The following is a 288,358-nucleotide window of genomic DNA, read 5'->3' on the forward strand; positions in this document are numbered from 1 at the left end:
TTACAACAATTATATAACACTATACATCACATCACAGAACACTTTGACTCGCTCGACATACACTTGAGACACAGGATAACACAACATTAACCCAACATATGGCACTCGGCACTGCCCAACACATTCTGATTCGGCCTCAGCACTTATCCTGAGTACTTCGAGCAGCGCTTGCGCCCCTTTTTGCGGTGCTCGCTCGATCTCTTCTTGTGCTTCCACGTTCCTTTTCGGCGAGCCCTTTCCAACGACGATATCTGAGGCGTCGTCTCAGCCATCGTTGTCTCTTCCGACACCGTTAATGCGTCATTACATTCGACGGGTCCTGTCTGTTTATTTACCCGCTTGATCATGCCTCTACATCTTGCCCGGCTGGCCAACTCCGTCTCCTTTACACTGTCGGGCGGTTGAGGTCGTGCCGCCGTAAGTCCGGTTGCTCGGCCCGTGAACTTATTCGACACGATCGTCTTCTCCTTCGCTGTCTCTTGCGCCGCAGCTTCACCTTGGGCTCTAGTGAGATCCGTCACGGGATGCTCCTCCCTTGTATCTCGCGGCCGCTGTGTAGGCGAGGGCTCTATCTTCGGGTCTTCTCCCAAACATTCTGGATCATTCGGCCCTCGCGCCCCGACGATGTTTCCGATGACAAGGTCATACAGGGGGGTCGTCATGCATAGAGCTGTAACCTTCCCGCTGAAGTACGGTGTTTCAACCTCAATCTCTGCTTCGGGAAGCATCCGAACCGTACGATCAATTAGGCAAACCGGTTTCATTCTGCCTGTCAACTGACTTTCCCGTACCAATTTTCTCCGCACGAAAACCGTGGAGCTACCGGTGTCTCTTAGAACCGTAATCTTCTTGCCCGCAACCTTTCCAGGCAGCGTTGGCATTCCTTTCGTAACACCGGTTGGCTGTTTTGACATTACAGCACCCGCAATAGGAATTTTCTCCCCATTCTTCAACTCTACGAATCCATCAGTGACGGCATTATTATCAGATTTCGGTGCTGCTTGCACACAGGATACCTGGTGAGTTTGACTCACTCCGTTCCGACATGCATCTGCTTTGTGCCCAGTCTGACCACACTTAAAACATTTTACAACCGTAGGGCTCGTAAAGATCGTTCGACAGTTTTTCGCGCGATGACCCACTCGGTTGCACAGAAAACATCGCGGAATGCTCTCTGGTGCACGCTTCTTTTCTTCGGGAGCCAATTTCTTCCAATCATCGGGACAATCCTTCTTGACCTTGGCCAAATTAGTGCCACCTTGCGCTTCCAAGAATTGATCAGCCAATTCAAGCATGTCTTCAAGTGAGTCAGCCTTCCTCTCTTTCAAGTACAGCGACAGGCTTGGGTGGCAACTAGTGAGAAACTGCTCTCTAATTAGGAGCTCTCTAAGTTCATCGTACTCCTGCGCTGTCCCTGAAAGTTCAATCCATCTGTCGAAATAATGGCAAAGTCGGGCGGCATACTGCGTAGCCGTCTCACCATCAGCTGGCTTTCCTGTCCGAAATCTGTCCCGGAATCCTTCTACGGTAAATCTAAATCGCTTCAGCAAAGCAGCTTTCACCCTTGCGTAGTTGGCTGCATCGGTCGGCGTCAGCCTGCCGTACACACTGAGCGCTTCACCACTCAAGCAAATACTCAAAGCAGTTGCCCATTGATGTTCCGGCCAATTCTGGCTCTTCGCAATCGTCTCAAATCGGTGAAGGTACGCGTCAAGGTCGTCCTTCCTTTCATCAAACGCTACGAGCAGCTTGCTTGGGTTCAAGCGGAAGCCGTGATCTTCCCGTTCGCTGCTTTCAACTCTAGCTTGGACGGGAGTTTCGCTTCGCTGTTGCAAACGGAGCCGCTCGAGTTCCATCTCGTGCTGACGCTGCCGTTCCCTTTCCTCTCTTTCTTCTTTCGCCCTCTCAGCTGCCAGTCTTTCTTTCTCCAGCTCCAGCTTCAATTGCAGCTCTCTTTCTTCTTTCAGCTGTCGCTCCCTTGCCTCTCTTTCTTCTCTCGCCCTTTCAGCTGCCAACTTTTCTCTCTCCAATTCCAACTTCAATTGTTGCTCTCTTTCTTCCTTCTCCCTCGCAGCTGCCAACCTCTCTCTCTCCAACTCAGCTGCTTTTTCTTCCTTGGCTCTCTCAGCTGCCAACCTCTCTCTCTCCAACTCAGCTGCTTTTTCTTCCTTGGCCCTCTCAGCTGCCAACCTCTCTCGTTCTAACTCAGCGGCTTTTTCTTCCTTGGCTCTCTCCGCTGCCTCTTTCTCCTTCTGGCTTACCCACTTCCGTAGTTCGGCGCCAGAAAGACCCATCTTCTCGCCAAGAGCAACTAACTTTTCGAGATCCATTGTGTCTCGCGAATAAAACCTTGCCGCGTGCAAAAAGTATCTGCCTAGATCCGTCTATCGGAACACTCCCCTGCACTCGTTAACGAGAACACTGAACAACACACAAAATTGTTCCGATAGCACTATCGACAACTCGAGGCTCTTTCTCACTACTTTGGACACACTGTGCACCAAAAAGTTCTGTCGCGGACGCCAGATTAATTGTCACACAAGTCCCGTTAATTAGGGAGGCGATCGCCGGGCTAATTCCAAGGGCCGAAGTATCGGCCCCCCGAACCGCACCACGAAAGCGTGGACAATTTAGAAGTGGTCCTTTTTGGCGCGCCATCGGACGCCGGCTGTGGCCCAAAGAACAAGTCGGAGCCGAGAGTTGATAAACAAACAAATTATATTATCAATAATGGCAGATCGAAAACAACACACAAAAATGCACACTCCACAATAGTTGCATACAATATGTCACCAATCAAACCAATCAATCAACGTATTACACAATACAATCGGCCACACTTGAAACAACGGACACAGACAACGATACGCACTACAATACAGTCGCATGCATTGAACAACCAAGACACTTAAAGACTAAAGAGATAGAAAATCTATTCAGTCCGAAGTCCTTGGAACAAAAGTCTGGAGGATACTCTTCCGAGAATCACTCACTCAAAGTCCAGCGTTGTTGTCGTTCTGCGCCCTCGAAGTTTCTCTTCCTCCCGTCTCCAATTGGCCACTCTTCAAACTTCAACTTCTTCGCCGGAACACGTCGGCTTCACACACGCAGCTGTTGCCACGCGTCCTCGCTCAGTAGCGGTAAACACACGCTCTTGCCTGTGGCCCGAGCCTTCACCCCTCAGGTGGAAATCCTCTTCATCTCCGGCTTCGTCCCTACGGACCAAAACCTTCGCCGACTACACGGCGGAATCCCTACGCGCTCTGGCGCTCACTTCCGTCTCCTCCTGCTTTCTCGTCTCAGCTGCTCGATTAAATACCTTCCGCGCCACCTTCCAGAAAGTTCTCCTTATTTCGTCGGCGCGATGCGCAGCGAAGGCTGGGGAGAGGCGCGAGACGGTTCGACTACCCTCCGCGTCGGATGAGCCAACTCGGCGTGGCCACGCCTCCTTCGTTCTAGAAACATCGCGGGCAATCTCGGCCGCCGATGTGGGGTGAGGAGGTTCGTCGATGAAGCCACGCTTCTGCGGGGAGAGCGCGCGCCCGGGGAGCCTTGGCCGTTTGTTTTCTTTTTCTTTCCCTTTTTTTTTCTTTTGACCTCGCGGCGTCTCTTTCGCGCGTTATCGCAAGAATTTGGTGTCGCGCCCTTTTTTAGCGCTCGTTCTGTGACAGCATGCATAGGGAGTCCCGTTCGGCAGATGGCACCTGTAGGGCCCAATGTATTCGGCGGTCTGTGCGCAAATACATATTATACAAGCTTGACCATCGGAGATAGCAGCGTCCGTGTATATGTCGATGGTATTTAAGCTCCCTTCCCTGGGTTGTCGCGTGGCAAGAACTTGGCGGGCAGTATTATTGTGACGAGATATGGGGCGACGGAACAGTCGAGAGGCTATTGGAGTTTCCCATGGGTGTAAAGACTGATTACGAAGAGGTGCATCATCATGCCGCTGACAATCCCAGGCCAGAAGGCGACGACCTTGTGGCGTGTTTTCCAGGCGGATGTGGCGTCGAGTGTGGGCTTCACGGATGACGTCTTGCAAAGGGGGCGAGCCCCCTACTCTTTCAAGTGCGGTTATCTTAGTGTGTTTAGGGAGCCCCACGATGGAACGCCCGATGAAGGGCGTTCCAAATTTCGGTTGTCAGTTCGAGAGATCGTCTATGTGGATACGCCGTACTGAGTGTTTTCAACGGCCGCAGCTCTTGCGAGAGTGCGACAGGCTCGTTGTCGGGCACCTCCGTATTTGTTGGACAGACGACGTATCGTGTGCAACGCGGCTGGCCATGTCTGCCGTTGTCCACGTACCCACTTTTGTGGCATCTTGCAGCTAGCTGTTGGTACACCTAAAACTTTGATTTGGCCATTTTTTTTTCTGTATATAGTGTGCGATTCAATATGGAGCGAGATGCACAATTTCTGGTTGGTGTGATGCTTATTATCTGTGCTTATAAGTTCTGTGTTATGTGGAAATAGTTTTAGACCTGCTGTGTACTCAAAAACTAAAGAGTGTAATCTAAACTATAGGGATGGTTGCCTGCAGCTCGGTCTGCATTGATTCTTTGTCGGAATAATCCACTGACTTGGTTAGTATAGTAATGTAGTCGGCTAAGATGGCGAATCTAACCGTTGTGTCCCGTTCAAGGTTTCCCGTTCCTGCTCATGGCCAGATTAAACAGCGTTATATATAACTGCTTGAATTTGTGGTTATTTGAGGTAGCCTGTATTTTAGGGCTAGTATTTTACCGATTCGAGTAAAAATGAAATACTCTAATTGAAGTTCATTCTAATGGCAATGAAAAAATAGAGATTGTATAGAGACACGACTACCACTAATATAAAGCAAGTATATAGTTTTCCCATGGGGCAGTTATCTTCTAAATCTTGGTCTTTGTTAGCTGCAGGTCCGTCCAGTATGTGTACACCCACTCATACAAACACATAAACGAACAACCATTAAGTACGGTTTGTCTTCCCCAGCCACCTCTCCCACCGAAAGAGAAAAGTTTGGCTATACGCCACTGCTTGCCATCCATGAGGACAATATTGTCACACAATAAATAATGTTTAATTAGCGCAAGCGTAAACGCGAATCACTGGTTGTAATCCGTGAACTGAGAACTATACAGGGGTTGCAAGAAATCTACCCAATATTATTTAAAAATTACAGAACGCTGGCATCGGCGTGCTACCTGCAGTGTTCTCTTTACCGTAGCAGAAGCCATCTTCAGATGCGTAAAAGCGTTAATTATGTCACTAATTATAGGAAGTAAAACAATTAACTTTTCAACCAGTGGAAGTAGCCGGTCGAGTTAAATGGGCCAATTCAAGGCCTTCCTTCGAATAGCACATAGCCACATTGAAATGTTTGAAAGGTGGCACTGGTATTCATCACGGAGTGATGAAATCTGGCTAATTGAGCAGGCGAAACCGACGCCCCAAAAAAGCGCATCTGCCATTCGCTTGAAAAACGCCCTCAATGACGACACTGTTCCCCTCTCATTGAGGGAGGAAGATAAGCGAGCATCGATAAGCGGCCACGAAGCGAAGTGTCTAGATTGACAGAGCGCATCTATTATTTACTTCGAAAATGCCCTCAAAGACGACAGTTTCCCTCGCCGTAATCAACTGTCAAGGTGTCAAAAACAGTGGCAGCTCCACGAATACTATATTTTGGCTCCCTGCCCACGTCAGGGCAATCGAGGGGGTTCCTTTTAACCTCAACGAGTCGGCTCACGAGGCTGCGCGTGGCTTTACCAGCCACGCTACCCTCGGTCAGATGACTTTCCCCCCGGACACAAGCACTGACTGGACACTGTTCAAGGCATCTGTCAAGTCTGGCTGTGAGCACACGACTGATCCATCCGAGGTAGAAAACATCATTGCTTCTTCACTGCGTGACACAACCAAACAGGTTAACCTACCGATGCAGAGATCAGCAGTTGACTCCCAATACGAGGCCCTTCGTGCAATCCGTCGCCGTGCCGAACGCCGATACAGACGAACGAAGTCACCTTCAGACCTTTCCGCCTGTCGTCGAGCTCAACGACATGTTCTTCGGCATCTTGACAAGATTGACAGGCAACGTTGGAGAAATTTTTGTGGATCTCTGGACCCCAGGCAACCTCTATCTAAGATCTGGCGGGTGGTACGAAGTTTGCAGACAACTCCCCAACAACATCAACCATTTCAAGCTGTTGCTCTACATCAGGGACGGACAGAAGTTGAGATAGCCAGTGACTACTGTAGCCTCATCGTGGACACCACTGATGATCTTGCCACTAATGAGCTTCTTACTACCATTGCGCCTTCATCGTCTGACGAGCGCCTTGATGTACGTTTTACAATACATGAACTTGACGCTGCGATTTCTGCCTCCCGCCGATCATCGGCACCAGGACCTGACGGAATCACGTATGCTGCACTCAACCATCTTGATACAGAAGCACGACGTATCCTGTTATCTCATTATAACACCTCATGGGAGTCAGGAGAAGTCCCAGCTAACTGGAAATGCAGTCGCATTATTGCATTGCTCAAGCCGGGGAAGTGTCCTTATGCACTTTCCTCCTACAGACCAATCGCGTTAGCCAGCTGCGTCGGAAAAGTGATGGAAAGAATGGTACTGGCACGATTAGAGTGGCTTCTAGAGAGCAACAACTCCTTTCCTGCATTTATGAACGGCTTCAGAAGAGGCCGATCTGCCATTGATGGTGTAGTCGACTTGATCACCAGCGTGGAAGAGGAAAGAAGCCGACGCAGACTAGTGGCGGCGGTCTTCTTAGACATTAAGGGTGCCTACGATAATGTGCTGCATTATGCGATCCTTGACGCACTGGAAGATTTAGACATCGGTGGACGGCTGTACACTTGGATTTTTAGCTACCTTAAGGACCGCACCATTTACATGACGACAAGTAACGGAGACACCGATCGATATAACGTTCATCGTGGTGTTCCCCAAGGAGGAGTTCTCAGCCCGATCCTATTCAATGTCACAATGATCGGTCTAGCAGCAGAACTTCCCAGCACGGTGAAGATCACTGCATACGCTGATGACATATGCATATGGGCATCCGGAACTACTCGTCCGCAATTGCGACCTCGACAACAGCGTGCAGTGACGATCACATACAAATATCTACGACGTCAGGGGCTCACTCTTTCAATCGACAAATGCGCAGTGCTTGCGTTCACGCGCAAGCATATGTCACAATACCCGATATTTATTAATGGGACAGCGATACCTGCTGTAACGCACCACAAGTTCCTTGGGGTTGTCGTACACAGAGATCTATCGTGGACGAGGCTTTTCGCCGTACTTAAATCTAAATTGAAGAGCTTTGCTCTCATTCTTCGCCACGTAGCAGGAGCAAGATGGGGCCCATCAGAATCATCGCTACTTCAATTATACAATGCTCTATTTGTGGGATACATTCGATACAGCATGCCGGTGCTTTCCAATATGAGACCTAGTTGTGTGAAGACACTCGAGAGTGTTCAAGCTCAATGCTTACGAAGATGCTTGGGTCTACCACGCTGCACTTCAACAAATGGGACAATCGCAGAGGCTCGGGCTTGTCCCATCAGTGTATACATGCTCTGCGAGCCACTTAGAGTTCACCTACGATTACTGAGCAGACACAGACAGCACCCGCTGTCAGTACTACCCGCGACTCACCCAAATTGCAGTTTCTCAAAAGTAATATTGCGGCATGAAAATATTATACCATCAAGGTTTTCTCCGCCAAATGCCCCTGCAGTGCCACCATGGGTTCTGCCGAAACCACCTATCTCTTTTACGATACCTGGAATTACGAAGAAGTCGCTCATTTCTTCTGTTGGCCTCAGACAACTCACCCTATGTCACATTTATACAACGTACAGTGATTCTCTGCACGTGTACACCGACGGATCCACCACGCTAAACACCTCCGCCGCAGCCTTTGTCATCCCATCATCCCAAACATGGATATCGCTCGACGATTCAAAGTGGACCATAAAACCACATCAACTGCCGCAGAGCTTGTCGCTATCCGAGAGGCAATAAGGTTTATTTCCGGAGAGCGACCTCGAGCCTGGACGATTTTCTGTGATGCCAAACCCGCTTTGCAAACCATTAATTGCATCATGAAGCAAGGTCCATATTACAGCTTGGCAATAGAAATCACCGAACTTATTCAGGTTGCTTCAACAAATGGCCATCTTATAACTTTCCAGTGGATTCCCGCTCATTGCGGCGTGATGGGAAACGAAGAGGCAGACGCTCAAGCTAAAAATGCCTTAAGCAGTGCCCCCGAAGTACGCATTGCGTTTTCACGAGCTGACACGAACGCCCTGCTTCGCTGCGTGATGCGCAGCTACACACTTCAGCACTGGACCAAACCGGAACGGCGACACCAGCGACTTCACAAATGGGACCCGGAAATGAGGTTCCGCATGCCTCCTAAATTGAAACGGCAACTCACAAGTATGATCCACCGCATTCGTCTTGGTGTAGCTTACACTAGACGTTACGCACATATCATCGGTCGCAGTGACACCGGTCCTAATTGTGAACACTGTGATGTGCCAGAAACACTTGAGCACATATTTTGTGTCTGCCCAGCATACGCACGTGAACGACAAACACTGATTTCTTCTACTGAACAATATCGCAGTATGTCATTAACTGATGAGACCACGTTGGGCCCTTGGCTAGACACCAACAGTGCAACTGCGGTCACAAGAGCAGTTATTACCTTTTTAGAAACAACTGGACTATGTGCGCGGCTATAAAATGTGTCTCAGCTAGAAAGAACACTACATACTCACCTCTCTATCTCACCGTCGTCATCCATTAATCTTTCTTTTCCCCTTTCCCTTCCCCCAGTGTAGAGTAGCAGGCTAGAGCAAACTATCGCTCAGGCCGACCTCTCTGCCTTTCTGTAAATAAACATACTTCTTCCTTCCTTCAAGCACGCTCTTAGCACTCACAATGAAATTACTAAATGCTTTTACTTGGAGAGAAGAGTCTTCCCGCCGCCTCATTCCAGGCTAAACAGGCCGCAGGCAGTCACGCTCAGGCTCCTGCAAACAAACTCATACCCAAATCCGGTGACCCTCAATAGCATATATCCGGAAATTTACCCCAATAGCTCTTGCTCAGTCTGTGGCGAGGCTGCTACTTTACGTCATATGCTTTGGGAGTGCGGGTCGTTAAGCCCTGGGTTCACCATGGAAGAGTGGGATGCGCTGCTGCGAAGTCCCGCCCATGAAGACCATATCCTGGTCGTTCAGTGTGCCCGTTTCACGGCCCGCCGGTTTCATGGCCCATCCCCCGTATAGAATCACCCCCCCCCCCGAAAAAAAGAAATCAAGGAAAAAGCAAGAACGAAACTGCCGAGAAGCTGCAGGGCATAACATTTTCTACGTAAATTGCATTTACGCAGAGGAATAAACCAAACTGTGCTAACAACTTAAATGAAACTTTTGTCATTGAATCACAGCGAATGTGGCAAGGAGTTGTTCAGAAGGACACGTATAAATTATTCAATGAACTGTTTTCCTTTTTTTTCGGGCGTATTCTTTTCGCTCCGTAGAAGAGAAGAAAGAAAAGAAGACCGACACTTGCGCTGAGGAGGCGGCGGCGACGCACGGTCGCTGGAGTAAACACCATGGTCCGCTCATAAGATTAGGTCAGTAAAGCACGGCGAGGGACGTCTTTGCTCCGCTCAAAATTGGCGCCATGTCGTCGCACTACCTGCAGTTTCAGAAGGTGGCCATCGACCGGGTCGAGCGGGTCAAGGCCAAGCTGGGCCTGAAGGAACGAAAGCACCACTCTTCGCAAGCGTCCGCCACCTCCGCGCACCATGACAGGTCTCAGCTACTGGCCACACTCAAGACGGTCAAGTCCACACCCACGAACACCATCGAGCGGCTGCACGCCAAGGACCTGCCACTCGACACGTTCCTACGCAAGAACGAGAAGCTGTCCCGGCCCGTGGTCATCCAGGGCCTGCTGAAAGAGTGGAAGGCGCTGGAGCGCTGGTCCCTCTACAACCTCGTCTCCAAGTACAGCGACGATGAGTTCGTCGTGGGCCGCGACCAAAACGGGAACGTCGTCACGGTGAAGATGAAGTACTTCGCCTACTACCTCAAGGAGTATCGGGACCCGTCGCCTTTCCAGATCGCCGACGACCTGTCATCGGGCGGCAAGAAGAGGCTTCGCGACGACTACGAGGTGCCGTCCTACTTCAAAGACGACATCTTCAAGTACGCGAAAGAGTCTGACCTACCACCGACGCGCACCTTCAGCCTAGGACCCGCCCTGGCCGGGGAAAGAATCCAGACGAACCCGCTGCACTGCAACCTGTGGAGCGCCCTGGTGCAGGGCACTCGACGCTGGTGCCTGTTCCCGCATCACGTGCCGCAAGACCTGCTCTGCAACGATAACAGGACAGCCCGCAAGGACCGCAGGCTCGAAACCGCTGTCGCGTGGTTCGAGCGCATCTACCCGAAGACGCAGTCATCTCGCTGGCCGCGCTACTTCAAGCCATTGGAAATTCTGCAGGCCGCTGGGGAGGTTGTTTTCGTGCCTGCTGGTTGGTGGTGAGTTTGTCGTTTTCCCTGAGCTGTAACGAGAGCCTACGCTCACAACTGATTTGTAGAATTCACTTATGGAGTAGCATAGTGCTGCTTATACCCTCAGTGAATTAACACTAACCATGCTTTTAACAGTTGATTGACCTGTATAATACATGTAACAAAACAAAAGCGATACATACATACATACATACATACATACATACATACATACATACATACATACATACATACATACATACATACATACATACATACATACATACATACATACATACATACATACATACATACATACATACATACATACATACATACATACATACATACATACATACATACATACATACATACATACATACATACATACATACATACATACATACATACACGACATCAGGAAAATGGGCAGAGCATGTAGCAAGAAGGGACAGACTGGATTCCAAGGGAAGGCAAGCGCGCGAACCAGAAATTTATGTGACCAGATGAGATAAAGCATGTCTGTGAGGATACCGCAGCATGTCCAGGACTGGGTGCAAGATGGGAGAGGCATTCGCTCTCCCATCTGATGACGACGACGTGCAAGCCAACCATGTCGGTTGAGGGCCCGCCTTTGAGCAAATGGAGACCGCAATCACAGATCTTCTCGTCTTCGCCGCACGTCTCCTTGTGCATTCCTACGCGGTCGTCAATCACGTTGAAGCAGGGCAACAACCTCTTTGTCGTTTCAGGTACGTGGTGATCAACCTGGAGGTGTGTGTGGTGATGTCCCATCACCACTGCAGCGCGAGCAAGCTGACGAAAGCGTGGCCCAAGTTGACGCGCGGCAACAAGAAGCTAGAGCGGGCATGGTTCGAGGCTCTGCGTCGTCGACGTCCAGAACTCGCCGTGCTGGTGCCACAGAAGCAGAAGCGGCGCTCGCGGGACAGCTACTCGGACACAAAGACTGGCGACAGCAGCGCCACCTCGTGCTCCAGCGACGTCGACAAGGACGGCTCCGACGAAGTGGATTCGGACAACTCCTGAGAACCTGAGATCGGGACCTTCGCGAAACGGAAAATTCACGTTGACACGTCCGCGAATCGCACGAACGTCCCAGTCGCTGCAGCCGCTCCTCACGCTGCCACGTCAACATTAAAATTCTTGGAATGGTGATTTTGTTCAAACGTGTGAATACTATAGTTGGTGATGTAGTCAAAAGGTTAGTTTGCTCCCAGTTCTCCTCAGGCGTGGACTCGTGTTCGTAACTCGTAGGGCACGTATATAGTACATCATGATTTCCTAACAAACAAAAAGTCTGGTAGGTCCCATGGATTGTGAGAAGAGATTTTATTCGAAGCACTATAACGAGTAGCTGCTTTTGCCACATCTTGTTATTGAGCCAATTATGTCTTACGAGGTCGATCGATGTCTTTGCATCGCGTGGGCAGGAACGCTTGCAATACCGATGAGGATAACGATTACGATGCTACTTGTATTGGAGCGTTAAGCGTAGCTATCGGGCGTAACGCCTCTTTTAACGAAACAGGATGTATACACACATGTAGCTGCAGGGACGAACGACGTTGGAATACCATATATTGTCGAGTCGTAGCAGTAAAGCTAACAGCGAGGCTGCTTAGCAAATCGTTCCTTCTTCACCCTTGCCGTAACAAGAACTGTCATTACCATAAACGGTTATGCGTCACAAACGTACACGGTTAATCTTGCTACTCGCCACTGATCGACCAAACATGAAGATAGCAGTAAACCCAACAAGCGGGTGCCGCAGGATTAGTGCGGCCTATCAGAAAGATACATCATCATGACAAACAGGTATGGGCCACCGAAATAGGATAAATCTGACTGCACAATTTCCACTAAAACAGAACAAGGCCACAGTTCGCCGAACATGTGACTGCATACTTGGCCTTTCCCTCTGAGTGGGTATGAACCATTAGTAGTGACATCATCACCATCATACAACTGCGAAGTGACGGCGGCGAGCCTATAGAACCTCCAGTACGGACAACGTTCGGCTGAATACTGGGAAATGGGAAAGGCGGATGCTTCGAGAAGATCCTGAAGAGATGGAAGGCCGTGTCGCGTCTGTGACTGCACGTCTGTGGTTTAACGCAAACCTCTTTCCGCTGGGAATCAACGTGGAAACATCCCCATAGCTGAAGACTAGCAACGACCCAGAAGAAAAGTTGAAACAAGGTGAATCAAGCAGCTAAGGTCCAGAAGTACTTAGATGAGTGTTCAAAATCGACGTTATGCGATACATGCGAAGAGAAAGCGACCATGTTGTAATATATATTTTTTTTTGAGCGACACGTTATGAAATTGCGCTGGATGTATTTAAAAATGTTGCGCGCGCAGGCATATGTTGAACAGTTGCAGATGCTAATATAACCAGTTGTTTGCACTTGCGAAACGATGCCAACATGAAATTGAGTATTAGCAACGACAGAAGCGATAAGCTGATATGAACCGCTGGTGCTCGCGAGGATTGTAGCTCTGGATGCTGCTGCATAAATCGACCTCAGTGGCTGGCACCTAAATACAGTGAATGTTATCCCGACCAAATGTCTGTATATCATAGGAGTATACATATATGTAATGTTTATAAAATTGGATAGCTAGCACTGGAACCACAATTGACGTTTCACAAACATTATAGGGTCTATTTGAAAAGTACTCCGGAAACCTGGCGTAGCTCTGTGGTAAAATACTTAACTGCATGCCGCGTAGAATGTTGAGGTTCGATTCCTGCTGGGACCCTGACATTTATTCTTTGCATTCGTTGGGTCGACGCTGCCGATGACAGCTTTTCTTTGTTCAACGTTTACGCGTTAAAATTATCCATGTATATTCTCACCGTTCATGTAAAGGTACAAGACTCAATCACCTGTGGCGCATACTAGTGACACATGTGCCACTGTTTGGCGGAAAATGTTTGATGACGATGTACACGGTAGAACTGTGAAATTTAACATTTCTTGACCACCGCGTCATATTCGTCAAAGCACCTTACCCTCCCATATCAATTTTGGTTCACGCCAATTTAAGGGGTTGATCACTAGAGCACTCAGACGTAGGCAGCTAAATGGATATAGATAGATAGATAGATAGATAGATAGATAGATAGATAGATAGATAGATAGATAGATAGATAGATAGATAGATAGATAGATAGATAGATAGATAGATAGATAGATAGATAGATAGATAGATAGATAGATAGATAGATAGATAGATAGATAGATAGATAGATAGATAGATGCCAAAAGTGCTTGCAGTACGGAAAAAATGCTTCACATTTAATAAAATAGAGTGAATAGTTAACACCTCAGGAAATGTCACGCACGCATGAATTCGTGCATGCATGCGTGCTAGAGTAGTCGCTTCGTTAGATGGAACAACCGGACACTTCACCTGCACCTTCCTTATCCCCCAATTCGGAAACGCTCTAAACTTGGCTTGCGACAGCGTAAAGCAGCGCATTCGAAACGCGCTTTTGCTGGATTGAAGGCGGTGGCAAGTCAAGCTCAAGTCGAGGAGCGTTTATGATTTACGGAGGTTACTCAGACTAAACGTGCGTGTTATCGTCGAACGAAAGCCTCATCGCCGAGCGCTTCCGGCTGCTCATCCAGCTACTTCCGCACAATGAGGCGTATTTCCTGGAGTGCGGGATGGACGCCTTTGGGAAGCTTGCCACGTGCTTCCGCTTAACAACGTCGCCGCCATAGTACGTCCAAGGTCACTCTAAATACCAGTCGGGCGAACAGCCTCAGTTTTGTGTGCAGATAAAAAGAATAACATGAACGATTGATAGTAAGTTCTACTCCACTAGAGGATAGTTGAATGTTGCTGTCCTGAGGTAGTGGGATTAGAACAAATGGGCAACGATTTGTGTTCAGAAAAAGAGTGTGAAACGATTTAGAGTATATTCGTACTCTACTACGGGAGAACATTAAGCCGTCCTAGACCAATGAGGCAGGAAAGGTCGAACGAATTGTGTTTAGAGAAATTTATTCTCACATACAGTGGTCATAAATAACAATTCAACAGAACACCTCCACAAAACATGCACATATACATTAATATTTGTTACAAAAATATATGTGCACATTTGTACGTAGAAAAAGTGTATAACGATTGAGAGTACATGGTACTCTACCATGAGAGAGCGTAAAGCCGCCCCAACATGCGCAGCTGAAGCTAAGCACTTCGTAACATTCCTCAATCAACAAGAAACCTAACGTTTCTTAATCAAGAAGACACCTAATAAGACACGAAAAAAAAAACAGAAGAAAAAGGGAAGCTTTACTGTACACTTAACTTGTACATAAACAAACGAAACATCGAAAACAAGTAAAGCCAGTTTATACAGTTACAAATGAGCACAAAAATGTGTGTTTAGAAAAAGTTGTTAACGAATTAGAGTACTTTTTTTTTACTGGCGCCAGTATGCCCTATACGGCATCAGTTAAATAAGAAGGAAAAAATGGCAGCATACCCACAGAGTGAATGATGGAGAGTGGGGCGAAGCATTCGTCCGTCCATTAGTTCTTGCTTCCGTTCATCCATGCGTCCGTCTATGTGACCGTCTATGCGTCCATCCGCCCGTCCTTGCGTGCGTCTGTTCGTCCGTCCGTCCCTGCGTTCGTCCATGCATCCGCCCCTGCGTCTGTTCATGCGTCCATCCGTGCATTTGTCTGTGTGTCCATTCGTCCATCTATTCAACACTCCAAGTACCACCATCTCACATCTTTTCATATATTCCCCATATATAAGCACCGCCATCCAGCGGACATTTCAAGGACTAAACGGGAGGTGGCACATGCACACTTTTTTACGGCTCGCGCATCCGGTCTACTTCCCACCTTTAACCACCTCGAGTTCATGGCATATACTAGTTCACTGTATTCATGGCACTGCGGCCCAACGTTCGCTAAACCTTTCTAAAACCAAGGAGGTTACACCCAGCGAGCATAACGTAGCAACATTTTCCAGTCAGATAGTGCTCAATGTACATGCCAATGGTTGCTAATGGGAAATGAGAGACAGGAGAATTCGGCTTTTACTTTCTTACGGCTTGCGCTTCGTATCTACTTCCCACCTTTAACCACCTCGAGTTCATGGTATATACTAGTTCATTGTATTTGTGGCACTGCGGCTCAACGCTCGCTAAACCTTTCTAAAATTAAGGAGGTTACACCCAGCGAGTGTAACGTAGCAACCCCTTATTGTCAGATAGTGCTCAATGTACATGTCAATGGCTGCTAATGTGGATCGCAGCGTGCGTGTTAACTAAAAGTCAAATGCTCTTGTCTCTTATTCCCCATTAGCAGCCATTGGCATGTACATTGAGCACTATTTTTTATTGTTCAAGAACGCACAGAAGAAATCTCCCACCGGCACCACCGGGGAGGTCAGAATGTTATACTCGTTACACACTACAACGGCTATGAGGGACGAACGGGTGCCGCTATAAAAAGCTTCGCCCCTAAATGTTCTGTTTGGTGAGGCCAGGAGTGGTCGATACAGTGGACCTTGCATCCAGCGCGTCATTGGTATTCTATATACGGGAGAGCACAAAGACACCCCGTGGGCCTCACATTTCATGAGGCAATGGAAAATAGCAGCCGCCTGAAAGACTGACAAGTAGTGCAATACGGTAACAGTCGGTTCTGAGTGAAATGCGTCGTCTGACTCTATAATGCAATGCCTCAAACGTAGAACAGCTTTGCGAACGTGCACACGAATCCTTTTCCCCGCTATATCAATACCCATATCTTTCCCACTCTCCAGCTGTTGATATTTTGTGCCTGCACGGGTTACTGTTTATTAACCTGATCTCTTATTTTGCTGTGTGATATTCAAGAATGTTTATTGAGTAGTTCTTCATGTTGCACCCATGCCTGTTAATTTTTTTTCACTGGGGAACGGCCACGTATTGGTCTGACACAATCAATCAATCGATCAATCAATCAATCCACTGGCACTACAGTGTTCTGTGCTGGTGTGTCATTTACTTTATATTTTACCGAAGCTCTTACCACGACTATATTTTATAGAATAAGTGTCGGCAACCCTTTCAGGCGGAGGGCCGACACTGGGGGGGGGGGGGGGATGCAGACAAAGAGAAAAAATCGATAAATTGAAAATATTGATGTACAAAAATGGAATAGCAATCATGCTCATTTTCAGCAGACACGTCACAAGGTTTCAATTTATAAACTTAGGTTACAACAACAACAGAAAAAAAAAGCTCTTACAACACGTCTTTTGCTGCTGCACGTTATTGGCCGACTCAGAAATGCTGTCTACATTAAAGTTGCTCAGCGACAGACGCAGAAAGTAGGGTAGGTGTCTGTCGGTTAGTCGGGAAAGAGGAAGGGGTGGGTCACCTCCTTGATTTCTAATAAGTGGGTGCCGGACAGGCAAGTGGCCAATTTCAGCTATGTATTCACGTAGTTTAAGATTTCGGAGAGGATGGGGGGGGGGGGGGGGGGCATCCGGGGTGCTATCCCATCACTTTTAATCGGCCAGTTATATAGGGGAGGGGAAATGTGACGTCATGCTGGGCGCAACATAACCCAGCCATTGAGAGCAATACTAGACGCGCATTCCTCGCAAGAGAAATCGAAATATCCAATCAACGAATTAACAAAAATAATACTTCAATTCGTAATTAGTTTGCGATACATATTGCAATCGACAGGGTGACGAATCAGTCGATTGCTTACTGAGTTGTCTCGCGCTTCTACGCCGCTTACTCGATTGCTTAATTTTGTTATCTGTCAGGGGCTTTTTTTTTAATATTGTGTTGTGTACAAAAAAAAAGAAACGATTTTGACCTTGTCATCACGAGTGAAAATCGTTGTACACTGCCGCCGATCGATCAATACAATCATTTTCAAACTTCAAAGAAATAGCTTGAATGTAGGAATAAATGTGTAAACTACACGAAATAAAATTACTCTCACGCTTAATTTTATCCTGTACTTTTTTCATTTCAAGCAGTCAGCTCTCCGGCCAGCCTTAGGTCGCGGGTTCGACACCAGGCACGGCGAAAGCGATTCAACAGGAGCCAAATGACAAGAGAACCCGAGGTAAAAAGCTAATCTGCAGTCCTTTTCTATACACGCGGCGTAACAATGTAATGAGCATGTAAATGTGACAGAAATTACGGATGTAAAAGCACAAAATTAATGGCCTCTACCACGGGTCGATTTGGAAAAAGATATCTGGCTACGGGGAGGCACATCCGTTCCAGGGAATATCTTCCCAGGTGGATAATCCACATTTGACGAAAAGAGGTGAGAGCGACATATAACGAGGGGGCGATGGTTAAATGAAAAAGAATAACTTTTTATGGGCGCACAAAAGTAATCATCCAAAATGTTTTTAAGTTGTACGACACATCTTCCCACCTGTGACGCACCGCCCATGCGCTTTTATTCATACGATGGGCGGCAATGAAAAGTGCGCACTATGAGGGTGGCGATGGCACTTGTTGAACATTTAGGCTGCAAATGCCGTGTTGTCAGGATGGCTGAGCATTCTTTCGCCGGCACTCGCACGCGTCGGACGCAGGAATCATGGGCTCCCGCGGAGCGGCAAAGGCGGTCCTTGGTGGCCACGGGATTACAGACGAAAGTGACAAGGATTATGAGATCACCTTGCCGAATCTGCCAACAGGACGTATTGTTTTGAACACAGTGTTTTTGCACGGTGATATTCGAGTGAGGCCTTTTAAGGTCGAAGATTTCCGGGATGTCCTGGACAAAGAACGACTGCTTCCCGGCGTAATTGCATTGGGCACCTACCAGATCAACCATGTGTGGGCCGTCACCTTTAACAGCCAGGTAGGTGACGAAGAGGTTGACTGAACTGAAATAACTCCAGGTCAAGGGACGCCGCTGCCTCGTTATCGACCCTCAGGAGCAGAAGGTGAGGCTGCGGCTTCACTGGCTGTTACACGGCGTTTCGGACGAAGATGTCCGCACGGTGTTGGCAGCGTTCGGGAAAGTTACAGAAGTGACCCGGGAACGCTGGCGTGTGGAAGGAGTAAATGAGAAGAATTCGACGACCCGCACTGTTTTCATTAAGCTGAAAAGCGGTATGAAAGTTGAGGACCTACCTCATCAGATACGAGTCGCCGGTGAATTAGCCTTAGTGGTAGCCCCAGGTCGGCCTATGCAATGCCTGCGTTGCAGCGGAACAGGACATGTGCGTCGCGAGTGTAAGGTGCCTCGGTGCTCGCGCTGCCGGCGTTTCGGGCATCGGGACGCGGAATGCGTCCGTTCGTACGCCGCAGTGACCGCGTCAGCGGAGGCCGAAGATGCGTCGGAACACATTATGGACGTGACAGAAGCAGGGGACGCGGCTGAAGGTTGTGGAGATCAAGTCGCAGAAAATTTGAACTGCACATCTGCAACATCAGTAGACGAATCTACACTGGCACCTGTGGACACTCGACCAGGTTCTGCAGCTGTATCGACCGAGACAGCTGACAATGCAGTGACAGACGCAAGCTGTGAAGTAGCTGGAGCGTCTGCCCATGCGTCGGAGCAAGGCCTAGTTGTCGATGGTGCCTCCTGTAGCGTTGGTTTCGACATGAAGATAGACGGAAACACGTGCAACGCCAGCCGCGTCTCTTGGCCCAGCGGTGCCGTTTCAGCCATTAAAAGACCCTTGGAAGAACCTGTGAAGACGGGAGACAAGAACAGTGCAAGTAGCGTGGAAGAACCACCGGCAAAGACGCCGACTGGCAGACGCACCAGCATGAGAGCAAGAGCTGGTGGCACCACGGACAAGAAAGCTGTGAACAATTCAATTCTACTGTGCAGTGAAACCGGGCGGTCGGACGGTCCTGGAGGCGTCTAGCGTAGTGCTAGACGTGCAAGGTAAGCGCCATGCTCCAGGCCTAACTCCTCCACATGGTTGTAATGGCGCCTCAAGTATCATTTAGCTTCGCCACGCTGAATGTTAGAGGCTTGGCTTCAAAGAAGAAGCAAAGCCAAGTCTACCGGTTGTTATTGGAAGAAAGTCTGGATGTGCTTGCAGTGCAGGAGACGAAAGTTGAAGGCGAGGAGGAGACTGGGAGCATGGTGCTTAAGTTTACATCACGGTATTTTGCCACTGTGAGCCAGGCCATGGGCACATCAGGGGGATGTGTTCTTTTTGTTAGAAAACTGTCAGGATTAGTCATAGAAAATGTCTTTTCTTGCTCTTCAGGCCGAGTAGTATGGTGTGATATTGTTTATTGTGACACTGAATGGCGCATTATATGTGTTTATGCTCCAACTATTGGCCAGGAAAGATCGTTTTTTTTCCAATTTATGACAACATATGTGTACCGGTAGGAAAATCTTATTGGTGGGTGATTTCAACTGTGTCTTGAATGAAAGTGATAGATCAAGCAGGCGCAACGTTAAAGATAGAAGCAGTGATGTCCTGGCACAGGTGATTATTGAACACGAATTAGTAGATGTAGCGGAGTGTTTGCATAGCTTCCGAGATGTGAAGTATACCCACTTTCAAGGCACAAGTAATGCCCGATTGGATCGACTTTACCTTACTGCAGATGCGATATCCCAGTGTAGCAGTTATAATGTTGTCCCTGTTTCCTTTTCCGATCACTGTCTTGTAAAATGCAATATCGGGTCAAAAAAAGAAAGGAACGCCTTTTCTTGGGAACAGTGGAAAATGAACTCTAACCTCTTAAGGGATGAGTCATTTAGGGCATCAGTTATTAAAGAAATAAGTAATATTAACATAGAGTGTATGGACAAAATAGGAGAAGAATGGGAGCTATTCAAGCAGCGAATCAAAATAAAAGCAATAGAGAGATCTAGCGTTTTATCTTTTGAATCTAAGAAGAATGAGAAAGAGCTTAGACGAAGACTTGAGAGACTAACAGCTCTTGAATGTGAAAAACCTGGAGTATATGGTGACGATTTGCCGAGTATCAAACTGAGGATAGAGGTATATGAGGAGGAACGCTATCGCGGAGCGCTAGTGCGAGCCAGAGCAACATCAATGACTGTGGATGATCGCCCAACGAAGCGAGCGCTTGGATTAGAGAAGAGTTATGCCAGACGAAATCATATAGATGCCATTGAAGTCAACGGTATCGAAGTTACAGACAATGAGAGCATAGGACGAGCGTTTGGCAAACACTACGAAGGACTCTTCGCTGCCACGCCCATTGATTCAGAGGCATTTAAGCAGGAGTTCCTTAGCAGAATGCCGAAGTTGTCAGATAACACCAAATCAGCTTTAGAGCTATCTACAACGCCAACGGAAGTAGAAAGGGCTATAGATAAAATGAATCCTGGTAAATCTCCAGGGCCGGACGGGCTTAGTGCTTCGTTTTATAAGGAGTTCAAAAATGAATTATCCCAAGTACTTGCAGATGTCTTCAATCAAGCTTATAAACTTAATGGCCTCCCTAGGTCCTTTAGTGAAGCACATACAGTTTTGATACCTAAGACAGAACACTCGGAGAAGTTAAAATTAGTTTCTTCGTATAGACCGATATCACTAACTAATTGTGATTACAAAATTTTAATGAAAGTACTAGCACGGCGACTTCAAGGGGTAATCAAAGAATTGGTAGGGCCTCACCAAACATGCGGGATTATGGGACGCTCCATTGTGACTAATATACACAAGATGCGCTGCGTGCTCGAGTGTAGCGATGCCAATCAAGTAGGGGTAGCCATTCTACAGATTGATCTCGAGAAAGCTTTTGATTGTGTTTCCCACAACCTTCTGCTTGCCATTCTTGACCATGTCAACGTTGGTTTTGTAATCAGAGATGGAGTATCTATGGCATACCGGAACTGCACAACCCGACTGGTAATTAATAAGACGCTAGGAGATACAATTAACATAAAGCGTTCTGTCCGTCAGGGCTGTCCGCTGAGTCCCCTACTTTTCAGTTTATATATAGAATCGTTGTGCTTAGCAATAGCTCAGAACAGTTGCATTCGTGGCTTTAAATTACAAGAATCCGAAGTTAAAATTTTGGCATATGCCGACGACGTGGCTGTTTGTTGTATCGATCAAGATAGTGTTACCACTACCATCAGTGTGGTTAAAAGGTTCGGCAAGGCAACTGGCAGTCTAGTAAACTGGGGAAAGTATCTGGGTTTCTGGCATGGAGAGTGGTCGTCAAAATTAGACTATTTTGCCAATGTTAAATGGGTGACCACACCTGTCAAGTACTTAGGGGTGCCACTAGAATTTTATGAAGATAATGAGAACTACTGGCAAGAACAAGCGAAGGAAATCCGAACGAAAGCTAATAGATGCAACGGTAATCATCTGTCAGTGTTTGCTAGGGCGACTGTCTGTAATCTTTTCTTTGCCTCAAAACTTTGGTATGTGATGCAAGTATTGCATTGTTCAAGGGCAAACATACAGAAGTTCCATCGCATCTTCGCAGTGTTCGTGTGGGCTTCGAACTGGGAGAGATGCAGTCAAACTAATCTGTTTCGAAAAGTGAAACACGGAGGGCTTGGTTTAACACATCTTTTCATACGCCAAGTCGTAAATAGGTTCTTTTTTTTTCGCTACACAAGGGACCCTTTCTTACGTAGAGTGTGCCAAATGAGACTGATTCGGGCTTTACTTGGACTAGTGGTTAGCACGAATGACATGACCGGTGCTGTGCGCGGGTATCTTAAAGAGGTTATTCTAAGTGTACGGTTTTTATCTGTTAGATTTTCCAATGAATATTTGTTTTCAGTGACTCGAAAAAAGTTGTACAAAGATGCATGCGATGTTGTTTTACCTGAACCGCTGTACCGTGCCATGTACGCTGGAGGTGAAGGGAAAGATGTGCTTAAACGAGTGAAGAGAATGCAAGTGGCTCCTGGCGCGAAGTCTTTCTTTTTCAAGCTGCACACAGGTACATTATCAGTCAGGACATTTCAAGCAGACCGTGGTTTTTACTTACCTTGGGGGACAAATTGCCTTATCTGTAAAAAACCGGAAAATATTGACCATGTTTTCTTACATTGTTGGGAAGGAGTATATTTTTGGGATGTACTTCAAAAGACGTTACAGAAAGAATTACCTTTAAATTCATATGGTATAAGATTTCTGCCAATAGTGGACGAAGAGGGAATGCCTTTTGATTTGATTATGCTATGTGGACTTCACTGTTTATGGCGGGCCCGTATGGCGGATTTCTATCGCGATCAGGATGCACGGCCTGCATGAATGTATTTCCGTGAATGTATGGCCAAGTATGTTGAACTGCAGAAAACTCAGGAGATTTTACCTGAGTGGTTGTCGAGGGTGGAGCCCTTGGCAGCACTTAGAGAATTTTAAATTTCAGTTGGACTGTTACTGCTTGTTTTTGTTCTGCTTGTGGTTTGATGTATGCGCTTGTAAACAGGCAATAAAGCAAAAAAAAAAAGTCAGGATGGCCGAGCGGTCTAAGCCGCCAGACTCAAGGTTCGACACCTTTCCTCTGATAGATGCCTGGAGTCCTCTATCAGAGGAAAGGTGTCGAACCTTGAGTCTGGCGCCTTTGCCTGCCTGCCTGTTGGCAAAACATCGCGAGCGATACTCGCAGACAGTAAAATAATTCTCATTCGGCGTGCTCGAAACAACAATGGCGGAGGTTTGATTAAGGGCTGTCTACATATTGGGTGGGTGAAATCGTCGCATTTGTATTTAAGTTGTTTTTTCTTTTCTTTTTTTTTTTGATGGAAGTCAAGCTTCTGAAGTTGGCAAGGCTCCTTTTGGCGTTGCATAAATCTGTTGCGAGACTTTGGGGTGGTTGTTGCCAGACTGCCGCTAAATTTGGCTGAAAAGTTTTCTCCTGTAGCTGTGGCTTCTCCGTAAGAGTTTGGTGCTATCCGCGGTGCATTTCTTGGATGAAAAATTTTCTTCTGTAGTTGTAGCTTCTCCGTAAGAGTTTGGTGCTATCCGCGGTGCATTTCTTGGCTGAAAATTTTTCTCTTGTAGTTGTGGCTTCTCCGTAAGAGTTTGGTGCTATCCGCGGTGCATTCCGCGAGTGCATGAGCTACGCTGGCCGTTTTAATTAACGGAATGAACCGAGCCTAGCAGAAGTCGCGCGTGGTGCTGCCGTGCAATTAAGAGGCTGTTTTAATTCCGGTTTAATTAACGGAATGAACTGCGCATTACATAATTCGTTTTATTTAAGGAATGAACTGTGCCTGGCAGAAGTCGAGCGTGGTGCTGCCGTGCAATTAAGAGGTCGTTTTAATTCCGTTTTAATTAACGGAATGAACCGCGCATTACAAAATTCGTTTTATTTACGGAATGAACCGCGCCTAGCAGAAGTCGAGCGCGGCGCTGCTGCGATATTAAGAGGCCGTTTTAATTAACAGAATGAACCGCGCATTACAGAATTCGTTTTAATTAACAGAATGAACTGAGCCTAGCAGAAGTCTAGGCGCGTTCTCTTGCTGTGTGCGCAGCTGTGCGATTAAGATATCGCGTCTCAGTATTAGGGATTACGGGGAAAACTGAATAGAGTCGCAGGAGGTGATGCGCTGCCCCCCTCCCCCCTTACTTTTCTTTTTTTTCTCTCTCAGCTGATCGTGTCGCGTCGACCGCGCGCTACGACGGGGGACGCTACGCTTCCCCTAGCTTTGTCAGCACAAGACATATCGTTTGGACTCGTGTATACATGTGATGACTAAGCGTTCCAAGGCTGGTTAATCGAGGTATGTCGGATATGCTACAGCTATGTACGCCTGGAAGGCTGCTTTATCGAAGCAGATGGAGCGAATTAAGCGCGACTTACGCGTACCTGTAAATGGGACCCGGCCGACGAGCCACCGTCGCTTACAGGGCCCCACCCACAATAAGCACAAACTACCAAAATTTCAAATAATGATTGTGTATTGTTTCTCAGCTCAAGAGCTTTGTATACAACAATAAGAATAAAATGACATAATAAACATAATAATGACAATAATAATAATACAACATAATGACAACATAAACAAGAATAAAATGACAATATGTCTCACTACGCGCTAATCACAATTAAATTGGATACCGGCGAGCAATTACCTCCACTAATCGAAGAAAAGGGTCTTTCACGTTGGGACATGCGTTAATTGATCTCCACCAAAGCCAGACGAGGTGAGACGGCATAAGTGAGGTAGTCGTCTTGATGCTGTTGCGAACGAGACGGCGCTTGGCCTTTTGCCATTCACTTTCAATCCTTTGCATGTTGGCGCCTGTCGTAGGATCAACGAAGTTGACACTGTGTTTCACGGTGTGCCAGTCCAAGTTTAGCGGTGTTCCGTTGGCATCCACAAGTCTGGGTATGCACTGGTACGCGGCCCACTCGTCGCTGTACACCGTCGTCCCGGGAAGAATGTGCTGCCGGTCGAAGCGATGGCGCAGGCGACAGTCCGATTTCACGAAGGAAGGCCTCTTCCGCGGCAGGGTACCTTTTGATGTCGGCGATTTCGACAATGCTGGGGTCTATCCGTGGCGTGCCCATGACGAGACGCTTCCTGAACTGGTAACAGTGTAGCTTGCATGGCTAACGTTACGGCATTTTATAAGGGTCATGAGGTGAAAGGGGGATAGAGCGCTCTAACGTTGACAGGGCGCCTACGTGATGCAGCGTCAGCGGGGAAATAGGGGGTGGATCACGGCGCCGACGTGGCGCGAGCATCTGCGGAGAAAGAGTGGATAGGCAACGGCCCTAACACACGCGAGCACCTGCGGAGAAAGACGGGATGGGCAAAAGACGCCTGGAATAAAAAAAAACATAAAAAAATCTCTTTTGGACCTCTCACGTTAGTTGACATGGCGCCGAGCCGACGCGACGCGAGTGTCTGCGGAGAAAGAGGGGGTGGGCAAAGACGCCTGGAATAAAAAAGATCATAAAAAAACCTTTTTGTACCTCTAGGGTTGGTTGACATGGCGCCGACTCGACGCGAGTGTCTGCGGAGAAAGAGGGGGTGGGTCACGGCGCCGACGCGACGCGAGCATATATATGTGTGAAAATACGGGACAGGCGAAGACGCCTCGAATCGTACAACACCTAGGTCACGTACTCCACTTCGGTGCCCCTCCTTCTCCATAGCAACGGTGACTTGAGCGGGAGTGCGAACGACGTTACGTGATGCTACGTGATGTGACCCACGTATCACGTAAACAGTACACCACCCAGGGCACGTACTCCACCTCGGTGCATTGGGCGTCGAGACATGGTCAAACTTGCTCACGTAAACCTCTTAAATTTCCTTATTTGGTGCTCCCGATCTCGGTCGCAATCCCTAAGCTTTATGATCGTGATCCTTATGAAATGCCGTAACGTTAATGAGGGTGGCGATTTGGGCTTGTTGGTATGGTTGCATGATGATGGATGGTAGCGCAGACAACGAACACGGACAAGTGTTGTGTCTATGTGCCTTCTCTTGTCCGTGTTCGTTGTCTGCGCTACCATCCATCATCATGCCGTAACGTTAGTTGTGCAAAGTACATTGTCACCATTTCAGGAGTCGTCGCGTTATTGGACTGTCGAAGACGCCATCGCTTCGAGCGGCAGTTCGACCTGCAGACAGTCGGGAACAGCACAGAAGCGGCCGCCGACATCCGAGTGATGGGGAATTCGCAAGGACCTCGGCTTAATTATGGTGACCCAGGATGCAGTAAGTCGTCACGTACAATCGCCCCGGCAAAAAAAAAAAAGAAAAAAGAGCAGACCCACACTTCAGGTACAATGGTTGCAGGAAACATAGCTGTCCCAGCTCCGCGGGACACTCACGATGCAGGGTAGACAGGGGCAAGGCTCCTTTTTTTTTTTTTTTTTTTTGCCTCTCGAGACGTACTTGGTCCTTGCACGTCTCAACGTGAAAGACCCTTTCCTTCGATTAATGGAGGTGATCGCTCGCCGATATTCCGTTTAGGGATCCCTGCCATATCGTGAGCGATGAGCGCGTAGTGAGACATATTATGCCATTTTATTCTTATGTACCCACCCAATTGTTTTATACTGCGCCCTTGAGCTGAGAGACAATCTGTGCTTATTGTGGGTGGGGCCCTGTAAGCGACGGCGGCTCGTCGGCCGGGTCCCATTTACAGGTACGCGCAAGTCGCGCTTTATTCGCTCCATATGCTTCGATAAAGCAGCCTTCCAGGGGTACATAGCTGTAGTATATCCGACGTACCCCGATTAACCAGCCTTGGAACGCTTATTCATCACATGTATATACGAGTCCGAACGATATGTCTTGTGCTGACACAGCTAGGGCAAGCGTAGCGTCCCCCGGTCGTAGCGCGCGGTCGACGCGACACGATCAGCTGAGAGAAAAAAAAAGTAAGGGGGGAGGCGGGCAGCGCATCACCTCCTGCGACTCTATTCAGTTTTCCCCGTCATCCCTAATACTGAGACGCGATATCTTAATCGCACAGCTGCGCACACAGCAAGAGAACGCGCCTCGACTTCTGTAATGGGCGGTTCATTCCGTTAATTAAAACGGCCTCTTAATTGCGCAGCAGCGCCGCGCTCGACTTCTGCTAGGTGCGGTTCATTCCGTTAATTAAAATGGCTTCTTAATTGCGCAGCAGCGCCGCGCTTGACTTCTGCTAGGCACGGTTCATTCCGTAAATAAAACGAATTTTGTAATTTGCGGTTCATTCCGTTAATTAAAACGGAATTAAAACGGCCTCTTAATTGCATGGCAGCACCACGCGCGACTTCTGCTAGGCTCGGTTCATTCAGTTAATTAAAACGGCCAGCGTCGCTCATGCACTCGCGAAATGCACCGCGGATAGCACCAAACTCTTACAGAAAAGCCCCAACTACAAGAGAAAAATTTTCAGCCAAGAAATGCACCGCGGATAGCACCAAATTCTTACACAAAAAACCACAACTACAGAAGAAAATTTTTTCGCCAAATTTAGCGGCAGTTTGGCAACAACCACCCTTCCAGTCTGGCAACCACTTATGCAACGCCAAAAGGAACTTTGCCCTGAAGTTTGTATCTGTCAATTTTGGAAGAACGTTTTCCTAACAGCGATTCGCACGCATACCATATACATACATATATGGCCATAGATACATACATACCGTCATGGGGTTGCGCGGATGTTTTCCGGGGGGGGGGGAGGGGGGGGAGCACGGAGGTTTTTCGCAGCCCCCCTTTCCCCACTACATCGCAGTACAGGGCAAACTGCGCCACTTCCTTTGTGACTTTCAAGAGGAGAGGAGCAACCACCCCCGTTCCCCCCGGACGCACGCCTATGCAAAGATTTATATTAACGGTAGACAACAACGAATGGCAACCACAGATACACGCACGTTATGTAGACAAAGATTGGCACAACCGATCATGTTGCGCAAGGGTTGACAGCGCCTGAATAGTTGCAGTCTCAATTAGCTAGAGCAATGCATATACTTAGATATCCGTGACATTTTGCCAATGAAATTTGCGCGACTACTGTACGCGAAACTAATCAATATTGATGACAAACAGCATATTCTTTTGTCTAAGTATTAAGCCTCCCTCGAACGTGTTGTCAGGATGGCCGAGCGGTCTAAGGCGCCAGACTCAAGGCAATAAAGCCTTGCCTGCATTGCAGGTGAAGCGAGACTTCTGGTCCACGAGTGTGGGCGTGGGTTCGAATCCCACTTCTGACACAAATTTTACCTTTTGATATTCTACTTGTTTTTTAATTTTTTTTGTGCGACTTTTGCTGCGAACATTTTTCTTTCAGCGCGAAACCACGTCGTAAGTTCGAGCCCCACCATTCACGTTCTCCCCCCTCCTTTTTTTTTTTTTTTTTTGAATCGACAATTTTTTTTTCCTTTCTGTTTTTTGTTAAACAAGGTTTTGGGGGCGAACTACTACAGGTATCCTGAAATTTCGCTTGCAACAGAAAACCGAAATGTAGAAATCACGTCGAAAAATTAAGTTGGAGTCGTTTTTTCTTGTTTTTTTTTTTTTTCAGATTAAGTCAGCTCCTCATTTCTTGACAACTTTTTAATAAATTCTCGTACTTGTAGAAAGAAGTACGATTCATGAACTTTCCCTGGAGCAATATTTTTGTCTTCGCGTTTTATGTAGGGCCGCATTTGTGGGAAGCGTGGTGCACACCAACCTACAAACATGGTCAGCCTGGTGACGTCCTCTGCCCGGCGCGGTCTGAATCAACCACGGCAGCTCTTTCAGTAGGAGAAGAAAGGCGGCGCCACCAACAAGCAAACGTGGCGAAGGTGTGGCAGTTTGGGCAAGTTGGTATGGCATGACGGTAGCACAGAACACTGACGGTAGTAATAGCGCGAGAGCGAAACGACGACACATTCTCTGTGTCGTCGTTTTGTTCTCGCGCTATAAATACCGTGGCAATGGTCTGTGAGAGCATGGAGGTACTATCGGTGTCAAATGAAACCCGAACAGCGGAGCGCCTGTTTCAAGCATTAGAAACCGTCCAGCCATCACCATTGACAGGCGTGCACATCCGGTTTGGCAGCACTGCGTGATCCACCTAGAGTCCGTTATCTCCGTTTCTGGTCTCTCTTGTTTTCGTATGGTGACAATGGTGGAAATCGTGGGCGTGCCGATTGCTTTTGATCGTATCACTCGAAATTCCTTGCTTTTACAGCAGCGTCGCAGTGCAATCGGTGTCTTGGCACGATAAAACAAAAAGAGAAATATAATCGGTTTGCGGTTGATTTTTCAAACGATTGTCGCATCTCGTTCGCCAGTGCTGCTTCACCTACACCCTTCTTTCAGAGAACGACCCGAAAAGGCTTTATTTTAACTGAAAATATATCAAGTGTTTCTTCGGAAGAGAGCGCCCAATTTGTTTTGCTTTACCGGCACGAGGTGAAACAGCGTGAAATTGCCAGCATTATGAACTGACGTTTGTCTACTATAAATAGAATTTGCCAGGCACTGCGTGATGATTGACTCCATGATGACAAACCGTGCTGCAATACTCGCCTTCGGCTGCAGTAGTTTAACCTCTGTATTTCTTTTTTTTTTTAAATTTTGTTCCTTTCAAATACCATACCTGGAACCAACGCCTCCTCCTAGAAAAACTATGCCTGGAACGCGGCTCTCTCTTCAATAGGTGACCGGTAAAAGAGCGAGGGATCGTGGGATGCACCGTCTGCTACCGGCTTCCGGTTGGAGAAGAGTAGACGACGCGCAAGCCGCTTCCCCGCTAGCCTCAGATTATTCGGAATTCACGCGCACGGTCACGCGTTTATCTTCGTTACTGTGGCTAGAATTCTAGCCACTGTATCTTCGTCCTTATAAACCATGGTCGGTTGTTCAGCCGTTGGCTGCTCCAACTCGAGCGTGAAAGGCAAACGCAGGTACCAATTCTCATGGAATGAAGAAAAAATTGGTGGGCCGCGGCTGTGAAGAAAGCCACAGTGACAGGTATAGCCTTTGAGTACGGAACGTTGAAGCCAGAGTGGGCGAAAATCATTTTATCGCAGGTACGTGTGTATTCCACATTGATAAAAAAAGCTTACGCATGACTTTGCTGCGAATATTATGTTGAGAAATATAATGTCGCACAGGCGCGCCTAGCAAAGATATTATGGGAACGCGCGGGGGAAATATACCTGTCATACGAGATGAGCGTCAGCCATTGCACCCATATATATGACAAAAAACGCGAAAGCTTCACTCAATAGTAAGTTTAAACGATATGGACGGGTCCATTTGCGTTTATCGTGGTCAAACTGTGAGCCATGATGGCACCCAAAAGAAGAAGTGCGTTAAACAAGCGCAAGGTTTCGATTATTCGGCGCTGTCTATGTCTGACTGCATTGCTTATGTGGCGCCACGCCGCGCAGCTTGGTCAAGATCAGCGTTCAAATAAGCATCTGGCTTTGACTAAGAAATGCATCTTATAGCACACAGAAGACTTGAATATATATATATATATATATATATATATATATATATATATATATATATATATATACAAGCACGGGACGCACCTTGAAACCTTTCTCCTACAGAAGCTACTTAGACGATATTTTTATGATATGAAACCATGATCAGGGAAGTCTTTTCAGCTTCATAGAGGATTTTAACAAGTGCCACCCGTCAATTAAATTCACGCACAAAATTTCCAAAACTAGCATTAACTTTTTGGACGTCACTGTCACGGTCAAAAATGGCCGCTTGTCAACAAACCTTTACAAAAAGCCTACAGACCGTCAAATGTACCTACATTTCAACAGCAGCCACCCAAAGTATTGCAAAACGGGTATTCCGTATTCTCAGGCCTACCGGTACCGAAGAATATGCACCGATATGCGGGAATTTGACAGACACGCGGAACACCTAAAGCATTCCTTATTGAAACAAAATTATCTGGAAAACATTATTGACGATGCCATACTACGTGCTCGCAACGTGAACAGGAATGATATAATTAAGGGACCAAACAGAGTATCTAAAACGACTTCCCAAAGGAACCTTGTACTAACTTACTCCTCATCAGCGCCACGAATCAACAACATACTTTCCCGCCATTTCAACATAATCAGGCAAAGCAAACGACTAACTTCTATTTTCGCGAAGCCACCTCACGTGGTGTACCACAGGGATAAAAATCTGAAGGACATTCTTGTCAGAGCAAAAACAAACACCCCCAAAATTACATCAGGGTGCCATCCCCGCGGAAAAGCTCGATTCAAGGTATGCCCACAGATGGTCACAACACGTGAATCCAAAGCGAACTTTTCGGATTTCAAATTCTGCATAACTGGAAGCCTTAATTGTGACTCTAGTAACGTAATATACATGCTACATTGCAACATCTGCGGACAAGAATATATCGGCCAAACAAACACGCCATTTTGGCTGCGGTTCAATAATCACCGGTACCACGCCACTTCACTGCCAAAGCTACCTTTATCTAGACATCTGCGCCTGCCAAACCACAGTTTTGGAAATATCAGCGTAACTCTTTTGCAGTCCGGTTTCTCAAACAGGCGCGAGCACGAACAGCGTGAGGCATATTTTATTTTCAAATTTTGAACATTAGTAGCCGGCATCAACGAGGACCCCGGAAAACTCTCCTGTCTCCGAGAAGTAAGCCAGGAGGAAATTGGTGACAAAGATTGATAGCTGGAGACCATGTTTGTTTTTTCTGACTGACTCGCACGTGTACACTGTACTTTCTTGTTTTTTTTTGTTCTTCTTTTTCCCCTTTTTTTCTTTTTTTCACAGGCACATACAAAGTGTTTATGTTCGCCTACCACTTGATGACCATTGAAGGGAAACGGACGAAGATTAAAGGTAAAGAGCCGACCAACCCATTAAGGGGAAACTCTTGCTTTACGCACGCCGTCACGGACCCCTCCCGCCACCACGGCGACAATCTTGGGTGGCCCGACACACGTCGAAAACTGAACCGCACGTGATAAAAACCGGTGTGGACGTACACGGACAGTTGGTTTCGTTCTCAGTGTTAACAGTGGTTCTTCCTCCTTTTTTTACTTTCTTTCTTTTTCTTTTTTCTTTTTTACTTTTCGTCTTTTTTTCTTCCCCCTTTTTTGTTTTTTTCTTTCTTTTCTTTTTTTAGTTCCCTCTCACTCTCGCAAACATCTTTCAAGGCGAGAGGGACGCGGCAGCAACGAAGTTTGGAAGTTCATGTCAGTATAACTCATCCCCTGATCAAGAGAGGACCTGTTATGCCTGCGAGTCCGCAGCGAACGTCCATGCCTCGGAAAAAGGCAATCTGTGTCAAGGCCAGCCCGCGAGCCCGCCTGACGTGAACAACTCAACGGCGTCAACACGCGGCGGTGCCCCTCTGCCGCGCACGCACAGTGAGTCATTTCAGCCAGCGAGCCCGTCGAGCAAGCAACCGGCGCCTTCCTGCCTGGCGGGTCTGACGCAATGCCTGGCGACGTCACTCGTCCTTGGGTGCAGCCACCTGCAGCGCAGCCTCTCCAGATTCGATGAGAAAGAATGACGCGGCCCAGCGGCGACCCCTTTGGAGGAGTCTGACCTCACGACCAGCGGCGCTTCTGGTTGGACATTTGTTTTCTCAAAGAATCCACCCGGTGCATATAAAAGAAGCCCTGCGGCGCGTCGCGAGCAGCAGACATGTGTGTCAGAGAAGAGAGCTATGTGACAGAGAGTTGAGCTAGCAGACATGTGTGTCAGAGAAGAGAGCTGTGTGATAGAGAGTTGAGCTGTGTGTCAGCGAAGAGAGCTATGTGATGAGCTATGTGTTAGCAGCAGACCCATTTAGAGCAGACCTTTGTGTTAGAGAGGAGAGCTCGGCTCTTCGGGTCTCTAAGCTGTCGGCCCCAGTGCCGAATTCGTAACGCCTCTGTATATATGCTGTACATAAACCTTGTTTAATTCACCGTCGTCTCGTCCGCTCGTCTATCAGCTCTGTGCAGAAGCAGTCGCGAGCTGAAAAACCTACGCTACCAAACGGCTGGTGACCTTCCCGGCGGAGTTCAGAGCAGTGGCGCCTTCGGGACCGTGTTGGCGTCGCCGTCTTTCGAAACAGTGGTTGCAGCGGTGAGATTCGTGGCGCCCTTCGTAACGTCGTCGGAGGCGCGCTACGCAACAGTGGTTGCCAGCTGCGGGATCGGCCGGCGTCAGCGACATCGATGCGGTGAGTGCCTGATGTTTTCCCCTCAGTTCACCAGACTACTCTAGCTCAGGCTATAGTAGTTTAGAGAAGGGGTGTGTGAAGCATTAGAGTGAGCTTTGATCGTTTCAAACAAAGTCGAAGTGCTTTGAAACCAAAGTTAATGTGGAGGGGGTAAACACGGGAGTGTTAAGAATTGCTTGCGCGTCTTGCTAGTTGACTTATAGTGGGTACGGCAAGTAAATTCTTAACAGGGGCAAACAGCAAGAGGCTAGTGTGAACAATGGAGAACCTTAAAGTGAAGGAACTCATCGAAATTTGTGAGGAACTCGGCATTACTTTGGGCCGTGCGAAACGAAAGCAAGCGATCCTTGAGATCAAAAAGGATGAGGGAGTGTCGGCTGAGGAAGTCGATGAGGCCTGGGTGGATATCAAAGCATGCCGCGAGGAGGCTGAAAGGCGAGAAGCTCGCGAACGTGAAGAAGCTGAAAGGCGAGAGGCTCGCGAACGGGAAGAAGCTGAAAGGCGAGAACGCTTGAGGAGGCCGAGAGACAGGAGCGCCTCGAGTTGAAACGAATAGAATTGGCAATCCTGCAGTGTTCGCAGTTGCCTAGCGTAGTTTCTCCGACGATTCAGGTCAGTGGTCAGAGAATTCGCGACCAACTGCCACCGTTCGTAGTAGGCGAGGACATGGCCCTCACGCGATCGCAAGCGCGGAAAATTTCGCAGGAGCTTGATCTTGTTCTATGTGACGAAACAAGTTCAAAAGCAGCAGATCTGTGTGACCTTGGTGGTGAGTCGACGGAACCTCAGACACAAGATTCTCCGTGTGTGTCATTTGAGCCATCACTCGAGCGGCCTGTCGCCGAAGCGACTGGCGCGGTTTCCGTAGCAGGGGGAGACGACGTGGCACCATTGAGTCAGAGCGAGAGGGGTGCAACGCTGTCGCATGTAGCGGAATGTTGGAGTGAGATGTCGAGAGTTGATCCAGAGACGCTCATTCGAGAGCAGCGTGAGGACCTCTCGATTAAAGTGCTAGTGGAAAGCCACAAAAACGCGGCACAAGTGCTGTCGAAGGAGCACTACGAGAAATCGGTGAAGAAGCGCGCTTTTGAAGTAGGAAGTCAGGTAATGCTGCTGCGGCCGTCCAAAAAGAACAAGCTTGAGGTTCATAGGGAAGGGCCCGCCAAAGTGATATCGAAGCTTTCGATACGAATTATGAAGGGAAATTAGGAAGGCGGCCGAACAAAATTTACCACAGTGATTTTTTGAAACCATACCTTCAACGTCAAGTGGTCGTAAATTCTGTTGAATCCTTCAGAGGAAGAGGGAGCAGACATTTGGAGTTCTAGTGATGTAATCGAAAGGGGATCGGAGGTAATCTTGGAGAAGTTGAACCTAGAGCCTAGGTTAAGTGAAGTTCAGAAGGAGGACCTGAAAAGGATTGTTTCCGAGTTTGGAGACGTGTTTTCGGACCGTCCCGGAAACACGACGGTGATTGAACACGATATCGAGCTAACTGGTGAGGAGCAAATCCGAAGCAAGCCGTATCGTTGTTCCTCTGTGCAAAGTCGCAAGTGTGAGCCGCTCTTGGTACCGCATAGGTATTGTCGCCTAAAAGTGGCCGGTTACTGAGATGGAGCATGATGCTCTAATTGCACAACTTTGACGTTCGCTAAAAAAAAGGAAAGCTAAACGCTAATGCAGACGCATTAAGCCGTGCGTTTAGTTAGTACCTTCTCAACTTTTCGGTTTCTCGCTGGCGATTCAGGGCAAAATTTTGACCTCATCACGACCTGAGCTGAGCGCTCTCGTCCAGAATGAGCTCGAGGATCCAACTTTATGTTGTATTCTAATTCGTTACGTTGTGGTACGTGGGAAAAAAGTTGAGTTCTCATTTTAAGTCTTGTGTCCCACATGTGCCTCTTGATGTAGAGGGAAAGAAATTCCGATGGACGCGTAGCTAGGTATATGTTGTACTATACTTTGTCTGGTGTTCTATCGGGTGACCGAGGGCACTTGCTTGTGTCGTGTGTTGTCTGTTGTCAAACCGTTCTTGGCAAGTTGCAGAACCATCGACAAATGCTGAAACCAAAGATTGTCAGAAGAGACGAGGGAAGCTGGTCGACAAGTTGTGGCGACAAGCCAGTGGAGCTGGGATCCGTCCTAAAGAATGGGATGTGTTCCCGGAACGGAGTCTGGAGCTGCATTCTCCCCATGGCCCTGGAGGCGAACCTGGAGGGACCTGGCGAACGAGCGCGCCTGTCATCCGAGCCCCGTGGAAGCAGCTCGTCTTTTCGGCGCATTTTCTGGCGCCGGGGGTGCTGTTATGACAGCGAGTCCGCAGCGAACGTCCATGCCGCGGAAAAAGAAAATCTGTGTCAAGGCCAGCACGCAAGCCCGCCTGACGCGATCAATAACTCAACGGCGTCATCACGAAACGGCGCCTTTCTGGCGTGCAGGTGCAGTGAGTCACTCGAGCAGTCCGTCCAGTAAACAACCCGCGTCTTCCTGTCTGGGGGTCTGACGCAATGCGCAGCGACGTCACTCGTCCTTGGGTGCAGCCACCTGCAGCGCAGCCTCTCCAGATTCGATGAGAAAGAATGACGCGGCCCAGCGGCGACCCCATCGGAGGAGTCTGACCTCATGACCAGTGACGCTTTTGGTTGGACATTTGGGTTGGACCCGGTGCATATAAAAGAAGCCCTGCGGTGCGTCGTGAGCAGACGGGTTGGAGAGCGGTCCTAGGTGAAAGGAGACCTGTTGGAGAGCCGACATGTGTGTCGCAGCAGACCCCTTTGACAGCAGACCCCTTTGAGAGCAGACCTATGTGTTAGAGAGGAGAGCTCGGCTCTTCGAGTCTCTGTCGGCCCCAGTGCCGAATTTGTAACGCCTCTGTATATATGCTTTACATAAACCTTGTTTAACTCACCGTCGTCTCGTCCGCTCGTCTATCAGCTCTGTGCAGAAGCAGTCGCGAGCTGAGAAACCTACGCTACCAAACGGCTGGTGACCTTCCCGACGGAGTTCGAAGCAGTGGCGCCTTCGGGACCGTGTTGGCGTCGCCGTCTTTCGAAACAGTGGTTGCAGCGGTGAGATTTCGAGGTGCCCTTCGTAACGTCGTCGGAGGCGCGCTTCGCAACAATACCCAAGCAGACAGACTTCTGTCGAATGTTTACTTTCAAGCCTGCATCTAGTGTGGTAGGAAGCACACAGCTGTCAAAGGTTAGTATTATGTGCTTAGTGTGGATCTGCTCATTGTTTCAGCGAATCCAGATTCTTTCAACCTTTATAACATTTTGATTCTGGAAACCATCAAGACGTTTTCCATCACTAGGGTGCAAGAAGTCATTTTCTAATATTACACCACTGCTCATGTTCATTGCTCTATATGCAGACGCTGTGACTGGTATGTGACCAATACATTTCAACTTATAAATTTTTTTCAAATTGGTCTTTGTCCTTGAGTTCAATTAGCAAATTACCACTAGTCCTTTTCGTGGCCTTGTAGCCGGTGTTCTTGAGGCATTTCGCCACCAGGAAAGGAGACAATTTGCGAGCAGTTAGGTTGCCCTCATTATGGATCACATGATGTTTTGGAAATATGTCATTATTGCTTTTCAGAAACAATGAAAGGGTGCTTCGGTGCGCCATCTTTTTTGAGGGAGATCAAGGAATAAAGTAGCTTGTTTAGCCAAGGGAGTAGCGCGCGTGTTCGGCGACAGCACCAACGGCCCACCACCGAGCCCAACTAAGGGACGCGGCAAGGCTTAAAACAAGTCTACACAACGCCAGATGTACGCTATCACTATAACCGGACATAGCGTACTCAATTGATTGATTGATATGTGGGGTTTAACGTCCCAAAACCATCATATCATTATGAGAGACACCGTGGTGGAGGGCTCCGGAAATTTTGACCACCTGGGGTTCTTTAACGTGCACCCAAATCTGAGCACACGGGCCTACAACTTTTCCGCCTCCATCTGAAATGCAGCCGCCGCAGCCGGAATTTGATCCCCCAACCTGCGAGTCAGCAGCCGAGTACCTTAGCCACTAGGCCACCGCGGCGGGGTATAGCATATCTAAGGTTGGATACTTATACGAAGTTAACCCTTGGTTTGATTGATTGATTTGTGGGGTTTAACGTCCCAAAACCACCATATGATTATGAGAGATGCCGTAGTGGAGGGCTCTGGAAATTTCTACCACCTGGGGTTCTTTAACGTGCACCCAAATCTGAGTACACGGGCCTACAACATTTCCGCCTCCATCGGAAATGCAGCCACCACAACGAAGTTAACCCTTGCCACCAGGAAACAATGAAGTAAATGGAAAAGAGAAGACTGGATAGATTTAAAGAGGAGAAAAAGACGAAAACGTAGAGAGAGAGACAGGTAAAGGCGACTGCCGATTTCCCCTGGGTGGGTCAGTCCAAAGGTGCCGTCTGCATGAAGCCACGCGGGCCAAATGGGTGTGTTGCCTCTGCCGGGGGGCCTGAAAGATCCAATCACCCGGCGTCGGTTCAACCCCCAGAATCCCCTATTCCCCGGACACGGCTCAGCCACGCACGGCTAGGCGTGGGAGGAGGTCAAAACCCACCTGTTAGCTCGGGTCCGTCTTGTCGCTACGCACCAAACACGTACTTCCGCAGGCGCCCCTGCGCGGAACCACTGGTAATAGATGCACGGCAAGGACGACGCATGCTTAATGCCAACAATTAGAGCAAGAGAACTAAGCAAAACTGATATGCCTAAAACACAAGCTGATCCCCGCTGCAGCGGACCTGTCCATCGCATGAGGTATGCACTGAATATATTGCGCGTAGCGTCAATACTATTTACGTAACATGTACGGACTAAAGTATGGCGCGTGACCCAGCCCGAGTATACCCTTCAAAGCTATGGTTCGTAAACAAGGCTTCGGACTTATTGAAAAAAAAAAACACTCAGTGGAAAGGAGACACTGCGACGAACCGCTCAGTCAAACATTGCAGTCGCGTGCGCACGGTAAGGACCGAGAGTTTAGAAGCGGAGCGCGGAGCTGCCATTTTCTCAGGCGCCCTCATCGTGCCGAGGCTTGCATACCTTTATACTCACTCTCTTTGGAGGTGCCGTCACTTGCTGTTTGACGTCACATAACAGATGCGATGCTATTGGCCTGTAACTGACATAAAAGAAGAGTCACGGCTGGTTGTGTAAGACGCGCTTCTTACCACAAGCTGGCGCCCCAAGCTGGTACCGCATAATTTAGCCCCGCACTCCGTATATGCTAACATTAGAGGGCGCGAAGTCATCCTCACACCACAAAGGGCGAAAAGGGGTCATGTGGTACGTCCTTTTGGGCGGAAACCGCATTGCCACAACCATTCCTCCCCAAAGGATGAAGGATTCGTCCTTTCGGCAGTAACTGTCAGGGGACGAACTGTTAGCCCTCAGTAGTCTTGAGGGACGAAACGTCAAGGAGTAAAAGTTACCCCTTTATGGGAGGAACTTATTTTGCTCTCTTTAGCACCGAAAGCTATGGGATCACAACATGGGCCACATACAGCGCCGTAGTTGTCCGCCGCCGCCTCCGGTGTCCGTAACCACTTTATATCACACAGAACAAGAAAAAAAAACTGAACTAAAGAAACACCAAAGACACTTGTTTGTTGCGGTGCCGAAATGCAGAATTTACTACCACTTCGCTTCTTTGTGGCTTAGATCGTACCTTTACTTACAGACCCGTATTCACAAACCAACATTATCTCTGATTTCCCTTATCTTTCCTTTGCCCTTGATGTACGTTAAGTGCACGAAAACAGCAGACTGGCGCAGACACAACTCAGGTTGGTTTGTGCACGTTGCCATCGTCTTCGAAGCAGATTAAGCTAACAGAAACAATAAGGACACGGTTAGTTTGTGAATTCGGGCCTTAGTCAGACACAACCCTCCATCTTTTGAAGTGAAAGGTAATCTTCGCGTAGGTTTATGGCATTTTTGGCGGCCTAGAACGACAAGAGCTGTTTATTTACCGCATGCATACACTCCCGATAGGCTGGAGACCGAAAGCTCTTGCAATAATCGCTCCATCGAATCATTTTCATTTTTCAATTCGTAGCAAAGCCTGTATATTTTTCAGAACTCAACCAAAGGGGGGGGGGGGGGGGTCGCTGCGTTGAAATTTCGTTCACCTAGCTATGATCATCATCATCCTCGTTTATCGCAATCATCAAGAATATGGCTGCCGGCTTCCTGGCCCGCACACGATCATGGTTCCGTTCTATCAATGCTCCCAGGCAACACTCACAGGTGCAACACTCACAGGTGTTGCCTGGGAGCATCGTGGTGGCCGGAAGACCACAGCAAGAGGAGTTGCGCGTCCATGCACCATTGGTCTCTCTCTACCCGCTCCCCATGGTGTCATCGGTGTCACCGAGGTTGCCGCCGCTGGGCTCCACCGATGCAGTCACTCTTCAGCTTCCTGGACCACGGCCGGAGCCGGAGACCGCCAGCGCGATGACGGCCCCACACCAGGACGCGGCAGCGTCATCACTGTTCGAGCAGCCCCGTATGCCGGAAGCGTTCATAAGGCAACTCAATGCAGGCGCCCTCACAAATCAGCCTTGTACGGGTCACCTGTTTGTCATACTTTAAAACGTTCAGAAATAACGTAATGTCGTAATCTCAGTGTAATACGGAAAAATAGGCTTAACTAAAGGTCACTAAAAAAGGAGCCGGCACCTAGGCTAACACCACAAACTAAAGACCTTGGGCGAAGTAAGTGCAGGTGCAGCGCCCCCTTCTCCACATCCTTTTATATACGCGCGGACCTCCTAAGCTGGGCATTATATACGTTTTAGTACACAGTTCTTTTTTTTTCTTGGATGGGAGGGAGATGTTGTAGAACGACACTTTTGTAAAATTTTTAGCAGAAAAAATATATCCCAATGTAACTTCTTTTGCTATTCAGTTCCTTTTCTTGGTTAGGCGTAGAAGTAGTAAAGATGAAAGCAATTATTTTAAACATTCCGCGTTCTCCATATCCACAATCGTTCAACCGCAGCCCTACACGGGCATCTGACCATTGTCGCAAGGGTTGGTTAGCCGATGGCCGCAAGCTCTATCGTCTCTGTTCAAAGGGGGGGGGGGGCATTTAGATGGTAACTTAGCGTTCATGTCGTGGCCTGCGCGGTGCCACGCTTGACTCGCAAATCTGTGTAAATGTGTGATTGTTCATATAGCTCCGCTTGCTGTGTATATCCGCGGAGTTTCTTCAACGGACTCGATCTTTCAGGGACCCTGCTTGGTTAACTTTAAGGGACATATACTGTAAACACCACCGGGGTCCCACAGTCGAGGGGGCTTGGGGGGCTAGGAGCCCTGTGTTTTACCGAGGACACTAATTTAAAACTAGGCGTTTTTCCAAGATTTCAACACGTGTCCCCCCTCCTCCCTCCCACTCTCTTCGAAAAACAATTCTACGGGTCTATGGGATGTGTTGTACGGGATTCTACGGGATGTGTTATAAGTGCATGATAACATCGTCGCGTAATGAATGAAGTATGTTAGCCATCTTATTGGTATATTTTAATGAATCTTGTATTCTAAACAGCACCGGTGTCTGTGGGACGAGCCTTGGCTCCAGCACCGAAAATGAACTTCCGCTACAGTTCTCTGTGGGCGCCTGCAGAGCCCCAGGTGGTACAGAGCCCACTGACGTCGGCTGAAAACACTTTGCTGGTGGTTAACGACAACTACTTCAAGCTCAGTGACGAAGGACCACAGGAGAAAGGTGGAGACGTGCCCGCGTTCTGCCAGTTTGTTGTCTTCCTCTTGTTGGCGGCGGCCACCGTATTCATCATGTGTCTGCTGCTTTTCGAGTCGGCGTTCAAGACTCCCACATCCGAGGACCCCTCGGAGAGCACGACTAGCGGGTACGCGAGCTTCCGCCTCGAGATCCTCCCGGGATTTCGCGAGAGAGGCGTCATAACACGGCCTGGGACGACGGACGCCACCATGACTATACACACGAGCTCTACGCGACAACGTGCACAAACGAAACAGAGTCTGGACGTTGAAGTTGAGACGGGTGTGACAACTACGTGAACAGGATATACGTGGACAAGGACATTCTATGAATTCGATGACGTCATCACGAATTGCTTACGTTCCACTTTCCACACTCATTCTTGCCTCATGCTTTCTATTTGTTCTTGTTATTCCACAGGCGTCACTCCTATTCCACGTACAAATATTTCTTAAGTGGCTCCGCTATATTTCCTGTCTCGTCCACTAAATATCTAGGTCTTCTTATTTCTCATGACCTTACATGGTCATCCCACATAAATCGCGTTACCAGTGACGCGAATCGCGCGCTGGGCTTCCTCCGACGTAACATTAACCTGGCTCCGTCCACAGTTAAATTATTGGCCTACGAAACGCTTGTTCGCCCAAAGCTGGAATTCGCGTGTGCAGTCTGGGACTTACCACAAGCTAACTCAAGTACCATCCTCGAATCCGTTCAGAACCGTGCGGCCAGATTCATCTTTTCCGATTATTCATACCACACAAGCGTAACACTTCTTAAACGTAAAGCTAAATTGCCAAGTCTCAAAACACGACGTACAGTAGCACGATTTTGCCTCTTCCACAAATTCTACAACTCGTTATCATGCGAAAGCCTCCACATAAAAACTGCTCACCGCCCATCGAATCACCTCAACCACTCAAAAGCAGTATACCCACCTCGTGCACGCACGACCGCCTATCTAAATTCATTTCCTGTTCTGACAGCCATCGAATGGAACAGCCTTCCTGAAAGTGTCGTCACCAAAACAAACCCGACTCAGTTCAAAGCTGCCGTTGAAAAACTTCTGTACTAATTATTTTTGTGTCATGTATGCGATTATCCTTAGTGGTGTTATCTGCTTCACTGGTTGGCATTGTATGCTTTTTATGCTTCGTTGGTATGCTTCGTTGGTTGGCATTGTATGCTTTTTATTAACAGAGCGTGCTTGATACCCTTTCGTGATACGCTCGTGCAGTTTTTGTTTTCTTTTTTTTGTGTTTGTTGATCAGTTGTGTAATTTTCGTGCTTCAACACCCCTCATGTAAAACCCCACTCATTGGGGTCTTTGAGGTACCTGTAAATAAATAAATAAATAAATGGTTGTTTGTCGTACGAGCGCCGAATGTGATACATATATATTCTTTTGCACCTCACCTCTGCGATAACCCTAGCTGCTAGGGTGGCAGTATTAATTAATATTTTACCTTTAACTTCATATAGGCTTATGTTTTATAACCATACATGCTTTCTTTTTGGTGTTATGATTTGTTGTGCGTGTGGCAACTGTTTTTTATTATATAGTTGCACCTTGCGATAACATTGTTAAGATGGATGTATTAATGGTAAGACGACGACAGAAAGTTGCACAGAAACCAATCAGTTGTCACAGTTCATGTATAACCACTTAAATTCCACGTCGGCACTGGCCTATAATCGTTTAACATTGCCGAAAGCGTTTTGAATTCATTTGAATTTTAACGAATATTTAGTGTGACCCAGGAAGCATCTTTCACATACCGTCAACGAAGTGGATGCTTCGAACCTCCTTAAAAGGCCCCGCCGTCACATCGTCTCGACAGTCGCTGAAACATATTCATTGTTTTAAACACGGCATAAAAAATACGGAAGAAACAAATCCGTCGCGTCCCAAAATGGCCCAGAAAATTCAATGAATTTGATAGCTACATCAATCGCTAATGGCCTTCTGCCTTTCGTTTTTTATAGGTAATGCAACGAAGTTAATTTACTGATTTAAAGTTAAGATTCATGGCAATGAATCTTCCTATTTGTCGCCGTAATCTCTAGTAGGGCTTTAAAAGTTATAACCATATTATTTCTCCCATATGTCCCTGCATATATACGACTATAGGCCGATCTCTCTGAGAGGGTATGTGCCAATCATCTAAGGAGTACCATTATCATCAGAAAAAGCAAAACAAGAAAAATCAATCGAATATTCGTATTTTAGATTTAATATATCACGTGTTAACACCATTTCATTTCTTCAGTTTTTTTTAAATCTCCTAATATTTCTAAAATACCATTTAAATGTCTCATCGTCGCATTCTCGGCCAATACGAGTCATATATTGAAGGAAAACAAACAGTTGAATGTTATAACTTTCGCCTAGTGGGCCTATCCAGGTGTCGTTTAGCTGACCCGCGTCTATCGTGGACCGAATAAAATTGTATCACTCTCTCGCCGTCTCGTTCTCGCAGAATTAACATTGAGACTCCTCGCTCTAAGGGACGTCATCATCATCCTTTCTCGCCAGCTATTCTCTAACCTCGTGCGTGAACGCGGAGCGCGTGTGTTAAAGAACAAGAAGAAAAAAGAAAGGTAAAGAAGAAGTCGCCGTAGGCCGGTTCCCCGAACCAACCACCCTTGCACTTCTCAGTTGCGAAACACCGTCCAAGGGAGCTGTCGTGGACATTCCGGAAAACGCACGTCGTTGACTCCTGCTGAAGGTAGTGTTTCCTACCCTATGTAAGCTCGCGAAGACGCTTCTACACTTCGCCGGCCATTAAACCCAGGATTGCCGTTTGCGGTGGCGTGTTCGCATCCCACCAGAACCTTCGCGCTAGCCAACCCAGCGCAGAGCTTGATTGCTTAAAACTGTGCTATCGCCGTGGGTGCCTTCGTGTACGGGCCATCGATGAATCCCGAACTATCGCCCGAGACAATGGGGAAGCGCGAGTCGGGTGCTTCGACCGGCACAGCTGGTTCCCACCCCGTCAGTCAGCCTGTATCCGCCACGACATCAACACCTGTTGAACAACCGAACTACGCCGCGGGACAGCTATTGCCTTTCCCCATTGAAGAGACGCCATCAGCCACACTCGGGGCAGCTGGCGTGGAAGACCGGCATGCGCACCATAAGGTCTCTCGTCGTAAAGAGTCCGGGAAATCCGAAGGGAGCGGCAAGATCAAGTCAACGTCTTCCCGTAAGAGCACCTCGACTCGGTCATCGTCTCGGTCCGCACGGCTGGCGAATGATGACGTTGGTGCCACAGAAAAAGCCGCTACAGCCATGCCGGATCAACGCCACGAAGAGCCGAGATCTAAGAGGCGGGCCAAGAAACTCGATCGCACGGCCGCCGCGGAAGGCAACAAGGGCGTTCCAGGAGGCTCTTCGCAGCCTACCGCGGTTTCTGGCGACCAGGAAGGATCCCAAGGTGCAGCGCCGTTGGCGACGGCTGCACAGCGGACAAACACCGACGGCGAGCTGTCGGCCACCAAAGACACGGGAATGAGCGGTACCTCGTTCTTTCTACATGATTGCAATTACATGCTAGTGATATACATATAACGCAAGGTTTGTGAAGTGTCTCGTCCTAAACTATGGTAAAGCACTTTTATACCGATTCTCCTTAATTTTCTGTGAGCAGTGCATCTACCATTGACTTTGAGAACGTCCTCAATGAAGACACTTTCCTATCGCATGGCCGTGTATCAGCGCTTGCTTATTCTTGTCCTCCTCCGATGTGATCGAAACAGTTGTCATTGAGGGCGTTTACGAATGAATGGTAGATGCACTGTTCGGTGCGTCGGTTTGGTTTTACCTGCAAAACTAGCCACATGTCTTGCCACCCCGCGCAGTGATTACCAGTGACCGCCTTTCAGAAATTTCGAAGTGCACAGCTATCCACCATTCGCTGGAAGGACTTGATTTCGCCAATTTGAATCCACGGCCAATTTTCAGTGGTTAAAAACGTAATTTTGTTAATTTTTTATGACTTCTCCCGCAATTAATGTTTGTACGCATCTTAGGATGCCGTCTGTCACAGTAAAGGGAACGCCGCATGCAGGTATAGCGCGCAGATACCCCCTTTCGGTAATTTTTCTATATTAATGAACATGCACATTTATTGAAACACCAGTTATATCAGTGCTGTAGATTATTAGGAATCATTTACTTAATTTAGATAATAAAATCAAGCTTAACACTATGGCGCACCGGAAGTGACCCGTAGTACCATTCCAGAAAGCCCGTGTTCTATCAGCGACTTTTCAAACAAAAAGCAGTTTTCACTTCAGCACACTTCGTTTCTGCTCTTTGGATGGGCTTCAGAGTTGGTGTCAGAAAGACATATCTCAGAGTGGAGCACTTGCAAGGGCTGTCCTCTCATCATGAACACAGGGTGGTCAGAAACTTCCTGAATTCCTTCCCTGATTTACGCCAATTCGCGTCATTCTTGTCGCAGTACAAAAAAAGAAGGAGAAAATATACCGAGAACTAAGAGGAGTGCACTGACATTTCGTGAATAGTATGCTCTTCGCTGAAGGTACATACTGTAATCACCGTAACATAGCCAGAGGATTATTCCCCGAAAGTCTCGCATGATCGGCGTTTTCAATATGCCCTGAGTGCGCCTTCACACGTGCGCGCCATCTACTCCGAGTGGGAGAAAACTTTATCGCAAGTCCCTTTAGTTCAGCCGTCTCAAACGTGCGGCCTGCTGCTTCACAAGTAATAAAATGCTTGTGACACTGCTAACTGGTGCTTGCATCGCTTAGTAGCATATATATTGCTATGTTCGAGTATACGCTACAGGGATGGGGCTCGTCTCGAGCATTTAATTTTAGACCGGGCCCCCGTGCAACTGGAATTCGAGAGTGCAGCCGGCTAGATGACGTGTGATACCGCTGCTCTAGTCCCGCGCAGCTTTATGTATATTCATCAGTCTCTGCCTTTTGTTTCCATTTGTCACTGCTGGGAGACGGTTCATGGTTGTGCGCAGCAACCAAATATAGAGGACGCCAGCAAACAGCACACTCTAAAGTGAAAGGAAGCTCAAAATGAGTACAACTCGGACGTAAATTTATTCAAATCTGGGCTATTACGGCCTGCAACCAGAAGTGAGTCGCAGTGTCAATTAATTAAATTTGTTGGCATTACGTGGTTGAACGTGTGCATAAGTGGAGAGACATTCTTCGTTTCACCCTAGCAGAAGTCATACCACAGTGGCGGCCGGGAATCGAACCCGCATACTGCATGTAGGTGGAACGTGCGTGCACGTCATCCGCGATGAGTGCTGTGGGGGTCGCCATTTTTAAGGTCCGTGCTCTCGCCGCAGGGGCAAGAAGTTAGCCGCATGCGACGACTTCAAGATCTTATGGTGATTTGCGTGACTATAGTGGCCTCCGTTACACTACCCTGCTCGCCGATGCAAGAGCAGCACGGACGGCCCGTATGAACAGACTTTCAAAATGGCGTGGTCATGGCCGCAACTAGCGGGGAGTTAAGGGGACTCTGACGCCCCCTGAAATCTTTACATGCTTTTACTTTTCGCGGGATATCGACGTATTTCCACGCCTTCAGATCGACCACCAGTAGCCAAAGTTAGCCGTTGTAGACATGAACCCCGCCCCCCCAAAATTCCTGCGTATGGCCCTGGGCGCGATGATGGTGTTGACGCCCTGCGGATCAAGGCTCAGTGCACACCCCTATAGCGCTTAAAAGCGCGACACTGCAGCAGTTGAGGGCAAATTGACCTAATGAGCATGCGTGGACACATTAATGCGACGTTGTTTCTAAGGCTCCATTTTATTGCAGGCAGCAGTACGTGCGGCACCTCTGCGTATCCAACCCCTTCACCGTCGGCGCCACCGACTGCTTCAAGAGACGAGCAAACGGCGGCCTTTAAGGTGTCGCACATACCTTCGAACCAAGTCCTCAAGCACTACCGCGGTCAACAATCAGGATTGGGTACCTTGGAGGCGGTGAGAAGCGTTGAATCACGGCGCTGTTTTAACGTGGAGAATATTGCAGGAAGTAAAGCGGGATTTACCTAGACATCATTCCTGCTTATAACCATGGTTTTGCACTCCCTGTAGCAGGGGACTCAAACTCACATGTGCACAGCCAACGGGCCGCACTCACGCGCAATTTGGTCCCGCAAAGGCCATGACAGGGAAGGCAGTTAACAACGGCATGGGAGGGGGGCAGTTGATACAAATCGTTAGCTAACGTTACCATTAAAGAAAAAAATTCCCATTCTCGTATACGGGTCACTTCGAAGGAGAATTGGCGCTTAGATGCGGACATGTCTGTAGTGCAATCGTTCAAAATAGAAGATGCATGCGATCATCAGTAGGATTTAGTGTAGGGTTTAAAAGAGAAGAAGAAGGCAGGCATAACTGTCAGTATTTTTATTTTACAGTGGTCACCTAAACTACTTACACCTGGAGGCCGATTCAGAATTGTCGTTTTTGTTTCACAGTGATGCTTCAATACGTGGCGACCACATGATGTGCCCCACGAAATCAATGCTTCATACCTGTCATGGTTATTTATCACGTACTTATTACGAGAATTGGAAAGGTGTGGGACGAACACAGTCATGTTTGCGCCGCGGACCTTAAACGACAGGTTTGTGGTGAGACCTGTGGCCTATAGAGTTTCCTATTGATCCACTATCTATAGAGGGAACTCTGGCGCTAGTGCCTAGGTATGGGATCTTCTATATGCACGGCGCTTCAGCGAGCATGGAATAGATAGTTAGTGCACGAATTTAACTGATCCTCGGACTATCGGGTTCGTTCGGCTCCACGTGGCTTGATGCTGATTAATTCGTCACGAAACAAAAATCAGCAAATGTTCAGTAGTTGCGCTTCACTACTTCAACCTTTTGGGCTTGACCATTTGAAATTGACTCATGAAATTCGCAACCGTTCGTTCTTCATTCGAAACAAAACCAAAATACAGCAATAAGCAAAGCCACAAGTCTGTTCGAAACCCGCAAGCACGAACGCCCATCCTTCCCATGGTCGCTCAACGACCACAATGCCATAGAGTAGTTTTGGGAAATTCTGTGCCCTGGCGCTTGTAGGATCGGAAGCCACGCTTCCTGCACCTCACCTAGTCTTTCATTACCTCCATAATCATTCAACCTTTGACTAAGCGATGATGGTCATGTGGGTGACGTCATGATTCTTTTCACGATCTGTGGCGTCACGATTACGTATACGGTGACGTTATTGCGTGATGTCTCTCTAGATTGCTCGTGCGGACGCCACCAATGCAGGACGCCGACGGTCAATCCTCACGTTTTATGAGGCATGGAATGTTTTTGCCTTAAATCTAGTTAACTATTACATAAAGGAATCTAAGAAAGATGAACTGTTAGGCGTTGAAATTGTGCCACCTAAGTAAAAGAATGTATAAATGTGGAAATGTTGCATCCGAGTTTGCCTGTACAGCACTTGAGCCAGAAATTTGCCCAGAATTTCATTATGTGTGTGTGTAGTGGGGGGGGGGGGGTAGTGTTACTGGAACGGGGGCGGAGTGGATTTTGTGGGTGTGCATAAATTCTCGTTGTGCTCGCACAGGAGTCCTCGAGGCCCGTGATGGTGCCGATGAACAAGTACCCAGACTCAGAGACCCATCAGAGCAAGAAGGTGGGCGTGATGATATTTTTCCTGGGCACCGTACTGATTCCCTTGCTGGCATTCACGTTCCTCTTCTTATCCTCCAACAAGGGCAGCCCGCCCAGCTCCTTTCCCGTCTGCTCGAGCGATGGCTGCCTAAGCCTCGCAGCGGCGCTGAGCGCCAAGCGGAATCGATCCCTGGATCCATGTGAAGACTTCGGCATGTACGTCTGCGCCGCCTGGAAACGAAAGTATTCCGGCCTCGCCAGCACAACCATGGAGCAGGTGCTACACACTCTCACTCTCTCTTGTTTGTATAAATATATGAGAACTAATTATATAAAATCTTTTGCACAAACGCTGATGGAGATACCCGACAGAGTTCCAATAAAAAAGAAACGTATGGCAGCACCACTTCCGTGAAACCTCAGGAGGTGCGTAGCTCGGGCACCCCGAGATTCCCGTTCGTGAAGTTCCCACTGATCTGTTTATCAAAGCGTCGATGACGTCAGTGTTTGAGTATACTCTTTGTAATCGTTTGTACACAAGCTACAATTGCACGAAGATGGGCACTTATGAGTTGGAAGTTGTTGCTACTGGCACTTTCAACTATTTGTTTTTGCTACATCACATTTAAAGCATGCATTTCATCAGTTCAGTGTGAAATAAGCATGTTGAGTTTCCCCGGCCAGAGTAGAATCTTGTTAGGGAGATTCGCAATCTTGGTTTGTGACACGAGCGCCATTTTTGCTGAACTTTATCGACTTCCTGCTTGTTACGCCCCGCCGCGGTGGTCTAGTGGCTAAGGTACTCGGCTGCTGACCCGCAGGTCGCGGGTTCAAATCCCGGCTGTGGCGGCTGCATTTCCGATGGAGGCGGAAATGTTGTAGGCCCGTGTACTCAGATTTGGGTGCACGTTAAAGAACCCCAGGTGGTCAAAACTTCCGGAGCCCTCCACTACGGCGTCTCTCATAACCATATGGTGGTTTTGGGACGTTAAACCCCACAAATCCATTCCTGCTTGTTACGGCAGTTTAGATACGCCATGGAGGAACCTTTCCTTCCTCCGTGAGATACGCAGTCGTCTGCAGTGAATTCTCTCAGGCTGTCAGGTTGAAACGAGTTCCCTCAGAGGAATTCACTCTCTCGGCAAGGCGGTGGCGCCCTCTCTTACACCCCCAAGAAGTCTGATGCGGGTTCTCGGAATGTTTTTAGCCATTGGTATGGTTAGTTATTGTAATTAATTTAGATTATTTTGCTTAACTATAACGTTCTAAACCTTGATAATTAGTTCTAACGCTACTTTTAGCATTACAAGTCTTGATGTGGCCTGTATTGAGCGCTTTATTGCGTGCTGATTACGCCACGTATGATGCATGGATGGATGACAAGCCGAACCCCTCATGTACTCAGCAGTTAAAAAGAGTGAGAGAAGGAGCGAAACCTCCCCGAATGACAGTTGCCCAAGATATTCATATCTTTATGTTCATTACCGTCTGGTTGATTACAGCGCTGACAGTATAATACAGACGTGCATTTTTGTATGTATAGCCTTAACAAGATTCCGCACATGAATAGACAGATTGGGAAGGTCGTACATGATCACTCTCCTCCTGCCACCTTAGTTTCGCCCCTATATACGGATAAATAGAAGGATGGTGCTGCGAGCATTGTTAGCAAGGGTTCGATTTAAGGCTGGGACCACCTGGGCATGAGAAGAGACGATTGAGATCCCAATATCAAATGACGTGCGATGTGATCTCGCGACAGGGGTAAACGCATCTTTCAAGGAAGACATCGTAAGGTCAGTTTATCGAGGGTCATACGGAGTTGGAAGAGGGGGGGACCGAGGTGATCGACCGAAACGCGAAGCGAAGTATACTTAACCGAGCAAAGCCTCATGTGGCTTTGAACGGTGCGAACGAAATGCATAGCGTTGCGATTGCACGCGGTGAAGCAATAGGATAACGCGTGGGATCCTAGTTCCGCAGAGAGGAGCACAGATGCGGACCCGAATGATTCCATGTATAATACGCGCGAACGCAGACAAACACTACACAGAAAGGTACATAATTATGTAGTTTTTGCGCGTGTTCGCCGGTGTTGTGTAAGCATTCAATCTGTGCACCAGCGAGCCCAGATGAATGCATCAGTGCGAACAAGCATTTATAATCGCAGAGCCTTAATTAAAAAAAAGCGCTTGCTTATCTGAAACAAAGGTTAAGTTCTTTCAAGCACTATTCTCCTGGGGTACTTTTATTCGAAAGCATATTCTAGCATACCCGTTCTTAATATGCTCAGACACCCCATGTATAATGATGCTGGCTTCGCCCCACTTCACCATTGTTGACTAAGCAAATTAACTGTGTAGACTGTAGTGTTGGCTATTTCTTAGCATTGAATGGGAGGAAATCGGCAAACACAAACATCTTATTTGTAATGATTAAGCAGGAACACTGGGTAGTCTGGTTAGTGGGTCAAAACCATGTTGCATAAAAATATTTGCATGTGCAAGACATGATTGGGCTGACGCAATTATTAATAGGCGTAAATTGAGCTTGACTGATGCGCCCATAGTGCTGCAGTATATCTATATAGCTATGAAATAAGTGAATGCACGAAGTTTGAGCTCATCTTTGTGATATCTCCTGATAGACCTGAGGGCGCATAAGAAATTCGGTTTAAGATATGACATTTCAAATGAAGTGTGGACTTCACTAAGGATGTTATTTTTTTTCAACACTGCGCGAACTGCATGGATAACAAAAGAACATTCGGTAAACATTGTGAAAATAAGCAGATAGATAAATAGATAGAGAGACAGAGAGAATAAAACATTTATTTATAATAATAAATCGCTATATAGTGGTTGGGCCTCCTATATATATAGTCCGCAAGACCATTGGCTCTTACCGCCGTCCGGGCTCGGTCGACCAGGGCTTGTTGCTGCACTGGGTCAGAGCTGGGCAGGGTCGCCTCCCACTCCACTATTGTAGGATTATGATTGTCCGATCATACTGGGACTATTTTGGCACTCCCAGACCATACGAATTAAAGTGGCCGTCTGCGGACCAAATTTGCAATACGGATTGTACTAGACACAATATGTCCGCTCCCTTCCTGCCTCGGTGTCGATTGGCGATTCTAGACATAATTCGCGAGATACTTGTACAGGTATGACGTAACCTTTCGATCGCTACTTTGTTGTTGCCTTCATTATTAATGTGCGCTCCGAGGACGCGGATGATTTCCACTTCCTTGACTTCAGATTGATCAAGTTGGATGTTCAAAGAAATGCAATTGTTACGTTGCCTGAATACCGGGGATTTTGATTTAGTGGGGGAGCAGCGAAGCCCGCATGTTTGACCGATGCGTTCCGCAGTATCCGCGGCCCGATGAAGCGCTTCTTCCACCTGTCCTATGCTGTCGGTGTTCGTCCATATGGTAACATCATCCGCGTATATTGCGTGCTTGATTCCGGGTATCTCGCCGAGTGCTCTAGGGAGATCCAGTAATGCGATATTGAATAATAGTGGCGAGATTATGGCCCCTTGCCGTGTTCCGGAGTCTCCCATTGTGATTTGGGCTGATTTAGCGCCGCATATACTCGTATGGTCAGTTGACGGTTGCGCAGGAAGTTGAGCACTTAATTGCATGCGCGTTGACCGCTTCCTATTTTAGCCAGGTTAGCCAGGATAGCTGAGTGCTGGACATTATCAAAGGCTTTTGAAAATCAATCGCCACAATGGCACGCTCCTGTTGCGTGGCTCCACTCCACTGGGGCGATTGATTATGTCATGCTTCAAGTGAAATAGAACATCCTGTGCCGATAAATGTGCTCTAAAGCCAAACATGGTATTTGGTAAAAGGTCCTTAGCTTCCATGTATTCAGTGCGCCGATGTACAGTGCCTTCTCCATTGCCTTGCCGGCACAGGAGGTTAAGGAAATGGGACGATGGTTGACTATATTGATCGGCTTTCCGTGTTTGGGAATAAACGTAATTTCGGCCGATTTCCGTTCCTGAGGAAGTACGCCATCGACCCAGTACATATTAATCAGATCAGTAAATATATAAAGGATGCCGTCACTTCAGTTGGCCAACAATGTGATAGTAGCTTGGTCAGGACCTGGAGCCGTTCCTCGACGCATCCAATTATTTGCCGCTCTAATCTCCGCAGCCGTCAAATCTCGGTCCATTTCCGGGTTTGAGATTCAGTTGTAATCGGGCAGGTGGTCACGCTCAAAGAGGCATTGTTTTATTTGCCTTCTACATGTCGAAATAGTTGAGCAGTGTCTCCTGCATTTCCATGGATTGCCCGCTGAAGGTTTTGATGGGCGGCTCCACGTGATTTTCTGGGTCTATAAGACACCGGATTAAGTGCCAGGCTGATTTAGTGTGTACTGTACCCGTGAGCGTGTCATAATTCGCGGACCAATTATCTTTTGCAAGTATGGTGGCATATTCCTCTGCTTGTGCTGTAACTGCCGCGATGCGAAGTTTCAGCTTGCGGTTAAGCTTCTGGCGCTTCCATCGTCTGGTCTGCTGACGTCTTGAATACCAGAGGTGCAGCAGGTGCTGATCTACTGCTGATGTTTCCCGGTCGGTTTTGATTTCTCTGGTCACTTCCTTCCTCAGCGCTGAATGTGTGTTCGTGACCATTCGTCATATATATATATATATATATATATATATATTGTAGCATTGATATTTGGCACAGGCCGGAACGCCAGCTGAAGAAGAGAAGGAAGAGTGTTGTTGCTGCTCGCGCTCGCTCCGCTTGACAGCTGGTCGGTTCTACCGCTACGTTTTCCACAAAGTAAACGTCTCTTCTGCTCACCACTAAAGGTGTACTAACAAGTGGTGGAGAGTGCTGGGTACCTTTTTCCATCCTGGAACTCCGCAACCGAACTCTACCTTCGCCATCAACAATGTCCATCGACGCTGCACAGCAGACGGCTCCTACATCTCCACCTGTCCACTGTCCCGGCGTCCCGAGAGAGCGAGATCCAGACATCTTCAACGGCACCGATGAGCAGGACGTCGAGGACTGGCTCTCTTCGTTCGAACGAGTAAGCGTCAACAACAGGTGGGACGAAAACGACAAACTGGGCCGCGTCCACTTTTACCTCAGAGGAGTAGCAGAGCTCTGGCTCAACAATCACGAAGCCGAGCTTACCGACTGGGCCACTTTCAAGACCACCTTCGCGGACGTGTTTGGCCGACCGACAGTGCGCAAGCTCCGTGCAGAACAGCGCTTGCGGGATCGCGCCCAACTGTCGGGAGAGGGTTTCACGTCCTACATTGAGGACGTCGTAGGCCTCTGCCGTCGCTTTGATCCTGACATGTCGGAAACCGCCAAGGTAAAACACATTATGAAGGGCATCGAGGACGATGCCTTCCACATGCTGGTGGCTAAAGACCCGCAAACAGTTTCGGAAGTCATCCAACACTGCCAAAGTTTCGATGAGTTGCGAAAACAGCGCATTTCAACGCGACGGCCTACTTTCGACATGACCAGCACGCCAGCATTGACCGTTGGTGCAATATCTCCAGAACAGACTGTATTGACCCCGCAAATCCAGCAATTTATCCGAGAGGAAGTGGCACGCCAGTTGTCCCTTGCCCCCTTGCTTCCCAGCAATACGCATGGGCTGACCTCGTCACTGCGCCAAACCATCGAAGAGCAAGTCTGCGAGGCACTTCCCCCCACGTACCAGCCACCACCTGTGTCCGCTCCCCTGACTTACGCTGACGTCGCGCGAAGGCAGGTACATGCGCCGTCAAACGTCGTCGACCCTGCCCACCAAGCGAACGCCTTCTACGCAACACACGTACCGGCAGGCTCGCATGTTCCCATTTACCGCCGTCCTTCAACGCTTCCCAACAACCCTTGGCGTACATCGGATAACAGACCTATCTGTTATTACTGTCGTCAGCCTGGCCATGTTGAGCGGTTCTGTCGCCGGCGCGTCCCTCACTCAGGCATTATTGATGGCACCTACGGCTACGCCCCCACAGAACCACCACAGACGCTGCCGTTCCATGCAGCTTCGGACACTTCTCCGCCGAGCCGCCGCGCCTTCAACCCACGCCGATCGCCTTCCCCGCGCCGACGTTCGCCTTCACCAATGCTTCGGCGTGCACCACCTGCCCAAACGGAAAACTGACCATCGCAGTTCCGGAGGCAAGAACTGCGCCACCGTCGAACTCCACAAGGCCTCGTTCTCTACCGAATAATGAAATAACTGTCTTGATTGAAGGTATCCCCGTTCAAGCATTAATAGATACCGGAGCTGCCGTGTCTGTATTGAGTGAAGCATTGTGTCGCAAGTTAAGAAAAGTTACGATTCCGCTTTCTGGTCTCTCCCTTCGTACGGCAACAGCGCATCACGTGAACCCTTCTATGACGTGCACGGCTCGGTTAATCATCCAGGGCGTTCTGTACGTGGTTGAATTTATCGTGTTTCCGCACTGCTCACACGACGTCATATTAGGCTGGGACTTCCTTTCCACACATCATGCCGTTGTTGATTGTGCCCGGGCCGAACTAGAATTGTCATCGCTCTCCGACGACGATTATAATAAGCCTTCTATTTCTCGTGTTGTCGTCGCCGCGGAGACTGATATTCCACCTATGTCTTCTGTTATTGTGCCGATCTCGTGCGACCATGCCGCTTTTTCGGACGTCATGTTCACGCCGTCAGAAGACTTCACTTCTCGAAAAAACGTTCTTCTGCCTTTTGCTCTTCTGACGGTCGAAGCCACTTGCGCAAACATTTATGCCACGAATCTCCTTTCTGTACCAGTCACCCTATTCCGTGGCGAATGCATCGGCCGCCTTGAGGACATCGATTGTGTTTGCACCAGTCAACTGCCCTATCAAGCAAAAAGCCTTGAGATCGCCAGTGTTACTTCCGCTCTCACATCCGCCACCTCTTCCCTCGACGTCTTCCTTCCATCGATTGACCCTGACCTTCCTGTTGACCAACGAACTCAACTCTTGACACTTCTCGACCACTTCCGCTCATCGTTCGACTTCAAACAAACCAGTCTGGGCCGAACATCTGCAATTGTCCATCGTATTGACACTGGCACCCACGCACCATTGCGTCAGCGTCCATACCGGGTCTCCCACGCCGAACGCCAAGTTATAGACGATCAAGTGTCTGATATGCTCAATCGTGGCGTTATACAGCCGTCTAACAGTCCGTGGGCCTCCCCGGTGGTACTGGTCAAAAAGAAGGACGGGGGCATCCGATTCTGTGTGGATTACAGGCGCCTTAACAAGATCACGCGCAAAGATGTTTATCCGCTCCCCAGAATTGACGACGCTCTCGACTGTTTGCAAGGTGCAGAATTCTTTTCTTCGCTGGATCTTCGATCGGGATACTGGCAGGTACCCATGGATGAAGCTGACCGCGCCAAGACTGCGTTTGTAACTCCGGACGGCTTGTACGAGTTTAACGTGATGCCGTTCGGCCTTTGTAACGCCCCAGCCACCTTCGAGCGTCTGATGGACAACATACTTCGAGGCCTTAAATGGCAGACGTGTCTTTGCTATTTGGACGACGTCGTCGTTTTTTCAAAAGACTTCGATACCCATCTTCTGCGCCTCGCAAGTGTCCTGCATTGCCTTACACATGCTGGGCTCCAACTAAATTTGAAAAAGTGCCATTTTGCCGCCCGGAAGCTCACCATCTTAGGGCATGTTGTCAGCAAGGACGGCGTTCTACCTGATCCTGGAAAACTCCGTGCTGTCGCCCAGTTTCCGAAGCCATCGACACTTAAGGAACTCCGGAGCTTTATCGGCTTATGTTCATACTTTCGCCGATTTGTCCGTAATTTTGCATCTGTCATGGCCCCTTTAACACGGCTACTTTCTGACACCGAGGGCATTTCGGCGTGGTCTTCCAATTGCGATAAGGCATTCGCGAAACTACGTCAATTGCTGACATCTCCACCGATTCTCCGTCACTTTGATCCTGATGCCCCTACAGAAATACACACCGACGCAAGTGGAGTCGGACTTGGCGCTATTCTTGCTCAACGCAAGTCTGGATACGACGAGTACGTCGTTTCTTATGCCAGTCGCACTCTTACTAGGGCTGAACAGAATTATTCAGTCACAGAAAAAGAATGTCTAGCCATCGTCTGGGCAATCACAAAATTTCGACCCTACGTCTATGGCCGTCCATTTGACGTCGTGACTGATCACCACGCCCTCTGCTGGTTATCGTCACTAAAAGACCCATCTGGCCGTCTCGCTCGTTGGGCGTTACGCCTCCAAGACTATGATATCCGTGTCGTCTACAGGTCAGGCCGCAAACATTCAGATGCCGACGCTCTCTCCCGCTCTCCACTTCCCCATGAACACGGAAATACTTCTGTATCCAGCCTCGATGCTGTGGCACTTTCGTACGCGGACATGCCCTATGAACAGCGCCAAGACGCTTGGATAGCCTCTATGATACAGTTACTGTCTCAGCCGTCCCAAGTTACGCCCAATCGTTCACTACAGCGCACAGCTCGACACTTTACCATCCGCGATGGACTCCTGTACCGTCGCAACTACCTTTCTGACGGCCGCAAGTGGTTGCTTGTGATTCCTCGCCACCTACGTGCCGACATTTGCGACTCTTTTCACGCGGATCCTCAATGCGGCCACGCCGGTGTGATAAAAACGTATGCACGTCTCCGGCTGCGGTACTATTGGCGCGGAATGTACCGCTTTGTCCGACAGTACGTGCGTTCGTGCTCCAAATGTCAACGCCGAAAAAGCCCACCACACATAGCCAATGGACAACTGCAGCCGTTGCCTTGCCCCTCCCGCCCTTTCGACCGCATCGGAATTGACTTGTACGGTCCCCTTCCCTATACGCCTAACGGGAACCGCTGGGTGATTGTCGCCATTGATCACTTGACACGCTATGCTGAAACTGCTGCGCTGCCAGAGGCCACATCACGTGAAGTTGGCTTATTTATCCTTCACAATCTCATTCTACGCCATGGCGCGCCTCGTGAGCTACTCAGTGACCGCGGCCGTACGTTCCTCTCCGAAGCGGTACAAGCCCTTCTTCGCGAATGCAACGTTGTGCATCGGACAACCAGCGCATACCATCCGCAAACGAATGGAATGACCGAACGGTTTAACCGCTCACTGGGCGACATGCTATCCATGTACGTGTCCGCTGATCACACCAACTGGGACCGCATACTGCCCTTTGTAACTTACGCTTACAACAGCGCCACTCAGTCTACGACAGGATTCTCTCCGTTCTTCCTCCTTTACGGGCGCGAACCTTCCTCATTCATGGACACCATTCTCTTGTATCATCCAGACGCTTCGGAATCCACAACTCTATCTGAAGTCGCCACCTATGCAGAAGAATGCAGGCAACTCGCGCGTTCCTTAACCGCCCAAGATCAAGCGTACCAGAAGAACCGTCACGACGAAAACCTGTCTCCGCAGTCATACTCGCCTGGCGCCTTGGTATGGCTTCGGGTTCCCTCATCTGTTCCTGGTCTTTCCACCAAGCTACTGCCGAAGTACGAAGGCCCCTACCGAGTCCTACGTCAGGCCTCACCGGTTAACTATATTGTTGAGCCGGTTCAACCATCAACAGACCGACGGCATCGAGGCCGCGAGACTGTTCACGTAGATCGATTGAAGCCGCACTACGACCCACCCGTCGTACCCGTTCCATAGGTCGCCAGGATGGCTCCTTTTCTGAGGGGGGAGTGATTTGTAGCATTGATATTTGGCACAGGCCGGAACGCCAGCTGAAGAAGAGAAGGAAGAGTGTTGTTGCTGCTCGCGCTCGCTCCGCTTGACAGCTGGTCGGTTCTACCGCTACGTTTTCCACAAAGTAAACGTCTCTTCTGCTCACCACTAAAGGTGTACTAACAATATATATATATATATATATATATATATATATATATATATATATATATATATATATATATATATATATATATATATATATATATATATATATATATATATATATATATATATATCACAAGATTGACACAGAAAGCCATATGCCTCTACGGCAGCGCCCCTACCGAGTCACAGCGTCGGAGCGCCGTGTTATTGACGACCAGGCTGCTAACATGCTCCAGCGGGGTATTGTACAGCCTTCTAACAGTCCCTGGGCGTCACCGGTCGTTCTTGTTAAGAAGAAGGACGGCTCCATTCGGTTCTGTGTGGACTATCGACGTTTAAACAAGATCACCCGTAAGAACGTTTACCCGTTACCGCCAATAGACGATGCCCTTGACTGTTTGCAGGGAGCAGAATACTTCTCTTCGCTGTATTTACGGTTTGGATACTGGCAAGTACCTATGGAAGCATCTGACCGACCGAAAACAGCATTTGTCACACCTGATGGAATTTACCGTTATGCCTTTCGGCCTTTGTAACGCTCCAGCCACTTTTAAAAGAATGATGGACACTATTTTACGAGGCCTCAAGGAGAACACATGTTTATGCTACCTCGATGACGTAGTTGTCTTTTCCACCGATTTCGACACCCATTTAAATCGTCTCGAGGACGTCCTCACACGCCTCACCGACGCCGGCCTTCAACTCAACCTCAAGAAGTGTCGTTTTGGTGCCCGGCAGCCCACCATTCTTGGCCACGTCGTATCGCGGGACGGCATACTTCCCGACCCCGCCAAGCTTCGAGCACTCACTGATTTTCCAAAGCCAAAGAACTTAAAGGAACGTAGAAGTTTTATCGGCTTGTCGTCATACTTCCGACGCTTTATTAGAAATTTTGCTTCCGTATGTGCGCCCCTTACGGACCTTCTTAGCGGCGACAAGGACCTTTCCACCTGGTCACCAGCATGCGACGATGCGTTCACCAAATTACGCCGCCTGCTAACTTCACCACCTATTTTCCGCCACTACGATCCTGCCGCTCCCACGGAGGTTCATACTGATGCCAGCGGTGTTGTACTTGGCGCTGTGCTCGCGCGACGAAAGGCAGGGTTTGATGAATATGTCGTCGCCTACGCAAGTCGAACTTTGACGAAAGCTGAGGCTAACTACTCTGTGACCGAGAAAGAGTGTTTAGCTATTATTTGGGCCCTTGGAAAATTTCACCCCTACCTGTATGGTCACGCATTCGACGTCGCCATTGACCACCACGCCCTTTGTTGGCTATCCACACTTAAAGACCCTTCTGGACGAGTTGCTCGCTGGGCGCTCAAACTTCAGGAATACGACATCCGCGTTATTTACAGATCCGATCGTAAGTACACAGACGCCGACGCTCTTTCTCGCTCACCCATATCGGATGAACGTGTTTGCCTCTTTTCCCTAGAGCCTGCACTTGCGTCATCCGCCTTGCGCAACATCAACGAAAGGATCCCTGGATCAGTGGCCTCATAAGCATTCTTTCTGATCCTCTCAATCCTTCGCCGTCTCGCGCTCTCCGCCGCCAGGCTAGCAAGTGCTGCCTAAGGGATGATCTTCTTAATCGACGCAACTACCTTTCTGACGGTCGCAAGTGTCTCCTTGTGATACCCCGCCATCTTCGAGCGGCTATCTGCGAAGCTGTTCACGCAGACCCACAGTGCGCCCATGCCGACCTCTTCAAGACATACGCTAGGCTTCGACTCAGATTTTATTGGCGTGGCATGTATAACTACGTGCGGAAATTCACTCGCTCGTGTGCTCAGTGCCAACGACAAAAGTTACCTCCCGGCAAGTCCACCCGTCACAACCTCTTCCTTGTCCTAGTCGACCTTTTGATCGCGTCGGCATTGACATTTACGGACCACTACCATCAACTCTAGCTGGTAATCGCTGGAATATTGTTGCGATAGACCATCTGACACGCTATGCCGAAACAGCCGCGCTGCCGACTGCCACAGCCCGTGACGTTGGAACGTTTCTGTTGCAACGTTTCATTCTGCGTCATGGTGCCCCTCGCGAGCTCTTAAGTGACAGAGGCCGTGCCTTCCTTTCTGACGCCTTGAAGGCATTACTCAACGAATGCGGAATCGTGCACCGCACAAGTACAGCGTACCACCCTCAAACGAATGGCATGACGGAGCACTTCAACCGTACTCTTGGCAATATGCTGTCGATGTACGTCACCTCTGATCATTCAAATTGGGACCAAGTTCTCCCATTCGTCACCTACGCATATAATACTGCCGTACAAGCTACTACTGGGTTTCCGCCATACTTTCTTCTGTACGGACGAGAACCTTCAAATACAGTAGACACTATTCTACCATATAAACCTTATAAGTCCGAAAGTACAACTCTGTCCGAAGCTGCTCGACATGCTGAAGAATGCCGCCAGCTTGCCCGCTCTTTTTCTACCGAGGACCAGTAGCAGCAGCAATCCCGACAGACTGGAGACCGTTCGGCTCCAAACTTCCCACCTGGTTGAAGTTGAAGTTGAAATTTATTTCAGACAAAAGCAAAAAAAAAATAGAAGAAAGGTACAATTTGCCTAGGGGACCGGCGAAAAGGCATAAAAGCCTGACAAAGCGCCTGCCCCCTGTAAACCCAAAACCCACCAAAATAACACAGTGCTCAGTGTAAAGTAAAGAGTCAATAAAAAATTAAGCATAAATAAGTTTCTACATGCAAAACATGTACAGGAAAACATAAATGAGCGAAAAATTTGCGCAGGCAATGAAATCAATAAAGCATATGCGTGTCCGACAAATGAAGCAAACTGTAGAGGACATAAACAAACACTAATCTAAGACATGTGAAATACCTGAAGAAACTTTAAATTTCAATACAAGGTTTCAACAATCAAAAGACAACAACATCAATAAGGAATATGTTTGACCGATAAATGAAACACAGTTTGGATAACATAACCAAACGTTAATGTGATTTACACAAGAAAATACTTCAGGGAATATGAAACAAAGATGGTGACGGTGATTACGTTTGTGTAAATAGGAAGTGTTCCTGTATCTTCTTTTTAAAAATGCCATATGAGACTGTATTATAAGTTAGAGAAGCTACAATCGGTTGTTCGTTCAGGAAATGCGAAATTTGATACAATAGTTTTTGTGTGCCGTAATTTGTACGTGGTTTCTCATATGTATACACCCTGTGCCGTAGGTTGTGGCTGTGATCTTTCGGGTGATGCCCCTGATAAAACCCTGAGCGATCAGTTGGTACCTGTTTATAAATAAGCAGTGCCAATTTTTGTTTCATGACGTTGGTTACCGTAAATATTTTATGTTCCTTAAAGAGAGGCGCGGTATGATGCCTGAATTACACCCCTGATATTAGTCGTATAGCTTTTTTTTGCAAGGTGTGAATTTTGTCAGTGTTTGCTTTAGCCGTATTCCCCCATACAAGAAGACAATAATGGAGATGTGAGTGAACAATAGAATAATATAGTTGTTTTTTCAACCACAGAGGGAGGAGTTGTCGCTATTTGCAGATTATACCCGTGGATCTGAAAATCTTGGTACGAACGTGGTTGGTGTGTAAGGACCAGTCTAAGTGTTCTTGAAAAAGTATCCCAAGAAATTTATGCGCTGTGACACGTTCAATTTCCTGCCCTTCAAATATTATTGTAGGCTCGCTGGTGATAGCCTTATTGCGTGGGCGGAATAAAACATATTTTGTTTTTTTGTGTGTTTAATTCTAATCTATTACACTTAAGCCAGTCAGATAGATGTGTCAGCCACAGGTTTGCTTGTTGTTCAAGGTGATTGAGGGAATTACCGGCGAAGAATATATTGGTGTCATCCGCGTAGAGAACAACATCGGGTGTTAGCGGTATGTTAGGTAGATCATTGATATGGATCAAGAATAGCAAAGGCCCTAAGATTGATCCTTGTGGATCGCCACAAATGATATTACCTACGTTTGATTTAGTGTCGCCGAGACTGGTGTACTGTTGCCGATTGCTTAGATAACTTTCTATAAGTTCTAGAGCCTTCCCTCTGATTCCATATGAAGGGAGTTTCCGTAATAAAATATGGTGCTTAACCAAATCGAACGCTTTTTTGAAGTCGAAAAAAATCCCTATGGTAAGTAATTTATTTTCAAAATTGTCAAGTATTTTTTCTTTAATATCCAGTAGTGCTGTTTCAGTAGATTTTTTCTTTTGGAAACCATACTGTTGTTGTATTATCACATTTTCTTGCAATAAGTAATTTGAAAGTCGTAGGTTGATAACTTGCTCAAATATTTTAGAGAATATAGGTAATAATGAGATAGGCCTATAGTTATTAAGGTCATTTTTATTACTGCCTTTAAAGATGACAGATACTTTTGCAATCTTTAGCTCATCAGGAAAAATACCTGAACTAAGAATTGTGTTAGCGATATGTGAAAGCGGCTTACTTATGGTATGGGCAACTGCTTTAATAGGCTGGGGTTTTAAGTCATCCACGCCACATGCACAATTATTTTTTAATTTTTGCAACAGTTTGTATATTATGGATTCGGATGTGGGAAACAAGAAAACAGAGGATGAAATGTTGCTAGTTACATAAGTATGATTGCTTTTCACCCCAGCAGTAGTCCCACAATCGCCAACTCTAAGGAAGTGTTCATTGAACCTATCTGCAAGTGGTGGACCTGAGCATGGTTCACCGTCTATCACGAGCTCCAATATAACCGATTTATCATCTTTGCACATAAGGTCATTGACCTTTTTCCAAACTTTTCTGGAGTCATTCGATATACCAGCAAACATATTTTCGTAGTACGCGAAACGCGCTTGTTTAATGTCAGTGCCAAGTTTATTTCTATATTTTTTTTTGTATGTAGCTAATGTGTCCAAGTTTTTGTTCTGATAAGTACACTAAACAGACTATCACGCACTTTTATTTTTTTTAAAAGGTGTGAATCTACCATGGTTTACTAGACCTACGGGTTTTTCTAATCGTTGTCTTAGGAAATGTAATGTCATAGAGACATTTGATAGTGTTTAGAAAGAGGCGGTATGAAGCAACGGGATCTTTGATCTCTGTCACAGAGTTTCAATCTGTACCTTCAACTAAGTGTTGAAAAATCGCAATCTTATCTGCAGATATTATTCTGCATTTAATGCTTGTATTCTGAATAGTTTGGTTATGTCTGGACAAGTATGACTTGAAGAAAATAAAGAAGGGCAAGTGGTCGCTCAAGTCTGCTATCAGTACACCTGCGTCGCATTCACATGGCTGATAGTTAGTAAAACATAAGTCGAGTAGCGTTTCAGATATGTCTGTGATTCTTGTCGGCATGTTAATTACATTTTGATACCCAAAAGAGCAGAAAGTATCAACGAGGTTTTGCCTATGAGATGTTGTTGCCAATAAGTCTATATTAAAGTCACCACAGAAAATCGCAGGAAATCGAGATTGACAACAGTATTCTAGAACACTTTCAAGATAATTAAGAAACACAGTAACAGAACCAGAAGGGGGTCTGTACATGGGGACAACAATTGTGCCCATGCATTCGATCATTAAACACTCATAGTCAAGTTCAATATGGGAGTATTCCAAAGTATTTTCATATTGGAGGAAGTTTTTAATATAAATCGCCAGACCACCTCCTCTTCTGTTCTCTCGCGATATTTGAATATATTTGTATCCAGCGAAATGTACATCAGGGTTATCACCAGAAAACCAGGTTTCTGTGAATGTCAAGCTATCAAAATTATGTTTGAGTGTATCGAAAAAAAGGCTTACAGATTCTTGTTTGTGCCTTAGACTACAGGCATTTAGATTTAACAAGGATAGGTGTTTGACGTTTCGTGTAGCTTTTAATTGCCGAAAAGAAAAGGCATCATAATAATTCTGCGACTGTGTGAAAAAAGCCATGAATTAAGTCGGCCAGAAAAGGAACTTCTCAGTTTTTTTTTAGTTACCGCAGCCTTTCTAGGTATTCAGCAGTTCTTATGTTAACAATTTGATGACGTGGGCTTCGTCGCATGAACATCTTCCCATTCTTAACCCCAAAAAAACTGATAATGCAGCTCACGGGCTTTACACCTCGTCAGCCAGAACAGCTTTTTGTTCTGTGCAGTTAAGTTTTCATTGAAAAAGATCTTGGACTTTGATTTCCTTAGTTCTTGTCGCTGTTTGAGCCAGATATCTCGCGTCAGTCGAGATGTGAAGCGTACCAATATAGGGGCGGGCTTATCAGCCTCGCCTTGCCCTGCTCTTTTCGGAAGCCTAAGGGCGGCTTCTACATCCGATTCTGACAGCCTAGGCAGCTTCAAGTTATTTGCCAGTATGTTCAATTTTTCGAGAACATTTTCATTCATTTGTTGCGGAAGCCCGTGAATTTCAAGGTTTAGTGTTCTGCCGTATTGGTCTAGATCATTCATTTCTTGCTTGAGTTTGTCAATTTTCTGCTCTTCCGCGCGTTCTTCAAGCTTTTTCACTCGTGTCTTTAGGCAGTCTATATCTGCACCTTGTTTTTTCATTTGTGCTATTACTTCATCGTACTTATCGGACATTGCTTGTACGGACCTTTCAATGGTATCAAAGGTGGCAATAATGCCTTCTAGTGCGTCCACTTTCTCTTTGATTGTCAGTAGTATGTTCAGTTTACCGTGTACTTCAGCAATTTCATTAGCAAGGTCTATTTCACGATCCATTGTTTCTTTTGCATTACTCGGGCCACCTCGAACATTCGAGGTTCTGCAAGTCAGACATTTCCAAGAAGTTCTGGTTTCAGACGATTTCTTTTTGTATGCGCTTTCGGTAACGCCTGAGCATGAACCGAGATGATACTCATAATTGCACTCTGAACATGATAAATACACAGAATCAGTTGGGATACACTTGTGACAGGCAACGCAGTTTTTTGCCATTTCATTCAGCAGCAGCGACAACCAGGTCTCTCGCTAACGTTTAAAACAGTGTAAAAGAAAAAGGTCGAGCACCAACCTGCAAGTTGGAAGACGGTCGCTAGGGATACCGCGAACAGGCCTTTCGGTGCCACTGCTACTGAGCATGTGTGCTATCGCGCTCAATGTTCACTGCTTTTGAAGATGGTCCTTGATGACGTAGGTCAGCACGTGGTCCTTTGGTCGTCGCGTGTTCATTCGTATCCTGCTCCAGTGAAACGGCTGCGCGTCAATTCCTGCAAGTTGGAAGACGGTCGTTAGGGATACCGCCAACAGGCCTTTCGGTGCCACTGCTGCTGAGCGTGTGTGCTATCGCGCTCAATGTTCACTGCTTTTGAAGATGGTCCTTGATGACGTAGGTCAGCACGTGGTCCTTTGGTCATCGCGTGTTCATTCGTATCCTGCTCCAGTGAAGCTGCTGCGCGTCAATTCCTGCAAGTTGGAAGACGGTCGTTAGGGATACCGCGAACAGGCCTTTCGGTGCCACTGCTGCTGAGCGTGTGTGCTATTGCGCTCAATGTTCACTGCTTTTGAAGATGGTCCTTGATGACGTAGGTCAGCACGTGGTCCTTTGGTCGTCGCGTGTTCATTCGTATCCTGCTCCAGTGAAACGGCTGCGCGTCAATTCCTGCAAGTTGGAAGACGGTCGTTAGGGATACCGCCAACAGGCCTTTCGGTGCCACTGCTACTGAGCATGTGTGCTATTGCGCTCAATGTTCACTGCTTTTGAAGATGGTCCTTGATGACGTAGGTCAGCACGTGGTCCTTTGGTCATCTCGTGTTCATTCGTATCCTGCTCCAGTGAAGCTGCTGCGCGTCAATTCCTGCAAGTTGGAAGACGGTCGTTAGGGATACCGCGAACAGGCCTTTCGGTGCCACTGCTACTGAGCATGTGTGCTATTGCGCTCAATGTTCACTGCTTTTGAAGATGGTCCTTGATGACGTAGGTCAGCACGTGGTCCTTTGGTTGTCGCGTGTTCATTCGTATCCTGCTCCAGTGAAACGGCTGCGCGTCAATTCCTGCAAGTTGGAAGATGGTCGTTAGGGATACCACGAACAGTCATTTCGGTGCCACTGCTGCTGAGCGTGTGTGCTATCGCGCTCAATGTTCACTGCTTTTGAAGATGGTCCTTGATGACGTAGGTCAGCACGTGGTCCTTTGGTCGTCACGTGTTCATTCGTATCCTGCTCCAGTGAAACGGCTGCGCGTCAATTCCTGCAAGTTGGAAGACGGTCGTTAGGGATACCGCCAACAGGCCTTTCGGTGCCACTGCTGCTGAGCGTGTGTGCTATCGCGCTCAATGTTCACTGCTTTTGAAGATGGTCCTTGATGACGTAGGTCAGCACGTGGTCCTTTGGTCATCGCGTGTTCATTCGTATCCTTCTCCAGTGAAGCTGCTGCGCGTCAATTCCTGCAAGTTGGAAGACGGTCGTTAGGGATACCGCGAACAGGCCTTTCGGTGCCACTGCTGCTGAGCGTGTGTGCTATTGCGCTCAATGTTCACTGCTTTTGAAGATGGTCCTTGATGACGTAGGTCAGCACGTGGTCCTTTGGTCATCTCGTGTTCATTCGTATCCTGCTCCAGTGAAGCTGCTGCGCGTCAATTCCTGCAAGTTGGAAGACGGTCGTTAGGGATACCGCGAACAGGCCTTTCGGTGCCACTGCTGCTGAGCGTGTGTGCTATTGCGCTCAATGTTCACTGCTTTTGAAGATGGTCCTTGATGGCGTAGGTCAGCACGTAGTTCTTTGGTCGTCGCGTGTTCATTCGTATTCTTCTCCAGTGAAACTGCTGCGCGTCAATTCCTGCAAGTTGGAAGACGGTCGTTGGGGATACCGCAAACAGGCCTTTCGGTGCCACTGCTGCTGAGCGTGTGTGCTATTGCGCTCAATGTTCACTGCTTTTGAAGATGGTCCTTGATGACGTAGGTCAGCACGTGGTCCTATGGTCGTCGCGTGTTCATTCGTATCCTTCTCCAGTGAAGCTGCTGCGCGTCAATTCCTGCAAGTTGGAAGGCGGTCGTTAGGGATACCGCGAACAGGCCTTTCGGTGCCACTGCTGCTGAGCGTGTGTGCTATTGCGCTCAATGTTCACTGCTTTTGAAGATGGTCCTTGATGACGTAGGTCAGCACGTGGTCCTTTGGTCGTCGCGTGTTCATTCGTATTCTTCTCCAGTGAAACTGCTGCGCGTCAATTCCTGCAAGTTGGAAGACGGTCGTTAGGGATACCGCGAACAGGCCTTTCGGCGCCACTGCTGCTGAGCGTGTGTGGTTCATTGGTGTGGCTTCGGGCACCTGCTACCGCAGCTGGCCGCTCCGCAAAACTTCTTCCCAAATTCATCGGGCTCTACCCCGTTGTAGAGCAAACGTCACTTGTCAACTATATCGTGGAGCCCATCATCCCACCCACAGACCTATGCTACCGCGGTCGCGACACTGTCCACGTCTCTCGCCTCAAGCTATATTTTGACCCATTAGTCGTTTCTTCTCCCTAATCCGCCAGGATGGCGTCTTTTTCTGCGAAGGGCGATTGTAGTGAAGAAGAGGGGCCTCAGCGGCATTTCTCGGCGCCTCAGGGGCATCGCCATCAGCATAAGCTCGTGCTTGCTGAGCTTGGCCGGACGCTGCTGAATGCTTCGCTTTCTTCGTTCTGCTCTGCAAATAAACCCCGTTACAATATATATATATATATATATATATATATATATATATATATATTTCTTGAAAATCTTCCTGGATTCGGGTCGAGTTATAAGTCACCAGAAGAAGCGAACGAGCAAACGAAAAAAAGCATCGTTTTTCGTTTGCTCGTTCGCTTCTTCTGGTGACACACACACACACACACACACACACACACACGCACACACACACACACACACATATATATATATATATATATATATATATATATATATATATATATATATATATATATATATATATATATATATATATATATATATATATATATATGAATTGGGTGGCTGGTGAAATGGAAGGTTTTCCGTTTTTTCGTTTTGGGGAAAGTGTGCCAATGTACCAGTTGGACTGATTTATCGCGTGCTTTATGATGGCCATATGTTATGAGTGTATGGATGAGATAATTGTCGCTTCCCGCGGAACATTAAGAGACATCGTAAAGTCTGGGCATGTGTCTCGTGAAATAAGCAGAGAAAATTTTTCACGTGCCTATAACAGGTAGCAGTGAGCATAGATATACCGGGTGTTATACAAGCTTCCTACAGTGTGGCTGTTTGAGCAGCTTACCTGAATAAATTCTTTTATATAGATTTTACAGTCATTTTGTTGATTATACTCGTATTCTTTGTTATAAACACGCTTTCACTTTACCGAGAAGCGGAAGCCGATGGTGTAACGATAACGTTCGGCCGTGATCCTGGTAGTGGTTAGGAGGCTATTTACTTTTGCCACAATGCATGCACCTTATTTTTGCGCAAACATTACTCCTGTCTCAGATTACTGCCGAGCGCTGTTCGATTTTTTGACACTACATTATGCGCCACTTGAAAAAAAAAAGTGTTATGCCGATTCTTTTGTATGTGAGCTTCTACAGCGCTACGCCATCGTTTCGTAGACGATCCTGGACTCAATTTTGAACCAGAGCCCACCTAACATGAGCGACTACATCAAGGACCTGCCTTTGCGACGACGACCCGAGCAGTTCATGGCACTGTGCGACTCGGCCCGACCAACTAGCGATGTCCCGGCCATCAGAGCACTGAAAGAGTTCATGCGTGCCGAGTTGAGTTTCCTGATGCCCCCTGACGTCCAGGTGCTGCCGTCCAACACCAGCGTATACGCACAACTTCTCAAAGCCCTGGTCGTTCTCAGTGGCAAGGTATACTCTATATATGTGCAAGTATAATCTGCGCTCGTATACACCTATACAGACTACGTACATGCGGCACTTTTGTTACCTCCATACAGCGTTCACAGAGGAAAATTACTCGGCCTTCAGGTCCCATTCGGCCATAACATTGCTCCGCGACACCATCCCTGTGTTCAAGTGTTCTGCTGATTGCCTCGTTGAGCGATAGAATGGGCCGTCAGTGAACTTTAGAACTGATAGTTTAAACCCAGGCATACGTCAAAGGAAAAGCAAAATAGTGATCAAAGTGAACGAGTTGAAGCATTTGATACATTGTGTCCAATAAATGGTGGTACATTTCATGATATGGTTGTAACAGCTGATAGTTAACATTGTGAACTTTTAGCCAAGGCATCGTAGCATGCGAGTAGTTTTCCACGGTAAAACAAACAACTTTATTGATTGCAAGGTTTCTGGGCAAGCGGGTTAGTCCTCAATCCAGGGCTTCACTGGGCTTTGTGACTCACTGGGCTTGGTCTAGCAGAGCCAGGTGGCTCTCCCGACCTTTTTTAAGAAGGCAGGTCTGCCACTGCCGTGTTCATATGTTTCCAGAAGGGGGAAGCTTTCCACTCATTTAATGATGCTATATGTTGATTGCAGTTGTATTGAATATAGTTCGTGTATGCCATTTTAATCGCTACAGTCGGATACTATTTTAGAAATTCGCGGTGCTTGCTCCTCACAGACGAATGCACAAGAGCTTGCACTCAAGACTGACTTCAATTGTCAGCATGCAGGCTGGTGAGACCGCCTTTGGAGAACACGGCCATGTGCAATCACTGGACTCTTTCTTTAGCCGTATGCAGAGACGATTGGTTTCCGCGCATCGGTTGTCTGGCTGGCCACATCCCTGCAATTCTTTCGCTGTATCCCACTACAGCGTTTTATTTGTCGAAATTTTATTTTGAAAAAATGTATTTTTTATGCTCACCTCAAAACTGGTTGAAAATTTGTTATATAAAGTGAAAGCTGTTATGATATTACAACAGCAGCCAAAATCACTCTCATTACGGGCAAGTGATCACGTTAAAAGATGTATTATAGCATGTTAGAATAGTGAAATAATAACCTGGTGTTTCCAATGTGGTTAAAGCTCTCCACCCTTTAAAACAATCGCAGCACATCCACTAGTGAGTAATGACGGTTGGCGTGAAGGTCCGGAGGGTTTTATCGGTAAACCGTGAATCGTCCGTCCGTCCATCCGTAAGTCGGTGCATGAAAAAAGATGGCAGCATATCCACGGAGTGAATCATGGAGAGTGGGGCGAAGCATCCGTCCGTCCATGCGTGCGCCTGTGTGGCCACCCGTGCGTCCATCCGCCCGTCCGTGCGTGCGTCTGTTCATGCGTGCATCCCTGCGTCCGTCCATGCATCCGCTCCTGCGTCCGTCCATGCGTCCATCCGTCCGTGCAGCCATCTGTGTGTCCGTCCATGCATCCGTCTGTGTGTCCGTTCGTCCACCTATTCAACACTTCAAATACCACCATCTCGCATCTTTTCATCATATATTTCCCATATAGAAGCACCGCCATCCAGCGGACGTTCCAAGGACGAAACGAGAGGTGGCACACGCACACTTTCTTACGGCTTGCGCTTCGGGTGTACTTCCCACCTTCAACCACCTCGAGTTCATGGTATATACTAGTTCACTGTATTCATGGCACTGCGGCCCAACGCTCGCTAAACATTTCTAACACCAAGGAGGTTACGCCCAGCGAGTATAACGTAGCAACCCTTTCTTGTCAGATAGTGCTCAATGTGCATGCCAATGGCTGGTAAAGGGGAATGAGAGACAGGAGAATTCGGCTTTTAGTTAACGCGCACGCTGCGAATTTTTTATTGTTCAACAACGCACAGAAGAAATCTCCCACCGGCACCACCTTGGAGGTCAAAATGTAAGACTGGTTACACACTATTACTACGACTACGAGGTACGATCGGGTGCCGCTATAAAAAGCTTCGCCCCTAAAAAAAGCTCATGTGAGCTGCACTAGGCTTCCAAGCTGGTTACAGCTCGGCGAGCAGTGACACTATACAAAAACTGGCGTACGCAGGTAAAAGCACAAGGAAGCGTACATTATTCTTACTCATAGACACCAGAAAAACAACACAAGTACATGCAATTAAGGAAAGAAAAATACTACGTAAAAGATGAGGCCCCAAACTGAAATTTTAGTTGGCTCATGAGGAAAACATGCCGTGCAGGCCTGCAAGATGCAACATAAAAACAATGTTGTGATATGAGGTTTCACACAGAGGGCAAACTTATTTTTAGCATCTGGGCCCCGTATATACTTTGTGCGTGGTGTTCTTGTTTAGAACTTTTTCACGAACCGTAAGGGATACGAAGAAGAATATTCAGCTAACTCTGCTAATTCTACCAGCATTGAATTATTATTATTTATTTCAAACTTATAGCCAAGAACAATGCATAAGTTACAAGTTTCGAAAACATTTGGGATATCGGCAGCTTGAAAGAATTGTGTGGAGAGATGATCTCTGGCTAAGTTGAACACGATTTGTAAAGCCTCATTCTGTTGAAGGTGGAGCTTTCTAAAGGCTTTGTTTGTGCCAGTGCCCCATACAAGTTGACAATAACTCATTTGTGAAATAATAAAGCATTTGAAAAGCAACAATTTGATACTTGTTGGAAGAAAATAACTATTGTGGTATAAAAGACCAAGAAAACGAGAGACAGCTAAACACGCGTGATTGATATGGACTTTCCACAGCAGCTTTTCTGTAAACCAAACGCCAACAGTTTAAAATGCTGGTACAATCTGCATATTTTTTTTGAGCCATAAGTCTAATATTCATGAGGTGATACAGTTTTAGCCTTCGGGCGCAAAATGATCGCTTTCGTCTTAGCCGCGAATCTCTAGCGCATTTAATTTCGAACAGCCTTTCAGATCGACAAGCATTCCATTGGCATTTCATTAGCATTGCCTAATACATATGTGTGGCGGGTCCCCACAGAATGACGAATAATGGCATAGTGGGGGCTTCCCTACCTCGCAAAATTATAACAAGATATGGGCGTAGTACCCAAAAGTAGTGGCGGAGGAAGGAGGCGAAAGAGCCACTCTTCCTCCTCCTCAAGCTAAAATACTTTCACGTCACCCAAGCCACACATACTTCCCTGCGATGCAACGAGGGTTTGCACCCCCCCCCCCTTCCATTAAGAGACAAAATTCTGCCGAAGCCCATGCCTGCACCTGTACTTGCAGTATAGTTGCCCGCCCCAACAGAAATCACAACGGGTTCCAAAAGACCACTTCTTGTGCGGCTTTCGTTGTAAATTGCTACGTGCTTCGCTCTGGGCTGGCATCATCATCATCATCATTATATTATTATTATTAATATTATTATTATTATCTCTAAACCATACTTTACTGACGCTTCACACGCCTGCTCGCTTCTCCGTCAGTGGCTCGTGCCGCTGTGGTTCCGGATCGACATGACGGGACGGAGCGGCGAGCTCCACGTCGGTCTGTCCGCGGAGCCCCTGACGGAGCTGTGGCATCGCGTGCAGAACAGCTTCAACCAGGCCCATTACCAACGGTACGTGGAACTCTTCATCGAGGTCATCTACGGCAACGGCAGTGTCTCGGGCGGAGCTTCGCAGTCGTACCTGCGGTTCCTGCGGTCCAGGAGCGCCTACGTACAGGCGAGTGCTGTGTTGAGGACCACATTCATCTCCAGCATCATATTGGCATTGTTGCGGAGCACGTACACTATGTAGTCTGCTCAAGTTACTCCACCTAAACATTCTAAAGTGCTTTATGAGCATATTGGTATCTATAGAAGCCATGAACTCCCCCAAAAAGTTGCTATACCTTAAATGCTGTTCAGTAGTGCATCTTGCACTGAGTAATTCGAATAGTGAGCATAAATCCTCGGCAAAACTTCACAGACATATCAACTAACCTGGCCACTACAGGCACGGTTTCTGTAGTTACACACAAGCAGGTAAAGGAACGCTAAAGATAATATAGTGCGGCGTATCTGCGACTTGGAACAGTGGGTGGCTGACCACGTTACATAAAAAGGATAGAAAAGGCACTGAATCACAAATTTTTATTTAGGAAATCAGAGTATAGAGATAATGCAAACATGTACAATGGAGACGGGCTGAAAAAATCTGGAAAGTTTCAAATAATTTCACTGACGAAAAATGGTCGAACAGGGGTGGCACTACAGTCAACATTTCTGCAAGTCCTGTTGTCGAAGCTTTGGTGCAGAAATCTGCCCCCAATGCCTATTCCGTCATTTTTCATCACTTTAGGCATCCATGTACAATAATGTTTAGTACGTCACTCGTTTGCGCGTGCTGAGATTTCAACACGAGAAAATTTTAGGTAGTCATGTACTGGCGAATTCGCGTTCTATAACACAAATCTTCTGTGATATTCTATGCAAGAACAGCGACAGAACAAATTGGTTCTGGTGGTGTCGTAGCTTTGGAGTTCACGTACTGGTTCGAATTTATGCCATCGATCTTGACGGGCATCCGCTTGAGTTTTTATAAAGAAAAAGGAAACCATACTGTAGTGAAATACAACCAGAAACCAAACTCAACAATGTACGCGAAACATTTAGTTGTTTGCCACGACTGTCGAACCCTCACAACGTCATGTTTTACCTCGGATATCGGCGCAAAATTTGATATAAACAAGCATCTAGCCTGCATATTCTACCCTCACTTGGCCATGATTTTATATTTCTTCCTTCAACTTAGACACGGGACAAAAGTATAGAGTCACGCGAAAAGACGGCCTTTCTCTCAACATCTACTTATTTCATTTGTATCTGCCCGCGCCTCATCATATCCGCCCAAGCGGCATACAAATTAGGATTTGGATTTAAATGAAAATCTGAAGCAGTAGGCAGCTGGTATACAAGTTGAGTTTCCGCCCAAGGAGGCTTAAAAAGAGTTGGTGAATGGGAAATAATGCTTTAAAATAGTCAAAAAGTATCATCCCTAAGATGGCGGAGGCATGCTCGCCCTCTTAGTAGGGGCAGGATATAGCATTAGCATAAGCTTCATCGGCTCACCCTGAAGCGAGAAAGCTTCGATGAAGGCTTCGTTTTCTCTAGTGCTGTTCGCATACTGCAATCACACATTTCATTAGAGATATCAGCCTAAAGCATGGTCATGCTTGACACCACCTTATATTCCTTAAATTCTGGCCCTCGGGGTCCCATCTTCTTGGAAGTGAAGTTGCGGACATTGCTGCCTTTACAGGCTAACGTCTTCAAGCAAATGAGCGCGCCCATTCGCGAGCGGCACCCGTTGCCCGTCAATGGCCGCATCAGCGACCTGTCATACTTTGTTCCGATGTTCTCGGCCGAGGACTGGACGTCCGCCCTGGCCGCTGCCCACGACACGATGGTGCACGAGAGCGCCGCACTGTACGTTAGCAGCCGTGGTCTTCTGGACGCTATGAAAACTGTGCTCGGCTCCTTCTCCTCTTTGGAGCTGCTGTACCACACCACCTGGTGGTTCCTGGAGCAAATCGGCACCTTCACGAGCAACCGCCTCTACGCTGCTGCGACCGCGACTCTCGGCGCGCAAGGAAGGCTGTATTTGAAAGTGATGTGCGCTGCCCAGGTAAGCTTACTGGCAGACAATGTCGCAGAAGTTATTGCAGATGGGTGCATCAGCAGGGGGGGCTGGGAGTCGTGTAGCACACAGCCTTTCCTCAGTGCCGTGTCACGACCGGCATGCTGACCATAGAATTAGTCAATGGTAGTATGTAAAGTTCAAAGTTGGCTGAAAATTATGAAACTCTTTCACACGGTTATGTCCGTTAGTCAAAAACACGTGACTAACGTCCATAACCATCACAATTTTTGGCGTCCGCGACAAGACGAAGCTCTCTCACTACATCTGAGAGCTGCACTTTGTGTGTGGCAGACGAGAATGGAATTCGCAAGAACACGTCAGAGGTAAGATAACTTTATGAAGCACGCTAGTGAAGAACAGATAGAAAATTGATGAGCCAAAAGGTATATTTACGGGAGCGATTGGCAAGCATGCATGGCGGAAAGTCCCGAAATGTCTATATTTTAGCTACGCTACTGCACAATCCTGACGAGTTTGGGGAGTTCCTTAATAATAAGGGGGAACAAAAAAGAAACACTGTCCTTTCACTGTGACGATCTGGCCGTTGTGTGGAAGGGCAGGAGTGGCAGGAAGGGTGCAGCTGGCGCGGTCGTCGACAACGGATGTGCTACCGTGTGCGGCACCATTTCATTGCATTCAGCGGCCAACTCAGCACGGGAGGCCGACAATCCCGAGGACCATGGTCAGGCAATGGCCCACGAAGGCCGCACCAGACAAGCTTTGTCCACCAACCCACTTCCGGTCACTGCACCCAAACAAGAGCCATGCCACCGGTCACGTCCTTGTACGTTGAAGTAGGCCACCTGGGCTGGACTTTGTACAGACCCAGCCTGGTGCCACGCTCGCCGAAGCTCGTCATCTCCGGTGCTCCCGGAACCTTCATGGCTTTTTTCCCCGTCACGAACCTTTTCTCACACGTTGCCTCGTAGCTCGTTTCTATTTCTTTTGGAGTTTACTCACCACCCCCGCGTCACATGCCCTCCATTCTTCCGTTTCCTGTTTTCACTTGCCGCTTCAATTCCTTTGTGCTTGCGCATCACCCTTGAAGCATCACTTACTTTTCACACAATGTGAGGGTATAAAGCATGACATAGCCTTGTATAGCAACGTTTAGTGAGGGAATAGTAATGGCAAGCGAAGGTGAGGAGGATCGACGTTAATGGTGAGCACAGCACAGCAAGTGTTGGAAATGAGCAACCAGTGTGAAGAAGATGGAAGTGAGCAGATAGGGCAATACGGAGATGAAGTAGTACAATAAAAGAGCCCAATATGTGTCTTCCAGATTGGCACTTGCTTGCCAGCTTCGCCATTTACTCAGATTTCACAGACGCGAGACTGGCTGTAATATACGTTTCTGAGAACTCAAATATTTTATTCTACTGCTGGTCATTAGCTCTGTACGTTACACGCCTACACAACACGTGCTTGGTATACTTAACTCCACCTCCGACCAAGGACTACATGTTGACATATGGTCCTCATCCTCGTTAGCCTAACTGCGCCCACTGTAGGGCAACGGCCTCTCTCATGTTTCGCCAATCAACCTAGTCCTGTGCTTTCGGCTGCCACATTATACCTGAAAACTTCTTGATCTCATCTTCCCACCTGATTTTGTCTCCCTTTCACACGTTTGCCTTCTCTCGGAATATAGTCGGTTACCTTAAATGACCAGCAGTTATCCTGCCTACGCGTTATGTACTCTGCCTATGTCAATATCTTTATGCTTTCAACTTGATGTCCTTAAACTCCGTTGGTTCCCTGACCCACTCCGCTCCCTTCCGGTTTTAGGTTGAACTCTCTTTATAAGCCTCCCAATTTCTGCTCCGTACTTAGGTGCCGGTAAGATGCAGCTGTTACATACCTTACATTCGAAGGATAGTGGTAGACTACCGCTCATTATTTGAGAATCCTTGCCGAATGTGATCCATCCCATTATAGTTATTTCACTCTCATGACTCGGCTCCACGGTTACTACCTGTCTCAAGTAGACATATTCCTCGACAACTTCCAGCGTCTCTCCATCGATCCCTAAGCGCTGTTTACTGCTGTGACTCTTGCACATTGCTTTAGTTTAGTATGAAGCAGTGTACCAAAATAGACGAAGTCGGAGCCAGAACGAAATGCGAAACGGCCATTCGCAGGTCAGCATCACTTACAACGCACTCGTGGCCGACAACTTCTGGGAGCATCGTCCGGGTGCCGACCTAGACGCTGTGAAGCGCACCTTAGGTGCGCTCGAGGACGCGGTGCGGAACGCGACGCGCACCTCTGCCACACTCGAGCTGCCCGTACGCACCGCACTTCTCTACATGCTGGGAAAGATGCGGCACATCGTCTGGCCCGAGGCACCGCTCGATTTCCAGAGTGGCCTGCTTCTCCTGTACGGCGACAAAGTGGACAACAAGCGTGGCTTCTTCGGCCACTGGCTCTCGAGCCATCGCACGATCCAGGGTTCCTACGGGCGGTAAATCTCCTTGGCTCACTTCTTATAGGCTGTTCTACCAAAGAACAAAGCGTGTGCAGAGTTCTCCTTTAAGGGAAGGAGGGGGGGGGCGAAGGTTTGTCGCAGCGCCCTCCTCCTTATTATATCAATGTATGGGGCTCACTTTGAGCCCCCCTTTCGCCCCCCCCTCCCTATCATGTCAGCTTTTAGAGCTAGCTTCACACACCCCTCTCACCCCTCCTGCCCCCACTCCCCGTGCGCACGCCTATGCCTAGCACATGTTCGCGCCGCCATCTTGGGCTGTTAAGTCGATGATTTCACGTTTTTGTATATTTCGACGAGAAATAGTAAGACCATGAAAGATCGTACGCACTAACCCAACCGTTTTCATGCGTATGCGTTGTTGCGGATCGAGATCTCACCCGACGCATCACCACTGACGTGGGTTGCCGAGACGTCAGGGTTACGTCAGACCCGGACTCCTGTGATAGAGCGGAGCACCTCCTGGTGGAAGAAACAATGCTTACAAGTTGGGGAAGCAAAAAACAAGCAGGTTTACCGGCACTATTTACAACTATTTAGAACATAAGATATTCGAGTTCCTCAAATCCCGAGCGTGGTGGATAAACTACAAAATCATGATTCAGGGCGAGTTCCAGCACTTTGCGGCGTCGCTTTAAGTCATGTCAGGCTCCTCCTTCTTGACTAAAACACCAATCACGCACATGAAACAACCCACCATGGCAACAGCCAACACACGGTCACCATATTGCCGCGACAGGTTGGCCACGTTCAAGTAGCCCGCCGCAATCATCCTGGCAAGAGCACAAGCAAGACCCGGCTGGCATGCGCCACGCGTCCGTGCGCTCCGGCAACGAGGAAGAGGAAGATAGTTGTATCTGTGCCCCTGGGCTACTCGGACTTGAACACCCCAGTCTTTAGAATCGTGGGCACAAGTTCGCCCAAATAAATACGCTTGTTTTTTAACCTGTCTGCCTCAGCATCGCTACATTTCTGGTGGAAGTGCTGGGTAGTGAATCGAAGCCCCGCGATCTCAAGACAGCATAGCCCAGACGACCAGCGTATGAACCCCGTGGAAGTGACTCCTGTACACCAGAGGGCAAGTCGCCGTCTTCGAGGTGACTCACCGGAGTTCGGTCCTCTTCACTTTACACCAAGGGGAATTCAAACGATGGATGCCACCACTATGACTACCCAGGTAACACCGACACAAGTGTTCATTAGCCAACCGCACCAGCCACCAGTATTCCACGGCGACTCGTACGAGGATGTTGAAGATTGGTTGGACCTGTTCGAGAGAGTGGCGAGCTTGAATGGATGGGACGAAAGAGAGAAGCTTCGTCGCGTATACTTCGCCCTGGAAGACTTCGCAAAGACATGGTTTGAGAACCATGAAACCTCGTTGTCTACCTGGGAGGTATTTCGTCGACAAGCGGTGGCTACGTTCGCGAACATAGACCGGAAAGAAAAGGCGGAGGCTGCTCTTCAATCGAGGAACCAGCTCACGAACGAGAGTGCTGCTATGTACATTGAGGACACGGTCCGTCTGTTCAAGCGGGCGGATTACAACATGGCTGAGGATAAAAAGGTGCGCCATCTAATGCACGGAGTGAAGCAAGAGCTGTTCGCCGTTCTCGTCCGCAACCCTCCAAGCACAGTTGCTGAGTTTTACTTGGAAGCGACAGCAATCGAAAAAACACTGGAACAGCGGGCTCGGCAGTACAACCGGAATCTTAACTGCGCATCTGCACAGGTATTCTCCGGAGGCGTGCGAAACGACATTGAAGCCCTGCGAGAGCTCATTAGATCAGTTATTAGAGAAGAACTGAGCAGACTGCAAATGCCCCAGACTCCAACTGCACTATCCATTACGGACGTTGTTTGTGACGAACTGAGGCAGGTGATACGAGAGCCAGAGCGTGAGCTGCAGCCGGTTCGACCTATCCGAACATACTCTGAGGTTGTCAGACAACCCACCGTACACAGCAATGCAGCAGTTGCGATGGCGACGACTCCTCTCCCACCTGCGGCACGCAGCGCACCTCGTCCGCGGGAACCAACAGCTACCTATCTGCCCCCAGGAGCACGTAGCACACATCACTATGTGGAGCGTAGGCCCAGGAAAAGTGACGTCTGGGGTGATCACGAGCACAGGCCTCTGTGTTTTCATTGTGGGGAAGCGGGTCATCTGTACAGATTCTGTCTTTACCGACAGGCTGGATTAAGAGGCTTCCCGTCGTATGCATCGTGCCTCCGAAACGGCGAACGACCAGCGGAGATTGAGGAGTACTTGTCCACGCACCAGAACTCGCCAACTCTACGCACACACCGGTCACGGTCACCATCGCCTATGCGCTACCGGTCCTCCAGCCCACGTAGACCTTCAAGGCAGCCTGGTCATCGCTCTCCAAGTCCACTCCCGGAAAACTGAAGCAAGCGACCTGTGGAGGTGAGGCCGCTGATAACGTCAGTTACGAAGATCCTCTAATATGGTTTGAGGGTGATGACGGCGTATTTCCGGTAGATGGGTGCAGCAACGAAAACGCTACTTCAGATTTGCGGTTGAGAATGGAAGGATGGGAGTTGAATGCCTTAGTCGACACCGATGCTGATTATTCAGTGATAAGTCACAAGATGGTGAAAAAGCTAAACAATGTTGTGACACAGTGGAGTGGATCGCAGATACGCACGGCAGGCGGTCACATTATTACGCCCCTTGGCAGATGCACTGCAAGACTTGAAATACGGGGCTTTATTTACGTGGCCGATTTCATTGTGCTGCCAGAATGTTCAAGGGAACTCATTATATGAATGAATTTTCTGCGAGCTAATAGCACCGTAATTAACCTGCGTAGATCCAGCGTGTTGTTTTCGACTGAACGAGCTATACCTGTGGAAGAATCTGAGAAACGACGCCTAACTGCTCTACGCGTTGTTCATAATGACGTAACTGTGCCACCACGCTGCAGTATAATGGTGCTCGTAGAAAATGACGCATTGTACAACCGCGAAGGCATAGCGGATACAAATGTAGGGCTGTTTTTGAACAAAGGTGTCTGCGTAGCTAGGGATCTTGTTCGCTTGACGAAAGGCCGTGCAGATGTCCTACTCACAAATTTCTCCTATGAACTTCAACACATCGCTCAAGGCACGGCTATTGCCTATTTACACGACTTCTGTATGGCGACTGAACTATGCAGCTTAACGACATCAACCACTCGACCAGTGGCCTGCAACATCGACACATCCGTGACCGTCAATCAGAAGTGTGGCAGCTTGGGCTAGTTGGTATGGCATGACGATAGTTATAGCGCGAGAACAAAACGACGACACAGAGACAAGAAGGACAAAGTCCTTCTTGTCTCTGTGTCGTCGTTTTGTTCTCGCGCTATAACTATCGTCACGTCAATCAGAGCCTTCCGGACAGTCAAAAGAAACAAATTTACGCCTTGGTAAAAGAATTCTTTGATTGATTTTCAAGTGCCTCGAAGGTCCAGCGCACGTCAATCATGAAACACAGAATTATAACGCAAGACGACACGAGGCCTATATGCCAGCATCCATATCGGGTGTCACAGAAAGAACGGGAAATTATCAAGAAGCAAGTGGAGGAGATGCTTTCAGATGATGTCATCCAGCCTTCGAATAGTCCATGGGCGTCCCCCGTAGTGCTCGTTAAGAAGAAAGACAACACACTTAGATTCTGCGTCGACTACAGAAAACTGAACAGTGTAACTAAACGAGATGTCTACCCCTTGCCACGTATCGACGATACACTAGATCGGTTGCGATCCGCAAAGTTTTTCTCCTCCTTAGATCTGAAAAGCGGATATCGGCAAATAGAGGTCGATGAGCGGGACCGTGAAAAAACGGCATTCGTAACATCAGATGGCCTCTACGAATTTAAAGCGCTTCCATTCGGCCTCTGTTCGGCACCAGCAACGTTCCAGCGAATGATGGACACTGTCCTTGCCGGATTGAAATGGCCGTCACGCCTAGTGTATTTGGATGACGTGGTGGTATTCTCTGCAACGTTTGACAAACATCTAGAGCGACTACGCACAGTATTGGAAGCCATCCGGTCAGCAAAATTGACAATAAAACCTGAAAAATGCCACTTCGGCTTCGAAGAGCTGCGATTCCTTGGACATGTCATTAGTTCCGATGGTGTTCGTCCTGATCCCGAAAAGACAGCCGCTGTTCAGAGGTTCCCCACACCCAGAGACAAAAAGTCAGTGCGTCGATTTTTGGGTTTATGTGCCTACTATAGGCGATTTGTTGAAAATTTCTCAAAGATTGTGGATCCTCGTACAAAACTGACGAAAGACGACGTGCCCTTCACATGGGAAAGCGAACAACAGAAAGCTTTTGACGAATTAAGAAAACGACTACAGTGTTCACCAATACTTGCCCATTTTGATGAGACAGCCGACACTGAAGTTCATACCGATGCCAGCAATGTCGGCCTCGGCGCCATCCTGGTCCAGTGGCAAAATGGTCAAGAGAAAGTGTTAGTCTATGCCAGCCATCAACTCTCAAAAGCTGAGGCAAACTACTCTGCAACTGAAAGAGTGCCTTGCAGTCATCTGGGCAATAAGTTTCGACCGTACCTTTACGGTAGACCGTTTAGGGCTGTCAGTGACCAGCATGCTCTATGCTGGCTGGCAAATCTCAAGGACCCGTCAGGTCGACTAGCAAAATAGAGCCTCAGGCTGCAGGAGTATGACATTACGGTCGTGTACAAATCTGGAAGGAAACACAGTGATGCCGACTGCCTGTCACGCTCTCCCGTCGATCCAAGTGTACCTGAAGAGGAAGACTTCCCGTTTCTAGGCGTTGTCGACGCATCCGAAATCGCTCAACTACAACGAGATGACCCGGATTTGCTGGCACTTATACAACACCTGCAGGGTCTCGGCGTTCAAGTCCCTCGCATATTCTCCAAAGGGCTCTCCGCGTTCTGCCTTCGAGGAAGTGTCCTTTACAGGAGGAACTTCGAACCTAATGGTGAAACGTTTTTACTAGTCGTGCTCACAGCCATGCGAGAGGAAATTCTGCACGCATGCCACGACGAGCCAACATCTGGACACATGGGTGTGAGCCGAACATTCGCCAGGATTCGCCTGAAATACTATTGGCCTAAGTTGCTCGCATCAGTGCAGCGCTACGTGAAAACTTGTCGTCAATGTCAACGGCGCAAAACTCCACCCGTAAAACCAGCCGGCCTTCTGCAGCCAATAGACCCTCCAGATGCCCCATTCCAACAAGTCGGCATGGACTTCCTAGGACCTTTCCCGACATCGTGTGCAGGCAAGAAATGGATACTCGTAGCCACAGACTATCTGACCCGTTATGCTGAAACTGACTCTCTGTACAGTGCGGCAGCTGCCGAAGTCGCCAAGTTCTTTGTGAACAACATAGTGCTCAGACATGGTGCGCCCATCGTCGTTATTACGGATCGGGGCACCGCATTTACTGCAGACCTAATGCAATGCCTGATGCGCACGACAAATACCGATCACAGAAGAACAACGGCGTATCACCCTCAGTCAAATGGCTTAACCGAACGCCTCAACCGAACTCTGACCGACATGCTATCAATGTATGTCGATGTTGAAGATAAACAGTGGGATGAAATATTACCCTACGTAACATTCGCATATAATACAGCCGTTCAAGAAACAACCCACGTTGCTCCTTTCGAACTAGTGTTCGGCCGAAGAGTGACCACCCCGCTAGATGCCATGTTACCACTACAGGACGAAAGCAGCTATCCACCTGACTTCTTGACTGATGACTTCTTGCAAAGAGCCGAAGAAGCACGGCAAATGGCAAGATACCGAATACGCCACCAACAGCACGTCGATTCTAGTCGGTACAACAAGCGACGCAGTGACGCACTTTATCATCCCGGTGACAAAGTGTGGATATGGATACCAGTGCGCCGCCGCGGACTTTCTGAAAAGCTTCTTTGCCGATACTTCAGCCCTTATGAAGTACTCAACCGTATCAGCAACGTCACTTATGAAGTCAGAACCGCTGGACACGTGACTTCAAGACGCCGCAATCCCACGGAAGTGGTACACGTAGTCCGCATGAAACCCTATCATGACAGATCGTCGAAAAACGAGTGAGAGTGCGCATGTATCTCTTCACTGTCTTAAGCATCGGGACGATGCGTCTGAGGAGGGGGATAATGCCGCGACAGGTTGGCCACGTTCAAGTAGCCCGCCGCAATCATCGTGGCAAGAGCACAAGCAAGACCCGGCTGGCATGCGCCACGCGTCCGTGCGCTCCGGCAACGAGGAAGAGGAAGATAGTTGTACCTGTGCCACTCGGCTACTCGGACTTGGACACCCCAGTCTTTAGAATCGTGGGCACAAGTTCGCCCAAATAAATACGCTTGTTTTTTAACCTGTCTGCCTCAGCATCGCTACAATATGGTCATTGCACTTGCTGACTCAATGTTCATCTGATCAGTTTCACTGAAGAGATCGGACGTGGGTCCTTCATGGAACAAGTTGGTGGATGAGTGCTTCCTGCCGTCTTTTCCAAGGGCAGCAAAGGATTAGCGACTTAATCACTTAGTGACGATCTGTGCGGTCAGTCGGCCACGCCGCCTCTCCAAGCAAGCCATAATGGAGGAAATGCATGTAGGGACATTGGCTCACGGACAGTCGAAGGGGCCACATTCTTATACCTTCATTGCTTCTCGCCGCTTGACGTTCGTTCCGAGAGAAAGACACTGGGGTTTTAAAACGTGGGAACGCAGCCCAGCTACGCTCCTCATGGACAGCATGTCGCCCACAGACGAGAGTCACATCAGCATCGATACTGTAAAACTGTCGGTTTCTGGATATACGAACAGCGCAACCTAGAATTAGTTACAGCTTAACTACGGGAGCAATAAAGCACAGAAAAGAGCGCCGACTTTCAACAATGATTTAATAGCGCAGTGGTATAAATATAGGCGAAAAAATGGATGGGCAGGCGTGGAAGGGTGAGGTTAACAACCACTGCAATACAATGTCAACAAAGTTCTTATCACTTGTTGATAGAGCTGGAAACAAGCACGCAGCTTAAAAATGATCGAGATATGCAATCTCATTTTGCGATTGCGCAACTGATGGGGAACTTACGCACGTATCGTCAAACTGGCTTATGTGATAGGCTTCAATTAAATTACGCGTGGTTCTTGCCTATTACCTAGCAACGCTCAAAGAAGGGCGCTATATTCTGCTGTTTCTAATTGTTTCTATAGTTAACCTGTAAATCACTTCTAGGTTGCGCTGTGTGTTCATTTATGTCCTACCAACTTGCCCAAGTTTCCGCGCTTCATAACTGTCAGTTTAGTTAAATAGAAAAAATACAAACGTTATCAGCCCAATAAGGCGGTACTAAAACCCGTACGTAACATGTATTCTCTATGTTCATACATTGCACTTTGATCTCGCCTTAATTGCGCGTGACGTCAAGAACGCAGCGTCGCTCCTTATTCTGGTGGGTATAGAGCAGACCCCGTTGAGACGTTTCCGAAAAAAAAAACGCTAAAGATAAACGTATGATTTGAATAAGGTTAATTTAATTTTCACGATTGCGAGCGGTATAGGAGCCCGAAAATGAGACAATGAGACTCTTCTATAGATTGATGTCGGTTTGTCGTGTTAATAATTGTCGGGGTTAAACCCTTTCCGCCCTGAAAGTTTCATTTTTTTTTCAGTGAAGTTTTTTACGTGTTTTTCTAATTGTTCTTCTCTCAGAACACCACAAACGAAAATTTGAGCCAGTGGTGTAAATATTGCTATAGGGCGGCAGAGATCAACATGACAGGGTATAGAAGGCGATGTTTAGCGACATCCCATGCAGACTCGCCTCTATCTTGTACGCCTGACTTCGAGTCCAAGTATAATCTTGAACGCCTTTCTCCCCATACCAATACTTATCAATTTACAAGCCCGACGTCAATTCAGGTCATCAGGGCTCAGTTTTCGTGAAATGAGAAATATGGCTTCTTTGTTTCTGCTACTTGGAGGAATACGTAAAAATCTGAATCAACCTCTAATCTAGCAGTGTGGATACCTTCGCAACAGCTTCAGGATTTCGTCCAGAAAATGGCGCCCCACCTCGGCTTACCCACTTTGGTATCACCCGTGGCTTAGTCAATCTGCTGCATCTGTGGAAGCTCGAAACTCCTCGAAAATGCCACAGCGGCGTTCTAGGTTGCACTAGGGTTCATTGAACGAATAGTCCCACAATAATTAAAAGTTATTGTTGGTTTCCGAGGTGCGTGGGTAAATTTGATTTGGTGTTGGTGACTCCACGGCCGAAGAGGCTAACGTCCCAAAACCACGATTTTGTTATGTGTTTTTTTTTAACGTGCGCCTGAATGTAAGTATATGGACCTCAACCATTTTCGCCTCCACTGAAAATGCGGCCATGCATCCTACGACCTTCGGGTGAGCAGTCAAACACCATAAACACAAGACCAGTGTGGCGGGTGGTGCAATATCCAATGCCACAAAATGCTGCGAGCACTCGCCGTGGAACGTGCCACCGAGACGCACTCGGAATGCTGCTGATCGAGATTTGTGCTGTAGAATCACTGCGCCTTACATTACCTGAACTATGAAACTACGCAACATATTGCTGGTTCAGCAGCAATGCGATTGAGATGACGTCAGTGCAAGTCATCCATCTATACGAGCTGACAACGCACTCTGCGTCGCTCGTCATTGACTCATTGTCGCCTGCTTTCACGCAAATGTTGCAATTTGGTGTCGCATTAAACAACATCAGGTCGTCAAAATAATTCGAGATGCTCGGCAATTGTGGCTTCTTCCACGAGACACTGTGGTGAATTTCACCGAATGCATTTTTAAAATTTGGTCAATTACTAGCCACGTTAGAATAATTAACGTGTACAAAAATATCAGTCAGTTGTCGACTCTATAAATGCAGAAACAAAAGCTGCTTGTTTCCTTGCATTGTCACAAAATATCATGATGGTGACAATGATCAGTCGACTCGATTATATGCGAAGCAATATCCTTCAGAGCAAACACGTCAGATTACAAGAACATTCACCTCCCTGTGTTTCCGGGCTTCTCCCCGCTAACTCATTTGCCACGTCCTTCCGTACATGCAGGTCCTGGTACAAGGCCGCAAGCCTGGTGTACAGTCTGGACACGAGCTCGGCGTCCACATACAGCCCAGGACACGGCGTCATTTCACTGGCGACCGCGATTGCCGAGCCTCCCTTGTTCTACAGCTTGAGCACGCCCGCCATGCTGTTCGGAGGTCTGGGATTCGCCTATGCTCTCGGCCTGCTACTCGCCATGGACATCACTGCGCTGCTCAACGCAGCGGCGCTAGGTGACCTGCTGGTCGCCCACGACCAGGACCACCTGGCAGAGATGATGGCCTGCTCCGACAGCAATGAGAAATATGACGCGTTCCCATTCTTGCCGGCGCTGGAGGCGACGCACACAGCATATGTCAAAGTAACGTTGGCCACACGGCTCTGCCTGGACCGTTTCTTTGTTTATTGAGCTGAAGCAAGGCTTCGGTAGGGGCCGGGACAACTGGTATTGCCATAAGGCGAGCTTCTGAAATGAAGAGACGTTTTACGACTTTTCCGCCTGGGGAAGAGCGTACATGCGTCGATCGCATCGTGACAACAGGTGGATCGGACCACTCTAAGAAGTAGAGGAGGAATAATGGCGTCGAGGTTGCTCCTTTAGGGGAGTAACTAACCTGCCACGGCGATTCCTCTCTTTTGGGGCTAACTGCGAAGGGGCAAACTGTTACTCCCCTCGCGGTTACTGCTCACGGGAGCAATAGTTATACTTTATAGTGCGCAAAATCGTATTTTATTGACTTAACCAGCATTTTGAAGTGTGTGCCGGCATGCGATTACACGTACAATCGGCGTGCAAGAATCACGTTCAAATCTAAACTTGAGAAAATTCACAGCAAACACGGGATTCAAACTCCAGAAGACTCGGTCAGTATGCGCAGTAACGTTGAGTATGCGCGTAAACTAAGCAATACTGCCCACCGGGGTATACGGCACAGTCTGGGAAGGAGTCGATTTATGTAGGTACGGATTGGTGCTTTGCCCCCGGCGAGAGCATTCCTTCAGTTACTCTTAAAAAAAATGCACTTTCCTTCCCAAGAAGGAAAGCACCCCCCCCCCCCCTTTCCAATCTTGCCTTGCCATGTGTGCAAACTTTTGCACGCACTTCATCTTTTGAGGGAGCAAAGCACCCTATTCGGGTTAGGTACGGTGGAAAGCTTTTTAGACTTCACATCTAAACAACAATGAAATGTTGCAACGTGATAACATCGACAAAATATCGGAGCCGATGATCGAGAAATTGTCGAATCTCTGTAAAACTGGAAAACGGCGCATACACCTTCGAGGGCCGCATTTACGCACATTGGCCAGCGCCGGGCTTTTCATTAACGATGCCGCCGCCACTGAAATCTATGACTCCATGGCCTCCGAGATTGCGTACAGGCGGCACAATCTAGGAGGCCATGGTGACTCATAAAAGCTCCGTCTAAAAAAGGTAAAAAGAGGCGAAGATGCGACCTATGACGTTTTTTTTTATTTTTGCGCATACTAAAATACGTTAGTTTTGAGCTCTAGGTTAAAGCAACAGTGACATTGAAAATTTGCATCTCGTTTTTTCCTGTTGTATCAAGTAGCTATAACATCCCACTTATCACGGCTGGCAAGCTCATTTGCTCGAGCACGCAATTAACGGCTAACTATTTGGAGACGGTTTTTAAGTGCTCAGCCGCAGTTTCGGATTCAGAGAGTGCCGAGAGAGGCGAGTGCCAGAGGGAAGTGGTTGGTTGTTTACAGAGAAATCAAAGCTGGTTTCGCTTAGAGTGGTGCTACGCGCCACTGCAAGCCACTGCAGTTATATTAAATATGTTATATAAGCTATACCTATTATTATTTCGTAGATGATTCGTGTCTGTCCACAAGAAAATCAACGCATGGGTTTCGCGCCACCCTGCAGCATGCTCCCTTGAATAAATTCGTTTTTCGGGGGTTTCCCACCAGTAAAAATTCACAGCGTATCCACGGAGTCAATGATGATGTGTGGGGCGAAGCGTCCGTCAGCCCGTCCGTGCTTTCGTCCGTCCATTTGTTCTTGCTTCCGTCCATCCACGCAACCATCCGTGTGTCCATCCATGCGCCCATCCATCCGTCCATGCGTCCGTCCGTGAGTTCATTCGTGAGTCTGTCCGTGAGCCCATCCATCCATCTGTCTGTCTGTCTGCCTGTTCGTGCGTCCATCCGTCCGTACGTCCGCGCGTTTATCTATCTATCGATCCGTTCGTCTGCTAATCTGCCTGGCCATCCTTCCGTACGCCCATCTAACGAACACTCCCAAGTACCGCCATCTCCAATCTCGCATCCCCTGTGGCAAAACCCGCTCTAGAGCGGGTTTGTGCCACCGGTGGTTACGTACTACTACATACATACAAGGGATGGACAGACCCACGCCTTAAGGAGCTTCGCCCCTAAAAAAATCATGGCAGTGGCGCTGGGAGCGTTTTGAGGCTATGCATTCGTCGGTGATTGAAGGGGTGCTGGCACAAAAATGTTTTTTTTTGTTATCTGAAGGACAAAATTCTCAAGACTCTAGAAATTGCAGTCGTAAACGAGAGCGCATTCTGCAAAATTATTTGTAACATGATTTTAAAGGCTTTTTTTAATGCGCTCAAGCACCCCCACCTTGGACTGATAACGTTGTAATATTGTATCCGTATCGAATATAAACAAACAGTGCTACGTTAAATTCGCACGCATGAAAACGCTTATGGGCTGATACATTCAACGTTTCATGACCATCATGAGTCATTTCACAGATATGGAAGACCTGCAAAACCGTCGCCTATTAGTCTAATATGGCGGCACGCATGAATCAGAAATTACGTCACGAGCTTCGCGTCACGAACTTCCCGTCACGTGCTCACGCAAGATTTATCGTGACGTTTCCATGGTCGCTCTGTTGTGCGGCTCCGTTGCGAATACAAGCAGTCATTTTGAATGTTTTTGTCACGTGCAAACGGCCATTTTGTATGTTTGGTATCCTGTCGTCATCACTGGTTCAGGAAGTTACATTGTACTAGAATTTTAAGTCACCAGAATCAACACTGCAGACTGACGCCACGCTATAATGTCGATATCATGGGGGATTTATGCGGAAATTGACTCTATTGTCAAAATAAAAGATCAGTAGTAAGTGTTATCAGAAATTACTAAGGCTCAGAGTTGCTCAGAACGATGTGTTTGTATACGGGAGACTTGTACAATGTAGTAAACTATGCTTCGAAAATTGGTGTTGATGTCCCTTTAAAAGGACACTAAATAGGAAGGACGATCGAGTTGTTTTGGATTGATAAACTGCATTATTAGAAGTGTAATGTCATGAGTTTCGGCGTCATATGTTCATTATTAGCGGAGAAGGTCAAATTTGAAGTTTTATTTTTAGGGTTCGCGCCATAATCTTCACGTTTGAGCCAAGGAAAATTCTGAATGTAAACAGAATGTAAAGTGAAACAACGAGTTGGTTTACATCAACAAATTCCATTTGTAAAACAGTAACGTCGTTAATTTCACCATCACAGGTTTGCTAATAAAGGCGAAAATCGGGGTCAATGATTGAATTTCAAATTTTGAGCGGAAATATTCACGCGTGACCTCACGGATTACAAAGCGTATTTTTCGTATCTTGTTGGCTAGCTGGTTGGACATGTTCCGTCGGGAAACAGCGCGGCAATAACTCGGACGAAGCTATAGGAACGGGCTATACACCCCACAAGAAGCACTTCGTGAGCCGCGTTGCTCGTTCTTTGCTTTGTTTCAGTTATCACCGCACTGTTTTCTGAGTGCGTTCCTGGTATCACGAAAGAGGGGTAGAGGTGGCGCCCCCCCCCCCTTAGTTGCCTAAGAGGAAAGGGGGGGGGGGGGCGCAAGATCAGCCTCGTATATACGTTGACTAGGGGCGAGGCACCCTCCTATAGCTTCCTATAAAAAGGGGGGCGGGAAATCTGGCCCTTACATTCACCTGACAGAAACGGGTAGGGCTATGCGATGAACGTCCCCTCTAACGGGAACCCTGCGCGGTCCTATGCGAGAGAGTCATTTATCGATTTCTATAGAAGAAGCGTTTTTCTCAGTGGTGTCGCTTCAATGGCCGCTCCCCTCGCAGTCCGTCAGGGGTACCGAGCAGCCACGGCTGAAGGGCATGGAGCAGTTCACCGGCGAGCAGGTCTTCTTCATGACCGTGTGCCTCAGCCTGTGCCAGGAAGACGGGCCTCACCGCTCATCGCCTCCCTGCAACGCGGCAGTGCGCAACTTCGCGCCCTTTGCCACCGCATTCAACTGCTCCCGGAGGTCGGCGATGAACCCAGCGAAGAAATGCCATCTCCTAGCCGGACAGTGATTGTATCAAGTACCGGGCAGAGCGATAGATGAGTCTTGGACTTGAACCTTGGACGAGATCAAGCACGAGTCGTCCATGCACGAGTGTGACAGCCGCCGTCGATTGTGTTGCTGTATATTTTCATGCGGTGCGTTCGCAATTACTTTCCCCCCCACTCCTGTTACCCTATGACGTATTTGCATATTAGTTTTTTTGTACGATATCCGCACCAAATGACATTCGATATACGAGTGAAATGTATTCAACGAGATTGTCTAAGCAACGTAGACAAACAGTTTGTGACAGGGAAATTACGCGAGCTGTTGAATTGTATCCTCGTGTAGTCTGTATGTGCGTATAAACAACCATTGTTACTGCATTTCTCCTGATTTGTTTTTTTTTCTTATTGTTATAGAGTGGTTTTAAATTGGGTGTGATTCGATCACGCACGAATGAACACCTGCAGCGAACGTATATCTGAATCACTTCGTTTGTATGTTAAGAATACGTTAATCACGCAAACGTATGATTGATCTTGCTATCCCAAAGAGCTAACAAGTCTCCCCCGTCTTCAGTCTGCCAAACATTTCCCGTCATTGCTTAAGGTACACGGCCACGCAGATGTTTAACGCGATAGCATCAAAGAGCTCGTTTCACAGAGATTCTGGCGTCGGTGCAATTGGTTGTGAGCAAAAAAATCATCTCATGCGGGACCGAGTAATCAAGAAAGATGCAAGTAAAATATTAAAAATTTTCAGTTTGAACTGAGCATCGAACATGGGCAGTCTTTTTTGATGGAGGCAAAAATGCTGTAGGCCCATGTGCTCATATTTGGGTGCACGTAAAAGAAGCCTATAGGTGGCCGAAATTTCCGGAGCCTTCCACTACGGCGTCTCCCATAATCATATGGTGGTTTTGGGACGTTGAAACCTACATATAAATCAACATAGGTTATCGGCACAGCAAGCAGATGTCGTATACCATCCAACTACACCACTGCTAGAGACTCTTTTGAAAAAAAATACAATGTCATGTTGTGGAGGGAGATGTGATGTTGCGTGTCAGAATCGTTGAATCCCACCAGCTGTTAAAACAAGAGATTTATGCAACAAGTGGGTGATTTCGGGCTGCCCACCCTTTTACAAAGTGTGCAGCTGCACACTTTGTAAAGTGTGCAGCTGTGTGTGCCATAAGTGTGTCCCGTAAGGTGCACGTGCGTGGCGGAAGAGTACTTCGCCAATTAGAAAAACGAAGAAATCTGGCGTACTGGGCAAGTTGCACGCAATGTAGACATTCTAGAATAGTTTGAAACGGTCGGTGTTACACTTAGAGTTCCTTTCCTTGCGGCATGGTTGAACGCAATGAAAACGGGGCCCGGTTGCGCTATCATGTTCTATTCCGGAAGTGGAAGCCGCCATTATTGTAAAATAGGTCGCTATTATTATTGGACTCCTGTCGTTGCATTCCACTTAATCACTGTCGCATTCTGTTCACGTGCCATTTTTACCGTCAGAAACCCGGGGACTAAAGTATCCTGTTGTGCGAAGCGCGTTATCGCTCCACTTCAATTTGGCTGTGCTGCATGCGGGGACGAGGTAGCATTAACACACATGCTAAGGTGATGCTTTAACCAATGCCTCCTAAAAAGACTATGCCTGGAACGTCCCATTCTTTTCAATTGGGAGCCTCCTGCCAGCAGGCAATCTCGGAGGCCATACCTCCTGCGCCTTGTGTTGCGACCGGCCGCCGCGTGACACCGCTCACATCCGTACCGCTCAGTCACGTGACATAACCGTACCGCTATGTCACGTGACATCACGGCTGCTCGGAGGCACCTGTAAGAGAATTACCATGTTTGCAAGGGGCGGCCGTCAAAGACGCTCGCCTTCGTACCGAAGGAGGAGGGTAAAATCAGAGGGTAGGGAAGCGCATGCGCGGCTCACGTTTTTGGCATAATTTTTTAGGACGCATCGCTTTAACTCAAGTCCAGAGTGTTGCGGTAGTGCCTATCCACGCGCTACCCGCGCAGCCGCAGGGTGTGGCAGGTGTCCTAGCCAGGCCTGTTTACGTGCTATAGTGCGTGGACAGGCCTGGCTAGGCCTCGAAGGTACCCTGAAAGTAACTCGGCATGGGGTGCCGGAGGCGGTTAAATCATCCTCGTCCACCTCACTGAAGGATGTTCTCGTTAACGGCCTCCAGGGCGCGCGCCTTCAATTATTGGGCAAAGCGTTGGCAAATGCATGGTGAATCATGATAAATGTACGATGAAAAGATCTGTAAGAATCGTAAACTGATATTGAATAAATTATTTTATGAAAGAAATTTCCGGGAACTTTTGAAACAGAACTTTTATATGCGCAGGGAGTTTTTTTTTTTTGCTTTCATAGGACGGAAAAATTAAGCCGTCGGCCCCTCGTTCTACTCGACATTGTTATAGTGTTCTGGGCATACAGAACGTAGGTTATTATGGTCCATTGTTTCGTTTCAAGGCGCCGCATAGCTCGTACTAGCAGGTGCGTAAACAATCGAGGCTAAAACATGTGCATGAAGATATTTCCTGTCATTATGAGTACAATGACGCGATAGACGTACAGCTATTGTGTATATGCAGTGTTAGACAATGCGGCAGTACAGCTAGGCCACTCCTTTAACATAATGTCGAGGTTCGCATATAGTGGAAGTCAGTGAACGGAGGCAAAGCCCTTATACGCTACCAGAAAAAAGAAACAGAACACCATATCAGGACAGACAGGGTGCGACTGCGTGTCGATCCATAGGTCGGCAAACTCACTCACGATTTCACTCGAGTCACTCCGACTCAAATCGGGGCCGCGAGTCTGAGTAAGTCCGGGAGGGCAATATTTTCATGAATTTGAGTTCGAGTGAGTCTGGTTGGTCATTAAGGGTAACTAACTGGATTCCCAGAGAAGGGAAGCGGGTTAGGGGGAGACAGAAGGTTAGGTGGGCAGATGAGATTAAGAAGTTTGCGGGTATAAATTGGCAGCAGCAAGCGCAGGACCGAGTTGACTGGCGGAACATGGGAGAGGCCTTTGTCCTGCAGTGTACGTAGTCAGGCTGATGATGATGATGAGTCTGGTTGAAGAAAAAGTTTACTGAGTTGGAGTCTAAGCGAGTCCAGAAGGTCCACGATGACGCCACGAGGCTCGGCCTGATGGTACCGACGTGGACGCGGCCCGCCTCGGTCTGAAAAGACCGGGCTTCACAGCACAAATAGAGTTTCGCGAATAAATGAATGAAGTGAGCTCCATCTTTTATTGCCGACCTATGTACGCATTAGAACCCGAAAGGCGGGGGAGTTGGAACTTATTCATTGTGTGCAGCGCACAAAATGAAAACACACAAAGGAAGGACTTTACTGTCCAGAGCTTGTCCTGGTTCCTTCGCTCAGGCGTTTTCATTCTGTGCGCTGCCCACGACAGACATCTGCAGCCTCATATCGGCTCTTGCACTTTGTTCTATTTGCAGCATAGGTCGACGAAAATTGTAGAGCTCACTCAGACTTATTCAAAAAACCTATCTTGCGTTTTGGATTCACTCGGTCTGAGACTCGTCACAATTTTTCTTAGCTGGACGCCCTCGAACTCACACTCACTTAAATTTTCTTCAACCGGACTAACTTGGGTCAAGCTGACCAAAATATTACTCATACAACCTCACTCAGAATCACAGCCAGACCCGAGTTTGAGTCGTATAGTAAGTCGACTCGTGAGGGTTGATTTGCAGACACCTCCTCTTCGCAGAAGCGTTCATGAGCCACCTCAGTATTGAATGGTCGCAGGCGGGAGCTGCGGGGCGGATGCCGTGACTGACCTCCACTCGCAAACGTTCTCGCCGGTAGCTCTTGATAAAAGTACTCATAATCATGCAAGTCGCGTATTTCATAAAATGTTTGTTTTTTTACTAGAGTTAAGCGACTGATAACTCGTAGCTGAATCTACACCATGAAAAGGTTCATCTCAAAGCGCCGATTATGTGAGATATTTGCGTTAAAAAGGCCCAGTATCTATATTTTGTTCATGTTGTAATCTCGTGGAGCATATTGCCCCCTGGCCTCCTCATTAGGTAATTGTCACTGGGATATCTTTTCTGCTGTACAAAGATTCTGAATCGAATGAAGGCGGTTTTGATTGGAAATCTCTCAATTAGTAAAATTTGATTTCTTCTAACCATTTTAAAATTCATTAGATTTAAAAGTAATACGTGATCCACTATCTAAATAATCGTTTCTTGGGAATCCCCCAGAGTGAGTGTGAGCCATTCATTTTGGACCACCACCGCCATCATCATCATCATCATCGTCGTCGTCGTCGTCAACTCTCGCTCAGGCTATTTGGTTGTGTTGCGTCAATGATCTGCGACTATATATACGCGGTATTCCTTGCCAGAAGTCTTTCTTTTTCACGCGTGACAATATTTTGACTAGCTGCAAAACTAAATTTTAGATGACAATGACACGGTCACCACACCAACATAGTTTTAGAAAAAGATTTTCTATCATTATTCAACTGGCTTCTGTTGATGTTTTTTTTAGCATTTGTTCTTGACAGGAGTGGTCAGGTCGACATGATCTTCCTAGACTACAGCAAAGCCGTTGGCCGCGTTCCTGATGACAAATTAATTCAAAAACTGTGCATGATTGGCCTTCCCGATTTTCTTGTTTCATGGGTTTTCGCCCATTGGAGCAACCGCGCACAATATCTAGAAATACATGAGAAAACATCAGGCACTCTTTCGGTATCTTCAGGGGTGCCCCAGCGCAGTGTCCTGGGGCCACTTTTGTTCCTCATTTACATAAATGACTTAGTCTCAGTTTTCAATTAACCAATAAAGATAAGCTTATTTGCAGACGACTGTGTTTTATACAGCGATATTCATTTCACAGACGCTCAACGCGCGCTTAACGTAGCCTTCAGTAAAATCCTTACATGGTGTGATGAATGTGGCGTGGAACTTAAAACACTGATAAGACTGCACTTCTTCGCGTCACAGAAAGACTTCACCCACTTAAATTTTCCTATTTCATTGGTTCTAAACCCTTAACAGCGGTCAGCGAATATGGGTACCTAAAGTTGTATGCAATATGGAACACCCATATTGCGAACACATGTTCTGCTGTTCTTCGCAATCTTATCCAGTACGACACAAACGTAAACATTCAACTATATGTTAAACCCTTCGCTTATTAACATCTGATCTGGCTTAAGCTTGAGTACGCTTCTATCACTTTGACTTGAGTACGTTTCGACTTTCATCCCTTCGTTGCATGCTATCATCCTTCTGTAATATGCTTAACAGAAACTTGGCTTAATGAACATATCATAGACTCAGAAATTTTACCACCAGGTTACAATGTTCTGAGAAAAGATAGATGTGGCCGTCGTGGTGGTGGCGTTGCGCTCTTTGTGAAAAAAGACATTGAATTCACTGTACTCCCCGATGTAACCCACTGTGAATCTATTTGGTGTAAAATTAGGATTTGTGGTCTCACGCTGGCTATTGGAGCTGTCTATCGCCCACCTGATGCGGGTTTTGGTATCTTTTCTGATCTCATGGATTATATAGTCAAACAAAAATTAATTGGTTGCAAAATGTTAATCACTGGGGACTTCAATACCCCCGCCATAGACTGGAAAACTCTATCAGTACATGGCCAACACAAGCTCACCTGTGACTATTTGATCGACTTAACTATTTCTTTAGACCTGACGCAAATTGTTTCTTCTGCAATCCGCGAAAATGCGATTCTTGATCTTGTTTTAATTAATGAGCATAATAAAGAATATGGCTATCATTGTGAGATTGTCGAAGGCCTGTCGGATCACAAGGGTGTTGTAATTGATTTTAACTTAATGACTGTACCTAACCTTCCTTTACACCACACTGTTGTGAACTACGAGCATGCTGATGATAACTCCATAATCGGGATACTCGCATCCTCTTTTGATGAGTTTTTAAACAGCGCCAGCCATTACCATGTCGATATACTAGTGAACCGCTCAGTTAATGGAATTGTTGGCCGTTGTATTGCTAATTAAATTCCAACAAAGTGTATAAAACGCAATCTTAAGCATCCTTGGTACACTCGCGACATTATACATCTGATTCGCCGTATCAGGCGTCTTCGTAAACATTCCAAATCTGGCAATCCAATAAAATTATCTGTGTTACCTAAACTGAAAAGTAGTTTTAAATCTGCTATGTCAAGTGCGAAAAGCTTCTATTTTAATAATACTTTGTCGTCGTTCATGAAAGACAAGCCGTCAAAGTTTTGGAAAGCCATCAATCCCCCAAGTAAGAGCTGTCCTTCCTCATTATTTCCGATAAACCATGCTCGGACAATCTTAGCGTTCCTGAAGCATTTAATGACTATTTTAAATCAGTGTTCACACGTGATGATGGGCGTAGTCCCACATTTTTTACTAACTCATCTCCACAACCTTTCCCAAACGTGCTAATTACTACTGCGGTCGTTCGTAACCTTGTACTCAAAATTGATACAACGAAAAGCGCCGGGCCAGATGGTATACCTAATATGTTTTTGAAACGCTATTCTGAATGGACCTTTCGGTATTTAGCAGCCATTTTTACAAAGTCTGTTGAGTCATCTACTGTCCCATTACTCTGGAAGTGCGCCAAGGTCGTTCCCATACACAAGGATGGCAATGAACAGGTGGTGTGCAACTATAGGCCAATTTCATTAATATCAACGTCCTGTAAATTACTGGAACCCATCATCTATAAATATATCATCAAGTACTTGTCTGAACAGAATATTCTCTCACATGCTCAACATGGCTTTCGTCCTGGCTTTTCGACGGTGACACAATTATTAGAATTCTCCCACGATATTGCCTCCACACTTAATGCCAGAGGACAGCTTGACTATAGGAAAGCCTTTGATACAGTATGCCATAATAAGCTTCTCATTAAAATCAAGGAACTAATTCATGACACTGAACTTTCAGACTGCATACAGGACTATCTGAGCTCAAGAACACAATTTGTTGCATTTAATCGTGCTTTCATGTCAGGTCATAGTCACATCCGTTGTACCACAAGGATCGGAACTGGGTCCATTACTGTTCATCATCTATATAAACGACGTCGTTAAAGTAACTGCTGGTACTTCTGTGAAATAGAGAGTTTATGCCAATGACTGTGTCATATATTCTGATGTGACTATAGCACTCAAGATCAGTTGCAGTTAAATAAAGTTTCCGACCGTTTTTGCGAGTGAAGTAAGACATGGCAGCTGTCACTGAACTTCAAAAAAAAAAAAACAGTCTCAATGACTTTCTCAAATAAAAAGCATCCGTCAAGGTTTTCATATTTTAGTTGTAACCACAAGCTCGAAAGTGTAGACACTTTCAAATACCTCGGTGTTACTTTCACCCCGGACTTGAAATGGTATGCCCACATTCTGAATATATATCAAATAAGGCGTTAAGAAAGCTGGGTTACCTAAAGAGAAACCTTCGAGTTGCAACTAAAGAATGTAAACTAGTAGCATATTTCTAATATGGTCTCTCCTAGAGTATGCGTCTGTCGTATGGGCACCGCATCATTCCAATGACATAAATATACTTGATTCTATTCAGAAAAAAGCCACCAAATTTATATGTAAGCGTTATGATCGCCATTTTTCGCCTGCAATATATGCTAATGAATTACAGCTAAAAAGTTTGGCTCTCCGACGCATTTGTGACCATCTTGTCCTGTTGCATAAGATCGCTCATGGGGAAACATTTATTGATGCACCCATTACCTTCACTAACCCTTCTTCTCGAATCACAAGGAGAATTCACCGTGCACCTTAACATTGCTCTTTTGAAGTCATACATTGATTGCTTCAAGTTTTCTTTTTTTCTCACACTATTGATACTTGGAATGGTCTCCCGGGCTCCCTGCGCGAGCTGTCTAACGATGAATTCGTTGAACAATTGCCAAACTTTCTTCACTGATCAGCTATGTATACTTTCCTGATGTTCTGCCCACTCAGTGTGTATACTTCAGTGTGTATACCCAATGTGTGTACTTTATTTGTGTTATATTTAATGCGACTAAATGTGATTTAGTGTGACTTAATGTATTGTATTATATCTTGTGTTGTACTCACTTCTGCATTATCTTGCTGTGCAAGATGTAGTGTTTGTAAATAAATAAATAAATAAATAAATAAATAAATAAATAAATAAATAAATAAATAAATAAATAAATAAAGAAATAAATAAATAAATAAATAAATAAATAAATAAATAAAATGGGACCCATACACCAACGTCAATAATACCGTGCTTGGAAAAATCCAGCGAGAGGCTGTGCTGTTTATTTTTGCTTTATATGGCCCCCAGTTTTCCGTTACGTACTTTATAGAAACCCAACAGTTTTTTTTTATTGCTATTGCAGTCCAGGCAAAGGATCAACGCTTAACAGGCTCGACCCAGCACCTTACTTATCTCCACTTACACCACGACGCACTCGTCACACCTATGCGCTTTCTTTGACTACCTATTTTGTCAAAACAAATCTATTTTAATTTTCATTCTTTCCGCAAACGATTTCTGATTGGAACAATCTGTCTCCTGACCAACTAAGGTCCTTAGCACAGCCAAATGCCTCCTCCTAGGTTACTTTGTAAACAGTGCATTTTCCCAGGGATAATAATAATTGGTTCTGTCTCATTTGTATGATAGTTTCTTTGACTGGTAGTATATTCACGCGCATTTATTTGTATCGACTTCTCACAATCTGTATTACTTTCATTTTTTCAGCTTCTGTTAGTATTAGTGCTTGTTATCTTCCTTCTTTTCAATGTTTTGATGCTTTTGCATTTCCACTGCTGCATGGTCCATGTGACCTGCAGTATTTCTGTAAATTAATAAGACAATGATCGAAAAAGTTCATAGTACGCTAACGGACTCCTGAGACGACTCGCCCAGTTCAAGCCACATAAATTTGGGTGCGCGTGAGTTCGGCTGAGGAGAGTTTTGGTAAGTGCGAGTTCGAGTGAGCCCCAAGAGAAAAATACATTTCTCGAGTGAGCTTTGATTCTTTTGCCGACAAATGGCTTCCAGTATACAATTTTCTTCTATTTTCGTACAGTCCGATTTATGCCAAACATTTCGCGCACTTCGGTACACAAAATTATACCGGCGCCCACGCGTGTCGCGCATAGTTGTCACGCGTATTCAGTGATGATAACACCCGAAAGCTTCGGGAAAACCCTTGGCCTCCTAAAGTGGAACGCGGTAGCGTAATCGGTCCCCGTTCGGACAGCCTTTCCATTCGATTGCCACGCTTCGTTTCTGGCTGCACACATCAACCGCACCGCAATACGAACGGAACGTCGTCTGTTGTTGCGACGCGCACCTCCGACGACGTTACGAAGGGCACCTCGAAATCTCTCCGCTGCAACCACTGTTTCGAAAGACGGCGACGCCAACACGATCCCGAAGGCGCCACTGCTTCGAATTCCGCCGGGAAGGTCACCAGCCGTTTGGTAGCGTAGGTGTCTCAGCTCGCGACTGCTTCTGCGCAGAGCTGATAGACGAGCGGACGAGACGACGGTGAGTTAAACAAGGTTTATGTACAGCATATATACAGAGGCGTTAGAAATTCGGCACTGGGGCCGACAGAGACTCGAATAGCCGAGCTCTCCTCTCTAACACATAGGTCTGCTCTCAAATAGGACTGCTCGCGACGCGCCGCAGGGCTTCTTTTATATGCACCGGGTCCAACCCAAATGTCCATCCAGGAGCGCCGCTGGTCATGAGGTCAGACTCCACCAATGGGGGTTGCCGCTGGGCCACGTCATTCTTTCTCATCGAATCTGGAGAGGCTGCGCTGCAGGTGGCTGCACCCAAGGACGACTGACGTCGCTAGGCATTGCGTCAGCCGCCGGACAGGAAGACGCCGGTTGTTTACTCGACGGGCTCGCTTGCTGAGGTGACTCACTGCACGTGCACGCCAGAAAGGCGCCGTCGCCTGTTGACGCCGTTGAGTTGTTCGCGTCAGGTGGGCTCGCGGGCTGGCCTTGACACAGATTGCCTTTTTCAGAGGCATGGACGTTCGCTGTCGACTCGCAGGCATAACACTGTTCACGCAGCTGCGAGTGCGTTGCCTTGCAGACACCTGAAATACTACGTTTAGTACCACGGCCGCTGGATAGGATAACTTAAGAAGTCGGGAGACGCCCCAACCAGGCGACTGAGGGTCGGCAGCCGATCACCTCGGCGACTAAAGAAATAGACCCCCTCGTGCTCTCGACAACGTTCTCTGCAGGCGGGGTCAACGGCCGTCCGGCTTATGACGTCAGCCTGGTGGTACACGCCCATTGGTGCTGGCTTGTGTGCATCCGCTTTTGAGGAGGACGCGCCGTTGACTTCTAAAATTGCAACCGACTATACGTCCTAAGTTCATGAGTCTGCTAGGTGAAGTGCTCGCATCCAACGTTACTAGTAACGTTGCTCGCACATGCGCAGTTGCACACATCGTTGATGCTGTGGTTGATGACAACGAATGAATACAGGCATAAAAAAAAGCTGCAGTCTCGTTTGTTTTCCCCGCCGTATAATGAAGAGAACCAGCCCCACCAGATGGTTTTAAAAGCGCCATAAGTTCGCCATAATTTGCCAATCGGAAACAGAAATGATCGTCATCATGAACAGGCTTGTGCTTTCTACTTTCTCCTATTGCAGTGATTTCTCCGACGTGGCCTGGGATAACTTTGACGGGTGAGAGAAAGAGTGCTAACAGAGAGAAATAGATAAGCAAAGAGATTCCTGTCAAAAAAACTATTCAATAGATGGAATCCAAATTCGCGTGTTCTAGGGTGTTCTAGGGGTGTTAGGGTGTTCTAGCCTTGATCTCAAGGCTAGAACACCCTAACAAGTTGGCTACCCATGGGCACGCTAGCAGCGCATAGTGAAAAGGGGTGGGAAGGGGAAGTTAGTGATGGGGAAGAGATGGAAAGAAAAAGGGGAGAGAGTAAAGCATCGCATAGAAAGAGTAAACGAAACGCAATGAAAAGGACAGACAGAGAGAACGTCAATAAAGGAGAAAAATAAATAGAAAAAAGAGAGATAGAGACAGGTATAAGAATGAAAGAGGAATTAAGACCGAAAGACATGAAAGCGAAAGATGAACAAATGCTATAAAAGCTCGTTCATTCGACACCCGTAATTAAGATAATTGACTCTTCAGACGCGTTATCTAGTTCCGGTGGGCATATGTATCTATCAGTGGCATCAAACTCTCATTAATTCGGACATATTTGGCCGCAACCTGGTTGATTGGGATTGTTTTCGGAGTTAGTCGAGCAAAGTAGTGGAAACAGCGTTTGCGGACAACCGAACCAAGGTGGCGCGACAACCACGGGAACGATCAGAGTTAACGATGTCTTTTGCATTGCTTTTGCCATACATGCGTGAGCACGGGGGTAGCCGGGCGGCCGCCTCCCCTTGTCATCAAACAGAGGTAGGAGACGCTAAGTCAGTGATCGGGAGGAGGGCGCTGTGACTCGGTGGCGGGAGGGTACAAAGTCAGCCCCATACATTGGCATGATCGTGTGGAGGGCACTGTGACTCGCTGGGGGAGGGCACAAATTCATCCTAACAAATTGGCATGATCGGGAGGAGGGCGCCGTGACTCGGAGGGGAGAGGGCACGAAGTCATCCCCACACATGTATTGGCATGATCGGGAGGAGAGCGCTGTGTCGGTGGAAATCACAGCGCACAAAGTCAGCCCCATGCATTGGCATGATCGGTAGGAAGGCGCTCTGACTTGGTGGAGGAGGGCACAAAGTCATCCCCACTCATTGGCATGATTGGGAGGAGAGCGCTATGATTTGGGGGGGGGGGGGGCACAAAGTCGTTCCCACACATTGGCATGATCGGGAGGAGGGTGCTGTGTCGGTGGAAATCACAACGCACAAAGTGAGCCCTATACATTGGCATGATCGGGGGGAGGGCGCTGTGACTCGGTGGGGGGAGGGCACAAAGTCATCATCACACGTTGGCATGATCGGGAGGAGGGCCACTGTGTCAGTGGGAATCATAGCGCACAAAGTCTGCCCAATACATTGGCATGATTGGGAGGAGGGCGCTGTGACTCAGTAGGAAGAGGGCACAAAGTCGTCCTGACACATTGGCATGATTGGGAGGAAGGCGCTGAGTCGGTGGAAATCAGAGCGCACAATGTGAGCCCTATACATTGGCATGATTGGGAGGAGGGCGCTGTGACTTCGTGTGGGGAGGGCACAAAGTCGTTTCCACACATTGGCATGATCGGGAGGAGGGCGCTGTGTCGGTGGAAATCACAACGCACAAACTGAGCCCCATACATTGGCATGATCGGGGGGAGGGCGCTGGGATTCAGTGGGTAGAGGGCACAAAGTCAGATTCACAAATTGACATAATAGGAGGGAGGCGCTGTGACGAACCTTTGCCCCTCGTCCCATAATAAGAGGAACCACGCGCACACTTGTGGCTCTTTCGCGAAATACAGGATTTACGTATCCATTAAAAAGGTTAAATAGATATTTGTTTCTTGATACTTTCTATAATTCGATCGAAATTAGGTTGATTTGGACATTTTAATTTCGCTCTGCATCCGGATTAACTAGCTTTTACTGTAGCAATAAAAATAGAAAATACAGCTATAGAAAAAAACAAGAAGAGGCAAGGAGAAACATAAGAGGAAAGCATAAGCCAGGAGAACTACCTAGCTGCCCATTAGTTCCGCTCAGAAGCATGACTTCTGCTCAGAGCAATACTTCAGTTTTGTTCCACTAAATTAAATGATGTAGGCGTTTAAAAAATAAAAGTTCGTCGCTTCCGAATAAAATGTCCCTTTGGCTGAGTGTTGGTCATGCATATATGATGAAGCTGATCTGGGCGCTTAAGTTTTGTGCCTACATAAGCCAGTGACAGAAATATGTGTCTGTATGGTAAATTATGACAGCCGTAGACGTGATAGTCGTAGCTGACAATAACAGTCCCGTGGACTTCCAGTGTTAGGGTGATCTATACGGCAATCTATGGTCGAATACCTCGTATTCTAAATCGTTGACTACTGTTTATAAACACGCTTCCTCTTTCACGTTGGTCACAGGGACGCCATGTATCTCTTCCATAGTAGAGAAGTGGTAGTGTATTGGTGTTCTGTGGTAGAGTACCAAGTACTCTGATTCAACAGTCCTCGGAACTTCCTCTGACTCGTTGAACTAAGTGTTAGAGTGATCTATACGGCAATCCCATAGTCGAATACCTCGTACTCTCAATCGTTAACAACTTTTAGGGGCGAAGCTCCTTATAGCCGCACCCGTTCGTCCCTCGTAGCCGTTGTAGTATGTACAAAGTATAACATTTTGACCTCCAAAGTGGTGCTGGTGAGAGATTTCTTCTGTGCGTTGTTGAACAATAAAAAATAGTGCTCAATGTACATGCCAATGGCTGCTAATGGGGAATGAGAGACAGGAGCATTCGGCTTTAAGTTAACGCGCACGCTGCGAAGTTAACGCGCATGCTGCGATCCCCATTAGCAGCCACTGGCATGTACATTGAACACTATCTGACATGAAGGGTTGCTACGTTGTACTCGCTGGGTGTAACCTCCTTAGTTTCAGAAATGTTTAGCGAGCATTGAGCCGAGAACGAGTGGACGGACGAATGCTTCGCCCCACTCTCCATCATTCACTCCGTGGATGTGCTGCCAATGTTTTGTTCAAAACGCCGTTGATTGATGAAATAAACCAACGAAAGACGCCAGATGTTTTCTAAAAGCAAGACGAAAAGACGCCAGATGTTTCTAAAGCAAAACAAAAAGAAGATGCCAGCTGCTTAACGAAAGACGCCAGGTGTTTTCTAAAGTAATGGTTTTATAATCAAAACAATATCGATACAGGTTTTTAGTTGCCGATGCTCGTTGCCGTCGGTGTGTGCTCGTAGGGATAAGGATGCCGAAAGGCGGGCGCGCAGCTCAGCAGCGGCGCGCGCTCGCAGACAGGACCCTGATGTGAGAGCACGCGAGGCAGAAGCACGCCGGGAAGCTGCGCGACGTCGCCTCCAAGATCCTGCTGTACGGGAACAAGAAGCCAAATCAGCAAGGCAGCGTCGGCAAGATCCCGACGTACGTGAACAAGAAGCTGCAGCGGCACGTCAGCGTCGGCAAGATCCTTCCGTACGGGAACGAGAGGCCGAGGCAGCACGTCAACGTCGCGAAGCAGATCTTGAAAACGTTCGACAATGGGAAGCGGCGGGGAAGCGCGCATATCGCTAGGCGAATTAACGGAAGAATATTTCACGGTATTACTTCCAGGAGCTTCGCCCCATCTCATCATCATTCACCTCGTGGATCTATCGATCGTCATTTTTTTTTTCTCAAGACCTTTTGTCGGTGCACAGAAAGGAGTAAAAAAAATTTAACAGCAGATCACGAGGTAATTTATTATTTAATAATAAAGAATAATAACAATAATATTGATAATCGATAGATAGATAGATAGATAGATAGATAGATAGATAGATAGATAGATAGATAGATAGATAGATAGATAGATAGATAGATAGATAGATAGATAGATAGATAGATAGATAGATATGTGAAGAAAGTAAAGTCAACGAAAAGAAAATTTGTAGGGACCTAACCTCTAACGTTCGGATTACGGATGCTCATCCCCTCGGCCACTATGAAATCGCCCGTGTGGAACTAACGCCCAAATAGTCGGCGCCACTCGCAGCCATGACAGTGAGTGCGAAACACTCTTTCTTTGCCAGCTGGCGTCACGTAGCATGATATGTTTCAATGACAAGTGGGCAGCCAAGCCCTTGCATACTTTATACCTCAAGGCATCGTGTCTACCGAAATAAAATCTCTGTTATCTATGAATGAACGAAATCATGAGGGCTCGTTTTTTTTTGTTGGACGCAACGTTAATGAAAACCAGTACATAATAAAGCTCCCATGCTCATAAATACCACAGAATGTTGACGAGAAGACGACCACCGCTGTGGCACCGGAAGCGTAAACCGGTGTTTGCAGGTTCAGTCTCTGTCGCCGTGAAGTTGTCTTGTCGTCCAATTCACTTTCTTTACATCTGTGTCGTAATGACCACTTGGCCCATCAAGCAGCCTTATTGGCTTCATTGTCTGGTGATTTTCATCATCGCAAGCATACTTGACCCATGTTTGTCGCCTGATGTGCGGTTAACGCCACCCATATGCCATTAATAGCACGATTAAGTTCCTGGGTGGGAGGACCAAATTCTTCTTGCGGGGGAAGGTGGTTACTGTAACTTATTCCCTACGTCGTAGCTGGTCAGGGGCATAGCCAAAAAATTCACGGGGGGGGGGGGGTCTATTATATTTTATGTATGTTTATTTGTGCGTGCGTTTGAATGTGTGCGTGTGTATATATACGCAAGCAAACTAATGGAAAAATTTCGGGAGGAGGGTCTCAACTCCTCCCCCCCCCCCCCCCATATTCATGGCTACGCCACTACAGCGGATCAGGTAAAGGGCGCAAGATTGGACTCTTTCTAGAGTGCTGCCTTTGGGGTCTAACTGTCCCACATTTCGAATCGTCAACTGGCTTGCTTGCTTTACATTTCTCGAAAACCGAGCAGCTCGTCATGCACTTTATCATGAATGCGACATGTAACGCTGACAGCGTGCACAGAGTTCGTGAACCGAAAGTGGCATGCGCTCAGCGATAAAGCGAGAAAAGGCGCTCGAGATATACGCCAGAATTTCCATCGCTTGTAGGGGGCATTCATCTTTCGTGAAAGGGTTCGGGTCAAGTAGAGCGAACGAGCACGTAATTATCCAGCTTTTCCTTAATGCGTGCTGGCCTCTAGTATTCGATCACCTACAGTTGTGACGTAAGCAAACCCGCTTATTGCGCCGACACCCGATAGTCGGGGTCACGGTGGTCGGGGTCAAGATTAAGCATGACTGCTCTAAACGAGAGCGCGATAATAAAGATAATGCGCTCCTCGTAAATAAATAAAACAAGAGTCCTTTCAGTCTCTTTTGGCATGTATAGAACTATCACATGTGGAACTTTTTTTGTTGGTCTTATTCAAGTGGCCGATTAAACAGTGGGATTTTGTTAACGTGGAGTTTAAGTGAGTTTTTTAATTGAGTTTAATAAGCGTTGAGGTACAGGAATAGGTGTGTCTTCATGGAGGTAGGAATGCAGAGTGAGAGTGCCCAGACAGCGTCCCGCGAACGTGAAGGCTAGGCGCAACTTGATATTTCAGCTCGGAGTTCAGAGAGAAGGAGGAGGAGAAATATCCCGAAACAGCGTGTGACTTGACACTGCAGGCGATGGTTGCGCCATCTTTGGAGGCTTTTTGTAACAGAACTCTTCTTAAAAAGTTCACTTAATTTCTTGCACCTTTTCGTAAATGGCTCACTGGACGTCTTCATACTCCTCTATGGCCTACGCAAAATAGACGTGACCCCCTCCCCTCCCAGAAAAAAAAAATGCACTGCTGAGGTTTTGACGTCAGCTCTAGTACTTCAGCGCACAGCCCGGCATGGCGGTGACGAATTTCCTACCATAAGAGTATGGAATAAGAGTGTAGATGGAAATTGTTGTGGTGAGACAGAAAGACACCCCGAATACACACTTTCTCTTCGGAGCATGGGTGAGTCGGAATTAATGCATAATTTGACTTCGCGTGCAGAACACAAAAGAACAACACTCGGATAGGAAGCGCCCACTTTGGGCGTGCGCGGTCCGTGCGTTTTGGGTACTTTGGTATGATTTAGTGATTTTTTTTTTTTTCGTGCTGTTCAATCAGAACATTATGTGTGGGTCCACACGGTTTTGGCTTTATGAAAAGTTATATTTTTCCATGCTATTTCGGTGTAGCTGCCAAGTCGGAAATGTTCTTGGAAGCTGTACAATATTGTATGCATTGGCTGTTTTAATTGTGGGAATATTTTCAGGCATAAAATAAAAAAAAAATGCTAATTGTGCGCTGTCAAAGATGGCAGAAGGTTAGGTGGGGCTTCGAAGAAAATTTGTGAGCCTAAATTGGAACCAAGTCACTCAGGGCAGGGTAAATTAAAATTGATGGAAGATGCTTTTGTCCTGCAGAACTGGCAAAAATATGCTGAATGAAAGATGAAACAGAATGTACACATTCTATTTGCACCACTTTATTATAAGTATACGTTCAGTATTATGGCACTCAGACTTTGCGTGCATTTTTTTTTAATTATAACTTGTATACCACGCTGTTCAAACAGCCTCTTGACAAGACTTCCTAGGCACCTGGCTGTCCCGGTGATGCATATTCTTTCATTTAAGTGCCCGACGATATATGGCGCGCAATATCTTATCGCTTCCGAAGATCACCTGCAATCCGTCTTTAAAGTGGACTGCAACATCTCATCATTCTTTTCTTCTACGTCCGCGGTCGCTTCCCTCCTCACCCATTCCTCAAGACGTCTGCCGCCGCGATATACGAGCTTCAAGGGCCATTGCGTGCATTCCGTGTTCGAGCACGGCTGATTAGAAGGCTGTTGCACTGGAGAAAGCCAACTGGTCGAATTAAATCTGCAGCCGCTCGTTACAACGTATCTCAAGCTTTGCGAAACAAAAGCTCTAAATGACCCGCGTTCAAAAACACCGATAGATATCGCATGCCCACAGAAGGAGGCAGTCGGGACTCAGGAGTACAAGCATGCAATAGAATGACCACATAACAAAAGCACTCTTTTGAGCGGTTTTGTAGCATGACCTACTACACTCCTGACCTGTTCAGATAGCGGGGTTCCTATGGGAGCGCGTGTCCCCGCTCTCGTTCAATCGCTCGCCGTAGGTGGCGCTACCTATAACCTGTTCGTCTGCTACTTTACGGCTGTTTGGACGGCGCTAGAGTAAGAACGGCTGCATTCCGTGATGAACAGCCGGCATATATGTGACTATTTTTTCACTTAGATGACTGGTCAAGTAAGCTGTTCAGTGTGACGAAAAATTTATTGCACACTGGTGGACAAATGCGAGAATCCGTAGACTTACATAGTGTAGGACAGCATATGTGATGTTGCGTCCATTTAATTGCAAAGAATTTGTGAATGACTTTTGAAATATTTGTTTCAAAATTATTTTTCATTAGTGCATAATAATTACGCAATATGAGTGCTCTGTTGGCCGAAATATGACCACGAACACTCAAGCTGACGTCAGCGAACAGGTGCTGACTAGCGCCACGCCGCTCGTAGGTGACGGCCCTAGCGGCAGAAGGTATGAACTAGAACGTGGGCGCTGGAAGAGGTGCTCTCTGGGCAGGTCAGGAGTGTAGTAGGTCATGTTTTGTAGTAGGTTTCGTTTTCGATTCGACTACAACAGCGTCATGCACACAACTAGAACAACACAAGGGTTTTTTTATTGCAAAGCGTAATTAAACATAGTAACCAAGTTCTCTCAAAATTTTAGTCATAACGTAAACAACTTCTACACCAGGGTGTTTCGTCAATTTTTAAATCTCGCAAACTCTTTCAAATGCGACGCTCTTAGCTGGCAACTATCGCTTGACAAGCGTCAAAATGGCGTCTTACACGCCTGAGACGGAAATTTTTTTGTCGCAAGTTTACGTTGCAGTGCACCGCGCTGGTTCCCCGTTTTGCAACGTCCGCCACTGGTCAAGAAACGGCAACCGTATGCTTTTTCCGAGCTCGCCGTCTTCTCTGCGAGGAATGCATTATTTGTCGAGCGCGTTTAGCATAACTTTAAATGAACTGTGTTTACACAAGATGGACAATCTTATCGGGGTACGCGCATAGCCTAGCTGCTGAACACAAAAAGCGGGCGCCAGGCAAGAAACGCGCTTGTCGGAGTATCCGCGTGTCGATAGTTCCAAAACTCTCGTCGTCGCACTGTCGAGGCGACCTGATAGTCGGGTTGCTCAATGACACGTATATCGATTAAAAAAAGCGAGTCGTTTCCCCTCTCTGCTATGCAAACGCTGACGGCTCCCCGTTGGCCGCCGATGAAATTTGAGCTGGGCGGTTTCGAGCGGCGCAAACGGCAGCCTGCTGTGAGTACTGCCTGGCTCGCTGTTATTTGCCTCGACTGTGGCACTCGTGCTACGGATCTGCTACAAGTGCTGGCGTGTTTTTGAGATGTCGTTTTGTGTGTGCTCGCGCTGATCCGTACACCCCGGCGTTATGAGTTAGTTTTTTTTTTTTTTTTCGCCATTCGGGACTCGTCTGAATAACCTCGTTTTAATCAAAGTGGCCGTTTTTTAGGAGACCGTTGGGAGCTGCGCTCGACATTGGTAAGCGGCGCGCACAGGCGCGGTCATTTGCGGCCTCGGTTCCTAAAATCCAAAATAGCCCATTTGCGACGAGGCGCCAAGTTTGATCGATTTTTACGCCAGCGCTTGTTTCGTTTTTTTTTTTTTCAAAAGTGGTGTTGGTGTAGAAGTCCGGCGCATGTGGCTCCTGGCCTAGTCTAAAAAGTTCGATTCTAAGTTTACGTCGAAAAAGATTCTTCGAGCGTAAAAATTTGTCAACTCCCTCGTGTAGCGATCGCAGTATCTGAAACGCACCCTTCATGTGCCGCGTAAAAGTGCGATAAAGTAAAGCAAGTGCTACTTTACTTAAAGTCTCCAAATGTGTGTATGATATTGGTGCTGTAAAGTACGACGCAACTGGACAGCTTCACTGGTGCACCCATTACTGTGACCTGAGCGGCAGCGTAATATCAGAGCCATTGGCGTAGGGTTGCCGGATGCTGCACGACACCTCAGAAAGTACATTATCTGCCGTGCATGCTGCAATGATTGGCTGAGCAGTGCATCAATATGCTTAGTATTGGTCTCATATTTCATTGAAAGTAAGCCAGTGTGTGAATATGTATGTGAAATATCTAATATTTTAGGCAGCGCCATGTGTAAACCCAGCCAAATTTAACACCAGTAAATCAAGACAGAAAATTTGGTTAGTTGTTGAGGGCTGGAGAAGATACACACTGGTAGGAAAACTCAAAATTTTTTTGTGTTGGGCATTGAAGATACTATGCATCAAAACATACTCATAAGTATAGTAGCTCAGCTCAAATACTTAAGTGTTAAAAATAAACATTGAACAGAACAGATTTGTATTAACATTTATATTTGTCTAGAAATGTGCTCGCAAAAGTGATATTGCAATGCTGCTCCTACTTCACGTAACTTGTTATTTGTCGGCTGTTTTGTGTTACTTTCAATGAATCAGCAAGAAAGTAGGCACTCCCACACTTCTTTGACACTGGCAGTAACACATTCTTGATCAGTAGATAAACTTCACCGCGCATGTGTGTGCTATGGCCGAAAAGTAAAAGATTGATTGTGGTTTCGAAGAACTTCAAAGCCACCGCATTGCATCCTGCTTACCTATGATGCCACATTATGGCATTGCAGCTCATAGATTCTAGACAATTGGTTGACTCTGGTGGTAATCACCATGCGAGTTTAAAGTCGGCGCCCACGTGCATGCCTCCTCAGCCTTCTTTTAAGACGAGAAAGCGTTTCCTAACCCTTTCCGTTTGATCTTTGCAGTTCCTTTATCGCTCTAAGACACCTTGATCTATTGACAAATTTGATGACTAGCACGATACACCACAAGAAAAAATAAAAGGAGCAAGGAGCCAAATGGCAGGGCATTTCTAAGAGCCAGAGAAACCTTTGTTTCGTGGAGGGAGTGTAGACATCGTACCTATTGCGTCTCTATTATCGTCCTTTCCGTCATCTCCTCTCTCTCTCTCTCTGAAGAAATGCATTCGCCTGACAGCATCACACGTGTTCCAGTGTGTTTGTGCTGGGCTGGACAAAAATGTCTCGTGTGGCCTTGTTAAGCAACGAGGTACCACTTTGGATATCCAAATTTAAAGAGACGGAATCAATCGAGTGCTTGTTTCTTTGTTAGACACACCAAGGAAGACACAGGGGAATTTTTAATTTCAGTGTGGTAATTAATGGAAAGGAATGACAGTGGACAAAAAACAGCTTGCCGGAGGTTGGGGCCTCGGAATTTTTGGAGAACACGACTGATGCTCTGCCATTTGAGCAGCAATGGTGGTTGTTCATGCAACCACCTAATTGGGTGTTTATGTGTGTGTAAACGTGGGAGTGTTAGCATGCACCTTTCGTAGCCACTATGGACAAACGAAACTCACAAAGTATAAAATTCATACGAATTATGGCTCAGGAGCACGACTTCATGATATCTCTCTGTCACACGACTTTGCTCACAAAGTGGTGCAAGCCCTAAACAGAATGCATGGGCAAGTATTGTGACATCATATGAAGGCATAAAACGGGAATTGAAAGAGTTAGTTTTTGTTTGCCCCTTGACATTTTTGGGTTTCATCTTTTTGTTACAGTAAACTTAGCCGCTACTGCAATTATGTAATGGCCAATAACACATGGCGACTAGGTGAAGAAGGGGAAGGTACTTAAGCACGTAAAATAAGCTAGAAAGGGCAGTTCTAACCTATGCACATGTACATTTTGGCTCCTTTAAGAGGTAGCTTTAAGTAGGACTTTGAACACTTACACAGAAGGCCTAAAAATTGTTACAGCCCCGCCAAGGTGGTCTAGTGGCTAAGGTACTCGGCTACTGACACGCAGGTCGCGGGATCGAATCCCGGCTGCGGCAGCTGCATTTTCGATAGAGGCGAAACTGCTGTAGGCTTGTGTGCTCAGATATGGGTGCACGTTAAAGAACCCCAGGTAGTCGAAATTTCCGGAGCCCTTCACTACGGCGTCAATCATAATCATATGGTGGTTTTGGGACGTTTAAGACCACATGCAAATCAATCAGTCAATCAAAATGGCTACACTTTAGTTGTAGATGGCTGTAGAAATGGCTTCAATTTTGTTACCCTCGTGTTTTCTAAGATGCATCTATAATTTTTGTCGTTTCCTGTCCCAAGACCACGGTACGAATATAAGACACTTTAATGGGGGACAGCTTTGGAAATTTCGACCGTGCACCTCAATCTGTAAACACACCTTTAGCATATTGCGTCCATCAAAATGTAGCGATGCACTAGTACACACTTATGACAATCAGCGCAAAAAAAAAAGGATACGAAAAACAAGGAAGTATATGACACAAGCACTGTCTACCAACTGAAATTTTAATGTAAAGAAAGTGGCAAATGAAAACATGAAGGAAGGCACTATAAACATCTTATCCACCCTGACCGAGCATCTAATCATGTATGCTGCAAATATGAAACCTCAGCAGTTGTGAGAGCATTTCTGTTTTTTCGATTAAACTTTCAGTTGGACAGCGTTTGTGTCATGTACTTCATTGTTTTCCGTGTCCTCCATTTGGCACTGACCATCGTAAGTATATTCCAACTAGCCCAACGGGCTACGTTACATGAGTGGAGAATTATGCATCAAACAAGGGGGGAATGCTGGAAACTCATCTGGTCGACCGAAATAAAATGCATTCCTTCCAGTTATGTCACAAAAGGGGCTCGATGTGGCTGAACAGTGTTTTCTGATCTCAGTAGTAACGATGAAAATGTTGCTGGTACTTTGTCATCAAGTCTTGAAATTAAAATGAGACTAAGTGAAAGCTGCTTTCACCTATTATTTTTTGCTGTAGCAGTAAAGACAATTCTCAAATGAAGACGACGACCTGAATGCCGCCATGTTGCAACACTAGCTATAAATAGCATGCAAAGTCTGCAATACAAAGTCCGAAAACTTGTGTGCGTACGTAGTCCGACGCCCCACTTTGCCTACTCCGGATATTGGCATCTTGGACGTGGCATGTAGAACATACCTAACAATTTTCCGTACAAAGCTGAAATTTTGATGTGATGCAGCATGTGTGTGTAGGCAAAAATGTATAAAGTGTGAGTGAATGGTTGAACATAGTGCAATATCAAAAAACAAAAAGCGCTCTAAATCATGGGTAGGAAAAATCCATATTAATCGCTTTTATGCGTTATTCATCTGGCATTACAAAATGCAAACGTTTCTTGAAGGTACGGCATATTCAAACAGCCAAGTGCCTGTCGTTTTACATTTCTCATATGAGTGCATCGCTGAAAAACTCGGTAAAAAAGAATTGTCATTGCCTTACGCGAATGAAGTCTGAGCTTGTTTCGCTTATTTTCTTCACTCTTCAGTATTTCGTATATTGATCGTTTGGCACAGTTCATTGTCAAGGGCACAAAAGTCAATCTTTTTTTTTGCTTTAGTGTAAGAGCGTATTCTGATTTCTTTCAGAACTGCCCATTGAAGAGTGCATGTGCTTTCCATAGAGTCAAGTATCGACGACGAATTCAGGGACGCTTTGAAGAAGTTGCAGCATCGCTTATCTGTTGCTGCTGTTTCTGTTCTGCTGCTGTTGTTGTTGCTGCTTATATATGGCTGTGTTATAGCACAGTGCTGCCACTTTTATCAACTGTCCCCAAAGTTCTTGTGAACCTTGCGAATTTCGGCTAGTTGTGCAGTTTTAAGAGTGTTGTTACGACTTAGTGAAAGTATGTTGTGCTAAATCTGTCTCACGGTTGAATAATGTAGCAGTGCAATGTTGCGAGTAATTTCTGAAAAAAGTTAATTGTGCTTAATTCAGTGCTTTTCGCTTGTGGCTGTATAAGATTTCAGTATGGCAAGAGTATCCCCCTTATTTGTCAATGCTTGCACGTCGACACTGGAGTGGGTGTCCTAACTCCTTTCTGCTATTTCTCCCACTGTCATTGCGTTGCTTGTAATTTGCTGCTATTTTCAAGTTTCCTGCATTTAAGCGTGGTCATCATTGATAGAAGTGTGCTCTACAAGATTTAGGACTCAGGGCAAGCATTTTTTAACCCCATCTCGTCTAATATTGCCGACTCTTTTTTATTTACCTAATCTAACCTAACCTAAACTTTGCTAGCCCGCAGCTGTGCCTTTTGTAACAGACAGCTTCTAGAATAGCTGTTGACGACCTCTGCGAGTCTAAGTCTTTGGCATCTTTGCGAGTGTGAACATTCTCTGGGCTGCATCAGCAAAACTGTTTGTTCTTGTGAAGCGTACTCATTGCTAGTGAAGTGACATGACCATGTGATTGATCATCTCAGGTGCCGATAGTGCCTATGAAATTGTTTGCCTTGTTTTGTTGAAGAGGTCTTTAAAGCCTACATGGGTACTTCTATTTTGCTTTAGTGACTACTTCACGGGAATCATGTAGTAGTAGAGTGCCGCTCAGTTTCACATTATAAACCAGATAGCTTCAGAGACATGTCTAAGATTAAGCTGTTTATGTAACCTGGTCGTGGTTATTAGTGTTCTGCGCCGAGGCATTTTGAAGAATAGATTGAAGTCTTCTTTGACAGCTAGCAACTTTGTAGGACAGAATGTGCAGGTCGAGTGGTGGCATGTTTAAGGCTTCTTATTTGCCCGCAATTTGTTCTTTGAAGTTGTTAGTGTGTTTCTTTATGTTTTCCTATTGCGATGGTGCCGATAAGGCTATGCATAAATTGAGCCTAACAGTATTGCACGAGTAAAGTGCCGTTTGCCTCTAAAATATAAAGAAGAAAAAGGTTGAAGTTCCTCAAAGTTTTAAAAGCTGTTTCTCAAACACAGAATGCATTCGTTAGTCTTTATTGCTGTACAATTCAGTGTTGCGTCGGCAAGAACTTTCATTTTGCTCTTTTAAAAAACATTGCACAAGGCGTTTGCAGCAAGCATGTTGAAATTTTCGCGATCTATAAGGTCTCATGGACAAACAACCTCGTATCTATCGATATTTAAAAAAGTGCCATATCTCAACTGCGTATTCAAAGCACTACATTTCGTAGGTGTGGACATGTTGATAATCAATAGGAAGAGGCGATGTGGTGCATTGCATTTGTTACGAAGTTGCATATGTATTTAATTTTAGTCTTTTTGTGTGACCGCTTTTTCTACTTTCAAAAGTCTTCAATGGGGTAATGTTTTTGTTAGTGCGAGATGTCAACAATCATGCAATCATTCTCTGTTTTTGGCGCAAGACAGCTGTTAAAAGTTTACTTGCTCAGCAAGCTACACCTTTTTTGTACCATCCTATGTTGTAGTTCTCCCAATCTTTAAAATATCCTCCCTTGTGTTTATTACGCATGTCTTTCTTTAACATTGCAGAACAAACATTCCGACTGCACAGTTTTGCCTGTTCATCAAAATGTTAGGTAGTGTTCTCGATGGGTTTCATTGCTTTTAGTGTTGTGTGCATTCACCATGACCTCTATTTATTGTCTCAAGTGGGTTTGGAAAGTGTGCTTAGCTTTCCTACTGTTGTAATTTTTTAGAAGTGGTAAATTGCAAATCTGGCACTTTGTGTAAAAGTTACAAATGCTAGATCATTCATGTGTAATAACTGTCATCTTCAAGGGACATACTGGATTGACTAAAATACTAATACATTTAATTACAACTGTAAAAGATTATGAGCCTCAAAAATTTACTTGCTTGCAAGATATCATTTTGCTTCTATTAGTCGAAAAGAAGGTTACCATGGAAGAAAAAAAGAAAATGTCGGAAAATTGCAGGGTTGTGCGAAAAGTGCATTTTATTTCCGAGCTGAGTATGAATCAAATTGAAGTAACCAAATTGAATATGAGTACTAATGAAATACTTTTTGAGTAGGTTTCAAACAGTACTGTAACCATATTCATAGCAGTCTTAGACAAAATTATTCAAACAAATATGTTGTAACTTTTAGACAGGAATATTATTACTTTCAATCCACCAAAATATTGCACCTATGTAAACTGAGGTAAGCTTGCAGTGACTACGGAGCCTTCAAGATAATCTGTGGCTGTAGGTTGAAATACTGCAGCAAATACAGCATTCCAGGCAATAATTCGCTAAATGAAGGTGTAAAAAAATTTAACAGTGTAGAACCAAACACCACACGTACAGCTAAACATGCAACAATGTGATGATGATAGCAGATTGTCAGCACTTTCTTTTAGGCAACACTGGAGTCATGAGCTGAAACGTCTTCATCTGGTGATAAAGATAAACTTGATAGTCCTGTATAGGCTTGGACTGCATAGATCTTAGTATTTCAACTATGAAAAAAAAAAAAAAGTGACCCTTCACTATGCTAATGTTTGATTTCTTTGAAGCTTTCCTATTGGTGCTAATTAAAAAAAAATCTGGTGTTTCAAATATGCGCTATTTCATTCAAGCGGGTGCTTGAATGAAGCACTATTCGATTCATTATTTAAGTTTCAAAAATTTGCACACTCCCTTAAAATTGACTTCCTTTCTTTCATTGCTGTAAGACTAGGAGAGTTCACTTAATTTAGGTTTTATTGTGCATGACAAAAGTTTGAATGTTCATCTAGATTTCTGGTTGTCTCAGAAAGGACGTCATGGAACTTCTGTGATTAGTGATATTTCGCCACAGTGAAATATTCTTATAAATGGAATGGTAAATTTGTTGTGTGTGATAATTTTAATATTCGCTCATCCATAGTTCGTTTATTGAGATGCTTCTAAGTGTACTCTAGTTTTTAATTTTGGAAATTTCCAGCTGCTTGTTGCAAACTTAATCAGCAATGTTGTGGCATCCATGTTAATTCACGAGGAGCATCAAGTGTTAAGAGGACAACAGCTGTTGTGAACGTGAGACACTTCAGGCATTAAATACAACATACAGTGACTGAAAGCAGGAGAGCATGGAATGAAAATGTTATTTAGTCTGCGACATGCTGATATACTCTCAACAAGGTGGTGTATTTCTGCACAATACTCGCATTTTAGCATTGGTGACACCTGAAAAAGGCACAGATAGCTTTGTAAAGTAGAGTAGCAATAAATAGCTCAACACCTGATAGCATTTGACGTGCGTGTAAATTTGCAGTTTAGCGCTGTAAAAAAAAATAATTTCTCAAAATTGTTTGCATTGTGTCTCATGTATGGGGTTAGGAATTTTACTTGCGGTTTTTGTATGCCCTGCTACAGTGGGTGTTGTGTAGTGTATTATTGTGTGAGCACTTTTTTATTATTGTCAGTTGTGAAGGGTAGAATTTCATATTGAATGTCGAAAAAAAGAAAGTGCTCATTCTTTAACTGTGACATTTTTCGTCCTTGTATAGTTTCTTAACATTACGATTACATATCTGCTGTAGGTCTTTCATTGGCGAGAAATTTAGTTAAATGAGCTTGACTCTAAAAGGGTGACAAAGAGAATTGACAAAAAAATACAAGTGCATGCATAGTTTTTAATATTAAATTTGTGAGTCATCTGCTTGAGGTTCATAATAGTGTGGCCTGTCCTTAGAATATATACACATTTACAAATGCTGGCTTCTGATGATATGACAATAGTTAATAGTCAACAGCAGGTAGCAAATGAGCTTCAATAGTTGTGCTTCATGCGCGCTCTTAGAAACGTAGGTACATTATCAACTTATGGTACGCTAGACGCACTTTGCTAATGATTTATAAAGCACCAGCTGTGCAATAAATAGGAAATGCTGTGCAAGTTGTGAGGGTGAACATTGCACTCTTGTCTCGCTTGAACTGATTGTTTGCCCCTCTTGCAATGGTGTCTACCTGAGCAGGCTTTCATAATAATCTCTCTCTTCTTGCTTCTTAGAGTCTTAGTTCTCTTGCTGCTAGTGCTTAAATGTGAAATAAATGGAGAAAAAAGAGGGGATATTGCTTTGCAGTGCTATAATTAAATGTAAAAAAAATTTACGATCTGCGAGAGCACAGCCTTGTGTGGTCATTCTTACAAATCCGTTTCAAAGTGCAGACCTCAAGAGTTGCTTGCAGAGAAAGGGGGAATGGGATGGACATATTGTAAGCACTCTCAACTATGTAATGCCCAAGCACAGTTATAGGTTGAGGATTATTTTAACTATATTGTTGATCATTGAGAGCACAATTGTACAAAAAAAAAAAAAACTGAGATTTGGCTTCATAGTATTCAACATCAGTGTTGATCTGTAGGACGGTGCACAGCTGAACATTCACTTATGTATGTCAAGATTAGAACAGTGACTTTGTGTCAACTTGTGCCGCCTTAATCACCATAATGAGGCATCAAATTATTAGTACCGTACAATGTACATTGGGCGTCACATAGACCTGACTTCATGATAGCATAGATCACCTGTGTGCGTTCGGCTTCAGCCGTCTCATTAGAGGTTGACTTGCATTTATGCTGCAGGCTATGCATGCTACTAGCCAGCAACCACGAATCTTTTCGTTCATCTTTTTTCTCTTCTGCCGTCGAACTCTTTTTTTCAGGAGGCTACTCGGTGCGCATCCGCGACAGCAACACCCCCGGCCGCAAAGTGGGCCTCTGGGGTTGTGACTTCTGTGCCTTCACGCATGCGGACGTGTCTAAGGTCCAGGCTCACGTCCAGGAGCAGCACATGGCGGCTCTCAGGCGAATCTGGGAGACAACGGCGTGGCAGGCTGGTGAATCTCGAGGAGATGCCCTCTGCAGCGACGAAAGTAGTGGTGTCGTTGACTCGTGCTCCGCAGTGCAGCCGCAGATGGCTAGCAGGCAACAGTTCCGTTTCCCACCCATGCCGTTTGCGCCCTCCGAGGACAGTGGTAGCAGTATGTCGGCCTTCGAGCCAATCGTCATCTGCAAGATTGACGATGACGACGAAGAGGAGAAAGACTGCATGCATCGTGCGGGGCCCTCGTTCTGAACTGGAATGAAAGGGAGAGCGTGGAATGTCTGGTCTTCACAAGGTGAACGTTTCATTTGCATGGGCACAATCTCATGGGCGTATTCGTACCAACTTTGCAGATGTCGTGGTATGTTGCCCCTCCTGCATAGTGTATAGATGCTGCTGCACTATTTAGAACCAGAAAATTTGAATCATGATTTTATGCTGTTAGTATTGCTTTACACAGCATTGTTCAATTCATAGATAATATAAAAATGATTCAGTAACTTTAAATGAGTGAGCCTTATCACTGTTACTAAATGACATCTGTGGCGCAGTCTTAATAGTGTACTTTTCGTAAGTGCCAATAATTTTGTGCATGATCTTGTGAGCATGTAATGTCTGCTTAGCAGAAAACTCCCAAGACATTGCGTAAATGCTGTTATCGAAAACACAAAGGCGTTGTTGGGGCCATAAATTAATGCTTGTAGGAAAATTTAGAAGTGGAAGCACGTATGTCAAACATGCGTACAGTTACTCAGCCTCTATCAGTTCTTTCATGTTACCGCTTACTCTTGTGCCTTTAGTGGTAGCTGACCAGTGTACGAGAGTAAATGATCTAATTTGTCTAATTTATTTTGTGCCACGAGGAGAGCACCCGTATTACCATATTATAAAGTCCACAATGCCCATTGCAACAGGCCTGCCTGAGCTTGTGTCGGTGCAAATGAAACGTACATTTTTCATTTCATGGTGTTCTAGAGGAGCCTTATTGTGTTCTGGTTTGTGCAGGAGAGGAAGCATATAAAACTTGTGAATAGCATGTCAGCTAGTGCAATGTTTGGTTGTTTGTACACAGTGAGTTCATCTGAGATGTGGCCAAATGTGGAGCGCAAACTATTTTTCATTATCTCGTATGCCGACAATCGTGTTGTCTTTTTGCTGCTGCCAAACCCTGTCTGCAACACTCTGTTTTCTGCGACAGGACAAGCAGCCAAAGAAAGAAACTTTCATGTGCTCCTGCTAGGGGAAGTGAACTGCGTGGTGTTTCGGAGGCACGATGCGCGATGTTTTTTCTCTCGAAACGAAGCAGGCAACACCAGCTTGAGAGCGTTGTTTCTTTGTACTTCTCGTTATCGTAATGGTTATGCTGTTTTTGTGCAAGGCGGATGACTCGTGTACGAGGAAAAGTTGTATACAACATTAACGTTTCTTTTTGTCTGCGCTGCACTTCTCGTAGTCATAATGCCAGGCCATTCAATGTGCGCATCTGGAGCCTTCTCAAGCTTCATGTAGCTGTTGTTCTTGTCGCTGCATTGTCCTTGGTAAAATCTCGCAGATTCTGTACAAAAAGGTATTGCTCCCATTTTCCGCCCATACCACATGCCATCCCTTTTTTTGCCTCAGTATTAAAAAGGGCATTGCCAAATTTTATGATTGTCGTTATGAATTAATTGGCACATAGTTTGGTAATACCTGTTTTCGTCATTTTTTGCGCAGCTTTTTATGAAGCAAAGCAAAAAAATGTATTTTTTTAAACTATTGTGGCCATTGTATGCACTAAAATAAATGTTTCTTAAATTTCTCTTAAAGGAATTGAATTTTCTTGTATTTTAACTGTCTTGGATTAAAGTTCTAGGTGTGAGCAGGTAGGCAACATTTTTTAAGATGTAATTACTTCATTGGTCTTTATTTCAAAAATTTTTTTCTTGATGTTGTAGCTACAACGCTTTAGTCAAACTCTGCTCGTTACGGTTGTACAAATGTGTTCTCTGTCTGCATTTTCTATTCTCTAAGCTTTTATGAATGTCTGTGAATACATTTCATCTCTGCTCACTTCAATTTCATCTTTGGTCTGGCGATTATAGAACCTCACTTAACCCACTGCCTGCGATGTAACATGCTATTTTTATTGTTGCTTGCTAATTATTTCTATGATAATGGCAAAACCTCTGCTAGCAGCTGTAATTGAATCCTTTATTCCGATCAGAACTTCTCGCCAATGGTTACGTCATGCACACTAAAGTAAATTCTAGGCTAGAAATTTTCAGTAAAGGCAGTGGAGTTTCAGGAAAATTTTGATGGAACACTAGAAGTTGAGATTGCCCGCTGTGGGCATTTTCTTATACGCTGGTGCGATTCCGTTAAAGTGCTCAAGCATGGTGGACCCCAGGTGCCAAGTTGAGTTAATGTCTGGTAGGAAAAGCGGGCCAGTTCTCCATTTCAGTATTAGCAAATCCGTAAATATTGCACAAAAGGGACACTTTTTGGATGTAGGTATTCTTAAGTCTGTGAATGAAGTTGCTAGAACATGATCTCAGAATCAAGAATCTTTCTTCGCTGCCACATTTGCTGCTGGCTCGAGGAAATCGAAGGCTACGAAGGAATCGTGCAATGAATAAGTCACCCGAGCGTTTGTAGGAGCCTCTTGAGTAATAGTTTCTCCTTTCTCGGTTGTTAGCGCACAGGCGCAACATTCGAAAGTCCTTAATGAGTTTTCACACTTGAGGACTGTGTATATGTGTGTGTGTACATTGTCAGAGACATCTCAGCATTGTTCTGTTAAGAGCTTTGTGTAAAGTTACGGGGTTTCGTAGTGCAATGCGGACTTGTCTGTTGAAAATACTGAGTGCGAAGTGTTTCTGTGATGCACAATCTTTGTCTTCTTATCTTTTTAAACATTCCTTTTGTGCCATGTACTTCGTTTATTTGTACATATGAAGCTGCAATGCACCTGATGTTTTCCTAGTATTATTTTATTATTATTATTTTGGTGATAAACAGTGCTTGTTGTGCGTGAAGGTCTTCTCTTGCTTCTTTTTGGGTGCAATTTTGTTGTAGTCAAAGAGTTTATTAACAGAGTATTATTACTATTATATCACCAAAATTTATCTTTATTGTTGCATCTTGATGGCTGTTTGCCCAAGCAATTTTCTCTCTCTCACTTTTTTTTATTATGTCAAGGTATATGTCCCTTTTAATGTTGTCAGTTTGATAAAAAGTGCCAATACTGTACCTTCATGTTGACTGCCAGGTTAGGTCTCCCATATGTAGTATCTTTGCAGTTGCAATAATCTGGCATGAACTTTTGTGTCGTTTCATAGCTGTGCATGGTAATTTTATTACATATTTTCAGTACCCACTGCTTTTAATATAGAATTGCGAAAATTTACTTAGGTAGTGCAAATAAGTTACCCAACTTTAAGCTGGTTAAACTTTAAGTTTTAGGGCTGCTTGATGACAAATTTATTATCTCTCTTCGACATCACAACCTGACTGAAAGTGACATTTCTGGCTGGGCTTGACTTGATGCCAGCAGTGCACAAATTCTTTGAGCTGGAGTGACTATGTTACAGAGGAGCTTGCTGTAACGTTATAAGCAGTGTTGATTACATTGTTATTTAAAGAGCACCTTAAATTCCTCGAAAGAAAAGGGGCAACAATTTACATTTTGAAATGTTACTTTTCATTGCTCTTTAAAAGAAATTGGTTGGCCACCTTTGTTTTGTGTTATCCATCTGTGCTTTTTGATGGGAAGTGTGCATCTCTAGACAGAATTTGCTGTAGCTAGCATCCATATTTGTTTAGCTCACTTAGCTCTCTGCATGCTGTTTGTCTTTTGTAGGCGTGGATCATTCACGGAGACGTTCTGCTTGCTAACGAAAAAAAAAAGTCTATCTATGTGAGTTACATAAACCTGATGCCACAAACTTGCATGAGTTCCGTCGTTAGTTATTCAAGCTCTGTCCTTCTAAACCATTGAGTAGATAAGGTAGGACGGTTGAAGGAGGCCTCATGGTCATGTGACGACATCTGTCTATGCACTTGACGAAGTTATCAGTGAAGTTGCGAAATGAGCCGTCATTGAGAAACTGCACTCTGCTGAATTGCCCAGGTTTCTAATGTGATGTCTGTATTCTCTGAAACAGCCCCCTTGTTTGCAAGAAGCAAAGACAGTGTTATGGGATGTAGTACTGAAGGGGCGCAATAAGTGACCTGTGTGTAGGTTCAAAGTGTGTGCCATTACAAGAGTTGGAAGCAGACAAAGACGAAGGTGGCACGAGTGCTAGGCTGAGAACAAAAAGAAGAATAGAAAACAAACCAATAGGAACAGGCCACGGTAGGCACGAGAAAAAAAAAAAAGGAGGGCGGAGTGTGGCGGCAAAGGGACGAGAGAATGCAAAGGGACGAGAGGAAGACAGGGCTCGCCACTCGGCTGTTGGGTTCTGGACTACGTGCCACAAACTACCTTCCACGGCCGTACATCGTTGATGTGCTGCGTTTTCAAGGCATTCTGTGCCCAAGCCCGACGACATGCGGAGCTGTCAGGCTATGAAGAGGATCCGGCCGGGACGCGGCTGCGGCGGTGGTGCCTACTATTCAGGTCTGGTCTACCATTCGAACAACATGCTCCAGCTCAAGACTCAGCAACAAGTTTTGGTGAGACTGACATCTTGTGTCCATTCTAAGATGAGAGACTGCTAGGATCAAACTTTAATAGAGTGAGAGAATAGTGCAGAATTTTTTCTATAATCTGTCAATGTTATGTGTGCTTGCCTTTTGCTTGTGAACAAAGTGTGGTGTACAAACAGCCTCGTCTTTTCCTGGATGTCTGTGGCGACGTCTCGAACACCTATTCACTAAGAACTTGTACGTTGCAATAACATCTATAGCAATATAACACTGTCGTCTGGAACAAGACAAGACCATTTGTCTCACTTGTGAGGTTGACGACTTGCCATAAAAAGACGAGGAAGTCTGTACAGCACCTTTTATACACACACGAAAGACAAGCACACATAACATTGACAGACTATAGAAACAGTCCTGCACCATTCCCTCACACTACCGAAGTCTTATCTTAATAATCTCTCACCTTAGCATGGACACAAGATGACGTTGGTCTCACCAAAGTTCGTTGCTAAGTCTTGAGCTGTAGTGCGTTGTTCGAACGCCAGACCAGGCGGCTACCTGAAGGGTAGGCACCACTGCTGGAACTCACGCCCGTAGCCCGACAGCTCGGCGTGTCCTCAAGCACAGGATACCTTGAAAACGCAGCACGTAAGCGACGCACGGTCATGGCAGGTAGCCCTGGGCTCAGTGGTTGCCAGACTCGGGTCCAGAACCTAATGGCTGAGTATCGAGCCCCGTCTTCCTCGCTTATTCTGTCCTCTCTTCGCCGCCATGCTCCGCCCTCCATTTTTCGTGTGCCTACTGTGGCCTGTTCCTATTGTTTTGTTTTTTTATGCTTTTCTTCTTATTCATTTCTAGCCCAGTGCTCATGCCACCTTCGTCATTGTCTATTTCCAACTCTTGTAATGGCGCGCACATTGAACCTTCACGCATGCCACTTATCACAAGAGGCTATGTTGATAATACTCTCAGGAAAGGCACTGGCACTGGCTCAAGTTTGAAAGGGCTGTCTATTTCCTCTGTGCATCAGTCTTAAAGGGGCCCTCCAGCACTATTGAAGCACAAGCACCTATTTTTTATTTGTGGTTTACGTAGACAGATAGCTGGGGATAATTTTAGCATTCGTATAAGCGCCGATATAAGATGATTTAGTATTTTAATCATGCAGTAAAGTCGCTACATTGCTCCCGACTGCATCACCATGTAGTGGCGCTCACCAGAACCTTGCGGGCGGAAATTATGCCAAAAGGTTGCCGCCATATGATTGGATAAATGGAATAATAGAAGCAGTCGTGATGTAGCATGAAAACTGAGGTTACCGATCTGTTTCAATTTTCTTCTCTGTGCTTTTTCATCAAACCCTGAACAGAGGCAGTCACAACAAAAAAGATCACTGCGACTACAAAGCATGACAGAGACGCTGGCTGCCATTTTGCCACTGGATTTCGAGCTTGCATGTGTTAGATGTCTGCGAAAGACCTCTCTCTCTTCCCTCTTCTTGCTTTTGGGAGTTTGCGAGCTGTCTCTTTCCACACGCACTCTGTTGAAGGGGTGCAGTGCGCCATTGCTGTTCGTCGGGCGGCTCACCGAACATTGCATGTAGGGTCGACAATACTTCACTGTCCTGGTCGTTCCACAAGCTCCTTTCTCAGGGAATGACTCGGAATGTAATACCTCGCTTCGACACAATAGCTCCCGCTCACGTTCTGGCAAGCCAAGCATCAGGCACCACGTTTGTTACCGTGTCAACTAGGTCAACATTAATTTAAAAAAAAAAAGGCAACAATGGGGTGCGAGCTTCCCCTACGTAGGCACTTCCAGCTTAATTCATTGGGGCAGCCATCCGACGTCATGGGCGAGTGAAATGTGGTCAAGTGATCTCGGCAAAGTCGATTTGAGGGTCGGCATTTTTTTCTTGTATTTTGAACTTTCTACATCAAACTTCAGACTGCATTTCGTTATCACTGCCGTTTTTGCTGCATTAGTCTGTCTGTACTTCAATCTACACAACCCACGAGTGAAACACGGAAGGTTGAATAGTGTTGGAGGGCCGCTTTAAGCTTTCATTTATTCGAATATTCTAATACTATGTTCGATAGCTTGCGTCTCCATGCAAGCCACACGTTGGCCTTGGCCTAATGTTAGGGCAGCCTGTATCTTCTGCAGTCCTTTGATGATGATTCCGTGATGGTCCGAGCCATTCAAATATTTTACAGTTTCATATATAGGCACTGCTTGAACCCAAAAGAAAGTCGATCGTATACATAAAAGTGATGCAGACTGTATTCAGACGTGCCGGGTACTAGTCACCTCCATAAAATATCAGTGAGCTTCAGTGGATCCTGCTCTCTGGTCCTTGTCTTTAGTGCTGCCTTGGCTGAATAGGTGCATTAAAATTAGAGCTCTTGTCTGTAACTTATCTGTCTGCATTCTGTATCTTGTGGCAATGGGAACCCTTAGTGAGGTAATGAGGTTGGTAAACTGTACAATCAAAAGGAAATTTTGATGACAAGATAACTTTGCAGCTAATGAAGACTGAAAAATGAACGTGCTTTACTACAAAAAGAAGGCAGATTGTTCTTTTGCAGTATTTCATTGGCATGTGTTTATTGAAGTGTAGCTGCTCCTGTATGCTCATAATCTGGTAACTTGTATGCCAGAAAAGCTGACTGGCGAAAGTTGATCTGCAAGAGCTGTTGAAAGCTGAAGTGAAACTTCGACATTCTTGTCACAATAGAGAGGAAAAACCTGGCACGTTAAAAAGCGAGAGTTAAGGGGCATAGGTTGGCAAAACTTGTGCAGCTCCCTCACACTCACTCTGGTAGTAAATCTTGTTCTTTGGACTCACTTGGACTCAAACTTAACAAAATTTTTCCGAACCAAACTCATTTGGACTCACACTTACTAAAATTCTTTTCAACTTATCGCACTCGGACACAAACTCACCAAAGTATTACTCACCCAGACGCTCAGATTCAAACTCGTGGCTCGATCTGAGTCTGAGTGAGTTAACCGACCTATGTTAGGGAGCAAGTGAGATTTGTCGTCGGGGATCATTAGGTTCCATATATTGATCTACATATGGCAAAGGGTGGCAGAAAGGAGATGCTTGCATTTAATTTGAAAAAGAGCAAGCTGTCATACCCGCTGTGACAGTTAGTGGCTACGATGTTGCGCTGCTAAGTGCACAAGTGCAGATACGATTTCGGGCCACAGTGGCTGCATTACTATAACAGGGTCAAATAGCAAGAAATGTCGATGTACGGGAGTTAGATTAATTTAGAAATGGAAACCATGGCATGTTTGGTTTGGAACGTTAGGCCCCATAAGTTTATTTTTTTTAGTAATACATCTCGGCAGGGTCACCTCCTGGCACTTTGTGCACTGTGAGCTTTAAGTCAAGGCCCAGTACCAATTGTTGTTTGTTAGAGATATGGAATGTGGCATACTGTTTGTGTTACTACTTCTCACGCTGTTTGTTCTTGTGAGTAACGAGGAAAATGCAAATAAAAAACACTCTTCCTTTCTCCCCACTGCCCCCCCCCCTTTCCTTCTCCCACCCCTCCCCAAAAGTTCCCGCAGGTATGTTGCCCCTGGTCTTGGCACCGGCAGTACAACTGACGACGGGCATATCCACGTCCTCCGCGCCTAGAGGTGGCGGCGCGAATTGCCGCGGCCGCCTGCAGCACCCGGCCATGTCATGGCCCATCGTGGGAAACACATTCAAGAAAAAGTACACGTGCAACCTGTGCAGCTACTCGACAGACTACCCGACCAACATCCAGCGCCACATGCTGACCCACACGGGCGAGCGGCCTTTCCGTTGCGACACCTGTGGCAAGGGCTTCACTACCAAGCAAAATCTGGAGAGCCACAAGCTCCAGCACACCAGGAGCACTTGGTTTCCGATGTAGCACACGTGCACCGGAGCTGTGCTGCTTTCTTTGTTAACGATTAATTTTGATTTTCTGGCTTTGTTCTTGTAATCGAGGGCAGTTCTCTCATGACACACAGCTTGCTTCACAAATGTTTTCTGCTGCATAGCCGTTGTCTTTTTCTCTTTTTTTCTTTTTTGAAGTTGATCTGTCTCTCTCCAGCTATGCTTTTTTTTTCATTACTGTTTCGGTTGTATGTCCGAAGACGAGTGCATAGCTCTACTGTTTATAGACTTAGGAAAGCCACCGAATTTTATAGAGTATAGTGTGGAGGATAGATCAGGACTGACTGTGCCTTTAAATAAGTGCTTCTTGGACGTCATATAAGATTTGGATGTGGTATTTTCTATTTGAAAGACACTTGTAGATACTCTTTCCTGACATTTAATCAAGCTTTTACACTAACAGCACGCTTGCGTAGCTGCCATATCAGAAGGCCGACAATGAGAAGCCAGCTTTGCTGAGACGAATCATTCAGCGTGTTTTGAGGTCATTCGTGGATGTCGTCTCAACCTTTTTTGGTTGAGCTGCTGTGGCTCCCTTATAATTTTGCTTGTACAAAAGTGTTTTTGCTGTCTCTCTTTTTTCTTTCTGTCAAAGTTTTGCAATGCCACCCATGGCTGCCCTTGTGTTGAGGTTGCAACCTTAGTTACACATCTTGATCACTTCTACTATATATTTTGGTCGAGTCTGTCATACTGTACAGTTGTACTGAAGCTTACATTTTTTGGCATGATTTTCTGGCCTTGCACTGACGTTACACTGCTATCTGCACCCACATGCATAGTAGCATCCGTTCAACTGGCACTCACAGTCGTATACACAGCATCGTGATTATAGCCTAGCACTCCCCTACTGTGTTGATTACTGTGTTTGCCTGCTGCCGCATCGTCTATTTCCTCTTCTCACGGCAGCATTTTCAGGCAACCTTGTATAAATTTGTGGGCTTTAAGTCCAACCGTGCTCTTTCTTTGTTCAGTGATATAAATTTTTTTGCGCTTTCAGAGCTCCAATTAATTCTTCAGCTGTCACTTGTCTCATTATTATTCCCAGGCTGATTCTAACATGGTCACGTTTACTCGCTGGTAACTTGACCGACATGTAACAAGGTAGCGCCTAAGCTTTTTCCAGCTAATCAGTCTCATGGGTCCAGTGTTATCGTGCGAGCTCCAGTTGCATTAGCTGCGCTGACATAGCTATAACAGTCTCTCGTGGCCCGCTATTGTAGTGTTGGGGTAGCGCTTTTGAAATGGCGCAATCAGTACACAGTATTGAATGTTACCGTGTGAAATAACATTTGTGCAACTGATTTGGTGTCCTGAATTTTGCATCGTTATACCATATTTCCGGCTTTAGATGCTAAGTTCATTGAGACAATGCAATAGCTCGTTGTCCAAACATTTGTGTTTAAACATCTACCCAGCAGATCAGCGTGGACTTGAGGTGGTTGGAAGTCAGACCATACATTTTGTTGATGATCATGTGGACTTTGTGGACCAACCATAAAAAAAGTTTGTAAAAGATATTAGGAAGCAGGCAATGAACAAAAGAATGAAAATAATGCTGGTTACATAGACAGAAGAAGCTATTAATATAGAAAAATCGGTGCTGGTGACATTCAGACTGAGATTGAAGTGATGCTTGGAGATCGCAATGTATCAAGCAGACCATTACTAAATAATGGAGCTGTAAAATAAATGTTCGAAGGAAAATGTGATCGACAACTACCGAGGACAAAGTTGTGAGGAAAGTTGGAGATCTGGAGGCCTAAGTCAAATTGAGCTTGTGTAGGACAGAATGGAAATCACAAGGAAACGATTTCACACTGAAATAAATGTAATATAAGATGAGGATTGAAAAAAAAAAAAAAAAACCATCAGGTCAAAATTAATCTCAAGCCTTTTGCTTAAGCCTCTCTCACGCAAGTTATCACCTACTCCCTGAGATGGTTGTTTTAATGACCAATTCAGCTTCGATCAAGAATATTTCCTTTCCAATTTAAATCCGTTTCCGAAGTCCAAAAGTGAACCTGAATAATTTAAAGCGTTCATGAGCGTTACAAATAAGATGTGACTGCTATACTCAAAGAGGAAAAAAAAAAAGAGTGCCGATTTTTAAGTTTAAGCTTGCATTTTTTGTTGTAGCTTTCTGAGCACACTTGTGCATTGATTGCGATTCGCTATTGTTTCAGTTATCAGTGGGTAATAAAGATACTTGGGATACTACTATTTTGAGTTGTTTTGGATTTTCGGAAAATATGGCAGCATAGCACCACCCAAGCAGTTAAACACCGGCAGTTTGCCCTGAAGTAGGCCTTTTTTTTTATTTAGGGGATGTCAAGGTAAACGAAAAAGCTTCACCCAGAATCTCTTTTGGTTGTTGTCCAAGTTGTGCCATAGCTAAAATTTAATTGTAGGGAACTCCGTAGTTCTAGCCCCTCCCTGGAACACTGTTTTCAGGCAGCACTGACGTAGGATCTTTCACCTTTTTTTTTCTGGCATTTGTCAGCATCTGGAGTGGCCCCACAAAAGGCACACCCCACAATTATCGAAATGTGAATTTTGTGTGAAGTTTTTGGGAAGTCGGTATTTCTGTGACGAGTACGGGCCGTCATTTTGCCCGCATGAATCCCGTAGTGTGATAAAATCATATATCCTTCAGTGTACTAGAAGAAAGTCCACGAAAATTGATAGGCTTTAACTTTTTATGTAACGTAGACATACGTTAATAAATAATAAATTAGTGTACAATTGGTGCCTCCAAAGTATCATATCAGAAGGTTAGCGCAGCCATCTTGTAGTAGTGCTGTCATTTTTTTTGTTTCTGCAGTTTTTTCCCCAGGCATATCAAACTTTTTCACAAATCAAGACTAACCTCCTTGTGTGTACAAAGTTGCAGTTTACTTACATAGCCCCATTTAATTGCTTTAGTTTTGCTTACCTAATGCTACACCTTTCTGGAGACCAATGTAAGAAATGCATGCTCGCCTTCTCATTTAGATGCATTCTTTACACTCGGTCCTCTAATCTCTAGCCTTCCAACTTGGCACCTGCCATTCAGATGTGTACTGGTTCCGAACATTGTCGGTTGTTGATATAGTCCTCCTCGATCATAGCCTGCGAAAAGCTTCAATTCTTTTTGTGCATAGTGCTGGCGCCAATATTACCTCTCTCAATCGGTCATTTATTGGCTTTATAAAGTCGAGTCAAGACTCTTTTTCTAGCTGCAATCGACCCAGCTGTAACTTATGAGCTTATTTACTGGCTAGTCACTAGGCATTTGTGCCATGTGAAGAGAGAGTCCTTCATATCGGAGCACGATTGAAGGAGCAAACATTTTCACCAGTCAACTTTTTCCTCCTGTTCGTCCCCACAAAAGAGAGAGAAAAAAGAAAAAAGCGTGAAAGAGTAGTGATATGTTGGTTGGTGTATGGTCAGTTTCTATCCCTGATAGACTTGTGTTGTGAAAGTTCGTGCTTCATTTTGTACTGAGCCATTTCGTTGCGTGCTTCTTATAACTTTAGCCATTCTCTTTGCATACCTTATATTTGTAGTTGGTATTCTTGGCGTGTCTCTTACATGTACACTCGGTATTTTTTGTCTTGCATTGCCATTTTTCGGAGTTGACAGGGTTTTTCTATTACAAAGGAAATGTGTGCTGTTCGAGCACCAGTATGTGCATGTCCTTCAAATGGGCTCTCTCTCTATCTGGGATTCACTTTGAACAAGAGTCCTTCGAACTAAGGGTTTACGATACAAAACCTAGCTGAGATAACGTAAAAAAGAGAGAGAGAGAGAGAAATAGGCATTTTCAGGTGACCTGAACATCGCGTGTAAGCAAAGTTATATACATGTGAGAAAACGTCATGGCGGATAGCATATTACCCTGTTCTATTTATGGAATAGATGTTGAGCTGCTTGATTTTATATTGCAGTTTATTAGCTGTTATTTTACCGGGGTGCATGCATTGTCAGCTGTGGCAAAGTGATAATACACACATCATCGGTCACAGCTGTGACTGTCTTGGCATTTATTGAACTGCTTTGTGTTGAAGTTTTGCTGTTTTTTGTGTAAGTGTGTATGTTTTTGGTAGCGAGAGTTTTTGAGTGGGTAGTGTACCTACACTTGAAGCTTGTGTCGAAGGTTTTTTTGGTTGGCCTCTACTCTTGCGCTTAGTTTTCGCTGTCATTGGGTACTGGTGGAAAAAATATTATTTTGAGCTTGCAAAGACAACTTCAACAGCACTGCAGCTTTTTTTTTATAAAAAGATTTGTCTACGTTTACGCCCTTGTCACAACTGAAATAACGTTCTCGCGGCTATGGAGTGTTCATATCAGTGGAAGACTGCGCCAGTGAATTATGTAGCCAAAAGACGTTATGGAGAGAAAGGTGTGACTGTCAGTTTTTCAAATAGACTAGGGAGGATTTTGCAGTAAAGTTTGTTTTTTGCTCGTGTCACATTACCATTCTTGCTGTTAAATCACGCGTATGTTTGGTGAGTCGTGTCATTTCAGCATTCAGGTTATAGGCCCCTGGAGGTCTGATCACGCCAGAGACGTTGGCAGACTAATGTCGTCCTTTAGCTCTTTTCGGTGGTTGACATGTCTCAGGTTTTCAGTGATGAGGTTGTGTCCATTTGTCATGTGGCTGACTTCTTCCTGCACTATTTTTGCTAGCCATAACCTATATAGCGCACAGCTTCTTTTTTTTATTATTATACTAGGCTGCATTAAGTTGCACTTTCGAAGCAGTTGAAATGAAAGTTGCCAAATCCTTAACATCTCATGTTTTACCAAGAAGTTATACTGCTTACAGGCTAAACCAGCAATGTAAGGCCCTACGAGCAGTGCAGCTCACAGCTAAGTAATAGATGTTGCACTTCTTGTCCTCTTTGATTTTGTTGAAAGCTCACCCATTGTGACTTCGGTGTATACATGGCGTCAGAGTAGTTAGGTCCCTAGTTGTACGCTGGATTGACTTAGTGTGTTAAGGTGCTCTGTGCCGTTCCTTGCACGTCCGTAGGCCGTCGCCGTTGGCGCTCCACGGCTGCGCCGTGCTCGGCAAAGACAGCTCCCGGCGGCGGCGGCTTTCACTGCCGCGTCTGCGGCAAGACTTTTACCCGGAAGCACACAATGGTGAACCACTTTTGCCTGCAGAAGCAGTGAGACCATCGCACCCTGACCGCCACTCGCCACACAGGCAAGACTGCATTTGCTGGGGAAATGCTGCCGCTCTAACACTCTTGCAGGGGCCGAGGCAACTTGGCAGTGTGTGGTTGACATGGTTGCGCAGCTGCCACCGAGGTGGCCTGAAGTCTTAGAGGGCCCCTAAATATGCACCTGGTTGAGAACTTTCACTTCTGATCAGTGCCGTCAAAAGTGCTGCCTAGTGCCCAATTCACGTCACTGTCAAATGCTTCATCGTGTCACCGTCATTACATTGGGGTCTGTTAGTATATATACAGCATAGCACATCAGGCTTGTTGTCTGTCGACAGTCTCGTGTCGCATGGTCATGCAGTGGTCAGTAGGCCTAAAATAAGGCTAACAGTGCACGAACTCAATGCAAAATAAGCTAAGAAGGTTTAAAATTATATAAACTATGGAAATCAACCCTGAATATACCTAAATTGTTAAAAACTAAACTCGTGCGAATTTGAATGCTTCGAATATTCGGACCAATAATTCAAATTTGCTTCAATTCAAATATAAATTGTTGAAAACCTAAATGTATTTGGAATGAACGAATAGGTGTATATCAATCCGTATGTAATTCACTGCAGTGAATGGGTGCTAAGCCGTGCAAACACTTACCCAGGGCTAATCTGCACTGCCACGAATGAATATATTACCCTCACATCGATTCTCAATTTTTTACGTTTTAAAGCTTGATATACCGGCTTAATATGCTTTAAGTATGGTAAACTCTAAATGTGGCATATTTTACAGATTATCACTTGCATTCTACTCAAGATCAAATCCTGCCACTATTAAAAGTTGTTTCCACTGTCTATAAACAAAAAAAGCACATTTGCACAGTCCTTGTTTTGCATTTTTCAAAAGAAACTGTCCAGGTAAGTTGGTTGATCAGAAATATGCCCGTTTGAAAGTGATTCAACTTAAATGTTTCTAGAAATGGGACAAGGCGATGGAAACAGACTTAGGTGCTAAATTGCCCGTGTGTGTCCTCTTCGTCTTGCTCCTTTTCAAGAAAGATCTGGGCTAAATCACTTCAAATAGGCTGTACCTACAAGGCTAAAAGACTGCCCTTGCTAAATATGCCCATTTTTCTTTATAATATTTGATATACACTATTCAAATTCGAATTTATTTGACTGAAATCACTATTTGCTACGAATTCGCTTTTAACCTAGAGCTTACTATTTTGGGCAAGTCTTCGTAAATACAATTTTAAAATATCCGGCTGAAACCTGTGCTGTGCAAGAAAGGATGCCACTGCCTCGGCAAGCGTGCGATTGCCAAGAGAATCAAGAGATCGCCTGTGATGCACACTTTCTCAGTCCTCATGGTAATGGGGCTGCATTAGGTTTAGAGTTTAGAATTACACAAAGGCCTAATTTAATTACCCCAAAAACAAAATTTCTTTTTGAAGTGGCATGCCGGCAGGGTCAAGAGTATGGCAAGCGCTGCTGATGCATCATTATTTAAGCTTAGCTGGCGGCAGATTGCTGTTACTCGACAGACATCAGTGTCATGATGGTGTTGCGACGAAGTGTTTCAAATGGGGTCTAGGCAAGACTTTTCCATAATGGCCAATTGGCATATGTTTGTATTTTAAGCACATAGGGAAAGGCAGTTGCGTTGTCGATACTCTTCCTTGTTCATTGCCATTTGCACTTCCGTCATAATCATCGCTTTCGTGAATACTCTTAGGTTTTCAGATAAGCCATATGAGCACTGGTGATAAGGTATGCCTCTCTAATTGTAACTGTCCTTTCTTCTTATCACTTACTGTTGGTACAGATTAGGCTTTTTTAATCTCAGAGCTGCTGCTGCCTTTTATTAACTGCTACCAGCTTCATTTTACCACCATCTGTCTTCTGCAAGCTGCAGCATTACTAGCTCCCAAAAGAGTTTTCTTATATGTACATAAAAAAAACTGTGGTGGCAAAAATAGCTGTTTTACTGGAAATTCAATGCCTGAAATCATTGATGGCACCTTTGTAAGATAAAAGAAGAGTTCAAATTTAATGTTGGGTAGCTTACAAATTTTTTCACAGCGACGGCTGATCTGCATGACCATACCATGTGGCTATCCATATAGCGCTCCTTACTTCAAGATGTCTGTAGCTGTTTAGAGGCCCTTTAAGAGATGCTAGCTTGGCCTCGCTGGACTCACCCACATTGCCCCTTTGCCAGCAACTGCTACAGCTGTCGGAATTTTCAAGGGCTTGTGTTTTTTTTTTTTTTTACTCAGTTACGCCATTCGAACCAAGAGCCTTGCATGAACTGCATCTTAAGTAGTCTCAAGCTAACCCAACTGCTGAAAATAAGAAAACTGTGGCCTTCACTGAAACGTCTACCAGTTCTTTTGCATAGTTTACCTACTTGTTCAACATAACCAACAGTTTTGTTGACAGCTCAGCTTCTGTAGTTAGCTTGGGGGTTGATTGTCAATGCGATGTGCATAATAGTGATGGGCGGTCAGATGCACTTACGTGAATTTGACCCTTAAAGGACTGAAGACAAGCTAAACTAGGGAAGTATGCTCTTGCAAAAGTGAAACGAGCTTGGGTCGTACCGCACTCGTTTGTTTTTTAGGGAGACCCGAGGATAATTCAAGCTTCTATGTCGCTCCATGGATCTTCCAGATGGTGCACGCATATTTTGTACTTGTTAAAACTAATATCATATTGCAAAATATTTGTTAATTGTAAAAGGTCTATAGAAGGGTAATAATGACAGACATTTTGTTTATATACAGTCAATTTATTGTTTGAAAATGGCGCACTTCATTGCACACATGCAGGCTTTCATTTGTGCAGAAAAGTACGTCAAAAGTCGATCTTTTGTCGTATTTTAACGAAAGACTCCTCTAGTAAACTTCACTTTCTTGATGGAAATGTTTAGCATATTCTTGCCCTCTATAATTGTCGCTATATTTCGCACAAACAAAAAATGCATAGCTCTGTCTCTATTGCAAATTTTCTTTTTTATATTTATTAAATCTTTAAAGTGCTAAGTTTTTAAATAATCCAAACTTAGCATGCATTAGGAAGTATTGATGTTAAACAGCATTTCATTAGAAGTTTCTTCTTGATAAACATTTGTGTCGAACCCATCACTGGCTATGAAAAATATTTGCAATGACATTATTAAGAGAGAGTTTTACCGTTTACTTTATGTGGGGAAGGCTGTCATTCACTGTATCAACCAACACCATAGCCTGCTTTACTGTCCCAAATTCATGCTTTTGAACATAATTATTTGATTACAGAATGTAAATTGCCTCATGTGTGCTTGTTTCACGATAACAGACGTTAGCCTTTTTTTTTTTTCCATGGCTCTTCTGGTCAATAAGCCTGCAGTTTCTGTTTTCTGCAACAAATTTCACCAGCGCTTTTGAAGTCAGCTAGAATTCTGCACACCCATGCTAGTGAAAACTGACAGTGTTTGCAGTGACACGATGTAGCATGCTAAAGCGTTCTGTATGTTCTGATGCAAATACAATCAAGGTTTTGCCATAACTAATAATAGCCTTTTCTAGACCCTTAGTACTCTAAGCTCACTCATGGCTTCATAATATTTCTTGTAATTTGCTTGAATTCACGTGCGATGGCGGAAAAAAATTTTTTTTTTCTTATTTGCGACAAAATTTTTTTAGACCTCACATAGGTTCGCATTCATGGGTATTCTGCTACGAAAAAGGACGAAAACATATTTAGTTGAGGCTACTGTGTTTTTCACTGTGGAGAAAAAAGTAACTTATTTGTAAGATTGTGGCATTTGCAATAATAAAACCACCCCAACCGCTGCTTATATCTATTGTGTCCAAGGGAATGTTTATACTCGGAATGTTGCTGGACTTGGCCTTGGCATTAACATTCTTGTCGATTACTCCCCTGTGCGTGCTTAGTTTATGTCATATGAAAGCACATGCAATTGCTTCTGTGTACAAGGAACAACTGTTTCAATGTGTCGTACGGTAGTGGATCATAATGCTTGCTTACTGACAAATTCACATAGTACGCCTTACCAATGAATCTGCAGTGCCGAGTCTTCCACATCAACCTACGTTCCCTTCAAACAACAAGTCACGGTGCAATTGTGCACAGTCGCGGTTATTATGGCTCTGGTGGGCAGGATGCATATTTTCCAAAGGTATCTTAAGAAAACAGGATGCAGCTTTCCAGATAAGAAGCGCAGGCAACGTTCTGGCCGTTTGAAAGGGATGTAAGTCAGTAAGCAAGAATCATTGGGGGCAGGGGAGGGGGTGTTTCTGTTTGTGACAAGTTTTCCAGACTCAAAAGTACTGAGTTTCAGCACCAATGTTCTGGTTGTATACACTTACTAGTAGTAATAATAGTTAATCGCAAATTACTCACATACAAGTCAGTGTAGTACACTTGCTCTTATTTAACTAGTAATGGTCAAACACATCTTCACAGGGGTCATTTGGGAGACCAAACAACTGTGGAGGGCCTTTCACCGCATGACTTTTTTTGTCATTTCTGCATTACTTGTGTTGGCCTGACTGACCATGACTTGTCACGCAGACATATTTTTCTTAAATGCCACACTCTAAAACTAGTATCTCCCATTCAGGCCTATCGTGGCAAAATACAGCTCCCAAGTGCAAAGCAAATGCTTTACATCGTGTTTTTTAAACTATGCACAGTGTGTAGTAACAACTACAGGTAGTTTGTAGAGGTTTGCAAGCCAGGCATCATTAACGAAGCAATTATTATGGCCACCAGCTGAGTCACTGTGTAAAGGAAAGACATTTCAGTGCGGACACAGGCTTCTTGACCATTAACTACTTGGCACTACACCACTATGACACCATGTACACTAATACACTAGGATGTACACCCGCGGCCACACCTGTGTAGAGCCTGTGATAAACCTCTTTTTGCTTTGCGGGTAGAAACCTTGAGGGAATTTCGGGCTCTGAAGTGGTGTAACAGGAGAATGTGAGGCCTAGTTGTCAGGCTGAGCATGTCACATCGAGCTACTGCCTCAAGGTTTCGTACCACAGAGCGAAAACCAGCTGCTCGCTTGCTCTACACAGACATGGCTGCGACTGTACACTATCAGACTGTCGTTGCCCGCTATAATTTTTTTATAGCGCATGCAGTTTTTTTGTGCACGCATAATTCTGCATCATCTTAAAAAGCCTCATGTGTGTCACGTGAAGTCTCCCATCTAGTAATCGTATAGCTGCCGAGTGCAGCCACACTTGAAAGCAAGCATACGGCCCTGATTGCACGCAGCAAGCAATTTGTGAGGTGTCCCTTCAATTTTCGGTCATTTTGTGTTTACATGTTTTGCATGTCATGCAGCGCTGCCGTAGTTTGCCCGGCCCAGAAAGCAATTGCACGTTATAAGTGAAAGAGCTTAACAAGTTGTTAATAGTTTCTCTCACTGTTATGAAAGCGTGGAAGATAAAAATAGAACAGCTGCTGGACAGAATCATTTGTGAGCAACAGCTTTAGATATTTGATTATTGGAAACTTGAACCACTGACTACCTACTTTGGAATGCAACAGAAAAAAAAAAGCACCAGCAGCAGGCGTTCCTGTAACGACCAGCTTTTTTTGCAAAAGCCAAAGAGGCTTAGCTTCTTCTTCGACATGTGAAATGCTTCTATGCGTTGCCCATTATCTTACAGCCTTATTATGTCGTGCAGTCATTAGTGGCATTGTCAGATGGCAATGTGAAAAGGAAACTAAAGAAATCACCAACATAGACGCTTGAATCCGCTCGGGAGAGCCTTGTCAATTGATTTGAGAGCATCAACAGCATACACTACTGAAGTAGTAGCCATAATTTTAAGCCTTTAAGGGACTCAGTGTTGAGTGACTTCACCATTCAGAGGCTTTTTACTAGCTGCTGCGAGAAACGTATGCAAATCGCCTGGTAGATTTGGCAGTGAAAGCGTGGTTTCAAAGGAGAGACATACTTTATAAGTGCCGTATTTCTTCGTAGAGTTAAAGCCTAATGCCATGCTTTCGATGATTGTTGCTAGAGTGAATCAAAGGTGCTTTGTACCTTGTATTCAGGAGGAGAAAGCTCATGTCAAAGTTTGGGGACTCGAGAAGCCTTAGCCACGTTTAAAGTAAGCATCATTACTGAACTTTTATTCCAACAGATCCTACACTGCGATTTTTCATCGGTGATCGTTGAAAGGAATGGGGAAGAAAGTGTTTACATTTGAAGTGGTTTAGTTAAGGCTAGGTACAGCAAATAGCTAAGCAATCTCAGTAAGCCAAGGCTGCTGCGAGATCATTCAGTTATTCTTAAATAGGTATTCTATGGAAAACCCAAAACACAGGGCAAAATGGAATCACGGTGAAATGTTTGCTATCATTGGGAACCAGCAGGGATCGTAGGAGTGGACTTGTGAATAGTGAAATTTCATAGCGTGTTTGCAGATAGAAGCAAAGGAGCAAATTGGGCAAAATATTTTTGCTAGATGCTAGACACCCTCGCGAAATCACATCCAGGGCTTGAAACCTTCCAAGACATTCCTTTTTTTCCATTTGCCAGTTTAATGCCTTCATACTGATGGCACCCAAATCTAGGTTAACAAGTGAGAATTGTACTTTTCACTGGTCATATTCTGAGCTGATAACTCTTAAGTTCTTTAACGGCGTGACATCAGGTCTCGCCTGCAACCATTGATCACACAACTTCAGTGAGATCTCTGTCTAGGCACATGGCCAGAAAGTGTTTCCCTACACACTATATTCCAGTGCCGGACAGTGCAATATAACACTTGTGTGATCCCATCCTTAATTATTATTGAGCAAGAACAGCGCTCCAAGTCTGTGTATACCCATGTGCGTGTAAGTTGGGACCATATGCAAGTGAGGAATAGGTATGTCTGTGTATGTTTCTACTTGAACAAAAGTGCTGTTTTCCTCTCTTTCTGGAGTGATATGTATGGGCTTCCTATGCATATTGTGATAGACGATGGCTTGCACGGTGGCGGTTTAGTGTCACAAAAACTGTGCATTGCAAACAGAACTGACTTAGTGTGTGATGTGTCGTGCGAAAGCGTACTTGCGCTGCGCTCCTTCCTCACCAGTTGGGGAGGGGGCCTGATTCTTTGTACAGCAGCGGCTATCTGCCGTGCCCTTTACAAGACAGAACTCCAAGTTGCACAACTTTGTTGTTCTTGTGGATTTTTTTTTTTGCTGTGGTCGCAATTTTAGTTGGGGTCACTCGCTTTTTGTTTTTTTTTTTCCTTTCATGTCTGGTTTCACTACGCTTCGTGTATTCCCCACACTAGTGAACAATTGGGAAAAGCACCAGAAACATGGATTGCAGCACTCTTCCGCACTTTGACTTCTTAGATTTTTTTGTTTTCCTTCAGAGTTTGAAAAGCGTTTGTCCAGTGCTCTCATCACTTTTGTTAATTTCATCTTGTCACTTCTTCTTATTAATTTGTATTTAATTATGTTTGATGTCTCATTTATCAATAAAATTGCAAATGACTTTATAGTCAAGTTAGCTGGTGTAGAAGCTAATATACTTGTGTATTCACATGCTTTTTGAATAATCACACTGCTGAGGGTTGGGACAGCATTTTATAGTTTTCTAATGAACATATCACACAGTACCTACTCCTATGTCGCACTCAAAGCAATTTATAGGAGTGGTGTAGCAATGCACATTGCAGCGGAACAAAATATATTGCACTATGCCATACCAGAAGCACTATGTAAAGCTTTAGTGACACGCACTTAATGCCTTGATATTGCTTGTTTGTATTCTGTGTAGAGGAGTGTGCTTGAACAAACTTGCTTTGACGAAAAGCAGCCGGCATTTCAAAAGCGGGGCGAAGGAAGCCTTGCCGTACCCTTGCAAAGGTACTTTGATGCAAATACACTCAAATCTCATTATATCAAAAAATTTATTACAAAGGTTTGTCTTAACACTATCTGTTGCTAGACTACTTTTCATTTACTCGGTCATAACTGATATCTCGTCCATCTGGATTCATTATATCGAGGTTTGAGTGTAGTTTGACGAGCTTTACATAGCTTTGCAGCCTGGAATGTAGTCTGACGACTAGAATGTCATCCCATGATGTTGCACGATGTTGCCAGATGCAGGGAAAAAGTGAGCAGTGAGCAAGTTTGTTGGGTTTGTTTAGAAATTAAATCCACGTGGAACAGCTTGTAGGGTTACACATTGTCCTCCAATGTCGTTATGTACATTTGGTAAACGAGGTTACCACGCTGCCTACGTTAAGCTTAGCGTGGGCGTCCTGAACTAAAGTTTCTTGTGTGGAAACACCGGTGCTATAGCGCTAACCACAATGTGCGAAAAAGGTATGGCCACATTTACAAAGGAAAATCTCAGTGTATGCTTGTCAATATTTCAGCATCCTGTTTAGTCTTCCCTCAATTTCGCACTTTGTTCTGTGTTGCTTTAGTGCTTTTCACCATCTCCAGTTACATTTACTAGCGCATGATTGCAATATGACGTGTTCCAAGTTTAAAACTGGTGCCAAACTCTTCCCTTTTTTTTTTGAGTATCTCTGGATTTTTCGTCCCTTTTTTCATGACAAAGACATCAGTGAAAATCTTGGCCCTGTGGAGCTTGTATGGCGTTTGTTGCTTTCTTTTTCTGCCCTCTCTGAACAAACTTGCCAAAATGTCTTACTGTTTCATGGTGGCAAATTTATTTTCTTCATCTTTGTTTTATATATGCATGCATGTATGTATACGGTGCACTTAAAAAGTCAAATTGGTATTTATTACGTCGCTCTCTAGTTTCCTTACGGAAACATCAAATTGCGCATCGTTTCTCTTGTTAGTTTGTTTCCGAGTGGTTTCATAAATTCTGCTCGTATTCTGTTTCCACAGTTGAGGCCACCGAGATTTTAATCATCTCATGCTAATTTTACTGTATTGTAAAAGCCATTTGTTGCACCTGCAAACACTTTGTACAGTCTTCAAAGAAAAAAAAAGGAAACATTGGCTTTCTACTTACTATTGAAGTGTTGCATTGTTGTGCACGATTTCTAGAATTCGAAGTGGAGTCATTGAACTCTGTCTTTTTCACGACCTGCATTTTCTCGCACGAGTGTCATTTTGAATACCTGACATCGATGTAATGAACATTACGGTGTCTCGTCACAGACATTGCTAGAGTGCCTGTATCGTGTGACTCGAAAGACATGTATATTTTGTTATATTTTTGTTTTCAATTTTTTCTTTATTTCAATCAAGGTCTTATGAATACTACCTTGATAGTTCTGTGCTATTGAGAAGCAGCGAATTAACGCATTCAAAGCAAGAGTGTGTTATGCAATGGAGCCATAGCTTACAGGGGACTAACTTTATGTGCTGCTTTAGGCTTTCTGTCGCTTTCCTTTTTTTTTTCTTCAAATCTGCCTGCTGTAAACTTTGATAGAACGAGAAATAAATATGCACATCTTTTTGCCACAGAAGTATCCGTGCACATTATTCATCAAGAAGTCCATCAGTGTACATCCTCATTTGAAATGTTGAAACAGCCAAAACTTCTTAGTGATCACATGTTGCAGCTGCCTGCATCAACCAGTTTCAATGTTTCTAGTATTTTTTTTATTGCTGTACCTCTTGTCTTCAACCAGATGGTACGTTTGCAATGTTTCGTAGCCGGTGCAAGTCAAGACTTAAAGAAAGTGTAATGTCTTACAGTTTTGCGCATCTAACAAACTGTTTATGAGCAGTTTTTCATAAAGCGCTCATGGTATGCTGTTTGCTTTTCTCTCTTTTCAAGAAAAAGCTTTTGCTTTCATGCATAACTATGCATATTTCTTATATGTTTTTGATTGATTCATCGCAATGAGGTTTTACGGGAAGCAGATCGTTGCATTAGTTATCATTGAACTGTCGCCTTATCGTTGCTTTCATTTTATTTACTAGGAGCCCTTTCATTCAGTCGTGGTGTTGCAGACTGACAGCTGAAGTTACTAGTATTTAAGATACCCGATTGAATTCTAATTCTAGTGAAGTCGAGAAGTAAGACTCATTTCAGCAGGTTTACATGGAGTTGCAATTCTTTTTGCAGAATGTTCACGTCTGTCCATCTGGTCTTAGACTTATGAGTCGCATACTTGCCCAGCAGAAAACTCTGATCAATAGAGCATGACGAGACAGCTGCAAAAGGCATGGGGAGGGGGCCTGATTCTTTGTACAGTAGCGGCTATCTGCCGTGCCCGTTACAAGACAGGACTCAAAGTTGCACAACTTTGTTGTTCTTGTTGATTTGTGCACTGTATTCCTGCATGCAGGTTCACAAACACAATTGCTAAAGGTCAATTTGACAAACATGAAGATCACTGCAAATTTTGTTAAATCTGAAGTTCTTTCTTGTCCCAAAAGGTCATCGTGGTTCCCTATGGGAATTGGGAAGACAAAATTTTGTAACTGCGAAGGCTTAGAAAGAAAAAAATAAAATGTTTCATGAATCAGTGTAGAAATCATTGTATCATAATTGCAAATGATTAGACTGAGAAAGCCTTCTTCACTCGAATGGATTTATGCTTCAAGCTGCTACCTTCAACTTATTTTCTGTGAAGATAACCTGCACTTTGTCGCGGTAGTATCGTGTAATCGCTGAGCAGTGGTGAATATGGCCTTCCTGTGGTTTATTTTAGCCACAGTTATGTTTGATAATGGTGCACCTTGCATGGTCTCTGAAGTCTTGCGTACCCTTTATAGCTATTTTACTTTCTATGAACGACATTACTTTCTACAACGACATGGTGTGCATTTCTTCAGCACCATAAGTGGGGCTCCGATGGTTACTGTGAACAGTGGCAGTTCCACTATTCTACTGTGAGATGACCCTGCTGTCTCGCCGCTGCATCAAATTGGCAAAGCCACTATCTCTAGGATGCATTGTGTCATGATCGCTTATCTCCCTATGTACATCACTTGTGTATCACTGTGGGGTATTATTTAACGACTCTTGGACAGTTTTTGTTCTCTGTGCCCTATGCTCAAGTCAGTTAAGAATTTGTGTGATGTCATTGTTATGGTATTCTTTGTCGTCTCATGCATCTGTTGCACAAGAGAGTTGCTTTCAGAATGGGCTTATGAGAGTCTCTGGTCTGATGTTTCTGTAGGCTGTGGAAACCTAGCTGGTCTTTGGAGAAATTTAGGCTGTGGAGACTTTTAGTGAAGTGTGTGCCATGACTGATAACAGTTTCTTGTATAGCTGGTTATTGCATTAAATCAATAGGTTACTGTAGAGTAGGAACTGTGCATTACTTTTTGAGGCACCTGACTCGTGAAACGTTTTGCTGCGAAAAAACTTTCTCAAGCCATTACCTGTTGTGCTCGTTTAGACGCCCTTTTTACATTTCCTCATGTAGGAGAAATGAAAGGTTAATTGAGCTACTCTGGATTATGAGACTTGTTTTCAAGCAACATATTGGTGCTATTATACCCTTGCAATATCACAAAAAAGGCTAGTTAAAGACGCCCTTCAAGTATCAGTACTAATACTAGTTACGATACATAGTGTGGATTGTGAATTTTCCTGTTATTTTACCTAGATATTAAGATTTTGGCTTAAAAAGCAAGTCAACTGTGTGAAAATTTCATCCACTTTGACTTACAGTGCCATATCACATTGGGTGCGATCTGATTGCAATGCTGTGAACAAAGTTGTCCTTGTAGATGTTACTGCTTATCGCCTGCGAGAAGCAACGTTCGGGAAGCAATCAACTAAACGCTCCGCATGTTAAACCAGCTTTCTTCTTGTGGAGAAATTGAGGAGGCACATGCACATGCTAACTACACCATCGAAACGCGTCTCTTAAGGTGTCATGAACTATGTCTTGAGAAAACAGTGCAGCCTAGGCTGCACACACAGCTGTGCGGTTCGTATCAAGAAGTTTTTCAAGCAGGAAACGGGACAGCAGTGTCATGAAACACACAAGTTCCAACGCTGGCGCCACGGACTCGCGAGTAGCTGCCACATAATAGTCTACCGGAGCAAACACAATTAAAGAAAAATGGCAGTCATACGGTCGTCATGTGAGGGAAGTAGGGGGTTCCCAAAGGTCCCGTTTAGGGTGTCAATAGTGCGATGGAGTCAATCGCTCACGCGAACTTCAAACCTATATTAATATACCTTCCAAGCTATTTTCGCTGTTGATATTTTGCAGATGATGTATGCATGTTTACAAAAATTGATCCTGCAGGCTGTCTCGGCTGCAAAATTTTGTGTCAACTTGCCCTACAAATACAGTGAGGTCTAATATTTTTTGTGCATCACCTTCAAGTACCTTAGAGGTTATTTTTTTATTCCCCTGAACAAGTCATCTACGTTGCCTCGAAACCTTTTATGATGGAAAGTTTTTCAAAGAACTATGTCGCTTTCTACTTGGTTGTAATACGATATGGTTTAGAAAACCAGCTTGACTTTTCAGCAAGATAACTTTACTGTTTAATCAATTCATCAATGAGAAAATTTACTTTTGAAGAAAACCAGGTGGCTTCAGCTGTAGGTAAAAGTCCCTCCGTGTGGGATTTTTGCATACCTTTCCTTATTGATGCTGTGAATGAGTTTTGTGTGTCTTAAGCCACTGCAAATAACTCTTTTGCTCTCTTTTTCTTTCCTCCCTGCTCTTTGCACCTGCACCTTGCGTTGTTGGCAACGGCACAGCTGGCAAGCCTTCCCAGGAGCCCGCACCACGCCTGGTGTGTCAGTTCTGCAACTACTCGACCGTCTACACCACGACCATGGTGCGTCACGTGCGCACGCATACGGGCGAGCGCCCCTACCGATGTGTGTCCTGCAAGAAGGGCTTCACCACCAAGCAACAGTTGGAGAAACACTGCAGCCAGCCGAGCAAGCCTTGCTTCAAGCCCTTTGCCTGTGCCTACTGCCCGGAACGGTTCCCGTCTGATGCCCTTCTGAGCAGGCATAGGTGCATGCATAACACGTTCTCCAGCTATTGAACAGTCCTGCACAGCCATGACATTCGGCACTACAGTGGAATGCTTTTCAACAACACTGGAAAAGAAGGGAAAGACAAGGATCAAATCTTCCAAAAAGTGATGGGGTCATGTGTGCTGTATCTTTCGTCAGAAAACAAGCAGGGTGCATTTCCCTTCATCCATTGCAAGCTGAAACTTGTTGTCGGAGAGGGCATTCTCACCGGTAGTGGAGAGCTTGTACTTCTGGCAGTATTGCTTTTCCCCTTCTGATGCATTGTGCCAGAGTTTACATGAACCGCCATACAGCGGCTCACTGGTATTTTTCAGTTCTCTCCAAGCGCATCAGTGTGGTTCGCGTTTCCAGTTGCATTCTTACAGCTTATGTAGGCGTGATGTGCAGATAATGCACTTCGTAGTGTCACTGTCGCATTCATAAGAATGCAGGCACATTTCGCGTCCTCTGACATAAAATTCAATTCAAGACTTCTAGTGAATTTAGACCGCAGAAAATCTACCCTGCATTCTTATGCTGAAAAGAAAGTGACTCTAGCAGAGTTTGTAGAGATGTTCAATTGTGTTCTTGCTCCGTCTTGCTATAACGTATATGTATATTCTTTTACAATGATGTGCAAAAAAAGTGAAGGGCCCTGTACATGATATAGAGAAAACTTGAAACTGAAGCGAAAAGATTTGCAGGGACAAATGCGTTTAGTAGTAAAGCTACTAGACATGGTCATCACTGAATTAGTTTGAGGTTTTTTTAAGGGCACGTAAGGGCGTGAAAGTACATTTGCACACTGTAAAAGATGGAGACATAATGACACTTTACTCCACATGGTGACTTGATGAGATTCATTGATGACCAAGTTCATGTGCGATTCCACTGACTATTGCCACATCCAGTGCTTTATGGCAAAATGTAAAGAATTATTGTTAAAAACTCTAACGTCACTTGTTCGTTGTTCATGGCAATCACGAATATTTGCTTCCAATTCATGTTGGCTTCTTGAAAAAAAAAAGCCCTATGTCTTGCTGGAAAAGAAATTGTGGCCTGTGTGTTTCTTTCTTAGCATATATCTATGCATGGAACTTTTCCATGTGCAAGCCCTTTCATATTGTCCGAAGTGATGTTAGTGTACTTGGTTGCATCTCGAGTGAACAATAAGCAAGACATCAAAGAAACGCTGACAATTGAGCATTAACTTAATGGTGTTGGTTTGGGGATGCATGTCATGAATGCATAGCCTTACATTTTACTACACCCTGCTCACTGCAGCTGGCTTGCAGTACACTTGTTATCAGGAGGGTAAGCACATAAATTGCCCCAGGTATTTCAATAAGCATTTGAAATCAACCTGTAATGATCTTGACGTACTTCTTCGTACATGTATTTGTTACCCATTGAGACTCGATTGCATGGCAGGCCCTAGTATGCAACGTCAGCAATTCTTTTTGCTAAACTGACTCTGTGGTATTATGCTGCGAATCTAAAAATTATGGTATGTAGCGGCGAAACATTGGGCCCACAATATGTGATGGCACCCTCTAACAAGCACATATCTTGCCGATAGCCGTGGCATAAAGAAACGTTCCATGTGGAGCCTTTACAAATGTCCTTGTTGAAAGCCTAAATATGTCGTAGCACACTTACTAAGCTTCTTTTTGTTTTATTAATGAATTTGACCATATGCAAACTTTCATATCCTGCGCTTGTGTAGAAATGAACCCCTTGAGAAATAAAGTGCCTGCTAGTGACTGTGGAGAGTCGCTAAATCAAGTATGTGATGATGCGAGGAGAATGCTATTATGGATGTGGAAGCTCTCGGTCTGTAAGGGCCAGTAATGTTCCGTTCTCTTCCAGCTATGGGGACTGTTCACACAATTCGTCTGTTTTCATTTATTTTCTTTTTGCACCGCAGAAAATGTACTGTGTTCGCTCTGTGTTTACATTGACTTGAGTGTCTGCATTTATCTGTACATTCAAAATTGTCTTGAATGATTGATATCTTTGTTAGACAACGTTTCTAAATCTTTTTTTTTTATAAGTGCTCGATCTGCTTTTCCGTCTCCCTTTCAGTTGGTGTAGCACCTTGGAACATGGTGTTGCCATAGTTTTCTTTAGTTGTTAGATTAAACTCTCTTGTGCTCTGCATGTCCCATTTCCCGTTTTATGCTTTCAGAAACTTTAAGGTCGCATATGTTCAGATAGCTGGCAGCACTGACAGCCGTATAACTACTTCAAATGCAGCATCTACAATCGTGTGCCCTAGAACACTGGCTTGAAATCACAAGCGCGATCGAAAATGATCATAGAAAGTCTATAGACAAAGAAGCCAGGGAAAAGAAGTATAAAGAGAATAGCCTTTTAATCTTACTAAAACTGTGTTAGCTATGAATGAAACTATGTAAAAGTGGACAGAAAGAGAGATGTCTGCGTTTATCACCTTTTTCCTATTGCTATCCTCCCAGCTACTGTTCATAAAAAAAAAAAAAAAAGTAACTGAAGTGTCTTACTACAACAATCTGCATCGTCCCCAAACCACTGATATCATTGAGATTATACCGACTCATCGCTATCCGTATGCAGTAAAGTGATTTTGTAAGCACACATGTATTCAGTTGTTGTCTGGCACTTTGCAGATAACATTTGTTTCATTTGATCATTTCTGAACTGGAGCTCAGTGAAATGTGAGATGCGGTTGACTGTTAGACTGAGTGTTGAAACACAGCCATTGCAGCCTGCTGCAGGATCAATTTTTCCTTTTTTTTTTGGATGCACGTGTGTGACTGCATTGTAGCTGTTGTGGGTGCTTTCATATGCAACCAGCTAAAGCAAAATATTGAGGCGTGAAAAATAAAAGGGGGGGGGGGGGGCGGGGAGTCCTGAAAATACTCAGTTACTAAGTTTAAAGTATGGTATGTGTGCGCTATATTTGATCTTCTTCATAATTTTTGTAGGCATATTGCTTATGTCCATATCTCTAATTGAATATACATATAAATATTGTGCATGTATAAATGCTAAAAAGAAAACCCTTTTGTCTCTCTGCATGTGTGTTGTTATAGTTGTAGAAAACATATTTTCATAAAAGTATGTGTCAGTTTGTTGTGCTTGAAGGATCTCGTGACCAGTTTTTAGCTGGGTATAGTGTGGCTGTGAATGCAGAGGGGAAATGAGGGCTGAAATTTTGCTGGAATACACATTATCAAAAGCTGGCCTATGAAGAATGTCAAACGGATTTAGGGTGTTGTACAAACTACAAGACGAACGTAGTATAAATACCCCATAATATGAACCTCTAAATGGTGGTATTTGTATCCCCCCCTTGTTTTGTGGACTACCGCAAGTTTCCATCTACACTCTCGGCATTTGATTGATATGTGGGGTTCAATGCCCTAAAACCACCATATGATTATGAGAGATGCCGTAGTGGAGAACTCCGGAAATTTCGACCGCCTGGAGTTCTTGAACGCGCACCCAAATCTGAGCACACAGGCCTGCAGCATTTTCACCTCCATCGAAAATGCAGCCGCCGCAGCCGGGATTCGACCCCGCGACTTGCCGGTCAGCAGCAGAGTACCATAGCCATTAGACCATTGTGGCAGGGCATTTCTTGGCTTTAGTGCTTCGAGATGGGTTTACTAGCTGGTATCGTACTTTTTTCCCTGATGTTTATACTCTTAAACACAGCTTGCACATCAGCACTGAATTTGAGTCTTAGCACTCCTGTAGCTTATTTCTGCTTTGCTGAGAAACCTTGCATAGCCTTTTTGCTGCTTTATTTTCAAGTTTTCATGGTATGCGATGACTGTAATGAATAAATGCTTTTCTGACTCATCTGTGCTTCATTCAGAAACAACGGCAAAACCAACATGGAATCTTTCATGTAATAGGCGGATGGATAATTTAGGTGCTGAATGATCTCTAATACCTTCAAAAACACATTAGGTTAGGGTAACTGTAACACTCAGCTTTGTGCAGATGTCTACAATATTGCGACCTCCGTGATACTGGTAAGTATACAGGATGTGCTTGCAGGTGCCAATTCAGTAAAACAATCGCATAAGTTCGCACGATAATCATTTGAAGTGTTGAACAATGGTCACTCAAGGAAAGTCCCCCATTCCCTCATTTTTTTTGCGAACATTTTGACAAGGTGACACATATGTTCACGTAAAGAAAGACTCCTTGGCCAAATGGAACACTTGCAAATGAGCGTGCGGAAATGAACCAATTGCATTCTAGAACAGATACTGCTGTTGAAATCTTTATAGTTGTCCGGATCGAGTCTAGATCTCGTATAGAGCTGTACTTGTTCGGGTCAATCAAGAGCCTGCACTGCTCACAGGAGACAATCGCAAAGAAGAAATTTGATGCAGATGGGGCTCGACTGAGGTCAAAACGTTCGTCGACTGCTGCTGATCAACATTTGCCTCAAGGCGTTATGACCTGGTTTGCTTTCCTAGTATTACGCTAAAGAACCGCAATAAGCAATGCGTTTAGTTTCGGTTTCGTTTTTGCAATTATATATTTTTTAGTGTCTTTGCATTTGACTAGTGATAACTCTGTATTTTTTTTTGTAACACGGCTTCCGAGATGTTAGAATTGGTCAGTACTGCGTACCGTTATGAAGGTTTGCGAAGCACGTAACTGTTTTTTGCGATAGTACGAATGGCATGAAGAACGCCTCAGGAAAAGTTTTTCAACGTCGGCAACCATGGCTTGACAAGAAAAATGGCGGAGCGCATTGGTGTTGTTTATTATGTTTGTTGTGCGTGCTTGTGAAGTCGTCGTCCCATGCGTAATCGCTGTGCTGGATTCAAGTGTACGACTGTACTCTTGAACAGAAACGCACAGTGACAGCACTTCGACAGTGTCTTCAACGTGGTATGCGCTGTGTTCGGCGAAAAATCTGTGATCCAGTCTGGGTGGGAGTGGTTGACCCTCTCTGCAGGGCCCCCCGAGAGGATGGAACCCCCCCGCTATGTGGCATCAAATTGGGGACGCTCGTTTTGACGTGACCTGTTCGTGCCCTGTCGGGCGTGCTGTTCTCGACGTTCTTCGACGCGTCTTCCTCGAGCGATCGCACCGAAAGTGGTGTGACCCACAGGAACTTTCGTTTTTGAAGGAATTTTCACCAGGAGCCGATGGTTTCGGGCAGAGGGGGCACCGCAATCCGTGAGAGGAACCCGATATCTTTCCTGTTTCCCGTGCTGCGGCGTTTGCCGCTTGTTCATGTTCTCCGGCTGCCATTAGAGGAATCTGACGTTGTGTACTTGCGCAACAACCAGTTGAATGTCCGCACTTTAGCAAACTTGAAGTAGACTCGCGACACTTCGACCACTACGAACGCGATACGCAGTACTGCCTGCACCGTTCAAACACTGTCAAGCCGCTGGAGAAAAGAGAAGTGACTCTCCTTTTAAATGAAATGAACTAATGGTGTAGTCGGGTGGGAGTCGATTTTGGGGTCATGGAAATACATCTAATTGTGTTCGTTACCCGCCCGTTGGACACTAACTCCATGTTGTAATGTGTTGATAGCACTTGGGTTGTGAAACTTTGTCTTACATTTACTTGTGGCTTGTGCTAACCAAACCTCTCTTAACTTTGGTGCTGTAGTGGGTAGTTCAGGATTGTATAAAACCCATGGTCACTTACTTCCTTTTTTTTTTTTCTGTCTAGGTAAGGATGGATGGAAAACAAGTGTACGCCTTTCAAGATATGTATGGAAGCAGGACATTGTCCACACCAATATACAAAAAGGAATATTGATAAAAAATTGATTCATGTCATGCTGAATGTGTGGTCAGCTTTGTGAACTTTTGCTGTGTATCTGTGGTTCTACTTGTGCTGCCTCAATCACTAAGGCTAAATTGCTTTGAGCTGTTACTGCTTTAAAAAGGGCGTGCCTGTCCTGTGGTTGGCTTTTGTGCCCCAATTGTTTTGAAGAAAACCTTTTGTCTTTTGATTATGCTCCATGAAATGCAACTGTGAGCTTTAATCGAACTAGACATACAGCCGCTGTATAACGAAATTTTAGTGCCATTTTTTTTATAAAAAGAGCCAAGTTGTGCTTAACTGAAAAGTCGCAATATATGAGTAAAATGATTAAAAGGAAGTTTTTTTTTTAGGTCAAGCTGTGAATAGCGTAATTGCAAGCATTTTTACATGTAAGTAAAAAAAAAAATCTGTCCCAGACGTCTTTCCGAGCACTAACAATCTTTTCGACCTTATTGGGTTTCGACAGTTGCAGTGTGTTGGCTGGCCATTGTTGTGGTTGAAAGGAAGCGGGAAGTTCTATCACCCATTGGAGCATATATGAAATACTAAAGTTTATGGAGGGCATACCGGCGAACAGGCAACATTGCAAAGTAGTATTGTGTCTGATGGTGCGAAATGCAGCCCGATATGTCTGCAGCCAAAGAGTATTGCGAGTGAAGCTGCCACATAACTCAAGTCTACGGATTGGTTGGTTTTGATTCCCTTACATAAGCTAGCATTCAGCGCATATTGTGCTCGTGGACATCTATGGGGTGCACCATAAATGCTGTCATTCCAGCAGATTTCTAAGAGCGTTGCACTTTAGAGGCCCAAGCTTGCCGTCCATCTGTAGATAGAGATAACGCAAAGTTGTGACGAACTAGTTGACAATACAGTCCTAAAACAAGCTAGAAATGCTGAAAGCTGGGTTAAAATAAAAGACTGTCTAAAATGATATAATTAACAGAATTAACCAATAAATAATTCCAATATTTTAGTTAAAATCTTTAAAAACACTGAAAACGAGCTGCTGATGCTCGCATCACGCAAGGGAAAACTTCCACTGCCTTGACAAGTGCACGATTGCTCCCGCCATCAGCGACTACGTTGCTCCATCTGAACGGTAAAAGAAACCTAGCAGAACTCGCTGCAGAGACACGTATTTGATTGTTGTAACAATCAAATCTGTTTGTTCAAAATCAAATTTGTTTTCAATCAATCACAAGTTTACTTGTGAAACAAAAAGACTAGATTTTCTCACATTGTTTCAAAAGTACATTTGTTGTTTGTTTTATCATGAACACTTATTTCATTGTTCTTTATTGCATGCTAGCTCTTTAACATCATTATCAGCACTCAAATGAGATTGCACATTGTTCAAAGATTTCTGAAATAATATTAGCCGTAATTTGCAAAGTTATGTGACCAGCTCGCGAGGCCTGTTGATAGCAGAGAGCGCACGAAATTTTGTGGTAGGTTGAACTTTACAGTACTGTTGTTTTTACAAGATGGTGCATGATATGGTGCTGCAATGTGTGCTGTTGAAAAAATTCATAAAGACGAGGTGTGACCGGAGCCAACACATCGACAAGCGAACTTGTTTTCGAGTCTGCAACTGTCCACTTATCGAAATGTCTGTTCATAAATTTTTCACTTCTTCAAGCGTCTTTCCCTGAAGTCCTGCCTTTTTGAGCGTGTGCCTTTTTATATATCTATACTCTGCATTAAATTATGTGCATTTTCATTTATTTTTCAGGAGCTTCAAATTGATTTTGTATGTAATTATTTGCATCACCATCTTTCAATGCCTCTAATAGATGTTTCAATTTTTTTAACTTGCAAGAATGCATTATATGCACCTAAGTCAATATCTCAGTTTCCTGTTATGAATCTTGTGCAGAGGGTTATCAATGAAATGATTACTAGATGAACTGCAAATGATAGTTTATACACATTCTTTTTTTTATTCTGCACCTATTTTGTGCTCACTTATCCGTGTCCTTAATTATTTTTGCTCTGTTTGCCAGGTAAAGTGTTATAAAAGTTTAAAGTGGCACTATGCAATCATATTATGAAAATGTAATTGAGTGTGACTACGTAGTCATGATATTGGTGGTTTATAGCCCATTTTGTGTCACTGATAATTATTCATCAGCAGCTTATATACCAGCAGTCTCTTTTTTTTTAATTGTTGAAGCTAAATATTATCACGATAGCGCATAGTAAGAGCGTGGGTATATTCAGAATTTTCAAATAACTAATCAAATAATTTTTGTTGAATATGGTACTCAAATCAAATGGGGCATACTGGAAATACCAAATATTTTTTGAATAGCTTTTGAATAATTAGCTATGACAAAAAAATATTCGAAGAAATGAAACATGGGAACAGTGAGGGGTGACTTTTCCTGTTTTCATCATCGAATCATCTAGATCTACCCAGCCCTAGTACTTACTGCAGTAACGACACCACATTGTTGATAACAGGATGAATGCATTTTGCTTAAAACTGCAGTGTCACCAAAGCGATAGTGTCAACAATCAATTATCTTTGTTATAAAATTCATGACGTTAAGTTATGAAAGTCACATAATATTTAAGTACCAGTTTTATTTAAGAGGTGTTGATAATAGTCACTGCTTTGTTTCAGCCATGCAGTGACAAAATATTTCGTAGACTAGTTGCTGCTCATTTTGAATATTTATAGTATTTTTGTTGGGCGAAGGGATGTGTAATGTGATCATTTAATAAAGCTTGGAAATATTTGTTTAAAATAGATTTCGTGTAATTCTTGGGCAGTTTTAAAGATTGTCACTTTACCAATTCAGGCCTGCTTTGAAGATTAGTGTTTTACTATTCGGAAACTATTCAAATAGTATTTTATTCATGTTCTATTTGGTAACGTCACTGTTTGATTTGTAATGAATTTGGTTCTGAAGTTCACTATTCACTCACTCCTCGCACATAGAGTCTATAAATATATAAATTATATAAATTACCTCAGGTGTTTTCAGTGAGCATAACATTTGTGTAATTTTTTCTACGTTGTAACATTGATATCATTACAAAGTGTTCAAAAAGTTGTGTATTCTGTCTGTTTCAAAATATGTAAACAAAGGTGTCATTTCTTATATATATATTCTATGCCGAGTTGAAAACTTTGTTGTATTGTGGTTTTACATACTATATGAAAGCCGTTGAACCTTTGTATGCTGTATGTATAGTTTATGCTACGTCTGGGTGTTCTTTTGGGTTAGTTACACAAGTTCAAGTGATATAATTACAATATAAATTGGCTAAAAGAAAACTAATTATTAATTTGTGGTTATTTTACTGCAGTTTTGATAGCTGTGTATTGTGTGTTCAGCCACTGTCTTTCATTTCTAGTGCGCATGATATCAATTTGCATGCGTTAGCCTAGTATAAAGAAAATACTAGTTCCTGAAAGTTCTCCTACTGTTTCTTTTGTAATATATTACCTTGGAAATTCTAACTTCATTGATTAGAGTTTTTGTAAGCATCAAAAAGACAGTCTGATGAGTTGGTTGATAATACCTAATTCAGAACAGAAGCGCAAAAATTCTAACTTCATTGATTAGAGTTTTTGTAAGCATCAAAAAGACAGTCTGATGAGTTGGTTGATAATACCTAATTCAGAACAGAAGCGCAAAGCATCACACTGAGGACAGTAGATCAAAACGGACACAGCGCTAATTTACAACTCAGTATTTGTTGCATGCGATCTCATATATATATATATATATATATATATGCACACGACATTAAAGAAAAAAGAGGGGATGGGGCACACAAGGTAATCGACTCGGCAAATGAAATAGGTGGCCCAAGTGGCGGAAATACCATTTCCTTCTCTGACAAGCAGATTGGGGGCTACTTACAGGGTCTCTGTATTTAATCTCGACCACTTCAATAATTTTTTGCGTGACACATTTTGATCTGTTGCCATCTGTGTGATGCTCTGCACTGCTGTTCTGAATTTCAAACATCACTTTGCCAGTTGGCATCAATGTCGTGCTGCCGTTTTCAGGAGAGGATGTAGCAGTGGCCTTGGGCACTCTAACATGAAGATTGCACGTGAACGGCAGTGTGAAAAGGCATAGCAAAATGAGCTTGCATTCAGCTGTTCTTGTATAGTAAGCGACCTTGTTACTTTGGATGCACCACTTGACTAGATCTTGTTCTTTTTTCACGCATTTTCTATATCTCTTAGCACATTTGCACCAGTGAGTAAAGTGGTAAAATAATTAACTTCGCAAAAACCACTGTATTAGTGTTTTTCACGACATCTGTGCCACACGCTTGTTGCTCAAGTATCGGAAGTTGACGTCTCTTTTGTTTTCTTTCTTGCTTTTCTTCGGGACCAGCGTCGACGGTACGAGGCTATCCCATCGCTCCCTGCCTCCTGCGCGCCAGCAACAGCAACGCGGGACGCCCGTCGTCCACATCTCTGCGGCACTTCTTCTCGTCCGGTGGCACGGACATGCCTAAGAAGTTCCAGTGCCGACAGTGTCACTACTCTACCAACATCATGACCAACCTGCGACACCACATCCGCGTGCACTCGGGAGAACGGCCCTTCAAGTGCTCGGACTGTGGCAAGGGCTTCATCCAGAAGATCCAGATGATCAAGCACAATTGCATCGCGCGGATGCGTGACGTCGTCGTACCCGCGTCCGCAGTGTCGCCGACGGGGCTCTCGCCTTCATCACCCGTGCCTCCGGCAAACTCGCTCTTCAGTTGTTCCAAATGCGGAGAAGCGTTCCTCGGCGAGGCGCTCCTACTGCAGCACATGATGCTCGTGCACATGGCGCAGTGAGCAACGTTCAGCTGTGCACGAAAGTAGTATGCTAGGCAAATTTCTCATTGTCACAACATAACGACACTGGTATGGGGCAAAGAATGATGGCACCAAAAATGCCTAATAATGGCTGTGTGCCTGGTTTGTGCAGTATGAAATCAAATGTGAAAGTATGTGCTTGCCTCTTTACACAGATGCTTTACACGGATCTAGTTGTAGTGTGTAAACGAATCTAGCTACACAGCTAGTAAAGGTGTTTCATGCAAGCAAGCGAAGATGGGGCTGCAGGTCATTTAACCTTGCCAACTCCTTATAAGGAGGTAGGTTATAGCACATGTATCACTCGTTGCTGCACACAGACTTCTGCCACAACTTCTACTTTGAGTGACGTTGCTGTCGAAGTCAGCAGCTTTGTTGTCATCATTCTTTGTGCTGCTTTGTCATCCTACTTGGCTGAGAAGCACATGTACTGTAGCAATGTCACTTTCAGTGACAATATGCACATTTGAATCAAACACCTGATAGACTGGCTTTTACAACACAATGTGGCTTTATTATATCAAAGTGTGCTTTGATAAAGCTTGTTCGCATTAAGATTGTTAGGTCTGGTGGTTTCGTGTCAAGATTCTGTATACAATGGATTGAGGTACACCTGCACGCAGAGATGGTCATTATGTCAAGATACGTTGTCGATTTATCTGTCTTGAAGCATTGGAAGTGCATGCCGTTGCGTACAAAGGCATTATTTGCAGCCCTAGATACGTTATTTGATGTCTAGCTATGTTGAGAGCTTGACAGTTTGCTTAGCTTTGTAGCGGCTATTATGTTAGCATAGCTAGATAGATGACTAACTTTTGTTAATGGGCTCGCCAGTAGAATTATTGCTATATAGAGAATGCTGAACACGCTCTGCTACCATCTGCTCAAGGAAGACCAAACTTTCAGTTCGCCCCGCTGCAGTGGTCTAGTGGCTAAGGTACTCGGCTGCTGAACCACAGGTCACGGGATCGAATTCCAGCTGTGGTGGCTGCATTTCCGATGGAGGCGGAAATGTTGTAGGCTCATGTGCTCAGATTTGAGTGCACAACAAAGAACCTCAGGTGGTCGAAATTTCTGGAGTCCTGCACTACGGCGTCTTTCATAATCATATTGTGGTTTTGGGACGTTAAACCCCACATATCGATCTATCTACCAAACTTTCAGTTCACAAAATGCATTTCTGTGAAGCCTCATACCATTGTACTAGCGCTAATAAATTATTGAAGACATTTAGCAATAGCATATCGAACATTCGATTATAGGAAAGCGCTTACAAAAAACACTCGGTTGTCAAAAGATGCCGTGCAATTTTTATTCTAAAGATTTGGCTGGCTACTGAATCACGGTAAATGATGTGCACATTCTCTGGCAAGTACTGTATACATGCGACGACACGAAAAGAAGAACAGCATCTACTGTAGAGAAATTCTGATACTCTGATCCTCGCGTAGTGATTTGAAACGTTATTCTATGTCTCACTTTGTTTAGAGATCTTTGTAGTTATTTACTGTCATTTCTTGAAGTCCTCTTCATGCTATTAGCTAAATGAACAGTGTGGTTCATAAGTGGACTAGATGGTCTTCGAGCCAGTCAAGTTTTAGATGGTTAGCGAAAAGTATCAAAATTGGAGGCGAGCCGGTGCAAAGACTTCCATGTGGTGTCGTCACCTGCGTTTTCTGGCTTGCCAAACAATCTCCTATGACAAAAGTGGTGCTTTCTGGGGTTGTGGAAAGTTAATTTATTAAATTGTCTTTCTCTTCAGTGTTGGTTCAATCCTGTGCGATTCTGCATCCACCAAACAAGATTTACCTAGTTGCTAGTAGAGGCGGTCAGGCTTGTTGTCTTGGTGGTCAAGAACACAGCCGCTCAGAATGAAGTACTGTTGACTAGCCTTGACAAGCTTTTTCTTCACCTTGCTATTCACGAATCTTTAGTTTACGTTCACCAACCCAAGTCTAAGCTCTCCGATTATTCCAAGAGGAAGGCATGAGCCGCTTTTGTGAGTTTCAAGTGGTAGACGTATCTTCGAAGGAATTAGCTCCCCTACCCTGTTCTGTTTTTGTGCCTTGTTCTTTTTTAGTCATGCATTTTTTCATTTATGTAGAACCCATAATTGTTCACACTTATTAGATAGGTACTCAGGTATATCGCTTGCATTATTTCCTGTTAACCTTCCGTGCATTAACATGGGTGTACTTGTACTCTAAGCTGTCTTTGTTTCTTTGCTTGCGAACTATGGAATTTTGGCTCTTACTATGAGATGCTTGACTTCAACATGTTCGTCACTGTGGAGCAGCTAAGTCACTGCCTCTTGGTGCTCATTCTATAACACATTTTCGAAAACTGCAGAGGGATGGGAAACGGGTGCAGCAAGCGTGGGGAGAAATTATCATTTGTGACTTAACTGAGAATGTGACTTTAGTGTTAATGTTACGAATGGAGTTGGCATTTAAGATGTGCGCCAATAATGGTTGTTTCAACCCATATTTTAGTCACTTCAAGAAGCTGTTTCCTTATAAGTTCAGTGCTGTTTTATTATTTGCGAGCATTCGTCAGCAAATTTAACAAAATTTAGGCTTTTCATATTTTAGGCTGATGAAGTTTGGCTTCTTAAGAACTTTGGTGATAGTTTTCTGGTTGTAAAAGGCTGAATTAATTCCGAAGGTCTCCTGCAGCACTTTTCTGGGTAACCATCAAATGGCTCCATTAAAGGAGTTTGTCGCCTCTCAAATCAGCCACCGCAAAACTTAAAATCTATCAAGTACGAGTCAAGTTGGAGACTTTTTGCAGGCTGTGGTTGCTTTCTCTCTTCTCTTGTCCTGACGAGCAATCTGAAAGCTAAGCAGAGAGGGATGGTGTATGAGAAGAAGTTATGTCATGTACATATCATGACCTTGAACACTCTTTTTTTTTTCCTTCGAACATACCGCGCCGCTTATTTTCATAATCCTTAGTGCTCGTACGGGCATGTGGTGGCCTCCTGCGGCAGCAACCGTAGCTGTGCTGCTCGTGATGGCAACTCAGCCAGTAGTCGTGAATTTGGTGGGGTCATTTTGGTAGGTCATGATTTGTAGAAAAAAAGAGGGAATGATATCCAAGTGACTTTGACAACTAATTGTAAATTCCTGTCCGCATGCTGTGATATAATGTTTGTCTCGCATGTTCCCAGGAGCGTAGTGTACCGATCAGCGGTGTCTCTTAACAATGATGAAAAAGTGTTGCAGAACCCTTTTAAATATAGCATTTGTATGTACCACATTTACTAATATGAAGCCGCATAGAAGTATTGACCTACAATGCATGCCTAACAACTGCACTGTCTGCAGTGTATTCAAGAGTGTTTTCTTTGTAATGTCTTTTTTGGCCTATCAGATTGTTTGCCAAAAAAGCAGTATGAAATACTCAAGCCTCTGAAATATTCCAGGGAATGATGTTAGAATGCTTTTTTGTGAGTTCATATGGCTCCATCACAAAACATGGAGTCTCCTTTTTTTTACATCTGATCAAGATGTCAGATCACAGGTGTTGTGCAACAAATGTCATAATTTTTTCATCGCCAAATACAGGCCTTTTAGTTAACCGTATGGCATGCACTTCCAATGTTTAGAGTGACTGCAGAGCTTCCCGGTGCTTTAGGATTTCGCAGAATTGAAAATACTTCGACAACTGAAGTCGACAGAGCATTGATTATTGAGGATATCAGGGCAATGTTTTTAGGATGATCCCTTTGGTTGGCGACTACCTGGCAGGAATCGCAAATATCCTACTGTGCGCATGCAGAACGTTTGGCTGTCGTGCACTGTGCCTGTTCATTGTGTCAGAGGTTCACATTGTTGCAAAAAGGAGCGGGACTGTTTACGTGTATTCTTAGCAGTTGCATTGAGAAGCAGTCTTTAATGGCGAGCAGGAACTACATTAGATGCATGAACCTCGACAGAGGCACTTTGTTAGCTGTTGAACATTTATAAGATGTGCTCTTGATGTTTAACGTGTAGGGAAGTAGATTTTAATGTGGAAAAAGTGATTGGACAGATTACATGAGCAAAGCATCTGGTGATTTGTTTTAGAGTTCTACTTTACGAAAAGCCAATGACAAGAAATCGCATTGCTTTTTATGAAATGCTATTTGAACAAGTTATAGATGGCTTGTGCATTTTGTACAATATGCCTTACACGTATGCGTATGCCTGTTTGCTCTTATATGAAAGACCAGTTAATACTCGGCACATATGTCTTGTTAGCGTCGCTTGTCTTGTCGTACACACGGTTTGCCTCGTTAAATGTGATTGGATGCTGGATAAGCAAACATTTTAACGATTGCAATAGCAAACGCGAAAGCAGATGAGAAGGCTAGTTTTGTCAGAGTTTATGCTACATTCGTAGTTTCGGCGAGATTATTAAATGAAGAGAAGTAAGAAGGCAGGTTCGTGAGAATGTAGTGTAAGAGAGAAAGTGACAGGTTTTGTTCCTTTTACTCTTTTTTTTATTCTCATTCTTGCAGCACTGTCAAAAAGTGACAGATGTTTTTTGTTTGTGTTTCATAGAATTAGTACTTTCCTTTTGTGTGCCATGCTGCCAGTTACTTGAGCTGCGCTTTAGCCAAGTGCGAAGAAGTCTGCATCTCTTTTATTCTTTCAGGCTATTTTGTAGCAAGGACTGCTGAAAATAATATTCCTATATGCACTGAACAATGTAACCTTTATTATATGCTTGACGCGGTTAGTTTAGATTAGCAAACTTTGGAGCATTACAGGAAGCACTCGGTGAACAGATTACAGTTTTTTATCCTAAGTTCTCTTTTTTTTTTTTCAGAGAGCTTGAGTTATATGCACAAATGTTTTTCATACCTTGCAGGTATCAGTAAGTAGAACCAAATAAAATAGACACCTTCTATAAAATGTCATTCTCTTGCTTAAAATTTTTCATTTTGGATGCGAACCTGTCTTGTGTATTCAAGTAAACGTGGGCCCTGCATATATAGCTAATGTGCTATTAATGACATTGAATGCCTGATGCCCATTTTTATTCATTGTGAGCTGTATGTTTGATCCCTTTTTGAACAGGGCTGTCTTTCCTTGGGCAGACATATTTGTTAATAGCTCCGGATACATTCATATGCAAAGTAAGCCTCCCTTATGCAGCTTTAGTAGCAGTTAGCACTTATGGCTGTATGCAAAATGTTTGCTTTTTCCAAGCCAGAGCAGTGTGCACTGGTGTAGGGTAATATTCAAGCCAAAAAGTGACACCGTAGAGAATTATGAATGTCTGACCCAGTGTAGTATTTTTAGTAGACAATTGCTAGAATGACCGTAGAGCTGTTTTAATTGAAACGAGCCATGTTCCCATATGTTTTTGACTCATTTGTGTTTTTATATTGCGCTCATATTTGCTAAACTACTTATACCAATCTCTCAAAGTCTTTCGTATTGTTGCATTTTGTTTATGTGCAAGTGGTTTTTACGTTTTATTACTGATCATTGGCTGTGTCATTGAGATGTACTTTTGTCACACCTACACATTTAATTATTACTGAGAACAAGTTCAACGAAGGTTCACAGTCTATAGGACCTCCCTTTTTTTTTCTTTCAATATTTGACAAAAGTATCTCGACATTTAGGACTGTCCAAACGTGTGTGTCTACTTGAGACAGCTTTCTCGGGTTCGTATCACGTTGTATGCACTGATGCAAATTAGCATTTTCATTAGCACCCCCCTCCCTTTTTTCGTTGTGTTCAAGTGCGTGAGTGTACGCTTGTCTTCCTTGTTCCTAATTTCAAAGATTATGTACTCAGGTTGATTGTATTTATGACATTATTTCTCTTGTAACGTCGCACATTGACATCGTGTGCTCGTGCTTTGTTTTATTGGTAGCGTGAAAGCGCATGTTGAGATAAGCTGTGCCGTCTTCAGACATTGTTTACAAAGACTTCCGATTTAGCCAAACTGTTCCAGCAGCTGCTTTTTTTTTCCCTCAAAAAAGCAAGCTTGCTGTCATTTTCTTGTTTTCTATTGTTTATGTGGTGTGTCCCCTACTACTGCTTTTGCGATTTCATCTGAGGTAACAAAAAAATGGCAGGTATACTGAACATGCGTAGCTCCTAGTACGCCATTACATTTTAGGTCTTGGCCTGGACTGATTGTGTACTTGTTGAGTACTTCGCAGTTGGAAGCATGTTTTTGTCATGTCAGCAGTGGGGAGCTAAGAACTTCCTTTTCAGACTATGCAGACTACTGTAGAATGGCATTTATATTCTGCCAATAAAGGCTATTCTTTTGGCATTTTACATCTCTTCACTTACTGTCATCATTTGCTAGTTTTAGCGCTACCGTTTGTTTCTGCTTTTCGATTTATGAAATTACAGTCACTTCTTAGCGCCTTATGGACATCGGAATGAAATCATTGAACAGTTTCTTTGTTTTTTTAAATGTTGGTGCTAGTCGGAGTTTTTCTTGTCGAACAGTGAAATGAAAAGTGCATAGCATTTTATTAGTGCACCAATTATATATTACGATTTGCGAAAGACACACTGCCCTTTCTGAGGCCCCTGGCATTCTCGGAATTGCAAGCAGGTGAATTCTATCTAAAATGGTTGTCAGTTTTGAAATGTATGTCATGCAGCAATATCTTAAGATCACAGGTTGCTTAAGGCTCTGAGAAGGCTGGGCTGTGTAGTCTATAACTGCATGTTTATGTGGGACAGAGGTGCCACACACACTTCTAACTCTAATTGGGGCTCATCGCATGCTGGCCACAGGGAGTTCAGTTCATGATGAGGCTATGCATATGTCCCTGGGACTGGCAACCGCTGAAGCTGAACACACTATGGCAATGGTCCTTACTTGGTTCTGGGTTCTCCACAAAAATTTCATTGCTTAGCAAGTTTTACTGCAAGGTTGAATGGATTGGCATGCAATTAAAATGTGTCTTTCTGACTTTTTCAGCTGTATGTCTGGCACCTCTGGCCCTGTAACAGATATTCTGCGCGGATCTGCGTGTAATTTGTTCTATTCTTGTCCCCGCCATTTCGACGTTATGATGTTTTCGCTTGCCATTTGCATTGCATGTATAATGAACTAGCTCCCTGCTGTCATATTCATTAACAGCAGTGGCAAATTAACTTGTGAAAATGTACATCAACAGTAAGTGAAGAAATTCTAAGTTCAGCAGTTACGCTCGGTCTTAAGTGATCGCCATCAAGAAATGTGTTGTTTGTGGCATTACTTATGTTTTCATTGTTTGGTGTACTTTTCACCGATTTTCCCATTTTTATAGTGGCAGATCTCATTTTTGCACAGTGTGCCTTGCATGCTATGCTTATTTCATGTGCAGTGTACAAAGATTACCCTAGATGAAAATGCTGGTTCGTTATGTGCAGAATGACTATCAAATCACGTGTAATTTCTTCTTTTTTAGATTTTTTTTCAGTTTTTAGTACATTGTCAGAATTTTTGTGAGCTTTTTGTCTCATATTGCATGCATTGCCCTTTTCCTTTCAGATTTGTCATAATTCATGGAAAGACGAGAGAAAATTTTGGAAAATAGCTTGTGTACATTGGTTTTCTCTTTCCTTTGTTACTTTTCAAAAACTAGTTTTTATGCTTGTGAATCGAACTCATCCTTGCATATTCGCTTTTCTTTTAGATATTTTACCAAAAAATTTCTGATAGGAATTGTGTTCATTGTATTATATTAGAAGATTAGGCAGGTGTGCTGACTTTCTAGACTGATAAGTGATAGCTGATGCTTGGCGCAAGAGTTTTTGAGCATGTGGAATTTTGTGAACATGTGCTTAGTATTCACCACCTATAGAAACAGCAGCTTTTTCCATTTGTTACGTCTGCCTTTAGTACATTGCTCTCTGTCAGATTGCTCGAGAGGCTATGACGAAAAAAAAAGTCCATTTCTCCTCTAGTGTTATACTGTATATTTGAGCTCCATAATTGGAATAAATAATCAACCTCAGCCACTTCCAACATTGGCGATGCAGCACTGTTGAAAATCATTACTGGTCATGACCAAACTATGAATTTCGTCATACTGTATTATTATTATTGAAGCCTTGCATACCACTGAATAGAGGTCCATTAATTTGTATACTAAGTGAGCTAATGTTAGAAAAGTTATACCATCCTTAGCACGCTAAATAGTTCAGCTCTGATCGTTTCACCAAGACTTGTGAGAAATGCAGAATCCTCACATGAAGAGCCGCAACTCATTAGTGTAGCAGCTGGTGTTGAACTTGCACCTATATTAATTTCTTTGAGTTGTAGCAACTGGTAATGTCAGTGATACAAATGTGACAAGCACAGCTTAAGTGACATGCATAATTTGCAAAACAAAACTCTAGTTGCCTCTTGAAACGGCCAGCTACTTTTCAGTCTTTTCCTATTGTGTGGATTGGTATATGTATGTGCAACGCTGTGTTATGATGTATTTCATTTTTTACGTTGCTGAGTCTTGCCCCATATCTTTACCAACATATTTAACTGCCAACTCATAATTTCAACTACAGTCCATCCTTTACCTACTCCTCTTCTCACCGCAAAACCACCCTCTCTTCTCTCTCCCTCTATCATTGCAGGTCGCTCGCTGCTGGTAAGGGCCATACGCCACATGCCGCTGGTTCCGCGGATGTCGCTTTCGCACCAGCGCTTGGTGTCGGCCACCCGGCAACAGCAAGTGCCCACGCACCGCTTTCAGTGCACCTACTGCTCCTACTCCACCAACTACCAGACCAACCTGAACAACCACGTGCGCGTGCACACGGGCGAGCGGCCGTTTGTGTGCCAGCACTGCAGCCGCTCGTTCAGCCGCAACGAACACCTGAAGAAGCACCGGTGTCGTGCCTACGAGACGAACAGCTTCACAACGTGACCGACGCCGAAGACGGCATGTGTCCGGCGTGTTTTGGTGCCTGTGAGCAAGCTCTGGGCAGATCTAGTTCAGGCCATGCTGGTTATGTAGCGAGTCACGAGTTAACTCTCTCCGAGGAATCCTGTATCAGTAACCAGCTTTTACATAGTACCAGCCAGATGTGGCTCTGTGGGGTGTTATCTCTTGAAACACAAAGTGTCTTAAGTATAACTTCTGCTGCAGGTCGTGATACACAATCATGTCACATTTCAGTTTGCTGTAGTGAGAGTGTGCCAGGCTTTTTGAAGCACGTTTAGCGAGAGGGAGGGAAGGTACATTTGCAGAATGCAAAGAATAGCAATCTGCCATGGCTATAAATAATCCTCTGGGCTATGAAAAGCACTGCAAAGGAGTCACATATATTTCAACAGGTGGGAACTTCTTGTTTCAAAACACAACTTGACTTCAATAATGTATACTTCTTCTAACTGGCTTGAATTGTCCAACGATATATGGCAGATAGCACAGCTGGACCCATTTCAATATGTATTTTTTTTTACTGTGAAGCTTAACACAATATCTTCCAAGCCAGTAGTTGTGAGAAAATTGTGTCAGCTCAGCATATCTTTTATTCCTTCTTTTGTATCACTTCTCATAGTTCTAATGTGCACATTTGCAAACATAAAAAAGAAAGGTAAAGTCTAGCTATCTTTTCTGGCAATCTGTGCAGGTACGTCTTCCAAGATCTGCCTGGTGCTCATCATAATTAAATTGTAAATGCTGTATGACGTTTAAGATTTGCTGCATTTTTAAGAGCAAAAAAAATTTTTTTTTCAAAGACACTTTAGAAGTGCGGCTGAGGCACAAGAACACGTCTAGCAAATAAAGAAGCTTCAAACTATTGTGGGGCAGATTAATAATTAGCTGTGCAGTTAATGGCTGAACATAGTTTTTATTTAGCTTTAGTAAACGCTCAAAGGTATGCGAGCCAGATGAGTCAGTTTCGGGGAAAATATTTTTTTTGGTTGAGGCTATCGAGCATCAAAGGCAATATGTTGAGTGCAGCTTTAATGTGTGTTAAGCTGTATAAAAATGCCCTATAGAGGTACGGTGTTTCTTTGTTCATTTCTGTGATGAGTCTTGTAACTTTTTAGTGTTTGGTATCATTTGGTATGTTGCATGATGTCACAATAACAGCAACGTTTTAAAGGGGCCATGACAGAGTCGCCCAACAATTTGTTGTTTTCAGCAAAAACTAGAAGTAAAGGGTCTATTATGCCTATACAGGTATAAAAAGTCAGCCGTAAAAAAATATTTCAGGGTAAAACAAGCTCTAGAAGTAACCGGCTGTCAATCTCGCCCACCGCAGGCGACCTCCGTTTTGCCATGGCACCTGTGACATCATGTGCAACAAGGAGCAGAACTGTTGTTACCTACTGAAGTATCAGCTGCTGCAAATCATTCAGTTCAGTGCCAAGTAGAAGAATACTATAATACGTATCTCAATTTCTCATGCCACTGACCACAGAACACGATCACTCTTGGGGACTAACACTCGCAGAGCCAACTGTTTGTGTCACAGCTCAAGAGTGTGCCAGTGTTGCCCGACTATCCAGTTGCTCGCGTGGTTATAAAAGTATTCAATTGTGAATTGAGTGCTTGAACAAATGCGCTAAAATTTTGCTAGATTATTTGTGCGTATACGAAGATTAAGCTAGTTAACACAGATTATAATCAGAAATTGGTTGTCCTGGCCCCTTTAAATAAATGTCTAGTTAAATATATATAGCACATATTAATGAAAACATTTGATTTAGGAATCGATATTGACCAGGAGTGGGTGCCTAATTAGGGTTTAAAAGAATATTCACATTTAGCCCGAACCAGAAGAAGATGCCTTGTGTTGAAGAACTTAAAAGTATGTGCAAGCTCACATTTCTTTTAATGGAAAAAACGTGGCGTCTGCGAGACGATATAGCATGATTTTACATTAGTTTACGCTTGCGATCCTTCTGTACACACACAGCACAACCTTGTTTGGACAACCTTTGTGTTTTTACATTGAACAATATGCCTGGAGTTGCAAGCAGGCATTGTGCAGCTAAGGCTCGGCTTCGATACCCTGCCACGGTCGCTGTGTTCAATTTGGAGCGAAGTGTGAAAACACCAGTGTACTTAGATTCAGGTGCACATTAAAGAACCCCGCACAGTCAGTATTGATTCGGAGTCTCTCGTTATAGTTTACCTTATAGTCCTAGCGTAGTTTTGGCACATAAAACTCTGTGATTCAATTTAATTTATAGAATTGCTTAGTGTTAGTGAATGTCATGCTCTTAGCTTTCGTATAAGGTTCACAAAAGTGAGCCAAATGTAACTTTCACCCAACAGGAAATTAGGCTGAAAGGCTTGTTGAATGTGTGTTCATATTTAAAAAAAGCTGAATGAGATGAAGCTTTGTTTTGTTTGCAGATGCTTTTGCATCACATGGAAGTATCGCTAGTAGCTTGGGGAACTAAGTATATATGGATGCGCTGCCATAAAAAAATGCAAGCCTCAATGATGGCTGTTACATAACAATACTGCCTAATCCTTAAATTATGGTTCGGCTGTGCCCAGTTACCCGTAAAACAGGCAGAGAGATGAAAAAAAGTGAGCAATAGAACACTCCCAGATAAATATGTATAAGCGTACATTACTGTTGTTTCATTTTATTTTTTCTGTAAAAAGAGCTGCAGAAAGGCTTTGAAACTTTACCTTTGCAGCGACATTTGGATTTATTGGTGTTTGAAGCAGTTTTTATATTGACGCTGTGTTCATGAATTTCTGCTTTTCATTTCCTTCAGATGACGTAAGTGTTATATTATTTAATATACAGCTGTATCTGTGTGTATTGTTGAAGCCAGTGGAGCATGTTTTCAATTGCAGTGTTGTACTTTCTTTTAGTTTTGTGCTGTAACATTAACTACACTTGTTGCTATTGTAAAGCTTTTATGCTTAGCTGCTCACGGTTTGCCTCTGTGCAGCGTGATTGTGCCGCATCTGCATGGCGCCAGTGCGTGGTGTGCTTTATTTTGTCTTAGTCACTGCAACTGCACATTTCGTCGTAATTGAAGGTTAATGTGTCTACATTCACAATCACACAGCAAAGCTGCACGATAAGCTGTCCTGCGCGAGTCTTTTCGTGGCCGAGTTTTTTCTTGGCAATATTGAGGCGGAGCTTGTTAGTGTGACACGTGGTAGCTACGCAGTGCAAGAACATGCGCGTTCTTGTTATTCAACCTCGATTGACAACGACATCCTCTGTTTTTTTTTTTATTTTAGAACTTTATCAATGTAAATCATTGTTGCCCAAAGGTCGCATCAGTGAGGAAATCAAGTCTTAATACCTATGAATTTTAGACCGACTCAATCGTTGTCAGATTTCATGCACAAATCACACTTGTGGTACGCGATAAGTAATGTCATGTCCAGATCAAGTAATTGCCTATTTTGCCCAGTGTCCTGTAAGTGTCGCATCAGTTCAGTTGTTTATTTAGGAAATAGCGCCTTCCTCGCCCTTGATCAGCCATTGCACTGCTTTCATTGCTTTATTTTATTTTCTTTTTCTGTGAAAAGAAATAAGGAGAGATAGGGGGGAGGGTACGTTAGTATTAACTTTGCAAAGAAGTCACCTTGAATTAATCGATTTTCATGCTTTATGCATTTTCACATTCTTTCTTGCGAATGCTGTAGCTCAGTAGCTCGCTCAGTATGCAGTGATGTTAGCAGTGCCCTTTATGACATGTATGGCAGTGAAAAGTGAACTCTATTCTTTCAACCAAAATTCAAATAACTCTACTGTACTGGATAGAGTAGGGAAAGCCCTTTATGTGGGCAGTCATTTGCTCCACATTAGCAATTTCGTGGTACAAAAATTATGTTGTAGAACTCAAGAAGCTCACAAGAAAACCAGCTCTTTCTGTAAAGTGGCTTCTTTGCAGAGTCGTCTCTCTTATCATCAGCCTTTGTAAAATTTTGCTAAGTTAAATATTGTTCAGGTTGTTGAGGCCGTTTCCTCATAGGTGCCAACAAATTATTTGGTGAAATCTTTTTGTCTTCGTGATGGAAAATGAAGCATGAGATTCGTTATTCTCCTGTCACCAACCGACAGGCTCCACAACTCATATGCTTGTCTCCCTTTTTGCAAAGTTGTCTCGAGTGAAAGTGTTTTTATGGCACAACGTGGTTCGCCCCGCCGCGGTGGTCTAGTGGCTAAGGTACTCGGCTGCTGACCCGCAGGTCGCGGGATCGAATCCCAGCTGCAGCGGCTGCATTTCCGATGGAGGCGGAAATGTTGTAGGCCCGTGTGCTCAGATTTGGGTGCACGTTTAAAAAACCCAGGTGGTCGAAATTTTCGGAGCCCTCCACTACGGCGTCTCTCATAATCTATTGGCGATTTTGGGACGTTAAACCCCACATATCAATCAATCACAGCGTGGTTCCAGAAGTTGTGGCATTCCAAAATGGTAAATGCCCTTGTACTGTGCGATGTCAGTGCACGTTAAACAATAACAGATCGTCAACTTTTCCAAAGCCCCCTACGATGGTGTCCCTTACAATGATACCATGGTTTCGAGATGTAAAACCCGAGATGTTATTATTATCAGAAGTTGTGGCGCAGTATTTCATTGACACTTCAAAGCCTCACTCTTGCACTTCATTGTCCTAGGGGGAGAAGGCACAATTTTTCGGGCTAATGCAGCCAGCCGTATTTTTGATAGCGGTGTTAAAAAAAAAATTGTTCCGTGTTGAAGTGAGTCATTGTTCGTGGTTAAATAAAAGAATCCTTTTAGCTAGGTTGATTCTTGTGCTTACGACTTTTATCTGTCTTGCAAGTTTTCAAAACAAATCGTGCGTAGTTTAGAAAAAAATGAAAATCGGTACTTTTTTATAACCCCTTCTCTTGCCAGTTCTCTTGATGTTTTTTTTTGCTTTTGAAGTTTTTTTTGGGTTATTCCGACATTCCTTACGGTGCATGCGAGATGGCGCAGGTTTGTAATATTCCAGACACTGGGAGCATCGTTCCATTCATGTGTCAGTTTTGCTGTATCGGGAAAGACGTGTTTTTATACTCAGTTTTCAGTACTGCAACATCTGTACAGGCTGTACAGGTCTGTCGAGTTCAAACATTGTGCAATGCTATTGTGTTCAATGTCGCCTTGTGGCTAGTTTTTTACGATACAGGGCTGCTTGTCAATGCTGTATAGATAGCGCTTAGTATATACTTTTATAAAAGCCTTATATAGATGAAAAGAGGTGGCATGATGGTTGGTTTTGGTGCTTTTAGAGGTTTTTTTTTCCCACGATGTAACCCGCCTTGGGGTGGCTCTTTGCCTCTTGTGGTAGTTTATATGTGCTGCTACGATTTGGATCAAGTAAGAGATCCTCCGTGCAGTATTGTTGGACTCTGGACTCTTGTTGGACTAAAGGGTAATGGACGTGCGTGTGGATCAAAGTGATATTGTTTGCCCCCTTTTCTCATATTTTGATAAAAATGCTCACGGGAAATGAATGTGTGTGTGTGCTTCTGGAGTTCTTGTTGCTGCATACCACTGAATAGCTTATGTATTCATAACTGTCTTAAACATACATTGTTGCGAGTATCTGTAGGCTACAGGCCTCTCTAGAGTTCGTAGGCACCTACTCAGTGTGGAGTAGAGTACCATGTAATAAAATTTCATGCTGGGTCGAAAAGGAAAAATGACAGCAAGGTTGTGTGCAGCCTGAATAAAAGACTTATCTTGTATGCCATGTTAAACAAAGTGCACCAAAATGTAACTGTTACTATGATTAGCCACGCACATAATTTTAATGGTACTTACTTGCTGCCACTTCTAAAAACAACTTATAAAAACTTATGAAACGTGTGAAAGAAAAAAACTATAATTTATCATGCAGTGGGTACCTTGCAAATGTGCTTGTAGTAGTTACCCAAAGAATTTTCCAAAGAAGCTCTAAAAAGGTCGCTCTTCCAGCTTTTGCTGCGACTGTGCTGCGCATTCCACGCATGCCTATCAGTTTTATTGCTACCATTCTTTATTGGCCGATTTCTCACGTTCACTTTTGGTTTTAATTTCAAGCTTGCACACGTACAACCGAAGTACAGTCGCTGTACACTTTGTTTTATGAACACTATGTTCAAGATCTGAAGTATGTTACATGCTGCCTAGCTTTTTCCCTAGTCGCACATGTTTTGGCCTTAAGTATTGTGGTTGTTAGCTCGAATCGGGTTACTAGTAGTGCTATGGAGAACTTTTTAAAGATGTATATTATTGTCAACCACGTATTTAATGTCACTTCAAATACCTTGGAGGCCTCTTATACAGAAATCTTACATGAGTGGCTGGCACTGACACTTTGTGAAGTCTCGTTACAAAAACGAGGCTAGTTAGGCCTAGGAAGTTCACTGTTGCAGGGTACTAGCCATTCCACTCCCATAAATTTACTTGCCATATTGCCGAGCTTTAGAAAAGTGCCAACTTCCAGCAGCGCAAACAATGATGGAGCACGACATATTCAAATGAAAAGTGCTGCATATTTCGAACCGTTTATACTATTTGCAATGAAGGCAACATATCAAATCAGATGTGCACTCTAGCCAACAAATTTAAATGACGTTTTCTAGCTAGAAAGGGTTTAAAACTTAGATGAATGAGTGACTAGAACATCCAGTGCACTGAATTGAGTACTTACGCCTTTAAGTGCCAAAAGCAACTGACTGTTTTCTTTTTGTTGTTGTTATTACTTAGCTCTGGGTGTAACTAAAGGCAGAATTTCACAATCTGTGATGGCATTGGTGGGCAGCTGCCAGATGTCTGGAAAGAAATGTGTCACCCTAACGTCATAGCTGCGTGCATTAGTATAACTCCTCTCTATGAGCCAGGATACCTGAACTATATATGTATTTTTGTTTTTACTGCTGTCTTTTAATTTTTTTGTAGATATTAAACAAGAAAGAATTATAATATGTAGGGGCCAGTTGCTAGAAGCATTTCATTTACAGCTATATCTTTTCATGTCACCAAGGCCTCATTCGAGTGATGGTTGGACGCCATGCATCTAACTGCGACAAAACATTTCGCCCATCTTGCACTTTCATCACTCAAAATTTGTGGCAGGCTCGTTGCTTGTAAGAAGCGTTGTGTGAAAGCAGGCCCCGATGCTTAAAATTGCTACGCTTCTTAGTGGGGACCTATATTACGCAAAAAAAGTGCAAACGATTCAGGGATGATAGTGCGAATTACCACCTGTTCTGTGTAGCCTCCACAAGTGCACGAGCGAACTCATTTGTGTGCCTTCTGCCCAATGCTCCACCAATGTATTGTTCACCTGATGAGTATTCATTTATATGTCTATCCTTTAGTGTTGCAGGCAGCCCATTACGATCCGTGGAAATATCCAGGAGAGCCAGCAACTCTGAGCCCCAAGCGCTATCAGTGCCGGTTCTGCAGCTATAGCACTGACTACTCGACTAACCGACTCCACCACGAACGATGTCACACCGGCGACCGACCGTTTCGGTGTCCTAGGTGTTCCAAAGCCTTTAGCCGTAAAGACCACCTGAAGCGTCACAAACAGGGTCGTTGCTTACCTTCTCGCGATTAATGACAGCATGTACTTTAGATGAAGCCCGGTATTTTGAGTATGGTTGTATGTTTGGTAAATGTCCCCCTTTGAAAGGTTGTTTAGTTACTATGCTATATGTATATATGATTGCACAAATGGCTGCACAAGCCCCTTGTGAACACTAAAAAAATGGCATTCCGGTGAGGTTGCAAATATTTTCTAAGCAGATTCGTTGTCACTGTTTCAGTCTTTTCTTGATAGCTGAAGCATAGCTTGTTGGATTTATGTGTTTTCTTGTCCATGTAATTCTATTTACACTCTGTTGTGTCATTTCCATGCAAATTTTGTAATTTCTGCATGCTTTTTTTATGCTGTTATGTTGCATTTTCTCTGCATCGCATGCCATCTTGCTAAAGCTTCTGTAATGGGGTTTGCAGTACCAATAAATAAAATTTAAAAAGCTAATAAGTTTCTTTAACTAATGTCTAAGATACTGCAGGCCTATGTTTTGCAAGTCACTCTTAATCAACTTAAAAGATGCCTTGCTTAGCACTTGAATCACTTTATCCAGTCTTGATTTGCACCTAAGCAACTAAACATTTAAGTCGGATAAACATTTAAGTCGTATGTCATTCTTGAATCACACTTGAGTCATGTGATTCATGTTTCATTCACATTTGACTCACTTGATTCACTCAAACATGTGTTCATTCGCACTTTATTCACTTTAAATGTACTTTAATTCATAGCTGGAAAAACATTCACTATTTTTTCAGAATGTGTTTTGAAAACTTAATTTCTATATGTGAGCACGAAACTGTTAGTTAACATGCATGAAGTTTTTATTATTGCAAAGAAGTAACATATTTTTGTCCAATAATTCTTAATGTTTGTGTGTTCTCATTGGGATACTAACATACACTTAAAAAAATGACTCCCTCTCGTGAAATATCTGCTTGTCCGATATATCAGCAGTTTTAAACTTGTTTTTCAGGATGTCTGGGATTGGGACAATATGTGTGAATGCACCATAGATCCATGTCTTTCATGAATATCCAAAAGACATGAAGCAAGTAAAAAAAAATGTTTCATTTGGAGAATGTTTATTTTAGAGTGTAAAGCGATTGACTTTACTACTGCGAGCTAGTTAGTCTTATTCGAGTTAACTGCAAGTGCCTGCGTCATATATTTGGCTACCTATTAATACATGCGATTCCTTTCAACTGAAGTGCATTTTGTACAAAACTAATTAAACAAATACAGTGTTTTCAATTTCACGCTTTATATCTAACAAACAAGGCCAAAAATGTGTGGGCCTTAATGTGAAGGACTTACTATTTTAATACTTTAGTGAGTCCTCAACCAAGGCGTGTCTAACGGCTGCTAGCATAGCTCTCGGACTTTGGGCTTCACCAGTCAATAACTGAATAAACCAATTAGCCAAATAAACATTCTCTTGGTTTCTTGCTGTGATGTTGAACGAACAGTTTTAACCAGTTATATTCGCTTCACAAAGCACTACCACACAAACATGCAGGATGTTGCTGATAGTAACCTGCTGTGACCGTGCACTCAAACCAGAACCATAGTGTTCCTCTGTTGCACATTACTTTCTTGGCTCACAAAGCACTTAATGTTGGAAAGCTTGCATTGCTGCAAAAGGTTTTGTGCCAGCAAGAAAATGTACAAGCTACTGAATGCAATGAGAAGTTCACTCTGTTTAGTTGAGTGCAGTGTCACGAATTTTTATTGATGTTATGTTTGGGCTCAGCTTTATTGTGATATTTGTTTTTAAGGCAGTGACACTGCGATGCATCTGTAAAAATTAACACTACTTGGACTTCTTTTTCTTTCTTTTTTGCTGTAGTTGAGCTATTTGTGAGTGACGTACAAGCATTAAATGTCTCTATCAACTTTTGGGCGTGGACTGTTGAAAGTGCCTGCAGCGAATTTGCAAAATGAGCCATTTTGTTTCCATGCATTCCTGTTGCGCTACTAAGCGTGTGCATTATGTTTTAAATGAACACAGCTTTCCTGGCCACAGATTTACAGTTGCTGGTCGTGATATGCAAGACACTCGATGTAATTTGTGTAATCTGTTAAAGCATAAGTTGTGCTATAGATGCATGTTCCAGCTGTGTATGTCGCTGTGTTGAATGTTGGTTTTGATAGTTTTATAAAGAAATTTGCATATATGTACATTAAGTTGCATTCCTCAATGACTATTATAACCTGTTTTTAATTAAAGAGACTTTCATGATGAGCATTTCACAAGTGAACCCATTGCATCGTGTGTTAGTATTGGTAAGAGCCTCCACACATTGAACAGTGATACATTTGTACGTTTGTCTATAGCAGGCATTAATTTCATCATCGTTGTTTTGGTTTGGATTGGCTGAACAGGAAAATGTGTGTTGACCAGACAAGCAGCTGTGAGCTTTCATCTTTTGAGTCATATTAATGCCAAAGTTACACCTGGGATTACCGCGTTTCAAAAACATAAAGATGCATTTTTGGCACCTGCCAAATTTCAAACCATAATTTGAGACAGGCAATGCAGTTGTGTCATTTGGAAAGGCCAGCATTGCTTTCATAAGAAATTATTGTTGCTTTATCAGAATAGCATGACTAATAATTTGCACTTCAATTAATTAGAGCTAACGTCACTTGGCAAACAAACTGGTTGGCAAGCATTCCGAGTTGCTTCTTGGATAGCAAAAGTTACGAGACTACGTAGCATGCATTTTCAAGATGTCTATCCCCATAGCTGTCGCAGAATATGTCAGTGGCTCATGTGTCATTCTCGAGATTTTTCATAGAGCATTGCAGCCCGTGACTAAACAAAATAATGTATTAAAGTGGCAAGTAGGGGTTGATAGTTGATATTTCTGGCACATTATAGCGCAAAACACACAACAGATGAGGCCACACACAGCACTCCTCGTTGTCCTTTGTGTTCCTTCTATCTGTTGTGTGTGTTTCATGCTGTAGAGCACCAGAACCAATGTATTAACATGGTCTGGAGATCATCAGCTTTGACTGGCTTATGTAGCGAGGACCATAATGGGACCATTCTGACTGTTAGGGAAATTCGATTTACCAGCTAATCGAGAAAGTTGAACCGTTATTTGTAAAAGTAATGCTGGCATCTTCAAATAACCAACTGGCAGACTCTTCCAATACGCCGTCAAAGTGCACTTGACCGAAAATCAGAGGCGCATCATTGTTGTATTGTACGGAAAATGTTCATTGTGTGAAACATGAAAGGCTGCGCGAGGACCACGCTTTTGGACACTGTGTTTTCCTGATTTCTTCGGTTTTTCAGAGGGGGGTCTTGCAATGGGGTTTAGTGCTGTGTAAAGTATGATGTGTTTGTAACAAATCACTGTATTTTCTGTTTGTTTTTCAAAAAATAAACACACAGCGGCCGTCCAGCTGCCAAGGGACCTAACCTTAAGGCAGCTGCAGTCCCCGTGTGGTGGCCATCACAGAAGTGGAAGCGGTGGAAAGCAGCGCAAGTTTCACTGCGAATACTGCTCGTACACAAGTGACTATAGGTGAGAGTGTAAAGGAAGTGTGTTTCCTTCATTCAGCCAAGTTTGTTGTTATCCTTTTAGTCGAAAGTGAATTCGCAGGATTTGGTGACTGGTTATATTGAACAAAGCAACCTTAATATGACTACGGTAAATTATGAAACAGATGATGCTATCTATGCACGCGTGTTCACACATTCGTTCAATCAATCAGTCAATTGATCAAGGACTCCTAGTTATGGGTGGGGAGACCCACTGCAGTGGTCGCGTTGTACTGCTGAGATAGAGGGGGCCACGATGGAGGCGGAAATGTTGTAGGCCCGTGTGCTCAGATTTGGGTGCACGTTAAAGAACCCCAGGTGGTCTAAATTTCCGGAGCCCTCCACTACGGCGTCTCTCATAATCATATAGTGGTTTTGGGACGTTGAACCCCACATATCAATCAATAGAGGGGGCCAGTTCGATTCCTGGCTCCCGGGGCCGCATGCTAGTGTAGACAGAATACAAAAACACTTGTGCGCAGTAGTTCGAGGGCAAGCCAAGAACCTCGAGAATCAATCTGGAGCCCTTAACATCAGTGTCCTGCAGCTTCCGTGGCCTTTCAATTCTTATATTTTAGTTTTTCATGAACATACGGGGTAGTCATGTGCAACTGTCCATGAACATGTTTCAATTGTCCGCTTATTGCGCAGTAAAAACTGCAACGAACGAGAAACAACGTTTTTTATGCGCTGCCTAATGAATCCAAGGAAAGTATAGGAGATACGCTCTGTTGTTCTTAATTCAAGTGGGCAAATTATGAGGTTAGGAGAATTATGCCATGCTGCTAGTGCATGCTGAGCGCATAGCCTCTGCATTACGCACTCTGCACAGCCACTTATGCTAAGCGGGTGGCTGATTTTCTGCTCGCTTTCATGGGTATGTATATTTATCTGTGTGTGTGCTCACAAAGGCTGTTTGTCAGTGCCGCTTAGGGCCATGGCAGCGAATGGGACACAATATTTTTACCTGGTGACATCTTGCAGTCTGTGAACTATTGGGTTATAGTACATGTTTGAGGGCTTGGATTTGAATTCCTCGTTTGACAAAACTTTATGCCCACTTTGGTAGCATAGCATGTAACGTCTTTGGCTAAGGCTGCTAAGCTTTGGGATGCGAGTTTGATTCTTGGCCATGGTGGTCATGTTTTGATGGGGGTGAGATTAGGTTTAAGGGCATATTAAAGAAGGCCAGGCGGTCAAAATTAATCTTAAGTCCTTACTGCTGTGCACCTAACAATCATAATGTGTTTTAGGCATGGTAAAACTTCATAATTTAAATGGAAATCTATGGGAGCAGCCAGCTGACCAAAAGTCACCAGGTCCCATCACCTAAAACGATTGCAAAGCGAAAGCCATTGTCTGTTTCTTTTCTGCCGCTGTATTAATTTTGCTCCACCACTTACCAGAAACTTTCTGCAGCTAATGAGCTTTAGCATCGCCTCTGAAATGCGCCCACCTTTGACGTCATTATGTGATGTCACAGTGAAGTCATAGTAATATGATATCACAAATTTTGCTGATGTGTGATGTCATGACGACGTCATATGGTGACGTCATCACTCTTACTATGATTTTTTGCATCACTCATGTTTGCGCTGATGCTGCTGATGCAACTTTTAGTTTCTGCATGCAATGAGGCATCTAAGGCCTTCGTCTTAGTAAACTCTCACATCCAGCCTAAAGGCACCAGATCTGTTGAAGTCTTGATTGAAGAGATGCCTTGTAATGGAATGATTAAGAAGTGACACTACCTTCAAATTGGCTGCCTCCTAGTGCATTTTTTTTTTGGCTTTGCTCTGCCAATCGCACAGGGCAAAGCTGAATCGACACATGCGGCTGCACACTGGCGAGCGGCCGTACCAGTGCGAGGTCTGCGGCCGAGCATTCACGCGGAAGGACCATCTTCAGAAGCACCTGCCCACCCACGACGGTCGTGTGCTCAAGGACAGCCTCTCGAGTGACTACCACCACTACAACAATAATGGCAATGGCACCTTAGCCAGTGCCGCTAGCTTCCTGGGCAGCCTGCTCAGTGCCACCTCCCAGCACCCGTACCGGTGCAAGCTGTGTGGCCGTGGCTTTATCCAGAAGCACCATTACGAGCGCCACGCAAAGACCCACGATGATCACTTTGTTGACTATTAGCCGCGCCTCCCCAGCCTTTTGTTCAGTGACGATGGCTTTGCAGAGGCTGTCTGGTCGCACTCACAGCCTCCTTTGTATACACTTCTCTGCCTGCTAGGTCAAGTATAGCACTGCGAAATCACTGCCAGGAATGGGGCAAAGCACCACTGTCAGAGATGCTACCGTATGGTGGGGGTTCGCAATTATTGGGGTGTGTCTCGTGCCTGTCCCAAACTATAATAGTCATTGGTCTTGCCTGAATTTTTTTTTTTAGAAATGCCACACCTGCTGAAGTGTCATACTGAGAACATGCATGTGATTTGTTATCTGGAAGTACGGGGCATGCAGTGACACATAAAAAAAAGGCAGGCAAGAGAGCCGATGGTCATGGTTTGGCAAGAAGATAAGCTCTAAAGAGCACAAGCTTTTCTTACGCTGTAGTCATAGCAGCAATCAAAAAGAATATAACATTAACTTCTGCGTTCTGCTGCTATTTTCATTCAATGACGATTGTGTCATGTTCTGTCATTGCTGAAAATGAAGCAACTGTATGTCATGTGAAAAGCAACATTGAAGAAGAGAGAGTGTCTGTCAACCTGATCTAGCAGGTATCGAGTATATAAAGGAGGCTTTGATCAGTGTCAAGTCACTCATCAAAGGCAGGTGCAGTTGTGTCCAGTGTTTTCCTCGCAAAAAATTTTTTTTAATGACGCACAATCTTGAGCAGATTTCAGGCGAGTACAGCACATTCGCTGTGCTGGAATCGGGCAGGGTGACGTTACTTCAGTACGTTGTAAAGTGTGCTGAGCTGCCCCTGTGTAAATCATATAAGACCACTGCAGAGAGATAAGCGCACTGATGAAGAAGGCGATGGATCGTAATTTTGGGAGTGAAGATTTTCAGAGTTTACGCTGTCACCTTCTCAGTCTCGGTTTTCATCCTTCTTCTGCTGGTATTTATCTTGCAGAGACGTATCAGCTCTATTCCTTTCTGTGTAAGCTGGCATCCACCATTTAGCAGCCAGTACTAACTCTATGCCACAAACAGACATTGTTGACCTTTGATTCTTCATTGAATCAAATGATCTCTAATAGATATCAGCCGAGCTGACACGAAGCCAGGTTTCGTGGTTAGTGTGAAATGCATGAAGGGCAAAATTCAGTGCGAGAAAGAATTCAGCGATATTCCATGTTTCCAGAGATGAGATGCCCTTGTTTACTGTACTGTGGTTAAGTATAAATTGTAGTTTGCACTGAAACTGCCCGTTTCGCGGAACATAGCTTAGTGCAATCATTTGCAGACACTCACAAGCTGGGTTGGGTCAGAATTTGTGGCTTTGATGACAGTCGGCAGTTAAAGTTGTTGTCTTGCAGGCCCAGATTAGAGAGAGTTGAAGGCTGCTGCTAATAGCATTCTAGAAGCATGTTAACTCCATGGACGACTGGCTCATTGGCCGACGACTATTGGCTCGTCTTGAAGAGGCGTGGCTGGCCCTGTGCCATTTACCTTGCCTCTGTGAAAGAGCCAGGACGAAGTGCAATGTTGTGAATACTGCTGCCACCAATCCAGCTTTGTACAGTGTATCCCTTGATAAATGGGGATCTTGCTAATAGACTGGTGCTGTTCTTAATGTTTGCGTGCTCAGTGATTGTGTGAAGACCTTGTTAGGCCCAGTTTGAATTGTGTGTGGTGTGACCTGGATGTTGTGTGCCTGACTTAATTTCAATGGCCCACTGCTATAATCTTGTGCAGTTCTCTGAAGCTTGGCTTTTCTCGAGTACAAAGAGACGCAATATTGCGCTTGTTAATTATAGACTCGTCAAGCAACCAAGGCCGGTGCTCTTTCGTCGTGCTTATATCTGCAATGCAATATTACTAGTCAAACACGTAAAAAAATGCAGCTTTAAAATTGCAGTGCAATTTCATCTCATTTCATGCCATACACTTACACTTTTTGCTAGCTCCTAATGAACTTTGAACTTGTTCGAAGTACATTGCTCAACCAGTTCTAAGATTGCAGTTAAACGCTGTCAAGCGGCAGTCAGGTTTATCGGTAGCTTGCCGCAGAAGGACTGACTTCTCTTCACATAAAAATAAAGGTTGTCTTTCTGCAAATTTCTCAGTCTTAGTTTATTACACTAGTGCGTGATGTCTCTCGAAGTGAGAGAGAAGAAATCTGCAAAGAAATAAATGCTCAGAACAGTCTTGTTGTTGGTATGCGGTTCCTCAAAACTTTGATTATGGATCCTTGAGCTGGTTGAAGCTGTGCAAAAAGCGTTCCATAAACATTCGTTTAATTAGTTTTGTTCAAAAAAGTGAAAGTGCATCTACAGCAAGTATATTAACTATGCAGTGCAACCACTTGAGATTTGCACTTCCAGTTGGTGGTTGCCTCGGACTAAATTAGATTAAGAACTACAGTTTAGGTTTTTCTCGGCAAATTTAGTTATTGCACAATGTGCTTTTTTTCTGCAGTGGCACCATTTTTGATGTCGCCCTAGAATCTGCAAATGCTGTTGCATGAATGTAAAAAACATAACATGTTATGCTTAGCTGAATCTTCAAAGGTTTTGTACCATGCGTATGCAATCTTGGCTTCGATGGCAATCTGAGTGCTGATAATCTGTTGATAAGGGTAAAAAGGATTTTCCGACAATCTGATGATGTTGTTAGAGAGCTCATATTTTGTAGTCCGAAAATTTTACTGCAGCCAAACATTCTACCCCATTTCATGTCAGCTTATTGTAGAAACGGTGAACCTTTATGAAACATTGTGCACTGGAGATTTTAGGTTGCACCTAAAGACTTTTAATGAGCTAGAAGCATTCACAGGTTCATTGAAGTGTTCAGTCCCACATTATTTGGAGTTCGTTGTGTGGGCACTTCAAATGGCAACATTGATCTCGATTTATATGGTACAATACTTCACTCATGTGACAATCTCATCTTAGTATGCACTATGGTCTTATGATCGGCATTACTGAATGTTAATTGTGAAGGCAATCTGTTTAAAAGAGCTGTCGCTGACAATACTATGGATTAACTTGTTAGCAAAAACAATCATAGATAACATCCTTGTGACTAGTAATTATAAGTGTAGCATTATAATTTATGTCTGTGTTTCAATTTAATATGCAGCCACTTCTTTCTTTTGTTCACTTTAAAATGCACTAGCTGCCATTTTTTGCAGTTGTTTTGTCTTTGCAGAGCTGAAATATGAGTAAATTCTGCATATACTTCAGGTTTCTCATTCTCTTTATGAAATTCTTTATTCTCAGGGTGAAGTCATAAAGATGGAATCTCTCAATGACTTCTGGAGTTTCAATTTTATTATTTGTTGCTTCCACTAAAGTGAGGTGTGTCATTTTTGTTTTTCAAACTGTATGCAGGGAGTGAACCGTCGTATATTCATATATTTTGTTGTTTCTGTTATATTTGAAACCCGTCACTTTTTTTTGTTATCGCAGAGCTGCGATATCTGTCACTTAGTTGCTTTTGCACGGTGCCATATTTATTCAGTATATTGTTATCAAATAGTCTCGTGTGCAGGCAGCACAATAAAAAGAAAAATCTCCATGATGCAGGCCAGGTTATTCCGAGATCAGTTGTTGTCTTATGCTTTATTACTTTTTTGAGGTGTTTTCCAAAATGTTCTAAATACCAAAGTCCTTGTTGCTTGGACTGAGCGGTCTTTCGTGTTCAGTGCTGAATCCTCGCCCTTGTTATCCTCTTTTTGCGAGCTTGTTAATTTTTCATAGTTTCAGCTTTTTGAAGAATGGAAAGAAAGAGCAAGATGTTTTCTTCTGTTGTTTGTTGCATTTAGTTGCAAAAAAAACTTGAGCTCGTGTCTCGCTGAGTTGCTCGTTTGCATCGAGAAACCTTTTTCTCCTATTTAATAGCCTGAAACCCGACAATCCCTGGACTAAATGATAGAAGTACAGTGCGGCTCGGGAGACTTCTCGTGCTTGTACCTCCAGCTTCGGCTCACCTCGGATCACGAGCCTGTAAGCTTGCAGAATAGTGGAACTGCTTCACTTACAAAATAAACTGGTGCTAATGCTTGCTTTCGTCAATTTTTTTAGTCGTTTGTGTTGTTTATGGTACTGAAATGTGCTTATAGCTCTTTGAAGTTTAGTTTTATTTGTATGGAGCTAACAGGCAGGGATTGTCATTTGTCTAGCTTTACTATGAATATGAAACTTTCTACTGCAAAGATGCTGCGGCACCTTTCATTCTGAATTCTGTTGTTCATCTCGTTGTGAGTTTTGCGTCGTGACTAAACTATAAGCGGTCGCCTCATTTGCTGACTCAGTCAGTAGATAACACTAAGATCCTCGAAAAAGCAAGCAGACTTTTAAAAAAGAAGTGTAATAATGTATGGTCTACCTGATTTATGAAATTGTGAATGCAATTTCAGAATCAATTTTTTCTATTGTTATCACTATCATTATTTTATTTGATAGCCAAGCTCATTATTAAAATCGCATTACTAGGTGCCCTGTTAAAACTTTCACTATTTTAGACAAGCGAAATGCTAACTTGAAAATGTCAGAAATGGAATGCAGTCTCCTTGTTCTTATTGTAAATAAATCAATGAATAAATAAAATAGTCATATAAAGCTTTGATTAAAAGATATGTAAACTTGTAGTCGTCTTATGTGATAACATCTTTTTTTTATTATAAAGCACTTTTGTCACCACATGCCAAAGCCCAGATTAACATTTGCACAGTGTAAAAGCTATTTATTCAAGAGAGATTAATATAATACAAGTTAACCGGTGTTTTTTTAGCGGAACCCTGTGCAGCCATCGTAGCAAGTGCATCATTTTATTACTACAATGTTTAGATAGCACAGATATTCGTTTGTAGAACTATGTACTCGTGTGCTAGGTTTGCTAATAGGAAGGGAGTAAGAGAAAAAAGAAAACATTTGTGTTTCCTTGTAATTACATGTATCATGATGTCAGCGTGAATAGCCACTCTCGTAGCACGTTTGAAGAGCGAGAGTGTAAATCTGTTCGTCAGGAAAGTACGTGTGCGCAATAGTTGCTCAAATAGGTTTGCCCGAGCTCTTCTGTAATTTGCCTGATTGCTTGTCAACTAATACGCATTACTTGCCTGTTATGCCACTTAACATAATTAAGACTGAACTTAGATTGCATCGACCACCTGTAAACTGATCATTGTTAAAGTGATCATTTCTGTACTAATGTTGTTGCAGAAAAGAAAACAATGAAATTAGATAGTCATTTATGATAATCATTTAATATAATCAGTGAAGATAATCATTCTAGATAATCATTGTATATGACTGTAAAAGTTTTCAAATGTGATGCATGCCCCTGTTAAACAAGCAGCTTCTTTCAGCATTTACTGTCCATCTTTGTGGCAAAATATAACAATGGAAAAGTGCATTGACGCCTATGTTCTTATCTTTGATAGACCTCCGCAAAACTGTTGAGTCAGCTTTCCAACAGAACAACAGGGCTGCACACAGGAAAAGTGGCGCTACAGTTGTTTATCACACTTATTCGATGCACTTGAATGGCTGCAGTGCAAGTGATCTAGCGCTAGACGTAGCCAAGACAGCACCTAATTGTTTCCGTAGGAAGCAAGCTGCAACATCACAATGAAAAGGCTTTCACTTTGCTGGAAAGCTGACATTTGATGGCTCAGTGAGTACATAAACAGTGCAGCATCAACAGCATTGTGGAATGTTGGCATAGAAAAAACATGGGCAGCCGCAATGGCAGTGACATTTGGTGGCGTTGTTTATACCAGAATGTCTTGGAACGCTCTTCCCCACTTGACATACATATTGGCAGGTAGAAATATAACATTAGAACAATTGCGGCAATACGAGACTCTTGTGCCGGAAAAAACTATCACTTTGCGGTGTGCTACTCATGGTGTAAGGTTATACTTCTTGGTATAATCTGCGCGGTCTGCCGTGTAGTTAATCTGTTTTCGGTTTCCCAATGATGTGCCAGTTTCTATAGGAATGGGAGATAAAAACCTGTCGGTCTAGCAATCGCATCGTTTTGCCAATTAAATGGCTGTCACCAAATGATCCAAAGGGTGAGCATCATTGATGCAGGTTCTGGTCAATCACATCTCATGTTTCCTCACCTAAACTATCTCTCTGACACTGTAGTGACACTTCACCAGATGTCACCACCATTACTGATGTTGGTGCTTGAGAGGTAGCGTTCTAGTAAGACAGCAAACATTGAAGATGTTATAGTACTCTAAGTACTTTGTTGAGGCTTCGTAATGTGTTCAAGTGTGTTCAGTACAGTGTTTCACTACACTTGGTCCAATAGCGGCACCGCTCGGGCTTGCTACATACTCCCAGGAGCATACTGCGTGCATTGTATTTCTCTTGATGATCAGTTTATGCCCGTTTTTGACATGTGCTGACTACTTGAGCTCTGTCCATTCACATAGAGTTTGTAGATTCTTGGGTGAAAGTTGCTCAATATGTGTTTCCTTGCCTTATGTGCTAATGTACCGGTGTGCCACTATATCTCATTGATAATATATTGAAGTGTATACTCCAGTGTTCCCATGTATTTTATGTCTATTTGTACGTGTTAGTGTTTGTGTGTGAAAATGACCACAACAGTCCATCACTTGTCAAAAGTTTAGAGTAGATGACCTGACATAATCTCTCTCCCTTTTGATTATTGTTATTTATTTATTTTTTCATTTATTTACTTTACTTCCTCTAGTCAAACCAGTGTACCAATCTTCCGAAGCATGTGCAATGGGGATGCTTGATTCATGACGCGAGGGAAAATAGCGCGCAGCGACAGGACACTTTTGCTGCTTCGAAGAATTAGCATTTAGTTGTTAGTCATTGCAATTGTACGCCCATTCATGTATCCTGTTGTTGTTGACTATTTTCTCTCTGCTGCTGATCTTGGCAACCTTAAAGAAAGGGGCTTTTTAAGTTGTTGACTGGCTCTCTAATGCAAAAATGCACAGTGGGACAACATCTCTGGTTTAGTTCGCACTCTAGGTTTGCTCAGCACCGTTTCTTCTCCAGTTACCACTTAGAGGAGAAACGATTTTGTAGTGCATGTGCAGCTCTCGAGAAAGCATGTGCTACTTGCCAAGCAGATAGGCATGGCTGCATGTCAGTGTGACCCTCTCCGAGGTCTCCTTTTCTTGTTTCTTTTTATTTGTGAGATTAAGAATGACATGCAGAGCTCCAAAGACAGATATTAAAGCCAAGACTGGATGGAGTTTATTGTCAAGTTTTCATTTTACAATCAAAGCAGTTCTGAGGCCTGTCTGATCTGTAATTGCACAAACTACACCACTTGAACCATAAACCCACATTTGAATCGCTGATGGGCCAGCAGCACCTTGAAAGGTTTTCAAAGAGTTAAATGCTCTGGTGGCTCTGCAACTTCTCGCAACAGTTTCATTAGGTGAAAGCCACTAAGAAAAGTTCTTGCAGTTGAGACATTCAGCTTAGCTTTAATTTAAAAGTACACTTTCTATTGATCTGTTTTTGTAGTTGTGGAATTGTATATGCTGAATCATTACAAGCTCTGCAATTGTGGCACCATGTCTTGCCTGCACGCACTCATAACATCGCATAACATCGCATCGTACGCACTCATAACGCATATGTTACTTCCTTATGCTTTGCAGACTGAGTGATGGAAAGGCGGGTGATGATCAGTTGATAGTGCCCCTGTAATTTTTGCTGTTTACAGGACCTGTGAGAAAATTCTTTTTCACTGAATATCTGGTCTGAAAACTTGTGTATTTAGGTGCATGCACTCTCTTTATCGGTATGTAACCTGGCGCAAAAAAAAAAAAAAAAAGATCTCGTGATGCAATGTCATACTAACAGCAGTTGAATATTGTGTTTGCGTTTGTTGATGCTTGCATGGATTGATGTAAAAGAGTTAGCGAGGAAAATCAGAAGCGTAGGAAACATTGAAAAAAAGGAACGCAAGAATTTGAGCTAACTCACTCTAAAGAGGATTCTCTTACACTTGGAAGATTATATTTAGCATCTGCTTGCTCATGCAGAATCGTAGTTAGTATGATGTTCACAGTTTTTATTAAAAGTAAAATCTGTTTAACGTATTGTAATTGAGACATAGTAGTCCACGCTGATACTAATGTAACGAGGATCAGGTTTGAATTGACACTAAAGTCAAATAACAATTTACATCAGAGTGAAAGCTCTATGTATTAAAACATCTAAAATGACAACGTTATTAACAGCAGTGCCCTACTTACTGTGAAATTAAGGAAAATTAACGTAATTAATTGAGCAGCACAGTAGGACGTTCGGGAAATAACGCCGATGACATTTGATAAACTGCCTACAATTAATCACTAGTAATCGATCTAACTGCACTAAATAAGGAACCTTCCGTGCATCAAGAGACATAATGAAATGCTGCTTGTTCTTTTCTGTTTGATTCATGGAAAAAAGAACCGCGGGACGTTACTATGGGGATTGGCACGCGTAGCTCAAAAATTCAATTTTTGCCTGGTTAAATTGAACAGGCTGTGCCATCTAGCTGGGCCCACATGAACCAAGCATGCCTGCAATTTTGAAGGCCATGGCTCAAAATTGTTCAACGGCCATTGCTGCTGTCGCTCCCGCTATCTTCTCTCTGCTGCTACTATAATGTCAACGGTCGTGCATCAAAAACAGTGACATCAGACATTCTTTTAAGGTGGATAATTTGAAGTGCGCTAACCCGATGCAGACCACTAAGACACGATTTTATTTCAAAATAAGCCCTTTATTGGCACAAAAATAACACTAAGAGGTTTCTGGACAGTTATTTCAACAATCAATGCCGACTTAATATATGCCTTTAGTGTCCCTTTAATGAAAGCAGCATAAATAGCAGGCTGGAACTGAAAGACATTTGAAACAGTTGTGCACATTTTATTGCCATTTTTTATTCAATTTTTTTGGCTGCTCTAGTTAAAAATGTGCATTCACATTGTACATTTCTGTTCACATATCCTTTCCCAGATGAATTACACATCCTTCCTTCTTTTGGTGCAGGGAATTCACATAAAGCTACAGTTTGGTTCTTACTCTGTTATGGCTTCTTACTTCGTGGATCACACTTTTCTGGTTGAGGGCTTTGTATTTCAAAGTGCGTACTCTTTCGATCTTTGGGCTTTTATGAATGTGTGACCAGTATGATGGTGAGATTTTGCCTTTTAGTGATTTTGGTTGTGGTTAATGCTACTACTTTATGGTTGTGGTTAATGCTACTGCTGCGGTAAAAATGTGCAGGGAGTTTGTGTGTCAACCTATATAATTTCTATGTAAGCTTACTGTTGGCCAAGGGTTTTTAAATACCTCTACAGTAAACAAGCTACAGCTTTCCTTTTCTTATGTTTTTTTATTCATTGCACTAAGTCATTGTTTCTTTGGCTAGCAGATCTAACATAAATGTTTGCGGAAGCTTCACGTGAGAGTTGCTGTGTTTGTGGAAGCTGATTATTTTGCAAGTCCATCACTTTGCTTAAGTAAATCCAGTGTGCAATTCCACTAGTTGATTGCCAAAATCAAGACAACCAACACACATTTGCACATTTATTTTGCACGATATGCAATGGTGCCTATATTAGCTGTGCTGCTCTTGCTCAGGAAGGCAACGCTGGGAAAATAGCATGCAGTAATAATTTCAGCTATTTCTGTAGCTGATGTGCTCCCTGTCCTTTGAATCGGCAAGCAGAATTCGACACATTAGTCACGAAAGCCCATTTAACTAAATTGGCAATTTTAATTTCTGGAAGCCATTCGGTCCTTTATTTAAAGTGTGACCCTTTAAGGTTACTCCACTGGGTGCTCCCACGTGGGGACAGTTAGACCTCTTCGTACTGTAATAGGCCCTTTGCGACTCATTACTTTTCTGTTCAATGCCAAGTCGAAATCCCAGACAATCTTGCACAAGTGGGTTCGTCTAGAAAAAGTGCAAAGCAAGAACAAGATCAAGATGGCTAAAGTTTATTGCGTGACAAAATCCGCTTTTATTCGTGGCTCTACACTGCTGTGTGTGCTTTGAAGAATGTCTGGAATGGCAAACTACAATTGTTTCAGTTTGGAGTTGTCAGAATTTTGCTATAGTGAATACTACTGTATATGCAGGGACACAGTGAGAATACCTGAAACGTTATCTCTTAGAGTTCACTTTACATTATTTGCTGGGGTTTTCTTTAACTTGCATGCGGCGTGAAACTTCTGACATTCTTACTTTCAATATTTTGCTGTCTTTTTGTCTGTGTTCTCTCTATTCAAGCTCTTATGCTGCGTTGGAGAGCTCATATTGAAAATAATTGCTGTCCTTAGGAATGGTACCAACATTATTCACATTCAACGAGTACTTAAGGTGTAATATGCTTTATTCTTGTTGCACAGTGGAAAAGAGACGTCATTGTCAGCCTGCGTACCTTGTGAGCTATTTAAAACGTGCATCCATCGCAAACAATCCATGCATGTGACGATATTTTTACGTATTGTATAGAATTGAAACCTAGGCAGATCCAATTAGCCTATGTAATTGCAAACGTTTCTTTTTTCTTTTCTGTGGAATGTGCCAGATTGATGCAATTATGCGAGATATATTTTCAGGATTATCAGGGTAATATTTGTCTGTTAACACTGGCAATGTAGCCATGGCATCATTGCCCGCTCCCATCACACATTTTTTTTTTCTGGGCATCAAATTGTTGTTGGTCTGAAACACCTAAATGTGTTTGCGATCATGCATTAGTTTTACTGTGCTCGGAACAAAAGTAGAGTATAGTTCACATCAAGTACGTATGGTATTCATTTTTTTTTTTTCTACAATGCACTGATGTCACCATGAGTGTTGTGTGTAGGCATAATGGGAAAGTGTAACACCACATATTTTTTGTATTTATTGCAATAAACAATCAATTTCATGCACAATAACCGAATTGCCGATTTTGTTCTTATTATTTTTATTTGGGCCTATGTGTGCACTCTCGTCTCAGAAGTGGAGCAGCATTAGCATAGCGAAGAAATACGTCATGCACTTGACTGCATGCTCTTCCAGTTACACGTACTATGCACGAAAAAGGTTGCAATTTAGGCTGCTTGATACAACTGTTGGAAAGCGGCATCTACCCCTTTGAAATGCTGCAAGGTGACCTGCACGTTTCGGTGAGTTGGTGTGAATATATGATGGAAATAAATAGACAGCACAACGTTTTTGTAGGCAATAGATAAGATGTCGTGCACTAATGCGTACGTACATAATATGTGTATGGTCAAATGCACATGCAGCAGTTTTTACAATCCCTTTGTATTTGTTTTCACGCTGTACGTAACATTGCCTTTTCAAATGTGAGATTTAGATTGACAGCCAATATCCCTAATTGTGTTCGTACGAACACAGATACATGTTAATATTTAAATTGTTCTGCTGCTAGTTCAATATTATGGCTACAATTGATGGACTGCGAAAACGTATGTTTTTTTGTTGCGTAGAACAGAAAATGCAATCTTTATCAATGCAGCCCATGGAGACCATTGATAACATTTGCCACATCTTACTGCTGTCTTGCTGAAAACTACCTGCGTGCTCGCGTTAAAAGCAAGCACGCGACAGTTTTTAAACATAAATGTCGTCCAAAACCACGTTCGCCGATTCATTATGCTAGTCGCCTATTAATTTGTGCGGTCGCACGTCCAATGTTACCGCGGCCGCAGCATGTGCGGCTGCCAAACAAACGCGCCGATTCGAAACCGAAACTAACGATTGCGCAGTTAGCATGGGGCATAGAGTAATGGCGTTACACTATGATCATGTGGTGCTGCTGCCTGCATTCTTTTGAGATATCTTCTGATCGAGATAATGCGGAGCCCGACGAGGAGACAGGCATGTGACGCAATATGATACGTATGGTGGCACCGCCGTTATCACCGAATCACGCCCCTCGGAGGTCACAAACCGCTTTCGCGACTGGTCAATACCACGAAAAGCGACAGGCGCTGCCCCAAGTTCGCGTGTTTCTGCGCCTGCGCCCATGCAATGATGATGCTTCTGCCGTCGGCGTTGTGAATGCTTTGATGGGCCTCTTTCACTAGTTGATCGCGCAGAGCGAGGGCGCGAGTGTGGTGTTTCGAGCGCGGGCGGCTAGTCTGGAAACATATGGCTCTGCTCTGAACCAACAATACGAGCTCCTCGCGTCGCGTGACTCAATCGTAACAACTGATTCGCTTCCACAGAGAAGATCCGTCAACAACGTTAACATCGAGCATCACTGCTGGGACAGGTTTCACAGTCGACAATGTCGCTGCTCACCAAAGATGAAGAAACTACGAGCGAAACACTGCTGTCGAAGAAACGCCGCACTTTCAGAGGTAAGACGTACAGATATGTATGTGCTCGGCTAAACGCTGCCTGCGAGTCTCCATCAGCTGGGTCGTTTATCCCTTCCCCGCGCGCGCGCGCGTTAACTCGATCGCCGGCGCCGACTGCTTAATTAAGCCGCCCCATATTTCAGATCCCCTGCTCGATTTTTCCGATCGAAAAGGTTGCTTGTAGGTCACGATCCACATATACTGTGACAAATGTCTTTGGCACTTTCGGTTTCGGACACGACATACGCTTGACAGTGCATTTGGGAGCGACATACGCGGACTGATGCACTTAAGGCAACACCTGTTCAGTCATTAAATTTTCCTACCAGCTGTTGTTGCTCTATTGATGTGATTTTGACGTGAGTACGTTCAATGCCTTAGCAGCTTTTTTTTATTCCTTGGCCGCTTCACATCTGTGGTTACTTCGATTGAAAACAAAAAAGGGTCGTTGTTGTAAACAAAAAAAAAAAAGATCGAGAGAGGGGGAGATCGGCTGGTAAAGAAGACAACAACAACAACAACAAAAAGAGCACATTGAGTCTTCGCCTCTAAACGAACAGCTCAGACAGAACCGAATCGATTATCAATAGAAAGTAAAAACGCGCGGTTGTCAAGAAATTTTGTTTTCTCTATGGAACCTCAAGGCAGCATATGCTACAGTGTAGCTTTGAGACTGTCATGGTTTAATTTGTCGTGCTCAAAGATTAGGAACTGCTAGCTGCCCTATATATGATGTGAGAAGCAATGTTTAAATGCATGCTCTTCCTACTTCAAGCTTAGAAAGGTAATTGTATTTAAAATCGCCATATTTCTTAAACTCCAATGAATCCTTTCACTGCACAACGTGTGCATGTGTTTGTTTTAGCTTGGAGCGTAATATATAGCATGCACCAGATGTACAAAATTCTTGATCTCACTTGTAAGTCATGTTTAGCCAGTGCTCTTATTATATCATGCACAATCATAACTTCAGTGTGTGCTCACCTGGCAGCGCAGGAAAGGCAGCGCAGTATATGGCATCAGTAAACTAAACTTAACAGTAAGTGCCTTGCTGCGAATGTGCAAGATCTTTAATGAATTGTCATAAACAGAACTGATGTACTGAAAGCCAATGATATTTCACTTCTTAGCACGCTTCACAAACAGATCAGAATTGACTAACTTTCTCTGCTTCTTGACCACAAACTTGTGTTTGGCACCCTTATCAACCAGACCAGCAAGGAATCATCATGCTAATCCTTTATGCCTTAATTATTTCTGTATAAGTGATGTTTATTAGTTTATCATACCTTCCACACACGGTATCAGATTGGAATGAAATAATTGAGGCATCCTCATTGCTCTTAGTCTCTTATTCCGCAAAAAAGTAGCTTTGCCACACCATTGCGGTTTTCAGATCTTTGTTATTGTACCTAGTCTTTCGTCCTCTTCGTCTCTCATTCCACACTAAATAAGCATTGTTGCACCATTGTAGTCTTCCAATTTTTTTTTTATGGAAGCCATTGTTTCTTCCTCTTAATCTCTCGTTCCACACCAAAGTAGCCTTGTCACACAATTGCAGTCTGTACATATTTTTTTATGGTAGCTATTGTTTCTTCCTCTTAATCGCTTGTTCCACAACAAAGTAGCATTGCTGCACCATTGTGGTTTTCACATCCTTGTTATTGTAGCTATTCCTCCATCCTTTGAGTGTCTCGTTTCACACTAAAGCGGCATAGTTGCACCTTTGCAGTCTTCACACATTTGTTATGGTAGCACTATTGTGCCCTAAATAGTAAAAGTGGTTCTCTTGTTTTGTATTTATTTTGTACAAATTCATCTTGATACAGTAGCCTCGAAACATATTCTTTCATTGGTACTTAGATTTTTTTAATATGGCAGTTATTGACATTTATTGCAAAACAGTTTCCTATGTCACTTTTTTGTATTAATGTGTCAAACCTATTTCAAGTTCCACGTCCATTTCTGTATTATGACACGATCTTGACCCTGCACATGTGCGTGAACCCAAGAGTCTGCTCTATGTAATAAGCAAAATATTTTATGCATTGATGGAAAGCATGCCGCTTATTTTGCCATCCTGTACATGTACAAGTAAAGGAAATAGCTATGGGCTCTTGGCTCACATACGTATGGTTGATCTTATGACGGTAATAAGTTCAGTGCATTATTTTGTTCAAAAGTTCCGACTGCGTGAAGGCAATTATGCACTTTTTTTCTCGATTTCAGGGATATACGACGCTGTGCAGACCCGTCACGTGCTGGCACTTATGGGATTTTTGGGCTTCGTCAATGTGTATGCGCTGAGGGTGAACCTGAGCGTTGCCCTGGTTGCCATGGTTAACCACACAGCCATTCTCGCCAACAGTACTCCTTCGTCAGGAGAGGAATGCAAGGCACCATCGAATAGCGCCAAGGAGAAAGTCCAGGTATGATGCAGCTTAGTATGTTTCTTTCCCGCATTTCAGAGCAACAAAAGCAACAAACTGGATGTCATATGGTTAATCTTGCTATTATAGCTTTTCTTGCTTCACCCCCTATCTTTATGTACGGGTAAACCTCTTTATAGGAGGTGTGCTCTGAGCAGCAATTTTTGTCTCTTATACGAGATGTCTCTCATAAGCAGGGTACCTCGTATGCATTTCCTTATCAACCCGTATTTCACTGTAGGCACAATGGTGTCTCTTATATCAGTATCTCTTATAGAGGGGTTCGATCATAATATGACTATTATGTGACAGTAAGCTGTACCTTTACTCGAATTCAAATTACTCGAATCTGCTTTACAGTTTGCAAATATCTGTTGTGATGGGCCGGTTAGATTCCTTCGGTGCTCACACATCACTTAATTTTGTAACACTATCTGTAAACTTGATGCACTGTACCGGGGAGCTGCAGTGTTAACGTGAATCGGAGAGCCATCATGTTGGAAAGAAGAAAAAGGGTAGCGAACCTTCACTGCTTCTCAAAAAAACAAAATATGAAAGACGCTTTAGCTTCGAGTTTAAACGTGGGTGAATGCGATAGTGTAATAAGGCTCCCATTCGCATCGCCTCATTCGCTTGCCACGATTCGCTTTGCATTGAACAAGCCAACTGTGCTGTGAGGAGTGAGCTTCCGTATGTGTCACATACTCTCTCCCTTGCAAAATGTATACGAAGTTGTAACATATTGCATCAAGATTAATTTCTATTTTTTTTAGAGCAACCCAGTCTAACTTTACCAAGTTATAGTTGCAATGGGTACATTTAAAATAAATATTGAAGGAAGCAAACTTGCATCATTTAAATCTTATTTTACCCAAAAATTGCTTTTACTAAAACAGATTGCTTTGTTGCCCTGTTTCATTGCTCTTGAAGTTGTGAAGACAGCAGATGGAGTACGCATTCCTTTTTTAGTCTAATGCTTGGCGGCGATTTTTAAACTGATCAGGGTTATTGTCTCTTGTCGCCTTTCCAGGATGGAACGTTTATATGGAATGAATATGAGCAAGGCATCATACTGGGTGCCTTCTTCTACGGCTATGTCATCACCCAGATTCCTGGAGGTCGTCTGGCCGAACGGTTTGGAGCCAAATGGCTCTACGGTGTTGGTGTGCTTATCACTGCCCTGCTTACTCTTCTCACGCCAGCTGCCGCCTCTTGGAGCATCTATGCCTTCATCACCATCCGAGTCATGATGGGCCTTGGAGAGGTATGCCCTGCGGATTTCTCCAACTTTCGTAAACAATTACCAAATCATTCAAATGGGCATGAGATGTGGGCATTGAGAAAATATAAAAAGAGAGAGACACTAGATCCTCGTTGAGCTATGGTGCTAGTGTAGAGTTCCCACAGACTGCCTGATTGACCAACACCTCAGTCACACGCCGAGATTAACTGCTCCATCCCTAATCTCCTCTCAAGGGAAAGCTACTGAAACCAGAGTGTTGTGGTTTTGTTCACATCACACAGGTTAACACTTCAATAAAGCAAAAATTTATGCTGGCCCAAAATGAAAGTTGGAAGAAAATAACATGTGCCGTGCACGCGATGGTACTTACTGAATATTCCCAAATCACGGGGCATCTGAGCTAGGTTAACACTCTCATAATGAATGGATTAGTCTTCATGTATTCGTGGCAGGGGCTTTCATCAACTTGGTGGCACTTAATAATAAAGGCTCAGTAATTGGCCTCATTAATATAGATGTATTTGCACGATTGTAAGTCGACTTGAATGTAGGTCGACCCTCCTGAAATGGCACGAAAAAAAGGAGCACGAGCATATTGCATGAAAAAAATTATTGACTATGTTTCCGAAAAAAAAAAAAGTCAGTTTTGCCACAAGGGTGAAGCAATGAATGTGGTAGCAGCAACTTGGAATGTAACGCTGAGAATGGCTAGCTGATCAAAATGTGCAGCGCGCTGCCCACGCACAAATGGCGCACAAAAACAACACACACAGGATGAGAGCTAACTAACAATGTGTACAGCTTGACGCTTAACGCACTGTTTAAACAAAAACAACGTACGGAACATAAAAGCGCACGTTGGTGCATGCGACGAGCTAGGTGCCGAGCGTGGGCGGCATTTTTTCTTTCTCGAGTTTTCCTATATATAGATACGTATACATATATGGTGCATGACGACGGCAGTGGTGACAAAAACCAGCTGAGACAGTACTTATAATTGCTATCGCAATAAAAAAGCTTAGTAGAATTACACTGTGCCAAGATGGCTTCACGTTAGTGCTTAAAAGCTGTGCAAAAAAAGTAGCTTTGCAAAAATATGCAGTAATCATTTTCAGAAACATTACAACCAAAGCTAGTTTGCTATCCTAGGTCGACGTCCTGGATTCGGATTTCAAATTAAGACAAAATGTGTCGACCTACAATCGTGTAAATATTCTAATTGAGACTGGCATGTTGGTCTTGCCAGAGGTGCGTATGCTAGTATATGCAGTCATACATTCATTAATTCGGCAAAATTTGCCTGTGCATGGGATCAGTCATTGATATGACAGTGACAGCCTCCCTACAAAAATGAAGTAAGGATGGCATTATAGTGCCATCATAATGAAACTAAAACATAGGAGGGAGGGAGTTGCCATGGAATGGTCACGGTCATGAGTAGATTTTTTTTATTGAACAAATCAATAACTAACACAGTATTTTGAAGAACAGTGGCATGATTCTTTGACTTGATAATGGGCTAGCTGTGGATATAGCTCATTTGGCTGTTTCTTTTTTTTCATCTGGACATGCAAACTAGTGTGGTGGAAGGAGAAAATTAGCAGGGTTGCTTTTATCTCATACTGACTATCTGCTGCTTATTTGGCAACAGCTATGTGGGAGTGTGGTGACTTCTAAAATGTGGTGCTCAGCTTTATCGGTTTGATTTGGTTTCTGCTACAAATACTAATATTTTTGTAATCATACGGCTCATTTCACAGCACATTTTTGACAACCAGCCAATTTTTTATTTATTCACTTCTTGAAATTTAAATTGATTGCTGTCTGTGAAATATATTTTTAAAAATATTAATATTTATGAGATGCTGTTACAATGCTTTTAACTCGAACTGGTGTATGGCAAATTTTGTATCTGCTCCTAAAACTTTACCCGCATTGCTCTAAACTAACATTTTTTTCGCTGTACTGTTCCTGCTTTTAAGTATGCTCCAAAAATGAAAAAGTCACTTCTAGCACTGCTACAGTGATGTCCTTGCGTTTTGCCAGGTACTGGCTGACAATGATATGTGGGGTTTAACGTCCCAAAACCACTACATGATTATGAGAGATGTCGTAGTGGAGGGCTCCAGAAATTTCGACCACCCGGGCCTCTTTAATGTTCACACAAGTCAGAGCACACATGCCTACAGCACTTTCGCCTCCATCGAAAATGCAGCCGCCGCAGCCGGGATTCGATCCCGTGACCTGCAGGTCAGCAGCCGAGTACCTTAGCGTGGCAAGGCAAGACCACCGTGGCAAGGCATACTGGCTTAAAAGGCTGATGGTCCAAATTGCTCTCTACAGATCGCCGTGCGAAGTTTTACAATAAGTTGTTGCTTGATTAATTGGTCAATCGAGTCTTCGTGCACCAGCTAGGATCAGAACCTGCATGTTGCTCATTGCAGGGAGTGACGTTCCCTGCGATGCATGCCATGATAGCTCGGTGGTTGCCGAAGGACGAACGCAGCCTGTTGTCGACGATCATCTACTCGGGTGGCCAGATTGGCACTGTGGTGGCCATGCCGATATCTGGTCTGCTGTGTGACTCAACGTTCCTTGGAGGCTGGCCTGCTGCTTTCTACGTTTTTGGTGGGTGAACGTTAATGCTTCACTTTCATCTTGCCCTTGCCAAGTTTCTGATTGTGTTGCTCTCACGTTTCAACATTTGTTGACCGTTATGCTGTTTGAACTTGTACTGAAATCAACAAGAGAAAAAAAAAAAGAGGTTGAGGTTGTTGGGGGTGCTCCGTAAGTCCTTTATGCTCTAGAAATTTGCTCTTGCCAGTAATGCAATGGCTTGTGTATCGGGGTCTGCAGGCTTTTTGGTGTTGGCAAGATCACATTGGTATATTTGGAGTGCACTTATACTACTGAAGTGTGTGAGCAAGTCATCTAGACAATAACAAGGCGCACAAAAACGTCACTAACTAAATAGGAGTATCGCATTTAGTTTGCACCTTTATGAATTGCAAGCCAACTAGCCTGAATGGAGACTTGGTAAGCCAGAAAAAGAATGGAGAACAGGAAGATGGATGACAGTTCCGTCTTAATGTTACTTGAGTTTAAAAAAAAGGCACCGTGGTCACAATACGCAACGTGCATGCAAAGACAACCTGAGTAATTAAAAACAAAGAGGATGCAAGTTTGGATTACTTGTTCTCAAATACAGCAAGGTCAACTAAAAAATCTAATCAAATTACTTTTTATTTCCCAGCATGTTTTTTTTTCTCTACGTGTTGGGGGTCTCTCAATTAGCAAAAAGTATGTTAATGAGTTACTGCACAATGCCAATTATAAGTCGACATTTTTCTCATAAAACGGCCTTCCAAAATTCAGGCGTCGACCTACCAGGTCTGTTAGAAAAGTATCCAAAGTATCCGACCCCCCCCCCCCCCCTTTTTTTTTTTCAGAGCACTTGATAGATTTGAAACAAGCGCGTATGCATCAGCCGACCTTGAACCTTCGTGCGCATTCAAGAATTTTTTCCCGCCTGCCAATAGCGTCAGTCTCTAGGACGCAGCGTTTGAGTGAGGTAGTGTGCAGTGCTCTCATTGGTTTTTCATTGCAAGGAAAATGACGGAGTGACTGGAGCAGCGCTACTGCATCAAATTTTCAACTGGGCGAGAGCCAAGTGAAAATCATTGGGAAGATCAAGGTGGCTTTCGGTGATGATGCTAAGAACTGCACGCAGATTAAGGAGCGGTACACCCGGTTTAAAGACAGCCGCATGTCGGTGGAGAATGAGCCATGCTCCGGTCAGCCATCAACATACCGAAATGACCATATCATTGCCGAAGTGAATGCCGTGGTAATGCGAGACGATAGTGTGACCATCTGGGAAATTGTGGAAGAGGTGGGCATCAGCACTTTCTCTGCACATTTCATTATGACCAAAGATCTGGTCATGAAGATAGTTGTGGCAAAATTCATGCCGTAACAGCTGACGATGGAGGAAAAGCAACTTTGTGTTGAAGTCTCACAGGACATGCTGAATTTCACAAGCTGTGACCCTAACTTTATGAACACCATTATCACTGGTGATGAGTCTTGGGTGTACGGGTACAACCCAGAAACCGATTCCCAGTCATCACAGTGGAAGCATTCTACATCACAAAGACAAAAGAAGGCCCGTCAAGTGGGCATCAACATCAAATTGATGCTGAGTGCTTTTTTTGACTCCCACGGTGTGGTACACCACGAGTACGCACCACAGGGTCAAACAATCACCAAAGAGTACTACAGCAATGGCCTCCGTTGCCTACATGATGCAGTGCGGCGCAAGAGACCCAAGTTGTGGCCAACAGAAAAACTGGCACATTCATCACAACGCTCCTGCATATTCCTCACACTTGGTTCAGACTTTTTTGGCGTACAGTCGGACACCTGTAGTTTCACAGGCTCCTTACTCTCCTGACATGGCCCCCTGAGACTTCTCGCCATTTCCGAAACTCAAGAACAAATTGAAAGGAAAGCGATTTCAGACAAGAGAGGACATTATGGCTGCAATTACAGCTGAGCTAAAGTCTATTTCGAAAGAGGCCTTCTCAGAATGCTCCCAACAATGGGAGAAGTGCATGGAGTCTCGCAAGGCGACTACTTTGAGGAAGATTAGATTTCCAACGCTCCTATTATGCCAGTTTTTTTTGTCCACCAGAGGTTGGATACTTTTTTAAGAGACCTTGTATATTCTCTGTTTGCAGGGGATTTGTTATCATCAATTTGTGATAGCGGTTTTACAGATGAGCATGCACGTATCAGAAGAAATACTAAGGAATGCATCAAAGGAATTTGCGATATAAAAATTTAGGAATCTAGGGGCAACAGTAGTCGTGTCAGTTTATTTGTCCATGTATGTGATAATACGTACCGGACTTGCTACACAAGCTGGTAGCCCCTCCTTATCAAGGTTATCACAGCATCGCTGTGTAGGAAGTTGCTTTGGGTGTCGCGATAAAGTTCCAATGTCCGATACAGTGCACTCGCACTTTCAAAAGCTGTTGATTCAATTGTAATGCGAGAAGGAGCTGGCTAAGTGAGTGCACTTTGTGTAGGAGTGGAAACATGACAAGACTGATAGCACAGGGAAAGAGGCACAAAGGGATACGAGCGTCTCAACGTACAATACAGTGCACTGCCTCCCTTTAATACATACTTTTTCCCAGTTGTGATGTTGCTGATGTCCAACTCGTAGGATCCTAACAGCTAGCTCAACACATTTAAGCATTCTCATTATTACATCAGAATGCACATTATACTTTACGCTTATAGCATGAAAATAATGGTAAGATACTACATTCAGGCAAATATAGTAGAAAAATACTTTTTTGATTAAACTTCCAACATCATTGAACCACTTTTTGAACAGGATGCATGATCAGAGGTTCACATTCGTGATCATTGGGCACTCGCATCAAGATGAGCGTTTTTTAAAGGGGCACTCAAAAGTAAACAAAGTTAAGAAAATTTGGTTTCATGGTACCGAAAAATACCAGTGGAATAGTTGGCTTTCGACTGCTGTGTACAGCAATACAACACTTTACTTTGTCTTCATTGAAAATGATAAAATTTATTGGTAAAGCATTTTAAAGCAGAAACATAACCATCATACACATAAGTAAAAAAGAATGTAAAATGCCAAACAAATCAATAGTGGCTTTCAGTATTTAGGCTTGTACGTGGTATTGCTTCATCTTTTACTTTGAGAAGTGCGCTGTAAATTAGACGATGGTGAACATTTCAATTGTTTCCCAGACAGTTGTTTTTCTGTAAAAATAGAGTATGAAATAAAACTCGGAAAATTATCTCCAGTAACCGTACGTGGAATGATTGATTGATCATTAGAGATTTTTGGCACAAGGGCCAATTGTGGCCAGGGAGCACTAAACACATCGTACAATTTGACTGTGATGTACGTAGTGTGGTTTTAACATGGCTGCAGAGAGGCCTAAAAGCAGACTGTCACTGTATAAATTTGTGTAAAATATGAATGTAATATGTGCATTTGGATGACAGGTGACATGCCCGCACACATAAAACACCTGTAGAGCACTGTGGAAGTGTTGAGGTAGTGTTCTTTAGCAAGCGTTGTGATCTTGCCTCTTGTCCTGAATGTGCGACTCATTCTTTATGTTTCAGGCCTGATTGGTGTGGTGTGGTTTGTGTTCTGGGCCCTCCTTGCGTACAACAGCCCACAAGAGCACCCCCGCATCAGCGACGAAGAGCGCATCTACATTGAAACCAACCAGGGTGAAGAACAGACACGGGAGGTATGATCGCAGGAAGTTCCATTTGCGATTCAACCATGAGACTGATTGATGTACTGTTCAGTAGCATTTACACCAGCACCTGACCAGTTCAGACTGGCAACCAAGGCGCAACTCATGGTGACCAATGTCCGTGATTATGACCATAATGTGTTCTTTGTAACGCTGGCAGTCACTTATGCTTATATTTTTCATTGCTAGCCTGGCTTTGAGCCAGATAGCAAAGATATAAATCTAGGGCTCGCTGATTGACATCGTTTTGATGGTCACAGCAGCGTGTGATGCCCATAAGCATATATCTGTACAGCCCACTTCAAGAGCAAAAGTTGTTATAGATACGAAGCAGCTTATGGTCAAGCCTGCTTTCTCCCTGTGTCGTCCATACCCTGTTGCGACCGGGGTTTCCAGACACCGGAGGTCCGGGATGAAGTTGTCGAGGCAGGAGGAAGAGAGACTTGAAGAGGGTTTATTTACAATATGTACATTGCGAACTCCCTACACGGTGAGCTCTCAAACGTGGCAGGCCTCTACATGTCTCCTAACATAGCGCTACATGGTGCTTGGTTCTACATGGTTCTGCTCGGTTCTGCTCTCGAAAAAAAGCACACACGAATGAGCCGTGGGGGCTCATTATAAAGGGTCTGTCCTCCCCAGATCCCTAGATCGGGGACCGCGTACAGAGGGCACCGTCCAACCACGGATCACACATTACCCGCGAGGGTGACGAGCACGCACGGTCCACGTGAACGTTCAAAATTGAAGCGTGGTCACTGCACGGCCATGTGGCACGAACGTGGCTCCTCCTCGTCAAGGGGTGTCGCTGGGCGAGGGGTCTGAAGTTGATGACTGCATCCATCGAAAGGGCCGCCGTAAACAAGCTTCAAATGGTCGCCGACGACTCGTTCAATTAGCGGGACGATTTCCGGCCGCCGCCGCCGCCGTCATCTTCCAAAGAAGAAGCGGCACTTGTGGTCTCCCGAACTGCTCACGGTGTCGTGGCGGCAAGACGCCGCACCCTCCGGCCAGGGGGGAACAATACATGGCGGACACAGGCCGCCAGCCCGTTTGGCGACTAAAAAGGAACATCAAAAGGAACGCCGATCCATTGTCAGACCTGGCGCCGGTCCTAACAGTAGGCAGCCGGTCGTTCGGTTACTTGTTTGAAGATTAAAGGAGCGCCGCTCCCTCTTCCGCTCTGGCGCCGGTCACAACAGCTCGTCCGCCGGCGGGAGAAGCGACCTGAGGGTGACCAGCTGCACAGGTTGCCCGAAGTGTCGCTGTGTAGTGCTGTCTTCCAGGCCACTGCTGATGACGCTCAGCCAAGGACTCTTTCCCTCTCGCTCCTTGTGGCTCCCCTCTGGGAAAAGCATTCATACACACCACCACAGGCACGGGAGAGCACCCTGCCCGCACTGAGACACGTCGAGTCCGACAAATTATCCAAAAGCAACCTTACTTAAGCGGTATTACCAAACACAAAGCAGCAATCGGGACGTTTCTCTGAGGTTTCACCAAAACTCCTAATCCCGATCCGATAATAATCTTCCCATCAAACTGCTTTCAAGAAAACTAACTGTCAAGTGATGCGCTCACCGTGGCATACCCGAGTGCTTGCGTGAGCAATCCGCCGTAACCCACCAGGTATCATACTCATAAAATAAAGCATTTTACTTCACGCTATCTTTTAGTTCCCGAAATTTAGTGCCGCCAAAGCCAGTCGTCAATTCCTTTTGAGAAGACGAAAGCATAACTGCCGTGCTGCACCTGCATTAGGAACATCTTTATTATATATCCGCAAACGCACATCACAGTGCTCCTGCCTGGATGAGATACCACCTAACCGTTCCCTTGCTGTTGCCACTTTCACAAAGCATACATATAAACTCACGAGCTAGCTTTTCTTACACACCGGACACATGCGAACAAAACATTAAATGAACAACAAAAAAGTTTCGCATGAATCCTGAAAAATCTCGCAAGCAATAACTTTGCGTCTCTACGCTCAGTCATAATTAGTTCATAACGTTGCTCCTGCTCATTTACACGTATCTACCATGACGCAGGCTCCTATGCGTGTCGTTTATGCAATCGCACAACGCTTACCTTAGCTAAACGTACAACGCCCAAGAAATGAACAAAACCAAAATTGTGTTACCTAAACACTATTTGGTAGACGAGATTCTTAAAAAACACATTAAAATCCAAAACAACTTAAACAGTCAAAAGCAAATTTCAAAACAAAATAAATCCACTAATGACCATCGTCAAAAGCTCACGGATGTCTACTCCTTTTTGGGACTAACGCGCGGTGTCGCGTCCTGTGGGTCTTTCTAGGCGAACGGGAAATGGAACAATGGCAAAACCCATTCGCTTCGCCTCCGACCCCCGCAAAGCTCTGCGCTGACAACCTGCGTTCTTACTCTCGCTGAGTACCTCGCACTCCCGCAGTCCATCAAACATGCCGTCGATAGAGCGACGAAAGGGTCTGCCTTTCTACCCAACGTGCTTTTTTTTTTTTTTTCGTTTTGTCCGGCGGCTCGGACGCATACAAACCAACTCCGGTGCCGATGACAAACGCCTAATTCTGTACGCTCTAATGCGTGTCACTATCCTTCCAATAGATCTATACAACGTATATAGGCTACCAAAATGATAGAGCGCTAACGAAAACAAAGTACAAACGAGTTATTTACAAAATCACAAAAACAAACAAAATGTTCCTTTCAACAGTCCCGAGTCGACGTTTTCCGAGAGGCTAACAGCTGTTCGCAACAACTCTGAGTCGAACTCGCGGTGGTCGCGCCCGGAACGATTTTCTCGAGAAACGGGGTCTACAACACGCGTCAATCGCCCTGCTACCGAACCCCGCGACGTTCCTCGAAGCCGACTTGCTGTCGCTTCCTGCCCCTCGAAAACCACCGACTCTTTTGCCCCGCACCCCGTCCAATGCACCGCGAGAACAACGGAAGGGTCTCTTGCCCTTCGACCACTTACGCACACCATGCGCTTCTCTTTTCTTTGTTCTCTGGCCGCTTGGACGCTTGCGATACGGCAACTTTCTTGAAATTTCGCTCCGCCATTTGAATACATTCCTCAAACGCGTCGCGATTTTTTCCTGCCTGTTTTTACGGCGCTTTCTCCGTTTTGCACGTCTCTTGGTGCCGTCTACGGAGCCTTTCGCCCATCTCTGATGCTCACCAGCACCCACATGCTCATCTGATTTTTCGCGCGGACTGTCTGGATAATTGCCTAGCAATCTATCCTTCAAACACTGCCGCGTACGATGCGCTTTTCTTTTCCGGCGGTTCGGACGCACACGATACAGACCCGTCAGAGATGACAACGGCACTTTTCTCGCGATTTTACCACGCCGTTTGAAACCCTTACTCAAACGCGTTGTGCTCATCTCGAGCTTTGCCTTATTGTTGCCCTTCGGACGCTTTCTCCCCTGTGCACGCTTCTTTGTGCGGACCTGGGAGCCTTTCGTCCTACTCTGACGTTCTTCATCACCGATATGCTCCTCCGCCATCTCGCGCGCCCAGTCCTGATGATTGCCTATCAGTTCATCGTAAGACCGCGGCCGCGTAGATTGCGCACTTCTGTTCCTTACTCTCCGGCCGCTCAGACGCCTGCGATTTAAGCCAGTCAGAGAAGACAACGGGCCTTTTCTCGCAAATCCGCCACGCCGTTTGAAGGTCCTCGTCAAACGCGCCGCGCTGATCGCGAGCCTTGCCGCGCTTCTGTTTTTCGGACGCTTTCTCCGTTTGGCACATTCCTTGGTGCCAAACCTGGAGCCTTTCGTCCGCCTCTGACGCTCATCAACATGGTCTACAGGGCTGCAAGGTTCGATGGAACACTCTGTTAATCTTAACTTCGTTTCCCCCACCACGGAACCCTCACACCCTGCTGTGACCGCGAGCTCTTTTCCCTCAGAATGGGTTAAAACCTGTTCCATTCCCTTACAGGCACTAGCCTTCTCTTTGGCCTCAAACGGCACCGCCGCTATATCTACAGATATCAGACCCGCAGCACTCTCTTCGGCCCTAAACGGCACCGCTGCTGAAACGCACCGTTCGTGCGGTACATCTGCAAATTTCTGACCTGTAGCCCTCTCTTCGGCCTTAATCGGCACCGCCGCTACGTCGCACCGTTCGTGCACTTCATCTACAGATGTCTGACCTGTAGCCTTCGCTTCGGTCTTAAACGGCACCGCCGCTACATCGCACCGTTCGTGCGCTACATCTATGGATTGACCACTCTGCTGCAATGCCACCAATTCACAATTAAGCCTTTCTATCTCTTCATCTAATTCCTGCATCCTTTTTATATGTTCTTCATGCCTGCGCTCAGCTTCCAATTCCTCCTGGCGCCATCTTTCCTTTCTTTGCGCCCTTTGTACTTCCTCCTCCTGGTCCAATAAGTACATATTCCCGAAGTGCTCGATTTCCTCATTGTCACTATTGCTTTCGAGAATCACTTCGCGGAGTTTAGAAGCAGGCATATCATCATTAAAATCTAGCTCCAGATCCCAACACAGGTTCAGCAGGTTCTCTCTCGTCAATCTCGTAAGATCCATGGCGACTACTTTGCTTTGGCTCAGCTGTGACAAAACACAAACCCACCAGCGCTTCAATTCTGGGTCTAGAGAAATTGAAGCCTGGCAAATCTCACAGCGGAGACCACAAGCTCAAGCACCCAAGTAGCACTACGTGGCCAACATCCCTCTCTACTTTTTCTTGTTAATTTTTCACTCCTGCTTTTTACAACATCCTAAAATTTAACCCGCAACGTACCCTTAGAAATTTTGAAACATTACCCCTTGTTCCTATTGAATCATCTAAGCTTTCCTGCTTTAGCGTACTTGCTCAGATAATCATCCAGTGCTGCCTTGTGCTGAGATAACAACCACAGTGGCCAGGCCGTTGTTGGTTATATCTATCTTTTAACGAATTTAGGCTAAAAGACTCGATATATCTCAAGCACAAAGCCAGGCACTCACCCCATTACGTGCGGTGGTGGTACGCTGCTTCGATCCCGCCGAGTTCCAGGGCTTTCGGCTGGCCTCCGGTACATGTCGCTCTCCGTCGCAGACTCGTATCCCACCGCTGCCAACCAGTTGTTGCGACCGGGGTTTCCAGACACCGGAGGTCCGGGATGAAGTTGTCGAGGCAGGAGGAAGAGAGACTTGAAGAGGGTTTATTTACAATATGTACATTGCGAACTCCCTACACGGTGAGCTCTCAAACGTGGCAGGCCTCTACATGTCTCCTAACATAGCGCTACATGGTGCTTGGTTCTACATGGTTCTGCTCGGTTCTGCTCTCGAAAAAAAGCACACACGAATGAGCCGTGGGGACTCATTATAAAGGGTCTGTCCTCCCCAGATCCCTAGATCGGGGACCGCGTACAGAGGGCACCGTCCAACCACGGATCACACATTACCCGCGAGGGTGACGAGCACGCACGGTCCACGTGAACGTTCAAAATTGAAGCGTGGTCACTGCACGGCCATGTGGCACGAACGTGGCTCCTCCTCGTCAAGGGGTGTCGCTGGGCGAGGGGTCTGAAGTTGATGACTGCATCCATCGAAAGGGCCGCCGTAAACAAGCTTCAAATGGTCGCCGACGACTCGTTCAATTAGCGGGACGATTTCCGGCCGCCGCCGCCGCCGTCATCTTCCAAAGAAGAAGCGGCACTTGTGGTCTCCCGAACTGCTCACGGTGTCGTGGCGGCAAGACGCCGCACCCTCCGGCCAGGGGGGAACAATACATGGCGGACACAGGCCGCCAGCCCGTTTGGCGACTAAAAAGGAACATCAAAAGGAACGCCGATCCATTGTCAGACCTGGCGCCGGTCCTAACAGTAGGCAGCCGGTCGTTCGGTTACTTGTTTGAAGATTAAAGGAGCGCCGCTCCCTCTTCCGCTCTGGCGCCGGTCACAACAACCCCCACACTGTGCATGCGCAACCGCTGGCCCAGACTTCCGGAGGAGACTGCTACAGGCGCCACGGCAGCTCCACAAAATAAAAATGACCCGCACGCGCTATGCTTATTCTCCTCCCGACAAAGCCAACGTCAACGCCACGATGAGTGCCACTGGCAGCAATGCTGCTGTTGCTGCTGCGAAGAAGAGGGCTCCAGCTGCTGCCACTATAAAGCAGCGGCAGGGAGTCGACCCCGAATTCGAAGTGGGAGAAGCAGAAGCGCGCTCTAAATTTTGCCTGCAAGAATCCACTGAAGCGACGAGGGCGTACACAGTCGAAGCGCAAGGACAACGCCGGCAAGCAAACATCATATTGCCTCACCAATGCGAAGCCAAGGCGAAATCATGGTCCTTCAATATTTTTCTGGTCATGAAACTCCCGCGTCACTCAATGGGAGAGCTTCATATACCGCCCGCACTTTCCGCGCCGCGGCGCTGGCGTAGCTAGACGGGGGACGAGGAAGCCGGCCCGGCCGGCTGCTCTGTTGGCCGCCATTAGCGGACTGTTGGCGCGGAGTTGTGGTGGTCGTGCTGATCGCCCCCCTTTTTAGCTTTTCGCGGTCGCATCGTGTTGACAGCGATGCCCAACACCTGCTGCGTGCCGGGCTGTCATTCTGGATACAAGGGCACCGTCGAAAAAGTTTCCCTGTTCTGTTTACCAGCCAACGCAGAACAACGCGTCAGGTGGAAACGTGCGATCCCGCGACAGGAGACTGCCGGATTTTCGTTCGAATCAAAGTACGCTCGCGTGTGTGAAAAACATTTCGACGCCAGTGACATTGTACGTGCGGACGTGTGCACTGTGAACGGAGACATCGTTTCGCTGCCCCGAGAACGACCGAGACTGGTGGAAGACGCCGTACCAAGGATTTTTGAAGGTTTGCCTTCCTACCTCTCGAAACCAAAGCAGCGTTCGCGTGCAACGAAGGGCCCACCTCTAAAAAGGCCGCGAGAGCTTTCTCCGGATTGTGATGCGACAGTCGCGAATGCAGACGTCTCCAGTGCAGCCGACAAAGAAATCGAAGGTAAGTCTGGCACAAAGTTTGCAAGTATCCTACCCGCTCACCACGCTAACAAAATTCGCTCACTACGCTAACCAAATTGGTTCCTTCCCTTATAAATATTGCCCTTTCTCACTCTTTGCAGATGTTGTGAGAACTGAGAATCGCAATGGCTACGCTGATGCAGAGTGTCAAACAGAGGTCACCGTTTGTTCAGCGTCGGAGCTACAGAGAGTGAAGGCCCAACTTCGCAGCGTGAAGCAACAGCTTCAGTCATGTCAGCGGAAACTCACAAAAGCGGAGGCGCACGCGAATAGAAAGAATGGAGTGTATGCAGATATTCACAAGCTTTCAGACCGCGAGAAGCTCATTATAGACCAGTGCATCATGAAAGCAAATATGAAGTCTGCGAAAGCAGCACGGTAAGATCCGGTTTGTAAAGTTTGTGTGTGTGTGCAATTTTATGTGAAGTGCGATGTTCGGTGCGCATTCGTTTGCTTTCTGGATATTGACAGAAACTACTAAGTGAAGCCGTGGGACAAAACGCAATATTTTGTTTTACTTTGATGGTGCTGTTTGCTTGAGCTGTAGCAGAATCGTGACCACAAAAATTGCATTTTATTTATTGCAGGTATAAAAAGGAATGGCTTTACGATTGTTTACTGCTGAAAATCAAATCCACAGCAGTTTATACATTTCTTCACGAGAATAATTTTCTGCCTCTACCACACCCTCGCACACTCTACTCCTATCTGAAAAATCTGAAGGCCGGCTTCGGATTTGATGAAAATTTATTTGACATCCTCAAAGACAAAGTGGAAAAGATTCCAAAGAGAGAACGGCGAGGTTTTTATCTTTTTTTTTCTTTTGCATTTGATTTTTCTGGACTCTAGGTAAAGAGCTGAAATATTTTTTTTTCTTTAGGTGTCCTCATGTTTGATGAGATGAGCGTGAGAAAGAGCCTTCACGTCAGGGAATCGGATATGGCACTGCTTGGAAAGGTGGACTTAGCAGAGCACACGAAGCCGACTGACCAAGTGAAAGATGGGGACCACGTGTTGGTGTTCCTTTTCCGACCATTCCTTGGTGGCTGGTCGCAGACTGTCGGAGCGTTTTGCACGTCCGGGGCTGCACCAGGATCCACTGTTGCCAAACTGATCCTGCAGTGCATTGTACTCCTATCGAATGCCGGCGTCATTGTGGAGGCAGTCACTTGCGATAACTCAACTTCGAACCGATCAGCACTGAACTCCTTGGGTAAATATTTGCAGTCATTATTTATTTTCAAGGTATTTAGTAAGTGATTTTAATAATAGAAATGCCTTTCTTTTAGGTGTCAGTGGTGATGTCACAAGAGTATCAACATCGTTTGAGCATCCATGTGACTCCTCCAAAGTCATTCAGGCTATAATTGACCCGCCGCACATCTTCAAGTGCATCAGGAATAACCTTTTGAAGGCCGGAAAGTTCCTGGTGCGTAAAACAGTTTAAGATAAGTCATCACAGTGCTCTGGCTAACTTTGTCTCACAGCCTTTTTATAAATGTAACAGTTGCCTGGTGACAAAGAAGTACAGCATTCCCACTTTGAAGCTCTGCTGGACTACGAGGAGCAGCAAGCTGGACTTCGGGCTGTGCCAAAGCTTACGAAAGCTCACATCAGCCCCAACGCTTTCCAAAAACTGAGTGTGAGACTTGCTGTCCAGGTAAGACATAACAGCTGCTCTAGCATGAGTCATTAATCAGTATGTGTAACAAAAAGTGGTGTTGCTTCATCAGAATACAACACTCTGCCATATAACTTCTCTAAAACATTTCAGCTCTTCAGTGAAAGCACTGCTTCAGCAATGGACTTCTATCGCAGTAGAGAAGAATGTGTGAAACTTCGTGGCTCCAAAGCAACTTCGGATTTTGCGAGGCGAATGAATAGTCTATTCGACTGCTTCAATTCTAAAAGGCCACAAGATGTGCAGTACAATGAAGCGGAACACATTTCTGTAAGCCCTAATATTTCAAACCTACTGTCACATCCTTTGAAGTTCCACTTAAATCAGATTGTTTTTCAGACGCTGAAGGAGAACATCGAATGGCTTGACAGGTGGCACACTTACAACCAGAGTTTACCAAAGCAAAAGCAACTCTTCTTTCTCAGCAAGCCAACATGCAATGCTTTGAGAATGACTTTGCACAGCACAGTGACGCTTGTTGAAAAGCTGCTGAATTGTGGCTTTCGCTATGTTTTAGTTGGCAACTTTGGACAAGACCACCTCGAGGTACATTTAAACGTTTTTGCTCGTTGAAGACGTTTTCTTCACACTTTTATATTTTTCAGAGATTTTTTGGCATCGCAAGACATGTCGCTGGAGCAGGGGGACAGCCAACTGTTCAGCAATTTTTGTTCATTTACCGGTTGCTCTCGGTGAACAACTTGATCCGTCCTCCACAGAGAGCCTCGGTTGAAGGGGATGGTCCGCGTCTCCTCTTGAAAATGCAGGATCTCTTTCAACATAAAGAGCCTACTGTTAATCAGGTAAACATTTGAATAGCACCCACCAATGCTGCTTGTAGGGTGTTTGTGCATCGTAAACGTGCTGAATGTCGTCTAGCTTTTTGATGCTAATGACATGCACGTCTGGTCGTATGATATAGAACAGACTTTTATTCTGCTTAAGTAAAGTGTGGGATTGGGCTAGTTGGTAATCCATATAAAACTTCTAGGCGCGTAAAACTTCAGACAACTAACATAAGAGACGAGGACGAGCGCAGACTTTCAACTGATTTATTACTACTACGACACACATATATATATTAGAAAGAAGATAAGATCACTTGCTTAAGCAAAAAAAAAAAAAAAAAAAAAAATTTTTTTTTTTTTTTTTTTTTTTTTTGCTTAAGCGCCTAGAAGTTTTATTCTGCATTTTTATATTTTACTTTACAAATTTCTCACTCTGGCCATTGTGATAACGCAAAATATGTTTCAGATTGATACCTTGGCAGTTCTTTTTGACGATATACTGCTGGAGCCTGCTGAATGCATGCAAGACATGATTCATCCCGAGTCAACGAGGGACTGTATTTTGGATTACCTTGGTGGGTATGTAGCAAAAAAGTTTGCTAAAATAAGCTGCAAGGACTGCCTCCAAACACTCAGAAGCAACTCCCGAGAGCCAACTGCATTGACTCAAATCAAGACAAGAGGATTTTTGCAAGTGCCATCGGAGAAATTACTGCGGCTCTTGCAAATTGTGGAAGAACATGTGGAAATGTGCACGGTGGACAAAATAGCCTGTGCCAGTGTTTACATGAACATTGTTGAGAACATCCTGCTGGACGACCGCACTTCTTCGGCCAGTGTTGGCTGTGGCTCACATTTCGTGAGCACTACGGCAGAAGTTGTGCACTTTTTTATTAAGTGCCGTCTGCATTTTTTTACGCGTGAGCAGAACAAACTGTTTCGTGCTGGCGGACGTCGTTTATCCTGCCCGGCCAAAGGAGGGAGGAAACCAGGGACATAAATTTTTTCAATGATTTTTGTTGTGTCATCCACTCCGTCTCCCAACTTTCATCCACAGTTTTGAAACGCAGATTTGAATAAACTATGTGCCTGTGCTCATGGCAGTTTCGAATTCTCGACGATTGCCGCGTAGCGTAGTTGCCAAATTCAAAATGTTACCCCCTGCTAGGTAAGTGGCACACAGATTTGCTTTCGTTAGGCAGAAATATCTCGCACATAAAAAGCTCAAGTTGGATTGAAAGAGATATCTAAGTGCATAAAGAAAATCTCTAGAAATATTCAAAAAGAGCAATGCAGTTTCATGTACAACTGATTCGTTTAAACTGAATAACTGGGTTGAAGGAAGATCCTGGTTGATTTCTATGTGCGCGTAGAAGGAACAGGGTGGCTAATTAGAACGCGGACTTAGAAGTCGTGGTCATTGGGAGAGTACATGGGAATGGATAAAAAAAAAGCCGCGTATATCAAAACTCGGCTGCGTTATCAAATCTGCATGCGTAAAAACAAAAGCTCTCGCTTCGAAATAGCACGTAGTGCCTATATCTAGCAGCTCACAACAGTTTCATCTCATTTTTTAATCTTTAAAATCAGGGGCGCTAATTATGACATCAAAGAAAAAAAAGAAAAGAGCACAACTTGAGCATCCCTCTCTGTCTTGTGGTGTCTCATTCTGAGCTTTTAATTTTTCAGCTATGTTTCACTAACGATATCCCTCAAGAGGTACTTCAAGGCTATTAATGTCAAGTCACCCTGATACACAGATTTGTTTATTGGCACGCGAACTTCTATTGGCTGCTTCGTGATGCCATATGGAATAAAGTGATAGTTATTCCGAAAATGAACGTTACGTGCAGCCAGAGCACGGCTGCTCCGCAATCTCTAGCGCAAAATATGTTAACCTTTCAGTCATCTAGAACCAGTCACAGTGTTCGGTTTAAGCCCCAAAAGCGGCTATGCAGGAATCGAGAAATTTAGGAACGCTACGAATGCGCGTCACTTGACAGACGAACTCAGTTAAAACATTGCCAGCAGTCAAAGACTTAGGCAATTTGACAACGCGCATCATGGACCACTTTGACAATACTAATAGCTGCTATGATTTGTTAGCGATAACACGGAGAAGGAAAATATCTGAAGAAGTGTATTTGATGGGAAACGCTTCCGCGAACGCGCTACAGCCCTGCCAAGCGCGGCCGATCGATGCCCTCCTGTTTACGGTGGCGCCTCTGGTGGCCACTTGTGTCCCTATATGAAACTTTCGCGGGAGTTTCATGACCAGAAAAAAGTATTGAAGGACCATGGCGAAATGTAAACGCCGAGCAGCGAATCCCGAAGCAGCGTGGCATTGAGAGTTGGCGGCAAAGGCAGCAAAACGCTTGAAGCAAATGCTGCCACCCGGCATGGATGTCATGGACACGCAGTTCAAGCGCGAGTTCCCGGACCAGAGCTTGAGGTGCAGCTGCAAGGTTTGTGACTGCTTGTGGTTCAATAACAATTCGACCAAGATTGCCAGCATCAAGAGCGAGAAGTGCTGCGCCAATGCCACTGCCGTGCTACAGCGAGAGTTTGCCACCGCCGATAACGGCAACTCTTTACGAAACTACAAGTTAACTCATAAGCTGCTTCGCATGCTACTGATGGGTCCCTTTGCGAATAGATGTGTTTTTATGTGTGTTTTTTATTTCTTAATAATCACTTGCTTGCTGATGCCACATTATTAGCTTCAATGATGCGGCTTGATGTGGCCCTATTTCGTTAACTTCATTCAAAACTGATGTGGTACTCTTAATGATGTCACTGACTGCTTTTAAAATTTATCATTATATGTTTCGATATATGAAAGACATTTTTATTTTTTGGAATTTCGTTTAATACGCTCAGAAGAAAGGAATGAAGTGTAGCTGTTTTTAAAGTGCTAGTAATACTTTTCACTCACATGGTGACTCGTTCTGGTAACTTTCAGAAGTTGCCCATTCCGTGGCGGGCAGTGCTGACTTCAGTGCCTTTCTGGGCTCTGATGCTGACTCACTTTGGCCAAAACTGGGGCTTCTACACGCTTCTCACAGAGATGCCCAGTTATCTCAAGAACATCCTGCACTTTGACATCAGAAAGGTGTGTATGCAACCTTAGACCTTGCACAAGCTCGATAAATCGATCAGCTATACATGGTGTTGTTATTAAGAAGCACACTGTTTTCCATCAATATTTCACTGAAGTTCGATATGATATTTCACACAGCTATTCACAGAAATTTTCAGAATGCAGAAACTTGAAATACAGTGTGGGCAGGTAAGGGAGAAAATTAGTTACAGTATGTACTCATGTGAAAGTCTGAGATCTTTTTAGCAATCTCGGTGAGCTGTGGTCCGTACTTACGCAGGTTCACATAATGTGATTGATTTTTTTTTTTTTTAACTAGGGGTGTGAAATGCACTGCAATCCACATTATTCACAGCCAGAATGAAATTGGGAGGGACCCCGGCCACGTCACTAGATTTTAGGGGCGTGCGAATATTCGACATTTGGAATATTTTTTTATAGTGTTTGCTATTTGACTTGATTCAGAATTTTACTAATTGAACTACTCGAACTTCCCAAAAACTGATCAGTCAGCCTCTGACTGACCGTGACCCTGGCCCCTTCAGATTTTCAATATGCTTCACCCTATAACTTCGTTGCGCTGCAGCGGAGCTGCTACGGTCTCAAGTGTATTGACTCAAGAAAACGCTGGATGGAGATATTAGATGTGGCAGAGAGAGAGTGGGGGGTGGGGGGGGGCTTAATTTATGCCGTTTTAGACATGAAATTTGGGCTGTAGGTTCGAAAAATCGGATGCCACAGATTTCTAGCACCCAAAATTTAACGTGTTCTCATAAATAAAAGTTTATGAGGCAGATTTGGAACTCGGGGCCCGAATGGAGCACATCCTTGTTCGATACATCAGTTGGGCATCTGCAAAAGTGGAAATAGGAGGAGGAGAGACTGAGGGAATGGCTTCTTTGCCTCTCATTGGTAAAGTGTTGTCAGCTACACTTTGGTTGCACCAAATCATGTACTACTACATAATTACAGTTTTGTTTTGACAAAAGAAACATTCATGTTCCTATCTCAAAGGGATATGCTTAGGAATCCTCTCTAACTATTTCTCAAATCTCACTTTGAAGTATTCTAAAAATTTTCGAAATGTTCAACAAATATTTTGTTCAATTTGCACTCACACTTTAATTTTTGAATTTGCTTCTCACCAAAAATTTTGCTATCTGCACAGCCCTACTTTATTTATTTATTTGTTTATTTATTTATAGGATTTTCAGGGTGCACTTGTATATTGTAAAGGGGAAGGGTAGAAATATATGTATGGTAACTGAATCTTCGGCATTCCTTCCAGCTTTCGTTAGCGCATTTCACTGTATGTATTTTGTATCCACAAACTAAATTGGTTCATCAGGTACCGTGCCCTAACTTTTCACCTTTGTTAATGATATATGCCTTCGAATGAGCTCTTTAGATACACGATTTACCTCTGGCGGAACACCCATTTCGGGGAATTTCAGTGTGTTCTCTGCATTACCAGTAAAATGATGTGAAGAGCACACTCGGCTTCCTCTCGTCGCGATGCATGCGCTTGTCTATAACATGTACGGTACTTTGCCCTGCGGTGCGTAGTTCGCCCTATATGGTGTAGTGCCCTACAGGACCCATGCGTGCCTGTGCCTATCTCAGGATGGGGGCAGTTGTGCTTGCATTAGAAAGATTGTGTTGAAGTTATAGAGCCCATCAAGCTCACTACGCTCGCATGGACAAGGCAAATGGAGGGGGAATTTAGTGTTACCAGACAACTCTGGTGGCTTGTATTGCCTGTTTCACCAGTTGCTGACGATGAAACCACCAGCGCCTTGCCGCTCTATGCTGAAGCAAATGTGGCCGATATAGTGGGGATATCCTCCATCGCGGGGGGTAGTTTGTGCTGTCTGTTAAAAGGTTCCAGTTTCTTCCAAGGATGTGCAGGGAGGTCGAGCCTACTCGCTAATTCGTGATGGCGTTGTTGCATGATCCGCATTCCTCGCCTCTCCCCAGAGAATTTATCCCCTGTGTGAATATCGCTTAATGCTTGAAGTGAGTTCCGAAAAGCTACAACGCTAAGGGATGGTGTGTTTTGTTTCAGAATGGGTACCTCTCGGCACTGCCCTACCTGCTTGGGACGTTCTCTAGCTGGGGAGCCGGATACCTGGCCGACCATGTGCGCCGAAAAGATCTATTCACGACCAGCATCATTAGAAAGTTCTTCAATTCTGTTTGTAAGTGTGTCATTGGCAAGCAACCTCGAAGTATGCATTCCCCTATAGTTTGCGGCCTAAGCCTGAGTTCCACTTAACAGTCTGTTACTATGGTTACATCTACCTTGATGTAACTTTTGTGCCCTTACTTCATGTCCGGTGATTGCGAATCTACTTCACAACGAATATCAGGGATGATCTTTCGGTAAGTTTCTGAGAAGAAAAAAGAAATTACAGAATCATCAGTATAATGTGAAACTCAAGTTTTTAGTCTATTATAGGACAGAAATTTAAGTTGGGTTAGTTGGTATTGCAGAGAGGAAGAAGATTATGTGCTGCAGTGGGTCACGCCTTTAGCGAGAGGAGCCAAGCGCGAGTGTTTGCCCCGAGTGCTGTGATTCCTGAGTCCGTTGCTGCCACCCGCTTTCCGCATCAATAGACCTGCTGTACAAGTACTACTTGTGCCAATAAACCCCGTTTGTCAAAGCAGGATGAATAAGTGTGGACAAGGAAGTCATGAACACACCGGACAAGCACTGTCTCGCAGCTGTAAATTTATTTCACAAGAACATCTCGGAAAACGACGCAAGACAATGTAGGCGTGTGCAAGAGAAAAAGAGGTAATCTAGTCTGCAATGTAATCATCACTTCACGGATCACGCGCCAAGCGAAAAACCAAACTGTCTCGCAGTGACAGTGGTGCCTGACTGAACATGCGTTTGCCATTATTTTGACATGGAAAGCTTCAATGGCCTCTCGAGTAAACTTGAATATACATGTTAACAGGACCGTTGTATCTAGAAACACGGCAGAACAACCACATGCACGTGCCACAGTGCAGCACAAGATGTGAAGCATCCAGTTTTTTCGGCAACTGATTGGGCTCCTTTAAATGCACAGTCTCCTCGAGACATGTGCTTGCTTTCCCACATACGAATTCTCACAAATAAGAAAGGTCAGGTTGACAACATCGCACCCACAAGGTACATGTGTAGAGTTTTCATAGTTGGTACCGCAGCCTTGACTCATAGTTCTATCTTGCTCAAGTTTTTTTTCTAATGAGAGGGTTGATTCTAGAAAATTGATTCAAAGTGTAGAATACCATCTCAACTTCGTACCTATCGCCTACATTACTCAAGCCATGGGACAGTTAATGTACATAAGGGAGCACTTTTTTTCTTGCATCTTTGCTTATTGTCACATATTTTAAAACAATGTTGACTCTCTACCCACGTCCATAATCTCTCACTGCACTAGATACTAGCATGGTGTCCCCGTAGCCCTCATGTTGAAGCCTCTGAACTTGTGGTAAGAAACTAGGCTCAGTGCCATGTTCAAATGGCTTCATCAGACTTGGTGTTCTCTTCCAGATCCCTCTTTTTTGTGGTAACTGTTGCCCAGGGCGAACAGATGTCATTGTTGCATGTTTAAAGCAGCATAATCAGTCACTAACAAAATCAGGTGCTTCCCACCTCTTGTTGTGCTGCAGCATGTGTGGTTATTCTCCTGTGTTTGTAGATACGAAGGTCCCATCAGCACGCAGATGCAAGTTTACTCAAGAGGTGATTGAAGCTTTCCATATCAGAATAATGAGACACGCTTGCATCAGTTAGGCATCTTTGTCGCTGAAAAGAGTGCTTTTCTGCATCGAACGTGTTCTGTGAAGTGATGTTGACATTATGAACTAGGTAGCCCTTTTTTTTGCACACTTTATTGTACGACTTCGATTTCCAGGACATTTTTTCTAAAATGAATTTTTCAGTTGAGAGTCAGTGCTTTGTGTGCGTGCCTTCCCTGTATATGTATATTTGTGCTGCTTCGACGATGCGTTAGTTTACACTCGCACTTGCTCCAGACACTATAGCTAACGCTCATATGGCAAGAATTGTGGTCAGTCATGCTTTTTAGTCAATTTAGTCAGACTTATGTAACGTTCTCAGCTACAGCACTTGACGAACTTTTCCAGAGAGTAATCATTTACCTGTTGATTATTCAGGCCTAGTCTTGACAGTGAACTGATCTATAATTGCAGTTGAGGTTCTAATTTCTGTTCCGAAAATATTCAGGATCTGAACTTCCTCAGCATTGCTAAAAAGCAATGCATAGTAATGGCGACAATTTCGTGGTGCAGATTATTGTCACCAGTGCTATGCAGACAAGTCTGCCTGTTCACGACAATCCCTAGAAAAAAAAAATGAAGTAAGAGAATTACACTGTGTGAAATAATAAGCACATTGAGCTACCAAACAATGTTTAGTACATTCAGTCAAATTTTAGTATCGTTACGATAGCAATTATATGGACACTTTCAGCTGACTTTTTCCCGTCGTCATCATGTCTCGGATATGCATAAGCATGTATATATCTATAAGAGGCACAAAGAAAAAAATTACGGCATATTCACGGGGTGAATGATGATGAATGGGCGAAGCTCCGGGATGGGGGCTTCGCCCATTCATTCGCCCGTAAACTGTGAATCTTCCGTGTAATTCGCCCAGTCGATCATCATGTAAAGACGTGAGAAACGCTGTGTGTGTTTATACACAAATCAACTTTTATTTGTTCTTAGACGATGGATGGCTTGCGATGTCCCTTGCCTCGCGCGCTCGCACATCGGGATTCTGTCTGCGAGCGCGCGCTGCTGCTGCCGCCTTGCGCTCTCTCCGCTGTGCAGCCTTATCCATCCAGCGACTCCGAGCGCGCGCCAACAGCGAACGGATTTTATTACAACGCTCCCCCTAGCGTACGTCGCCGCACTAAATCGAACGATTGCCTTCAACCAATGACACGCGCCATATGTGACATCATTCCTATTTCATAAGATCTCGCGTCTTTCATCAACTACAAGTACCGCTTTCTAGTTTATAACATCTTGCATCTTTTCATCATCAGCTACAAGTACCACCATCTAGTAAACACTACAAGAACTAAACGAGAGGTGGCTACATACAGGAGTTGACCGCCATCTAGTGAACACTGCAAGAACTAATCAGAGGTGGCTACATACAGGGGACGGTACCGCCATCTAGTGAATACTGCAAGAACTAAACTAGAGGTGGCTACATACAGGCTACAGGGGACGCACAGCCCACGCCCTAAGGAGCTTCGCCCCTAAAATAAACCATAAGAACAAATTCTAAGGCACCCACCGGAGATTCGAACCAGTGACCCCTTGCTCTTCAGCGCGCTGCATTAACCAAGTATACCACGCTGCTCATGCCATCTATCACATTAACGGTGAGCTATGTACATACAGAATTTGCCACTGGCTATTGTCAGTGGACTTGAAAGAAAGATTCGTGAACAAAGCATGTACTTTGTTCGGACAAGCCATAGATGCTTTCCATAAACATTGACGTGTCCGATGGCTTGATCAATGGAGGGGTTGGTTCACTTAAGCACATACAGTTGGATGAAAGGGGCATTCCAAAATGTCTCTGGCTCCACTTTCACCTTAAAGCAAACGGAAGAAATGCTCGCATCAAGTTCAGTGCCTGTGAACTCGGTTGCTGCTGAAATGCACACCGCCGCTATTGCTTTAGATGGCCGATCTCAACTCGCGGCCCCAGATGAGTTTTGCCGATTCTTGCGCCAGCGAAACATAGCACGGCTTCGTCATCGCAACAGTGTACATTTCACTACAAACCTTGCGGACAGACGTCTTGAACTTTGTGCTGCACAACTTCTGTGCGGCGGGCCTACAGGATTTGCTGATCATAGTCACCGGAGACTTTAAGGTTAATGTACTTCGACGTGAAAACCCGTCACTTGTTTCTCGACGCCGAACTTGGACTTCGCCTCCTGTCAGACGTCATTCAGTCGGGTATTCACAACAACTGTTTACATACTGTGGTCAATGCATTACTGTCAATTCAAGCAAAATCAACCATGTTCACTACATTTCGTATGGTTCCTAAATCTCCTAGCCTTACTTCGTAGAACAGTCCGATGTGGGGCAATCGCATTCATTGCTTTGGCCTTGTGTTGAAACTGTGAATTTTTTTTTCAACTTTAGCTATAGTATTTTTCATATCCTAAGATTATAATGTCTGCGTTCGTACACTATGGTGGCTACGATAGACAAGTACAGGCCAGTTGGAATTGTGCATTCATTTGTGCAGTTGTGCCACAATACGCCATTCAGCAGCAGCCAGACAATGTTCCAGGAACAGATAAGCTGTTCACATCTTTTAGTGCGTTAGTTTGACTGTTTATAATGTTGAGGTTCATTTCCCCCATGTGTCTTTTTGTAACGTCTTTGTGTGCAGCCTTCTTTGGAACAGCCATCTGCCTGTTTGTCGTGACTTTTGCGGGCTGCAACGGATTCCTGAACATCGTTCTCCTGACCATTGGCATGGGCATCAACGCATTCTGTTTCTCAGGTTACATGGTGACCCACGTCGACATGTCTCCAGACTTTGCAGGTATGAGGAATGGTGCTTTCACTTTTGTGGTATACAAATCTCAGCATAATGAACATTGCAGGGCTGTCACAGTTTCATTTGTTATTCTTAAATGTATCGAAAGTCCACAAATTGGTTTTAATACTTATTTAGAATTAAATGCGACAAACCGCTTACAGTTGGAAGTGGGGAATCCAAAAATGTGTTTATGCCAGGTAAAATGATTCCTCAAAATAGAAAGAAGAGCAAACTTATCTGAAATCATGCTGGTATTTTTTAGATTAAAATGACAAGCTGTTGCTTGACAGTTCATCACATTTTCATTAATTAAAAAACTTTTATTATGACGTTTGTTTGTTCTATCAAGGTGACATTGTGTGGTCAAATTCTCTTATAATGGAAATGAAATGCTAATGAATTTTTACTGTGCAAACCTACGATGGTCAGTGCAGTGTTCGAAACTACCCCGTGATGAACTTTTGTCAGTTGTCAAGACCCGCCCATGCCATCTGTATTTCATTCTCATAACTGAAAAGATAATTGGCAGTTTTTTTTCATCTTTATTTTCATCATCGTCATCATCATCATCAGCTTGACTATGTCCACTGCAGGACAAAGGCCTCTCTCATGTTCCGCCAGTTAACCCGGTCTTGTGCTTGCTGCTGCCAATTTATACCCGCAAACTTCTTAATCTCATCTGCCCACCTAACCTTCTGTCTCCCCCTAATCCGCTTGCCTTCTCTGGGAATCCGGTTAGTTACCCTTAACGACCAGCGGTTATCCTGTCTACGCGCTATTTTTTCGCGCTATGTGCTACCATTTTTCTTTTCATTGCTCGCTGTGTCGTCCTCAATTTAAGCTGAACCCTCTTTGTAAGTCTCCAGGTTTCTGCTCCGTAGCTAAGTACCGGCAAGATACAGCTGTTATATACCTTCCTCTTGAGGGATAGTGGCAATCTACTTGTCATAATTTGAGAGTGCTTGCCAAATGTGCTCCACCCCATTCTTATTCTTCTAGTTACTTAAATCTCGTGGTTCAGCTCCGCGGTTATTACCTGCCCTAAGTAGACAGTCTTTTACAACTTGAAGTGCACTATTACCTATGTCGAAGCGCTGCTCTTTTTTGAGGTTGTTGTACATTACTTTCATTTTCTGCAGATTCATTTTAAGACCCACCTTTCTGCTGTCCTTGTCTAACTCCGTAATCATGAGTTGCAATTCGTCCCCTGAGTTACTCAGCAATGCAATGTCATCGGCGAAGCGCAGGTTACTAAGGTACTCTCCATTAACTCTTATCCCTAACTGTTCCCATTCTAGGCTTATGAAAACCTCCTGTAAGCACGCGGTAAATAGCATTGGGGAGATTGTGTCCCCCTGCCTTACACCCTTCTTGATTGGTATTCTGTTGCTTTCTTTATGAAGCACTATGGTAGCAGTTGATCTCCTGTAGATTTCTTCCAGGATGTTTATATATACTTCATCAACGCCCCGATTCCGCAGTGTCTGCATGACGGCTGATATTTCTACTGAATCAAATGCCTTCTCGTAATCTATGAAGGCTACGTATAGTGGTTGGTTATATTCTGAGCATTTCTCTATTACCTGATTGATAGTATGAATGTGGTCGATTGTTGAGTAGCCTGTTTGAAATCCTGCTTGTTCCTTTGGTTAATTGAATTCTAATGTTTTCTTGACTCTGTTAGCAGTTACCTTTGTAAATAGCTTGTATACTACAGAGAGCAAGCTAATCGGCCTGTAATTCTTCAAGTCCTTGTCATCTCCTTTCTTATGTATTAAGATGATGTTAGCGTTCTTCCAAGACTTTGGTACTCTTCCCGTCAGGAGACACCTCGTAAACAGGGTGGCTAGTTTTTCTAACACAATCTGTCCTCCATGTTTCAGCAGATCTGATGTTACCTGATCCTCACCAGCAGCTTTGCCTCTTTGCATGCTCTCCAAAGCTTTTCTGACTTTTTCTATCATTAGTGGAGTGGTGTCATCTGGGTTACTGCTAGTTCTTATAGTATTAAAGTCGTGGTTGTACCGGCTACTGTACAGATCTCTGTAAAACTCCTCCGCTATTTTAACTATCCTATCCATATTGGTAGTTATTTTGCCTTCTTTGTCCCTTAGTGCATACATCCAACTTCTGCCTATCCCAAGTTTCCTCTTCACTGCTTTGACGCTTCCTCCGTTTTTCAGAGCGTGTTCAATTCTCTCCATGTTATACCTTATTTCATCGGATACCTTACGCCTATTAATCAACTTCAAAAGCTCTGCCAGTTCTATTTTGTCTGTTGTACTTGAGACTTTCATGATTTGATGCTTCTTAATTACGTTCTTCGTTTCCTGGGAAAGCTTGCCAGTGTCCTGTCTAACTACCCTGCCTCCAACTTCCACTGCACACTCCTTAATGATACTCGTCAGATTATCATTCATTGTATCTACGCTAAGGTTGGTTTCCTCACTAAGAGCCGTGTACCTGTTCTGCAGCGACACTCTGAATTTCTATACTTTCCCTCTCAGTGCTAGCTCATTGATTGGCTTTTTGCGTTTCTGTTTCTGTCGTTCCTTCCTCAAGTCTAGGCGAATTCGAGACCGTACCATTCTATGGTCACTGCATCGTACTTTGCCAAGCACTTCCACATCCTGCACGATGCCTGGGTGTGCACTCATTATAAAGTCTATTTCGTTCTTATTTTCGCCATTAGGGCTCCTCCATGTCCACTTGCGGTTTCCACGTTTTCGGTAGAAGGTATTCAAAATCCGTAAATTATTGTGTTCTGCGAATTTTGCTAGTAGCTCTCCTCTGGCGTTTCTAGTACCGATGCCATAATCTCCTACTGCCTGGTCTCCAGCCTGCTTCTCCCCTACCTTTGCATTAAGGTCGCCCATCTATAGTATACCGTGTTTTTACCTTACTCATTGCCGATTCCACGTCTTCATAGAAGCTTTCAAATGAAGCGTCATCATGGCTGGATGTAGGCTTGTAAGCCTGTACTACCTTCATCTCGTATCTTTTATTCAGTTTAATTACAATACCTACCACTCTTTCATTAATGCTATAGTATTCCTCTATGTTGCCAGCTATGTTTCTGTGAATTAGGAACCCCACTCCCAGTTCTCTTCTGTCAGCCAAGCCCCGACAGCAAAAGACGTGCCCATTATGTAGCACCGTATAGGCCTCATCTGTCCTCCTAACCTCACTGAGCCCTATTATATCCCATTTAACACCCTCTAGCTCCTCGGATAGTACATCTAGACTTCCCTCACTAGATAAGGTTCTAGCGTTAATCGTTTTTAAGTTCAGGTTCTAATGACGGCTTGTCCGGATCCAGAGATTCTTAGCACCCTCTGCTGTGTTGCAGATCTGACCGCCGCCGTGGTCAGTTGCTTCGCAGCTGCTGGGGAATGAGGGCCGTGAGTTATTTGATGTATGCGTGTGGGAGGTAGTGGCCAGATACTGCACCAGGATGGCCAATCCTTCTCTGGTGAGGGAGTGCGCTCCAGGCGGTGGTTACCGCTGAGGCCGCACCCCAGGCCTCGTAATGCAGTTCCATGACCACACGGATTTTTTTTTTATCCGGTTGGGAACTGCGCGGCGCCCGGATTCGAACCACGGACTTTTTGCATGCGAGGCGGATGCTCTAACCACTACACCATCGCTGCTTCTTCTTTATTTTATTTCACAATAAAGCTTATGCTCAAGTGACTGTTGTTTTACCGTTGGTTATCGTTATATCAATGTGTATTGCGACCTGCAGTTCAAAGATGCATACCTGTATTTACTCGCATAATCCTCGCACTCGCATAATTCTCGCACCCCCCACATCGCCCAACAAAAATACGATTTTTTTTTCCCTCGAGTAATTATTGCACCCCCGAAAATTGCCGCAATGTCGTCTGCTCTTTCCAGCCATTGATGATGATAGTGCGCGCCATCTCTTAAGCATCAAGCCTACTATTATTGCACGGAGATTCAATTCAATCTAAGCCAAGCCAAAGCGGCAAGTGCGTGTTGCGGCGTGTTTTATATGTTGTGTCGGTAATCTTGTCACGTTATGGGGTGATAGTGAAGCTACATGGCTGCTTTCAAGTTGAAAGTGATTGATCATGCACTAAACAACGGCAACAGGGCCGCCGGTAGGCCCTTTCGAGTCGAGTTTCGTGTTCGCTACTGGTGATTGCAGATGAAAGCCACTAAGATGCGTTGGGCCTGCCGTGTGCCCAAGACAGGGATTTATGGTAAACTTTATTTCTTCAGAACGAAACTGCGGACGATTCTGTTAATTAACCTCCAGCCCAATACTGACGTCCTACACTTTCCTTCTGAGGACTCCTGTTGCGTGATGAATGCTACCGCTACGCCCGCAACGCTCACAAGCTTCGCGTATGGTGTTCTAATTCCCGACTATTTGCTTGCACTTTTTGTGTCTCAAATAAATCTTGCCTTGTGTTGAACCTGTGCTTTTATTGTTGAGGTAAGTTTTGATTAGTACTTCTCAAAGCTTGCTGTTAGTTTCTGGTGTGAGAATCCTGATTTGCGGCCACTTCGCTTTCTTTTTCGCTCTGTACGTTTTCGTGGAATGTTCTCCCCGCGTAATCCTCGCACTCCCCAACTTTGCATCGGTTTTCTGCCCAAAAAAGTGCGAGCATTATGCGAGTAAATACGGGTATTATTTACTTAACATATTTTTTCTTTTTGTGCTGGCAGGGTATGCATTATGAAATTTCAAAGCAAAGTCAGTATTTACATGTACAGGCCTTACAGTAAACTGGGCCATTCAGAGCTTCCACTGGGCCTCACAGCTTCCACTGTGTAACAAAAATTTTCATTGAGGTTTGGTGAGAGGCCTTTTCTCTAGGCTTGTGTGAATATTCGAGCAATTCGAATATTTGAACTCGCTTTGAAATTAGTTTAAATTATTCTAAATTTTGAAGCATTCGAAGTGAACGAATGTATTAACTGCATGTAACTTGTAAAGGTCAATTCACTGCAGCAAGGGGGCGCTATTCCATGAATACATTTTTCCAGGGGGAATCTACGCTGTCGCGGAGCATCACTTCAAAGTTAAATTAACATATTACCCTAACATCGGTTCATTTATGAGATTTTAAAGCTTGTTGTACCGGCTTATATGGCTTGAGTATCGAGTCAGGCTGATGATGATGCTAAATATTAAAACGTAAGATTTTATAGATTATCGCTCGCTTTTTACAAAACGTCGAATTGGGCGGCTATTCAAGGTCACTTCCACTTCTTTTTGAACAAAAAAGAATGATATTTTCAAATTTCATGTTTTAATTGAAAAAAGATATCATACAGGTTAGTTAGGTTATGGTAAATATGGTCATTTTTGTTTGAATATGCGATATATACTATTCAAGTTTAATCCGAAATCATTTGGGCAAATCACCATTCGGTTTGAATTTGTTATTTGCAGCAGCCTACCTTCAACTATTCCACGGTATGTCCTTGTGTTGGGCTTTCTTCTAGCGCAGATGGCATTTGTCACGTGTTTCATCGCTTTCTCCGGCAAACATCTGTAAGAGCAGCAGCTGCAAAGGCCGATTAGATATTGCAGCAATGCTACATAGCGACAACGACTCTTCAGGCCAAGGCCCTGGACACTATCGAATCGCTGGCTGCACACATTGCTTCGCCTGCTATCTCGTACATGCACGTGCACCGTTTTATGCTCCGTTGTACTGCAGAAGCGAGGTTTATCTACTCTATCTCAATAGTGAGGAGCAACGTGTTATGACAAAAACGCTAAATTGTGAAAAGAGTTCTTGCAGAAAGCATGCAGGTGCACGCACAGCTCAGTTGTGTGGTACTTAACACGTACCAAATGCTAGCCCAGCATTCGATTCATATCGGCTGATTTTTGGGGGTAGATTCATTAGCTTTGTTAGCGTCTGTCACCAATGTCGTCGGCATGTTTTCTCTTCAGTGTGCAAAGTCTCCATCAAGAATGAATGTTGCTGCCCGTTATTTTTTACAGGTGGTGCATCGCATTTACTGGCATAGAGCTAACATATTCATGTTCTAGCCAGCCGTGTGCTGCGCTCTTATTTATGCTAGACTTCTTTCATTAATTACCTCAAAACCTGCACATAACGAGTTGTCTGTTATAACAAAATAAATGAGGAATAGTCTGGTCATAGATACAGTGTTGCAAATATAAATTTATAAGGAATTTTCAGATACTGTAGGGTGCTTTTTCTTGTCTCAGATGCGACATTGTTATAGTGACCTTTGAGTATACTTGCACATCTATGGGTCAGTGAAACTCATCATAATAGTGACAATGATAAATTTTTTTTAGCAAGCTTGGAGTACTTGCTTGGACCAATACAGTCTATGCTTTGTATGAAAGCAGTTCTAACATGCTACTGCTAGGCTACTTCGTGAATGCTAGCATAATCTTCAGTAAATGAAACACAGTATGTTAGTGCTGTCAGGGATGTCTCTCAAATATTTTATAAGTGGTGGTGTGAAAATTTAATTATCGTTGCACCTAGTAGTGTGAACACAAGTGAACTGGCACGTGCTTGCTTCGTTCTCTTTACTGTCTACTTTTGCTCCCACAACACGTGCACCAATTTTTCAAGCCATGGAACGCAGTAACTATGATGGACGAGTATGTTTTGTAACAAAAAACAGTTCCGTAATGACTAGCATGTTACGTAAAAAAAGTTCACGCTATTATGTGTCGCATGTGTAAAATCAAATAACCTGTGACTAGTTATGCGACTAAAATTATGTAACCACTAGTCACGTGGGAAAAGTTGCATAAGATATCACGTCTTTTTGTGTGATTTCATAATAACTAGTCATGTGACTCAAGATCAAGAAAAATTACACAGAATTATGAAACAAGAACAACGCACGCTAATTACAGGGCCCAGACGCTCAAACTAAATTTGCCCTCTGTGTGAAACCTTTCACTGCAAAATATTTTTAACGCAATAGTGTGAAAAAGCTCATCTGGTTGCCTAAATAAAGTCACGTAACATCACATAACAGCTAGTCATGTCACATGTTTACATCATAAACGGTGTGACTCAAAATCACGTCGAATCATGTAACATTAAATCACGTGACGTGCTCCCGCCAAAATCACGTAACATCTAGCCACGTGAGTGAAACCGCATAAGTAGTCAGGTGACTAAAAATGTAACGGATAGTTATCATGTGACAGCTAGTTATGTGACTAAAACCACGTGACAACTGGTCATGTGACATGTTCCCACCAAAACCACGGGACGTGTGGGTAACTGACCGAAACTGGAGAAGGATAGTTAAGCTTAATTATACTGAGTACAATCAGCTAAGGCTTAGCATCTCTAGCAAAAGTTTAGCATCACTAGCAAAAACTTCTAAAAGGCCATGCCGAACACTAGCTCCGCTGTTGTTTTCAGTGTTGCAACTCTATTGCAAGCTGCGCTTTTTTTTTTTTTTTCTAATGCTAAAGCAGGTCCGCACGACAAGGCCACCAGTTCCAGCAACCGTTCAGAAAGAATTCATGTTGCCATTGTCCGATGGTCACATCATGTTTTTCTCGGCTCATCAGCGGTGCATCTTTGGTTTTTGGCTATCTTGGGACAGTTCACCCTGTTACACTGACAATATACAAAAACATTTGTGAACTCTCACGCATGCTGAGAGGATTCTTACTCGGTATTTTATTATTGATGATGATTAACTCCACATCTGAGATCTTATGCAGACAAGCTATTATTGAAGCAAACCTAACTTTCTGCAGTCCATCTATAACAGACTACCTCACTTGGAACTGTGGCCAGACCCCACCACAAGTGTCGCCATCCATATATCATCAAAGCTTTTGACATATGGCGATATTTGTGTCTTTAGATTAGGTGTGTATTTATACCTACTGTTTCGTGTTACCATGCCTCGAACGTACAGTTGTGTTTTCTGGTGGTACTGGCATGTAGCGATTGCTTTGCTACTGTAGTGCATTCTGACAATGTCCGCTCGCAGGTACCTTAATGGGGATGACAAATGCCTTCGCCAACCTGGCTGGATTTCTGGCACCTCTCGCTGTCGGGAGCTTGACAAACAGCAATGTAAGTCTGTCCTTCAATGCTATCAGTGGTGTACCTTTTAGCACTACCTGACTCCAAAAGGTGTCAAATCAAGTAAAGTATTTTGGAATGAGAATGACACAGAAAAAGATATGACTTTATATGGAAATACTCTATGTTTTGTTGGAAATAATTTAGGTCCAATAAGTTTAATGAATGGCTGAAATATGGATTGAAGATATACTATGTGCGTAGCATTAATTTGCAATGCCGTTATCTCGTGCATGACCTCTGCAGGAGACAATCGCACAGTGGAGCATCGTGTTCTACATCGCTGCCGGCGTGTACGTCGTCACAGGCCTCATCTTCGTTCTCTGCGGCTCTGCCGAGCTTCAGCCCTGGGGATTGTACGCCCAAACCTGCGGTGGCAACTTCGCGGGGCCCCTGGGAACTCTGGGAACGGGGAACCTGTCGGCCGACACCCCTTACCAGGCAACGCATGATGACGGCACGCCCGAGAGTCCCAAGTCTGACGATGCTTTCCCTACGGAAGCTTATTGATGTGCTAGTTCACTGGGTGTGCAATGATTGCATTCACCTCCTGCTCACCATAACTTGGCAAATGGGAAAGGCTGCAACCCTGAACCTAATTTCAGGGGTAGCTCATGGCTACGGCGTTGCACTGCCGAGCTCAAGCGTGCGGACTCAACTCCCAGCCATGGTGGCCGCATTTCGATGCAGGCAAAGTGCAAAAATGCTCGTGTGCTTAGATTCAGGCGAGTGTTAAGAGAGTCTAGGTGGTTAAAATTAATCCAAAGTTCCCCACATTGCACCTCATAATTACGTCAGGCTATGGCATGCAAAACCGCAGAATGTATCTAATATTTAATCCCAGAACCTTGTGACAAAGGTGCGCTGTGGGCATCCAAATGGGAATGTAGCTAATCCACAATAGCACACCTAAAAACCAAGCTTGCAAGCACGAAAGGGGTCTTGCATTCAGCTGCTGTCAAGGGTGCATGCTTCTGAGAGATGCTTGGTCGAGATCACTATAGAGCACTAGCATGATATATAAAGATACCAAAATTGAGCATATGTTTTTTTCGACTGACGAGATGGCTGTTACTGTGTGGATGTCTATGGCCATGTATTTTTAAATGTTACCGACGTTCACCGTTGCTACACAGTGTTAAATGCAACACAGTGTTAGTTACTTGAGAAGCACTCCTTGAACAATGAATTGCCTTTTGGCCTGCAACTGCCACGTGGCTCGTATCTGCCACTTGATTCGGTGGTCATAGAGTGTCCCTGCAGAGCAAAAAAGGTATGACTTCTGTTCCTTCCAGTAGGAATATTAGATATACTAAGATGTGGGCTCACGTCGAACATTCATGGGAAATTTATTGGGGACCCCCTCCCTCTGTGGAGTGTGTTTTAGCTTTTAGGTTTGTTTTAGCTTTTAGTGTCGTCAATTGATAGATTGGGTCATCACAGAATACATTTGCAATGTTAAATTACACAAACTACTACAGCTCTTAGCCTTACATATGGCACGTAGCTGCCATAGGGCCAATCGTGTTGCCAATTGCTGTGCTCCCACTACTGGCTCGTTTAGCATGTAGATTTTAACTTGAAGGGGTACTGACACCATGTTTCAAAAACAAATTTACTGTGCCATGCAAATTTCCTGTATACAGAGACAGCTTTTGAACAAGTTTGACGCTCAGCATATGCTGATAATACATCTTATTTTGATATTTAGATCAATTTTTACATGGCGAATTCACGCAGCAGCCTGGCAAGTCTTTATGATATTAGGTACCGGTACTTCCAAAACGGCCGCTTGTGCATTACCAAAACATTCAATGTTGCTGCTTCTGCGTCGTTTAGGTAAAGCTATGTTGTGCAATGACCGTGGAAACATCAGGAAAAGCTCATACTGTGTTTTGTCATCAGGGTACAGTGGGAACTAAAACTAGCTTTTAAAAACGTATATTGTAATTACATTTTATGGCTGCACTGACGCTTAGTGGTACAAATATAAGTGCTTTGAGGGCTTGACCATTCATTTAATGCAAGAAAATGATGACTGAAAATTTTCGTGTCACTACCCCTTTAAACACTTTTGTGTCGTGGTCGAGGGGTGTACTCCCCGTTGAGCAGAATTGGTCGAATTTTGGTCGGGGAAGCTGTGCTGTTGTCAGTGCGAAAGGCAAAAATGTTTGCGTACCTTACTTTTGGACAACGTGAAGAACTTTCCCACCATCTAAAGCTGACCTCTAGCTTAATGCTGCCTCGCCGCGGTGGTCTAGTGGCTAAGTTACTCGACTGCTGACCTGCAGGTCGCGGCATCGTATCTTGGCTGCGGCAGCTGCATTTTCGATGGAGGCAAAAATGCTCTAGGCCCGTGTGCTCAGATTTGGGTGCACATTAAAGAACCCTGGGTGGTCGAAATTTCTGTAGCCCTCCACTACGGTGTCTCTCATAATTATGTGGTGCTTTTGGGGCGTTGAACCTCACACATCTATCTATATCTAGCTTAGCGCTGCAGTGCCACCCGAACCGAGTGGGTTGATTTAGGCCACCCACTTTGAACGATCGGTCATCCACTGGCACATGAGTATACATGAGTATTTTGCCAAGTCATGGTGAGGAGTGTAAACAAGTACTAAAACGCAAGCACGCCCCTTTACAGTCATACTCGGTTGAGACCTACAGGGTTGCGGAGGGAAAATAGCTTAGCATATAACACATTCTGGCTCTGAGGCACTTATTAAACTTTTGGGGTGTGCTCACTGTGTTTCAATTTAAAAAAAAAAGGCTAGGGAGGAATTATATTTATTTGAAGTAAAGCTACTCTTAATTTTATACCAGTGCTTGTTAAAACTGTGCCGTTGAAAAGAAGTATATTATGTGCACGAGCTTCTAATACACATCTGACACTCTTCCGGGCATCCTGGCTTGCGTAGTTACAGAAGTTGAGGCCCTGCTAAATGCTGTGTTTTTGGCATGTGAGAAGGTTCATGTTGACGAAAGTGGATGCTGTGATTTGTGTGCAATGTGAGAAGGTTCATGTTGCCGAAAGTGGATGCTATGATTTGTGTGCGACCAATTACCAAGCTTGTTTGCCAATTATTTCTTGTAGGTACTGGCCCATTAGTTTAGCACGTGCAATGTGTAGAATAATTGTTCATTCGAGCTCCGCATGTTTGCATTGAAGTGTACTCAGTTTTTTGTTAGTACCTTGTGTTTCCTCAATGTACTACCACCCCTTTGTGCAAAATCACATTTAGACCTTTTGGATCTGACATAGAAGGCCAATGGTACTTGCTGCTGGGACACTGACTGTGCTTTGAATGTGTGTGTGAAATACCTACCTCAGGCAGTGTAACCTTTTATGCATGCCCCCAAATGCTTCATTTCCAGCTTTGTTCAAGAAACTGCTCGTAATCTTAGCAAATGCTTGATGCCAATGCCCTCTAGCCCATTTTATTACCAAGGAAATGCTCCACTGTGCCAGTGACTGACTGTCCTGTGACAAGTACCTTCGATTTTTCAATCTCACGGCATATTCACTCTGTAATGAGTTGGAAGGTAGGACTGGCCTTTTCATTGAGATGGCCAGTTGGTGAGGATTGATCTTGAACTTCATTATAACCTGAGTGTTTATGGTATTACGCTGTAACGAAGCTGGCCTTCGCAATCTTGCTCTTAACAACAAAAAAAAAAAACGTATAAACAGCAAAACTTTTTTTTTTCTTGCACAATACTCTACCAAGCATGGACACTTCTTTACATAGAAGCCATGTCAGGTGTCATGTTTTTATTCTATTGCGTAACACTGACTACAGAAGGTCAACAGATGAACCTCCAGAATGATATCTGAATATGCGAAATTCACGTTTAGATATGCAAAATATGCTTGAAATTGGGTGACACATCCACAGCACAAAGGCAGGTAATGTTGAACGGGGATTCATCGTTCATTTTAAAGTTTTCAAAAGGTTGCCTGTAGTGCGACACTCTTGCAATTTAACAGTCCGAAATGTGTTGCAGTCATATTGAACCCTTTCAAAGTGCGACATCAGAGTTGCGACAGCTTCAGACGCGGACTTCACAGTAGAGAAAGACTGATATCACTGGAGCATGTATTATGGATCGATGAAGTACTAATATGCTTAATTGTACACTTACAATAGACTATGTGTGACAATGATTGTTAACTGATCAAATCTCTTCATCTTTACTAGAAAACGAACTGCACTAATGGCAAGGGACAATGGGCAACGCTTGCCTCATCCATTGTCCCATTTAATTTTCACTGTTCCATTTCGTGCAGTAAAGACATCCACTACGAGATTCTCGCACTACGGCTCGTCCATGCAACATGCATCACATGCTTGTTGTAAAGTGAACTGAACTTCATTTTTCGACGCGAACGTAAACCTACCCTTAGCCCATGGCACGTGGTGATAAAAACCTGTAATGTAGGTCTGCTGCTATTACACCACACAGACACGATTATAATTTAGGTACGGTGTAGCTTCCTAGGTGCATTCTCTTCATGGGAGAGGCGTGGGTGTGGCACATAAAACACTTTGATGTCTAGTAACCTTATTGTTTGGTGTAACGCGCTTTCTGTATGGTGCGGCACAGCGTTTTGATTCCACGTGTGTTGGGCCTAAATTGAGGGAGAGATCCAACTGTGATAGCAGCAACTTGGATGCGCTTGCTATGTGAACTCGAATTGGTGCCATAATTAATGAAAGGCACCTTGCCACAATGAAATGTTAGATGAAATAGAAATGCACTCATCTGCTAGAAGCAGGCTGGCATGTAATCCTTGAAGACATTGAATGTTGTAAGTCTTGCTGTTAGCGATATGAAAAGGCCCCGTATAATGTGCTTGACGCTGCACTTTTGTTTGTCTCTCTACTTTTCACACCAGCAGCTCTAATAGCTTAGGGACTGTGATGTTACTCTGCTGGGCACGACTTTGTGAGTTTTCCATCTCGTCACGATGGGACCACGTAGAGATTAGGATATATTGTAAAGATGTGCGTTTGAGGAATCCTAGACAGGAATTATTAATCTACGGGCAATCTCGTTTGGGGTTATCATCGCTCTCTTGAGATTTCGCACGATAATGCAAAAGTGTTTTATGTGTAAGGTTTTACTCTTGCTTTCCATAAAAACGTGGTACTGCCAATGTGCTGTTAAATCAGTGAAAAGGATTTCGTCTCTACTGTGTACCTTTCTAATCAGCTCGATGCCTCCAAGCCTGGTTGACTAACCATTTTACTTTTGTGGTCCAATTAACTGTTCAAATAACTTTATGCCGGAGCTATTCCACCAGTCTTTTGCCTCTTTTCTGTTATGTAACTTGCCAAGACATAGATGATTCCACTTCAGCATATTTCGTTGGTCAGCTTTCTTTTTTTTCCTTGTAACCTGCTTGTATTGCCTGGAGGCATATTTAAAATCTTTTATAAGGCACCATTTAACATTTTCATTTGCCTAGACGTGCCCAATCTATAGTTTTATTTTTTAGTGCTTCTTACTTGCATTGCTACATGTTAGTAGAGGCATGTACCATTCACTTTGAGCTTGTTTAACTTTGTAACATTGTGGCCGACATAAGTATTGTCGCGTTTCATTTAGGGCATTTACCAGCAATTTTATAAATGGGTTCCTGTTGCAAATGTTCTACCACAAGTAATTTTGTTGAAATTGGGAACCTAACTGTAGGCATTGCATGCACTAAGTATGCAGAAGTCACACCCCTTAAAAGCGTGCACATTGTGCAGGGTAGTTGTGAGTATTTTAGTATTTTAATAGTAACCCTCAATGTTACTGTACTGTCATTCTTTCCAAGGTTAATTCTAAAACCTTGACGCTACCTAACCACCAGTGTGAGAGCCTTGGCATGCAATATATCTAGTCGTTTTCTAATCCTGCTTCCGTGATGTCCTTGTTTCTGCAAACTGCCTACATGTATATGTACACCTCGAGATAGTGCTGCTGGTGTTGCAAGTAGTCCCTGCACTGTTCTCTTGTATCCAAAAATTTCTCTATTAGGTAGCATTCTGAATTGGTCACTTTACACGCTGATGACCTGTGGATCGTAGCCACTTCTTTGCAGCATAGATTGCTTGCTTTCTGCTTCAAGCTTTTTCAGCTGTTTCATCTGAAGTTCACTTAGATGTCATCATCATCATCATCATCTTCATCAGCCTGACTGCACCCACTGCAGGACAAAGGCCTTTCCCATGTTCCCCCAGTTAACTCGGTCCTGTGCTTGCTGCTGCCAATTTATACCCGCAAACTTCTTAATCTCATCTGCCCACCTAACCTTCTGTCTCCCCCTAACCCGCTTGCCTTCTCTGGTAATCCAGTTAGTTACCCTTAATGACCAGCGGTTATCCTTTCTACAAGCTAGATGCCCGGCCCATGTCCATTTCCTCTTCTTGATTTCAACCATCATATCCTTAACCACGGTTTGTTCCCTGATCCACTTAGATGTACTTGCGAACAACTTTTTATGGCTACAAAGGTCAGTAATCAGTATAGCCATCACAATTTGTGAGTTTTGTCCTGAAGTAAAGCACTAATAGTAAGACAGCAGTATTCCATTCATGTGGCTGTGTTTTTGTTGTAGTATCACTTGTGGTGTGGTGGCCTGTTTGTGTTACCAAACAGGTATCTATCTTTGTGGTCTGGCTGCATTGCTATTATAGCTGAGATGAAATTGGCGGGAGCTACGCAATTTTATGCACCTAAATGTTCTATGTATTTAAAGAAGCTGCTGTTTCGTGCTGCTGCTCTAGTTTTCTATGCCTATTATAGTAGTTTACATTGTATCACACAGCAGCTTTGTATTCCAGTCTCTAAAATCTATATCCTCACAATTACAATCTAGCTATGCCTGACAAAAGTGTTAATTAATTAGAAAAATTTTGTGACCTGCCAATTTTGTATGCTATGTGGGTTTGCATGTTTATTTTTGTGTGCGTGCTACTTTGTTGTTTGTTCTAAAACAGAGAACGTCGTATTGTTTTTTTTACTCATCCTAAATTCTCAAATGTGATGAAATATTTATGCAGGAATAGTATACTGGCTTAATATATCTCCATAACAAAAGTGCAAATGCTTCTGTACGCTTGTGGCGCGCTGTCGCATTCAGGCTTCCTGCCAAGCAAGCAGAAAGAAACCCCAGAACAAGTTCCTTTTCAACGACAACATTTTAACTAGTTAGCTGGTTTTTGGCTGAATAATAATGCTGGCTTTCCTTGTCTAGCCATATTTCAAGTTCCTATGTAGCCAACCTAGCTTCAAAGTCTTTTCTTTTTTTCTTATGTACAACTGTGTAAATGGTTCCACATCACACTGGTGGGAAAATGTGTCATGTATTGTGGTCGGTATTGAATGATGCGATTATGAAAGCTTTGTATCACATACTCTCCCACAGCCTAGCTATGTGATGTCCAAATATTTCTTCTACAGACTATATTGCATCGTCACAAGAAGGCTGCACAAAACTCAGTTTTTGGTGCGCTTCACTGTGGACCACTTGTAGAAGCATCACATTTTTTGTTGTTGTTTTTTTTGCATAGTAGTTTTGTTTTTATATTTTATCACGTACCCCAGTTTTTCTGTAACTAACGGCAAATAGATAAGCGCTACACTACGACACAGTTTTGCAGTGTCGTGCCACTGGCACTCTCACAGTAGAGTAATGCGTAGATTATTTGCTTTAGGCTGACATCGAGAGCGACACTACAATGTTGGATATGTTGCCTAATTGAAGAAGCTGGAGCATATTTACATGCTTTCTCAACAGGCCAAAAACCCAGACTCAAAGTACAACCATTTCATGACCAATGCTGCTATGGCAATCATATATTAAGATAATTATGTTTTTCAATGCTTTATTATTGTGTATTTAGTGGTATGTGCTGTAATTATTGTATATTTTATGCGGTCTACTTTAGAATTGACTGTTGCGAACAGGCCCACTTATTTTACCTTGAAAATATTAACAAACCTTATTACTTACGACCTCATTTTAATTTTGTTGACATGTCATGTTTTGTTATTTTTTGTGATGAAGATTAAAAAAAGAAAAACTGTTCTTGTTTTTCTCTTTGTTGAATTGTATTGAGTTCTCACACAGTGTTTTTAATGTTTCTTTTTTGTTTTACTATTACACATGTTTAGCTAGTCAATCTCATAATTCTACTTATTACTGCATGTTTCTTTCTTTAGTATACTGACATCAGCTGGTCAATATAAAAAAACTCCTAAGAATAATAAGAAATCAAATAAGTTCCTTGTCTTTGGGTTGTTCAGTAGCACATACAACCAAGCAGTTGGAATCTTAGCTCTTTATCTCTCCATAAAATAAATGTTGTGATGTTTTTAAAAGTAAGGACAATCTAGCAACTTGTGTTAATTTATGGCTTGCATTTAGTGGCACGTTATCGTAAGAAAGGTGGACAAGTACACATGTCACAAGTACACATGTCACAAGCTGCAGCATCACTTTAACACACTTGCAAGTACACGAAATTAGAGCGCTTGCTTCTTAATGTAGCATGCGCAGTAGTCAAAATATGACACTTGTTTACCTATTGCGAGTGCAAAGTCAAACTTTGCGCACTGGAAAACACCACTTTTCTGCAGCGTCACTCTGTAGCAGAGACAGAGCTAGAACAAATAACCAGGCCGAAATATGTATATTTTTAGCATGACATGACGTCCCCGCAACACTTCAGTAGCGCTTAGGGGCTGCGACACCCGTGCCGTACCTAGACAGATATACAGGATGACGTCTGGCCGACTATGGAACGTAGCGGTGTCGAGTGTTCCAACCCTTTATTAGAGGCTGTGTTTTGTCAGTTTGGAGGAGAGCCCTCACTGCAATTCAGCCACTATGTGAAAAAGAAGATAAGATGAGAGCCAGAGTACTTTAATGTTATTGGTGGGGCATGTTATTTTAGATACTGCAATCAGGGCCTTGCTGTTGAGTTGTGCTGGTACTTCGTAGTGAAATTATGTACCCGGAACAAAGGAATTTCTGCTGGTGATGTGGGAACATACTTTTTTTGAGGGAAGAAAAATTCAATCTGCTTTTCCCGTTACTAACTGCCAAGGGCTCTCAAACTGTTCTTTCCAGCGACATAGCTCGGGCTTTGTGCTAAATACAGTTGTAGCGGTTAAAACATTTCCTAGACGCTAAATGTGGTAGTACATACTTTAGCTGTAAATGCAGTAGTATTTTAAATATATATGTTGTAGTATACACTTCAGGCACTAGATGCGTATACTACTACATCGTGTGCTTGATGTAGTATACTAAGTGTCCCAATTATCACGCAGAGTGATTTAAAAAGGACGAACGACGTTGCGCGGAACAAACCTAGTGCATAATGTTCCCACTATGCTGTAGCAGCGACTACTCTTCTTTTCGTGAATGACAATTTATTAATTGGTCCTAATTATATTTGTAACTCAAGAAGTACTCGCTTAATTATCAAAATATCAATGAGCCAGATGTACACATGCTGAAACTGCATCTGTCTGTGCTACTTTCGGCAACGTATAATTGCATACTCTTTTTTTTTTCCTGTGAATAAGGAAAGCCTGTGAAATCAGTGCTCCGGCTGCGTTATCAATGAGAACAATTGGCCGTGAGACATGTATAATGATGATGACATACAATCAAGCGAATGGAATCCCTGCAAAGTTGTGACACACTTCGTTGGCACCCAACCTGTACCCTTGCCAATGTGTGGAACGCTGTTTCTCGCAACAGAAAAGAGGCACTGCGGTTGCTTGCAGTGAGCTTATTTCAAGGCACTGTTTTCTTTTACGGGCGGGGGCGCAGTCACGTGATATTTTTTTTATTTTGAGGGCTTTTTTTATTAACAGAAAAAAATGACCACAAAATTATAGTATATTCTTAAAAGTAGTGCACACATATGTTGTTTCAAAATGTACACATCTGCCTCATTGACATTTTGATAAAGTAGGCAAGAACTTCGAGTTAAAATTTTATTCAGACTAATTATTTACCATTCAGGAAAAAAATAGTTGTGGCTACTACACTATACTCGAAAGATATTGCATTAGGTTTGTTTCACCTAACCCTGTCCTTCTTTAAAATTGTGCGGCGTGAAAATTTGGACACCCTGTATATTGCATTGACAAAAATGAGGAAACAGCAAAGTCAGACTTGTGACAAGGACCCCATGATGATGCACTTATCTGGCCCCTGCCGAGGCTATGTGACATGGTGTAGCACCTTGTGTTGTAAGAGAACACAAATAACTCGATATAATGAACCCAGATTAACGAAATATTGGTTATAATAATGTAAATGAAAAGTAGTTTTGCAATGAATATGCTGTTATGAATATACCTTTATAATGAATTTTCGAATATAACAAACTTATTTTTATGTAAGATGCAACTTTTTTATAATGAGGTTTGGGTGTGTTGGTATTTCATTGCACGTACCGGAGCTGTATCCAGTGTGAAATGGTTGGCATGTAGCAATCACTATATGGATAGCTTGACATGCCTTTGTAATTGACCTAATGCATACTAGTTTAAAGGAAATTCAGTCCAAGGTGTCAGTGATCAAATGATGAGATCGGAATGTCGGCCTGTCTAACGTTTGCTCAGTCGATTAGCAGCAAAGGTGATTTGGGAAATCAAAGAAGCAGCTTTGTGGGTGCAGTGGATGTAATTGTGTCAACAACCACTATGCACATCCACGAACAGAGTGGTATAAAAGTTTTGTGGTGACCTCTATACCGATGTAACAGAGTTATCTTCAAGCATATTTCTGTAAAACGGGCTCAAAAGATGAGCTGCGCACTCTGGAGTTACAAGAATTCCACACTAATGTGGTAATGTGACTGTTGAAGCAATCGATGCATGTTTGACTGTGACTGACAGCTTCACTGAACTTCATAATACTTGTAATGAAAGGTACACTGGCACTACAGCAGGAGACTTAGATAAGACTGTCTAAAAAACAGAATATGCAGAGCTGCACAAGTTGTTTACTTAATAATAATTGCCACTCCTAGGGACATTAGATGAGGTGTTTCTAGTAGTAGCAACAGCGTAAAGCCCGACTCGTGCAGCCATATGCTAGCAGCCGTGGCGAGGCATCTGCCAGTTGTGCGATGACTGCAGTCACGAAAATGCGGTTGTGAAACAGAATTTCCTCACTATTCTCTCCTAAGTAATAGCATGCTGGTGGCTGTAGTCCGTGCTGTTATCTTGTTGGCCACCCTTTTTGAAAAAAAGCTCCGATAGAGCACTGTAGTGTCATGCATGCCAATGTTTGATGGCTGCGTGAATGCAGCTTAGGAAGGCATGTACAATTAGGCATATTTAACTTCCCAGGCATATACAATAACATTGCACATAGTGTAAAGGTACATACTTGTGAGTTTCACAACCGTGCTGTTTTCTCTACACTGCACATACACGTACAAAATGTATGTAAAGGTGTTTATATGAAATTCTCTTTTGATTTTTCCTCAGTTAAAAATTGTCAAGTAAACAATCAAAACAAAAGATGGCAGCATATTACTTTGACACACATCGCGGGCATGTCTGGTTTTATCTTCCTCCTTAACATTACTACTTTTTTTTTGGTGCACTGGAGACCTAAAAAAAAAAAAAACTTGTAAAGTATCTTTCAGGTGTTTCATGTGACTAATGTGAGAAACAATCACCAGTGCACTGAGTTACTTTTTTAGGGATAACTTGAATGCCGTGCATGGATTCATTTTATTGGCATAACCATAAATTTTTGGGGAGTGGGGAGGTTCCAACTAACCTCTATATATATTTGTGCATGTTTCTATGTGTGTATGGGTATATATATATGTATAAATATGCAAAACTGAAAACTTTTAGAGAGTGTTTAGACACTCAGTCCCCCTTTTTCCCTGGCTATGCCAAAAAGCATGTCTTGCGGGAGCTTTGAATTTGAAGCCAGGCAATGCACTGGAACCTCGGTATAATGAACGCTGACATAACAAAATATCGGCTATGACGAAGTAAATGAAAAATGTTCTTGCATAGTAACAGTGTTGAAATAAATCTTTATAGGAAATTTTCGGATATAACAAACCTTTGTTATATCGAGGTTTGAGTGTAATGGGCTGGTTGTATAGGCTCAGGTCTGGAAGCATGCTGTCAATTTGAACAGAAATTGTCATGTTTGCATAAAGCCACAAACTGGAAAGGAGAGCCAGACAAGAAAAGCTGATCAAAAAAATGCATGGGCATCAGTAGGATCTTGTCTTAGGCGTACATGTTTTCAAACCCATGTTGCGTCACGGCTGGGAAGAGTGGAAGTACTGGTGTGGCTTGGATGGAACGAAAGTGTTGTTGGAGCTTGAGAAGTGATAGTGCCCTTTTCTTCAACCAACTTTTATATTATACTTTATTCCCCTTTGCCGACCTCCATGACAACCTACTTCTCCTTCTCCAGATATTTTAAAGCCACTTGGCAAATGACATGTGTTACTAGATTTTTGAACAGCGGTTATGTCGTGCACTTCCTTGCGTTTTCGTGTCCTTTTTTTTGCGCTGATCGTGATGAGTAGATTCTTGTGCAGCCTTAGCTCCCGATGTTGAAGAGAACGAGGGAACATTGGCTATTTTTTAATCTCGAGGCTTTTTCAAAACAAGCGTTAGCTCTACAGGGAACTTCAATTCATGGTTCGTAGTACGGTCTTGTAATGAGAAAGAGAAAATCGGCAGCTTTAGGAATAGCAGTAATTTTGTGTGTTTATATGTATGCATAGACATATATACAATATATATATATATATATATATATCATATAGACTCGCTTAAATATGCACAATGTTGATGTGTACATACAGTATATGCATATAGTATATATACAAGTGTCTTGGAAGTTGTATTCTGTGGAGATGTTCTATTCTAATGAAGTTACCCTATAATTATTGTTGGAAAAATTGTCTATGTGGTTTGTTGGCAAGCTTGAGAGTGCTAAACGTATAATTCTGTAGGTGTCGCATTCCAACTCCTCTGAGGCATCACATGTTAAGGCAGCTTGTTTTCTGTATACTGCAATATTTTCATTTTTAGCCATCACACGTTTCCTTGCGTTTGCAGTTTCTTATGCCATTTGCGGCAGATTGCACTAGAATAACAGCACGCATCTGTGTGCGATTTTTCTTCGTTTTTCGTGGGCATCTGTATAAGCAGGAAGACACTAATACTTAATAATAAATAGTTTTAAACTATCTGATCAAACTTTTTGCAAACTGATCTGCAACTTTTTCATCGGAATCATTTGCCCTGTGTCGTTGCTTCAAAATTTATTCAGTTAAAGTGGTCTATTTCGGCAATTTATCATAACATGACAAAATTGTCCGACTTACTGCATTTAACAGTCAGCAACATGCATTTGGTCGTGTCGTCATTGAGTGTGTCGGCATATTTTTAAACTCTGGCTAGAGATAGTTGCCTGCCCTGTGCAGAGAGAAGCCTGCAGGTTGCGTTTCCGCCATAGGGCTAGATATTTTCACATCATCAGTAAAAAGCAGTTGCTCTACTTATACAATGCAAGTGCACATTGGGCTTGAATGCACATTTTTGTTGAATATTTCAGAGGCACAGGTATGCATTTGTGTCTCCTTTCTCTGATGTTCACATGGGCTTGGTTGTGTGTCTGCATTCACAATGTAAGACTGACTGCCTCATTAAAATGCTGCCGTTGCTTGCTGCAAATGTTGCTGTCCTTACTATTTGTGCAAATATGAACTACATAGATTGTTTGCAATTCGCATTGTTTCGTCCCTAGCAGAATTTCTTACTGAAATATTCATTGCTTAATAAACCGCTGTTTTTTTTTTTTTTTGCGACAGATGTGGCTGGTCTAATTTACCGTTGTTTCAACATTTGACAGCTCATATAATGTAGCTGCATGCTTGAACTAACTATGTTGCAAATAATAACGTAAATAAATACATCTTACAGATATTATGGCCAAAAGTGTGCCTAAATTTCCCTTCTCTGCTTGTTTTTTTTTTTATTTTTTTTACTCTGGCCAATTAGTGCTCCATTATTTTTAATATATAGCGGTATTGAAGCAAGTTCTAGATTGCTTCGAAGAGATATCACTGGCAGTGGTATGGATGACACTGTGTATTATAATTGGCTGTCCTGATATCAATAATTACATGTCAAATTATTGTTCTGTGTCTTACCGAAACTGGAAAATTGGATTATTTGAAAAAAAATTACCGGCGATGCTCGAAAGAAGATTTCAAAAAATTTCTGGAGTGAAAGCTCCCGCGATGCCTTGCCAGCAGAAGTGAAGCCAGCTTTTGCCACTGCCAAGATGTCGGAAACATGCTCTTTTCTGATAGTGCCCACTTAGAGATCAAGTGGCTTTGATATGTTGGTGTAAATTCTACGCGAGTTCTATATTTAAAAAATAGCTGTTCCCGACGAAATAACACAGAAACGAGTATGGGTGACTAAATTTCATAAGAATTTGGCTACCAATTAGAGGCTCGAATTCTCACGTAGTGCTCAAAGGCTTACATAGTGCCCAAAGTGCTAAGACGCACTTTGAGCACTATGTGACCCGAAAAAGTTTCCACATTACACTCGTTTGGCGTGCAAGGGAAACGCTCCGTTCTTAATCGCTGAACGGTGATACTTCATTATGCCCCTAGTAAGAGGGCCGCTGCAGCCGCCATTTGGCGAGAGGCACGGCTTCACTCCTAGGCAATGATTTCCACTCCAGCATTTTTTTTAGGGAGCGTCTCCTGCGCCGCGCGGCGCAGGAGTTTTTTTTAAATCCTCCTTGGGATGCTCAGGTATTTAAGATCTTAGAATAGGAATGTAAAAGGCTAAACGATCACAAGGCACACGAGAATGGCGCGTGCCATCATGCATTCATACCTTCGTACAAGGTGGGTGCGTGTAGTTGGGAGAACGTCCGCGGTATTGTCTCCGCTGAGTCGAATGCATGCAGGCGCGCACCAAAGGGTGTGCACTGTACACTGACAACAGCTGAATGGCCGGTGACTCTGCCTTTGGAAATCACTGCTGAGTGCATGAGTGGTTAGCTGCGGAACTGATCGGCTGCCGCATTTTGGTCATCTGGGAGGGACTTCCCCAGATTTTCTAACCCTTTCAGGGCTTTCGCCGTACATATACGGCAGCACCTAACATGGACCAAAGGGCTTTCACCGTACATGTACGGCACTGTCTCTATGTTTGAAACGTGTGCCTTTTTAGACCGTTTCTGTTGCTTAGAGTTACTGTATATGCTCTCTACAGGAGCAGAGCTGCGCATAGGTCCGCCATAATGTTCAACGGCTGTGCAGTGAAGCCACTCGCCGCGCACACAAGAAAAACACGTACGATGTTCCGGTGCGGATGGCGTGCCGCCGACTTATTCACTCTCGTTGAGCAAGATTGTACTGTTGCAGTGAGGCGGTATATTGCTTAGGTAGCGGAAATACTTAAGGCCCGTCTACTTCAATTTAAGCGCACGTTCAAGAACCCCAGGTGATCAAAATTTCCGTAGCCCTCCACTACAGCGCGTCTCTCAATAATGCGGAGGTTTTGAGACGTTAGCTCAGCCGTTAATTAAATGAGGTGAAAATGAATAAAGCGGTAGCTCATTCGTAATAAGCCCGCTGCGTGATTTTTACACCAGACATACGTACGATGCACAATGTTTCTGCAATAGCAATTTTGTGATTGCCTGGTTCGTTATGATCCCGCTAGATGGCGCCACCTATTCATTTTGCCGGGGGCTCACACGCTTGCGGCAAGGAGATTTGCGGCTTCGAAGTTCGATGTTCAGGCCATTCTAGCTTTGGTAACCCGGCTGGATTCGCTCGCAGGATTTCAAGCTGGACGGTTGTGCCCTCGCGATCTCCATCAGCGTAGCTCCCACCGACTGGTTCGCCCTCCGCGGTCTCCTGACGCCGTGCAGCTCTCGCATTGTGGCGCCCCGCCCTTGGACTGCTTCGACCGGATCCCCACTTTCCTATCTCCTTTTTTCCGTCGCTTGCCTGTCTTCTTCTCCGTCTATTTTCCTTCTATTCTTTTTATCCCTCCTTCCCCCCACCCCTATAAGGCACTACGCCGTGTCGCCTGAAGGCAGACAGAAATTAGTTGCCTTTTTTCCTCTTCATTCTAACCACTACCACCACCACACGGATGAAACAATGTAATCGAATCGGTGTCTCGCACCTCGGCTTATTTTGACTCGATGTCTGGCGTCTCCGCTATGCGGATATCGCGACATCGTGCGAACGAAGGTGGATTTCCGAAATAGCGCCGTAAACGCAAAGCCTATCTTGCGGGCAGTTTACGTTCCCGCGCATGCGTAGATTTTGTCCGGTAAAACGGTAACGTAAAGAAGAATACGTTCAAACTAAGAGCTCCTAATGGCGGTCACAATGAGATGGAAATCGGCGTGGGCAGAGAACGCACGAGTGCCGCGCCACCGTGCATGTAAAGTTGGCTGCGCCGCGTGAATTTGAACATTGGACGTTACTTTGCACCACGTGACAGTGCTCGCCGAATAGCGGCGCGAAGAAAAGATATGCGCAACTCTGCTACCTTAAAAGTTGCATACACAGTTACTCTACACTTGCTCTATCTATCTATCTATCTATACACACACACACACACATATATATATATATATATATATATATATATATGCACCCAAGCGCGTTCATAATTCAGCTCATTTAAAGCGCACGCCCTTTTGAAGAACGATAGTCTTTCTTGGGGACCTTTGACGCCAAAATTTTTTTTCTGTCTGTACATTTGTCTGTTTGCCCGCGCTAACATTATCCCAAATGGCGCCCAACAATACTTCAAACGGCCGACCCCATCCGCAGCACCCACCAATATTGCTCAAGTTTCAGCGTTCATACGTGTGCTATTCTCAATTTAAAAGCAATTATTGCGCATATCTGAGGCGCCATAACAACACGTCGATATTTTCTGTGTAGCTTTACATTAAATAAGGCACACATAAGCAATTCTAAGGACCGTAGCGTTTATCGCGTCACGCTGACAGTGCAACGCGATGCTAAAAAAGGCATGTGCAAGTGTTTCCAACGCTTTGCTAAGACGACACGATGGTGGCACCTGCCCGTCGCTTTGCGTTCTGCACCTTATCGCCTCCGAGACAGGCGCGCATCTTTCTCCGTGGGCGCGCACGCCTTCCTTCGTTTTCGAAGATAACTGCCAGATAGCGCTCGTTCGCCTTCGCTGCACGGATTGAGACTCTCTAACGCAGTATTTCCAGGATAAATTTCACCAATTTTTTTCGTGCAGAACATCAAATAAACGTTTTGTTCACTCTCTCCAGACGCAAGACTATCGTCCTTCGACCACATTTGCAGTGAAGCATGGAGATACGGGGCCAGTTTTTTATCATTTATTTGCTTGGCATGCGCTGCCGTACTCCGGGAAGCGGTTTTCTTTTTCATGCACCAATGATTCTTGGTTGTTACTATTTGACATGATTTCAGACCAACCTTACCCCTGCAACTGTTTCGCTGACGTACCCATCGTCTCGTTGCTATACGGCTGCACGGTTCAGCCAATGTGAATTAACTGGGCACCGCAAAGTTACAAAACCTAGCCCCCGTGCACACGAAAGCCTTTTTCACCGCATCTAAATTCTGAGCGAATGCAATATTATGATGGCACGTTATTTTCAAGCAGGCTTCTCAGTATTGTACCTGTCTCTGCATAATCCCAATTCACCACGTTGCACTACTTCAGCATGAAACTAGAGAGCTTAAACCGCGCGAATCCAGTGCATAAATAGAAAGTGACACACTTACCTCGCAAATTCTTTAATTTTAGTAACTTTCCAGCAGTCGCGTATCACTCGAATTTTCTTTTTTTTTTCTGACTTCCAGGTCACGAGGAAAACGAAGGCACTTATGACACAGTTGCGCTGGTACACAAAAAACAGTACGTGGCAGCCCAACACGACCGAGTTTTCTTGCTCTAAAACTGTCGTGCCTGGACATGGGCTGGGCACGTAGGCAGGTAAACCGCTGGTCATTAAGGGTAACTGACTGGATTCCCAGAGTAGACAAACGCACGAAGGGGAGACAGAAAGTTAGGTGGGCCGATGAGATTCAAAAGTTCGTAGGTATAACGTGGCAGCAGAAAACACAATACCGACTTGATTGGCCGATCATGGAAGATGCCTTTGCCTTGCACTGTACGTAGTCAGGCTGGTGATGAAAGATGTTGCACCCCTTTCACTGCCCACACTGAACCGTATAAGTCACCTCAGCAAAAATAACCACGGTCTCGTGGAACCTGCAAACACCACGCGTGCACTTGAATGAGTACGAGTGAGCTTTTCCGACACAACATGGCGGCGGCGAGCGCTCACGTCGAGGACTGAAATCTCGGGCGCGACGCGGCGCTGCGGTGCGTTGGTACCGACGCCAAATTTGAGCTTGCTCCCGTGCTGACGACAACACTCTCGTCCCAGTATTTTCTATGCATAAGTATCTAGTTTTATAGTCTGTTGTTCCGCTGCTGGTAAAGAACTGGGTGGGGGCGCGTAGCTCGCACTTGTCTTGAAAAGGTCAAATAGCAGGCACAGCCATGTGACTCTTTCAGACATGCGTGAACAAGCATCTGGTGGTTGTGCAGGTGTAATGTTTCAGTTTAATGCCAACGGGCTTTATCAACACAGCCACATGTATTCGTATTACAATGTAATGACGTGTCTTTGGAGCTGGACAGCTTCTCCATGCAGGCCTGCCCATATAAGGGATTTTCGCCATCGAATGAAGTGATGCGCAGGCCTTAATTCGACGGTGACGATCAGTCTGCTGGACTCTCGGTGATAGCCGCTTGACGCCCGATCGATTAATATCAGTAATGTTTCACATTTCGAAACCACTACAGCCTTTTAATCGCAGGAATTCCCTGCGATATTCAGGAGGTGACCACGGCGCGCTCGTGTTCATATAGTTGAATTGAGCGCAGCTTTACTAACTCTGGTTTCACGCAAGCTGCACACTGTGAACTTGACTGGAGAACGATCACAGCTACCAATTAACGAACATCGAGCACCACATCACTCATCCGGCTTGGTCCACCTTGGCGAAAAAGGTCGTACGGCGCTCGGCAGCCGTAACCCTCTTTGGACGCCTACAGGTCGTGGTTGTGATCTTGGCCGTGCTGGTCGCATTTTGATAGGGGCTTAATATCATAAAAACCCATATGCTGTACGGCGTCAGTGTACGTTTAAGAACACCAAATAGCCGAAGTTTTCTGAGCCTAATTATACGGTCTCCCTGATGTATATCTTCTTTTCTAGACATAAAACCCCATACGTTGTTATTCCTCAAGTTTGTCAGTAAAGCGATGAGTGTTATATGCTCGCTGCATGTGCTTGAGTTAGCGGCGGTTTAAAAACCAAGCTTGTATTTCTTTCACTCGCTGTAAATGCTGCCCTTATATATTTAGGAATATCGTCGCAGGGGCTGTTGATCGTTCAGGTCTAAGCACAATGTAATTGCAGTAGCCAGAAACGTGGATGTTCATTCGTGCATTCGGATACGCATGACGCAGAAACATGAACGCGCTCACACACTTCAAACGAAGAATGAACCATAACATTGTTCGTGCGTCCCAACACGCAAACGCTTTTGAGGATACATAACCTGAAATATCATCACCAGAACCCATAACCAACATCCGTGAAGTTAGTCTGTTTGGTCAATGTCAGATTGGTACCCAATGGTGGTGCCCTTTAAGCGCACACCTACACCACAGAACTCACAATATCACGTTTGGACAGCGCACCCGGAGAAATATACTTTGCAATAGCTTTATCGCCTTATAGCGGAGTGAGACAGGATGAAACAATCGATATTTGTACAGCACCCGGCGATGAACGTAGTGTGCATAGTGTTCATTTGAGCGAGCTTAATTATGCCGCCGGGGCACCGCATGCAGTGCCTCATTCCGGCAAAGCATCACTTCATGTACCTTATGCAGCGATTATTTGCAATGTTCTGACCCCATTTAGGGGTTAACACCATATATGGTGTTAAAGGGACACTAAAGTCAAATAACAATTTACGTCAGAGTGAAAGCGCAACGTATGTGACAACGTATAAAACTACTATATATACACAACAGTGCTCTACCTACCGAGAAATTAAGGTAAACAAACAAGAACACATGCGCCGCAGTAGAACGTTCTCAAAATGATCCCGATCACATCAGACGGACTGCCTACAATTAATCACTAGTAATCGATCAAGCTGCACTAAACAAAGAACCTTCCGTGCATTAAGAGACGCACGAAAATGCTGCTTGTTCGTTCCTGCTTAATTCATGAAAAAAAAAAAAACGCCGGACGTTCCTATGGAGAATGACGCGAGTAGCTCAAAAATTCAATTTTCGCTTAGTTACACTGGACAGGTGGTACCATCTAGCGGGGCACAGTTGAACAAAAAAAAAAAACGTCTGCAATCTCGGAGCTAATGGCGGGAAATTGATCAATTACCGTTGTTGCTGCTGTGGCTCCCGCTGCTTAAGGTCTCCTGCTACTAGCGCAATAGAGCCGGACAACGTTGAGCACGGCAACAGTGACATGAGTTGGTCCTGTTGATCCACTTCTTGGGGCGGGTAGTTTGAAGTGCGCCAACCCGATGCGGGCCTCTTAAACGTGGTTTTATTTCAAAATAAGCCCTTCCTTGGCACAAAAGTAACATTCCGAGGTTTCTAAACCGCCATTTCAATAATCAACGTCGACTTAATAGTTGCCTTTAGTGTCCCTTTAACACCTTGGGGCCTCGCAGCAGGCCCCTTGCTGAAACGCCTAAAAATATTAAAGAGCTGATTGCGATCATGCAAACGCCGTTACAGTGTAACCCTCTTACGAAAAATTAAAAAATGGGAGCCGACCGATGGAAACACTTAGTGGGATAATCAGGGCGGACAAAGAAAAGGCCTCAGACTTGCTGTCCAGGCTGTCTGAGGCAATTCTACGGTTCATCCTGATTATCCCAAATTATGAAAAATAAGAAAAGTTAAATAAATTCTACGAGTTTGATCGTCATTCGTCACCGTCACATATGTTGTGCGGCTGCATTCCTGCGCATGTCTCTGCGCAGTTTTTCGTGACCTTGTTGTTTGTTCCATGGATGTTTTTTCGATGTCACGCGCCATCGCACCGCTCGTACGCCACGAATGTGTTACACTCGATCGCTATACGTACAAAAGCAACCCACGGCACTTATACGCTTCGACGATCACGGGTTGCATTGAAGTGCGTATATGCTCGTGCATGTATACACAGCCATTCTTTCTTTTTTTTCTAAGGCGGCATAACTTCTGTCGTCACAACTGAACATTTTATCCGTGATCGTCACTTCGTGTAGAAATTGCCTCAGCGAGAAAGGTGAACAGAAGCTGTTGCATACAGCCTGCGCTCGTGCAAAATTGGATGGAAAAAGGCTTATCGTTTTGCTGCACATGCATTCAGGGCCGTAGCTAGGTGGTGGCACACCAGGTCCGTGCCGCCTCCTTTCCCCCGAATTTTTTTCGCCATAGCATAGAGAAAAAAATGACCATTAGAAAAAAAGATGACCCGCCTCTCACACTCGTAAAAAAATCCTTGCTACGCACCTGCATGCATGCACCAGCCGTGGAGGTCAGTCGGCGATGCGTGGTGGTCCGCAGGTCGCCGTTTCGATATCGTGCACCAGCCGCACTCGCAGGCAGGAGTGCATAGAGGAAAAACAAACAAAATGCTTGAATACGTGTATTGTTCTTAAAGACCCACCGCACGCAAATATATTTGCCCTAGACAAGCGACTACACGCGCAGGGTTTAGTTGACCTTTACTATAGCATTGGCGAACTTTGTAGCTCTAACTGAAAGTCAAGGACACGCGGCTATGACTACGTTCAAGATCCTGTCTCTCTTCACTCACTTGTTGAGGTCATCGTCATGTGCTCTCGCAATCCGGCCTTGGCCCTCCGTTCCATTCGATCTTGTCGACCACGTCTATGTCTTTTCCATGAGCCGCTTGGCCGTTTTCTCAAAACTTCAAAATCATTTTTACGTGACTAAATGTCATTCCCGCTTTCCCTCTTGCCTCTCTATATAAAATACGCTGAACAGCCTCTCAGCTGCCCCTTTGTCGAAACAGATTGATTGATATGTAAGGTTTAACTTTCCAAAATCACCATATGACGCCGTAGTTGACGACTCTGGAAATTTCGACCACCTGGGGCTCTTTAGCGTGCACCCAAATCTGAGCAGACGGAACTACAGCATTTTCGCCTCCGTCGAAAATGTTTGTCGAGACAGTTAATACACAAACCAATACCTTCGAGCAACGCAATCTATTTTCGGTGCCATCTATATGCTAACTACGAAGGGAATCGCATTTTTCTTTGGCTGTCCGTGACGTTCCTGCTACCCGCCTCATCGGTGTCAGCGTCCAGTCCAAAGGCCGTGTGGGCTACGTCGTCGAAGAGGCCCGGGACAGTCGTCACGCCGTCCGTGGTCCCAAGCCGAGCTATGGCGCCTCTCTCGCCGACTTCCGGGAGACCCTCGAGCTGCGAGTTGTCGTCCTTGCCTGCCGGACTGGACGAGGTCTTGTCCTCGGTGCTCTCTTCGGAGGACAGCTGGAACAGTACCAGACACAGGATGAACACGGCGGCCGCCGTCAGGAGGAAGAAAATAACGACCTGGCAGAGCCAGGGCTCCACGACACTTCTTTTGGCCGGCTCTCCGTCGCTGGTCTTGAGAAGGGTACCGCCGACGACCACCATCGTGCCCTCGCCGGACAACATGGCGATGGGACCGACTTCCATCTGGGGCGAAGGAGGCATCCACAGAGAACTGCGGAAGAACCTTTGCTGCGGGGGGGCTACGGATTGTCCGAGAGGCACCGGTGCTGTTCCAAGTGCAAAAGACATTGACACGCACTTTAAACGTTTGTGACTAATTATCTTTATGCGCAACAATACAGCAGTATACGGTGCACGAAAGAAAAAAATATGTACGTAAAAAACGTTTAAGATGCTAACGCCTTTAATAGCTCAAAGGAAATTAAAATAGCATTCGTAAAAATATGGTTTATGCAAAGTTACATGAGTAGCAGCTTCTGCACAACGCTGAACTCGTGAAATAAGCCGAATAATGCGTGCAACTAACAAAGCTAAAATGGCACTTATGCTGCAATATGACACACGTATTAGTGCGATTGCAAAACTTATTTTGCTACACATCATAAAAATATATTCCAAGGGACACCATAGCGTCTAAATAAGATTACAAGAATATCTCACAACTGTCTCTGCAGTGCAATTTCGGGACAACAGTTACTGTGAATTATACTTCATTGTAGTAGTGTCACGGGATTCAAAATACGTACGAGAAATAAGAATCTTTTTATTATCCAATGCTGCTGTTAAGACAAAATGGCTTACAGCATCTCGCACGCTACGCCTGTTTTATCATTCATGTTCAGCACCTCCGCGTTGCAGCCTGGTAAGAATACGATTTCTTTAGCAAGTTACGGTAATACGGATACCGCATCACCGTAAACGCTCTTCCTTTACTACTCGTTGCGCTTAAGTCGCTCCCAGTTTGCCGATCATTTATGCGGAACACCGCAAGGAGACGGAAGGTATAAGGGAAATAAAGGACCACTGTGTGTCACCTGAACCATTGAATTTGAAATTAACTAGAGGGGCTCTGGCGCTACGATCGTTCAGCCACCATGGGAATGACAGGTAACACGCAAATTTAACCATCATTCCCGTGCCCGCTGAAGCGCCACGCGTTGCGTCTCCCATAGACTCCAGCGCCAGAGTTCCTCTATATTACAGAAGAAAATGTATACCCTGAATGACAGCTACGTTCCTCGCTAACATTGCGTAGGCTCAGAGGCAACAATGAAGCAAGACTACGCCATAATTTTTTTCGAGAAAAAAAAAACACCTAGCGAGAAAGGAAGTGGTACGAAGGCCGTAAGAGTAGCAAGGGCCAGTTGGTTGTGCACTCGTAGGAGCGCCTGGTTCGAAAACTGCGTATGGTTTCCACTAGCCTTTATTTCTATGACTTCCTCTCACTTGGGTATGATTAAGTTGTTGAAATAAAAACAAGTTTAAGCCAGATGCGCAGCTTCCGAACTCGTGAGGCCATACGCCCACGTGTTGCAAGTCATATTGGGTAATCGCGTTTTCAACAATGCGTTCCATGTTCATGGTGCCTGTAGTCCGTCGTAGTACGTTAAAAGTAACGCTATCCTAGAAGGTAAGGACCTGTATACACGCGCTATTCGCACAGCAACGTTCTTTCGCCCTCGACTTGAGTGCGGCAGGTGTCCCGCCACGTGCTGTGCACGGCTGTGGATAACGCGTGGATAGGCCATTAGGCTGTATACCGTGTTGATGTACTGTATTTCCGGAACTTGCTAAAAAATCTAGTATTTCTGGAGAATGTTCGACAGAAGGATGGCACATACGAGGCTGCTTTGTGACGGTGCTGATGTAGTGTGGCCTTGTAGACGCTTCCGGCACGCGGGGCTGTCCGTACAGAAGCGGCGACGCCGTGCTGGAGGGTGGGGCCGTCACAGCGCCGGCGGCCGCCAGCACTTGTGATGGCATGGGAGGCCGGGGCGCGGCTGCACTGGGGGAATACTGCGGGGGCAACCTCGGCGACACCGAGGGAAGCGGACCGGCAACGGCTGGTGGTGCTTGAACACCGGTATCCTGCTGGCCCGCTGCGACTGCGACGATCTGTCCTTGCGGTCGTTGCCGAGTGACCCCAGCTATAGAACGTAACCATGAAGGCGTACGTGCAAAGATGCGGGCGGCCATCTTCTTCTGCAGCTTGACTTCTTTCTCTTCAGAACATTTTTCATGGGAACTCTGACGTTAAGGCCGGAGTGCTGATGCTGATGACCTCAGATGGATGGCGATCACCCACAGAGGGGGATGGGCCAAGAACCGGGCGGCAGGATACTTAAATAAAACTAAAATGAAATTTAAACCAATCTGAAAAACCAGTTTAAAGATAATACTACCAATAAACAAAAATGTTTGCTCAGCAAGTGGTCAAACCATCTCTGGTTCCTTAGAGACGTCGCTACGAATAATAAACTAAAGATCTTAAAATGTTAGGGTTCACTAGCACGGTAATCTTTTAGTTGCATTGATGTAATCAAACACAGTGGAGCATATATCCCTGTGGAAGTAATCAAACGAAGTGCTGCCGAGTTATAAATGTACTGGTAGATTTACTTGTATTCCTAGCTTTTGTAGTGGGGCTACTAAAAATATTTTCCTCTGATAAGAGTAAAGACGACAGAATAAAAAGAAATGTTCAATTTTTCAATTTTGTTGCAAAAAATGCACAACGGTGACGCCTTGAGTCGAGCTTTGTTAAGGTAATAATTCAGTTATGGAACTGCGCAGCCCAATCTGGTATAAGTGACCTCTAATTGGCGAGATACACACCACTGTTTATTCCAGCAATACCTTAAATGCTCGAAATTTTTAAATTTATCCAAATTACGTATTCCCCATTGCAAACAAGCATTTCGGAACCTTAGCGCTGTCACGTAAGCCGTATCTGGCAAAACTGGGATGGTGGGCTTAATGAGGGATACTGCTACTAAAGAGTACACCATTTCGTTAATCCGCGCGGTGGCCTGGTACCTATAGCATAGGAGTGGGAATCAATTTAATGGATATTATTCTTTTTCTCTTCGATTGCCCGACTTAACTCCGATACTCCAGGCAGAATAATGGCAATTATTTTTTGCACTGCGTAAACTCCCATCACCCAGTTCTTCAGTAGTGGTGTTAACAGATTCCTTGTCTGTGTGCACTACGCCAGCAGCATCTCACTGGTCGAGGTACCTCGCAGAACTTTCTTTATTCGTATATGCCAATTCTTGTGCGGAACGTCCGTCTGGTTTGGGTACTAGGCCACACTGGATTATAATTCAATGAAGCGGCGGACACCTTAGCGGTAAAATATTCTAATACAATGCCGCGATAACACGTTCGCACATTTCAGAAACCTTCGTCTGCACGAGGAACATACTAAATCTTCTGTACTGAGCGACACAAGTTTCTAGCACCTTAGGTATTCGTGTAATAGCTCATGGTGCAGCACAAGACAATTGGAAAGTAAGGTAACAAAATTGCGATGCAAAATACAGTCATTAAATTTTTACTTACACAGACTTGGATTCGTTCCTTCCCCCCAATGTATCTTTTGTTATGAAGCAGAGACGATCGAAGATATCAGAGTCTAAGGCAAATATTTCTAAAACCACCTTTTCAAAAAGGTGCCTTGAGCTTTCTACATCGGCATTGCTCTCTTTGGGGTCTTCGGCACTGGGGCACTGCGACAGGGTCATTTACGATTCAATAATTAGAAATAGTCGAAGAGAATACCATGTTAAAACTATTATACAACCAAAACATTATCTTCCATCTACCATTTTCTCTTAATTATATCCAATAATTAGTTCATATGTTTAAACTTAAGTAGCATTGCATCGAAATACATCAAACTTATCACAAATAATTTTGTCCCTGTCTAGATTATCTTTTTCGTACATTTTCGCCCTCCTTTTCTCTTCTCTCTTTCTCCTTTTTTATTATTTCTTTATTTTGTTTCACTTATTCTGCTGTCGCACGCCTCGTGACCGATCCCCCGTGGTGGGCAGTGCCATTCTTCCGAGAATCATCGTCATCATCTTGTAGTAGAGAACAAAGCAGTGGCACATACCCACCCGCAGGTAAGTCCCACTGTTTGGCGGTAAGAGTTTGACTACATACGCGATGGGATTGTGACATTATCCATGTCTTGACCAGTGCGTCATATTCGTCAAACCATCTTACCCTCCCACACTAATTTTGGTTCACGCTGTTGCGACCGGCCTTTGCAGCCACCGGAGACCCAGGATGAAGATGCCTGTGCAGGAGGAAGGTGAACCTAACAGAGGGTTTATTTTAGGGGCGAAGCTCCTTATAGCGGCACCCGTTCGTCCCTTGTAGTCATTGTAGAATGTAACAAATATAACATTTTGACCTCCAAGGTGGTGCCGGTGAGAGATTTGTTCTGTGCGTTGTTGTTGAACGATAAAAAATAGTGCTCAATGTACATGGCAATGGCTGCTAATGGGGAATGAGAGACAGCAGCATTCGGCTTTTAGTTAACGCGCACACTGCGAATTTAGTTAACGCGCACTCAACAACGCACAGAAGACAACGAAGGGTTGCTACGTTATACTCGCTGGGCGTAACCTCCTGGGTTTTAGAAAGGTTTAGCGAGCGTTGGGCCGCAGTGCCATGAATACGGTGAACTAGTATATACCATGAACTCGAGGTTGTTAAAGGTAGGAAGTAGACACGAAGCGCAAGCCGTAAGAAATTGGGCGTGTGCCACCTCTCGTTTAGTCCTTGGAATGTCCGATGTATGGCGGTGCTTCTATATGGAGAATATATGATGAAAAAATGCGAGAGGGTGGTACTTGGAGTGTTGACTAGATGGACGAACGGACACACAGACAGATGCATGGATGGACGCATGAACGGACGCAGGGACAGACGCATGAACAGAGGCACGCATGGACGCATGGACGGTCACAAAGACAGACGCATGGACGCACGGGTGGCCACACAGACGCACGCATGGATGGACGGAAGCAAGAACGAATAGACGGATGGATGCTTCGCCTCGCTATCCGTCATTCACTCCGTAGATATGCTGCCATTTTTTTATTTTGTACATTGCGAGCTCCCTAGAATGAGCCGTGTGGTTCATTTCAAAAGGTACGTTCTCCCCAGATCCCTATATCTGGCAATGGGTGCAGATTGCACTCTCCAATCAGGTTGATACCCGCCCCGGTAAACCTCCACTATTGAGGCGTGGTAACTGTACTGTAATGTGGCACCAATGTGGCTCTTCCTTGTCGTGTGACTGCCACTGAGTGAGGGGTCCCACGCTCAGATGACAGGATGCATCAAAAGGGCCCGCGCAACAAAGTACAAAAGGTCCGCCGAACTGCTCACTCACATTGCGGGGCGAGTTGTCGTCGGGGCTGACGCCACTGTCTCTTCCACAGAAGATGCGACCACGGAAACCATTGTGGTCGACTCGGGGAACTGTTTACGGCATCTGATGGCACGGCGCCTTGTTTTCCGGCAAGTAAGGACAATACACGGCGAGCATCAGGGCGGCAGCCCTTTGGCGACTTCTTTGAGGAAAAAAGACCCTCGCTCCTTTGTCGGTCCAGGTGACAGTCGTAACAACGCCAAGTTGAAGGGATGCCTCACGAGAGCGCCCCGACGGAAACGGGTAGATAGATAGATAGATAGATAGATAGATAGATAGATAGATAGATAGATAGATAGATAGATAGATAGATAGATAGATAGATAGATAGATTCCAAAGGTGCTTGCGGTACGCGAAATAATGCTTAATTTAATAATGCAGTAATTGCGGAAGCTGCGCAAAAGTTCGAACATGTAGTGACGTATATTAGCTACTTCGCAACACACCGTGTCATGGGACCACTTTATGCTCTTCCACAGTAGAGTACCTCGTGCTTTAAATCGTTGACATCTTTTTCTAAACACCCATGTCTCGCATGCAAGTACATGACACAATGTAAACTTTGACAAATGAACTTATGAAGTTCACGGTGCATTGTATGGTTCCCTAAGGCCCGTAGCCAAACGGATGTCCCTTCCCGCCCCCACACCCCCGAAAAAAAAAAATGAAGAACATTCCGGCTATGAACCTGGATTCACTAGAATGACATTCTTTACAATTCGTTTCGAAAATTTTGTTTCAGGGGGGATGATGGCGTGTCGACGTCTTACGCAGTAGAAGATTGTCCCGGCTTCACTAAGAGTACGTGAAAAAGTGCTGGCACGCGCTCCGTCTTACCGGGCGAACGTTGTTATGTCGCCGTGTGCTTGTCTCACATGACATCCTACCATGAACTCACGTAAAAATAAAAACAGGTTCTCTGGAATGAAAATGTTCTCTCGAACTATTATGCACTTTTCCAATATTTCTTTCCGAGGAATCAAGATTCGACAGCACTACCAACATCCAATACATACGAATCTTCGGAGTAAGACCTAAAGAGATCTGTGTAGTTGAATATCTGTGTCAGCTACGGAAAAAGAAATATATATTGTAATCGACCGTGTTATAAATATCCCTATATTTTGTGTTATGCTATTATCTTCTTTCAAATCGTTGATCAGAGGAACTTCTCAAAAAGGCTGGGTGACCGAAACGAAGAACGAAAAAAGAAAAATTAACAAATGACGAAACACAATGTAGCTTTCAATTATGATGGGTACAAAATAGAAACATCCTACACTGACACGTGAGTTCTTATCAGTTAATTAGGCCACACACACGCACGGTTGTTAAAAGCCACTCGCAGGTGCTCATCCCGAACTTTTGGAACTCTGCCAACTGCTGGAGGTTCAGAATATCGGATTGCCCGCGAGTGCTTTTCAATGACTGCGCGTGTGTGACTGCGTATGCTTGTGTGCGAGCGTGCTGAAATACGCTGTAGTTAATTTGCCAAAATGAACACAACTAGCTCTGCAACAATTAGGGTGAGCTAGATGGTAAATTTAGTAAGACGCGCAAGCGCTCGCTACAAATTCGTGCGACGGATGGATCGGGCAGTCAATCTATAGATTCGGCTGTAACGAGAGCATAGAACGCGAATATATTCTAGAGCATATATTCTATTTGTGCTGGGACCTTTGAGCACAAAGTGAACGGCCGTTAAGTATCGTGAACGAAGACGACATTAGTCCAGCATTTTAAGCTTTCAATTTGTTGTGACTTATGTGTGAAAGTGCAAAGTTTGTTCGCAATGAAGGAGGCAGAAAACGCACATGTCGTGAGAAGTGAATGTGACTTCGCTTGTACACGGGAACGACGGGCGAGAAATGTAGTGCATCTTTCAAGCCGACGATGAAGAAATAAAAAAAAACATTTGGGCCAGCTATTGGCACTGTAGTAGGGTGAGTATTGAGGAAACAGCCGAGCCAGTAGCCCTTTTCTCCTCATTTTCTTCCTCATCACCCTCGCATCTTTACAAGGGTATACGATATGCTTCACTGCACCGTTCCCCGGCGTCTCGCTTCTCATCCTCACTTCTCGTTTCCATCCTTACTTGTACTATATTATACTAAGGAAGGTTGTGGTTTTCTTAACTCAGTCCCGTCCTATTGATCTTCACTTTCCTTTCGCACCCCATCTCTTTATTATACTATACCAACCTATCCTATGACTTCTGTGTCTCTATTTTTTATATTTCATACGTTGGCTCTCTTTCTCTGTGTTTCTTTTTTTTTGTCCTCGTGCGCTCTCATCCAAGTTATGGCATCCCACGTCGGACAGATCGGTGCAGTGGGAAAACGCGCACCGGGCAAATGTGTTCGGGATGCGAAGCAGAAGATGAAGAGTGGGATGAAGTTATTGCGCTGTACGTGGTATATGCGCAGCTGTGCCTTGCCATTCATGATGCTGATAGTTTCTGTCAACAGCCTCGTAGTGAACCTCGTAGTGAACCTTGTAGTGAACCTCGAGTCACTCGCTGTCAGTAGTGTATACCTTCCAGTATCGCTGTGCACATTAAACAAGGTTCAGATGTTTGGATGGTATAATTTATTAACGCTATACTAAATTATACCATCCTAGCATCCATGCAGCATCTCTCTGAGCCCACCAGACTCGCTGGTGGCGTCTCTTTCTTCTCACTGTTGAAGTCACACAAAATATGGCTCATTTAGGAGCCATACCACTAATGTAGAAGCTCCAAGCTCAAACGTCCTTGCTCTTTTCCCCGGTTCAAGACTGTCGCCTGATGGACGTGACGATTCGGATCTGTTGTCGACATTTGCCAAGTTCACTTCGCTCTTACAAAGTGGCGAGATTTGTGGATTGGTGAATTGATTGATACAACAAAGTAATAAAAAAGAAAGGAGGGCCAAATATCAAGGGTGGTTTTCCCATTCCAGAACACCATTGGCCACCGCTGCTCGCCTGGCTTGATCCAGGAGAAGGAGGAATAAATGAGGAAGGATAGGGAGGTTGATCCAGGAGACCCTTTTCGGTAGTTTGTGTCCCGACAATCTTGAATTGAAGCGGAGTCCTGTCAGAAGGTATACCTCATGTCTTGGATGAAGCTGCTCTGAAAGAGGGGGCGAGTTCTTGCTACTTCGTAATTAGACGCCGTGGTGGCAAGTGCGAGGCTCGGCACACACAGGGGCGGCCACGGTGTCAGTAGGCGGCACTGCCGCCGGTGAATACACTTGTTTCAGCTGTGCTCACGGTCAGTAGCTGTACCAGTTTAAAGAGACTGTCTACCGTCCTTAACTGCTTCTATGTTTTGTGTCGAACTAAAAAGCGCACCATCTGAAGTGTGTAACCTTGCGGCAGTTTCTCTGACAAGTGCGTACAAATTTCTAAAACAAAAATTTTTCAATCTGTGTTCGATCTCCTTCCATCAGTGAGATGAATGCCCGCACTGGTCGCTGGAGACTATGACAATTTAACTATTATCTAATTTAACTGCCGATGAAAGCGATAACTAAAAATGTGCGTGGTTTTTGCAGGCTTAATTAGGTTTGGTTTATTGATAAAACAAATATCTTAGTGGTCGTTTAAGGCACGCACACACTCTTTTTGTTGTTCTCATGAGCGGTGGCGGACGCCATGCTCGCGTTTCTCCGCCGTTCGCAGGCAGGCAAGTGAACGTGCACACCGCAGGCGGCGCCACCGGGTCTCTATTTGAACATGTGAGAGAAAACAAAAAAAGCAAAAGCTACTCTCTGGCGAACGCACAGCTGCCTCAGGTAAGAGAAACACAATTTAAAGCATAATATAAATGCAAGGTCAAAAGTGGTATCAGTGTCTGTACAAAAGCAGCAAGAGCTAGCCGGGTGTACGGGCAGCGTCGCAGCAACAACCAGGCAGTCTTAGCTCGTGCCTCGCGCCAACGTGTCGATGTCGCTTTAGTAGTGGGCATTCCTCTTCACTACACTTCGTCCCCCGTCGGAAAAGGAGCCTTCCTGGTGACTTACGGTGAACAGAGTACGAGTGGATCGTAATAAGGTGTCAACCACTGCACGTGAACAGTTTCACGGCCCCGAAAGCGCTGGTCTGTGGATAGCGTAACGGGTTCGACGACGTAGTTCACAGGTGAAGTCTGCGAGACAATGCGGTAGGGTCCCTGGTATTTTGAAACAAGCTTCGAGGAAAGGCCTGTAGGCACAGCGGGAACCCAAAGCCACACAAGAGTGTCCGGAACAAAGTTAGGGTACGGCTGGTTATCGTCACGTCGAGATTTTTGTCTCCATTGGTCGACAGTTGTAAATGACTGGGCGAGCTTACGGCATTCCTCGGCACGGCGGGCAGCTTCAGAGATAGGCGTAGACTCGGAGGAATCTGGGTGGTAGGGTAGAATGGTATCTAGTGTGGTGGAAGGGTCTCGGCCATATAACAGGAAAAATGGCGAAAAGCCCGTATATAGTTGCCTGTGGAGCAGTGTTATATGCGTACGTCACAAAAGGGAGAATGAGGTCCCAATCGGAGTGGTCTGAGGCAACATACTTTGATATCATGTCCCCTAGGGTACGGTTGAATCTTTCCGTCAAGCCATTCATCTGCGGATGGTAGGCGGTGGTAGTCCGGTGAATGATACGGCATTCGGCAAGGAGTGCGTTGACGACTTCAGAGAGGAATACACGTCCTTTATCGCTGAGAAGTTCACGTGGTGCGCCGTGACGGAGAATGAAGTTTCGCAGGAGAAAAGAGAATACGTCGCCTGCTGTGGCAGCAGGCAATGCGGCTGTTTCTGCGTATCGCGTCAAATAGTCGAAAGCGACAACAATCCAACGGTTTCCGGAAGCCGCGAATGGAAGGGGCCCGTACAGATCAATCCCAATGCGATCAAAAGGCCTGGCTGGGCAAGGGATTGGCTGGATCGGACCAGAGGTATGATGAGACAGAGCTTTACGTCGTTGGTATTGTGGGCATGACTGAATGTACTTGCGCAAAAAGGTGTACATGCCTCGCCAATAAAACCGGGAGGAAAGCCGAGCGTATGTTTTGAAGTTGCCCGCGTGTGCGTAAGGGTCAGCGTGAAAAGCTGAATATATTGCAGCAAGAAGGTGGCGTGGAATGACGAGTAACCACTTTCGGCCGTCGGACTTGTAGTTCCTGCGATAAAGGAGGCCATCGTGGACCTCAAAGCAAGCCGTTGCAAAGCAACGCTCGAGAAGATGGAGAAGTCAACGGGTCCAAAAGGAATCACAGAAGAGTGCTGATCCAGTCATCCTGACGTTGCTCAGACGCCATGTCGCAGTTTTCTGGGAACGCAACCATTTCGTCCACGGCAGATAGACATGCAGAGTTTTCGGAGGACACAGGTTAACGTGATAGGGCGTCGGCATCAGTGTGACGTCGACCAGACCTGTAGACAACACGCATGTCGAACTCTTGCAACCGCAAAGCCCAGCGAGCTAAACGGCCGGAGGGGTCTTTCATTGTGGATAACCAGCAAAGCGCATGGTGATCGGTGACTACGTCGAAGGGGTGACCATATAGGTATGGTCTAAATTTACCTAGCTAGAGCCCATATAATTGCCATACACTCCTTCTCTGTCACAGAATAGTTCTTTTCCGCTTTGGTGAGGATACGGCTTGCGTATGCGACTACGTACTCCTTGAATCCCGATTTGCGCTGCGCGAGCACTGCGCCGAGTCCAGCACCGCTGGCATCGGTGTGCACCTCAGTCGGAGCAGTCGGGTAAAAGTGACGCAAGATTGGCGGCGAGGTTAACAGGCGGCGCAACTTTTCGAAAACATCGTCACAGGCGGGTGACCAAGCGTAACTTTTCGAGTCACTGCGCAGAAGTTCAGTCAAGGGGGCGCTGATCATCGCAAAATTCCGAATACAGCGGCGGAAATAGGAGCAGAGGCCAAGAAAGCTGCGCAGATCCTTCAGAGACGCAGGTTTAGGAAACTCTGCAACTGCCCGAAGCTCGGTGGTGTCAGGAAGAATACCGTCTTTAGAGACAACATGGCCAAGGATGGTGAGCTGATTTGTGCCGAAGCGGCATTTCTTCAGGTTGAGCTGAAGGCCGGCGTCAGTTAGGCAATGCAGTACTTCAACTAGCCTGCGGAGATGCGTTGTAAAATCTGGTGAAAATATAACTACGTCATCCAAGTAGCACAAGCATGTTTTCCACTTCAGGCCACGCAAAAGATTATCCATCATCCGCTCAAATGTTGCGGGTGCGTTGCAAAGACCAAAAGGCATGACACAGAATTCGTAAAGGCCATCAGGTGTGACAAAGGCCTTCTTAGGCTGATCTTCAGGTGCCAGAGAGACTTGCCAGTAGCCACTCCGTAGGTCAATAGAAGAGAAGTACTCCGCACCTTGGAGGCAGTCAAGGGCATCGTCGATTCTCGGTAAGGGATAGACGTCTTTTCTAGAGTTTTTGTTAAGACGACGGTAGTCAACACAGAAGCGAATTGACCCGTCCTTCTTCTTAACGAGAACGGCTGGAGATGCCCAAAAGCTATTCGAAGGCTGGATGACGCCATGCTTGAGCATGTCAGCTACTTGGTCATCGATAACCTGGCGCTCGGCTGCGGACACGCTATAGGGTCTTTGACGCAATGGTGCATTGGTACCCGTATTGATGCGGTGACACACAGTGGACGTGTGGCCGAGAGGAGTATGCTGGCAGTCAAAGGAAGAACGGAACTTCTTCAGCAGTCGTAGAAGGTGAGCACGTTGCGAAAAGGTTAACGTGTCGGCGATGGAGCTGCTGAGTACGTCAGGCCTAGTAGTCTGCGGCGAAGAGGCACAAGTCATTCCGGCGACTTCGTGTTTGGCGGAAGGACCAGTCAACATGTCAAAAATTGCAGAAGGGTCGAGACTGTAAACCCACCCGACGCACTCACCCCGAAGTAGTGTTACAGGACATGACGAGAGGTTCGAGATGAACAGTCTGCTGACGCCGTCATTGAGTTCTAGAAGGGCATATGGTAGCGGCGAACACTTGCGGCGAACGAAAAGGGCAGATGGCGTGAAAAGGGCAGTCGACTCGGCGAGCGAGTTGCAAGATACAATGGTAAGGGCGAAAGAGTGCGGCGGTATGATGACGTCTTCAGCAACAAATAGTTTGTCCCCGGTTTCAAGAGCATCATTTCACGGCACGTCGCCAAACACTTCAAATTGTACCTCGGCGCGAGAGCAGTCGATGACGGCCTTGTTAGCGGAGAGAAAGTCCCAACCCAAAATGAGGTCATGGGAGCGTGAATCCAAAATTAGTAATTCAACGACATAGATGAGGCCATCAATCGCGATGCGAGCAGTACAGGCAGCGGATGGCGTGACGTGATCTGCGCTGGCTGTACGAAGTGATATACTTGCTACTGGCGTCATAACCTTTTTGAGCAAGCGGCAGAGTCTGGCACTGATCACTGAAACTGCGACACCAGTGTCGACAAGAGCGAGTGCAGCAACGCCGTCCACATATTTGTCGAGAATATTTGTTGGGGAAGAGAGAGGCCTTGGTCTTTTCGCGAGCGACGCAGTTCCTGCCTCTGGAACTGCGGCAATCAGTTTTCCCGCTCCAGCAATGAAGGACGACGACGCATCGGGGATGGCGAGCGGCGTCGAGGTGATGGCGAGCGACGGTTAACAGGAGGACGGTGGTCGGTGTATGATGACATCTGGTCAGGAGGCTGAGATCCCGTGAACGAAGGGCGCGGTGGCACATAAGGGGCAGGTTCGGAGCTCTGGTGGTAGCTCTGGTGGTAGACAGGGACGCGTCGACGGCAGTATCGCGCTATGTGGCCAGGTAGGCCACAGGCAAAGCATATGGGCCGATTGTCGACTGTACGCCATTGTCCACTACTCTGGGGGGACCTTGGCTGAGCGAACCGAGCAGTAGTAGGTCGCGGTGGCACGGCTGATGGCAGTGACGTAAAAGTCTGAAGAGGTGGTCGAGCGGCCACTTCAGCATAGCTTAGAGGTGCATTTACCTCGGCACAGGCAACGGGGGTCGGCAACGGTGAAGCGTCACGGGCATATGGCAGAGCCGCGCAAACTTGCTCCTGGGTGGCCTGGCGAAGGTTTGCTGGAAGAGGTGACTGGTTGGCCGACTGTCGAAAGCAGCGATAGCTGACGAGCGACTTCAGCACGAACAAACTCCTTGATCTGTGATAGCAGGGACTCATGGTCAGATGTGGTGGTTGGGCTTGAGAGTGTGTCATCCGCGACGTTAGGGCGTCGCGTGAGAAGACGCTGTCGTCGGAGCTCGTCGAAGCTCTGGCACAACTCGATGAGCTTAGAGACGGTGACAGGGTTCTTCGAGAGCAGCATTTGAAAGGCGTCGTCTGAAATGCCTTTCATGATGTGTCGTACCTTGTCAGTTTCCGCCATCGCCGGGTCGACACGCCGGCAGAGGTCGAGGATGTCCTCGATGTAGCTAGTGAATGTTTCGCCAGTTTGTTGGGACCAGCTTCGTGGACGCTGTTCTGCGCGAAGTTTGCGCACACCAGGGCGTCCAAAAACATCTGCGATGCAGGCTTTGAAGGTCGTCCAGGTGGGGATATCCGCCTCATGGTTTCTGTACCACAGCTTGGCAACATCCGTTAAATAAAACATCACGTTACCAAGCTTTGTAGGATCGTCCCATTTGTTAGTAGCGCTGGCTCGTTCATAAGATTCCAGCCAATCCTCAACGTCTTTCTCGTCGGTGCCGCTGAAGATGTCGGGTTCTCGCATGAGCTGGGCACCGGGACAGCTCCTGCGTGGCGAACCCGGTGGGGGTGTGAAGACAGCGTCGTCAGGCATGACGGACGGCAGCTTTCGGCTACGCAGTTCCAGGACTGGGGAAGACCGCAGCACTCTCTACCAAAATATAATGTAAATGCAAGGCCAAAGCGGTATCAGCATCTGTACAAAAGCAGCAAGAGCTGGCTGGTTGTACGGGCAGCGTCGCAGCAACAACCAGGCAGTCTTAGCTCGTGCCTCGCGCCAACGTGTCGATGTCGCTTTAGTAGTGGGCATTCCTCTTCACTACACGTTTATTTTACATACACGTTTATTTTACATACACGTTTATTTTAAAGACGATAGTCTTTCTTGGGGATCTTCGACAAAAAAATTTTGGTCTGTCTGTCTGTATATTTGTCTGTTTGTCTGCTCTAACGATCCTCAAACGGCACCAAACAGCCAACCCGATCCGCAGCGTCCACCAATATTGTTCAAGGTTTAGCGTTCAAAGCTGTGCGATTGCCAATTCAAAAGCAGTTATTGCGCATATCTAAGGTGCCACACAACGCTTCGATGTTTTGTATGTCTGGATTTACACTAGAAGAGGCACACACAAGTAGCTCTAAGGAATGTAGCGTTTATCGCACTGCGCTGACAGTGCAACGCGATGCTCAGAAAGGTGTTTCCAGCGCTTTGCTACGACGTCACGGTGGTGGCACCGAACGTTACTAGATCTTTTGTGGCACCTGCCCGTCGCTTTGCGTTCTACACCTTATCATCTCTGAGACTGGCGCGCATCTTTCTCCACTGGCTGCATGCTTTTGTTTTCGTAGATAACTGCCAGATGGCGCTTGTATCTAACGTGCTCGTTCACCTCCGCATCACGCTCGAGGCAACACAGCGCCTCCAGAATACCATTCACCGATTTTCTTGCGCAGAACGTCAAATAAACGTTTTGTTCACTCTCTCCAGACGCAAGACTATCGTCTTTCGACGACATTTGCGGTGTAACATGCAGATTTGGAACCAATTTTTCAAGCAAAATATGTCTACCTGTGAGAATTCATCGTCCTACTAGTAGATTAACCACATTACTGTTGGTTGACGCTAGCGGTCATCTTTTGCCGGCTTTCAACATGAAGTAAAAATTGTAATTCTTTTTTATGAGTCATAAGCATGCTCGTCACCGTCGATGTGATGAACGATCTTCTCATTTGCACCACAATTTAAAAATTTCACTGAGTGGTAGACAGTCCCTTTAAAGTTACGTAGGATCTTAGCTAAGCGTACCATTGCAGATGCTCGATATTGCCGTTACATTACATATGCAGAAAAAAAGAAAAAAGCCCAATGCTTTAGGAATTCGACTATAGTTTACTTCATTTGACATCCCTTTCTCTCTCTCTCTTTTGAACAATTCCTTACTTGTTCTTTTCGTCTTATTGACGTTGGCTCTTGTTACATTCATTTTGCTCTTTAATAAATGCGAATAATCTCTTTCCGTACTGCAAGCACTTTGGGCATATATATATATATATATATATATATATATATATATATATATATATATATATATATATATATATATCTATATATATATATATATATATATATATATATATATATATATATATATATAAGAGAAAAAGTGTATACCTAAGGGCTCGTTTTACCTTGTTTGGCACAATATTAATGAGATCTAACAGGCAGTAATGCCAAGGAATGTACAGGGGAAGTTATTAGAAAAAATGGAATGCAAATAAGAAAAAAGAAAAGTGGGTAAAAAATAAACAGCTGTGAGCAGGAATCGAACCTACGACCTCCGAATAACGCGTTCGATGCTCTAACCACTGAGCTATCACAACGCCCTTCCCTCCGTCCACTTTTTTGGGTTATATGTGAATTTAGAAGTAGGAGTGTCAGTCAGCGCCATCTATAAGCCAAGCGGTGAGTGTGAAACACCCTTTTATGCCCATGTGTGGCGTCACGTAGCACGTGAACTTATTACGAGCGGGCAGCTGACCAATAGTCCCTCGTATACAATCAAATGACACCAAGTCTGCCAGTACGAGACCCTCGTTAATGAATAAGGGAAAGAAGTGTATACCTAAGGGCTCGTTGTTCCGTGTTTTGACACAATAATAATGAGATCTAACAGACAGTAATGCCAAGGAATGTATAGGGGAAGTTATTAGAACAAATGGAATGTAAATATGAAGAAACAGCAGGTTGGGATCCTGCCCACGGCAAGTTATCTTTTCACCCACTTTTCTTCATATTTACAGTACAATTTGGTCTAATATCTTCCCCTATACTTTCCTTGGCATTATTGTCTGTTAGATATCATATATATATATATATATATATATATATATATATATATATATATATATATATATATATATATATTGTTATGGCGTTTATTAGCGGGCAGACAGCGAGTATACACAATGGCGACAGTAACGGCCAAGCACGGACTCCCAGCGCGAGCGGCGTCCTTTTTTGGGTAGCCCCACTAGAGAACACTTGAGAGTTTGACCCACTTCAGTGTTCGGCGGCTTCTCTACAATCACCCCGGGGTCGAAGAGGGAGCCGCCTGGCGACCTAGCAGCTTGTCACTACGAGTGGGTCATAGTAAGCCTTCAGGCGCTCCACGTTGACTATGTCGCGCCCGCGGCGGCGCATGTCCGAAGATTGTTCAATTGGCTCGATAAGATAGTTGACCGGAGATGTGCGCTCGATCACACGGTAGGGACCTTCATATTTCGGGAGTAGTTTGGAAGAAAGGCCAGCTACAGAGGTCGGGATTGAGAGCCATACAAGGGAACCAGGAAGGAACGTGGGTTCAGAAGCGGCGGAGCCATCACGAATACTCTTCTGCTGCTCTTGCTCATGCGTCGTAAATGTCTTGGCCAGCTCGCGACACTCTTCAGCAAGCCTGGCTGTCTCGGAAATAGGTGCACACTCAGATGGATCCGGCGTGTACGGGAGTATAGTGTCGATGGTGTGTGACGGGTGCCTTCCGTACAGCAAGAAGAAAGGTGAAAAACCGGTCGTGCTCTGAGGGGCGGTGTTGTAGGCATAGGTGACGAAGGGCAGTATAGTATCCCAATTCGTATGGTTGGCGGCGACGTACATCGAAAGCATGTCGCCGAGGGTGCGGTTAAAGCGTTCGGTCAGGCCATTCGTCTGCGGGTGGTAAGCAGTTGTTTTGCGGTGGACAGAATGGCACTCCATGAGAATGGCTTCGACGACTTCTGACAAGAAGACACGGCCTCGATCGCTGAGAAGTTCCTGAGGTGGACCATGGCGCAGTATAAATCGGTGCAGCAGGAAGGACGCAACATCACGCGCTGTAGCCGCAGGGATAGCGGCGGTTTCGGCGTATCGCGTTAAATGATCTACGGCGACGATGGCCCAGCGGTTACCAGCCGACGTCAGAGGAAGCGGCCCATACAAATCGATACCTATGCGCCCAAACGGACGCTCAGGGCAAGGTAACGGTTGAAGACTGGCTGGCGACATGTGTGCTGACGGTTTGCGGCGTTGGCAAGCGAGGCAGGAGCGAACGAACTGCTGCACGTAGCGGTACATCCCGCGCCAGAAGTAGCGTTGTCGAATGCGACGGTAGGTTTTGAATACCCCAGAGTGCGCGCATTGCGGATCAGAGTGGAAGGATTCACAGATCTCTGACCGCAGACTGCGGGGTATCACGAGTAACCACTGCCGGCCATCGGCGTCGTAATTGCGTCGATGTAGAAGGCCGTCACGGATGGCGAAATGGCGAGCTTGACGACGCAAGGCACGCGTGGATGGCGTTGCGGATGGATCAGCGAGCAAGTCGATGAGCGGGCCGATCGAATTATCCTTTCGCTGTTCGGTAGCGATGATGTCAACATCAATGGCAGAAACTGCAGTCGAGGATACTGAGCAGAGCACATCACCTTCAGGCAGAGGGGAGCGCGAGAGGGCGTCGGCGTCAGCATGCTGGCGTCCGTTGCGGTAAAGCACGCGGATGTCGTAGTCTTGTAAGCGAAGAGCCCAACGGGCGAGACGGCCTGAGGGATCCTTCAATGATGAAAGCCAGCATAGTGCATGATGGTCGGTGACGACATCGAATGGGCGACCATACAAATAAGGTCGAAACTTTGTAAGGGCCCAGACGATCGCCAGGCACTCTTTCTCCGTGACGGTGTAGTTTGTCTCGGCTTTCGTGAGCGTACGGCTTGCATATGCTACGACATATTCAGGGAATCCGGGTTTGCGCTGCGCCAGGACAGCGCCGAGGCCTACACCACTGGCGTCTGTGTGCACCTCCGTCGGGGCCGTAGGGTCGTAGTGGCGTAGAATGGGAGGAGACGTCAGCAAATGGCGGAGCTTCGCGAACGCGTCGTCGCACTCAGACGACCACGAACTGAGGGGCCCGTTACTTCCAAGGAGCTTCGTCAGCGGTGATATAATCGTAGCAAAGTTTCGTATGAAGCGTCGGAAGTATGAGCACAGGCCAACGAAACTACGCAGTTCTTTGACGGACGCAGGTTTGGGGAATTCAGCCACGGCCCGAAGCTTGGCTGGGTCAGGAAGAATGCCATCCTTAGACACGACGTACCCTAGGATGGTGAGTTGCCGTGCTGCAAAGCGGCACTTCTGCAGATTTAGTTGCAAGCCGGCATTTCTCACACGTGCGAAAACTTCTTTCAGACGTTGGAGATGCGTGGAGAAATCTGGGGCAAACACAACAACGTCATCGAGGTAACACAAGCACGTGTGCCATTTCAAGTTGCGCAGCACGGTGTCCATCATGCGCTCAAACGTCGCAGGAGCATTACATAGACCAAACGGCATGACGTTGAATTCGTACAAGCCGTCGGGTGTGATGAACGCAGTCTTCGGTCGAGCGTCATCAGCCATGGGTACTTGCCAGTACCCCGAGCGCAGATCGAGAGAAGAAAAAAATTCGGCTCCGTGAAGGCTGTCAATTGCGTCATCGATGCGCGGCAGTGGGTAAACATCCTTGCGCGTGATCTTATTGAGCCGTCTGTAGTCCACACAGAACCGCACAGAACCATCTTTCTTCGTGACAAGAACAACAGGAGACGCCCAGGGACTGTCCGAGGGCCGAATAACGTCGCGTCTGAGCATATCATCAACCTGCTCGTTAATTTCCCGACGTTCAGCAGGCGACACGCGGTAGGGACGTTGCCGTAATGGTGGATGGGCACCAGTGTCGATACGATGTGTAACAGTGGACGTGCGACCGAGAGAACTTCGCCCGACATCGAAAGAAGAATGATATTCTCGCAGCAGGTCCAGAAGCTGGGAACGCTGTACCGACGTAAGATTGTCATCAATGTAGGGGCCAAATACATCAGGAGATGATGAATCATAAGTGGAAACAGCGCTGACGGTACACGAACTGGGACAACGCGAGTCATCAGGTACGTCCAGGACTTGTGCGTTATCCACTGGTTCCACTCTGCCGAGACATTCCCCTCGAACCAAGGTAACAGTGTACGGGGATGGGTTGGTCACAAAAATAGCGGCGTTGCTCTGGGTGATTTGCACGGTCGCGAAAGGTACTAGCAACCCTTTCCTTCGGCACGCACGGTCGGATGGCGAAACGAGCGCAATTGTGTCGGAGAGTCCAGCGCAGTAGACAGGTACACCCATCGCCGAGCTTGGAGGCACTAATGTGTCGTCTTTCACGAGAATCTTACTCAAGTTTGAGGGACTGTCTTCCGGCGTCAAATGCGAGAAGGGTGAGAGTTCAATTTCGGCATTGGCACAATGGATGACGCCGTCGTTGCGGGAAAGAAAATCCCACCCCAGGATGACGTCATGAGAGCATGCAGGAATGATGATGAATTGGCCGACATACAGAACGTCCTGAACGACAACGCGAGCTGTGCACTCTGCTGAAGGATGGATACGATGTGAACCGGCAGTACGAAGGGACAACCCAGAAATCGGCATCGTCACTTTTCGAAGCAAGCGGCAAAAGTTTTCGTCCATAACGGATACTGCAGCTCCAGTGTCAATAAGAGCAGACGCATGAACACCATCCACAAGCACGTCGATGACATTAGATGGGCGGCTCTGAGGGCTTTCACATCGCAATAGCATCGCAGTCCTTGCCTCGGGGACTGCGACGACTAGTTTTCCCGCTCATGAGTAGCCGAACTTGGCCTCATGGGGGACAGGGAACGACGTCGTGGAGACGGCGACCTTCGAGGAGATGGACCTGGCCGAGACGGCGGTGGCATAGATGGTGGTTCATCGTGATAGGGACGGCTGAGGTGGCCAGCAATAGGCGAAGAAATTGGAGCCGGCTGTACACGATGGCAATAACGGGCTACGTGACCGGCGTAACCGCAGGCAAAGCAGATGGGCCGGTTGTCGGGTGTGCGCCATCGGTTCGCTGGGGTAGGTCTTGTCCATGACGTAAGAGCCGATGGACGGAACTGTGGCTGCAAAGGCTGAAGAGGGGGCTGGAGCTGAGTCTGAGAGGTCACGTCAACATAAGTAGCCGGCATAGCCGCTGTAAAGGATGGAGGTCGTGCGGCAGCTTCGGCGTAAGTCAGTGGGGCGGGCGGTTGAACGACTTGAGGCGGCCTGGCGACCACTTGGGCGTAACTTGGGGGCGTAGGGGCCGGAAGCTGTTGTGGTTGGTACGCCGGCATTACCTCCGCTATTTCCTGCTCAATTGCTCGGCGGATGGGTGGAAGAATGGTAGTGGCCGATTGTTGAGCAGCCGGTGGGTGGGCAAAGGGCAGGAGAGAAAACTGCCGCGCGATTTCCTCACGTATGAAGGACTTGAGGTCTGCCAGCAGTGCCACCTGATCACAGCTCGCCTCCAAGCCTGCAAGCCCTGCATCTCGCGGTGTAGAGCGACGGGTCATCGAACGCTGCCGGCGGAGCTCCTCGTAGCTCTGGCACAGCGTGATGACCTCAGCTACTGTGCCTGGGTTTTTGGCAAGCAGCATCGTGAAGGCATCATCGTCAATGCCCTTCATGACGTTCCGGATCTTGTCTGATTCGGACATGCTGTCGTTGGATTTCTTGCAAAGGTCCAGCACATCTTCTATGTAACTGGTGAATGATTCACCGGCCTGCTGAGCGCGTTCGCGTAAGCGCTGCTCGGCTTGCAGCTTACGAACGGCAGGGCGGCCAAAAACGTTGGTAATAGCAGTCTTGAAACCGGACCAGGTTGCAAACTCGGACGCGTGGTTGGTGTACCACAAACTTGCAACGCCCGCAAGGTAGAACACCAAGTTTGTCAACTTGCCATCCTCGTCCCATTTGTTGGGGACGCTCACGCGCTCGTAAATGGCGAGCCAGTCCTCCACGTCAGTGCCATCGGCGCCCGTGAAGATGGGTGGATCTCGGATCCTGGGGACACCGGGACAAGGGGGTGGCATGGGAGGAGGCGTTTGCTGAGAGGCGTCGTGGGACATTGTAGATTGCAGAGTACGTGAACGCAGTTCCCAGGGCATCAAAGGGGACCGAAGCACTCTCCACCAATTTGTTATGGCGTTTATTAGCGGGCAGACAGCGAGTATACACAATGGCGACAGTAACGGCCAAGCACGGACTCCCAGCGCGAGCGGCGTCCTTTTTTGGGTAGCCCCACTAGAGAACACTTGAGAGTTTGACCCACTTCAGTGTTCGGCGGCTTCTCTACAATATATATATATATATATATATATATATATATATATATATATATATATATATATATATATATATATATATATATATATATATATATATATATATATATATATATATATATATATATCATCTACTGTTGTAGAGTCTCAGAGTCTCACCAGGCTAGAGCATAGCATCGCTCAGGCGAAGAAGGGTTCCCATTGTCCGTGCTGCGTTTCTACTGAAGAAAACGTATCGCTGAAAGCAACGCATATAACTTCTGACAGCTCATTAGAACAGCTCTCTGAAGTTCCTGCCTTGAAATACTGCTTGGCATTGTACAAACCGGTATATAGTATCTTTCCTAACCATTTCGCCATTGACATCCTTCGAATACGAGGTTTTCCTCCCTCTCCCACCCGCATACTTCTCGCCCTGTTCACGCAACGCTGATGCACGCGAAACCACGTGTCCGTTTCCTGCGACTTGTCGTCTGGCGAACTACAGTCGAGCCAGCTGTCGAAAGAATAGAACTCATTAACATCTCATTAGCGCTGATAGTAAGTACAATTATAGACAGGCCTCCACGGGGTCGAACTAGGTATCACGTAAAAGCCAGGCGTAGACAATAGGAAGTTACAGTTTAGCCTGCGTATCGGGAAAGTGGGCTTAGAGGAATCGCAGTACTGAAATGCACGTGCGCAGTACGCTAAAACACCGTTAGCGTGTACCGTATGCGATATATTTAAATACCAAGCATTTCTGAGTCACACGATGTGGCTCTTCGGTGTCGGCGTTGTCCACACCGCCACTGCGCATGATCGGCTCGCCTCGTGCCTCGTCTTATCTCCCTCGGTCGTGTTCAGTCAAGGGCGTCTCCTCTCCATCTAATGCAACGACGGCACGAAGCAATAAAGATACCCTTTAACTTTACACTTCTTGCCTTCGCTTCTTCCTCATTCAATAAATAAAAATAATAAGGACGAAACAACAATTAAGCATTACCAAACCATACCCAATTTACGCAACATGCATGCGATACGCCCCCCCCCCCCATGTGACGCAATTAGTGGAGTTTCTCGCGTGTCATAATGCGGGCGCCAATTTTTCATATTCAGCTGAATGGCTGTGGTTTCATGGCGGTGGTTTCAGACGCCCGCTTAGAACTGAAATTAGTGTTTGTGGGGACGGATTCACTTTTTTCATCACTGGGGACTGTGCGAAATGGCTTAGCTTGTCATCAGCTGACTTCGACGACCGAGTATTACCAATAACAGCCTAGTCTTGAGATCGTTTCCCATTTCGAGCGCCCCTATAGGCCTGACTAAATATCGGTGTAAACAAATCTGCAACATTAAAAATTACCGTGTTTATAGTGTAACGGGAGAGGAAGACGGGACCAACGAAAAAAGTATCTAGTAACGTTGGACGGGACGGCGGCCAACGTGGTCGTGTCGTTCTCTCGCCACTTTATTCCACGCCTGAAGCGGAGCCGCGTGGCTTTCCACGTCCGACGCACCAAGTGCGCTAGCTTGTTCTAATCCTCGCGCAGCTCGAGCTAGCATCAGCTGCGCGAGAGGCGCGGCGCGGTGATTGAGAAATGATGATGGTGATGGTGGCACTACCGGTCTCCTCTCTAGCACTTTGTGTGGTTCACAATGGTTTGCATTGTGCAACCATTGTGCAATGGTTGCAAACCATTGTGCAATGGTTTGCAAGAATGATGTTTTTTTTTTCATTTTTAGTGCAATAATCCACTGCTAGGCGACATCACCGTCCCAGCTTAGGCTCGTAAACGTTATTCCGCGAAGCGCCCGCAACGAATGTTTGCGGCACGGTAACGCTACATTGAGGGGAGAGAGAATGCTAGGTGGACCGATAAGATTGAAAATTGAAAATATGCAGTGTTTGACGTCCCAAAACTACCATATGATTATGAGAGATGCCATAGTGCAGGGCTCCGGTGATTTCGACAACCTGGGGTTATTTAACGTGCACCCAAATCAGAGCACATGAACCTACAGCATTTTCGCCTCCACCGGGTTTGAAAACTTCGCAGGTATAACGTGGCAGTAGAAAGCACAAGACCGAGTTGATTCGCGGATCATGGAAGAGGCCTTTTTCCTACAGTGAACGTAGTCAGGCTGACGACGATGAACGCTATTCAATCCCCGTTATCACACACACAGTACACCCCCCCCCCCCACACACACACACACACATATGAGGTCCCCTTGGTTTTGACTACGGTGTTGTGGCTTTGACTACGTGAACACCCCTATTTAGATGGTTGAAGGAAAGTGTACTGTAAGCTGAAAAGTAGTACCTTTGTGACAAGTATATCCAAAAAATGTGCCAAACATTGCTAATATGATAGCAATACGATTAGAATGGAAAAAGAAAAAAAGGAACCTTTAAGAGGGTGGTGTCGTGTCATCATGTCATGCACAGACCCTCGCTCTGATCTTGCAATCGCTTCTGCGGTGAAATACAAGCAGCGGATGCAAGAATCGCACATAACATTTGTTGTCCACTTTATGTCGAACTACGCCATCATGACCATAGGCTTGGAGTGTATATTCAGGCGATCCTATTTTGAAGTATAGCGTCTCTCATAATCATATGGTGGTTTTGGGACGTTGAACCTCACATATCGATTTTGTAGTATAAGCGAATAGAAGTAAAGCCCAACTTTTTTGCCGCAGTGGTTGCGCAACATTAGGGCAGGGCTGACGACGTCGCTGTCATCTTCCCCACGACGCCAGCATATTTTCATGATGCGCAGACCCCAGTGAGGCCGATAAACTGTCAAGTCCGGCATTTCAATGACAACATTAGAATCAAATTTTAATATTTTGCACTGTAATTTCAGCATTTAGTTTTGTAGAGAGCTATCCCGTTAACGCGTGAAGCATGATGAGTTTTCGCAAGTTCAGCAAAGAAACTGTCAGTAGTCGTTTAGTGCATACGTGGCCAGCCAGAGCATAGCCTAATTGCGCAAAGTTAAGGTAATCCCTTTTTGAACAGTTTAAACTAAGGTGATCTTAGAAATGTACAGAAAGAAAAATAACGCTTGAATAGACCAAATATCATTAAAAAATGCCGACGGAAAGACAATAATTTGATGAAGGTTTACTATGCCTGAATGAGATTCCAACACTCGCAATCAGAATTCAGTCGATGAGGTGAAAGAATCCGCTAATATTGTTTCTACTTTGTTCTATAGCCTACTCTGTGTAGCCGATCAGATACAGGCGTCGCCCGGCCAGCAACCCCTTCTCTCTGTTTCTGCTGTTGGCAACCGAATACGAGGGGTTCAGTGTGACGAGATTCAGATGAAAACTTCCATGTCGATTGCACTTCATTAGCAACTTCAAGGGGGCATCGTGTCCATCAATCTATTTTCGTTTCCAAATTTCCTGGCTTTTACAGGTTTCCGGTGACGATTATGAGAATACTTCCCGATTGGTAAGACTGCTTGAAAAACAGACGGTCTCATTATTACCATTGAACAGCGCAAAATATAGGACACATCATTGTGTCCCCTGTGTCCAGTGTCTTTTACTATGCGCTGCTCTCCGATAATGTCAACGAAAAAACCAACCAAGCCACCTAATAACGACGCTTGTGATTATCTGTGGTCTGAAAATGAGTGCTAAAGTTTTAAGAAAAGAATTACAAAAAACAAGGTGCTTGCCCAAACGGCATGAAGAACTGTGGATGTGTATCGTTTCCTTGCCGCTAAATTACCTCAATTAGGTCCGGTGAGCCTCTTCTTAAAAACCCTTCTACTTAACTACAATGCTTCTAAGCCAAGTTCAGGTCACGGCAAAGACAAACAAGCACAAATTTACGGAGACGTAATATGATTACGAGTCAGGATACGGTGCGTGATTGCAAACATCCCGCATCACCTTTTTGTTTATGCTCAGCGGTTTACTGCAGAAAAGGAGTAGCTTCATAAGCTTCAATCAGTTGCACAGGCTGCCACGAGCCAGTTTCCATGACCAGCTCAAATTTCTTCGAAAATTGCCCTACTTTTTCAGGCATACCGAAATCCCCCGATTATTCGAGGTTGGTAGACACCATGATTAAATTTGCAGTTGGTTGCCACATTACTCGCCGGGGTCACGACATTCTACAGCGAGAAATGAAGCGGAAGGTCGCGGGTTCAATACCGGTCTCATTTCGATGGAGGTGAGATGGTAGAGGCCCACGTACTTAGCGATGTCAATGCACCTTAAAGAGCACCAGATGGTCGAAATTTCTGGAGCCCTTCACTGCGGCGTCCCTTAAAGTCACATCGTGGTTTTGAGACGTAAACCCCCAGATAATATTAGGTATGAATAGCGGACAGCGACCATATAATGCGCATAAAGAGATTAAGTACACTGGAAGAACAGTGGCGTTAGCCAGGGAGTGGCACACCAGGACCGATACCACATTTGATGCTCTACGGACTGAGTTATGCAGCGATGGTCCTCCCACACGTTCACTTTATGTGGCATATATGTGCATTTGAACCTGGGAGCGCCCCTAGTAGCCATGACGACGAGCGTGGAACACTCTTTCTGCCTGCTGGCGCCCAGAAGCATGTTAAATAATGATACTTTTAGAATCCCAAATGTCTTGTGCTTGGTACGATAAGTGATAAGACGTCGTTTGGTATCTAGTGCACTCAAGCAGTGGGTAACAACATCAGCAGTGTGTGACAACATCGATGAAAAGACCCACTTTATTCTTGTCTCGCAAACAAAGGAGTCCCTAAAGCAGGAAACGCCGCGTTGCACTGGCGTTGAACGCTCGCGCGCAGTCGGTGCACCACCCGAACGTTCAGCGTGAGTCATCTCTGAACATGGGCGGCGAACATGGCCACGGTCGCATCCGAGTACGTCGGCCGACGCTTCCTGCTTCCTGCGTGAAGAACGTTTGCAGCGCCACTGTCCTGGACCCCAAGACGCCCGCCGGTGCTCTACGACAGAGTTCGTCATCGAGTGCGGACCACAGGTCGGTCACACTTGTTGCACAAGCTGGCCGTAAGGTCGCCGTTGTCACACCACTCACAGAGCCGAACACAAGCGCACGAAACTGCATGACGGGGCGACGAAGGACATCCCGAAACCAGAACTCCATTCACGACCGACTTACGCGCTTGTGAAGGCACTTGTAAGTATGTCGACGGTGCTTAGAAACATACGCGATACTTACACAATAAAGGAAAAAAACCTTGTTCACCACCACGACAAGGTTTGGGAGTGCTCACTCTACTCTCTCCTTGGCTGGCGAATGCTGCCTCTGGTCGCCTCCCTTGTACGTATGCAGGTAGAAGTTGCAGAACAGGCTGAGCAGCACAACCGCCTGCGCGAACCCGATCCAGAGCAGGATGCGCGGGTAGTTGCACTCGTGGACCATGGGCACCATGGCGTAAATAACGAAGAAGGACAACTGGGCAATCTGCATCATCGTCAGGTACCGCTTCCACCACAGGTACCGCCGCATGGCCGGCCCGAAGGAGGACAGGAAGTAGTAGGAGTACATGATGACGTGCACCAGACAATTGATGCAGATGCAGATCATGATCTGGCCTTCGGCGCCGAACGTCAGGCCCACCCAGCCGTTCCAGACGACGATGCAGTGGTGGATGACGTGCAATCTCGTCACCTGCAAGGCAAGTATTTACGCAAGGTGGGTTACTTCGAGAAAATTGTGACGGATGCTTGATAATTACTAATCCTTCGGGTTTAAAGTCCCAAAACCACGGTATAAGAGACGCCACAGGAGAGGGCTTTGGAAATTTCGACCACCTGTGGTTATTTCATCATCATCAGCCTGACTTGGTTCACAGCAGGACAAAGGCCTCGTTCTTCCGCCAGTCAACTCGGCCCTGTGCTTGGCGCTGCCATTTTATACCCGCAAACTTCTCATCTCATCTGCCCACCTAACTTTCTGTCTCCCCCTAACCCGCTTGCCTTCTCTAGGAATCCAGTTATTTACCCTTAATGACCAGTGGTTATCCTTTCTACGCACTAGATGTCCGGCCCATGTCCATTTCCTTTCACCATGATTTCAACCATGATATCCTTAACCCCGGTTTGTTCCCTGATCCACTCTGCTCTCTTCTTGTATCTTGAGGTTACACCTACCATTTTCCTATCCATTGCTCGCTGCGTCGTCCTAAATTGAGGACCCTCTTGGTAAGTCTCCGAATTTCTGCTCCGTAGCTAAGATGCAGCTGTTATATATTGTGGTACGGTTTTAACCGCACCACGTGCACAATCTCGGGTCGTAGCTGTCGGCGTCGGGGTGGTTGGCTTCCGTCCGGAAGGACTTCGTAATTGACGTCGCTCACTTGTCGTAGCACTTTGTACGGGCCAAAATACCGACTGAGAAGCTTCTCAGAGAGACCTTTGCAGCGCACAGGGGTCCAAACCAACACCTGGTCACCTGGTTTATAATCGACTTGTCTGTGGCAGCGGTTGTAGCGCTGTGCATCGACGCCTTGTTGTTTCTTGATGTTTACGCGGGCTAGTTGACGTGCTTCCTCGGCTCGTTGCACGAAACACTCAGCATCTTCGTCGAGATTCTCGATGTTGTCAATGTCGCATGGGAGCATTGCGTCCAACATCGTCTGAACGTCCCGACCGTATAGAAGACGAAACGGAGTGAATCGTGTGGTCTCTTGCGTAGCGGTATTATACGCGAATGTTACGTAAGGCAGTATTTCATCCCACGTCTTGTGCTGTACGTCTATGTACATAGACAGCATATCAGTCATCGTTTTGTTAAGCCGCTCGGTCAGTCCATTTGTCTGAGGGTGATACGCTGTTGTCTTGCGATGCGTGGAGTAACTTAACTGAAAAACTTGTTCAAGGAGCCTTGCTGTAAACGCTGTTCCTCGGTCTGTGATGACACAGGATGGAGCACCGTGGCGTAATACAATTCTCTCGATGAAAAACTGAGCAACTTCACAAGCCGTGCTTTTAGGAAGCGCCTTAGTTTCAGCATAGCGGGTTAGATAATCTGTAGCGACGATTATCCACTTGTTGCCGGAAGATGACAAGGGAAACGGACCCAGGAGGTCCATGCCGACTTGATCGAAGGGTGTTCTGGGTGGCTCGATAGGGTGAAGTAATCCCGCAGGCTTAACAGATGGGGATTTTCGGCGCTGGCATTCGCGGCAGGCTTGAACGTACTGTTTAACGCAAGCGGCAAGTTTCGGCCAGTAGTAAGACTTTCGTACCCTAGCGATGGTTCGGGTGATGCCCAGATGGCCCGATGGAGGCTCGTTGTGGCAGGCAAATAGAATTTCCTCACGCAGCTCTGCGGGGACGACCAACAGGTAAGTTTTGTTGCTGGCGGCTGCGTTCTTCTTGTACAACACGCCCTGTCGTAAGCAGAAGGATGACAATCCGCGAGTTATATGCTGGGGCAGTGATACGTTGCGGCCCTCTAGATGTTCAATGATAGGTCGCAATTGAGCATCTGCTCGCTGCCGTAAAGCCAAGTCTGTTACGCTTACGGAGCCAAGGAAAGGGCAGTCCTCTTCGAAGCTCTGAGCGGCAGGCTCAACTGGCGCGCGTGACAACGTGTCCGCATCTTCGTGTGCACGACCGGACTTGTACACGATAGTGACGTCGTACTCCTGCAGACGTAGGCTCCACCTTGCCAGTCGTCCGGAGGGGTCTCTGAGGTTCGCAAGCCAGCACAGCGAGTGATGATCCGTCACTACTCTGAATGGACGGCCGTAAAGGTAAGGTCGAAACTTAGCAATTGCCCACACGACAGCAAGGCACTCCTTCTCCGTGGTACTGTAGTTTGACTCCGGGCGTGTTAGGGTTCGGCTTGCGTAGGCGATAACCTTTTCAATTCCCTCCTGCCGTTGGACGAGTACCGCGCCCAGACCGACGTTACTGGCGTCGGTATGAATTTCTGTTTCGGCTTCCTCGTCGAAATGTCCAAGAACAGGTGGTGATGCCAGGCGAAGCCGAAGCTCTGTGAATGCTGATTCTTGTTCAGCACTCCAAACGAACGGCGTATCGTCTCTAGTGAGTCTAGTTAATGGTTCGGCAATTTTCGAAAAATTGCCTATAAAGCGCCGGTAGTACGCGCATAGACCAAGAAACCGCCGCACACTTTTCTTATCGGCAGGAGTCGGGAAGGCTGCGACAGCGGCGGTTTTCTCAGGGTCAGGACGGACGCCTTCTGCGCTTACGACATGTCCAAGGAACTTTAGTTCTTCGTAACCGAAATGGCATTTTTGCGGCTTTAACGTAAGGTTAGCCGTCCGAATCGCCTCAAGTACTTGTCGTAGTCGCTTCAGATGTTCGGAGAAGCTGGTTGAAAACACGACCACATCATCCAAGTACACAAGGCAGCTTTGCCATTTTAAGTCAGTCAACACAGTGTCCATCATGCGTTGGAAGGTAGCTGGCGCAGAGCAGAGTCCGAACGGTAGCACCCGAAATTCGTAGAGGCCATCCGGCGTGACAAAGGCGGTTTTTTCGCGGTCGCGCTCATCAACCTCAATTTGCCAGTAGCCACTCTTTAAATCCAGGGAAGAAAAATACTTCGCTCGTCGTAGTCGGTCAAGCGAGTCATCAATACGCGGCAGCGGATAAACATCTTTTTTTGTGACGTTGTTGAGCTTTCTGTAATCTACACAGAAGCGAAGCGTACCGTCCTTCTTCTTAACCAGAACGACCGGTGAGGACCAGGGACTGTTCGAAGGCTGGATAACGCCGTCGTCGATCATTTCTTTCACTTGCTGCTTGATAGCTGCGCGTTCTGTCGGCGAGACGCGGTATGGCTGTTGGTGAATAGGTCTTGCGTCGTCGTAAGTGATTATCCTGTGCTGTGTAATTGGCGTCTGACTCACTTTAGACGACTGAGCAAAGCACGCCCTGAATTCAAACAATAGCTCTCGCAAGGCCCTCTGGTTCTCTTCTGGCAGTGCACTGTTCATGTCAACATCTATTACGGTTTGTCCATTGCGGCTACTGTCTTCACAGGCAAAACACTCAATGACGTCCTCCAAGGCTTCAGCGTAGGCGACCGCAGTGCCCCGGAAAAGGTGACGATGCTCATTGGTGAAATTTGTAATCATGACCTCGGCTGTACCGTTCCGAATGTCAATGATGCCTCGTGCCACAGAAATTCCAAGCGCCAGCAGCAGGGAGACGTTGCACTCTGCCACTGTTTCACCGTCACTGGTTCCTTCGGAAGTCACCTGAATTAGGATACTTGCACGAGGTGGTATTGTGACACTGTCGTCGGAAACACGGAGGGCGGTTGTACGGCGGTTGGAGTCCCTTGACGTAGCGTTGACTGTCGAAAAGGAAATGCAGCGTCGCCGTAGGTCGATTACGGCGCCATATTCCCGAAGAAAATCGAGGCCGAGAATTAATTCGCGGGAGCAGTCACGTAGCACGATGGAGCTGACCAAAAACGTGCAGCCTCGTATTTGTAGCCTGGACGTGCACAAACCAACCGGCGTTACAACATGTCCGCCAGCTGTACGTACATGCGATCCTGTCCAAGGCATTATCACTTTCTTCAAGGTACGTGCCAATTGTCCGCTAATAATCGAGTAGTCAGCACCAGTGTCTATTAAGGCAGTTAAATTGCGACCGTCGAGCAGCACAGGTATGTCCATTGAAAAGTCGCTCAGCTGGGATACAGGCGCCGGCGTAGTCGAATTTCCGTTGGTCCGATGTCGCGTCGATTGGAGGGCGAGGTCTTCATCACGTCGAGAATCAGCGGCCTCGCCTCGAAAGGTCGCTGGCGTTAGTTTTCCAGGCGAGGGCTCGGAGACCGTCCTTGCGGCCTTCGATTTCCGTTGCCTGAATAAGATGACGACCGCGGTGACGGTGAGCGCGACTGACGCCTGAGTGGGACGTTCTGCCGAGCGATAAAATCTTCAATTTCTGGTGGTCTCTGTCCAAACCGGGGGCGGGGTGAATTGGCAGGAAAACCCTGCAGCCCAAGTCGGCGGTACTGGCAGTCTCGGTAGAGGTGACCCGCTTCACCGCAGTGGTAGCAAAGCGGTCGTCGGTCGGGCATGCGCCATATGTCGGATTTACGCATGACGGGTCGAGTGTCTGCAAAATAAGGGACCACCTGTGCGGACTGCAGTGTGGCGTACGGGGTTGCGGCTGGTAGTGGGACTGGTGCAGGTGCGTTGTGTTCGAACGTGTCGGTATAAGTGGTGCGCTGGAAACCACTCACTGGGGATGGTGTCGTGGACGACGGAACGGTGCGTCTCAATACGTCTGCGTAGGTCACCCCTAGAGGTTCACTTGAAGTTGCGAACGCCTGAAGTGGTGCAGCAACCTGCGTTGGTGTCTCGCGGCGAGGTGTGCCGAGCGCATGCTGAACTTCGTCACGTATGATGGTGGCGATGCAATTCGTGGAAGGCTGCTGCTGCGCCTGGTTCAGCTGTTGCAGCTGTCGTAGCTCGTCGCGAACAACCGAACGTATCAGCTCGCGAAGCGCTCCCACGTCGGTCGGGAACGAGCCTAGCCCGGTGGTATAGTATGGCCGCGAATGCCAGCGCCGAAAATCCCCATCTGTTAAGCCTGCGGGATTACTTCACCCTATCGAGCCACCCAGAACACCCTTCGATCAAGTCGGCATGGACCTCCTGGGTCCGTTTCCCTTGTCATCTTCCGGCAACAAGTGGATAATCGTCGCTACAGATTATCTAACCCGCTATGCTGAAACTAAGGCGCTTCCTAAAAGCACGGCTTGTGAAGTTGCTCAGTTTTTCATCGAGAGAATTGTATTACGCCACGGTGCTCCATCCTGTGTCATCACAGACCGAGGAACAGCGTTTACAGCAAGGCTCCTTGAACAAGTTTTTCAGTTAAGTTACTCCACGCATCGCAAGACAACAGCGTATCACCCTCAGACAAATGGACTGACCGAGCGGCTTAACAAAACGATGACTGATATGCTGTCTATGTACATAGACGTACAGCACAAGACGTGGGATGAAATACTGCCTTACGTAACATTCGCGTATAATACCGCTACGCAAGAGACCACACGATTCACTCCGTTTCGTCTTCTATACGGTCGGGACGTTCAGACGATGTTGGACGCAATGCTCCCATGCGACATTGACAACATCGAGAATCTCGACGAAGATGCTGAGTGTTTCGTGCAACGAGCCGAGGAAGCACGTCAACTAGCCCGCGTAAACATCAAGAAACAACAAGGCGTCGATGCACAGCGCTACAACCGCTGCCACAGACAAGTCGATTATAAACCAGGTGACCAGGTGTTGGTTTGGACCCCTGTGCGCTGCAAAGGTCTCTCTGAGAAGCTTCTCAGTCGGTATTTTGGCCCGTACAAAGTGCTACGACAAGTGAGCGACGTCAATTACGAAGTCCTTCCGGACGGAAGCCAACCACCCCGACGCCGACAGCTACGACCCGAGATTGTGCACGTGGTGCGGTTAAAACCGTACCACACACTGTGACAATGTTTTTTTTTTTCGATACACGCTTCGTTTAGCATCGAGGCGATGCTCTTCAGGGAGGAGGGGCAGTGCCGCGCGCTTGATCTGCCAGCGCAAAAGAGGCAGACGAAGTGGCAGTTCCCCTCGTGCCATTGTTCTGTTTTTGGCTGCGCTGAGCCGACCGCTCTTCGGACTTTTGTGAGGACGCCTTAAAAACGTCTCCTGTCTCTTTAACGTGACAATATATACTTTCCTTTTGAGGGATAGTAGTGATTTACCTGCCATGATTTGTGAGTGTCATAATGTGGGGGTTCTGTAACGTGCACCTAAATCTAAGCAGACGGGCGTCGCCTCCATCAAAAATGCGGTCCCCGCGGACCGGATTCAATCCTGCAACCTGGGGGTCAGCAGCCAAGGCCTTAGCCACTTGACCACTGTGGCGAGTAACGGACGCTTGGGCCTCCCTCAATCATGCCGTAAGAAAACGGACGAGCGTGCGCGCGTAACATTGTCCCGTTTCACGCTATCCTAGAATCATCTACAGCAAGCACAGTTGCGTTCGCTAACCATAATTGTTACTTTTGCGAATACGCGAAGGGCGCAGCAAGTGTTCGTAATTCAACATGCGAACCTACGCAGCTGTCTATATTGTTGGAGCACTTTTTTTTTTGCAACTGATGATGATGATATATGTCCGAGCCCGGTGGGCCTTTAAGACACCCACTGGGTTCGCAATTCACCTCTTTCGACACCAGGTCGCTACTGTCATCTACGCTACTGTCACGCAGATGGCCTTGGTTAGACGCTGACTGAAACCAAAAATTTTTATCATTTATTTTGCGTGAATATTTTCCAATTTTCTGCCACGGAGAAGGTGACATTTTCTCGCTCGGAGCCAATCACGCAGACAGCGCAATAAGCTTGTTAATAACGTTTTCGAGGTGCTATTTTAACAACACAACTTGAAGCCCGGCATAGGGTGTAGTGCGTGGGCTGGAAATATAAACCGGAATGTGCCAAGCAGCTCATATCGTAGCAGTATAACAAGTGGGTGGCAAAGGGAAGTGAGGGTGTGAAAGTGTTGTAAGGGCCAAGAGGAATAAAGGGGTCGGGAGGCACAGAAAGCGGGCATGTGCAGTGGAATGCCCGTTATACCAGTCTAGAGGGTTTTGGTATGTAACATGCAGCTCCTATACTCTGGGACAACTTTCTGTGGCAATGAAGGGAAGGCTACGGAACCAAAGTGGACGTGTGCCACCGCTGAACATAGTCCCACAAATGCGTCTGTGCTTTCTGCGTGAAGATAATAAAATCAACAAGACTATTTTCTACGGGATGATGTTTATAAAGACACGCTGCACGAACCAAGGAGATATTAATATTTGTTTTGCTTAATGAAGTATCATTCCGCGCCTTTGACGTCTGAAAACGTCGCACGTTTTAGGTGCACCTCACAGTGAAAAATGGCGTCTTCGTCTTCAGGTGAGTGCTCGTCGCCCTCCGTCGTCGACTCGCCGAAGAAGGTTGTGTCGAATTTCCCTAACAAAAAGCTTTTGTAAGCAGACGCAGCAAATTCTGTGCTGTGGTATTATTCGATCACGGCCGGCATTCGAAAAGCGAGTCAAGCCGAACTTCTTCGCGGAGGACTACATGTGCTGTAGCCCCACCCCATTTCCCTTCATTGCCACAGAGAGTTGTCCTCGAGTATTGCATACTATAGCTCTACTCGGGGACAACTTTCTTTCGGGGACAACACCGTGGTATAGCCATGCACATTAGAGTATAGTAACGGAATGGCAAGGCCAGTGGAGGGTGATGAAGGAGAGGAGAATGGGAGACGGTATAAAGCAAGGCCTAGAATTGTAACGTAATTGAGCAAGGGAGAAGGAGGAGGAGTAAAGGTGAGGAATAACACTGAAAGTTGGGCTAGTTGGTACGGGCGCATTTTTGGTTTCAGCGCGAAATCGACGAAGACGGAAGGGACAGGGCTCGTCAGTGTTCCTTCCGTCTACGTTGATTTTGTGCCGTAACCAAAAATACAAAGGTGAGACTTATGCGAGAGGAAGTACAAGAAAAAGGAGGGCGTGAGGACTGATGGGAAGGTCTGGAAAGTGGAAGGAGGAGGCAAAGCAAGAAAGAAATCATGAATAAAAACAACAACGTTATTATAATAATAAATTTGGGCAGATCTCACACACCACGGGAATCAAAGTTATTCGAAGCACGCAGAGGGAACGTGACCGTGTTGTAATTCATTATCACGGGCTCTTAAAGCTGTGGTTTTGTCTATGCATGTCTGTGACTGGTTCGTAACCACCTACGCGTATGACTCACTCGGCGGGTGGTGTAGAGTGAGTCATAACGGCAGGCGACCGGCAGCCGTTACTTTATTTTGAAACCATAAAATGAGTCGAACATGAATTAACTTTTGTTGAATTATCACCACATTCTGACGCTTAATATACAAAAATATACAGTGCACCAATGTGTATCGCATCAAAATAAAGTTTCAAAAAAACGATCAGGTGGCCTGATGCATCCGGGTATGTTTATATTTCGACTCAGGCTTCCATTGCTGGCACGTCAGCACTCAGATCTTGAACTTGATGAAGGTGCCGTATAAAACCGGCTCAGCTAGTCGCATCCAAACGCTTTTTTTTTATTCTGTCTGTGTTAACAGATCACGCAAACAGCAGCTTAGACGCATTCACGTAAGAAACGCACGCAGTACATCATGCGTGCACACAGTGATAAAAAAAAAAAAAAACTGGCGTGCCATTTCTGAAGAAATAACAGTCGACATAAAAAAAAACGTCATGAATGGCAAGTGCAGCAGCGTAGCCTCAACACCCCCTCCCCCCCTACCTGGAGAAAATATTAAGCCGAATGAACAGAATTAGCGAGATGCGAGCGCTTTGTGAGCCGTGCGCATCTGTTTTCGCACACGTTCACCTAGGGTGCCACCCCTAATACAGCTTAGAGCTGGATGGTTCTAAAAAAACATTTTGGAACCATCTAAACTCCCTAAGAAATAAGACAAGCCTAGAGAAGAGGTTTATAACTACAGCTCAAGGTGTTAGGCTAGAAGGGGACGAAGCTTTTGAATATACAGGAATAATGGTGTCAGCAAAACTTCAACAAAGAAGTGCCTTATGCACCTTAATAGACAAGGATGAACCAGGTGGCGCAGTGTCTCCATTTTCACAACGAGAGTGGGAAAGGGCTGAGAAGAGGGTTCCTAGTAGTACATCAACAGGCCCGGATGGCATCCCAATTATGCTGTTAAAGACACTGGGTCCCAAGTCTAAGCAGATTTTGAAAGAGGCAGCGAGCAAAGCAACAATTCATGGTGAAGTCCCCGAGGGATGGAAACTTAGCAGGATGAGCATAATCTATAACAAAAAGGGGGTGGGCAAAGCTGACATAAACAACTACCTTCCTATAACAGTGACATCAGTGGTCTACAGGTTGGCGATGCAGATTATAAAGGAAAAACTGCAGGCATGTATAGAGGACGACGGGGTGCTGGGGGAAGTGTAGAATGGGTTTCCGAAACACAGGAGGTTGGAAGACAATCTGTTCTCACTGACGCAGTGCATCAAAATAGCAGCAAAGGAACACAGGCCCCTGTGGCTAGCATTTTCGGACATCACGGGAGCGTACGACAGCGCAGTTCAAGAGGACTTGTGGGGAATACTGAACACATTAGGTATGGAAGATGGAGTTAGTAATCTTTTAAATCATATCTATAAAGGTAACAACGTAGTTATACACTGGGAAAAACAGGTATACAAGCCCGCAGAGGTAAAACGGGGGCTTAGGCAGGGGTGTCCTTTGTCACCCTTCTTATTCATGATGTACCTACAAGGACTAGAGGCCAAACTAGAGGGACGTGGACTTGGCTTCAACCTTTCTTTCACCAAACAAGGAAAACTCATTGAACAGGCACTACCAGCATTGATGTACGCAGGTGATATAGTGCTAATGGCCGACAACAAGGAAGATTTTCAGAAATTGATGGAC

The 288,358-nt window shown here is 45.1% G+C and overlaps 5 protein-coding genes and 1 non-coding gene across 9 annotated transcripts in view; 5 read left to right on the forward strand and 1 right to left on the reverse strand.

The window, feature by feature from the left end:
* Positions 1-9,605: 9,605 nt before the first annotated feature.
* Positions 9,606-11,734, forward strand: LOC119169655 (bifunctional arginine demethylase and lysyl-hydroxylase JMJD6). Its single transcript, XM_037420686.2, has 2 exons — positions 9,606-10,587; positions 11,313-11,734. The coding sequence occupies exons 1-2, from the start codon at positions 9,725-9,727 to the stop codon at positions 11,605-11,607; spliced, it is 1,158 nt and encodes a 385-aa protein (XP_037276583.2). The 5' UTR covers positions 9,606-9,724; the 3' UTR covers positions 11,608-11,734.
* A 16,366-nt stretch (positions 11,735-28,100) lies between these two features.
* On the forward strand, positions 28,101-28,222 carry TRNAL-CAA (transfer RNA leucine (anticodon CAA)). Its single transcript has 2 exons — positions 28,101-28,138; positions 28,177-28,222. It is a non-coding gene; the product is annotated as a tRNA-Leu (tRNA).
* An 81,212-nt stretch (positions 28,223-109,434) lies between these two features.
* Positions 109,435-142,475, forward strand: LOC142796448 (uncharacterized). Of its 2 annotated transcripts, none has more exons than XM_075887117.1 (2): positions 109,435-116,035; positions 119,112-142,475. In XM_075887117.1, exons 1-2 carry the CDS (start codon positions 116,029-116,031, stop codon positions 119,522-119,524), a joined length of 420 nt encoding a protein of 139 aa, XP_075743232.1. In that variant the 5' UTR covers positions 109,435-116,028; the 3' UTR covers positions 119,525-142,475. The 2 variants fall into 2 exon arrangements, with proteins under 2 accessions (XP_075743232.1, XP_075743231.1); XM_075887116.1 differs by having other exon boundaries at positions 109,435-109,919; positions 114,114-142,475.
* Positions 142,476-150,675: 8,200 nt separating this feature from the next.
* LOC119169653 (zinc finger protein 711) lies at positions 150,676-189,693 on the forward strand. Of its 2 annotated transcripts, XR_012893847.1 has the most exons (3): positions 150,676-152,136; positions 156,112-176,600; positions 178,429-189,693. XR_012893847.1 is itself a non-coding variant. In XM_075887118.1 (2 exons), the coding sequence occupies exon 2, from the start codon at positions 178,448-178,450 to the stop codon at positions 178,760-178,762; it is 315 nt and encodes a 104-aa protein (XP_075743233.1). In that variant the 5' UTR covers positions 150,676-176,600; positions 178,429-178,447; the 3' UTR covers positions 178,763-189,693. The 2 variants fall into 2 exon arrangements, 1 of the variants encoding a protein (XP_075743233.1); XM_075887118.1 differs by having other exon boundaries at positions 150,676-176,600.
* Positions 189,694-190,541: 848 nt separating this feature from the next.
* LOC119170565 (putative inorganic phosphate cotransporter) lies at positions 190,542-236,459 on the forward strand. The gene is made up of 10 exons (XM_075887115.1): positions 190,542-191,127; positions 193,357-193,556; positions 194,587-194,820; positions 197,244-197,427; positions 200,974-201,104; positions 213,560-213,709; positions 215,763-215,895; positions 220,143-220,298; positions 228,285-228,370; positions 228,626-236,459. Exons 1-10 carry the CDS (start codon positions 191,055-191,057, stop codon positions 228,887-228,889), a joined length of 1,611 nt encoding a protein of 536 aa, XP_075743230.1. The 5' UTR covers positions 190,542-191,054; the 3' UTR covers positions 228,890-236,459.
* A 41,135-nt stretch (positions 236,460-277,594) lies between these two features.
* Positions 277,595-288,358, reverse strand: part of LOC119170564 (very long chain fatty acid elongase AAEL008004-like) — a 19,927-nt gene continuing 9,163 nt past the window's right edge. For both annotated transcript variants that reach the window (XM_075887119.1, XM_037421758.2), the window contains one exon: positions 277,595-278,538. In XM_075887119.1, the coding sequence (XP_075743234.1) occupies positions 278,137-278,538 (402 nt within the window). In that variant the 3' untranslated portion in view covers positions 277,595-278,136. The remainder of the gene's footprint in view (positions 278,539-288,358) is intronic.

This window comes from Rhipicephalus microplus, chromosome 2 (genome assembly GCF_043290135.1).
Source record: "Rhipicephalus microplus isolate Deutch F79 chromosome 2, USDA_Rmic, whole genome shotgun sequence".
Taxonomy (NCBI): domain Eukaryota; kingdom Metazoa; phylum Arthropoda; class Arachnida; order Ixodida; family Ixodidae; genus Rhipicephalus; species Rhipicephalus microplus.

Bases quoted from the DNA above. Each gene is read 5' to 3' on its own strand.
- LOC119169655 (XM_037420686.2), top strand. From the start codon at position 9,725: ATGTCGTCGCACTACCTGCAGTTTCAGAAGGTGGCCATCGACCGGGTC. The intron at 10,588-11,312 runs GTGAGTTTGTCG...TTGTCGTTTCAG, and splicing joins TTCGTGCCTGCTGGTTGGTG to GTACGTGGTGATCAACCTGG.
- LOC142796448 (XM_075887116.1), top strand. From the start codon at position 119,039: ATGCTACTAGCCAGCAACCACGAATCTTTTCGTTCATCTTTTTTCTCT.
- LOC119170565 (XM_075887115.1), top strand. From the start codon at position 191,055: ATGTCGCTGCTCACCAAAGATGAAGAAACTACGAGCGAAACACTGCTG. The intron at 191,128-193,356 runs GTAAGACGTACA...TCTCGATTTCAG, and splicing joins GAAACGCCGCACTTTCAGAG to GGATATACGACGCTGTGCAG. The intron at 220,299-228,284 runs GTATGAGGAATG...GTCCGCTCGCAG, and splicing joins CATGTCTCCAGACTTTGCAG to GTACCTTAATGGGGATGACA.
- LOC119169653 (XM_075887118.1), top strand. From the start codon at position 178,448: ATGCGGCTGCACACTGGCGAGCGGCCGTACCAGTGCGAGGTCTGCGGC.